The sequence below is a fragment of the Alligator mississippiensis genome, chromosome 6 (assembly GCF_030867095.1).
Source record: "Alligator mississippiensis isolate rAllMis1 chromosome 6, rAllMis1, whole genome shotgun sequence".
Classification (NCBI taxonomy): domain Eukaryota; kingdom Metazoa; phylum Chordata; order Crocodylia; family Alligatoridae; genus Alligator; species Alligator mississippiensis.
Genome location: NC_081829.1, coordinates 53448 through 330408, shown reverse-complemented (window position 1 = coordinate 330408; position 276961 = coordinate 53448). Strand labels below are relative to the sequence as shown.

General features: G+C 53.6%; 9 protein-coding genes, 3 long non-coding RNA genes and 1 other non-coding gene across 21 annotated transcripts; 11 read left to right on the top strand and 2 right to left on the bottom strand.

Annotated features, from left to right (window-relative positions):
• The first annotated feature begins 49764 nt into the window (after positions 1-49764).
• On the top strand, positions 49765-59895 carry CSF3R (colony stimulating factor 3 receptor). The gene is made up of 16 exons (XM_059729447.1): positions 49765-50091; positions 51041-51133; positions 51877-52245; positions 52748-52871; positions 53413-53594; positions 53996-54144; positions 54722-54875; positions 55010-55092; positions 55180-55393; positions 55968-56156; positions 56524-56625; positions 57011-57157; positions 57496-57636; positions 57985-58075; positions 58478-58559; positions 58942-59895. Exons 2-16 carry the CDS (start codon positions 51091-51093, stop codon positions 59422-59424), a joined length of 2553 nt encoding a protein of 850 aa, XP_059585430.1. The 5' UTR covers positions 49765-50091; positions 51041-51090; the 3' UTR covers positions 59425-59895.
• Positions 59896-59976: 81 nt separating this feature from the next.
• MRPS15 (mitochondrial ribosomal protein S15) lies at positions 59977-67906 on the top strand. Its single transcript, XM_059729450.1, has 8 exons — positions 59977-60097; positions 60321-60383; positions 60669-60744; positions 62126-62174; positions 63179-63263; positions 65333-65391; positions 66755-66946; positions 67696-67906. The coding sequence occupies exons 1-8, from the start codon at positions 59992-59994 to the stop codon at positions 67813-67815; spliced, it is 750 nt and encodes a 249-aa protein (XP_059585433.1). The 5' UTR covers positions 59977-59991; the 3' UTR covers positions 67816-67906.
• Positions 67907-73636: 5730 nt separating this feature from the next.
• On the top strand, positions 73637-88639 carry OSCP1 (organic solute carrier partner 1). Its single transcript, XM_014606527.3, has 10 exons — positions 73637-73802; positions 81182-81336; positions 81845-82012; positions 82633-82713; positions 83335-83438; positions 83841-83969; positions 84864-84933; positions 85678-85817; positions 86632-86695; positions 87408-88639. Exons 1-10 carry the CDS (start codon positions 73691-73693, stop codon positions 87522-87524), a joined length of 1140 nt encoding a protein of 379 aa, XP_014462013.3. The 5' UTR covers positions 73637-73690; the 3' UTR covers positions 87525-88639.
• On the bottom strand, positions 83149-91559 carry LOC109283701 (uncharacterized). 2 transcript variants are annotated; one of them, XR_002090972.2, is made up of 4 exons: positions 91344-91559; positions 84928-85009; positions 84364-84441; positions 83149-83401 (listed from the first exon to the last, which is right to left on the bottom strand). It is a non-coding gene; the product is annotated as an uncharacterized LOC109283701 (long non-coding RNA). The 2 variants fall into 2 exon arrangements; XR_002090974.2 differs by having other exon boundaries at positions 91412-91559.
• On the top strand, positions 88940-89722 carry LSM10 (LSM10, U7 small nuclear RNA associated). Its single transcript, XM_006264890.4, has one exon. It carries the CDS (start codon positions 89168-89170, stop codon positions 89534-89536), a length of 369 nt encoding a protein of 122 aa, XP_006264952.1. The 5' UTR covers positions 88940-89167; the 3' UTR covers positions 89537-89722.
• On the top strand, positions 90655-125606 carry STK40 (serine/threonine kinase 40). Of its 2 annotated transcripts, none has more exons than XM_014606529.3 (12): positions 90655-90779; positions 102516-102628; positions 104678-104797; positions 105809-105894; positions 106439-106582; positions 110483-110710; positions 111921-111973; positions 118906-119021; positions 121213-121357; positions 121746-121865; positions 122534-122618; positions 123501-125606. In XM_014606529.3, the coding sequence occupies exons 3-12, from the start codon at positions 104686-104688 to the stop codon at positions 123717-123719; spliced, it is 1308 nt and encodes a 435-aa protein (XP_014462015.1). In that variant the 5' UTR covers positions 90655-90779; positions 102516-102628; positions 104678-104685; the 3' UTR covers positions 123720-125606. The 2 variants fall into 2 exon arrangements, with proteins under 2 accessions (XP_014462015.1, XP_059585432.1); XM_059729449.1 differs by lacking the exon at positions 90655-90779 and adding an exon at positions 96190-96312.
• Positions 125607-126224: 618 nt separating this feature from the next.
• Positions 126225-128069, top strand: EVA1B (eva-1 homolog B). Its single transcript, XM_006264891.4, has 3 exons — positions 126225-126321; positions 127132-127227; positions 127333-128069. Exons 2-3 carry the CDS (start codon positions 127161-127163, stop codon positions 127758-127760), a joined length of 495 nt encoding a protein of 164 aa, XP_006264953.3. The 5' UTR covers positions 126225-126321; positions 127132-127160; the 3' UTR covers positions 127761-128069.
• A 1126-nt stretch (positions 128070-129195) lies between these two features.
• Positions 129196-135314, top strand: LOC102561772 (uncharacterized). The gene is made up of 15 exons (XM_059729448.1): positions 129196-129294; positions 129687-129867; positions 130115-130275; positions 130431-130590; positions 130716-130886; positions 131013-131104; positions 131237-131394; positions 131751-131854; positions 132032-132256; positions 132591-132676; positions 132863-132999; positions 133308-133397; positions 133954-134162; positions 134427-134633; positions 134954-135314. Exons 2-15 carry the CDS (start codon positions 129715-129717, stop codon positions 135239-135241), a joined length of 2241 nt encoding a protein of 746 aa, XP_059585431.1. The 5' UTR covers positions 129196-129294; positions 129687-129714; the 3' UTR covers positions 135242-135314.
• Positions 135315-136190: 876 nt separating this feature from the next.
• On the top strand, positions 136191-159593 carry MAP7D1 (MAP7 domain containing 1). 3 transcript variants are annotated; one of them, XM_059729444.1, is made up of 18 exons: positions 136191-136463; positions 146786-147262; positions 147850-147918; positions 148861-149024; positions 149420-149534; positions 151628-151738; positions 154144-154266; positions 154885-155030; positions 155460-155593; positions 155838-156073; positions 156323-156506; positions 156745-156925; positions 157404-157508; positions 157841-157894; positions 158166-158229; positions 158494-158611; positions 158721-158926; positions 159124-159593. In XM_059729444.1, the coding sequence occupies exons 1-18, from the start codon at positions 136406-136408 to the stop codon at positions 159132-159134; spliced, it is 2556 nt and encodes an 851-aa protein (XP_059585427.1). In that variant the 5' UTR covers positions 136191-136405; the 3' UTR covers positions 159135-159593. The 3 variants fall into 3 exon arrangements, with proteins under 3 accessions (XP_059585427.1, XP_059585428.1, XP_059585429.1); XM_059729446.1 differs by lacking the exon at positions 136191-136463 and adding an exon at positions 144723-145006; XM_059729445.1 differs by lacking the exon at positions 151628-151738.
• A 139-nt stretch (positions 159594-159732) lies between these two features.
• Positions 159733-222864, top strand: THRAP3 (thyroid hormone receptor associated protein 3). 4 transcript variants are annotated; one of them, XM_059729442.1, is made up of 13 exons: positions 159733-159810; positions 164068-164145; positions 183206-183294; positions 202584-202743; positions 206500-207402; positions 209169-209909; positions 212676-212848; positions 213291-213402; positions 215055-215139; positions 217236-217420; positions 219203-219392; positions 219909-220058; positions 221241-222864. In XM_059729442.1, exons 4-13 carry the CDS (start codon positions 202607-202609, stop codon positions 221460-221462), a joined length of 2898 nt encoding a protein of 965 aa, XP_059585425.1. In that variant the 5' UTR covers positions 159733-159810; positions 164068-164145; positions 183206-183294; positions 202584-202606; the 3' UTR covers positions 221463-222864. The 4 variants fall into 4 exon arrangements, with proteins under 4 accessions (XP_059585425.1, XP_059585426.1, XP_019345385.1 ...); XM_059729443.1 differs by having other exon boundaries at positions 159734-159810; positions 164065-164145; XM_019489840.2 differs by lacking the exon at positions 159733-159810 and adding an exon at positions 185683-185945 and having other exon boundaries at positions 164065-164145.
• Positions 222865-226865: 4001 nt separating this feature from the next.
• Positions 226866-234553, top strand: LOC132251105 (uncharacterized). 2 transcript variants are annotated; one of them, XR_009462895.1, is made up of 4 exons: positions 226866-231275; positions 231593-231642; positions 233043-233124; positions 233455-234553. It is a non-coding gene; the product is annotated as an uncharacterized LOC132251105 (long non-coding RNA). The 2 variants fall into 2 exon arrangements; XR_009462894.1 differs by having other exon boundaries at positions 233043-234553.
• Positions 234554-234841: 288 nt separating this feature from the next.
• On the bottom strand, positions 234842-237035 carry LOC109283693 (uncharacterized). Its single transcript, XR_002090962.2, has 2 exons — positions 236076-237035; positions 234842-235562 (listed from the first exon to the last, which is right to left on the bottom strand). It is a non-coding gene; the product is annotated as an uncharacterized LOC109283693 (long non-coding RNA).
• Positions 237036-238019: 984 nt separating this feature from the next.
• On the top strand, positions 238020-243861 carry LOC109283689 (uncharacterized). The gene is made up of 5 exons (XR_009462893.1): positions 238020-238857; positions 240729-240813; positions 241355-241457; positions 242446-242579; positions 242955-243861. It is a non-coding gene; the product is annotated as an uncharacterized LOC109283689 (transcript).
• Positions 243862-276961: the final 33100 nt, after the last annotated feature.

The window sequence follows — 276961 nt, the reverse complement described above, 5'->3', positions numbered from 1 at the left end:
GTCATTTAGGTACAGGCACGTGGGACCCCTGCAAGGTTTATTTCCTCCAAAACCATAGGTTTAATTTGATACGTTTTTATTTGTGAATAAGTCAGTCTGTGCAACATGCTGCCTTGTGCGTGCTTGCGGAAGACAGTCAGGAAGATGCAAAAAAAGCTTCCCGTGTGACAGAAAGTGGGGTGGCTCTCTAGTACGTGTCTCCGTGACAATGTTGCATGCCTCCGTTTCCCCGGCTTAACGGTACACTTGTTACCCTGGAAAAAGAAGAGGTGAACTTTGCCCTGACCTGGACCTGGAAGGAAGGGGGGCTCTGCAAGGAGGGGGTTTCGGACCCCCCGCCCTGCACCTCCCAGTACACCAGGGCCTAAGCCACACACAAAACACACCTGCACCCAGAAATCAGGCCCCAGCACGTGGAGACTCCCTGCTGCCTCTGGCACTGGGGAGGGACAGCAGACGCATGCGAGAGACAGGTTTGAAAGCCGGACTCCATGATACAGAGAGAGAAGCGGGACAGAGGCGGGTACTGGGGGTCTCTCGCTGCCAGCCAGTGGACTTTGGCCTGGGCTCCAGCACCCAGGGTTGCAGAACGGGCCCCTCCGCCCAGACCCAGTGCCGGAAGAGGGCTGCAGAGGCCACTTCTGCAACCCTGGGTGTTGGAGCCAGCTTCTGATTAAGCACCAGCCTCAGCCTCCAGCTCCACCGCACATTCATGCAGAGAGCACCGGCCACCCCACAGCTTCCCTGGCAGCCCGCGGGCCCTCGTTCACCAGATGCACACACTTGAGCAGCACCTTCCACTGGGGAGCATGTAATGACCCCTCTGCCAGGTGCCCTACCCCATCCTGCGACACCAGCCCCCCACCGTGCACTCTCCACAGAGCCTGGCAGGGTCCTGCAAGCAGGAGACCCTCAGAGCCAAGCACCACAGCCCCTGGGTCCTTTGTGGGACGTGTCTCTGCTCCACTCAGCCCAGGGCCTGGGGGCAGGCAGAGCCGCAGCCTAAGCAGCAGCAGCTGGGTCAGACCCCGCAGGGCAGGACCAGGGGATGAACCAACCGCCTGCAGCTGAGCACCCGGCGCCCTGCCCCACCCAGGCTGGGTCCTGGGCAGGCAGAGCTGATATGATAGCAGTCCTGCAGCACCCGCTCTGCTTTGGCTCAGAGACCCGGTTGTTGGAGGGGCTCGGTGGGGCTTTTGCAGGCGTGAGAGAGAGAAGAGCTCAAGCCATCATGGCAAACATTTGCTGTAGGTCAACAGAGGAGTGTAAACAGGCTGCTGCAGCGTTGGTATTGTTTCTATGTTGACACAGAGAAGGGCCGAGATACAAATCTATACAGGACACCCTTCCAGCAGGCAGAGGCTGCAGGGCCTGATCCTCTCCGCAGCGCCTGTGCAGCGCCAGCTGTTTCCCGAGCACAACGTGGAAGCTGAAACTCGGCCTCCACGCGCTCCTGCTGTGGGCTGCCCTGCTCCGGACAGGGCTGGGCCGGGTCCCAGGTGCCGCTGGAAGGGACGAGCTGGTCAGCCTGGGCAGAGCCCAGCACGGCCCGTCCTTCCTGTTCCTCAAATCTCAATTAAAGACAAAAGGGGCATTTTAAAAATATTGGGTGGGGCTTAGTTTAAAAAATGCATGTTGTAGAGACTTTGATAAGTAGTATCCAGCTCCAGTGCAAGGATTTATCCTTTCTTAAAAGTTTTTTTTTCTCCAAAAATAGATTCCACAGCTCTTTACCAACTGCCAACACATGCACCAATTATATATCCACAGTAAATGGCAATTATTTTTACCTGTGACTGAAATGCAGCCAGTTCTGGGGTGAAACAGGGCAGTGACAGTGCACGTACATACTGCATCACTGCTTACACTGTGAAAACAATGCCACTATTAAATAAATAAATGAAAAGGTTTGGGGGGCTGGGGACATTTATGTGAGCTCTGAGTTTACCTTGGAGCGGGAAGGCATCGTCTCAAGTTCTAATTTGATTTGTGTCAGGACGGGTGCAGGGTGAATTCAAGTGCAATTGCTACAGTCATTTACCAGGGACACAAGTCGAGTTACTGGTAACATTCAGCATTCATTGCTCGAGCTTGGTTTGAGTCATGCCCCCTCACAAGAGGAGACACGACCCGCATGGCTTTGGCAGCTAGCACTGGGGGATGTTGCGGTTTGCATGTGGGCTGTTTTGAACAACCAGGGGCAATGTGCTGAGGTGAGGGCCGGGAGAGGAAGGGAGATGCAGAGAACTGCACAAGTACTTGGAAGGGAACAAAGGGAATCCTACAAGGGGCTCAGAAAAGCAGAGAAAAGTCAGCAAGTCCCTTGGCTGGTCTCACCCCCTTATTTTGGCTTGATGGATTGTCTTCCCTGCGTACAGCTCCTTGCCCATGGAGTCTGTCCTAGTGATGCCCAAGGACTTCAGCAGGTGCTAATTCAGTCTTTTTTTCATGCTATGTGCAAAACACATTCTACAACTGCTCATGGGGAAAGGCCCCGAGTCCGTTAATTGAAAACTAATCAGGAGAATAGGTGTGTATGACACTGGCTTGCAGACCCAGTGTGTCGGGGCTGCATTTGGAGAGAGAGATTGCACCGGTCTCTTCTCACAGTGTTAAACAGCCGAGTTCCTAACGGGGTTGCTACCATGGCAGGACAAATACAAAGCGCAAGAAATCCTCTCCCCTCTTCTGTCAGCTGAAAGCCATTGTTGTGTCTAATCACAAAGGGAACCACAGACACCTTGTGATTTTAGCTGTGTCCAGCTAAGATTTTAACCCACTTAAGAACTGCCCGTGCACCAGCACAGGTGGGTTATTGGTTGCAAAGCAAGAGTCCTCCAACCACAGTCCGGGGGGGGGGGAGTTTTTGGTGGTCCCCTGGAAGCCAGGTACCTCCCACGTTGTTGTGTCCCGCCACAGTTGTTGGCTGGAGGAAAGAGTTAACCAGGACCACATGGGACACAGTTAAGTCCTGGTGTCTCCGGTGGGTTATCCAGACTCTGCTATCCCTGCGTGCACACACAGACCTGCTCTCTGAGGGATGGCTCAGGCAACCCAGACCCCCGGCAGGCCCAGCTGGGGAAGCCGACGTGCCACCTCTCCATCTCGCCCTAGTTGGTCAGCGAGCGGCAGTCCCCTGCGCACAGCTGGACTCCAGCAAATGCTGGAGGGTGAATCCAGGCTTAAGTGGTTTGCTGTTGCATGGAGTAAATCAAGAGCAAGCACAAGCATTTTCCTTCCCAGAAAGGTTAAAGGCCTGGGTGGCCAAGTAGACTGCAGTAGTGACAGGAGATCAGGCATATCTGTCCTTTCCCCATGTAACCCTGGGCTGTTGCAGGAGACATTTCTCCCCCACATATGCCCAAAATGTGTCTTGCCCTTCCTAGTGCCAAGCCATTTATTCGGTCCCCGCAGCTCGTTCTACTGCAGCCTCCCTGCAAAGATGTGGATCGGGGGGCCTGCTAGCTGGCATCAGCATGGCAGCTCTGTGGCCTGGATGCCTCCTAGCCCAGTGCGAACTAGCTCAGGAGGAAGGTGGTGGCTGGGCTGGGAAGGAGCTGATGTCAATCTAAGCAGCTTCATAATTAACAAGCAGAGCAAGAGAAATGATGATAATGGTCTGGAAGGCAGATGAGCTTCAGAAGTGTTGTGTGCATGTCATGATTTATTGGATGCCCTCCCTCTTTGAGGATTAATATTTATTTCTTATAAAATTTTGATTTTTAGCATCATGAAAATTTTATTTGTCATAAATTAGACATAAAAACATTTATAACTTAACCTTCAGGAAGTGAGCACCAGCAAAGCAGCATTGCAATTAGCAGACAGGTAGGTGACAAAGCTGAGCTGGGTCTGCAGACAAGGAAGTGGAAAGAGAGGACTGTTCCCTTCGGAAGATGCACTGCTGTCGCTGATGAATGAAGGTGCGGGGCCTGGTGCAGATTTAAATAAATATGTAGGATCTGCAGAGATAAAGGGAATATATGCACAGAGAGAAACGGGCTGATCAGATAATGAACTTGTTTTCAGCGATGACGAGAGTGATAGGGACTCCATTAGTGCAGTTGATAACAATAAGCGCGTAGCTCATCTTCTGCAGAAGAATAGCCATAAATCCCAGGCGTGAAAACAAATGGAAAGTAAAAAAAGAAAACTGGATAAAGGATTGATGGGGTCTTTTTAATAGTTTAATCGGTGAAGGGAAATGTTTTAAAACAAACCATTCACATTAATTGGAAATGTAAACGAAGCAGACAAGATGAAGGGCACCCACAGAAAGGTACATGAAGCCTGCCCTCCTTAGCTGAGAGCCTGGGCTCAGACAGAGCCCAGCAAGCCTTTTTCATGCACGTTCTAGGCTTAGTTCTTATCATTTCATGCATTGCAGTGATGCTTAGAGACCCCAACTGAAGCGGAGGCCCTATGTGCTGGGTGCTGTACATGTACAGAGCAAGAGACAGCCTCAATAGCGTGAGGAGCAGAGGAGGAGGGGATGACCAGCCCCTGCTCACAGATTGGTGCAAGAAATGACACTAGAGCCCAGTGCCACCGCGGTGCATGGGAGTGGCAGCCCCAAACATGCCCAAATCATGAACCGGGCCCTCCAGTCAGCGTTCATGGCTGGCTGTGCTACCGCCCACAGCTGCAGGAGCGCCGGAGCAAGGCCTTGCTTTATCTTCCTGTCGCGCGCTGAAGAAGGAGCTCAGACGCCAGGCTACGGCTGCTCTTGGGGGGTCTCCCTCTTTTGACCAGAGTTTCTCCACTGGCTCTGAAACTCCTTCCCCAATGAAAGCTTCTCCAAAAGGGATATGCTCCCATGAAAGCTGCTGATGCTTCAAGTATTTTCTAGCAACGCCCCTTTGCTGAACCGCCCCCGGCCTGCCTTAGGTGGGAGAGAGCAAGGAAATGAAAACTTTCCCAGTGTTTTGTCTGTTAGTTTGATTGGAGGGAAGAACGTGTGTATTGATTTTTAATCCTGGCAGCATTCCTTTACACACACAAATTAATAGGCTCAAAATAAATATGCTCTATCAATAAGCTGTTTGCCGTGAATGTGGCCAGCCACAGATTCATAGCTCGCAGCTGATTTATGCGAGCGAGTCACAACCGCTCCACATCCTGCATCTCGTCTGATGGAGTGTCCTCTCTCAGCTCAGAGTTCAATGTTTTCTCACCAATCACTCCTTTCCAGGGCAGGTGCAGTCAATGCAGCAGGCAGGACAGAAGGAGCCTCAGAGATGTCATGACGTTCATGCTGTGCCGGCTTCTGAGGAGGTAAATCTGCTGCATTGACCTGTTTGCATTAGCCGTGCATTTAGGAGCTGATCTCTTCCTGTCAGTGCTACTGGCTGGGGTGATGCCTGTCTGATCCCAGCTCTTTGCCTTCCTCCCCAGGGAGATCGCTTCCCATGCACGTCCCCCAGTGAGGTTTCCAGCAGGTGCGGCATGCTGGAACTGCTCTTTCAGCCCTTCCACCACGCCGCAAGAGGCCTGGGAGTAGCACCCGTGGGGGCCTGAGCAGCTGGGCGACCTCCAGGGCCTGACAGGCTGTTTCTGCTTGGAGAAGAAATGGATGCTGGGGAATGCGAAGCAGCAGCAGGGCTGGTGAAACCCATGTCCTACGGCCCCCGGGACAGATGGGTCATGGCCTGAGAGCGCAGGTTCCCCTTCTCTGCCCAGCCCGGCCAGCACCGATGCCTGGTGAGACTGGGAGCAGTGGATGCTCCAAGGGCAGAAGGTCCCCAGCCACAAAGCACTTTTTCACAAGGAGGGAATTTGTTCCCAGTACCCAGCAGAGATCATTATGCTTGGTCTCCATCCTTGGAGGTTTTTAAGACCTGGCTAGACAAAGCCTTGGCTGGGATGATGTAGTTGGGGCTGGTCCTGCTTGGAGCAGGGGTTGGATGAGATGTGACCTCCTGCGGTCCTTCCAGCCCTCGTTGTCTATAAGTCTGTGATTCTAGGTGCCCAGAAGAGCATGGGCTCACAACCTTTGAAATGTTTGGCCCGGACAGAAAGGAAGCCTTCTGCACTTCCCTCTGAAATCACACTGAGGCTGGCTTCGGTTTTTTCCTATTGCAATTCTTGCCACTCAGAGACCTTAGTAACAGGCTTTGCTTTTCTTTGCTTTTCTTTTCCCCCCGTTTGCTTATTTTGTGCCTTCAGCAGCCCCGTCGTCCTGCTCGGTTCTGCTCTTCCCCTGCAAAGCCTGGTGGCCTGGGTGCGGGTCTCCCGTAAATACAAAGGAGAGGAAAAGATCTCCAGAAGTCAGGAGGGGATATAATGGCTGGGTACAGCCCAGGGTCACTTTTACCTCCCTTTGTGAAGCTGTTCCTTTTAAATCTCAGCAGGGTTTGTGGACAATCCACGTTCTCCTGCCACCTTCTCGGGGTCCTCAAGTCAGCCCGCAGGGCAGAGCCCGGCTGTCATTTCTGGCCACGCAGAGCTGCTCTGTGCCACCGCGTTGCTCAGGGGATGGGACGTGTCTCTTCAGATATCCTGGAGGCCCCTTCCTTGCCGGCGCTCCCGATGAGCCGGGGAGGAAGCAGTGGAGCTGGTCAGCTTTTGTGCTGCCTTGAAGCAGGGACCTGTCAGGAGAAGGAAGATGCACAGGGCTGAGTTACTGCGTGCAGCCACCGCCTCTCTGGCTTCGACCCGTCGTGATGCAGGCACCTAAGGCAGATGAGCCAGATGTCCCCAGACTGACCTGGTAGCAGGGGACACAGGCTTACGCCACGCCATCAGCGTCATGTTTCTGACGGGTGTCCCAGGCCCTCCTCTTACCCTGCGGTCCCTGCAGTGCAGGAGGGAACGTGGAGAAGCTGTCACGGTCCATCTGACCTGAACACCTGGGCAGAGTTCAGCTGCCCCCCGCGTCGTGGGCACGCGCAGGGATTAACCTGCAGCTGCTCGGTAAAGCTAAAAGCACAAGATGCTGCCCCTCAACGCACCTCGCTGCTCCCAGATACAGCCATTCACCCCTGGGGAATCCAGCGCAACGCTCAGCACCCATCTGCCTGCTCGTCTGCGCGCGGCCGCACGGGGCAGCCAGCTCCAGGTCCATGCTGGAGCTCTGCCTCCCCAGTCATGCATCCAGGAGAGGACAGACGTGGCTCCAAAAGGAGGCTGGCAAACATCACCCGGCACAGACCATGTGAGACAGGGCAGTGGCCAGGCCACGAGGCAGCGTTAGTAGGTGTATGCTGTCAATCAGTTGGATGTGAAGCTGGTCTTCCCACAACGCTCCCCTCCTGCACTTGAACAGATGTTGCTGTTTTGGGTGTTGTGGCAGGTGGATTTAAGTTTGTAGTGGCAGGAATTGGACCTCGTTAGCGCTGGGGTCTGTACAAAACAGCAAGGTAACCCGCTTTGGCCAGCATCTTCATCAAGCCCAGGGTTCTGCTGACTGCTGTCTCCTTCCGCATTTGACTCCTGTCTGGACGTGTTTATGATGCAGAGCCCACATCTTTGAAAAAATTATCAAGGCTCACATTTGTGAGAGCCCAGCAGGACAAATTATGCTGAGGGGAAACCAGCACGGGTTCATAGCAGGCAGATCGTGCCCGACTAATCTGGTCTCTTTTTATGACCAGGTTACGAAATGCCTGGACACAGGAGGAGGGGTGGATGTCGTATACTTAGACTTCAGGAAGGCCTTCGATACGGTATCCCACCCCATACTGGTGAACAAGTTAAGAGGCTGTGACGTGGATGACTGCACGGTCCGGTGGGTGGCGAATTGGCTGGAGGGTCGCACCCAGAGAGTCGTGGTAGATGGGTCGGTTTCGACCTGGAAGGGTGTGGGCAGTGGGGTCCCGCAGGGCTCGGTCCTTGGACCGATACTCTTTAATGTCTTCATCAGTGACTTGGACGAGGGAGTGAAGTGTACTCTGTCCGAGTTTGCAGATGACACAAAGCTATGGGGAGAAGTGGACACGCCGGAGGGCAGGGAACAGCTGCAGGCAGACCTGGATAGGTTGGACAAGTGGGCAGAAAACAACAGGATGCAGTTCAACAAGGAGAAATGCAAAGTGCTGCACCTAGGGAGGAAAAATGTCCAGCACACCTACAGCCTAGGGAATGACCTGCTGGGTGGCACAGAGGTGGAAAGGGATCTCGGAGTCCTAGTGGACTCCAAGATGAACATGAGCCGGCAGTGTGACGAAGCCATCAAAAAAGCCAATGGCACTTTATCGTGCATCAGCAGATGCATGACGAATAGGTCCAGGGAGGTGATACTTCCCCTCTATCGGGCGCTGGTCAGACCGTAGTTGGAGTACTGCGTGCAATTCTGGGCGCCGCACTTCAAGAGGGATGCGGATAACCTGGAGAGGGTCCAGAGAAGGGCAACTCGTATGGTCAAGGGCCTGCAGACCAAGCCCTACGAGGAGAGACTAGAGAAACTGGACCTTTTCAGCCTCCGCAAGAGAAGGGTGAGAGGCGACCTTGTGGCTGCCTATAAGTTCATCACGGGGGCACAGAAGGGAATTGGTGAGGATTTATTCACCAAGGCGCCCCCGGGGGTTACAAGAAATGATGGCCACAAGCTAGCAGAGAGCAGATTTAGACTGGACATTAGGAGGAACTGCTTCACGGTTCGAGTGGCCAAGGTCTGGAACGGGCTCCCAAGGGAGGTGGTGCTCTCCCCTACCCTGGGGGTCTTCAAGAGGAGGTTAGACGAGTATCTAGCTGGGGTCATCTAGACCCAGCACTCTTTCCTGCCTATGCAGGGGGTCAGACTCGATGATCTATTGAGGTCCCTTCCGACCCTAACATCTATGAATCTATGAATCTTGATAAGATTATTGTTTCTGTGACTCAGGCTCCTGTCCTCATGTGCAGCCTGGGTCCCCAGTATTGCCAGCTCTCATGACTTTACCTCAAGTCCTGCAAGATTCACTGTTTTGTATAAAGCCTCAGGTCTGGGGTGGCTAGGATATGACTATGGGAGTGAAGGCTTCAGCTGCCCTTCTGCTGGGAAACCCGAGGTTTCCTATGTATGAGGAGAGCCGGAAACGGGCAGAGCTGGGGAGCAGGGGGACCGTGAGCAGAGGGCGAGGACTGGAAGGGCTGGCCGGCCGGCAAGGCACAAAGAGGGAATGAGGGCATAAAACCCCGGCGGTGAAAGCTCCCGTTGTCATGACAGCAGGGATTGCTCCTCCAGATCATGAGCCCGGTCCCAAAAGCCCTTCGCCCCTCCGCAGGCAGCGATCCCCGCACGCCCCGCTCTGGATTGCCTGTTAAATAAAGGGCGCGTGGCCGCGGCGGCCCCGCGCTGCTGGGCGTGTAGGAAGTCGGCACAAGTGCCTGAACCTGAGCCCGGCCATTGGAGCTGCAATGGAAAAGCCTGTCAGCCTCTCGGGGTCCTCTCACGTCCGGAGAATGGCAGCAGCGTGAATAGCCGGAGCCATTTATGGCAACGGCATTCATAAAAATCATCATCATAACAGCCTTTCAGGTAGCATCAGCTCAACATGCTCAAAGCCTCTTCTGCTAGCACTGTGCTCTGGCTTTCCTCTTTCAGCTCTCGGGGCTTCTTGCTGCCTCCACTAAATCACACAAGCGTAGCCTGGACCTAGTGTCGGCCATCACGAGCGTAGCCCTCACAATCATTTGGCCTTTTAAGTGAGAGCGCTGCTTCTGGAGACGTATTTTCCGTGAACAGGTTTTCACTTGGAAACCCAGATGTGTGCCCGGGATCTGAATATTTCTGCTCAACGCGACCCGCTAACAGGTTTACTCTCTATCAAGGGCCCATTTCAAGAGCTGCAGCGTGCTATTTTTCAAAGTAAAATGAACAGTTTCTCACCTTAGGGAGAAGGAACAAGAGTATTATTTTCTTGACTGTTGATAAAAGCAGCGATTTTCTACTATATTACATTGTGTACTTGACCTCCCACAACCTTTAATAATTTCACCTTAAAACAATCATAAAAGAACTATTTAGAGGCGGCAGTAAAGGCAGTTATATTTCAGGATTGATTTTCTGCCAGTCCGCGTGGCACGCTGTACTTTCAATAACATAAACTTCAGTGATCTTTCAATAAGGTCTGTGTTCCCGGGACTCGGGCTGCATTTCTGCCACGGTGGGCGTGACTCCGGCGCCTCTGAACTGCCCTAGCGAAAGGGCAGGCCGGGTCCAAGAGCCACGGCGCCGCACCGGTGCTTGGGCTTCACGTGGGGAGGAGCAGGGGGTGTTCTGCATCCACCCCGCATGCCCGTGGCCTCTGGGCGATGTCCACGTACGACTCTCCCTGCCCTGAGCTGCAAGGTGCAGCACCTCCAGAGCCATCTGTGATTCATTTCCTGGATGGGAAGGGCCAGGTTTGATTATTTGGGAAGCTTAAAAACCCTTCCATTGTGTAGACATGGAATGAGCTGTGCCCTGGCCCCCGGTGTCCTGCACACGCACACCACACACAGCCTTCATGCCTTGTCCTGCAAGGAGCATGAGAGAGCGACCCCATGCGCCCTTCACCCCTGGATGTGCTCGCTCACACAAACCATGATTGTCGGTCTTGTCAGAGGCCAGGACCCCAAACCCCCCTGTGCTGGTGAGGGAAGTGGCCCTGGGTTGGGAGAGTGCCACACACAGCGGTCCTGGCCCCGGTCTGAACCTACAACCACGGTGCCGCAGGGGTGCCTGTTACCGGTGCTCTGCCTGCCTGCGCGAAGCTTTTCTCCCCTACTTGCAGCCGGCTGCCAGGATATGGGGTTTCATCCATGCGAGCCACACACAGAGGCGCTGCCCGTGGGGGTGCCCCACATGAGAGTGGGTCTGTAAGAACAAGGTCTGCCCCAGCATCAGAAAGAGCACGCTTTCGTCACATCGCATCCCGGGGAGGGGACAGATCGTGGCTGCAAGACGGAGCTGACCTGGGACCTGTCTGCCCGTCTGTTCTGCCCGGTGCCGCTGTGCCGGTTTCCAGGCTGGTCCTGGGCAGCAGCATTTCTCCGAGCTCCCTCTGCAGTTGCAGGAGCCTCTGCAGGCACCTTTATCTCTTAATTCAAGAGTCTCTTTGAATCACCAGAAACCAGATCAATATGGAAGGACTGGGAGGTTTGATGCATCCCCTCACCAGACAACAAAGAGCAGCAATTCCTGCCCGTTCAACTCAATTATCCCCCAGCTCAGTCTTTGGAGTAAGAGCCACGATTGCTTTCCTGCCAGCCCTCGGCTGGTAAGTTATTAACACTGCAACCTGCCTCTGATGTGCCAGGGGAGGCTGCGACAACTCTGGGAAGGATGTTCTGGGCGGGGAGGCAGAGGAAGGCCCCGTGGCCAAGAGGTTTCAAAGCCAGTCTCAGAAAACATCTCGTCTTTCCCACCCCTGCGATCCCACTGCAGGACTGGCACGTGCCCAGTACGGGGGAGCTTGCCGGGTGAGGGCCAAGGAGCTCAGGCGGTTTCTGAGCCTGGAGATGTGCGATGGGCCATGGGGATGGGCAGGGCTAAATACAGGGGAGTGCAGGAGGCTGATGTCGTGCCCCGCGCTGCCGGGACTCATACAGCGTAACAGGGCACATCCCCGAGGGAGGGAAAGCCTCCGGAGGCCCGGTCTTGTACGCATTGCTTGCACCATTCCCTGCAGCTGCTGGGACAGACCCTGCATGGGACTGGTGGAGCACCGCTCGGGGCCAGTGTCCCCTTGGGCCGGGTCCACCAAGCCCCTGAAGAAGGAGGCAAGACAAATGGCCTCGGCACTGCCGTGTCCGGAAGACAGGCCACTGTGGGGTGCAGACCTCGCTCTCCTGTGTGACCCCGAGCCAGGGACGTCCCTTCCCCCTTGCTTCATAGTTTCATAGTAGTTAGGGGTCTGAAGGGACCTGAATAGACCATCTATTCTAACCCCCTGCCACTGGCCAGAGCACACACCGGGATCACACGATCCCAGACAGGTGTTCATCCAACCTCTTTTTGAATTTCCCAAGGTAGGAGCGAGGACCACTTCCCTAGGAAGTTGGCTCCAGATCCTAGCTACCCTGACAGTGAAATATTGCCTCCTAATCTCTAACCTGAACCTGTTCTCCAGCAGCTTCTGGCCCTTGTTCCTCGTCACCCCAGGTGATGCTGGGGGGAATAGGGCCCTTCCTATTTTCTGTTGATCTCCCCTAACGAGTTTGTAGCAGCCACCAGGTCCCCCTCAGCCTCCTCTTGCTGAGGCTGAACAGGTTCAGGTCCCTCAGTCTCTCCTCGTAGGGCCTGCCCTGCTGCCCTCTCACCGAGCGGGTGGCCTCCTCTGCACCCTCCCAAGGCAGGCCACATCCTTCTTGAAGTGCGGTGCCCACAACTGGACGCAGTACTCCAGTTGAGGCTGGACCAGTGTCACGTAGAGGGGGAGGATCACCTCTCTGGACCAGCTTGAGATGCACCTTTGGATGCACGACAAGGTGTGGCTGGCCTTGCTGGCTGCGGTCTGGCATTGGTGGCTCATGTTCATCTTGGAGTCAATAATGACTCCGAGATCCCTTTCCGCCTCTGTGCTCACAAGTGGGGAGCTCCCCAGCCTGTATGTATGCTGTGGAGTCCTTCTCCCACAGTGCAGCACCCTGCATTTGTCTACGTTGAACCCCATCCTATTCTTGTCTGCCCACTTTTGTAGTCTGTCTAAATCTAGTTGCAGCCTCTTTCTCCCTCCAAGTGTGTCCACCTTGCCCCACATCTTGGTGTCATTGGCAAACTTAGACAACGTGTTTTCCACCCCCTCGGCCAAGTCGCTGATGAAGATGTTAAACAGTGTGGGCCCGAGGACCGTGTGGCAGAAATGCCACCGTGGGTGCCCCTCTCCCGAGACCTGCCTCTGCCAGCCTGAGAGGCTGCTGTTGTTGAATCCCTCAGGGCAGGGATCTCCCTCCCTGTCTGCATGACAAAAGCCTGGGGCCTGAATGCTCTGGTCACCTGGGTGGGGGGGGAAGCCCGGCCCTGCATGCGGGCCCAGGTAGCCAGGGATGCTGGGGAGATGGGTCAGTTTGTAGCCAGTATTGGCAACTTCGATTGGACCGGGCGGCTGAGGTCAGAGAGGTTATTTAAGGGCCCGGTCCAAGAAGAAGGGCAGTCAGCCATTAGCCATGCGGTCATCCAGGTGAATCTGAACCGGGCTTTCTCCTCATCACCGCATGCTCCAAGAGTGCCCTGCCTCCAGAGGAAACTCCAACCACCTCTGGACGATGCGAGTGAGTAAGCTACTCGAGATCCGATTAGATATTTAGCTTCAGTAACTCAGATGCGTTTAAACGGCTACCTCAGCCATGCTGGTTTGCTCTATGGGATTCCTCTGATATTCCTGTAAGATTTCCATGAAACTGCTCTACCTTTTACCCTGTTTCCGCCCTACCCCCTGTAATCAATAAAGTTCTCCTTTGCAACCGGTGTGGGAGACTTATTGACGGGGGGGTCTCAATTATGCCAAGGAGGCCCCTTAGGTCTGCGGACTAAGGGAGGCTTCCCTAATCAGCCCCTGACTTGGGAAGTGCCCCAAGTGCCTGTATTGGGTCTAGCACCCATTGGACGATCAGGCCTGCGTTCTCCAAGGCGCGCAGAGCCAGAAGTGAGTCCAGAGCCGTGGATGGTGGCAGCGGGACCCCAGGCTAGCGGGTGTGCTCCAGGGAAGGGGTCGGCCGGACGTGGGGCACCCCAGGGAGGCACTCGGAGCCTGGACAGTGGTCGGGCGCGGGGAGGTGGGCGGCTCAGCGCAGGAGCACCCCCCACGGGCCCGCCACAGACCGAGCCCTGGGGGACCCCACTGCTCACATCCTGCCAGGTCAAGTCCACCGCTACTCTCTGGGTGCGCCCCATCAGCCAATTTCTGACCCATCCAACTGTGCAGGCATCAATGCCGCAGTCGCTCAATTTATTGATGAGGATGGGGTGAGAGACAGTGTCAAAGGCCTTGAAGTCCAGAAAGACTACGTCCACGGCAACACCATCATCCAGGGATTTAGCTACCTGGTCATAAAAGGCCGTCAGGTTGGTCAGGCAGGACCTGCCTTTGGTGAACCCATGCTGATTGCCCCTAGGCATGGTCTCCCCTGCCGGCCCCCACAGATGTGATCCTTGATAATTTTTTCAAGGCTTTTCCCCAAGACCAATGTGAGGCTTATGGGTCTATAGTTTCCATCCCTTGCCCTTTCTTGGTTGTGTCTGTTTGAGCAACTCGTTGCCTGCACAGGACAGCGCCCAGCTGCACCGGCTCTGCTTGGGGCTGCTGAGGGGTAAGTGGGCCGTCAGCTGGGCAGCCAGTGAAGCAGGACGTGGCTGCTGCCCACGGGCTCCGCGCCCAGGCAGTTGTCTCGTCTCGGGAGAGGGCTGGAGGGGGTGTGAGGCCAGCCCCATTGCAGTGTCCAGGGTCTCATGATGCCACCTCTCCCGGGCAGGAAACCGCTCCCTGCAGCCAGCAATCCAGCGGGAGTGACAGGTTAGAAAGGATGCTGCAACCAAGGAGAAGCCCTCCAGGCTCTAGCCCTTCTGCGCCACTCCGAGAAACAGCTTGCAGTGACGAGCAGAGGCACCATGGAGATGAGAAAGCATCTGCAGAGCCTGAGCCGCACCAGGCCCCCGGCGCCGTGTGCGCTGGGCCGGATCAGTGGAGGAAAGGGGATCTCTGACGTCCGTCACTCCGAGCCGTGGTCTCGATGCCGGGGCAGCCCAGCCGCTAGCAGAGCGAGGGGGTGTCAGGCCTGCCGGGAGCAGCAGAGAAGGAGAGCGCGTGTCCCTGCCTGGGTGCTTCCAGGGACACGTTTGCACAGCGGATGAGCTGCCTCGGCCCCCGTCGCTCCTCCGCACACTGCGGCGCCGGCTCTTTCCCTCCGGAAACAGGCAGCGCAGCTGAGGGGCTCGGAAAGGGGGCTCCATCTATGCCTTCCTCGTTGTGAACGGGGTATTGCAGGGGGAGCCCTGGCGAAGGTGGGGGCGACGGGTTCCTCGGCGCTCCTTGCCAGCCCCAGGGCAACAGCTTTTTGGCCACTTCTAGTTTTCTTCGAGTGCACAAAGAGCCTCCTCCGCTGGCTGCCGTGGGAGCAGGAGCAAGGCCGTCTGCCTCCCTGGAGCCACGCGCGCTCACCATGGTCGTGCATCTCGCACCGAGCTGAGCATGAGGGAGGGCAGGATGCCGTCGCTGCCACCTGTTTCAGTAACGGGAACCAAAGAAGGCCAGACACGTTGTCACTGCCTCTGACCATCCCACACCGGGCCCCACAACGTCCTAACAGGGCCTGGCCAGAAACACACAGGACGGGACAGGACGGGACGGGATGGGACAGAGCTGACTGGCATTTTTCAGACAAACCGTTTTCAGTGGGGAAAAACAGCCCTTTGTGTCAGCTCCATCCAGCTGCATGCGTCAGAAAGAAGATTTTAAAAAAGAAGCAGCCGCTGCCTGTGCCACTTCTGCCGCAGCTTCAGCGCCTGTTTGGGAGCTTCCCCAAACCGCATTTGAAAAAAAAGAAATCCCCAAACCTGAACCAAAGCATTTCATTTGGGCCAAACCAGGTTGTTCCTTCTACCAGAATGAACATTTTTGTCACTTGTTAGCTCCTGCAGGATTTTGTTTTCCAGTTCACGGGAAACAGCATGTTTAGAGACACGGCCCAGCACGGCCCACAGCTCAGCAGGGCAGGTGCTTTCTTGGGGAAGAAAACACTCGTGGGATTGCCCGGACTTCCAGGAACCAGCAGCACGCTCCCCATCAGCAGGCCATTCCCACCCCGGGGTGCAGACGCCTGCTTTGCTACCGGGCTGGGCCTGTTCTGCCAAGGCAAGCACAGGGTTAATGCCAAATTTCTTCTTTTCAGCACAGAAGGGTGGGATCTCCTTCCCCTCCTCCTCTTCCTTCTCTTGTCTTCTTTCCTCCTGGAAGTGTCCAAGGAGGCTGTCATGTGCGACGAGCCTGGTAATGAAGCAGTGGGAGATCGATAGAGCAGCAGCTAATGAGAATCAGCAGCTGGACTCGGCACAAGAGGGGACGCTGCACCCCGAAGGCCACCGCGCCGGGGCAGCACGGACGTGCCGCACGGGATGAAGGCTACACGATGTGCGACCCAGCCGGGGCTGTCCAGTGCTGGGCTCAAGGGACTGAGGGACCTCTCTCACCAGCACTGGGCTCAGGCCGTGCCAGGACACTTGGAGACATCCTTGCCAGGGCAAGGGCACATTCAGCCCTACGCAGAGGAGTCGCCGTGAGACCTCCTGACTCTGCCGGCCACTTCCCAGCCACCGGCATGACCCTGGGGGCAGACTAGCTGCAAGGGGCTATCCAAGGCAGGGCTGGTGTCCCCACGCAGAAGTCTGGCCCTGCCCCAGCAAGCCCCCAGCCCGCCAGTTCTGCAGAAGTGGGAGTACGCCCGCCTGGAAGTAGCACGGCTGCATCCGGGGAGTCGCCAGCTCCTGCTGGTCACTTCATGCCGGCCCCGGCTGGACTCCATTTCCCAGGAGGCTGTCCCTCAATCACGCTGGGGCCAAGCCAGACAAATCCCCTCTTCTCCCCTCCGGGCTGACGTGTGACCCGTTCCCGGTGCCGCTCGGCCCCAATCTCGCCACCTGCAGCTGCCGAGCCCCTCAGCCCCCGCACAGGGAGTGAAACCCCTTCTTCAAGACAATGAGACTGCGTGGAGGCAGCTGCACAATTACACTGAGCAGCCATGAAATTCATTGACAAACTAAATCCTGTAATCTCCGTTTAAGTACCTTTGTAATGACTGGATTAGTTAGATACTCCTCTGCTAGCCAGAGCATAATAGCTAATCCTGAGCAATCCAATAGCCGACATTAATTACGGTGACCTGTATCTCCCTTCCCACCTGGCTCCATATTGATGAACTGATGAGTCCCCGGTCTCCATCTGCTGCCTGCCGCGATGCTGGGTCAGTCCGTCCATTCTCTGTTCTGTCCACAAAGCCTGAGTGTACATTTATTAAGTGTGTTTAACTAGTTACACGTGTGCTAATCTCATCATAACCATGCTGCATTAAGCCCCATCGTTCATGATATATGGGGGCATCTGCTGCAGGCTGCTGTCTGCTTCACACGGGGGGGAGAGCAGCTTTGCAGAGCCGGTGCCCTGCGGCAGGGAGGTCGCAGCCTGAGGAGGGCGTTTGGCTGGAGGTGTCTCAGCCTGGACTTAGCAGAAACACCAGGTTAGGAGGGGGGAGAGAGACCTTGAGCAGCTCAAAACCCCGCAGCCCTGAGTGCTCGCGTGTGCTCCCCTTGGCTGGTGCAAAGCAGGCCCTGCCTGTCCTCACACGCCCCTTGTGCCTAGTGGGATGCACATCCTGCACCTGGCTGTTTTAAGCAAACTGCAGTTAGTTTGCATTGCTGTTGCCAGGGGTCGGGGCCCTGCAGTGCAAGGTGCTGGACATCGCAATGAGAACCCCTCCGGGCCCGGCTGAGCTGAATGAGCAGCTTGCCAGAAGCCGCAGGAGATGAGACAGATGGGCACAGAGGTGCTGGGCATGGGACAGGCCAGATGGCCTCCAGCGCTGCTCATGACTGCCAAGGAGCCAGACAGGTGCCAGTGCCGGACGGTGCACGGCGTGGTCAGAAGTCTCCTGCAAGGGGCTGGGGCCGCACCCTGCCCCCGTCTAGGTATGGAGACAAGGAGCCTGGGGCCTTTCACCCCCTCGCAGGGCTGAGCCCTGAACATGCCGCGCTCTGCTCCCTGCACCCTGCGTGCAGCCGCACTGGCATTTGCCCTCTGCGCTGGTGTCTCTGGCTGTAAGTCAGCGAGCACTGCCTCCATGCCTTCCCCTGTGCACTGGGCATTCGGCTCCAGTCCAGCTCCACCACCTGCAAAGCTGTGCTCCTGCCTGCCTCCAGCTGCCTCGAGGGGCTGTCGATGTCCTCATGTCCTCTGGGACCTTCCAGCGCCATCCCAGAGACCACCCTGCTATGTCTGAGCCCTGGGGTGGGACTAGCGCCCGCAGCAGAGTGCTTTCCCTACCGGCCCACATTGCTTCGCGTGTCAGCTCTAAGCTAAATGCACGCAGTCATTAATGAAATTAAGTGTCACTTAATGCTCGGAGAGCAGCCCAGATGGAAGAATCAGTACCGCAGCCTTGCGCACTGCCTGCCTCCTTGTAGGGCCAGTGTAGCTATTATTTTTAATGATGCGCAAGCTGATTTGGGGAACAAGAATCGATGGGAGGTTCAAAGCCGGTGGGAGGGGGCTTCATACGTATGTGCTGAAGGGATGAGCTGCCCAGGGCTTGGCTTTGTTTAAATGTGAGTGAGGAGCTGAGACTCCTGTCTGATGTTTCCTGGGTGTCTCTTCCTATTCTCCGGCTAACAGAAGAAATTGATTTCAGATTGCGTTTCTGTGTTGAAGCCAAGATGACAATCATATATTTCACTTGTGGACCTGAGTGCATAGCTCTATTATTCATTCTCTGACTTTACGTTATGGCAGTGCTTGTGTCAAATGTACCAATTCCAGCAGATTTAATGGAGTTGGCCTCTCCACCCCTGTCTACACAGGAGCTGATATTTTCCACATACATCAGCTGTATCTACCAGCAAAAAAAAAAAAAAAAAATCTCTTGCTCCAGTGACTCCTGTTTTAGAGCAAGTGAAGGGGACAGGAGAGTCTCCTGCTGCACCAGCTGAGTGTCCCTGCATGGTGTGATGTTGTGCCCATGTGTGTGTGCATGTAAGTGTGTAACTGTGCATGGGACCGTGCATGTGCATAGCTGCATACATGACCTGGCGGGCCTGCTTGTGTGGACGTGTCCAGCCCCAGATTGCCCAGCTGTGTCTGGGAACTGCTTGGGGGCAGCAGGGAGGGCACCCAGCCTAGGAACATGATCAGGAGAGGGCTCTCCCGAGCCGGGCCTAATACAACCCCCAAATGGCCTCTCGCGATGCCCACACGGTGCTGTGCACAGACCCTCATCCTCGTGCAGTCCTCACCAGGCGCTTGTGCTGCTGGTCACTTTGGACAGACGGCCGGGGGGAGGGAGAGGGAGGGCAGGGCAAACTTGGGCAGAGCTTCCCAGCTGCAGGGAGGCAGGCCTGGGTGGCTGCAGCTCCCCGAGGTGGTGGCGGGGCTGGATGGATGCAGAGCTCACACAGCCGCCAACCACGAGGTGCCAGTCTGCCAGGCCAAGGCTCAGCTGTGAGGTCCGGCAGGGAGGGAGGACAGCTGAGACAACGGGCCGATGCTGCCATCTGCTGAGCTGCTGGGCAAGGCCTGGCTGCTGCAACCCGCTGCTGCCCTGGCTGGGGCGGCTGTCCTACGGTGGGCTCCGATCCCAGGTTCCTGCCCTGGCAGTGGGTTTGTCTGGGCTGGGGGTTGCACAGTGGGGCCATCTGAGTGTGCAGCTCATGACCCGACAAACAGGGCACGGCGCCGGGGTGTCGCTGGGAGCTGGGCTGCACTGAGAGCTGCCCCCTTGCTCTTGCAACGCCTTGCTCCCGCAGACCCCTGGAGCGGAAGAACCCTGAGCACAGCAGAGGCACCAGCCGGTGCCACCATGGGCCCTACCACGTCCAGCCAAAAGCCTGGCCCCTGCCCCTGCCCCAGAAGGCCTGCAGGCTGCAGCCATGACCCGACACCGTGCAGAGTGCCAGCCACACGTCACAAGTGGGGACGTCACGTCAGACTCCTGAGGGCCCGGTTCTATCTGAGCAAAGCAGCCCGGCAGCGCGCACAGAAACACACTCACATGGATGTTCGCTTGCTCACTCACACACACGTGCACATGCAAGCACCCATGCACGCAACCAGCTGCTATGTGTATCCCATGAAATCCCTAACCGATAAGTTAACACCATGAGCTCCAGACTCCTTATCGACTAAATAACAGCAATCAGGGTCATTCCCTTTCTGCCTTCTGTACCTGGACTCCCTCACATCCACAGGTAAAGCAAGGACAAAGTGAGAGTTGCCAAGCATCAGCCCCGTTGGACCTTGTGCAGGATGTGGGAGCAAGCAGCACAGGGCTCAGCAGCCCACACAAGGACCGGAGCAGGGAGAGGGGGGTTCAGGTTCAAGATAGCATTGATACAGCCAGAAAACAAGCAAAGGCTTCGCCCTCATCTCCAGGGAAGACAACAGGGGTGGCCAGGGGCCACGGCGGGATGGATAATGGACATGAGGACATGGAAACGGAGCTGCCCCAACAGAAATGGAAGCAGACCCGAGGGAGCTCAGCGCTGCCATGGCAGGGTGGGAGCAGTCTCCAGCTCCAGATGCTGACGGCACTGGCCCCCTTCCTGCAGGCCTGCTAGCAAGTCCTGCTAGTAAATCTATCCGGCCAGGCGGCCGCCACAAAGCTGGAGAGCTGCAAAGGCAGCACCCAGATGAAAGAGAGGGTGCATGGTCAGGGTCATCACAGGCGCCTCAGTCTGACTCGACAGCACGCAGGGCTTTCGAACGCGCTCCGCGGGGAAGGGTAACGCTGCCGTAGACAGGAGATGGCCAGCGTGCAGCCTGACTTCATCAACGGCACATCATGCCCCAGCGACTGAATCACCTGCTTTGATAAGAAAAGCGATCTTCCAGGTGTTTCACGGTTGATCCAATCTCCACGGGCTTCAGCAAAGCAATTGATGCAGACTCGTGTGGGAAATGTCTGTGAAGCCAGGGAAGGTGGGGATTAGCTGAAGAGGAGCTGGCGAGAAGGGAGAGGAGGCAGGGCAGAAGGGGAGGTCTCCTGCGGTTCCCGAAGACAGGTTTGGCGACCGCATGGGGGCAGGATCATAGTCTGCAACCACAGCACAAGAGTAGTTGTGCCCCGATGGAAGTAGCCAGTGCCCTAAAGCTGGGGGGCAGCGCTAGCACCTGGGAGAGTCTGGCTATCAAACAAGGAAGATTGGATGGCTTTGAGCACGGGAACAACTTTTGGTCATTGCTTGAACTGCCTAGGGTGGCTTGCAATTTCTGTCTCCACATGTGGGGCAGAGAGAGGTGAGAACCAGCAAGGAGGGAAAAATGGGTTTCAGCTACAATATACACTTAGGCTGGAAACTAGAAGGTTTCTAACACTGAGAGCAGCAAGGCCCTGGAAGCGCCTCCCAGTTAGAGCAGTGGGAACAAAACCCCTCAAATACTTTGAGAATTTGATGAGTTCCTCCAAGGGCTTGTCTCACACAGCTGCCTCTGACCGCCGGGGATGGCGCTCTGACCCAGGGGTCCCTGCCAGGCCTTATCGCCGTACGTTGTATTTAGCGCCAGGCAATGTAAACTGAAGCCAAACTTGTCTGCCTCCAAATCTGTGCAACTCAGTGTGAATGGAAAGGCTTTGGACCTGGTTTTGCAACGCTGGCTTGCAGCTAATCACTGGCACAAGTGACAGGGCTCGGCAGCCACTCCATTTATTGCGCCATCAGAGAGCCTAGTCAATGGCAAGTGCCCACAGCTTCATGACAGCAGGGAAAAGCACCCGTTCTAGAGCCAGCTCTGAAAACGTGGGGCAGGCCCTGAGCTGGGCACCAGCAGCCCTGCCGTAGCCGCTGTCACTGAAGCTGCCTGAGGAAACATCCTGGAGCCCTTGCAGCCCACATGAGACATGGGAAAGGAAGACAGCTCTTGAAGAAGAAAACTTGCTTTCCCCTTTCCCCCAGCTGATGTGTGGACACCAGGTGTGAGCCCTGTGCTCGCTGACAGGATCAAGGGTGTGTATTTGTTTTGCAATGATAGCGATTGCTGCACAATGCAATCCTGTTATGCTGGGGCCAGATCTCTGCCAGCCACATTTCATTCCCCAGCAGTTAATACAGCCCCAAGCCTCTAACTGATTGCTTCATCACGGAGGTCTGGGCGACTAGCATGGGTCCATGAGCAAATGGCCCCGTCAGGGTATGAATCAGGCAGAAGCCATAACCCGTGAGCCATAGGAAAACTCAATTAATCTCCATGCAGAGGTTTCAACCCGCGCCTTGTTTTACTCGGCGATATGTCTCGCGCCAGATAATTTCTCTCTTATTACAAATGGGGTAGTAGGAAGCCAGGCTGCAACTGTTCTCTTGTGTTCGCCGGATATCGAGGCCCTTCTTTATCATGCTGTCGTGTCCTGTGTTGCATTCAGATTTTTCTCTAGGAAGTGGCAAGTATTCACCAGCTGGGAGGATCCCAAGCTGGCACAGGGCAGGGCTCTGAAGAGCAGGATTCACAATCACACCATGACTGCCAGTAGCACCAGAAATCAGACATGGGAGCCAAGTGTTCTTGCCAGATTTGGGACATAAGGGCAGGGGGGTTGGGTTTGGGGGTTTTTTGCATTTATCTTGAAACAGTCAAATCGTGTTGCTCCTTGGCACTGTGAGAACAGCCACTGCACTGTGCCCAGATGCAGGCATATCAAGCAGTCACATCTGGACCCTACTTAGGTCCTTGAGACTGGCCTGGGTGGAAGAGGCTGCATAGCAGCTAGACCCCTATGCAGAAGCTCCTTCTGAGGCCCAAGGGATGTGAAGAGTGTCAGGATTTGAGAAGTACAAACAAGAGAGATGAGTGTGAACCAAGCCCCTGGCACTGGGCAGTCCCAGATCGTGGGTACGCAGATCTGTGAGTGAAGCCTGTTCCTAATGCAGACTGCTGCTCCAGGAGCTCAGCCGGGCACAGCTCCTACCAGGGGGGTCAGTTCTCAGACACCCGGCAACATTGCTAACCCTAAGGGCAAACAGAGGTGTGAGGAGTAAACACAAGCCCGGTGTGTGCTAATGTTGGTGATGGCCACAGGCCTCAGCAGGATGTAGCCCCCTCCTGTGACCACTCCAAAGAGCAGAGCCCTGGCATCGGGGCCAGGGCGCTCTGCAGACCACTGCCTTGCCCTGCTCCGGGCCGCTGCCTCTCTGCTCCATGCAGCCGGGCACACAGGCAGGGAAGCACTTACAGTAATGAAGCATTCATTGCTGACACCTTTTAATTCCCCAAATGATTAACTTGCAGCGGATTAGAACCAGGATGGCTATTTAATTAACAGACATGTCAAGCTTGCTTATGAGTCATTAAAAAAACCCACCCCAGTGATTGACTTGTTAATATGGAGGAAATCAATTAGAGGTTGTTTTTTTTCCCTGCAGGAGTTGCCTAGCTTCATACAGAAGGGTGCAGGGAAAGGATCCCTGGCTGCAGCAGAGCCAAATTCCTTGCAAAGGACACCTGCAGCATGCCCCGGTCCTGCAGCAACCAACAGGGAACAGCCCAGTCACGCTCCCTCGTGCAGCCCTGGGCCAGGACAGTGGGGTAGAAGCAGGAGTGTGCACAGGGCTGTGAGGGGGTGCAACACCCCTCGCACACCATCACTAAGGGTTAGGAAGGCTGGGGGCTCAGGGCCTGCAGGTGAGTCAGGTCACTGCATCCAAACCACCGCTCCTTCCCCACCTGGGAAAGAGAGAGAGAGAGAGAGAAAGCGTCCTGGGTTTTATGCTGCTGCCTTGTCAGCTGAATTGCATTGAGTAACGCTGGGTCCCTGCCGGGAGCCATAGGCACTCGGTCCTCCCAGATCATAGAATCATCGAATCGTAGAAGTCGGGTCGGAAGGGACCTTGTAGATCTTCAAGTTCGACCCCCTGCCTGGGCAGGAGAGAAACTGGGCTCAAGTGACCCCAGCCAGGTAGGCATCAAGCTGCTTCTTAAAGCCCCCCAGGGCAGGAGCCAGCACCACTTCCCTTGGAAGTCGGTTCCAGATCCTAGCCGCCCTGACTGTGAAGTAGTTCCTACGGATGTCTAATCTGAACCTACTCTCCAACAACTTGTGGCCGTTATTCCTTGTTATCCCGGGGGGCGCTGGGGGAAACAAGGTCTCCCCCAAACCCTTCTGGTCCCCCCTAGTGAGTTTATAGACGGTCACCAGGTCCCCCCGCAGCCTTCTCTTGTGAAGGCTGAACAGGTTCAGGTCCCGTAGCCTCTGCTTGTAGGGTCTGCCCTGCTGTCCCCGGATCATGCAGGTGGCCCTCCTCTGGACCCTCTCCATGCTGGCCACATCCCTCTTGAAGTGGGGTGTCCAGACCTGGACACAGTACTCCAGCTGCGGCCTGACCAGTGTCACGTAGAGGGGGAGGATCACCTCCTTGGCCCTGCTTGAGATGCACCTGTGGATGCACGATAGAGTCCGGCTGGCCCTGCCAACCATGACCTCGCATTGTCGGCCCATGTTCATCTTGGAGTCAATGATGACTCCAAGATCCCTTTCTGCCTCCGTGCTCTCAAGAAGGGAGTTTCCCATCTTATAAGTGTGCTGCTGGTTACTACTGCCCAAGTGCAGCACCCTGCACTTGTCCGTATTGAAACACATCCTGTTCTTGTTAGCCCACCGCTGCAACCTATCCAGGTCTTGCTGCAGTCTCTCCCTCCCTACTAGCGTGCCCACCTCACCCCAGATTTTGGTATCACCAGCGAATTTGAACAGGTTGCTTTTCACCCCATCGTCCAAATCGCTGATAAAGAAATTGAACAGCGCGGGCCCAGATGGTATCTGCCAGAGGGCAGCAGCAGCCAGAAGCTGGAGGGCCCCGTTCATTCCCCAGGGCCCGGGGGCTAGGCTGGGCCACGCAGTCATTCCCCAGGGCCCGGGGGGCTAGGCTGGGCCATGTGGGGTCATTTCCGTTCTGGAGCTGGAGTATTGGTTCTCACACCTGAGCCACATCAAAGAGGGCAAAAAACTGGATCTGGCAGCGACAGCAGGGGGCTAATGGAAGCCTCGTTAACGATACATCCTGCAGCTTGCTGGGTTAATGATCACATTAGAGAAGCACTGTGGGTCTTAGCAGGCTGTGGAGGCCAGGCCCGAGCAGCAGCAGGTGCCTGCTTGAGGCTGGTGGAGGAGATGCAGGGGTTGCAAGGGGAGAGGTGTGACGGGGAAGGGGGAGGCTGCGAGTGCTTCAGAAGCATTGGGCTGGAGGACTGCAGGCTGCTGACTGCTCCTCCTGAAGCACACCAGTGGCACGCCCGCTGCAGTACCTGGTGGCTGGAGGAAGGCAGAAGGCGAGGCAGGTTTTCCGGAGCCCTGCCCCTGCCCCTGCCCTTCCAGCCCAGAAACCCACCTCTCTTGCAGAGCAGCGGTGGATGCATCAGAGAGGGCTGGCTGCAAGCCTGACATGGGGCAGCTTTGAGAGCAGTCCATTAATACGGGCATCTTCACCCCGCAGAGGCACGAGCAGGAGGCTGGATGTGCAGCTGTTCAACAGCGCGAGGCAATGGCTGATCCCTTCCAGCCCCGGCATCCACCCTCACACTAGGGCCGATCATCTGCAGAGCTCCTCCCTGCGGGCTGGATCCCAACAGAAGAAAGGTGCAGGGTCACGTGTTGTATTCATCGTGTACAGATCAGCCTGGAGCAGAGCGGTCTCAAGTCACGTGCACGCAGACTGAATCGCAGCCCAGGGGCCGGGAGGCCGCTCTGCACCTATGTGTGGAGGGCAAGTCCAGTGAGAGGGCAGGGGCCCGTGCCTGGTGCAGTTAACAGGGATGCAGCAGGTCTTCAAAGACAGCAAAGTCGTGCTGTGTCTGAGGGGCCAGAACAGCAGTCCAATCCCAGGGACGACAAGCACACAGAGCAGGTGCAGCCGCTTTGCCACAGCCGCACTCTGCTTTGTGGTCTGAAAACGATCAGCGGGGCGGTCCGGTGCCCACTTCAAAGCAAGGTCCAGCCTTGACTTTTGGATCATGCCTACAGACTAGACCAGACCAGGCCGGACCTAGCAGAGAAACAGTGCGGGAGGCGCTCAGGTAGCCTCGGACATCCTGTCCAAGCCATCAGGCCGTCTGTACGTGACCCGCCGGGCCGCCTGCTACCCCGCGCACCGGCAGGCTCCTTCCTGTCCGGAGACAGGGGCTCTTGAGCTCCTTTCATTCCCCAGGAGGCAGCCCACAAGGGGTTAAGTCGCTCTCTTCTGATGCATTATAAATTGCCTTCTGCAGAGCCTGACTTCGGGAACAGAAACTCTGATTGCTTAAATTGTAGATTGCCTCTTGACATTAATTACTATGTAAATCCGGCAGATTAACATTGTCAGAGGATGAGTGGCACATTGCGCTGGGAGCCAGTTGCTCAGGTGCTTCTCTATTACGCGGGTTGCCATAGTGATCGCCTCTCTTTTGAGGAAGACAGGCTGTGGGAACCAGTGCTCCCGCGCCCCGGGACCCCCCTGCAGCCCAAGACCAGCGTCCGCGCGGGCTGCAACAGGCAGCACTTCCCGGTGCAGAGGCCTGGGGCAGAGAGCAGCCCCCCACACGGCCTGGGCCTCTCCTCCCTTCACGGCCACCTACAAGCCAGGAAGCAACTCGGCATCTGCAGCTGTTACCCCACCGGTGTGCGCCGTCTGCCCCAGCAGCGCAGGGAGCTCCTGCCTGCTGCAGCACCAGCTCCCCCCGGATGTAGGGGAGTTTCCAGTAGAGCTGGGGGCTTCTTGGTAGGGCCTGGGGTCCCCTGGGTCACTGTATGGTTGGCACTCGCATGCACAGGCACCTTCCGGGGTAAAGAGGAAGGTGGGGCTGCAGGTGGGTGGCATGCAGACAGCTGTGATGAAAAGCAAGATCCGGCATCGTTTCTATCCTCTGACAGACCTTCTGCACCAAAGCCGAGGCCCATTCAGTGCATGGGGCACATGTCTCCATGTCAGTGTGTTTGTCTAGTTTTCCAGCCCAGGAAAAACATTCACAGTGATCTCAGGTCAGGAGGAAAATTGGGCACCAATCTGTCATCAAGTGCTGCTGACTGCCCGTCTGCGCCCATAAACTCCTCCGCTTCAGACTCCATTAGAGCAGAAGATGAAGTTGCTTTTTGACCGGTCTGTGGATTTAATGCTCCTTCAAGGATGTGTCTGGTCCTCTCCACCCTCGTGTTGAATGACCTTGATGGCAGAGATTACTGCCACTTCTGCAGGCTGTGCAGAGCCCTGGCTGCCTCCCTCTGCTTTGATTGCTCCCTCCTGGGCCGTCTGAGTGCATCGGTCATTGTGTCCCTGAGCTTTTGGGAGGCGATAAAGGGCTCCCGCGGCGGAGGCACTGCCACTGCCACCCTCTGAGCACAGCCCTTATCTCTGCCTCTGAAACCAACCTGTAAATATCTGTATACTCCCCACCGGAGGGGAACGACGTGTGGCCGGACTGGAGCAGTCCTGCTCACTGCCATGGGAAGAGCCATTAGCTGCAGGACTCGCCAAATGCCCTGCTCTCGCTGGCCTGAGCCGTGCCAGGCTCGGTCCTCTGCCACGTCCAGCCCCTGTGCTCAGGCACCTAAAAGAGCTTCCCCTTCCCTGCCCACACCACCCAGTGCTCCAGTGCCAGCCTGCTAACCCCAGCCCCTGCAGTCCCCTGGCAGGGAGCCTTCCCCCATGCCATCACCCTGGCCCAGGCTGTCAGGGTCCCTTGTCTTTCCCTGGAAGCCTTTGAACCAGGGCTCAGGAGCAGCCGATGCCAGGGAAAGTGCATGTAAAATCCAAATCACTCAGACCGTATAACCCAGCCTGACCTGACCTGACCTGACCTGGGACCTGCAAGGAAGGGCCAGAGGGCGGGCTCCCGGGAACGGCCATGCCACATTGCCGCGGGTGCGGGTGTCACTCCAGCAGCCCTGTCTCTTGGGAGAACATTTTCCAGTTTCCTCAGCGCAGCACGCCTGCTCGGTGCAGCATCCGGAGCAATGGCAGTGCTGTATTTCACTGTCACGTTTATCTGGGGGGGTGTCATTCAGCTGCAGCAATGCACTGCTTTTCTCTTCTCCATCCCCAGCCTAACGGCTGACACGCTTGTTACAGACACCACGAGCACCTGCTGTGGGACGATCAGCAGACCTGTTATTAGCTCCCAGGGGCTGCGATGCCACGTGGCCACATCGTGCCTGGCAGCCAGTGGTATTGGTAGCACAACAGAGCGGGCTGCTGGGGTTGGCAAGCAAGGAAGCTGAGCAGGTGGCAGGTGGGGGCTGGAGTCCGCGGTGCCTTCCCTTGACCCAGGCGCTCTGGACTCGCAGCCCCCAAGGTAGCGCCTGAAGAGCGCCGCATCCCTGGAAACCCCAGATCAGCCAACCTGGAGCAGATCGGGGCCCAGCCCCTGGCTTGGACAGTGGCAGTGCCACAGAAAGTGGCAACGAAGCTCGTACTCTGCAGTTACAGGCCAGCGTTTCTTCCTGAGCCCAGCCAGTCAGTCTGGTTCATGTCCTGAAGCATGGGGGTGCTTGTCTCTCCCGTTTATTTATCCAGCCTTGTGTTGCTCGAGAGCTGCCTGTTCATCACAAAGACCCACGTGTAAGCCGAGGCCCTCCTGGTGTCTCGTGGGGGGGAGATCCTCTGGGGCCTGGTGCATTGCCATGAATTTCAAGCCAGCAAAAAGCAGCCGCTCGCCCCTTCTCTTCCAGTTCAGGTCCCCGGCCCTGCACCCATTGTCCCACCCCCTGTGCCTCCGGTGTGAGCTTAGGGCTGACGCCAAGTCCCCCCCCCCGCCCCCCGCCCCGGGCAAACAGCGCTTGCTCCCCACAGGCTCTGACAAGCCTCCAGCCCTGCCACTCTCAGTTTGCTCACATCAGGCTGTAAAAAATGTCTTAATCTTATTAACACAAACCAATCCATTAGCTCTAATTACTGTGCTGGTTGGGGAAAGGGAATGTAATTAACTGTCCTGGTTCTCCAGGATGAACTGGAAAGGGCCCTGCATGCACCAAGGGCTGCGATGCCTCTCATCATCCATGTTTTCTTTGCTTGAGTGTTGGCAGAGCTGTGCGGTGCATTTATTACCTTCCTGACCCACTTCCCCAGCGCTCCATCCCTCGGGAGAGTGCAGCTGCCTCTGGAGCTCCCGGGCTGTTAGCACCTGCACAGAGGCCCCTGTCCTCACACGTGCCCCCCAAAACCATGGTGCAGGCTCATCAGGGACCTCACTGAGGGGTCCCAGGGCCCAGCTTCCACCCCTCCATGCACCTGCTGGGAAAGGGGGGTTCATACGGCTGCCTCCTGCCCTCAGCGCAGCACCGTGGTGCAGGGACCAGGGGAACGGGCTGTGCATGGACAGATGGGGTTGCTCAGGGAGGATGCAGAGTGCAGTGCCTTTCAGGGTCCCCCCAGGGTCCTGGACTCTGGACCCTTGCAACTCATCACAAGAGAAGCCCAGGAACCCATGCAGGAAGCATGGCACACGTCTGATGGGAACCGGCCAACAGGATCTGTGCTGCAAGGATGCTCTTTCCTTCTCCTGGGACAGTGTCAGTACATGGGGCTCTCAGACCTCCAGGGAGACCACGGATGCGCCTCCCCCACAAGCGAGGGCTTTGCCAGACAGCCGGCTCAGCTTTGAGCTCACCTCTGCACCACGGACCTGTTAATGAGCAGGTTTGTCTCTGCAGAAAATTAGACTCTTCAAACCAAATCAGCAGGTTGGGTCCCCCCTGTAATCTCTGGATTAGCCCTGCCCCTGCAAGGTTTACACAGCTCAAAGCAGCCGCTCGTCTCTGGTAATGACCCTCCTCAGCTCCAGGCTGAGGGACTCTCTCTCCTCAGCTCTCCAGGCTACAAAAACTTTGCTAAATTCAGTTCACAGCATAATGGTCTACCTTTGTGGGCATGACACCATCCGAATTGCAGGGGGCTTCGCTGGTACTCAGTGACTGAGCAGGAGGTAACGCGTGGAGCTGCAGATTGGCGAGAAGCACAGGCGATGCTTGCACTGCTGGGCATGGTTTGGGCCCATGGTACTGCTGAGCACCACAAGAGCCAAAGGCCGGTCCTTCAGCAAGGCAGAGCCGCTCTGTCTGGGCACACTCTGCCCCTCCACCCAGGGTCTCAGCACACGTGGCCCACATCGCCAGACTGCCGCTCCCCCAAGGCAGCTCAGCTTTGTCCCCTTGTTTGGGGTGGGGAGAGCAAGGCCTGGAGAAGGGATGTGACCATGGTCAGAGAGCAAGTGGGTAGCAGATAACACAAGGCCCCCGATTTAAGGTTACACGCACTGACGTCTGAGCCAAGCTGCCCTGCTTGCCCTGCCCGGCAGCCTGAGGCTTACCTGGCTCGGGAGAGCCTGCCGGGTTCATCAGCCCAGCCAAGTTGGATGCACCCCAGGTGAAGCAGGGACCCATTGCTCCAGCCTGTCTCCCCCAAGCTCATGACAGCTGACGAGCGACAGCCAGGGGATAATGGACCAGCAGCAAGCTCTTCCACAACCTGAGAAGCGCCGATGATGTTGTGGCAGAAATGCCACCATGGGTGCCCCTCTGCAGAGATCTGTCTCCACCAGCCTGGGAGGCGGGTGTTGAATCCCTCAGGGCAGGGATCTCCCACCTGGTCTGCATGACGAAAGCCTGGCGCCTGGGAGGCGATGCTCTGGTCACCTGGGCAGGGGGGAAAGACCCGGCCCTGCGCGGGCCCAGGTAGCCAGGGATGCTGGGGAGATGGGTCGGCTTGTGGCCAGTATTGGCAGCTTCGACTGGACCGGGCTGCTGAGGTCAGAGAGGTTATTTAAGGGCTCGGTCCAAGAAGAAGGGAGTCTGCCATTAGCCATGCGGTCATCCAGGTGAATCTGAGCCTGGCTCTCTCCTCATCACCGCATGCTCCAAGAGTGCCCTGCCTCCAGAGGAAACAACAACTACCTCTGGACGATGAGAGTGAGTAAGCTACTAAAGATCTGATTAGCTATTTAGCTTCAGTAACTCAGATGCGTTTAAACGGCTACCTCAGCCACGCTGGTTTGCTCTATGGATTCCTTTGATATTCCTGTAATATTTCTATGATATTGCTCTACCTTTTACCCTGTTTCCGCCCTACCCCCTGTCATCAATACAGTTCTCCTTGTGACCGGTGTGGGAGACTTATTGAGGGGTGGGTCTACATTATGCCGAGGAGGGCCCTTAGGTCTGCGGACTAAGGGAGACTTCCCTAATCAGCCCCTGACTTGGGGAAGTGCCCCAAGTGCTGTATTGGATCTAGGACCCATTGGACGATCAGGCCTGCGTTCTCCAAGGCGCGCAGAGCCAGAAGTGAGTCCAGAGCCTTGGATGGTGGCAGCGGGACCCCAGGCTAGCGGGTGTGCTCCAGGGAAGGGGTCGGCCGGACGGGAGGCACCCCAGGGAGGCACTCGGAGCCTAGACGGTGGTCGGCGCAGGGAGGTGGGCGGCTCAACGCAGGAGCACCCCCGACTGGCCCGCCACAGATGTGACCGGCGAGTTGCACTGAACGGCTGCTGCAAGATCCCCGGTAGCATCAGGGTGAGGGAAGGGTGGCAGGGAGCCCCGGCTGTCACCCCGATTGAATCATAGCATGGCTTCTCCCTGGGGCACCTGGATGTCCCATCCCCATTCATGATGGAGATGTTGCCTGTGTGTTTCATCAAGTCCCCATGGCTTTTCCAGGCAAGAGGGGAAGAGAGCAAGAAGCCAGTGCCTTTCTGGAGCAAGTGCCACGACGTCATCGCACCCCGCGGGTTGAGAGGTTCCCTTTGCATAACCCAATATCAGCAAAGCCCAGGCCTCACCCAGTGCTGGGGCTCCAGGAGCAGGGCTGTAGGAGCCCCAAACGGGGTGAGAATGGTGACAGACACCGCTCTGCTGGGACGTGGGGCTGGGGGTGCCTTCACCCATCAGCTGCCTCCTCCCAGGACATGGAGCACAGGACTCCAGGTGTCCTCAAGACACCTTCCTGGGAGGAGGGAAGGTGCAGAGCCCTTCTCGGGCATAGCACCCTGTCCTGGCCAGCGAGGAGGGCACGGAGCAGCTGCAGCTCCTGCATCCCACCTTGTTCTCCGTGGGAGCACCCAGAGAGCAGGCGCCGCGCTGCACCCCAGAGCAGGACGGGCAGGCCCAGCCCCAGGAGATGGGCAGGGAAGGTCCCTTTTTGGTAAAGCAGCTCTCCGGTTAGTGGTGCCCTCCTGGGGACTGGGAAGAGCCAAGCCATGACAGCCACAAAGAGCTGGCCCTTGCCTTGTCCTCTCTCCCCTCCTGGACTGGGGAGCCTGCCGGGATGCCTTTGGTCCCATCCCACAGCAGAGGATTGGGAGCTCTTTGGGGATGAAACCACATGGCCACGAAGGGGGCTGATAGCCGGCAGGGCTGTGACGGTAGGGCTGGGGATAGGAGAGGAGGGAAGGGAGGCCCTGGCGCTGCCTGCCTGCAAACAAGACAAAGACACCGTGCGGAGAGCGGTGCATTTCCTGGTGGATGGAGATGCCATTTCCGTGCGAGCCTCCTCTCCCCCATCCACGAGCGGCTGGGCTGCAACTGCGGCAGGGAGGGAGCAATCACCGGCACCACTGCCAAGGCGGTTACTGCCTAATTACAACAATAAAATGTCAGTCAGAGATGAAATCGCCTCAGCTCGTGGCACACAGGAGTGAATCTAAAAGCCATTACATTCATTTACAGGTGCAGGGAGACAGGCCAGTAGCAATCTCCATCTCAATCACAGCCCCGCCGCCTGCTCCCGCTTCCCGCCGCGCCCAGCATGGAGGCCGTGGTGCTGCGCCGGGGAGAGCGGGCTGGTTAGATCGCCGCAGGGACGGCTCCCGGGAGCAGTGCCAGGCCCCGGGGGCCTCAGTGGCCCTTGGCTGGAGCGAGACAAGGCAGGAACCCACCCAGCAGGTCCCGGGAAGGCAAAGGGGCTGCCCTATATGGCAGGTGGCCGTGTCCCCCAGGGCAAGTGGGGCCATGGCCCAAAAGGAGAAAGCTAGGGTCACCAACTGGACTTAGATGACAGGCTCTCGTGGGGTGCCTGGTCCCTGTCCCGGGCAGGGCTGCGTTCCACGGGGAGCAGCGTGCACACGCCCATGTGCAAGTGCTTTCCAGCACTCAGACGAGGGGCAGCACCACAGCCCCAGGCCCCGAGCTGCCCTGCCCAAGGGCACGCAGTCACCAGCCAGCCTGTGCCTGGAGCCACGTGCCAACCCATTCTCCAGGCTTCATTCTCCTCTCTGCAGACGGCTCTACAGCTTCCTGCCTTTCACTTTCCTGTCTATTGTATTTTTTAATATACTGTTAAAAAACCCACCCTGTTCCTCCCCTGCAGATGAAAGCTACAAGTCAATGCTCTCGCTTTATTTAAGAGCATAATTATACGGGCCTGATATTTGCAGAATTCAAAGCTATAAATTTCCCCCAGGGAAGTAGATACAGTAGCTCGTGGAAAATCAAATGCCAAACTGCTATGAAGGGAAGGTGGAGAAGAGGGGAATTGATCACACAAGGCAGCGCGGGTCCTGATTTCCCAAAGGTGCTGCAGTTCCCAGACCAGGCCCATGCCGTGGGACACGGGTGTGCTCACATAGCACAGACTTGCTTCAAGATGCACCAGGTCAAAAGAGTCCCTGATTTTTCCAGGTACATTGTTGACTCATTTGGGCCAGTTTTGTGCCAAGATCAGTGGCGTGTACATTGGTCCGTGTCTGGTTTAGATTGTGTTGGACCCAGGCTAATTGTTAGGTGTGTCCCTCCCCTCCGGGTGCAGGCTGCGCCTCTCCAGGGGCAATAGGGACCCACCGGGGAGCAGCACGGCTGGTTTTTCGTTCCTGCCCAGGACTCCTGGACAGCTCGCTCTCACGTGCGTCCTGCTCTGCTGCCAAGATGCTGCCCCTGGTTGGCACAGCTGAAATCTGGTCTCCTGGACAGAGGCGTGCAGAAGGCTTGGCAAGGAGCCCTCGTCACACCACTCGTTTGGAAGCAGCAGTTGCTGCATTGTTGCGGTGGGTTGTAAGTTCAGGGGGTCTCAGCCCTTCCCTCCGTGTCTATGCAGACGTGTGCAGCCCCTGGGGCCCTGCAGGGTCCCCGGCTCAGCGCTGCAATTTGTCTTCACTCCGCGGTTTTACAATGCGTAGCACAAGGCTGTAACTTCTCCGGGACGTAACAGCAGCATCTCTCCATGTGCCAGTGAAAGTCAAAGCACCGGCTAAACACCATCGTGGCTCTGCTGCAGGCGCTGCCAGCTGCGGAGAGCGTTGTTACTGCTGGGATTAGTCCATGACTGCTCCCTGCTGCAGAGGCCATTGCTGAAGCAGGTGGAAACGTGCCTAGGGTGCTGCCTCGGCAGCCCAGGCTGGCACAGCACTCTTTGGGGGCAGAGGGGCTATTCTCTGCTGCCAGGCCCCGAACGCCGTCCCGCTGGGAAGCCGTGGCTGGGAGGAGAGCTGTGCAGAAGCTTGGGAAGGAACTGCCTCCTTCCTTCCTGAGCTGCACCGTGTCCCCCTGGACCCCACTCGAAGGGCCAGAGAGATCACCGCAGCCCCAGAGAAGTGGGGGCTCCCACGTGCCGGCCCTGCTACAACTGCTGGGGGACACTGGCTGCGGAGGGCAGACCCCAGGAGACCTGGCTTCTGGCCCCTGCTCTCAAACCAGCCTACAGCCTCTCAGAGGTTGCCACGCTGCCTCATATCCCTGCCCTGCTGGAGGAGCCAAAGACGCCTTGTTAATGAACATCATTGAAGTATTATCAGGTGTTTCCTTCAATTATCATCTGTCACGTCTTTTCCTTGGAAAGGGACACTTGAAACGGGCAAAAAATACAACCACCTCCAGTGGAAAAGCCCCAGAGATCTCCTTTGCCCGCCAGCCACGGGAACCGCATGTCTGCCCCACATCTCGTTAGGCTGTACGAGCACCTCCCCAGGGGGTTTCCATATAACGGTGACAGATCATCATCGGTGGAACGACGCAGCCTTGTGGGGTTTACACGCAGGGTCCGAGGCACTTGGCTCTGACACGCTGGTGTCACCGGTGGTGCTCGCGTTTCTTTCTTAATTGCAGCTGTGTACCAACATTAGTGCTTGGCTTATCGGGTATGAAAGATGACTGTAGCAGTTCATGCCCAGGACAACCCCTAATAAACCCAGCAAAGGTCATTTCCAGAGAGAAGGAAGCGCACAGACAGAACAGCCTGCACAAGGCTGGGCAGTGGAAAAAGCCGCTCCAGCGAGTGCTGGCGCCCTTGTTTCTGGCATGGAGGCTGATGGCTAGAGAGGACTCGAAGCCAGTCCTGGTGGGTCCTGGCATGCAGACACCCCCCTCCTAGGACCATTGTTAATGGTTTCCATTCCTCAATATTTTCTGCATCGTGTTTCCCCTCTCTTGCCCCTCGGTACTTAACTGCAAAGCTAAATGCACTTAGCTCCATGGCACACGGGGGCAAGGGGTGCCTGCAGCCCTTCTTCAGCAAGAGGCCTTTATTAAACAAAACAGCCGTTGCTGGACAGACAGGCAGGCGGATTGCCACGACCCACGTTGCAGCTTGGCCTCTCTCATTTTCCAGGCCCGCTCTGTCAGAAATGCCAAGCAACACACAGACCCGGCGAGGCGCTGACTGACCCGGCCCCAGACAGCACATCCCCGTGTGGAGCGGGGCTTTTTTGCTGCTAACTAGTACACTTGTCTCTCCATCCACGTATCTGGCAGCAGATTCTGGGATCCAGAAGAGATGCAGGTCAGCTCTCCGAACGGGGGAGCAAGCTGGAAAAGTAACACTTGAGTGAGTGCCGGGTTGTTTTTCCCGTGGAGCGCTAGTTGGTAAGAGGACAAAAGAGGATGTTAATGTTTTATTGAAAGAAGGTTAGTCCCTTCCGCCTGCCCTCCAGGGTAATGTGCTGCTGTGGCAATTCACTACCGTCAGTAAAGTGCGTCAAGTGTGTTTGAGGAACACAGCGTATCGATTCCCGTGTGCAGCGTGCGGCTCCTAACACAGAGCTGTGATGTCTTCTCGCGCTACCCTGGAAGGCCCATTTACCAGCCTCCCGAAAGCAAGGGCCCTCGTTATTGATTCGTTCGGTATTTACATGCATTTCACCCTCCGGGCCTGACAAGGACGCGCGCGGCGGGATTCTCAATGCCAGCAGCACCAAGAGAGAGGCTACATGTGGGATAAACTTGCCCCATAATTACATGATTTTAACAGCTGGAGCCACAACACCTCTCCCTTTCCCCTCATCCAGGCAACCTGCATGGAGGCAGGGGAACAGCAAGCTGCTGTTTCTCTTGAATGCACACTTTTTTCTGTTTTTCTTTCCAAATGTTATTTCCTTCATTGCGTACCCTTCGTGCCCAGCTCAGTAATGGCTGGAAATGCCTTCTGAGGAGGGCCGGGCTCTGATCACGGGCAGTAATTGCCTCTGGGCTGCGAACTCTCAGGCAGCAGAGACTGATGCCACCGGAAACCTCTTCCCATTTCCCAGGCTCCAAGCCTCGGGGCCTCCCTCTTGTTATTTTAAATGAGGTTTAGTTCGATGTGGGAGTGAGACTGCTGCCCAAGTTCTGCTAGGGCTCACACCCCAGTGCCTGCAGCACAGCGACGCAGGCCTCCGCCTCTCGAGTGCCCCTCGGTTAGCCGGCAGCGCTAGCAGCCCGTACCCTCTGGGCTCGTGGAAAAGGTGAAGCCAGAATGAAACACTGAAAGCCCTGATCCCACCACAGACAGGGACAACTCAGGTCACCTCCTCTCCCTTGCAGTCACTGCAGCTGCCTGATGCTCGCGGGAACCGGAAGCACTCCTGACTCCCGAGTAACTCTGAGGGTTACTCCTGGCTGTGATGAGAACGCCCCCGCTTTACCCCTCCATGTAATCGTGTCAAGTCCCGCCATCGCAGCGTCAATGTGGTTAACAACCTGCTTAAATATTAACTCCCTACAAACAAGGTTCCAGATATTAACAGCTCATTAATATTTATGAGATAACGAATAGATGTTCTTTAATAACTCATTCTAAGTGGTGCGGTGACGGGCAGCCTGTTCTCAAGGGGTGACAGTGGCGGGATGATCCCACCTGATTAGAGCACGGTGGGGCAATTAATTATGTGCTAAGCACACACTAGACGTTGCCCTGATGTATTAAAACATGAAGGGCATTTCACTCAGGGGGAAACAAGGGCAGGTTTTCCTCTGTGGAAATGTGAGTGAGAAGCCTGGTGGCCTCTGAGGTCCGATGCAGAGAAAACACACGGTGGAGCAGCTGCCTTGCTGGGTAGAGCGAGGGCAGGCAGGTCTTGCCCTCAGTTTGCTTTATGAGCTTGGAAAGGAACATAAAGAAGAATTGGAGGCAAACAGAGGGCAAACAACTCCTCTACCTCCCTTTTATAGCTTCATTAGCAGGATTTAGATGACACTCGGCACTTCCAAGCCTCCGTTGTTAACAAGAGGTTAGTTAATAGTGACATTAGAGTCCTGCTCAGGCTATTTAGGAATGGGGATTTGCCAGGCAAAGAGCTGTCAGCCTTGTTTAAGACATAATTTAAGCCAGTCTGCGGGGGAGGTGAGCTGGGTACCAACCTGGGGGCGCTGCATTTTGGACAGGCCGTGCCAGGGTGCAGCAGGGAGCTGTTCCGGGGTGCTTGGCCAGGAGAGGTGGTGGACCGTGGCGTGATGGGCGACACATGGCCCAGGTGCCTGTGGTCATGCTAGCTTCAAGCAGACTCAAGCTGTGGTGCCTTGAGGAGACCCCTGCCTCCAGAGCCCCTCACGCCCAGGCCCTTGGAAGTTTGTCCATGGCTGGAAATCACGCACCCGCCCTGACTACCCCACCAGCTCCTCGCCTGGCTCAGCCAGTGGGTGCAATGTCTTTGCTTCTCCATCATCCACCATCGCGCTGATTGTGGGTGGCTGCAGTCAGTGCTTGGGCCTGACCCAGTGGCCATGGGCAGCAGCACAGGGGCTCCCACGGGCTTCCCTGGGCTCTGAACCTGCACCTTGTCCTGCATCCACAGAGCTGCACCAGCACAGTGCCCAGCGCATCCCCTGCCCATGCCCATGGCACCACGTCCATGTGGCAGCTCCTATGGGTGCAGCTCTTGGCCTCGGAGAAGGGTCTAGCTGCTGCTCGCGCTGCCCCAGCATGAAGGGGATGTCATGCCCGCCAGCCACGACCTCCTCCAGCTGGTACTCATTTACATCGCTGCAAAGCCAGGCCGGGCTTCCACAGGTGCCCTGCCAGGGGCAGGCTCTGCTTCCCACCGGCAGCCCCGGCAGTGCAGGGGCCTGTGCTGCGCTGTTCCCATTCATCTCCCACCCGCCCGGCTCCCTCATGGTGCTGCAGGGGCCACGACAAGCTGTGGCAGTGCCTTCATGTGCTCAGCCCCTTCCCACTGCCACGAGGCAGCTCTTCACTCCTGTAGGGAACGCACTCCCACTGCCGGACAGCGTCTCTGAGATGAAGTCTCGGCTCGGGAAGTATCCGGGACCAAATGCTCGGGGAACGAGAGATTCTTCCAGAGAGGGGGAGGCACGCGCACATACACACGCGCCTCTCTCCTCCCAGACTGTGATCCGTATTTTCAATTTTCCCAAAGATTATGTTTCCTCCGTCAGAGATGTTGTCTCCTGCTTTCTGACCTGTACAAGTGGAGAGATAATGGAATCCCGACGAACTCCGCGGGCACGCTCCCCTCGCCGCGCACACGGCAGGGGCTGCGCGGCCAGGGCCTCCGGCGGGTGATCAGAGGGCGACCTTCCTCGCCTGTAATTTCCACTCTGCTCTGAGGGGCTGAGATGCGTTTGTGTGCAGCAGCTGCCCCCTGCCCTCCCCACGCGTCCCGCACAGCGAGTGCTGGGCCACAGGCACTGGCTGCTGGGCAGGTCCCCAGGCAGCTTCAACAGCAGGGCAGTGTCTTCCCGGCACCCATGCACATGCACACGCATGCACACATGTAGTGTGTACACACGCGCACACGCCCATACCCCAAGGCCCGCAGAGACATGGTCACCTCCGACAGCTGAGCAGGGGCGAGGCACGGCGTGAGCTGGGCTCTGCTGTTTGTCACAGGAGGCAGAGCACAGAGGAAGCGAGCGGGCCCCTCGGGTCCATGGGCAGCGCGGGGCACCGGCTGCAGCCGGAGACCCCTCCAGCAGCCTGCCCCACGTGCCCGTGGCAGCAGGGACGGGTGGATTCCCACGGCAGCTGCTCCTGGGCGACAGGGCAGAGGAAGGCTGGCTCTGGCTCCTCAGGAGCTCCTGGGGTCTCCCCTCCATCAGCACAGGTGCGTACGACTGCCCCAGGCCCAGGGGCCCCTGAACTATTGCCCTCCGCTGCCCGGCTCCTCCCCAGCCGCAGGGCCCAGGCACTGACCGAGGAGGCTCCCGGGCAAGGGGCCAGGAGCCTGCTGGCTGGCCTGGCAGGAGGCACCCGGGTGGTGGGGCTAGTCCTACCCTGGGAAAGTCCTGTGGCCTGGGACTAAGGTCAGATGGGTGAACAACAGCCCCTGCAGAGGCTCCAGGAAAGCCAAGCGCTGCCCCACGCAGTGGGAAGGAGCCAGACAGGTCCGTGTCTGGCCCACCTCCTTGCCCTACCCGAACACCCGCAGCATCAGACCTCCCCCCGGCTCCCTAGCAGGGCACGTGCACAGTAGCCAGCGCTGCGGAGACTGCAGCGAGAGCACGCACAGGCAGGGACCGCTCCCGTAGCCGCGGACCGACAAGCGGCTCTTTCAAGTCCCAACCAATCTGAGTGCAAACAGCCCAGGTGTCCCCGGCTGCACGCTGGCTGCAGCCCTCCCCTTTATGTGGTGGGGAAAGAAGAAATTGGATTTGGGGGAAGTGCACACAGCTCCCTGGAGAAGAGGTACATTTTCATTATACTTAGGTGCTGAGTAATTGGTGGTAATACAAGAGATATGGGCAGTGTCATTATATTCCAGACTGCGCTGGAGATGTATTATCATCATCTGTCATTATCTGGGCTTTCTTGTGGCTGCTAAATTGTAGAACATGATTTTAATAACCCTGGCAGGCAAGAATCATTTTTCTTTTGTCACTTAACAACTCGGCCTTGCTTGCTGGTACCTTTAAATAAAACCGAGGGGGGAGAGAGGGGCGTTGGCTCCTGGGGGAGCAGACGCAGCCAGTGCTCTGCTCCCTCCCCACGTCTGCAGAGACACCCCAGATCCACGGCAGGGTGGCTAGCAGCGGGTGAACCGCAGGCGGTGCAGGGCCAGAAGCCCCCAGTGAGGATGCTGCCAGCAGGCCAGGGCGCTCTGCCAGCGCATCCCATGCACACGGGGACGCGGCCACCAGTGGGGTGGGGTCGGGGGGGAGCAGGGTAACTGTGGGGAATGTAGGGAAGAAGGGCGCTGTGGAGCCGGGTGTCTGGGCCCCACGGCCGCCTGATGGAGGAGCTCCTCCTAGCCGGCTGCAGCCCCGGTCTCCTCTGGCCGTGGTGCAGACACAAGGCTGCCCTCGCCAGCTAACTGGCTTGCAAAGCCCCTGGGCAGCAGTTCCCCGGGCTGTGGCTCGTGGGTGGCCGGTTGGTCGGGAGCACCAAGTCCGCTGTATTCTGCCACATGTCCAGAGCAACTGGGTCTCCGGTCTCCGGGGTCTCTAGTCTCCCGCCGGCCCGCAGGTGCTTTCAGCCTGGGCGCTCCCAGCCAGGCGGCCGGTTCCCTCCGGAGCCTGTGCTGCAATTCCAGGGCCACTTCTCCCAGGCCCACGGCTGTAGCATCACCCGGGAGAGCAGAGCCTGTGGCCTGTGCGCGCAGCCCGCTGGGATAAGGATGCTGACACAGAGCTCTGTGACACCGCACGGCGACGGACCTGGTGGGGACCCGCTGCCCTCCCTGCCGAATGCCCCGTCCTCAGCCCGGCGCTGCCCTGCCCTCCCCTCTGCCGCCCGGCTGTGACTGATCCCCTCCTTCCGCTGCGCGCCCGCCGCCATCGCTCATCGGAGATAGCATCACCGTGGCGGCCAGCTCAGCAGCTTGCCAGCTTTCATTACCTGGCTGCGAGCTGGGAGGAGAAATTGCTGGTGGCACTTTACTTTATCCTGATAACGGGAACACGCCACGTCTATTGTTCCCTTCCCCTCCACCTCAACAGAGCGCAGGCTTGGATTGCACTTTGTGGAGATGCACCAGCTGATTGCTGCTGATGAGACGGGCCTGCTAAGAGCCCTTCATGAACATCACCTGGTCTGCCTTCAGCGGGGCTGCGTGCGAGGGTAGCACTAGGGAGGGAGGAGAGCATGGGTCTGAACAGGACTGCACCTCAGGACCCGCTGGCCTAGGACCTCTGTGCAGGGGGCTGCATCGATTGCCCTGCGCCTTGGTACTCGGCCCAGGGAGGTGCCTGGGGCAGGGCCTGTGGGCTTGGTCCTGTCTGCTCCTGTCCCTAGCCACCTCAGGCCCTTTACAAGCTCTGTGGGCAGGGTTGCCATCCGGTTCTGGGTCCAGACGGGGCCCAGCCCGGGGCACCAGGTCCCAGATGGGGGGTCCCGGGCACCAGGCAGAACGGACCAGTAACAGCCAATATGAGCAGCGATGCAAAGCCACGGACCCTCTGGCTCTCAAGCATCCCTGCTCCGTGCTGCTCTGTCACTGCCACAGCCAGCCCAGCTGTCACCAGCTCCTGGTCATTCGCGCTGGGCGGCCAGATGTGACAGCAGCTCCCTCGTGGGCGGCTGGCTACAAACAGGCCTGTTGTGCCCATGCTGCCCAGGGGCTTGGGTGGCTTCTGACCTCCCCTACGTCAGCAACACAATTTCTTGTGAAGCTTTTGGTGCCACCTCCAAACCGTGTCCCATGCTGCTGCTTTGATTGGGAGATTTGCCATTCTCCCTGTGGTGTTTACTCTCTTAAATTGTGCAATCATCAGGGAGGAAAAAACAGAGAAACACGACTTCTGCAACGAGCCATTTCGGAGCAGGCTTTGAATTACAGACTGCCACCATCACGGCTGAGAACAAGATTCAATTATGCCCCAGAAAACAAGGGGCAACGGGTTTTAGGCAGGAGCAGGTTCTGGCTTCCTGCGCCACTAGGAACCAGCTCAGATTTTCGGACTCTCAAAATGCCAGTTAAGATGCTGCGTGACAGATGCTGCCATTTCCAAGTGGTGGCTTGAGGCCGTTCCCCACAATGCTGCAGCTCCAATGTGCAGATGAAAGTTAGTAAAACAACAAACTCGAGACTTTTTCACCAATTTTCAAGCCATGCTTAAATTCACAGCTAGGGAAAGTATGAAGTTCACAGACCGCCCCCCCTCTCCGCCGGGCTGCAGCCCTCCGGGGGACACCATGGCCTTTGCTACTGGGGCGGCCGGCAGGTGCGTCGGGGGCTGGCGGGCATCGCAGCTAATGGAGGGAGGAGGCCAAGGGGCATGACCGTGCTGGGCGACTCATCACAGTCGCTGCCAGCAAAGGGTGCCCTGCTCCCCGCGGCCCCCACGCATCTACAGCCCGGGCTCCCCAGACCTGCCCAGGCAATGCAGCTGGGCAGGGTGCTTCTCCTGACGAGCCTCGTTAGGGCTGTCCAGGCCACAGCTCCAGATGAGAGAATAGTAGAGTCCAACCCAGGCAGGGGTCACCCCCGTGAGGGATGCCCTGGGTCTCAGCAACCAGGAACACAAATGCTCTTTCCTTGCTAATTTTAGCAGCATGCCAGGGCCAGAGAAAGCCATTTGCTCTCAATTTACATATGCAGCCTTGGCAAGGCCCCAGGCAAGGGGATCCTTGCTGCAGCAGAGGTGATGAACACCTCCCTGGCAGAGGGGCGGGTATGGGTGCTGGTCCTTAGCCCGCAGAGACTCCTGCCCGCCCAGCCAGTGCCCTTGCTCCCAGCCTCCCTGCGTCCCCCGGGCGCGGCAGGCCCAGCCGGCATGACTGCGCCCCAGAGCAGACACGCCACCCTGTGCCCGGAGCACCCGCCTGGTGCCAGACAGCATCGGGCACCCTGTCGAGGCTCTGGCATGGGTGCTCCTCTCTGCCTCCATCACAGCCTTCACGTCCAGGCCCGGGCCCTGCTGCCACCTCCCCGTGGCCCGTGGGGCAAACCCAGGACACGGGGTGGGGGGAGCTGGGGGGGGGGGGGGTGGCTGGTGGCACCGGTGGAGACACAGTGCCATCTAGCGGGCAGCAGCAGCAGGAGCCGGGCAGGCCCGACCACAGGCCCTCTGCTCCCCAGCCACGGGGCCCATCCTGCCACAGGCGCCGTGTCCTAGCAGGGACGTGCGCACAGCCAGGAGGGTTCAGGCCCGCAGCCTCCCAATCAGCCCATCAGCAGGGCCCAGTGCCAGCGGTGCACACCAGTGCCCGGGACTGCCCCGTGCGGGCGAAGACCGGCTGCTCCAGCCCACGAAACAGCCCAGCCCTCAGGGTCAGGGAAGCCCTAGTCCGGCGGCCTCCTCCCTGGATCTCAAGCACGGTTCCCCCCGGGATGCTTTGCCCAGTCTGGGCTGAAGGGCCTGGGCCGTGCACCTTGGGTGTGGGTTCTCACAGAGCTATCTGCACACACATGCATGTCCACGCGTGTACGAGGAGGGGGTGCACACACGTGTAGGGCTCACACTCAAGCTATGCCTCTAAAGTCCTTCAAGACAGTATCAGCTCTCTCCTTCTGCTGTGCCTTTGCATGTGGGCTGTTCCCACTGCAGAGCCCGGGGGGGGAAGGAGTGGCTGCGCCCCGAGTCGAGGCAGCGCTTACGTTATCAAACAGCTAATGCCGGACACTGGAATTAGCAGCTGTCGGCCGCAGACAGGAGCAGATCAGCACCTCTGCTGCCAGCGCCTCCTGGCCTCGCTCTGTGATTCTCATCTCTACGGGGACTGGCTGCAATTCTAATATTTTGCAAATAACGCTGGGTGTTAAGAAACAAACCCATTTCCTGCCTCAAGAACTGCAAACAGCGCCGTGATTGGAACAGACAAAGATCTTCCCTTATGCAAGGAACACAATTATCTCCATGCAAATCAGAGGGTTTTGTTGTGCATGTATCACAACAGGAGCTGCAGTGATTGAGGCTTCAAGAAGCAACATGACAATAAAGGCTGGGCCAGTCCAAGCTTTGGCCTCAGCTTAACGTGGGCTGACGGAGGGGGTGGTTAGTTGCTGCGTTTGGACCTCTGAGTCGAGCACAGCAAGGACACAGAGTGGGAGCGGGCCCTGCCCCGCAGCACTGGCAGTGCAGACAGACAAGTCAAGCTGAGACCTGGAGAAAGGCAGCTCCACAAGCACTGTTTTTAAGTGGGGAAACCGAGGCAAAGAGAGACGGAGGTCTCCCATGCCCAGAGAGGCTGGACCCCCACTGCAGCTGGAGCCTGCGGGTGCCAAGGGCTCCCAGCCCCTCTGTAACTGTCGCTTCCCACGCGGGCCCGGGACAGCCACTCTGGCTCATCTTCCCCGGGAGCTGTCCACGCTGGGCAGGAGCTGCTGTGATCACCCCCGCTCCGGAGAGTCCCCTCCAGCAAGAGCGTCGCTGCACAGTCCCTTTCCCACCTGTCCTGCCTGCAGGCCCTTAGCTGGGCTTGCTTTATGGCCTGCACTGTCTCGCGCCGCTCGGGCGCGGGGCTGCCGGCACAGCCCTGTGCTCTGCAGCAGCAGAGCTCCCTCTCTCACACGCTGTCTTCCCCTTTTCCTGGGTGAGGGCCTGGGACCCCGTGCGGGGTGAACTGGTCATGTCAGGGGGCCATTATGCTATTCCCCAGATGCATTCAAAGGCTGCCAGAGTCAGGTGGAGACGTCCCCAAAGGCCCTGATTAGAGGGTCTGGGAATGGAAGAGGCCGGGTGGGCACCGCTGCGACTCCCGCAGCCAGCCCTAGCATGCCAGTGCAAGATCCCACCCCAGGGGCTGCCCCTCCGTCCTGCCGGCCCCTGGGAAGCACTGCAGGGCTGGCTCGGCGCTCCTAGGAGCCCTCCTTGAGCTGTGCTGGGCACTGGGGTGCTCGTGGCCCGGGAGAGCCAGGAGCTGCTTCCACCTTTCTTTCCTTTGTTAAATTGCTGGGGGACACTCGTGCCACCACAGGGCCGGAGGTGAGGGCTCAGCAGCCGACAAGCCTGGGGGAGCAGCCGGGGAAGCAGGCTCTGTAAGCAGACCTGACCGGGCTGCGTTTCTGGGAAGGGGCAAGCAGGCTTCCCCGCAACTGCAGCCACAGCCTGCTACGTGCGCCCTCCCACAGCCCCGGGCCACGCTCCCCCAGGCAGCAGGGCACAGGGCTGGCCGCCACGGGCCCGTTCCCAGCCTCGTAACTCTGGAAAAGCCCACGGGCTCCCGCACCACTTCCCCTTTCACTGTTCCCGCTCGCGCTGCGTCATGGCCTGGCGGCCAGGGCAGGGCTGGGTCAGGGTCAGGCTCGGGGTCGGGTCCTACCTGCTCTCGCTGCCCCTCTGCAGGGCTGGCAGCCCCAGGCACTGCCGGCCCCTCTCACCCCGGCCCCTGAGCACGGGGCTCAGCCCTGTCCCGGCCCCCTCCATCCCTGGAGCACTCAGTGGCTTCTCCCAGGCCCACAGTGCCTCCATCCCAGGGCCTCCCCCATGCCCTGCTTCTCCCCCTGCCCCCTTCCCCCTGCGAGCCAGGTGCCCTGCATGGGGCCAGCCTTGGTCCCAGCACGTGCCATGCCCAGCAGGCGTGCGGGGAGCCAGCGAGTGGCTCAGACGGAGCTGCAGGGAAAGCAAGATGGCAGGGATGACCAGCTGCCCCGAGCCTGGCCCGGCCAGGCCCTGCGGCAGGTCAGCAGGAGCAGAGCAGCAGCCCTGGCAAACCCCTGGGCAGCAGGGCATGTGTGACCGCGCAGCCTGGGGCGGACGCTGGCGATGACTCGCTCGTGGCATCGCTGCAGCCCCGCACAGACACGGCTGAAGGCAGCCTCTGCCCCGGAGCCCAGGGCAGAGGTCGGCTAGCCCAGGGCTGTGGACAGGCCACCGGGAGCCGGGAGAGCCCGTCTGCTGGCACCCCGCTCCTGTGCGTGGGCTGGGTGCGGGCCAGCGGGGCAGGCCTGCCTCGGCCTAGGCTGCACGGCCCAGGCTGCGGCCATGGGGGAGCTACAAGCCAGAGGGATCGGGAGGGAGAGGCAGAGAGGAGCTGCCAGGGACTTGCCGGCAGTGCCAGCTGGGACCGGGGCAGAAGCAGGGGCTGCCGGGCCAGGGCTGCGGCTCTCGCTGGGCCTGGGAGGCTGTCAGGGCAAGCCATGAGATGCTCTGCTCCCCACACCTGCAAAGCACAGGTGCTACGAGCATCTGCCCTACCCCGGCACCCCACGCCCCAATCGCCCCAGCCAGGTGGGGTCGGGCACCTCCCAGGACACGCCAGCCCCGGGGATGCAGCGATGCTCTGGGGACCGGGCAGCGAGCGTTTCCCGGGGCGCCCGGCTGCTGCCGGGTGACGGGGCAGGAGGGCAGGCAGCACCGCTTGTTTACAGCCCGGCTGTGCTTGTTCCTTGAACGTTTCCGCCAGGCAGGTTCCCACGGAGACGCACGTTACAGGAACTCCAGCTCCCTGCTGTAAACATGCTGCAAGCGGGCAGACTTCCTTGGCAACGGGCTCTGGGTTGCCACACCCGGGGGGATGTCGCCACACCCGCCCCCCCGCCCCCCTTGGCCCAGCCTCTGCGCCAGGCTGCACGTGGCAGTTGCCCCGTGCGCAGCCTGGGAGGGGGAGGGAGACGATGCCCGACGGTGCCCATGCGCTGCCAGGGCTCGCGCAGGCAGGGTCCTAGCGAGACGTGCAGCGTGCCCGCCTGCCCCGCAGAGACTGGCCGGGTGCTCCCGCCTGCATGCAAACAGCAGAGCGTGGGGCGCAACCCTGTTCTGTTTGCACAGAGCCCCATGGCCAAGGCCAGCCCCACAGCTAGGACCTCCTTGTGCCCGTGCTGCAGCACCCCCTGCCCCCAAACCACCCCCATGTGCCAGCTGCTCGCCACAGCCTCCCCCTGCAGCCCGGGGCCCTCCGACCTGGGAGCGTGCTCCAAAATAGGAGGCAGCGAGAGGCAGGCAGGAGCAGGGCTGCTGCAGTGCCCGGCAGCCCAGCCCTCCGCTGCCTGGCCAGTCTAGCACCCAGGCCGAGCGATAATGTCCTGGGAATGGATACCCCTGGGTGGGGAGCTGCTGTTACCTGCGGCCCTGCAGCACTGTGGCACCTGGAGGGAAGCAGAGCAGAGACCAGGACCGAGGTCATGGATGTGGGGCAGGGTCACTGGACTCCCTCCTTTCGAGATCAGCAGTGGAGGCTCCAGGCCCTGACCTGGCTGGCTCGGGCCCAGGGATCCTCAGGCCAGGGCAATAAGCTGTGCTCCCAGCTGGAGATGGGTGAGAAAGCAGTGTCACTTGGCTGCCACTGTCCCCAGAGCGCTGCCTTCCTCGCCCAGCGGCCGTTGTGCCTGCCTTCCTCTTGGCACGCCCTCGGCCACCCACTCATCCCTCCAGGGACTGGACCCATGGGTGCGCCAGGGACCAAAGTGGTGCCAGTTCCCTGCACCAGCCCCCTGCACAGGGCACATCCTTCTGCCCAGATCCTGCATGCCCTCAGCTGCGCGTGCCAGAGCACAGCCTGGAAGGGGCTCTCTCTACCACCCGCCCCATTCCCAGTGCCCACAGGTGATAAAGGCACAGCTACTGCACCAGCCCTGGGCTCCAGGAGTGACCTGCAACTCACTGCAGGTAGTAGCCAGGGAGACCAGGCTGCTGCCCCTGCCCTTGCCCTTGCCCCAGCCTGGGCATAACCACTGCCAGTGCTAACATTGGCCTGGGTCAGAGCAGCGTGTGGCATTGCAGCAGATGCAGTTGCACATCAGCCTGTGGCCACTGAGCTGTTCCCTCGGGCTCCTGCCCCTGCACCTCTGCTGCTCTGATGAGATGGCAGCGTGCTCCCCCAGTCACACCAGGCCCATGGGAGCTCGCCCACCGGGGCCACGGGAAGGGGGCCAGCCCTCGCCAGGGCCTGAGACTGCTGCTTCTCCTAGGGAAGAACTCGGGGCTGAGCAAGGCCAAGCTCAGCCTGCGATGGGAGAGGCGAGAGGGTGGAAGGTGCCGCATGCAGACAGCTGCCAGGGCTCATTGTGGTCACTGCCGCCAGGATGTGGGTCAGATACCATGGGCCGACTGGTAGCTACGGGCCCCATGGGGAAACCCAGTGGGATCCTTCCTGATGGCAGTGCAGCAGAGCTCCACCAGCCTTGGCCCCGGGGCTGCGCCAGAGGTTCAGATGCTTCCCAGCCAGGTCCTGCCAGGTGCCTGCGCCAGGGCTGGGACCCTGGGAGACCCCAGGGGATGTAAAGTCACTCTGTTGAATCTGCGATGGCCAGTGCATGTCTGCTTACCCTGCTCCCATTAACTATGTGCCCGCACCCCGGCTGGGCCCGTTCCCGTGCTGGGGCTGCAGGCACTGAGCTGCGCACACCGGGCAAACAGAGCGGGCTCAGCGAGGCAGGCGGCTCCACCATGAGATGAGGGCTAGGGCTTTGCAGGACATGGCATGGGGCAGCCTGCAGGCCCCGGGGCAGGGGCAGGCCTGGGGCTGTCAGCGGGCCAGAGGGTCAGCTAAACTGTGAGTCACGTGCTGTGCAGCGGAGCGAGTAAACACGCGAGTAAACATGCCGTAAACAGAAGTTTGCACAATAGATGCTGCCATTGCGCAGGCCACTGGGCTCTGGGTTGGGCAAGCTGCTGTTGACACAACGGCTCCAAGGCCCATCCTGGTGCATCCCACGACTCGGGCCTGCAGGCAGGGCGGCCGGGGGGCTGGGCGCAGAGTGGCAGGCCCAGGCAGGCCACTGACCTCCCGTCAGGCAGGGTCAGCCCAGGATCCAGAGAGCACTCCCCACCTCCCTGAACTTGCCTCCTGGCTGGAAGTCTCCCTGGGCTGCTAGGGAGCCGTGGCAGGGTGAGGGTGTCGGGGCCTGGCCCCGTGGAGACGCCTCCTGCCACATCAGGGCTGAGGCTGGAAGCTGAGGCATGCCTGGGCGGCTGCTCCAGCAACAGCAAAACAACCCAGCGCCTGCGGCAGCCACGCTCCAGCTTGGTGCCACGAGCAGCCAGTGGGAACCAGAACCACAGCCACAGCCTGCCCCGACCCGGCCAGGGACAAGCTCAGACCAGGGCCTGAGAGCAGTCTGCACGCTGGCGCTGGCATTTGCACAGCCTTATGCAAAGTGCTGAGGCTCTGGCCCAGCTCTGCTTCTGCCGGTGTCTCCGTGGCTGTAAGCGAGAGATGGGGGCAGCCCCCACGCCCTGGGATTGCAGGGAAGCAGGGCCACCACAAGCAGCAAAGCCCCAGAAACAGCTCTGAACGCGTTTGCCTTGGGGCAGCAGCAACTGCGCAGCCGCTGGTGCCTCGGTCTTGCAGCCGCACGGGACTGTGACGCTTCAGTCCTGTGGGGCTCTGAGCAGGGGGAGCAGGCACGCTCATGGGCGTGGACCTGGAGCTGACCCCTGGCAAAGCCCCAGAGCAGGTGTGGAGGGTGTCTGTCCACCCTGGTGGGGTACAGCACTGTGTGGGCCTAGAAACCAGCTGGCAATGGAGTCCACAGAGCAGCTCTGTCCTCTCCAGGCCAAAATCTTGGCAGCTGGGCACTCCAAGGCACCTTCTATTGATGGAGACCCTGCCACTGTGCCCCCTACATGTGCATGGCCTTTGGCACGGAGCAAGTGGGGTGCATGGTACTGGGGGGAGCCTGATGCCCCCACATAGGGTAGGATTGAGCTGGCAGGGCCTCCCCATTCCCATGCACCTTCCCTTGGTGCACCCCACACAAGCACCGGGCGCTGGAGCAGCAGCTTAACCAACTTCTGGTGCAGGGCTACAAGGGCCACGTCCAACTGCAGCTAACAGGCACTGAGCCTGACCGTCCTGCCTGCTCCGGCCCCTGAACACCACAAAGGTCCTCGCTGCTGCTAGTGCTTTGGCCTCGCAGCTCAGGGGAACGCACGTGGCAAAAGGCGACAGGCTCTGGGGGACTTGAGCTGCGTGGAAGAGGAAACCTCTGAGACTGCCACAGCGATGGGCTACTTGGGTGCCTTGTAGAGGGAGCAGAGCACCCAGAAAACCTCAGTGTGCTCAGCCCCTCCCAGCGGTCCCGGCCCTGCCCGGGCTCTCAGAGCATGCCCCAGCCCCTCCACCTCCTGCCAGCGCTGGATCAGCCCCACAGGCTCCAGCAAGGTCACAGCAAACAAGCTCATTATTGCTCCATCCCCACTGGGCCAAGCTGAGCTGCTTAAAAGGCGGGTGGCCAGGGAGGATGAGGAGACCGGAGCCTGCTCCCCAGGGCTGGATGTGTGGGCTGCCTTTGCGCCTTCCTTCCTGCCAGCGCGTGGGGCACACGCAGCCTTCAGGGAAGTGTTTTGCAATCACCTTTTCTTCGGAGCTTCGGAGCAATTAACGACACTGGGTTTGAGGAACTAACGGCAAAAGCAACATGCTGGAGCCTGGACGGGACACTGATCTCCCGGGGGCCCGGGCCAGTCCTGAGGGCGAGCAGCACACTAGGGGCTGCATGCACCGGGCGCTGAGATGAGGTAAGGGATGGGCCAGGGCTGCCTGGACTCTGGCTGCCCCAGAGGCTGCCCCCGCTGCTGTTGGCACCGGCCGGCCTGGCACCGAGCCCTCTGGACATGGGCAAGGTGCTTGGGTGGAGCATCGCCTCCTGCGCAGGACAGGGCTGAGATCCCAGCAGCCATCAGCAGGGGAGTCAGCGCTGGAGCCATGGGGCAGGGCAGGGCAGGGGCCACGGGAGCAGGATGGCAGGGAAACGCAGAAGAGAGTCAAAGCTGGAGATTAGCGCTGGCTGGGTACCAGCACCATGCAGGAGTGGTCCCTCTCTGGGCACCAGGGCAGCATCAGCCTGGTGTGAACAGCTGGGACCTGTGATCCCCCCAGGAACATTGCCAGCAGCTCTGGTCCTTGCTCCCCCAGCTGCAGGGGTCAGTGGCTCCCTCGGAGGAGAACTGTGCGGTGGGCGAACACATCCCCAGCACCGAGAGGACGTGGCATTCCCGTCCCTCTTTCTGTGAACAGCAGGGGGTTCATGCAATGTCCGGCATGCTGCACCTGCATGGAGCATGGGGCAGCAAGAGCTGGCGGCAGCCCCTTCCCACCCCCCCGCCCCAGCAGAGCAGAGAGGTTTCCACGGCTTTAGCCAAGTGCCCCGAGCCCACGGGGAGTCTGCAGACCAGTGCCTCCTCGTACCAGACAGAACTTCCTGCTGCCACAGAGGGTCTGATGGACCTGCAGAAGTGTGTGTGTATGTGTACGTGTGTGTGCATGCACTATAGAGAGCCACGGACAACCATGGTGGATCTGATGACTGAGGAAGCCAGTATATTTTGTCTGATACTTATTAAGCGCCCAGCGTGTATCATGTGGGACTGTATCGCAAGGGTTTATCTGCACACACAAGCTTGCACACATACATACACACACCCCAGCTCTGGCCTGCAGAGTGACACTTGCATGTGTGTGTCCCAGGTGATGCCAAAGCCCCAGACAAGATCGTGGCCGAGCGCAGCGACAGGGGAATGATGCTGCCATCCTCCCTGCTCGTCCTGCTGCTCCTGGGTGGTGAGTCTGACAGCAATGCCAGGGTCCCGGGATGGGGAATCCCCCAAGCCCTGACTTTCCCTCCCTGCACTCCCAGGCAAGAGGCCCTGATGGCAGCCCAGCCCAGCCCAGCCCGTGTGGGGCGCCTCCCACCGGAGCAGTGCGCTGTGATGTGCCCGGGCAGAAGCTGGCGGTTCCTGCATTGGGGCGGCATGTCCCAGACCTGTGGCAGACGCCCTGTCTGCACTGAACAGATGCAGCCCTGCAGGGAAGCAGAGACCACGGCATGTCCTCCCCCCATGCCCATGCAGGGCCCTAGTCTGGGCTGCAGCTATTGCAGCAACCCCTGCACTTGCACTAACAAAGACCCGGATGGCAGAGCCTCCTTTTGCCCCTTCCCCTGCAGACAGCCCCATTTGGAGCGAAGCCAGAGCCACCCTGGGCTTCTACCCTGGCTGCTCCTGGAAAGCTCAGTGGGTTTGTGGCTGATGCAGACAAAGGAGCCTTGCATCTCAGGCTGGTGGCAGTTGTGTCCCAAGTCCCAGCGAGATGCAGGACTGCAGGGGGCTTACCAGCCCAGGGCCCCTCTCTGGAGAGCAGATGGACTAGGACAGGTTGGGGGCACCGTGCGTACTGGAAAGACTGAAGCCTGGAGCCGGGTGGCTGCTTCGGGCTATGCTGGGCCCTGGCCTGCAGTGCAGAGGGCCGGCCAGGAGCTGCCCCCGAGCAGGGACCAGACTCAGAGGCTCATTCTCTCCTCGCAGGAGCACGGGGCTGTGGCGAGGTGCGGGTGGAGCCCCACACGGTGCTCCTGGGATCCCCTGTCACGGCCTCCTGCCGTGTCCAGCAGGCCCTGTGCCATGGGTGGCATGCGAGCTCCTTGGGGACAAGCACAGCCCAGACCCTTGGCGGAGGCTTGGAGGAGGGGGGCATCCGGCTGATGTGGAAGCTGGACAACAAGACCCTGCCCGGGACCCAGTACTGGAGTGCAAATGGGACAGTCGAGTCCAACCTCACCATCGCCCGCGTCAGCTGGACCAGGGCTAAGCTGCGGTGCTACTTGGCGGGGATGGGGACAGGGACGAAGACAGAGACGCCCCAGCTCATCGCCACAGCCGACATCCAAGCGGGCCGTGAGTCTACCTGTGCCTGCCATCACACTGGCCCCCAACACCCCCTGCCCTTCCCCGTCTGTGCCCCAGGGCACCTTGCACATAGGGTTTAGCAGAGCCCCCAGTGGCGGGTGAGCAGGGACTGTCAGCACCCCCCCGCGGCGGGTTTGGGCAGATGTGCTCAGGATAGGATGGTGCCCAGGGAGGCCTGTCTGCTGTGGGGCAGGACCCTGACCTCTCGCTGCCCGGGCACTGGAAAGGGGAAGCCAGACCCAGCTCCCGTCACAGCCCAGCTGAGTCACAGCGCAGGGTCCTGCGGCGCCTTGGGCCCCTGGATGGGGCAGGGTGCACTCTGCAAAGGCGGCCACTGCCCCAACCTGGAGCAAGGGCAGAGGCAGTGGGTGGCACAGCAGGCTGGAGGGGGCAGAGCCGGGATGGGCCCAGCTGCCCTAGCAGAGCGCTGGTGCCCAGACCCACAGGTGCCCACGCTGCCCACAGCGCCGTCCTCCCGCTCTTCCCGCAGACCTACCCTCGAAGCCCCACAACCTGACGTGCATGATGAACCTCCGTGAGATGTCCCTGACATGTCGCTGGGATCCCGGAGCGGAGAGCCTCCTGCCGACCGAGACCATCCTGAAGAGCCGCAAGTGAGTGACTGCGGACGTGGGCCAGGGGCACGGGTGTCCTGGCCAGGCCACTGGGCCCAGGGGCAGGGAGGCAGCAGAGCAGGCCAGGGCTGGGGCAGGGCAACAGGAAGGAAGGATTTGGGTGTTTGCTGAATTTTGGTGTCGGCCCTGCCAGCCCAGGGGTTCCCGTTAGTTGCCCAGTCCAGCCCTGGCGCCTGCAGTGCCGCAGGCAGCGTGGGAGCTCCTAGGGGACAGGCACATCCCAGAGGGGGCTGGAGCTCCCACATGCACACGAGACCTTGCCGGGTGCAGCCCCCGATGCCAGCATCTGCATGGTGCCCGTGGCCAAGCCAGCCCTGCTGGACTCCCTGCAGAGCCCCCCTTGATTGCTCTGCCAGTGTGCGCCGCTCAGAGAGTGCTGCCCCAGCCATGCCAGGCTCCTGGGTGCATGGGCGCTGGGAAAAGGGAAGCGCAGGAGCCACGTGTTGCTAGTGGGGGCACCCAGAGCATCTGAGGAGCCACGGCCTCGCTGGCATGCGCTGACCTGTCTGTTGCCCGGCAGGACCTGCAGAGTGGTCACAAAGGCCATCCAGGAGTGCCGCCCATTGCTGCCAGGGGAGAACCACTGCACCCTGCCGCACCAGCACCTGCAGCTCTACCAGGACATGGAGTTCTGGGTGTGGGTGCGCAACCCCCTGGGCACGGCCGAGTCGGAGCACCTGTGCCTCGACCCCACCGATGTGGGTGAGCACAGCGCGGGGCAGGGGACAAGGGTCAGCGCAAGCCCTTCGGAAGCCAGACCCCTAAAATCCAGCACTTGGCCCAGGACCCAGCCCCAGGCCCCTGTGCCAAGGGACCCTCTGTCCACTGGCCCACAGTGCACGCGTGCAGCCGTCTGCAGGGCAAGGTGCAGAGCAGGTATCCCTGCCCCAGCCACTGGTCCTTGGCCTTGGGCCGTGCCCATGTTCACAGAGCAGGCACTGGTCCCAACAGCCTGGCCACCAGCAGTGCTGGCACCCTGGGGCCCAGGAAGCTCCTGTGCCATGTGCGCTCACGTGGGTGGGCCCAGCCACAGTGGTGGGGGAGAGGCTGTCCTTCGGCATGAGGGACAGCAGTGGTGCCAGCTTCTGCCGTCCTGCCCTCAGCCAAGCTGGACGCCCCCACCCTGATGAGCGTGCAGCCCTTCCAGCCCAACTGCGTGGCCGTGGCCTGGGACGTGGCCCGCAGCAGCGCCTACATCGAGCAGCAGTGCGAGCTGCGCTACCGGAGGGACAAAGAGCTTGCCTGGACACTGGTGAGGGCTCCGTGCGGGCTAGCGGGGCCGGCTGTGTTGCGGGGCAGGGGGGAAGGAGGATCCACGGCCCTCCTGCCTCTGGGGGCTGGTCTCAGGGTCGAGATTCCTGCTCTGTGTCCGCTGGGGCTGTAGAGCTGCTCTCTGCACTCCAGGGTCCCCATCGAGGAAGCAGGGAGCCCACGTATGGCTCGGATGGGCTGTTAGGGCAGGGCAGGGCAGGGCAGGGCAGCGCAGGGAGACCAGGGTGTCACAGCCAGTGCCCTCACTGGGGGCCTGCCGCACTAGTCTGTGCACGGGCTCTGCAGCCCAGTGCCACCCCCAGTCACTGCATCCCAGGTCCCTTTGTGGACAGGACACTGGGGACAGCTCGCTGGCACAGGGCGAGATCTCCATGTCTGCTGGACTTCCAGGGCTTGGTCCGCTGCGTCCGTGGCCCTGACCTCCCCTCTCTCCCAAGGGTGCGAAGCCCCCCAGCACCAGAGACTGCCCAGAATAGGGCCAGGGGGGTTGGCGTGCAAGGGAAGGGCACCCGTGGCCCTGCAGGGAGGTGACAGTGCCTTGGCTGTGATGGTGCCAGGTCTCCGGCATCATCAGCTCCAACCAGAAGGTGCAGCACTGCGGCCTGCTCTTCGGGATGCCGTACCGCCTGCAGATGCGCTGCCGGCGCAGGGCGTTCCCCAGCTACTGGAGTGAGTGGAGCACGGAGCAGGGCTTCACCACCCACGAGAAAGGTGAGTGCTGCCATGGCCCTAGGTGGGCAGAGAGGCCAGGGCCAGAGCCAGGCTGAGGGTGGGAGTGAGGCAGGGGTGCTGGGGCAGGGCAGGAGACCCAAGCCAAAAGCCCCCCTCCTCTCCTCTTCCCCCAGCCCCTGCAGGGAAACTGGACGCCTGGTGGCAGGTGACACCGTCAGGCTCCCGGCAGCGAGCCAAGGTGCAGCTGCTGTGGAAGGTAAGGTCAGGGTGGCCGTGGCCATGGGGCTGTGGTCCAAGGAGCCCTCACCCCACACCTCTGAATGCAGCCCCTGTCTGCCCCCAGGCCCTGGCATGGCAGGAGGCAAACGGCAGGATCCTGGGGTACTGGGTGGCGCTGAGCCCGCAGCAGAGGGGCGGGGTGCCGACCACTGTCTGCAACACAACAGAGATGGGGTGCAACTTCTCTGTGCCGCCTGGCGTGCGCAGCGTCTACCTGGCAGCCTACAATGCCGCCGGCAAGGGGCCCCCCACCGAGGTCATCTTCCTGGAGAGGAGAGGTAGGCACCGCCACGGCCTGGCAGCTCCCGCCTGCCCACGGGGGCAGAGCCCCCCACCCCCACTGCCCAGCCCAGAAGGCCGGTGGCCCCCAGCCTGGCCAGGCAGGTCTCTGTCTTCCCGGAGGCCCCCACAGCTGGGCAGGGCCCAGGAAGCCCCCCGGGCTGTAGCGCAGCAGACTGGATCGGGGAGGAGCCCCTGCCCGCGCTTTGGCCCGGAGGTGCCTTTTCAACGATTCAGCTGCAGGGCCAGGTCCACGCTGGTGCTGATGGGAGTGGTCCGGCACAGCGACACTGGCTCGTGCCAGCCGAAGTTATGGCTGGGCACCTTCCCCTGGGCTTCAGCCAGGCCAAGGATGTCCAGCCCTGGGCACCTGGCCCAGGAACCAGAGCAATGCCCCCGCCCAGGGAGCACCTGGGCTTCCCTGTGGGGGCTCCCAGCCTGCTCCCTTTGCCTTTTCTGAGTGCAGGGCACACAGGTCCGGGCCCCTCCTCCCCCCCCCCGAGCCCTGCACCCCACACCCCAGGCTGCAGCCGTGACACCCAGCCTGACCGTGCCCCGCGGTGCCGTTGGCAGGACAGCCCCTGCGTGGGCTCTGGGCCACCCCCCGCGACCAGCACAGCCTGTGGGTGCAGTGGGAGGCGCCCGCAGCCCCCACCAACGGCTACGTGCTCGAGTGGCGCAACGTGCCCCCCGCGGAGCCCGGTGGCCGTCTCGGCTGGCAGGTGGAGCACAACCACAGTGCAACCGGGGCCCTGATCCAAGGTGAGTGGCTGGGCGGGGCTGGCCCCGTCCACGGCTCCAAGCTCCAGCTCTGGGCCTGGGCTGCTGGGGGTCCTTCTTCTGCCCTCTGTTCTCCGCTCACCTGCCCCACGGCTCCTTCCCTCGGGGCTGTGGGGGCGCATGTGCTGCAGGGCTTGCTGTGGACTCACAGGGCTCCTGCCCTGATGTCCGCCCCTCGGCGCCGCGTCAGGTCCCAGGTGCACGCTGGGAGGTGGACACATGCTGAGCCAGGCCCGAGCAACCGTGGTGCTGGGCACGCCAGCCGTCACTGCTGGGGGCGGGTGGGGAAGAGGCCTGGGTAGCAATGCCCTGCCATGCGAACAGCCCCCACTGTCCCTTTCCCTTGTAGATGGCATCGAGCCCTTCCGACGGTACAACATCACTGTGTACCCTCTGTACGTGGATGCCGTGGGGGTGCCACGACACACAGCAACCTACTCCCAGCAGAAGGGTATGTATCCTGCCAGGGTTCCCGTCCCAAATGGCCCTGCCAGCTCGGGGTTCATACCGGGCACCATGGCCTGGATGCAGCCACCTCTGGGGTGGAGCCTGCAGCCTCCCATTCAGCAGGTGGAGTTAAATCCAGCTGAACAGCAGACCCCGCAGCCCGGGGGCCTGGCCCAGTAGTAGGGCAGGTGCTGAAGAGCAAAGGCGCTGGGGCCAGCTGGAGTTAAGGGTCCCCTTGCGCACTGCGAAGGGGCCTGGGCTCCAGCACCCTTCAGGCCTTCATGCTCCTCCTCGCCCTCTGGTCAGCACTTGCCTGGCATCTACATGGGGCAGCCTGGGGGAGCCTCTGACTGCAGCTGACCTTGACTGTGCCTGTCCCCCCACTCCAGCTCCCTCGTGCACCCCAAAACTGCACCTTAGGAGCATCAGCAAGTACCAGGCTGAGCTCAGCTGGCAACCAGTGCCCACGGAGCTGCAGAACGGCTTCATCACCAATTACACCATCTTCTGGGCCAGCACCTCTTCCAACATGTCCAGTAAGTCCTGCCCGCCCCAGCCCCGGCACTGCCGGCTTCCAGCCCCCACTCTGCAGCACTGGGCCACGCACCCACCTCCCCAGTCAGCCTATGTCTTTAGCCCTAGCCATTGTCTCCTGGCCGAGGCGCAGGGCAGCATGGCGTTCAGAAACTCAAGGGCAGAGGAAGACAGCAGGGTCTCCGCTGGGCTGTGGCTGGCGCAGGGTGGGATTGGTTCCAGCCAGCGCCAGGCTGCAGAGAGCTCTGTGCCCAGGCTGTGTCGGCTGCTAGGGGCTGATGCCCAGGCCAAGGGCGGCAGCAAACGAGTGAGGGAGCTGACCCTGCCCTGGCTTCCTCAGGTGCCGTCGTGGACTCTGATGTCCAGGCCTTCACCATCAGACCCCTGAAGCCTTCCACCACATATAAAGTGCACATCATGGCTTCCACCGTGGCAGGCAGCACCAACGGCACCATCCTCATGCTCACGACCACAGCACTGGGTGAGGCTGGGGCTCTGCCTGCTTGCAGCTGGGCGTGGGTCTGGAAGGCAGGGAGGAAGGAGGGGGAGGGGGGGGGTGACCTCCACACGAGTGTGCATGCACCTGCCTACACCCATGCACACACACATACATGCTCATAAATGTGTGCAGACTCATACTCTCACTCATGCACCCGTGCATGCACACACCCATGCTAGGGATGCCCGTCTTCAGGACAGCTCGGCCATTCAAGCCCGGCTCCCAGTGGTTTCAGAGGTGCTGGGCCCACTGCAGCTGGAGCCCGAGTGGCTGGCACCGGGGGAATTTCTCCGCACTGGGCCATCACCCTCCTCCCTGCCTCTCTTGCAGACATCACTGAGATCCAGTTCCTTCTGCTGTGCCTCAGCCTCATCTTTGTCCTGCTCATTGTGTTCACCGTCTGCCTCCAAAAGAACGGGAGGTGAGTGCCTGCCAAGCCTGCCAGGCCCCGGGCAGGCGGTGCCTCGCTAGCCAGGGTTCAGAGCAGCCGCTGCCAGGGCTGGTCTCTGCCGAGACCCCAGAGGGGCTGGCTCCAACGTGCAGGGCTCCGACGCGGCCTGGGGGCTGCATGTCCCCTGCTGCGCGGCCCCGGTGCAGGCCAGGCACGTGCAGCAATGGCACGTCCTGCACCAAGCTTGGCGCTGCGGGCTCTGGCAGGGCAGCGCGTGGCTGGGAGCTGAGTAGGTCCATGGGGCACCATGCGACTCCCTGGCTGGTTTGCAGCGCCAGGGCCCGTGGCTCTGGGGCTGCAGTAGACCCAGGCCCCAGACCTCAACCCCCCAGCGCGGCCCAGCCCTCACGGACTCTCTCCTCCGCGGCACAGGATGAAGAAGCAGTTCTGGCCCAGAGTCCCTGACCCGGTCAACAGCAGCCTCGGCAAGTGGGTGCCCGCAGACCTGCAGCAGGTGAGCACAGGCCAGGCCACGGGAGCAGCTCCTGGCAGCCGTGCTGCCCGCTGCCCCGCGCCCGCGCCCAGCCCCACTCCGCGCCGCGCCGCGCCGCGCTCGGGAGGCACCGCAGGGCCGGGCAGGGCCGCAGTGCCATGGTGGGGGGCGGCAGGACGGCAGCCACCCCGCCAGGCGAGGCCCTCGCAGGACACCCCAGGGCCCAGGGGCTAGCGGGCACTCGGGATCAGGCCCAGGGTGGGGGCGGCCGCGTCCCGGGGCAGGGGACAGGAGCTGGAGCGAGGAGCAGAGCGGCCTGCCCTGCTGGGGCAGGTGGTGCGGAGGCCCCAGCGTCTGCTCCCCCTGAGCTGAGCTGAGCCGAGCCCTCGCCCCGTCTCCCCAGGAGAGCCCCGGCCTCAGGGACCTGGGCCCTGTGCCCATCTCCACCATCACGGTGCTCAAAAGGGCGGCACGGAAGCAGGAGCCGGTCTGGGGCAAGGACGAGCCCGGCCCCGCCACGGCGGACGGCGCCCCCGCCCCCGCCCCGCCGCAGCCCTACGCCCACCAGCTCGGGGCGCCGCGGCCCTACGTGAACGCGGCCGGGGCCGGGGCCGGGGCCGGGGCCGAGCCCGTGCAGTACGCCCGCGTGGTGGCGGACGGCTACCGCGGGCAGCCGCAGGCCCCGGCGCCGCTCTACCTGCGCTCCGACTCCACGCAGCCGCTGCTGGCCGACGCCTCGCCCAGCCCCAAGCCCTACGAGAACCTGTGGTTCCCCGCCGCCCCGCGCCCCGCCGGCCCCGACCACGAGCCGCTCCTCGACTTCGCCCTGCTGCGCGGACTCAAGATCGACGGCGCCGAGGCCCTGCGTGGCTTCCCCGGCCTCTAGCGCCCGCCGGGGCCGGGCTCGGGCTCGGGCTCGGACACGGACACGCACCGCGGCGCCAGGCCAGGCCAGGCCAGGCCAGGCGGAGGCTCCGCGGGGCAGCAGCACCCGAGCCCGGGGCCGGGCCAGGACGTGCCTCCCACCCCGGCCCAGTCGCTTCTTCCCCGGACGTTTGCGAGGCGGCGGGGCGGGGCGCTCGGGGGCGATTAAACGCTGCCGGTGCCGGTCGGCTGCTCGCGCTCGTGTCTGGTGCTGGTGTGTTCCGCTCGCGCCGCCGGTCCTTTGCTCTGCCCCTCCGGGCCCGGGCCTGGACCCGTCTCAGCCCCGGGGAGCCGGGCCGGGCGCGGGGCGCGGGGACACGTGCGCGGCGTCAGGGGCACGAGGACCAGAACCCGCCCCGGCCACGTATCGACCCGCTCGACGCTCGATTGAGTGGCACTGGCTCAAGATGGCGGCACCCGGGCGCGCATCGATCCGCTCGGCGCTCGATTGGGCGGTGCTAGCTCAAGATGGCGGCACCCAGGCGCGCATCGACCCGCTCGGCGCTCGATTGGGCGGTGCTAGCTCAAGATGGCGGCACCCAGGCGGGCCGCAGCCGCGATGCTGGGGGCGCTGCTGCGCGGGGCGCGGCCGGGCCCGGGGCCGGGTTGGGCCGCGGCGCTCGGCTGGGGACAGCGTGAGGCGGGGCCGGGGGCCAGGGGCCGGGACGGGGCTGAGCGGAGCTGGGAGCGGGACGGGGCCGAGCGGGCTGGGGCTGGGGCGGGGCTGGGGGGCAGGCGGCCCGCGTGGGGCAGGCCGAGGCTGCTCTGGGCCCGGGGCCGCGCGGCGCTGCCAGGCGGGGGGGCCGGCCGCCGTGCGAGGGGCGGCACTGAGGCAGCGCCGGTACTGCTCTCCCCTAGCTGGCAGCCCCCTGGTGCAGGCCGCGCGGGCGTACGCCAGGCCGGCGCGGAGAAGGAGTCAAGGTGAGCGGGCGCGGCGGGCCCTGGCGCTGGGGGCGGGGGTGGTTCTTGCCGAGCAGCCGGTAGCGCCTCGCGTGCTTGGTGGCGTGCGTGCCCTGATGTCTGCGGGCTGGGCTTGGGGCCTGACCCCGGGGCGGGAGGCAGGACCCGGTTTCCACTCCCCACAGCGGGAAGCGCAGCCCCAGTTCCCCTTTTGGCTCCGGACTCGCTTCCCTTTTCGCTGGAGCGGGATCTGCGCGGCTGCCGTGGTGCCCCCGGCACAGGTTCTTACGCGCTGTTTCTCTGCAGAGCTCCCCAGCCACTTGGATGATATTCCTCCCACCGCGCTGAGGAAAGAGTACGCCAACCTCCCCGTAATAGACAAGTACGTTGGGCGCAGCAGGGAGGGGACGCCCGATCCCCCCGCACGCGTCGAGCACTGAAGCCCTGTAGCCGCGGAAGCGGGGGCCGTTGCGCAGCTTCGCGCTTCCCGAGTGCTTCGGGGCCGTTGACTCTGCCGCCCAGCAAAGATCTGCAGAACGGTTTTGCAAGTCACGTTTGCAGAAGTGGCCACTGATAGTAGGTGCATTGGTTCTCAGTGGCTTGAGCTGAGGTGGTTTGGAGCCTGATTTTGAGATCCCACAGCTTCCACTCGTATCCAGTAAATCTCTGATTTTCTGGTGGACTCTAGGAGTTGGGCGCTGAGGTATTTCAAAGCGGGCTCCCTCGTTTCATGGTCGCTTCTGAAATCTAGGTCCAAGACTGCTGCAGTCTCAAGTCTCGTTCTCAAGGCTCAATCCCAGAGCTGCCCCGGAGCGGCCCACGCGGGGCCCCACCAACTTCAGTGGGACTCTGTGCAGATCTGAGTTAAAGGATTGAGTCCAAATGTAAATCATTTTGTCTGTGGCTGTTTGCTTGGGGCTAACCTGTAGCACTGAGCTTGCTTGTCATCTGGTTTTCAAAAGCTACAAGACAAGTGCTCCATGGTGGACGGAAACTAGGGCTGTGCGAAACGGCACCGTTCCGTTTTGCCTTGTGTTTCGACGGTTCAAGGGAATGGTGTTTCGTGTCGAATTTCATTTTGAGTCGAAACAGCTGTTCTGTTCCATTCCATCAAAACAGAAAGGCTGTTTTGACGCTGTTTCGAGTTTTGCTGGGGATGGGCAGTCAGCCCAGCTGGGATGGCTTCCCATCCCTAGCGCTACGGGGGCGGGAGGCAGCAATCTGGTGCAGGGCACTGGGAAGCAGGTCAGCTGGGCTGCCCCCCCACCGGTGTGATCTAGCATGGGGATGGGAAGGCAGCCCAGCTGGACTGAATTCCCATCCCTAGCCTATAGTCAAAACGTTTTGACTTCCTAAACATTTCGACCAGCCTCACTTTTTTTTTTTTTTTTCATGGTTATTTCGACAGCCTTTGTTTCGTTCAGATTTGGTGTTTTGACCTCGAGATTGGTCAAAACAGTGTTGGAACAAAACGGCCAGTGAAATTTCACACAGCCCTAATGGAACCCATATGTTCCCAACTTCCAGGAATGACAAACTGGTGCTGACTATATTTGTTCTCTGCTGTGCTTCCTCTTATGAATGCAAGAGAGACTTTATGGCTTGATCAACTCTTCACTGTAAATTTGTAGAGTGGCTTAGTCTTGCTGAATGATCCTTTTCAAGGAGCTCATTTGATCTAAAAATCTAAATTGGCCTTCAGTGTCAGAAGTTAAATAAATGGTCTGTTGTGCTGTATAACTGAATCTGGGATTTTTCTGCAGGGCTGATGACGTAGTGAAAAGAATACTTTCGCTGGAAATGGCTGGTCAGGTTAGTCCCTCTCCACCTTTGTGAACACCGGGAGTCTGGGTGACAATATTTATGTAGGACCTGCTTTTTGATATATGCGATGTTTGCCAAGTGACTTCTGGTCTTGTAATTAGCCACCCACTGTTGTGAAATTCACCAGCAAGACACTTTGTAAAAATAGGTCTGTGCACTGTGCGGTTTTTGTGTGTACATTTTTTGTATTGTTTAGTGCATGTGTACTGACACATCTGGTCAAAATTAAATGAAAAAAGGAGGTTTTAAACTTTTTTTTATCTTTCAAATGCCCAGAAAATATAGTTGCTCCTTCAAAAAGTCAGGTTAAGGTGAGGCCTGGCCCTAGTCACAAGAGTGCCTTCCATCTTAGTTTGAAAAGATGCCACAAGTAAAGGCCACAAACAGGTCCACAGAGCTCTGTAACAGCCTGCCACCATCTCGCACATGCCACGCTGGATGAGCTGTGAGCACTTTCCTGTGGCCATGGTCTCTCCTGTATTAGTATTTGTGTAGCACTAAGCATTGCCTCCATCCCTTGGAAGAGAAGAGAAGCTAATCCCATCTTCCCTGGATATCTGCGGACTGAGATTGCCAGAGTCTGCAGCGGGCTCATTTGGTCCTGGAATGATGTCTGTATCTGGGCCTGTCCACAATGGTTATGGAGGAGTCTAGCTGCCAGCTCAGACTCTCCTCTCCACTCTGGGATTTTTAGAAAAAGGGCATGGGCAGATTTGGGTCTTTAAAAAGGCCTTTCCGGCTTTTACTACAGATGGTGGCTTCTGTGCTCGTGTCTGCACTGCCTCTGCCTGATGGCTGCCTTTCCCAGCATTTGTGCTCCACTGTCACACTTGTGCAGTGAACAAAGCCAGTTGGCCTTTCCCTGGGTGTACTGGGAAGTAATGGCAGGGGAGGGGGGAGAGAGAGAGAGAGAGAGATGAAGAGCCTTATACCTATAATAATCCCAGGGACAGTACTGGAATGAATAAATGCCTTGCCTTCCTTCTGCCCAGAGAGAGAAGGTGAAGATCAAGATGGAGCAGTTAGCAGAGAAGGTCAGGAGGGCTCCTAATGACAATGGTTCCTACGAGGTACAAGGTAAGGCAGATGAAATCCCTAGAGGAGACTGCTCTGCTCTGCCTTTAACTGGGTGCTCATTCAGTGGAGGCTCCTGGGAGGACTAGGAGGGCAGCCCTTGGGAGAGCATAGCATGAGGGAGGCCCTGAGGGTCCCCCCCAGGGCCTTGATGGGGGGCACATAGCATAGCATGCTGCCAGGCCTGCAACTCCATTGAGCCTGCTCCAGTGGTGCCTTCTGGCAAGGAGACCCTTGGCGGCTCTGTCCAGCAGTTGCAGGGAGGGTGACTCCTCCCTGCTGTGGATGCATTCTTTCCCAGCAGTCGCTCTCTTCTGGTTTTGCTTTTGCTGTTTCATTTCTGCAACGGTGCTTTCCAAGTGCAGCAAAGTGAAGCAATCGCTGTGGAATAGGCGTGTGTGACAAGCCATGCCAAAAGACCTCTGCTGAGTTTGGAAATCAGCTTCCCCTTGCCCACATGCTAAGTGTTTCCTGAAATGCCAAAGGGCGCGCACAGGCCAGGGTTTGGCTGCTACCTGATGTTTCGGGTAATGTTACATTGAATGAACCCTTTTTATGGGGCAGAGAAAGAGATGAACCTCTTCAAACATTTGGTTCTGTGTGAAAGCTCTGCAAAATCTTCTACAAGTTCCTACCCATTTCTCCATCTTCATAGATGTTAGGGTCAGAAGGGACCTCAGGAGATCATCAAGTCCAACCCCCTGCCCTAGGCAGGAAAGAGCTCTGGGATCAGATGACCCCAGCCAGGTGCTTGTCCAGTCTCCTCTTGAAGACCCCCAGGTAGGAGAGAGCACCACCTCCCTTGGAAGCCCATTCCAGATTCTGGCAACCCTTACTGTGAAGAAGTTCTTTCTAATGTCCAACTTAAATCTGCTCTCCATCAATTTTTGGCCATTGTTCCTAGTTACTCCAGGGGGTGTCCTAGTAAATAGAGCATCTCCTATTCCATGCTGCCCTCCACTGATGAGTTTATGGGCAGCCACAAGATCATCTCCTCTCAGCCTTCTCTTACGAAGGCTGAAGAGATCTAGGTCCCTCAGTCTCTCCTCATAGGGTCTTGCCTGCAGGCCTCTGACCATACAAGTGGCCCTCCTTTCAACCCTCTCAAGATTCTCTGCATCCCTCTTGAAGTGCAGCACCCAAAACTGGACGCAGTTCAAGGGTGAGATTTGTCTTATGAGGCACGTCTGAGGGTTGGCAAAAGTGCCCTGAGAACAGCACCACGAGCTTGCTGGCCGTTTGTGTTCCAAGTGCTTCCCCGACAAATGTCCTCTATGATCCTTCCAGGTTAGGACACCTGAAGGCTTCTCATGGTGCATCCACCCTGGAAAGGCACAGAATCATAAAACAGCCAGGTCACCTCTAGTCCAGCCCCCTGCTCAAGGCAAGATTGTCCCCAGTGCAGCTGGCCCAGTCAAATGTCCTTCTAACCTGCTTCTGAAACTTCCAAAAATGGAACATCCACCAGCCTGTTCCAGCCCTGAACACCCTCTGCATGAAAAACTCTTTCCTAATCACCAACCTAAGTTTTGTAGGCCAAGGCTAAGACAATTGTGTGGGAGTGGAGTGGGAAGAAAGCCTGTATTGCCGCTGTCTGCATTGCTGCTCGCTGTGTTGCATCTGGCTGGATAGCTAAAGGCCTTCAGTCCCTAGGGCTGGCAGTCCGGCATCTTTCCCCAGTGCTGATAAGTCCTACAGAAGTAAATGTGGCCATAAATCATTACGAGCAGAGCAGGGCCCGTCCTTTCCCGGTAAAATGTAAACTGTGCAGAATGAACTTGAGACCATTGATACTTAAGTGAGGCAGGGGAAGCCTTTTAGGTGTCAGCACAAGCTCTCGGTTGTTAAAAGACATTTCAGTAGGCAGCAAGAGCATTTGCAGTAACTGTTTTTAGGTGCTATTTGGGTTTATGCTGTTTAATTTTGCAGTGTTTGGCTCCATGTAAAAATCTGTGCAGCCAGTATGCGTAGCGTGGGGCCAGGGGTTTGAAGTGACACTAGTGTCCAAACAGTGATGTTTAGTGGCAAACGGTGCATTGTGATGCTTAGGCAGTCTCATTTTACTTTTACAGTTGCACATCTGACAGCCAAGATCCGCAGTTACCAGGAGCACCTCCAGAAACACCCCAAGGTAATCTCCCATGGTGCTCTATCTACAACAGGGTTTTTCAACCTTTTTTTAACAAGTATACCCTTTCTGGTGGCAGCAGCCTGACGTACAGGGGGAGAAGGGGGGCTCGCACGTGGCCACTGCCTGCATCGCTGCTGCGCCCCACTTTCCCACGGCCGGTTGCACATGTGGTTCTGCAGGCTGCTGACGGGCCTTGTGCCCAGCCAATCTCACACCATCTTTCAGCAGCCTGCAGAGCCACCAGCTGGGCGGTGCCTGTGTGGCCCGCAGAGGGGCACTGCTGCCCTCGTCTCCCCCAGCCCTGTTCCTGTGAGGCAGCGGGGCAAGGTGGTGGATGATAGCATGGGGTGGTGGGTAGCAGCAGTGGCTGCCATGTGCGAGCCCCCCCACCCCACGTCTGTCCACAGATGAGTGCTGCTGCCCTCGCTTGCCACACCCCTCACTCCATCCCTGCCTACATGTACGTACCCCCTATTGCCTCTCCCAGTACCCCTAGGGGTACACATACCCCTAGTTGACACCCCCGGATCTACAGGGTGGAGACTGGCCTGAAGGGTTTGCACCTTTGCTCAGAATGAGAGTATTTGAACTGAGCTGAGGGATCGTGATTTAGCCTTAAATGTCTGTAGATCCTTCTCCCTTCCAAAGCAAGGAAATGAGTTTTGAGGGTGGGGATTAGTGCTATAGCTCTGAGCTTTCCTGTGCCATCTTGGGGACTCCAAGTTATGGTTCAGTTTTCAAAGACTGATATTTGTCCAGACCTATTGCTGGAGCAGGAGTAGCCAGTGACCAGAAGTTTTTGAGCAAACAGGAAAACTCAATCAGGTTCCAGGCGCAGACAGGCCTCTCCTCTGTGCTGTTTAATGTTCCAACCTCTTTTCTATTCTGACCCAGCAAATCTCCCTACAGCATATCTGAATTACACAAACTCCTATGCGAACAAACTAACCATCAGACACAGGTCACACCAATTTCCAGCTTATGCTCTGTAAAACAAACTGAAATTCTCCTCTGGGGTGTTTGGAAAGGCGCAGTTCATTAGAAGCAGAGTTTCTAGCCAAGAACCTTTCCCTGTTGTCTCTGCCGTCTGGCCATAGCAACCCTTGTTCACATAGGGGAACTTGAAAGGGAGCAGGAAATGAAAATGCACGAACCAAGGTGCAGACTGACCCCCTAGCAGGAAGCAGTGCAGAAACCAGTTTGAATGACAGGTACATTAGACTTCCTTGTGACAACCTAAGGCACCTGTAACGTGTAAAGGAAAACCGTGCCTGAACTATTGCTCCTACTCTGGGCTGCTGTGAAGTCTACCAGAGTGGGATTCTAATCTGACTGTAGCTAGCCCATGTCAAACCCTTCGCAGGACGCACGGAATCGGCGCGTGATGCTAATGGCCATAGACCAGCAGCAGAAGATGCTCAAGTACCTGCGTCACACCCGCTATGATCTCTTTGAGAACACATGCAAGCAGCTGGGCATTGAGTACACGTTCCCACAACCCTATCACAGGAAAGTGACCAGGTTGTGGCTGGTGAAGAAGGCTTTCTGTCTCAAGGTACAAAGTAGAGGTTTGAAGGCAGCCTGCCTGGGGGGTCATGTACACCTAAAGAGGGGAAGAGCTCCTGCCTGAGGGCATAGCAGTACAGATACTACATTTAGGTTTGGAGGAGAGGCCATGGCTCTATCCTGTTACAAATCTGGCAAAGTGGAACCCAGGTGCTTGGCAAGATTCAGTCCCTTGCCTGTGGCAAAGACTAGGGTTTATGAAGTATAGCTGGGTGGAGGCTCCACTGTGGAGGTTTTGCCATGGGCTTTATTTCAGAAGGCACCCCTTCTCTGATCAGCTGCACGGGAGCACTGACCTGCACCAGTAGCTCATGAGGTGGTACCCTCTGAAGTAGATGTGATCCAGGGTAAGGGAACAGTCTGAATTTATCAGTGTTATCCAGGGTTTCCTGATCTTCCCTGGGATAAGTCAAAGCAGAAAGGAAAACCAGCTTTACACAGCCATGAACTGAAAAGTAAGCACTGAATCATCAACCCAGCAGAACCAAGCTGGAAGGACAGAAGCGTGAAACTGAGTGGACACGTGGGTGCTCTGTGTATATAGGCATTAGAAGAGAGCATGTCAGGCTGTGTTGTTGTCACTGGGAGACATGGTGACCATTGTAAACCTGGACATTGGGGAAGAAGTTCTCATTCCTGTAACCTGAAAGTATGATGCTCCCAGTGGATCAGCTTTGACCAGGGATATGTAACATTGTCTCTTTCCTTCTGTCACCTGACCATGCTGCTTTTTTGCAGGTTTTTGAAGAGGTGCAGAAGCTGAAAGCATCAGAGAGACTAAAGCAGAGACAAGAGAGTCAGGAAAAAGCAAGGGCTGAAAGGGAGCAAGCGCAGCAGAGGGATGGGACCCCGGTGTAGCCAGCCGTCTGACCTGGCCTTGTGTTCTGTATGTGTGTGTGAAAAGTGACTGTTCTCTCCAAAAACAATAAAGTATTTTAAAGCCTTTAAAGTCTTAGTGTGTGCTCTGTACTATGTGTGAATGGACAGAACATTGTTCCTTAATTTCACCTACTGACTTAGCAAAACTCAAAGGATTTGACATGTGACGGGCAGAGGGGGGGGGTGACGTATTTGCTTTGTCAGCATAATCTTAGCTCTGACCCCAAATACTGTCATGTCATCAGTACTTGCAAAATATTTGTGACCCAAATTTCTTTTCCAGAAGAAATTTGTGAGGGCATTAGGTCAACAATACATGAATCGGCAATTCCAATAATCAAATGCAAAGCTACACATGTGGCTTCCATTTTAATTAATACTTTTTCTGGGAATGTAATTATTCAACATCACTTTTCAAAACCTGGTGATTCTTAGCTCTCTTCCCAAATGCTTTAATACTGATGGGCAACTAAGTCGATTGCTGATCTATCTTACAAAAGGAATATATCTGAATACTGACGTCAACAATAAATACACATTTAAAAAAAAAAATCCTGACCCAGTTCATGGGTGTGCATTGTGATGAAATATCCATTTTGGTAAAACAAACATTGGGAGTGGTGAAATGAAGTGTCCTTAATTATGAATTCCTTTCTTAGGCGCGTGGGTGTTGTAACGGATGCAATGCTTCCCATGTCACTGCTGTTACAGAACACACTTGTCCACATTGCTGGCATGTGATCTTGCAAGGCGACCACAAGTGACCATTTGGGAAGTATTTAACCTAGCTGGTAATGATGGGTCTGGGCCTAACAGTTTTTGCAGCTTAAAGCACTGATATATAGAAGCACTTTGGTGTTAAGAGCTGCTTTTTGTTTCTCTCTGCAGAATGTGTGCAAGGGCATGGTGAAACAAGGAAATTGTTGGAAACGTGTAAAAACAATGATGAAGGATGGAAGGTGCCAGCAAAATGACTGCACAGAGTGCAGGGCATCAGCCAGAAGAGAGTGAGACTAAGTTTCCAGACAGCTTGGAAAGCAGTTTCTGGCAAACCTAGAAGAATTCAGGGACAAGACTGCAGCTTGGGGTGAGACACGGGCTCACCAGGGACCAAACAGCCATGCGCATGCTAGAAGCATGTCCAGTCTCCATCTCCCACTAAATGCAAGAAGAGGGCATTGGTCAGCAAGGCCATAACTGTGCACCCCAATGTCAAGGGGGATGCTGCTGGAAAATAAGCAATTAAAAGATTTGTTTCCACTTTCTAAAAGATCTTTGAGGTTTTAGCTCCGTTGGCTTGTGACACTTCCGCAGTCCTATCATTGCTGCCTTAAAATCAAGTTCCTCTTTCTAAAACCTTAAATACGCGTACCCTCAGCTCTGTAAGAGACTGAGAACAGTGTGTTGAGGTGAGTGAATCTATTTTTTTTTTACTTCCTTACATACCTATGTTGCCCACAACATTATTCTTTTAGAAGAATAATTTTATAACAGTCCTCAGCTCAATAAATATTTTGTATATTAATTTATGGTGCACCAGCACTGTTAAAGCTGCTGCTAGAAAATCGCTTTTGATCTGCAGAAGGAAAGCTGTATCAAGGGTTAAGTGAACACTTCTCTTCTCATTATGAATAGTCTGAACAGCTTGATGATGACTGACACTAGAAAGAAGGCTGAAAATATTTTACCTTCTTGATTTAGTTTGTTAACAAAAAAAATCCCAGTTCAGTAACTGGAGAAACTGTCTAGGATTATCTCCTGTAACAGGCACTGGGATATCTCTAGAAGAGAAAAGTTTGGGTTGGTTATTTATTTGTTCGTTTGTTTTATTTATTTGTGTTTTCAAATGTTTAAATTCATTTTTAATCTGAACCACTTACATGTAACATACCATATGTGTTTAATTGGTAGGTAAGTGACAGCTGCTGTACCTAGTTGACCAATCTTGCAGGTTCACTAATCCAGACTGCACAAACTCAAAGGTCACTAACATTCTTTTCTGTGCCTTCCTCCATTTGTATACTAGAAGCTGATGTTTAAGAACAGGCTTTTAATGTGGTTTCTATTGGCAAGCATTCAAATGGTAATTATAGCATTGAGTTCAATCTTATTTTGCCTGTGTACTGTTTTGTTATTTCTGTGTGGGAAAAGAAAGGTTAACTCTCCCTGGCTGGTAACTGTTAAACTCCATATGTCTGCAACGAAAGAGAACATTTGAAACCAAATTTTGTACCTTCTGCTATATCCATTTAATTAAGCAACTATACCTTAATTTGCATTTATTCAGATTCATAATTTTCATATTCTAATACAAGTGGTGAAGCATTTCTTGACTATTTTTCATTTGATCTTTGCCTAGCTGTATTTGGATGGCAACTGGCATTCAATTAAAATGCACAATAATAATACTCAGTTTCCGTTTTCTTTATTTAAAACATTATCATAAAAATGTCTGCAAATGAAAAAAAAAGGAAATATGTGAAAACCTGTTTTGCATTTAAAATTACTATGTGAATAAAGGAAACATCTGTAATCAATGAACTGAATCAGTTACTATGCTGTGCTGAATACAAGTCAATGTTAAATATAAATTTGACCCTGCATTTTCAGCTTCAGCATTAGGATAAACTTTTCCCTGGATGTAATTCCATAACTACAGATAAAGACCTTGAACTGCTAGTGCACTTACAAAATTCTGAAGGTGAATCAACCAACCAGAGGGAAAGAACCCAGAGTTAAATACACTAAAAATGCTAAAATAAAAACTATACGAAAAAAAATTTGATTGGTATTTGTATTGCCTGCACAAAAATACTACAAGGGTCAAGATGTATAACTACACACCATGTAGTTACAGATTGACCCTGTAAGTCAAACGGAAATCTTTTGTTTGTTGGTGTGGGGAATAGTTTAGACTTGGAACAGTACTGCATTTCTTGTCACCACATGCTTCAGGATGTTATACCCAAGATCTCTGTCGCACACCTACATACCATCTAGTCAGCGATCAGAAAATGAGCTTTTTCCTTCCTCAACTCTGTCTGGTTCTCAGCTCTGAATGAGGTAGTCATTGAGCTAGCCAAGTTGAACAAACAAACACAAGTTAGGGCAGGGTAACTCCTTGGATACTAACAGAACAAACTTCTTTTTGCACCTGCAGAAGAGGCTATTTCTGTCAAAAGCTGGTTTAGTAAGTAGTCTCCTGCTGGAACAAGAGTTTATCGGTGATCTCCAGGTCAGTGGTTGGACTTCAGAACTTTGGGGCAATTGGGTACTGCTTTTCATGTTGCTGTTTTGTTTTATATTTGACTTGAATATTTTTAATAGGTATAGTAACTTTAGATCTGAATGTAGTTTACATCATTTCTAACTTTAATGTATCCTTTAAAAAATGTTTTTTATTCACCTTGGCTAGTATACCAATCTTTCATCTGAAGCAGAGAACTGAGTAGCTTGGCTCTTTTACTTGCACCTTTTGATTATTTTTTTTCTTTGTGACCTGCTGATACATCTTGGCTTTGTTTGCAGCAGTTGCACTCAGCAGCTAGAGCACTCTTCTGAACCATGTCCCAACCTGCAGTCACTCAACAGCCAGGCTCAGTCGCTTCCTCCATCATGTCCCCGACGGGCGACTGGAGCACTGGGAGATATGACTGCTGTGCAGACTGTGGCATCTGTAAGTACTGCGCTCACTACAGATGCATTTTTTTTTTCCTGAGGCAAGAGGCAGGGTCACCCATGTCAAGTCAGGGGCCACCAGCTGCTAAAGTTCCCCAACCCTCAGGTGGGACTTTACTGTGGGATACAGCAAAATGGAAAGCATCAGGATGTTCCTGAAAACTAAGGAAGCTGAACAACAGGTGAAGAGCCAGGTATACTGTGCAGAAGAGGGGATGGTGTACTCATTCTGATGACGGTTGAGTGACTACATCCTTTTGGAAGAGCACTGAGGTTCCCAAGCTATAGGTCATGGGCACTGGTGGTGGCTGGAGGGCTGGCTAGTTGCACATCCCTACCTTTTTTCTAACTGCTTGGTTACACTAGAGCTAGTTAAAAGACTCGTTTCTACAAGGGCCTGCAATGACAGCGAACAAGAGAAGAGCTAGCCTATGGGACTGCAAGTGGAAGGGGAGAGGGTATGTGGGGGATGTGAAAGACAGTCATTATGAAAGACCCTGTGGTATTGCTCCTTTTTTCCTTCTTTGTGTTGGGCTTTTGAATCCGTTTCGCATCCATGTCGAACTTCTACTTTATAAACTGGTTTGCTCCACAGCAGCAGAGCGGAGCACTGCCTCATCTGCTGCACCCTTCTGTTCACCCTCTTGTTTTGAAGGCTGTCTGGGGCTCCTCTGCCCAACACTGCTGGCATGTTACGTGTCCAAAAAATATGGAGAGAACTGCTTCCTTCCCTGCCTTTTTGGAAGCATGACAGCCCTGAGAACTCACATGCGCCTCTCTTACGGCATCCAGGTAATGCTGCAGCTGGAAAGGTGTGCTGCCTGTTAGGGAAGGGATTAACAGAGGGTTAGGGGGGAATCTGGCTCCTGGAGCAGCCAGGGTCTGCTCTGATTGTGAAATGCAGGGAAAACTCCACAAGTCTGAATGAACCGTGGATAAACTTTGCTCAGCAGAGCAGCCCTGGCTGAGAATAAGAATGAACACGTTTAGAGTGAGTCACAGCGCCAGGCCCTAGTTTTATACCCTAGTGTGAAGGGCCAAGGCCGGGCGTGCCGGAGGAAGACGACCCTGTCATGCCACTCTGGGGTTGTCCCTCTGATGATCTCGCACCCTGGTTCTTGCTTCAGCGTGATCTTTTGCCTGCTGCAACTATCACTGCTCGTAACGTAATCCAGAGCCAGGGCTGCGGGCAGGGGCGGCCGTGGCCTCCAGGCCCTGCCAGGTCGCACGTGGCCTTTGGCCACGGGCGTGAGAGCCACGTTGTAACGTCCTGGCTGCGAAACGCTCCTGGACTCAAAGCCGCGTCTGGCTCAACCTTTGCTGGCGAGTGCCGTGTTGCGCCGAGCGCCACAGCCAGGTGCTGGACGAAAGCCGGTGCGGTGCTGTGCTGTGCTGTGCTGTGCTGTGCTGTGCTGTGCTGTGCTGGGCGGGCGCCGTCGGGGTGGGCACCGGGCCATGCGCTCCCCAAGTCCCTGCTGCCGTTTGCGACACGGCCCGGTTGGCCAAGGCCGCTGCGGTGCAACCACGGAAATAACCGACTCCCGGCGCGGGCGGTGGTGGTCGCGCTGTCAACACGGCCGTTGCCCTTGCGCCAGAAACCGTTACATTACAAAACGCGGCGCGGCCGGGCACGGGGCGGGGGGCGCGCGTCAGTCCGGGCTGGCGGCCCGCCCTCCCACAGCCGTGCTCTGTCCGCAGGGCACCGTGTGCCGCGACGGCCTGGCCATGTGCTTCTGCGGCCCGTGCGAGCTGTGCCGCATGGCGCGCGAGATGGACCGCCATGGGCAGTTCTGAGGTACCACACGCCTGCGCCTGCGCAGGGGGGGGCGGAGGAGGCTCGGGGGTTCGCTGCACATGCGCAGTGCAGACGGGACACGGTCCTGCGCATGCGCGTACGCCCTCCTAAGGCCTAACTCGTGCCACGCTTCTCTTGCAGGCCCGGCCCAAGCTGCGCAGACGCTGGAGAAGAAAGGAGGAGGAGGGGGGGTGCTCACCAGAGCAGCGCATGCGCAATAAAGCTGTTGCCTTGACGACGCCCTGTGCCGCGCTGTCCTCGCGCCAGGGAGGGTGGGGGGCGGTGCCCGGACGAGGCCCGACCGGCCAACAAGCTGCCCTCTGATTGGCTCGCTGCCCCGGTATCCTGGCAACGCTCGCCGCCGGGCCGAGCGGCGCAGACATGTCGGCACGGACGCTGCCGCTGCTCTTCCTCAACCTGGGCGGAGAGATGCTGTACATCCTGGATCAGCGTCTGCGCGCCCAGAGCATCCCCGGCGAGAAGGCGCGCAAAGGTGGGAGCGGCCCCGCGGCCTGAGCCCGGAGCTGGCCGGGCACGAGTCCCGGAGCACGGGCCCGCCCGGCAGCAGCGCCCGCACCGGGCCGGGCTCCGTGCGTGGCCCCCAGTAGGACGGACGCGACCCCGGCCCAGCTCTTGTGTTCCGTTTGCCCCCAGAGGGAGCGTCGCGGGCTGGCCCCGCTCGGTGTTGCCCTGCGCCGGCCCTCGTGTCGCCCGCAGGCAGGGGGGCTGCCCTGTCTGGTCTCGTCTTCTCAGAGCCGCGAGCGCAGCGCTCGAAACAGCCCCTCGAGTAGAAAACACCCGGCTCGGGCGAGCGAGGGCCGTCGAAATCGCCAAGTCGAAGTCAAAGCGGCGCGTCAGGTCGCTGTGCCCAGACCCCGGAACGCAGGAGGCGGTGGCGCTCCAGCCGTGCCTCCAGCCTATGTTTCTTAACCGGTTGCAAAGCGAAAGCTGCGCGTCTGACTAGCGCCATCGCTAAGGGGTAAATGCAAGCACCCGGGGCGAGCGAGCAAGCCCTGGCCGGGACCTTGCGGACGAGCGCCGCGCCGCGCTGGTGTCAGGCAGTGCCGTGACGCGTGAAGTCCTGGGGGACGGGACCTGGGCCGCGCCGTGCCGTGCTGCGTGCCGTGCGGCGGCCGTGGGAGGGGCTGTAGACCCGTGCTGGGCTCTGCAAACGCCAGGGACATCTGTGCCCTCTGTCACCCTGACGGAGAGAAAAGAATTAAAAAGGAAGATGGGGAGTCCCTGCAGACCAAAAAGCAAGTGCTGTGAGACTCTCCCAGGCACCAGCTTAAACGCTCACCCCGATGCCATTTGCCAGAGTGGGGAAGTGCTCCAGCCTGACTCCTCCGTGGTAGTGTCCTGTGGTCAGTAATTGTCCTGGGATCGCATTTCAGTCGTTCTGGAGATACAAAGATACCCGTGCTTCATTAATAAAATAGTCTCATTCGGCCACTCCCGTTGATGATAGTTTGCCCTAGATTATATTTACTTAGAGGATTTATGAATGTCCTTCCTGTGCTGTATTGGCCTGATATTGCAAAGACGATCTAGTCTTGACCGTTCTAGGTGATCTGGGCATTGCGCTGTCTGTCGTCATCAAGCACACAGCAGCTCCCTGGCTGGTAATGACTGCACCGAGAGGGGCGCCTCGATTATCTCTACATTTCCAGGGAACTCATCGTTTCTTTTCTGTGCTAGAGGTTGCTACATGTACTGTGATCAAGCGCTGGTGTTGGTGAAGGTCTCTCATAGGGAGGAAGAAAAAGTGAAAACTAGGCTTGTTTTTTTTGAGGACCATAGAAACCAGAATAAACTTTAGCGTGCTTGTGTTTCAGAGTTTAGTGCCTCAGGGAGCCCTTTGTGGGACCAAATACTTCAAGATTTGGCCTTCTCAGCAATTTTGTCATCCAAGTTCTGAAACGTTACAGGGAGACTCCTTTTTTGGATATAGGGTTTCCTGAAGCTTGAAATAAACCCTGTGATGAAGTGTGTGTCAGGGTGAGGAAGGGGAAATTAAACATTTGAATTACCAATGCACAATTATTGGAACCTGTGTCCATCCTTATTAAACTTTTTGGGGGCCTTTTACTTATGGGACTAAATCATTATTACATGCACATTTTTTTTCTTCCTTTCAGTTTCTCACCTAAGGCACAAGTGGCAGCTTTAAATTAAGTCCATCAAGCAGTTCTGTCTAACTTATTAAACTAAACTTAAAAGCATCTCCTGCTTCCCGTCATGACTGTATTATGAGAGAGAAGAATCCTAAAAGTTTGCCTATCTCTGATTAGTGAGAAATCGGTGTGCTCAGTTTACATATTTTGCTTCAGCACTGGAGAAGGTCTGCAGTTATTTGCACTATCCATCAAACGTAGTGTGAACCAACAGCACGTTAAGCCCCGAGAAACCAACAGCCCCAAAAATGACCCTTATAAGCTTTGAGAAGGATGGGAGCCAGTTCGTTGTAGGCTACTAATCCCCCAGTTCTGGGCAAGTACAGAGCAGCTTTACAGTACCATCAATGCTGTGATCTTAGCAGTCCTGGAAGTGACCAGCACCCTCCTTTTCAAGGGTTTTTATAGTCACTGTTGGGGCTGCTGTCACCCTAGAAGCCTTGTAAATAAGGGGCGATCGTGCCTTGAAGGTGAGTGGCTCTTGTCATTTCAAGGCCCAACAGCCTAACAGCAGCCCGTTGACAATGTCTTCCAGAAATAGCTTGTCCATCTCTGCAGCAGGTAGTCTCTAAGGTGCCACTCTGCCCTGCCTTCTGCCTGACTTCAGACTAACACAGCTAGCTACCCCGTCCCCCCTGCCTGTCTTCACTCTTTGCACTGTTAAACTACTAACGAGTAGTTAGTTACACATTAGATAGTGGATTGAAAGATGCTAGATACTTAGTTGTTTATACAGTAACAAGTGTGCACAAATCCAGTTTGTCACAGGATAAGCCACGGGTAATAAATTGGAGCTAGCACTTATCCAAACGATGCCCTTATCCAGCATTCAGAAGAGCAGAGTACATCGTATTTACACACTTGGGAAAAGGTGTCCATAATAACTTTCTTTCTGTTTTCCATACTGTCCTTCCAAGCTGAAAAAAGTGTCAAACAGTCCAGGTGACATGTTGCCAAAAAGTAATTATTAATTGTCCATGTTATGTTTTCAAAGTAATAACCAGACACATCTTATTCGTCCACATGCTGTTTGGATGGCTGAAAATATAAACCTTAAATGTAACAGGTACAAGACACAGGTGTAAATTACTAGCCCAGTAAACCAGGTTCTGACATAACTCAGCATGCTAACAGCTTTTATCTTGTGAGAATCAGACATTTTTCTTCACTGAGCTGTGGTTACATCTGTGCTGGGTATCATTATTCTGATCTATGTCAATAATGTTCACTTGCAAGTAAGCAGTAAATAATCAGAAACCTCACCCCTTTACCTTCCCCACTGGGTGTAGAAAGTGCTGAGCAACTGTTTGGCATAAAATCCTGGCCCCACTCGAGTCAACAGGATTTTTGCCACGGACCTCAGTGGGGCTGAGATTTCACTCTTGGTTTTTCACTGCAAGCAAAAGGCATCAAATGGCCAGTTTTTTCTTGTTAAGCATTGAATGCTGACTTGAAAAACAAAGATAGTTAATAAAATATTTCCAGTTCCTTTCCAGATTTGTCTTTCAAGTATTGTTCTTTCTTCTTGAACTGCTGTTTTTATTTTATATGCTTCATGTAGATGAATGGACAGAGGTGGACAGGAAACGAGGTACTGTAACCTTTTAGTTGCATGCAGTAGATGAACGCAACCACATGCACATACATGAGGCTCGTTGCACATATGCACTCCAAACCTGGCTGCTCCAGTGCCAGGGCGATAGTGTTAGAGAGACCAACAGGATTCTTCAATCAAGATTTGTTTTTTAAAAACAGGCATTACAACTTTAGATCTAAATGAAAATGTAGGCGGGGGGGGGGGGGGCATTTGCAAATCATGTCCTTAAAACTAGTTTCTCTGAAAATTCATTTAAATCAGGAAATGAATATCAATACTTGATAACCAGAGTGACCTCCTAGCCAAATGTGAATGTTTTTAGTTAACTTTATACAAAAGCAAGCATATAACTGTGTGAGTGCTGTGAGCAGTGTTGTCATGTAAAATACAGGCAGTCATCATGTATGCTGCACAATTGTATTGCTGTAAGATTATTCCTTACTTGCTAATCCCCTGCCTATCCTGCATTTTAGTCACCACTTCCCTGGGCTCAGCACTGCTTGAGCAGCTTCCCTTTGATAATTATGATACCTGTTTTCCAGTATAAGGCCTTCAGAGTTCTCTGTACATTTATTTAAGGTGCTTATCACTGTGGTATTTAAATGCTGAATTGATACCACCGTGTATATAACCTGGAGTTTGCTACTGTTCTTTTCTGTGGCTCCATCACATTCTGTCCAGTGACATGCTCTTCCAGAATTCAAGGTGCACTAGCAGAACAAAAGGCTCTGTAGGACTTGCATTCAAAGCTGAGGTGAGAAGAATAAAGCATTCTTTTTTTTCACACACATGGTCAAAGCACAAATGAGTTTCACACTGATCAGTCAAAAAAAGCTTTAATACTTCACCTTCTGACATCAGGATTATATAGAGAAAGTACTATGTCCTTCAGTGGATGCTTCTCTTAAAGAGAATGGCCCTTTGGAGTCCCAGTTCAGAATCACAGGATCTTGTTGGTGCTAAGACAAGACCATGATAAAGGTGGGTATAACTTAAACCAACTACTCCCATAATGTCAGGAATTATTTTACACAATGGAGAGAGAAGGGACTGGCTGCAGGCAGGTGAACTGAAATGACTGGTATCTGAAACAATAATTAGTGATTTTAAGTTGGGGGATTTTGGTATGAATGTGCATGATGTTTGCATCTGGCATCAGCTGTCAGCAAGTCCACCCGACCATAGCAGGCTATTGGGCTGGCTTGATGAAGGCAGGCCACTTTGCATAGCTCACAGTGCACAAGGGAGTGAGGAAGCTGGCATCCATCTGGCCACTTTGGACTTCCTTGCCTAAATCTGCTGCTATCCAGCGACAGGTGGGCTGCCTGGGCACAGCCTTCTGCATAAGACTACAATGGGATTTGGCAGACTCCAGTCTGCCAGCACACCCAGCAGTTACTTAGTGCATCAGCATGGTGTTTTGTCTTTTAATTAAAATTCAATGCAGGTTGGATGGGTAAATTACTGTGGGCTTGGATTACTCCCTTGGCTGATTTTAATGTAAATTTGACAAGTATGAGCATTGTCCAGACATCCATTTATCAGCGTCATGTCATGCATGTTATCCATGTTGTGTTAAACTGCACTAGAAACTAAGATGTGAATCACAAATGCCGTGACACATGTATGGAGAAAACTGCTGCTGTCTTTTTCACTGTATTCTCCCCTACGTCAGCATCTCCTGTCTGCACCCAGCCCAGTCCCCTGCCCTTGTCCCACTGGCTGAGATCCTCCTGCCTACATTGCTTTTATGCTGCATTGTCTGGAGTGCTCCCATCCCTGCTCTGATGCTCCTTGTTCAAGGATTATTGTCCTGAAGTAGGCTGGCTGGCATCTTCCCCTTGGAGCCCCTCCTTCATCCACCCCTTAGGATTCCTTTGCTTGACCCAAGGTTCTTGTCCTTAGATCCTATAAAGAACTAACAAACATTTGCTACCAGCTGGGTGCCCTTAAGGTGAACTTTTCTGAAGAAGACCAAAGTTGGCTCTGCCTCTCACCTTGAATCTCTGTTTCTTTCAAAGCTCTGGTTTAGCTTTCATAGATTTCGTAGACATTAGGGCTGGAACGGACCTTGGAAGATCGAGTCCAGCCCCCTGGCCCAGGGGCAGGAAGTCAGCAGGGATCATAGGATCCCAGCAAGATAAACATTCAGATGTCTTTTGAAGGTGTTCAAAAGCCAATGAATAATTTTGATTGCATTAATTAATGTGCATAGAGTATAATTGGTGTGTGGTGAACACAAATCTTCCCATTCAGTTGTAAAATACATGGTCTTGGCTTTGACCACTGTGGCAGCTTTCAATAGGATTGGCCCACTACCTGTTTGAGTGGCAGTGGTTCATCTAAGCCAATGGTAACAGGTGTAGGAGAAGCCTTTAGAAAGTCACAACATGTGCCAACAGCTTTAAAATATTTTTGTGGGTATCACCATAAGAGCAGAAATTCTTTACTTTCTCCTACATGGCTGACTAGCTGAAAATCAAATGATGCTTATTCACATTGTGTTTGATTACTCTCCACTCCTACTGGTGTGTGGCTGTTGTAGATGGGTTCACTGCATTTCAGGGAAGTGAGGTTTTTTGGCTGGAATTAGTAACAAGTCAGTTATTTGCCGATGGTATTTTCTAAAGGTCAGAGTTGATTTGGGTTTGTTTGGGTCTCTGCTGCTCAGAAACTGGGGATGGATGGCACCTTATTAGGCAGGTCTAGATGCCCACCAGGGGATGTGCTGTTCTGCAGCGTTGTAAACTTTCCCTCCCAGCAAGCCCAGAGAGAATTGCATCAGTGATGGAAAGCAGTACAGTAACTACAGTTACCTGCCCCAGCTTCTGAGCACCCAGGAGCTGCCACCTCTGGGTATCTAACAAAGCATCTGGCAGAAAGTGAAAATAATTGTTTCAGTAACTTCCCTTTTGGACGTCTGTGCATCAGCCCACTCACCACCCTCACCATAGTCAAAGCCCATTTCTCTTCCCCCCCCGCCCTCTTTGGTAGAATTGGATAATATGTCCTACAGCTAAAGCTACCATTAAGGGGATAGCAATTCTTTCTTTATTCCTACCCCTGAGGTATGTGTAACCCTTTAGAATTAGCTCATGTTGTGACCTTTGGCAGCAGTCATCTGCTTAGAAAAAGCTTAACCCCTGTTCAGTAATCTTTGGGTTGCTGTATTAGTTTTCATTCAGCATTCCCATAGAAGGGAGTGAACATATGTGTATGATGCAGAGTTTAAGTCCAAATTAAATTAATGCCTGAAGATATAAGCAGTATGTAGAGTGTGCGATTCTTAAATTCCTTTCCATAGAGGCAATAGGGCCTAATGGCAACAGCACACTTGGTAGTCAGTCATAGGTTCTTTTCTTGGCTTTGCATCCCTGTAAGTCACCCAGCAGTCCTGTGTCTTAATTTACATGCATGTTACCCACCTTGTATAGGATTGTTGTGAGACTTTCTAACACATTTATGAGGTGCATTAGAAACCTCAGGCAAAAACCAATGCATTGCCTTCAAGGGATCCCATTGTTTTAAATGCTTTCATGATGCAACATAAGATCATCAGAAAAAGAACCTTGAATCGTGCAGTAGACCTTTGTTTAGAAGAGGAAAACGGGTGGATTGCAGCAGGTGTTGAAGGAGGCAAAAGCAGCTGGCTACAGTTTGTTTCAAGTTTATAATGCGAAAAGCTAATTGCAAACGCAGTTTCCTTCTTAAATAAAATTATAGCAATGCTGACATTGTAGGAACAAAAGATAAGTTTCTAATGTATAATAAGGAAAGTAAAAATTTTAGCTATGCCTTAAAAAAACAATGCACCAAAAAGAGCTTTGTTTCCATCAGGAAGAAAAAAAAAGGTTTGTTGCCAGTGTCTCAAATAAAGGTCTTGCACTTACTGGAATTTTCACCACTGCTGTTATTAGAGCAAAACCTGGCACGATGTATTGGAATCAGAACTGTGTTACCCCTTCATTTTTGTTCTTGTGATTATGCGTTGTTTTCATAGGTGACCTTTACAAGAATCCTCTTACAACGGTGAATGTCCATATCCTTCATGTGGAGTGAAATACAGCACATAAACTAACTAGATTTCTTTTGTCTTTACAGTTATGAATGACATCATCACAACCATGTTCAATAAAAAGTTTATGGAAGAGCTCTTTAAACCACAGGAACTCTATTCTAAGAAGGCTCTGAGAACAGTATATGACCGGCTGGCTCATGCTTCAATCATGAGGCTGAACCAGGCGAGCATGGACAAGGTAAGAGGATGTCTTCCCTGTGTTCATGATACTAAAGTTAGAAGTCATTTGTTACTTTCTTCAGTGTTACTGCTTATTGGCAATTGAGAACAGCAGAATGTGGTTTTGCCGTATGCTAATTTATCAAGCACTTGTCAGACAAATCCTTTTAGATTTGAAATACCACATTTCAAGTGTTTCCTTTCTGAGGAAGATACAGGAAAATCAGTAATAGCACCAGACATATCAAGGTAACTCAAATCCACATGCAAGTGATTATGGTTATAAGTAAGGAAATGGAAGTGAAGTGTCTTATGAGCATTTTACCATATGGATATAAGCATTAAACACTGTTTTCTTCTGTATCTATGCCCTGAGGAGTAAAAACTGTAGTTCTTATTGTATAGCTGCCGTAATGAGTTTTCCAAGTCACTTTCCAGGTTAAAATTGGTACGACAGTAAAACTGAACCAAGTGGTCTTGACTCTGGCTTTGTGATCTAACCAGAATTCACTTGCATTATTTTACAGCTGTATGATCTTATGACTATGGCTTTCAAATATCAAGTTCTGCTCTGTCCTCGCCCCAAAGACATATTACTTGTCACTTTCAATCATCTGGATGCAATCAAGGATTTTATACAGGACTCCCCTACCATTCTGAACCAAGTGGATGAAACATTTCGACAGTTGATTGATGTAAGAGCCTGATTCTTGGATGAACTGTGGAACCTGCCACTGTTAAATCTATTTTCCCATCTTTTTTTCTCCAGCTAATTTTAGGGATGTTAAATACTTAGAGTAATGTGTGGAATTTACCTTTCAGTTTTAGGGAACCACTCATTTTGCTGCTTTTCTGAAATTCACAGAAATAAATTAATTTTAATTATATAACCTGTAACTCTTGGAGCCAAGACCAGGACTATCCCAATGAAAGGAGCTTTTCACTCTAAAATATATTTATTTGCAAGGGAATTCAATAACCAATATCTTGTAACAATAAATAAAGGCCCTGGGAGGTTGTGAATATTGTCAAAATACTTTTGGACACCTAGAAGTTTAGAATTTCAGCATTCTTTTCCTGCTGACTCCTTTAAAACTATTTAGGCAAATCAAAGTTGTCATGGTCTGTCTTTCCATTGACTTCAGTTCAATTTGGATGAAGCCCTTGTCCTTTAATAGCTACCTACTAGCAATGCCTTTGTGTCCCCTGCCCCCCCCCCCCCCCCCGGCCTTTTGGCAACATTGTTTTGATATTTGTGCGCCCATATTTGACCAGGACACCTAATAACTGTAATGTTTCTTATTTTCTTTCCTAGATGTACAGTTCTCTCTCTGCTGGTGAATTTCAGCTGATCAGGCAAACTCTCCTTATTTTTTTTCAGGATATGCATATCAGGGTAAGTGTCCTGCTTGATTAGCCAATAAGAAATATGAATTTGATTTAGTGGCAGTAACGTGGTACTATCATATTCTAAAATAAGCTCGTCTTTGCTGCTTGGGCTTGGAACTTGATTTGATGACTTCAAAAGTGTCATTGCTTGAAGCTCCAGAAACCAAAAATAATGTGCAGTGCAAGTGTGTCAAACCATTCTTGCTATTTCCTAGTCACTTGAGTGATAGGGGAAGCTACTACTGCCCACTCCAAGCTACTATGTTCTGAATTTGCTTATTTATTAGTGGGGGTTTCCTAAACTCAGGGAATGCCATGCAGGTATGGATTTACTGACTGACAAACTACTTTAACCTTTTTAATTAAAAGCTTGACTGAGAAATTGAGGATTAAAGGTGAGTTTGGTATGCTCTGAATAAAGGAAAGGGTTCTATCAGTAAGCTGAGCGCAAGCAGTTTATTTCAAATCGGGGTATGATGCCAAGCAGTGTGACTGTTGTGGGCCCATCACATGCTTGTTTCACACACTGGTCTCTCTTTGATGTTGGCGGACTACAGGATTGAGCCCTGAGCAGGTGATGTGAGGAGGCATCTGACTGGTGCTCTCGTGGGTGGGGTGTTCTTTGCAGGTCTCCATCTTTCTGAAGGACAAAGTGCAAAACTCGAATGGTCGTTTTGTGCTGCCAATCTCAGGTCCTGTTCCATGGGGGACAGAAGTTCCAGGACTCATCAGGTGAACCCTAGACCACTATTAATTATGTCTGCATTGCCCTTGCATGCATGGCCAGCAAGATAGGGGGTGTCCAGCCAATGGCAAAGTGAAAGCTTGGCCACTGGGAATTGCTCTGAGACTGGTATCCATGTTGCCTAGTTAGGTGTGCATCCTTTGGATGTTAATACTTGCAGGTCATGATTTGCTATCAGTGACCTGCTAGTGAATGCCTGAGAACCTCTCTGTAATCCCCTGCTCCTTTTATTTATCTTTTTAAAATATTTAGTTTTTTTACAGTGATAGCAAGAAATTATAAAAAATATTTTTATTCCTGTTCATTCTGTGTGATGAGCACACCGAGGCAATACTGAAGGGCCCAAATAATGTCTTGGGATAATGATGACTTATTTTTGTTCTTTTAAGGATGTTTAATTGCAATGGAGATGAAGTTAAAAGAGTTGAATTCACCAGTGGTGGAAATTATGTTATTCCACAAAGAGAAGGCTCTTTTGATCTTTATGGAGACAGAGTCCTTAAACTGGGCACAAATATGTAAGTAAATGTTCCTGCATAGAAACTGGAGGTCAGCTCTGAAGAGAATGCCTTGTTTGTTCAGAAACATATGTATTCTAGCTTTTTATCCATTGCGCTTATTTTTGCCACTTCTGCTTTTCACTTGACACTTTGACTTCAGTGACCTTGTCCAGTGGAGAAAACAACACAAATAGCAGTAGCTATGAATCACAATATCTCCTTGTAGCCTGAGCTCTGCTCACTCTTAGTGGTCCATCAGGCTAGCACCATTAAGGCACACCAGTTTTTGCTGTCAATAGCATGCAAAGGAATGGTATGGCTAGCATTGCGTCTGCCTGCTTAAGTGACCAAGCACCAATTGTGGCTACTAGAAGCCTTAAGCTCAAGTCCAAAGCAAGTTTTAAATGGGTACCTCTGAATCCATAGTGAGATGCCAGAACTGCTCCGTCAATTCTCCCTTGTAAATTTGAATGGATGAGTTTCAGTAGCTCTAGAAAAAAAAACAAACAGGTTCTTTACTCATGCCTACGGCAGAGTTGAGGGTAGACAAGGTGTTGTTTAGTACTACACATTCTCTGAGTTCATATACTTGTCACTTAGATGTATTCAGAGGATATTTTTTATTTATTTTTACAGGTATTTCCTATAAGTAGTTTAGCATCAGGGAGCAAGAGTTGGGAGTGCTCTTCAGGCATTTCCACTCTTTTCTGCACTTGGGCATTTTAACAAAATCAGCATATTAAGAAACCTAGCTGGGATGGCTCAGCTTAAGTATTCAGTGTCTCCAGGAAAAAAATACACAGAAACTTTGTTTTGATCCAGCATAAATAGAGGTGTCTTTTGATCTTGGCCTATGGATAGCAACTGACTTTTTCCCCATAAACATAGTAACCCTTCTATATTTTCTACTAGGTACAGTGTGAGTCGGCCAGTGGAGACTCATATGTCTGGAGCATCCAAGAGTTTAGCATCTCACACAAAGGTAGTCTTCTTCCATCTCTTTCAGGCTTTGCTAAGTTCTTGACCTCAGTGGAAAGGAATCCCATGCTCCATGTGTTCTATTAAAAAAAAAAAAAGTTTTGATTAGTTCTGAGTTTGCTGCTGTTTAATTGTATATGGGATCTCCTTGTTCTTGTGTGAGAGATCTCTTGATCATACATTATTTTATATGCTTCTACTCTGCCCATTTGCTTGTTCCGTTTTTCAAGCAGACCATGCCAGTATTTTCATTCTCCATCACTGGGGGTTGTTCCAGGCCTCTACCTTGTCACCCTTCTCTGAACACTATCCAATTCTGCACTGTCCATATTAACAGAGAGAGGGAACAGTAGTGCGCAATACTCTAGACCAGGCCACCTCCTTGACTTCTATAATGAAAGTCTAATTTTTCTGTATTATCTGTTGTCCTGTTCCTCATGCATCCTTAAATCTTGCTTCTCTTGAGCACTTTTCAATATTTTGAGAGGTGGAGAAGTTTAGTTTTCCAAATTTAGCAGCTATTCTAACTATCCAGGAAATTACTTTGTTCTGTATCTGTAAATTCAAACATCTAATTAATGTGTATGTATGTGCTAAACATCAGGACCTACATTTATACCACAATAACAGAAATGTGTTAATTATGTCACTCCTGAAAAATGTTTTCTTAATGAAACCAGAAACAAAAATGTATGGTCAGTCTCTGGATTGATAAACAAATAACAGCTTCATTTATTGCTTTCTGCAGGAGAACGCAGCCCCTAACCCTCTTGCTAAGGAAGAACTGAACTTTTTGGCTAGATTAATGGGCGGTCTTGAGATCAAGAAACCCAGTGGCACTGAGCCAGGATTCCGATTAAACCTGTTCACCACAGATGAGGAGGAAGAGTATGCTTAATTCAGAGCTTGTTTTGTGCATGTGATTTTGGTGCTGGGTGAAGTGCTGTGTTAAGAGTCGTGGAGACAGAAGCTGTCTCTCCACAATGTAAGTACAGTACTGGCAACCCTTCTAGTGTCTCAATTCTGACTCGATTCCCCAATGGATTCCATTGGGGAATAAGGGGTGATATTCAATCTCTCTGGCACGGCCCCACCTTGGCCTCCATTTTGAGATTACTAGCAGGGGAGCCAGTTTACATTGGGAGTGTAGAGACTGCTCCTCTGGAAGAGAACTGATGATACCTCACTGCTCAGCAGCGAATGATCTCTTATCAGTAGAAACTTGGTCTTAGATTTGAACCTGTGGCCAAAAGTGAAAGAAACTGTAGCCCATTACCAATACCCCTTTGCTCCTTTCAGACATGCATATTACGGCCTTCACAATAGCTCAGCCAGTCAGGTCTCTGCTGTGATTCTTCTAGTTCCCCTTTGGTAAAGTGAACAATTTTCTGGCTTGCAGTGATCAGGGGAAGGCTATGAACCATTCCATTCCCTGATGATGGGTGCAGAACACATTTGGTACAAATTCACCTCAATCAAAGAACCATTCCCATCACTCCAGTCAGCAGAAAACACACAAACCTGCAGAGATATACAAAGATGGTTGCCTGTTCTCTTGTCCATTGTAGTCACATAAATGGGGAAAGTTGAGTCAGGCTTCCAAGTGCTAACTTATTAAGCATCTCCAGACAAATGTTTTCTTCATTCATTCATTCACTTATCATTATGGGATTGAGTAAATGTGTTTATACTTTCTATCCAGACATGCAGCATTGACCAGGCCAGAAGAACTGTCTTATAAGGTTATCAATATACAAGCAACTCAGGTACGTGCAGTGATCTTTATTATGTGATCTTTATCATCTCCTTGCTGCCAAGGGTTGACTTGTATCTTAAAGATGCATTTGATGTTTTAAAAATATTAGCATGCTTTTGCAGAACCTGGTTAAGATCCCAAATCAATTAAGGAAATTCTACAAAGATTTGGCTATTAACACATTTGCTATTAACACATTTGTTGTACAATAAACCATTCACTGGCCAAAGCCCAACTTAAAAAAAAAAATGCCAACAAAGACTAGACTGGATTGTTCTCGTGCTCCTAGCTGCAGTCCTGCAGGAGATTAAGTTTAGCAGGTGAATGTTTGTAGCATTGGTAGGTAAATGCAATCCAAGTTCCATATTATGTTTCCAATCCTGTGGCCCTTACACAGTCAGCATCCCCACGGACTTTGCCTCGTTTGGGACCACAAATTGCATCATTAGCTGTTCTAGGGAAACAACTGTCTACATTCTTTTACTGTTGTTTATTTTCAGCAGCTATTCAACTGTTGATCCATGAGGGTTTTTAATTGTGCAGTTACTGAAATCTCTCTCTGTTGAATTTACTTTTCATATACATAATATTCAAAATAGAAAGGACTTTTCTAAGGTTAATAAAATGTTAGCCTTTACACTTGAGCCCTTTACCCAGTTACTCTGACTGAAACCATTGTGAAATGAAGGAGTTACATGGCGGGGTCCTTTCCTTCTAAACAGGATCAAGAGCGGAACAAGGAGCTGGCTCAAATCATGGGGGAATTTGAGGTGACGGATCAGCCCAGACAGAGCACCAGCAAGGGAGACGATTTGCTGGCGATGATGGACGAGCTCTGATATTCCATCTCCCAAAGGCACAGGCAGGACATGGAGCTGCCTCTAGTCACGTAGTTTGACACAGCCAAACCCTGCTGCCGTTACAGATCCCATCTGTTGGTTTTGGGACTGATGTGCCTAGGCCCGCACGTGGCACCAGAAGCAGGCTCTGGGGGCTACTGACACATGTTCTGCCATAGGCACTCTGGTTTTAAATGTGGCATTTTACATATTTGCTTCCTTCATCTTCTATCATAACTCTAGGCTATCCCATGCCAGGGATGCAGCTGCCCAGTAGCTGCAACGAAAGTGCAGTGTTCGTGTTCTGCCTGTATCCTCCTCCGCTGGATGCCGGGTTCTGTCCATGTCCTTTACTGTGAGAAGTGGAAGCTGGCACAGTGTCTACCAGCCAGTGCCTGGCTCTCATAGATGGGGGAAGGAACCACTCCTCCTTCATCCAGAATCATTGTCAGATGTGTGTATCCATGTGTCCAGCATCACACACAAGACACCCGGGCAGCGCACAGATGAAGTGAGTGACACCAAGTGTTCTGCTCCGACCTGGGCTGTGTCCGTGTGGCTGCATACATGCCAGGGCTCCCCCGGGGCCACCATGCGATATGCCACTGTCTACCTTGGTCCCTGCATGAGCAGCACCTGCAGTGGGGCTCCCTGTGGCTGCTGCATGCTTCAACCCCTGGCATCTGCACCCTCTGGCTCCCAGTGCTGTGGCTGAGGGTGACACCTGCCATGGGCTCATGGGGTTGCTCCAGCTGGTGATCTTTTGCCCTGGATTACATTTGTGTAGAGGATTTATGAATGTACTTCCTGTCCTGTGTTGGCCATGTAGTGTAGACAAGGCGGTCGTGACTGTTCTAGGTGATCTGAGCATCGCGCTGTCTGTCATCAGGCACAGAACAGCTCCCTGGTTGGTACCGACTGCACCGAGTCGTGCCTCGACTTCTCTCCACGTTTCCAGGGAAATATCGCTTCTTGCCTGTACTGGAAGTTGCTGTATGTACTGTGACCAAATGCTGGTGTTGGTGGAGGTGTCCTGTAAGGAGGAAATAAAAATGAAAGCTAGGCTTGTGTTTCAGAGTACCGCAGAAACCAGAATAAACTTCAGTGTGTCTGTGCTTGCGTCTCAGAGTTGAGTGTGTCCGGGAGCGAGGTCTGGCCGTCTCAGCAGTGTTGTCATCCACGTTCTGAAATGCCGCAGGGAGGCAAACGCGTGTTTTCTGAAGCCTGAAGTCAACCCTAAGAGCCACGAGGGGGGAGAGGGGAAGGGCGGGGGTTCAGCGTTCACACGAGCCAGACCCGATTGCTGGAGCCGGGATCCCTCCTTATTAAACCGCTTGGGGCCTTCTGTTTCCGGGACCAAATAGCTATTCCACGCTCGTGACCCGCTCCGCGCGGGTCGGGTCCGCGCAGCGCCCACGTGTCCACACAGCGCGCCCGCTCCCGCCTTGGCACCGGCCGTTCAGTGCGCAGGCGCGGCGACTAGCTAATCCCCGTGAGGCTCACTCGGCTGCTCAGTGCGCAGGCGCAGCGGCAGCCAATCCCTGCGGGCCCCGGCCACTCACTGCGCAGGCGCGGCGGGCCGGCCCACGCACCCCTTGACTCCGGCGAGGAGCGGGCCTGTCCGTGTCCGTGTCTCCGTGGCCATGTGGGCGCCGGCGTCGCCGCGGGAGCGCGCCATCTCGGAGAACAGCCTGGTGCTGCTGCTGCAGGGGCTGCGCGGGCTCGAGGCCACCGTGGACCTGCGCGACGAGAGCGCGGCCACCGGGCGCGTGGCCAACGTGGACGCGTTCATGAACATCCGCCTGGCGCCCGCCGCGCTCACGGACCGGCGCGGCCGCCGCCACTGCCTGGAGCAGCTGCTGGTGGCCGGGCGCAGCGTGCGCTATGTGCACCTGCCCGACGGCCTGGACGTGCGCGCCACGCTGCAGGCCCAGCTCCGCCTGCTGCAGCGCCTGCGCCGCCCCGCGCCCGCCGCCGCCCGCCGCGAGTTCCCAACCGCCCGCCGCAAGTGAGCGCCGCCGCCGCCTCCTGCCCCTGCGGAGCCCAGCACCGCGACGCCGCCACCGCCCCCGGGCTGACGACTCTGGGCCGGCCCCTTCCGGCCGCTACCGCCGGGCACCGGAGGACGCAGCTTGGTGTCCCGTCCGCAGGCAGCGGAGACGTTTTGCAAATAAACCCCCGTGGCGGGAGCTGCTGGACCCTGTGCTGTGCTGTGCTGTGCTGTGCTCCGCTCCTAGCGGGGCCTGTCGTTGCCGCGTGACCGCGACCTTTGCTGGCCCGCGCCCGCGCTGCCGGGGCCGGGCTGTACCCCGAGGTGCTCAGGGCCGCCGCCTCTGCAGCACTCCGGCCCTCGCAGTGGGCCCTGGCGGAGGTCTGGTGCAGGAACCCGGGTGCCGTTGTGCCGGAGGCAGCCAGGGCCGTGCAGCTCCTGGCCTGCCCGGCAGGGAGGCCTAGTCTGCAGCCCGCGTTTCCCCGGCGGGTTCTGGGCCGGGCTCCCTGTGCTGCGTGTGCCCGTCACGCTGGAGGCCTGAGGTTCGGCTGGGCCGGGCCCTGCCCCCAGCAGCTGGGGGGGGGCAGCTGGGCCGCGGCTGCAGAGTGGCAGCACACGCACGGCGCCGTCCCGGTCCCCGGTTTCTGCAGGGCGAGGCCGGGCAGGAGCTCCCGGGGCCTGGGCGTAGCGGTGGGATGGGGGCTGCCCGGGAGCACGTGGGCATGCGCGCACATGCACACGTAGGCGGGGCAGCCCAGGGCTCCCTCGCAGCTTGCCCCGGATTGGGGCCCAGCCCTTTCTCCTCCAATCACGGGGAGGCCTGTCTGAACACCCCCACGTGCCTGCCAATCCCTGGCAGCCCTCCTGCTTGGCATCCAATAAACGCAGGCGGGGGCCCGCCCCCTGCTCCGCCCTCGGAATCCTCAAATCAGCACTTTCCGCCTCCTCCCCGGGAAGGGGCTAGCTCAATCCCAGCCCGAGCAGGCGCGGCAAGGGCCCCGCCCCCCAGCAAGTCACGCGGGTCCCCTGCGCCGCCATCTTTGCTGAGGGCGGGGTGCCCGGGAGTGGCATGGCGGCGGCCGGCGGGCGGGCGCTGCCGGCGGGGCGGGGGCGTGCCCTCCCGCCGGTGCGTCACTTCCGTTGTCAGGTGGCCGTGGCGGAGCGGAGTCCCGGCCGGCGGACGGGCCGAGGCGGGGCTGCCCGGAGCGGCTCCGGCCCCGGGGGCATGGGGCACGGGTGAGGCGCGCCGAGCGCCGCCGGCACCGGTGAGGAGCAAGGGCGGTCCCGGGGCTTGTCTGGGACGGGCCGGGCCCCGTCGTGCTCGCGGCCCGGTTCGCGGGCTGGCCGCGGGGCCCAGGCCGGGTGGTGTCCGGGGCGCTCCTGCTGCGTCACGACCTGGACCCCCGGCCCGCCCGCCCTGGCCCTTCCCGGGCGCTGAGTTGACGCCGCGGACGGGTCCGGCCCGGCTGAGGGCAGAGCGCCGCCCTGCGCGGGGTGCTCGGCCCGGCCCGGCCCGGCCCGGCCCGGCACAGCTGCTGCCGCGCAGACCAGGCTTGGACCCGCGCCCTCGTGTCTTTGCCTCCGGCCCCGGCTGGACCCTCGCCGCCGTTCGGGGCGCGGGCGCTGGCGCATGTCCGGGTGCCCTGGCTCCCGCGCTGCGACCCGCGGGCGGGCAGGCTGGCCGGCCGGCCGGCTGCTGTGGGCGCACAGCGCTTCCCCGCCGCGCAGGGGCACGCGGGCACCGTCTCGCCGCGGGCACCGGTGAAGTCCCGCGCGCCAGTCTGGCGTCCGAGCGGGCGGCGAGAGGGGGTTTGAAAGCAGAGCGTCACCTGGTTTCGGTCCCTGCGTCACATGGCTGGTTGCGGAGTCGGCTGCGCTCCCTTTGCTTTGCTCTTACCCTCACGCCGGCTGCTGGGCGTCACTAACAAAGTCGGATGCTTTCAGGGATTTGCAGGGGCTTAGAGAGGAGCCAGGCTGCAGTCTCCTGGGGAAGCTGGGAGAGCAGATGGACGTATGAAGCTGTCTGCTATGCAAATGCTGTGTTACGTTTCAGTAGCGACTAGTGTCGAGAGGTTGAAGTCAGCCTACGATTGTGAAACTGCTCCGTGACTAAACTCCAGTTGTTCAAGGTGTTGAACTTGTTTCTACTTTTTTGCGGCTTCTGAAAATTAGAAGCTAGTTTGTGTAAACTCTTGCGACAGGGTAGAGTCACGCTTCTGACCATTTGCATCTCGGCTCGGGTCCATGGTGGGGATAGACTCGCTGCTGGTCCAGTCCTTGGCTGTTGTCCACTGAGCAAAGGACACGGACAAATGCGTGTTGTAGCTGCTGGAAGAGGAGAGTGGGCAGCCGCTGTTAGAGTCACTGTTAGGTCTCGCGAGCCTGTAGCAGTATAAGTGAGCTCAGTCGCCCTGATGTTGATGCTGGAGGAATTGGGATTAAATGTCTTGCGGATGCTGCTGTCACAGTTCCTGCAGGTCAGACGCAGTGTTTGGCACTTCAGACAGATGATGGGTCAGCACAGGGCTGTGCTCTTTGTTCCTGGGGCATGCGCAAACCCAGGCGTTTGTGTGGAGATAGCTTTACATGCCTGCTTTACTCACCTGTGTGACGGCCTCGGAGCCTTCCTGCAGCTCTGACTCAGTGCTGTAGAAATCTGTATGACTCTTGCAGGCAAAGTAGATGGGAATTTATGATGAAGACAGTTACGGAGAATTTTGGTGACTTTTAACTGTGCGCTAAAACATAAAAGGAGTTTTGCTTTCTGACTGCTCATCAGCTTCTGAGTGAAGGTTTCCATTAAACATGGCAGTGGAGATTTAATGTCTTGACTTTTGCAATCCCCTGTTGACTTATTGGTAAGAAAACACAGTGACATGCTCCCATTCAAAAATAGCGTTGCAATGTTCTTTTCAGCTTCCTTGCTAGACCACCGACTCTCCAAGAGCTTTGCAAGACCAGAGAAGCCTGCTTTGCAGTGTGGAAGCATGTAGCCTGTAGCCTTCTTTTTTTAAGGGGCTCTTTACAAAGTAGCAGCAATTAGATATGAATGAGTCTAATCATTCTTAAACTAGAGCGGTGCAACTGCATGCTTGTTGGCTTTCAAATGTTCGCCCTATTCCCTTGACTACATTTGGTCAGAGAGGTAAGCTTCCTGGCTCTCTCTAAGCTGAACTTGCCAAGCCTGCATAACTTGCATACCTTCCACAGCTAACAGCTCTAAAATAGGCTTGTCCAGTCCAGTAACAGTCCTGCGTACTGGGAAGGTCCTTTAAAAAAGCAGCTTTTCCTGCACTTTGTAGCATCTGAACAGGAACTTAGGGAACCAAAGGCAAATTTTTGCTTCCCAGTTCTGGCAATGTACATGAAGGTACACGGAATTGGTGATGTAAGTGCACGTGTGCACACACTCATGTATATGTACGGTACCCACTGTACTTTTGGGTCCAGGTATTTGAGAGATCGTGTGTTGGCAGAGCATACGTGTAGCTTGTATAAGGTTTGCCCTGCCTAGTGCTCTGTAATTTTTGGCAGTTTATCGTTCATCCTAAACCAGGACTGCTGCTGTCATTCAAGTGGTCACTAACCATTCCTTGCCTCAGGTGCTCCTGTGTGTAACTGATGTACCGGTCTGACCAGCACTGTGGACTTGATCAATATGTGCATCACATAACTTGTCGTGCTCTTGGACATCTCCATGGGACGCGACTGACTAAAGCAGCTGAATGAAATGACCAGATTCCCTTGTTCTGGCCTTTCCTATCCTTTATGGCGGCATCAGCGCTATTTGTGTTAATAGGCACAACCTAGATGTTCGTGGGAGCATCTCAGGTTTAGCACCGTATCTTTTTTCAGGCTATATCTAGCAACTTCTTTACCATCCTGTTCTAAGCCAAGCTGTGAGCAAGAAAGTTTCAGAGCATCTGTGGGCTACTGTCCCTGATGAAAATAAACTGGACAGGAACTTTTAAAGGTGGGTATAGAAGGTATAAGAGATTAGTTTCTGTGGTATGTGTATGCTGCTGTTGGCTTTGATAAGATAGTGGAGGATGCATTTGAATTTGAATTGCCTTAGGATTGTCATTTTGCTGTGATTTTTGCCTGTGGCTGTCTACAGTGATGCTTGGGTTAAAATGATTCAGTGCTGCTGTTTATAAGAGACAAAAGTTGTTTCAAGCCTTATCTGTAGGGAGAACCCACACGTGACTGTCCTAGCATTCCTTGTTCCCCTGCCTGCAGTACTTGGTTTTGTTGTGGCTACCTGACTGCTCCTTCCCTCTGACAGCAACCCCATCCAGTGTCCTATTTGGTCAGTGGCTTCTTGTCCTAATATCAGTAACTGCTGTGGTTCCTAAATGCTGACAGTAGGCAAGAGAGTGGTATTTCCAAGTGCTGGGGTTTTGCCACTTCAAAAAAAAAAAAAAAAAAAAAACAGTGCAAAATCCTGAACTTTGGCTGTGAAAGGTCTAAAGCAAAGCAGACTTTCCATTTACTATATTAAGCACTTGTTTGGCAAAAGAAGCTAAACTTTTTCTTTTTTTAAAGCTTTTCAACCTTGTGCTAACAAAAGGGAGAGATGAGACTCATGGTACCAGCTCAGTGCATATTACTATGTCTTCTACAGTGCTTGCTTGGATGCTGCAAGCCTCACACTACAAAGAGGACCTGCCCTGGCAGTCTTATTTCAGGTGTGAGGCAATGAAGGGGGGCGGGGATCAGATGAGTGGGACGGAGGACAGATGTTTACTCAGCAAAGATGAGTGCACAGTGTGGTGAAGCCCGACCTGCTTCAGATATACTATATGCATAAGCTCAGGCTATGGACAAACATGCACTTTTTGCTGCTGTAAAAGTGGAGAGGGAGCATGAACATGCAACAGCCGTTCCACCAGAATGATTGTGTCTGTGTGACTCTGTAGGGGTACAGGTGAGCCAGAGTGCCCCAACACTGACCCTGGAAAGCTGGAACGGTTATGCTGCACCTGTATTGCCACAGAATTGTGAAGAGAGAGCAGCCTGAACAGGTATGCTGTGGTCTCAATGTTGGGGTCTCCACATCATGGTCACGCCTGTCTCTGCCCTTTGACTCTGCTGGTTGGTGTGCTGGCAGGGGGGCCCCGTGGAGCAAAGAGCACTGACCTGGTGACCAGCTCAGGATATTGTGTATGGCACAGGGAGTGTGGAAGGGGCTGCAGCTGGAGGGAGGTAACATGCTGAAGCAGTGTTGTCTAGGCCTTGTCTGTGCTCAGAAGTCAGACATGGGGACTGTGCTGGTGCAGTTGCACCCGTGCCAGCTGCAGAAGGGCACCTGCTTCCAAGCCACAGGCACTTAACTCTGTGCCTGCATCCTGTCCACTCCACGGCGCTCACCATCATTGCACAGTGGAGACAGAGGGGTCTAAGTGCCACCATTGTACATGAAGCCCTCTGTCAGCAGCCTTAGCCTGATTTGCCACATCCATTTCTGTTTGCACGTGTAGCTCCTTGGGGTGACTGCTGGCTGGAGTGGAAGCTGTAACCAGTTAGGGTTTGGTGGACTCTTTCAGGAGACCATCTGTGTTCTGCCAAGCATCTGAGGGGTCAGGTACTGCATATGCATGCAGCCTGCTTTTCAGGGTAATGTAAAAATGGGCTGGGTTACACCAAGCTACATGGTGCTTCTCTTGTGGAAACTAGTCACCTGCATCACTACAAACAAAGGTTCAAAATGCTTCAGCTCGTGTCAAGCATCATGTTGAGCCCATGTTTCTAGTGACAGTCTTTCTCCTTTTCATAGCTGGAGCATGGTAACCAACAGGTGAATCATTAGCTCTGGTTGTGCAGGGCTTGGTGGCAGCAGTACCTCTGCTCAGGACCTGTAGCACAGGACTTGCTTGCACAGAGACACTGTCCAGAAACCTGTAGTTTCTGCTGAGCAAGTCATGGAGCCTCTGTTCATGTTTGCATTAAATACATGTGTGGCTTTTTCTAGTTGGAGAGTTCATTCCTGAGAATAGCAGAGTAGTTTGTGTGCAGGGAGTGCCTCAGTAGTGGAGAATAATGGGTGATCTGTACCCAGGGAAGTAGGATGTGTCATGCACTTCTAGAAAAGTCACTCTTAGCCAAAATTAGGTATTAGAGGGCACCACCCGAATTGTGCCTTTGCTTCAGAAGGCATTTGCAGTCCTGTTGCTATTAAGAATTTCCAAAAGCTACAGGATGAGTGCACAATATGTGATCTCTGGGAAGAAGAGTCAGAGAGGCTACAGTGGCACAGGCTTGTCTTGCTTAAAGAGAACTATGGCCAGCTTTTGGCATGTTCCCCTTGAGAAGAGCCTGTATTAGTGCTGCTTTCGCTCATAGTCCCCGAGCAGTAGCAGTCAATTAGGAGGTAGGAAGTGTTTCCCTCTTGCTATAGTGTTAGCACTACATCCTTTCATTGTTTCTCCGTGGCATCCGCGCTGATGATTTGGTCACATAATCACATTGCTTAAAAGCCTCCTCATCTTCAGCTGCTTTTTATTCTCGAGATGTTATGGCATCATCTCCTTTTAAAGACCACACAAAGGGAAGCCTTGTAGGCAGTTAGCTGCTGTTTGATTAAGGACGACCCTATCAATTTCAGCTGAACTGCATTCTGGTGTTAGTCTAAATAAGGGTTGTGTTATCTGCATTTGCAGAGGAGACTTGGGGATACTCTGGATTTTCTACATACACTGCCATGTGGTGCGTTCTCTGTTGAGAAGCTGGTACTAGGATTGCCAAAGTTTCATGTCTATTGTAATTCCCTGACCAAAGTGTTTTCTTCTCCTCTGAGCTGTAAGTAGAGTTTCAAGGGGGTGTCTGTTTTGTTGGCCCAGTGTATTTTCATTAGCATTCTGAGCAGGTGGTAACCACTTAATAATGCTGTAGGTAATTTGAAATGCATATGTTAGAATGGCGCCTTTCTGCCCTGTCTGGGGTATAGCACAACTTAAATCTTCTATTGAAACCAGTGGCCACAATTCATTGTAAAGAATAAAAATGTCAGCACTCGCCTGAATCACGCGATAGCCTCTGTGCATGCAAAGGAAGCCTGCCTGCAGCTCCTTTGTGGAATTCCTTTATGGCACCTGCAGTCACTGAAGCCATAAAGGGAAAATAAAATCCTGGGTAATAAACATGCTACCTGATCGTTGAACTGATACCTGCCTGGCTCAGTGCGAGCTGCATGTGACGTGGAGCTTTTCTGATGATGCACAGAGCTGGTTCAGGATGTGCCGAGCAGTGGCCGTCTTTCCCCAGTGCCTCCACAAAACACTATGGTGTTGTTTCTAGGGTCTTCCTGTGCATTGCTCTGTGGCCTTCTTGGGGTCTGCACTATGCTGCTTGGCTGTGCCTATGAATATAGATTTTTTTTTTTTTTTTTTTTTTTTTTCAAGGTTTGGGGAGCAGAGCCCGGATGTCTTCCAATGTCTGTCTGCAGTGCTAAAAGTTCAGCCTGTGAGTGAGAGAGGAATTGTGGGAAGACAGCTTTTGCTCTAAGTTTTTCTATCCAGCACAAAAGTGACACTCCTGCTGACCATCCCAGCCCTCTTCCCCTGCCACTAATCAAAGAAGTACTGTTTGGCTGTCACTCAGAAGCAGAATTTCTCTTTAAATGATTTAGTTTGGGGAGGAGCTGGAATGTGTCTTTGCAGATTTCCAGGAGTGTTAACCAAAGCTTCCTGAGTGGAGACTCCCCCAACCCCGTGCTTCTAAAGAAGGCTTTGTTCCTCCCAACAGGCTGGTAAATCAATACACCGGTTCTTTGTGCATGTCTGAAGCTTTTAAACGGCTGCACTCAGTCTTGCTTCATGGGCTCTTTGAACTGTGTGGATGGTCTTTCATTTCATGTCACTTGCTTTTCCTTTATAAAATTGTTACGTTTCCAAAGGTTCGTTAATGTTTCAGAGGGCAAAAAGTGAAGAGTGCTTCTCAAAATCATTCGTTAGCCACATTGCTGCTGCTGCCTCCTAAGGCAGCAGTACTAATGTGATGTATACGTCCTTAAAAAAAAAAATACACATGAACAAAAAAACCCCTTTAATTCACTGGCTGCTCCCTGCACCTCTCCTCCTCATAGCTAAGGGAATTCTCTCCCCAGCAGATATTTGCTTTGCACCCAAAGGCTAGCAGAGCTGACTTTTTCCTTTGCTCTTGGGAGGCAGGGTGGCTGAGGGGCAAGGGGGAGAGGGTGCCTTGTGAAGTAGGATGCTGTACCAGCCCTTGGCCCTGCCCTCACAGATTCACAGTCTTTTACCTTTGTCGTGCTTTGTTTGCCTACATTTTGAATCTGTCCCTTTAACCCCAAATCGAAGGTCTGTTGCTCATCTGGGGCCTGCTCATCTTTACACAACCAGGTTTCAAGGGAGGCTTCCTAATGGGCATCTGGGTCTGGTATTAGGGCAGGCTGGAGAGCTTTGTCTCAGTGCCACACTTCTCCTCATGGGAGGGGCTTCTGAGGACATAGGACACTGTTTTGTGGGACTGCTGGTTTTTTTTCAGTGATTTTAACTGGCCATTGTACATTCCCCAGCTGACAAGTTGAGTCATCGTTGTGGTTTTTCTGTGTTAAACTTGAATAATACCAGTTTAAGCTGTTTGTTTGGATCAGGGTAGTGTCCAGTGCAGTTTCTCATCTATTGGAATGTGCCCTGAACCCTCTGATGCAACCTGAGTAGCAGTTACATGGGGATGAATTTTAGTTGATCCTTTTAGAGGCTGTCAGGTCTGTTCTGTTCTAATTTATTTGAATGCAGCATTGTCTTCTGCAGCTGAGACACCAGTGGACACTAAAAATGGGGCAGTCTCGCACAGTAATGTGCTTGATAGAGACTGAAGGAAACGAGCTTAATAGACATCTTGGGAGTGATGCCCCTGCCCTGCCTATTAGAAATACCCAGCATTGTGATCCATTGCAAGTGAAAGTGCCGTCCAGCATGGCAGCTGGTGCTGGGGAGCGAAGCCCCTGGTGCATTGTGACTGCCGGGGGCTCCTACGGTTCAGCTCTAGAGCTGCCGAGTTCTGCAAGAGGATTCCCATCTGGCTTCCTTTCCTGCAGATCTACAGGTCTGAGAGGCCTCTGGCCTCTGCCTCCCTCTGCAAGTGCGTAACACCATTCCTGTTTTTATCTTCCGAGTCCAGCATGCGCTGAAATGCCAGTTATGAGAACCTAACCAGCTCTCCTGGAAACCAGAGCTAGAGTCCCCCTTCCCTCCCAGCCACTCATGCAGGGAGAGTCTTGCTTTCCAGCAGTATTTTGCTGCCAGCAGCAACTGGCTTGTGCAGGAGAATCTGTTCAGCCTTCTGTACCGGGGCAGTGGGTCCTTTGCTAGAGATCAGTAGGCCAAACATCCATGCAGAGAAAATCAAAACCTCCCCTGGCAGCCTGGCAGCCACTGATTCTGAGAGGTCTTGTTGGCTGTTTCCACTGCCGTGTCTCTTCCTTTCTCTTTCTTTTGCTGACGTTTCAAAAGTTTGATGACAAATTGTAGCCGCCAGGAGTCTCCAGGGAAAAGTGATTCATTTGTCTTGCGCACATGTTTCACTCGGAAGCATGGGAACTGCACTTGTAACTCACTCTTGCTTCCCTTGTTTTGCCTGCAGTGTTTGCAGATGGGAAATGCTGTAAAAGTTTCAGGAACTTTGCTGATCACATCAGTGATGCAAAACATCTGAGCATGAATATTCCCTGGTTCAGCTTCTCATTGTTTGCTTGAGTTGTCTTGGTTTCTGGAGGCTGCTGCTTGGAGATTTAAAATGTGAACATGAGCTTTTCTTCCAGCTCCCAGGCAGTGTTATGTAGCGTACACCAGCTTTGTTCTTAGGATGCAATCTGCAAGGCAGATGGAGCCATTTCATGTGCAGTCCTCTGTCCTACACCCAGCTGCAGCTGCTGCAGTGAGAGAAGCAGCTGTGGTGCCTGTATTTGTGGAGTGGTGGCCAGTGCATCTGAATTCTAGGTTCAAAGCAATAAGACTTGCCACTTTTACTGTCTGCTGTGTACTCCCTGAATTCTAGCAAAAACAGGTGGTTTTGCCTCCAGGATAGAGACAAAAGGCAGTCAGTCTTCTCTGCCTTTGTCAGCCAACCTCAGGAACTGTTTCCAGGATGCAGAGGTTCCTAAAAAGGGGTTTTGCTTGCTTTCCTTTCTTTCTGAAGACAAAAGCCTGTTGCTGGGCCCTTGCCATGCCCTCCTAGACAGTCCTGTCCCCAGAAGGTCATTCTTCCTCAGGGTGTGCTCTTGTTGTAAACAGCTTCTAGACTGCTGGGGTGTTGGTTTCTATGGTTTACTAAACTGGAGACTGGTGCTAGAATATTCATGCAGGCCTTGTGAACAGGCCAGGGGGTCAGAGCAAGCCCTGGCTGTAGTGCTCTTTCAGGTTGTCGACAGACTTAGCTGTCGCTTCCCCAGTTCAGTTTTGTTTTATTCTTCAGTCTCATAAGGGCTGCAGCCTGAAATTTAAACTCACTTTAAGAAAAAGTTCTTGGAAGATTTCTATGTGCACAGTAGTTTGCTTGGCAGCACAGTCACTTTGTAGGTGGGGCTCTGCATCCTGTACAACGCTGACAGCCTGGCCCCTGTGTCTCTAAGGAATGCAGTGCAGTTATTCTCCAACTTATTTTTTTCCCATGAGCAAGCAGGATGTGAAGAGGCTCCAGTTGGCCTGGCCAGCTATGTGGGAATGTGACGTCCTCACAAAGGGAAACTGGAGTCTGAGACTTGCACTTGGTGTTTGGAGGAGCTGAAAAGCTTCCTGTTCCTCTCCGGCACTCCCCAGCTGACGTAGGGCTAATGTCCGGTGTGGCCCACTGGTGTTGCAGCCAGCTGGAAGGAAGCTCTGCTTGTTGGCAGGGAAGCTGGAGATCCCATGAGGCTTTTGGGGAGGGGTGGAGCTGCAGGCTATCTTTCTGTAGGGCTTGCAGAACCGGATTGTCATCTCTGGCTTCTGTCGCTGCTCTCAAAAACCGAGCTGACAAGGCAGCTGCCCTTCAGGTGCAGACACAGCTGCTGATCTTGGGTTAGGCCTGCCAGTTCTGATGGCTTCCCCTTAAATATGACTTAGGCTTTGGTCCTTATTCAAAACCTAATTAAAGTGATTGGCTTCTCAGCAGGCAGCTGGCGAGCCAGCTATCAGTGTGATGTAGTTGCCTCCAATGGCAAGACCACTCAAAATGGGAGCCTCATCGCAGCAGCGCCCAGACCTGGAGGGACCAAACCAAGTGTCGTTCAGTCTTCTGGTACCTGTAGGAAAAGGGAGTCCTGCCAGTGGCTGTGTTTTGGGACTCGGAAGGTGATGCAACCTTTAAAGAAACCTTTGGGGAAAGGCAGCGAGTGCATTTGTGCTCCTGCTCGCTGTCATTCATCTCTACAATGATGCATGGTTGTGGCTGAAGCAAAATCTTTCTTCGGAGGTTCCCAGGCTCTGGAGAAGGAAACTGCCGCAGCAAAGCTATTGGCCTTTGGACCACTTTCCTGCCTTTTGTCAGGGTTGTGCAATGTCAGTAGATGCAAAAAAGGGAAGATTCTTCCTGGCGTTCTGGGACAGCCGCCCTTGCCTTTCTTCCCTTTGCTGCTGGGACTTTCCTGGGTTTGGCATTTGCTGTTTGTTCTTGAAGGAGCCAGCTTGAAATGCACTTGATTCCCAAACACTTCAGGTCCTCCCCGGCGCCAGAGCCTGCCTGTTTGCTTTGGGGGTGGTTGTGTGTTTCCTGTTTCTAAACTTTCTGCGCTGCTGCTGTAGGAGATGTCAGGGTCCAACAGGGAAAAACTGCTCGAAGAGAAAACAGTGAAGCTGACTGGACAGAAAGTGCACCAACAGATGCACAAATTCAAGAGTAGGTTTTCCTCTAGTGGCTTGGCCTAAGCTATTTTAGGAGTTTGCAACAATGGTGTTTTTTAAGCTTGCGTCCTCTTAGCAGGGGAGGAGGCAAGCTCCTCCCACTGCTTGTACTGAAACAGCTCATTGTGAAAGTGCTGACTAGACCCTTTCTGTGGGTTTGCGCAGCCCATCTGGCCCAAGTGTGGGAACTTAACCTGATGCTGCGTGTGGTCTTTGCCCCAAGAGCGAGGGCCTGAAGTACTGAGTAAATGAGAAATGACATTCTCACAATACAGTACCCAGTCGTGTTTAGAAATGTCCCTGCTCCAGACTATAACACTGCAATGTATGTTGTCTCATTACGAAAGTCTGACTTTTTGCCACATCTGCATTATACTTGGGTTCAGTTGCAGTGTAAGTAAGTGCCAGTGGAGTAAAACTGAAGCTGGGGTAAGCAAAGCTGCAAGAAATAGTGTGCAAGTGTTAAGCCACGTATTTGTGATGATTAGCCATTGGGCATTTAACATGCAGTAACTGCCTGACTCAAGGCCCAATGAACCTTGTACTTAAAGTCTTACTTGGAGATGTGACCTAATGCAATGAATTTTAATGGGCTTTTTTGTTTTTTTGAGAGCCACTTATTAGCTTGATCTGAAAAGAGAAGTTATTTTGCAAGAACTTGGCAGCAAGCTCTGTTTGTCTTGCTCTCTGAAATGTAAGCTCTGTACCTGTTAACACTTTACTGCAAATGGAAATTAAATGTTCAGTTCTGGAGAGTCAGTTTTCTTCCCTGCTTCCATGGAAGCGTGGTGATGGCACTGTTCACTTTCATATAGATAAAATAGTCCATGATCAGTCCCCCTTTAAACCTCTAGCAAAGGCATTTTCTATCCTAATGTTTGACTGAATTATTCTCAGCTCTAAATGATCCAGCTTATGCCACAGAATGTCAGTGTGAAGGTTCCTTTAGGCAAGTACTCGTTCATCTGTGCAGCACTGTGCACCCCTGTGACTGCAGTCCCAGCTTCCCAATCCCTTTGTGCTCTCTCGGGTGAGAACAGGGGCTTAGAGATCATCATAACACAAGATAAATGCACAGGCTGCAGATTGCCAGAGTGTTATTGTATCCCAAAATAATCCTGAACTGTAGCATCAAGCCTGTCTCATTTCACATTACAGAGTCTCCGACCTTCTGACCAGCCAGCTTTCTCTGGGGTGATGCATCCTGTCTCCTGAAACATTGGAAAACCTAGTTTGGAAGAAGAGTAAAGATACAGTTGATGCTGAACAACGTGAGTCCTCAGATAGTTCTGTTTATGATAATGCCACGTGTGCCAAAGGGTCCTGCAGGCGCTGGTCACAGGTTTCTGCAGAGGCAGTTGGCTCCTGCATCTTCTCAGCTGTGATGATGGAGCTGTTGGGAATGGAGGGGTCTTAGGCAAGGTCAAGACGGTTTGTGGTGCATCCTGAATGGAGGTGGGGTTTCTGTGCTACATAAAACAGGACACTGCTCTAAGCACTGAACTTCATGAAACTTCATTTAGACTTGCCTTCAAAGACCTGGATTGATCAGGATCAGTAACAGAGCATCCTGGCTGCCTCACCTCCACTTCTGCCCATCATTGCTATCGCTGCCAGGCAGCAAGATGCTGCTGTATAAACCCATGCACTGCTGTCAGTGCCCGTCGGTAGGGAAAAGGCAGGGTAAGTTTGTCACCAGTGAGGCTCCTGGAGGAGTGAGCTCCCCACTCCCCTGTTGGCAGGGTGGGGGCTGATCAGTCTGATGCATCCTGTGGAAAAGCAGCCTCCCCCTCTGCCTTGGGGATTATACCTGGCTTGGTTTAGACCTGTCTGGGGTCAGGAATATGGGGAAGTGTGGGCAGTTTGGAGAGGGCTTGTTATTGTTCCTTGTCAAGTGCTTCCCAAGTGGTCAGTGCAGCTAGCCGATGAGGCAGTCTTCTTACAACTGCTCCTTCAGCGAGAGCTTTACAGTGGTGCCTGCCTCCATTGCCGCTGCAGACATGGGATCCCTCCTCACAGCATGCACTCTCTGCCTGGAGGAGAGCAAATGCAGTGCTGTTCCACTGACTGGGAAAAAGGTTCTCTTCCTGCTGAGCTGAGGCCAGATATTCCCCTGGAAGGAAAGATGGGTGTGACCAGTCGGAGGTTTGGGTTGATGTGGACCTTTAGGGTATTGTATCTGCAGTGCTTCCTCGCTCTGCAGAGATGAGCAACCGGAGGCATCTACCTCTTAGGGGAGCCTGAGTAGAAACTAAGCACCTGTTGAAGCCTTGGCCAGGGAAGCTCAGGGACTCGCTAGTTCTGTCTGGCTGTACTACGACTCCTAAAAGTGAGAGACCTCCTGTAATGGACGTGCATGTTCACGTGGGTGGTGCTGCTGGGGCGCTCAGGTCCAGGTTCCCCAGAGTTTTGTTTCATGAAACATTTCTCTACTACAGCACCTCTGCTCAGAGCTATTAAGTGTCCCAGTTCCTTTAGATAGTAGCAAACCAGCACTTCCTGCACAGGGAAGTGCAAAAGAGGCCATGATTATTATTATTTTTTCTTTTTTAAGATATAGGGCTGAAATTTCCTGTGTTTCGGCTCAGTCCAGCTGCATAGACGCAAGAAGGGAATAAAGGAGTTTGTCATAAAATGAACAGATTATAGAGGGGTAGGGGGATGGCTCATTTTTGGTAAATTTTAAAGAAACGTTTACAGTTTACAAATGAGATGAACTAACTGATACTCCTCAGGTAATTCCTGTGCCCTCCCTCTGCCTCTCTCCATTTTTAGGAAGGCTTGGAAGGTACCAGTTTTGTGGTTGTGATCAATTAAAGGCATTAGTCCTTAGACTGCTGTCTTTGTCTTCCTGACGAGTTGGCTTTGGTAGTTAAAACTTAAATCCTTTACTGTGAACAGACCTCCAGGGCCCCATGGCCTGAGCTCACAGACTTATGGGTAATGAAGGAGTAGAGGCCCATTCTTCTGAGGCATTTTTAGAGTGTGTCCATTCATAGGCTTATTTGGTTGTAAAACAAACCTTCATTATTTTGATTCTTCCCCACTACATCTGTTAGAAACTAATTTTCTAGGAACACTGCTCTATGTGTAACAAGGCTGACTTGTACCTTCTAGAAATGCACAAAGCCTATAGCCCTCAATTAATCCAGGAGTAAATGAGCCATAGCTTTTTGTCAGTAGGAACTGCCTTCCACTACGTGAGTAGGTGGAGGCACAAATGCATCATCAAGTAAAAGGCTTCCAGCACAAGATAGAGGGTTAGCACAAGGAAACCAGCCTGGTTACTCATCGACGTGTGATCTTCTCTTTCTTTCAAGAGCTGAGGATGAAGCGGCGAGCATCAGACAGAGGAGCTGGGGAAACATCTGCTAAGGCAAAAGCTCTTTGTGCTGGGATTTCTGGAAATAATGCCAAGAGAGCAGGCCCTTTCATCCTAGGTAAGCACAGGGGTTTTTGTCATCATATGCACTAGTTTTGGGGGATGTTAACAGTGGCAAAGTTTCTGGAAAACAGAGCCCAGAAAAGGGACAAGACAGAATCTTATTAAATCTTCAAACATATTGATCCAAAAGAGCAATCCTTAGAGCTGCTGTCTTGAGGAGATCCCAGGGTATTTGTAATGCAGGTTTAGCAAAGTTGGCATAGCTATTATGGGGACAGCCACAAACCTCTGATTTTTTTTTTTTTTTTTTCTTCCCCTTACCCCTTGAATATCTGACTTGTGCTTTATAGCAGATCCTTGGAGGTAGGTGTGGTATGGTCCTCTAGAAATCCTTGGGCTGTGTTCAAGACTCCTTTACACTGAACATGCCTTAAATCAGCATGCACACATTTTATTAAGACGGTGGCGGTTCTGTCCTGGGCACAGAACCTGCAGACTTTGTCTAAGCGCTTGGACACTGCTTGATTCCTAGAGCACTGCATTACTCTGGTCACTACCTCCAAGTTACCCTTATGAAAATGGAGATGGTTGGATACTAGAAATGGACTGATGTAGCTGGAGGAACAAAATGGGTGGCTGCTTCGGTGCATTGAATAGATTTATGGAGCCATGCCTGCAGCACTGGCGGTTTGAGGTCGGAGTCCAGCCATGGCTATTCCTTACTGTGGCAGATGCTAACAGATGTAAGCGCTGTATGGTTCAGGCATGCAGAAAGACATTTTTAAAAGAAACGGCTGTACAACGTGCAGTGTTTTGCCAAAGGTCGTTCCTGTGAACAAATGAGCCATTGTCCAAAGTGGCTCCAAAATTCAGGGTCCTTTGTTTTCTTAAGATCAATGCAATTTCTGGGGGGAAAGCACTGCACAGTGTGGACATTCATACCCTGCTGAAAAAAGGAACTTGATTTAGACTAATGTAAACTGCATGACAGCTGAATATTGACATAACACTGCATTAGTCATCACTTTTTAAAGGCAAACAAGTCTGTTCTGCTTTGTGCTGTCAGGTCCTCGTTTAGGTAACTCCCCAGTGCCAAGTATTGTTCAGTGTTTGGCAAGAAAAGATGGGACAGATGACTTCTATCAACTGAAGGTAAGGGAAATGCATAAGGGGAAGATCTGGGGAAGCATTTTAACCCCCTGCTCCTTGAAATGAGCTGCCAACATATGGGGATGTTTCTGTAGTCAGAAGCTGTGCATGCTCGGGAAAAGCCTGCTATAATTTCCCACCAGCAGTTCATCTCTACCAGCTGCTGCACTGGTGTAGCTCTGAGATGACTCTACCTCCGCTGCTGCTCCCACATAATTAGATGATACTGTATTTAAACCACCAGTTGCTTCTTGGAGACCTATCTTCACAGTTGCCATTGGAACTGAAATGGTGGTGGCAGGAAGGGATAACAGCTGGGGTTACTTTGCAAATAGTAACCCAAGTGTTTCCTGTAAGCTAATTGTATACGTGCCACATCACTCTGCACAGATGTCAGCTCAGGTTTGTGGCAAGTACGTAAACATTAGAGGAAACGCATTCCACTGTTAAACACACATGTAAACACTTACACAGTGCAGTAGTGGCTCAGGATTTGGGGTCACTCTGGTTTTCTTGAGAGGAACATGGATTTTTTCCTTTCTTGTAGATCCTCACGTTGGAGGAGAGGGGTGACAAAGGAATTGAAACCCAGGAGGAACGACAGGGCAAGATGCTGCTGCACACAGAGTACTCTCTCCTTTCCCTTCTCCACAATCAAGAAGGAGTGGTTCATCACCACGGGCTCTTTCAGGTACAGTAATCCATCTTGCAGGTTCTCTGAGAATATAAGCAGCTGCTGCTGCCCCGAGTTGCTCTGCTGTGCAGTGCTGACCTCATTCTCATGCATAAGGAATTACTGGTATGGAAGCCATGATTAATCAGTCCTGCTGAAAGCAAACAAGACTTGCAGAGGCTATTGCATGTTAACCATGATGAAATGCATCTTGTCACTTGTGAAATGTGAAAAGACTGGCAGGATGTGGGCCTAGGTAACAAGCATTTGTTATTTCATAAATTTCATAGACGTTAGGGCTGGAAGGGACCTCGGAAGATCATCGAGTCCAGCCCCCTGCTTGAAGGTCAGGAAGTCAGCTGGGGTCATAGGATCCCAGCAAGATAAGCATCCAGTTGTTTCTCGAAGGTGTTCAATGTAGGTGCTTGAACCACCTCCGATGGCAGGGTATTCCAGACCTTGGGGGCTCAGACAGTAAAGAATTTCTTCCTTATGTCCAGCCTGAAATGGTCTCTCAGTAGTTTATAACCATTCGACCTTGTCATCCCTTGGGGCGCTCTGGTGAACAAACGTTCCCCCAGATACTCGTGGTCACCCTGATAAACTTATAGGTGGCCACCAGATCACCCCTGAGCCTGCGCTTTTCCAGGCTGAAGAGCCCCATAGCTCTCAGCCTGTTGTCGTAAGCTCTGTTTTCCTGACCTCTGATCATGCACGTGGCTCTTCTCTGGACTCTCTCAAGCTCCTCCACATCCTTTTTGAATTGTGGAGCCCAAAACTGGATGCAGTACTCCAGCTGCAGCCTCACCAAGGCCGAGTATAAGAGGAGAATGACGTCCCAGGATTTGCTTGAGAAGCATCTAGGGATGCAAGCCAGCATTTTGGTCACTTTACTAGCCGCAGCATCGCAGTGCAGGCTCCTGTTCATCTTGTGGTCAATGATGACCCCCAAGTCTCTTCCTTCTGTAGTGCTAGCCAGCGTAGCACTGCCGAGCCTATAAGCATGCTGCGGGTTTTTCCTCCTAAGGTGGAGAACCTTGCATTTTTCAGTATTGAACACCATCAGGTTCTCGTCCACCCATTTGCTGAGCCTGTCCAGGTCAGCCTGGATCGCCCTTCTGTCTTCAGGTGTGGATGCTTTGCCCCAATGTTTGGTGTCATTGGTGAACTTGGCCAGTCCGCTTCTGACTCCAATGTCCACATCATTAATGAAGATGTTGAACAATACAGGTCCAAGGACACAGCCTTGAGGGACCCCACTGGTCACAGGGCACCATGACGATTGACTTCCGTCAGTCACCACCCTCTGGGTCCGACCAAAGAGCCAATTTCCCGGCCAGCGAATCGTGGTGGACCCAAGGCCACAATTGGCCAGTTTTGCCAAGAGGTGATCATGGAATACCAGATCAAAGGCTTTTTTGAAGTCAAGATATATGACATCAATCTCTTCTCCCTTGTCCAGGTGATAGGTCACCTGATCGTAAAAGGAAATGAGATTGGTCAAGCAAGACCTGCCCGCAACAGACCCGTGCTGGCTATCCCTCAGGATGTTGGTGTCGGCCAGTCCATTAAGGATGGCCTCTTTAATAAACTTTTCTAAGATCTTCACCGGGATAGAAGTCAGGCTGATGGGCCTATAATTTGCTGGATCCACTTTCCTCCCTTTCTTTGAAGATGGTCACCACATTGGCCTTCTTCCAGTCTTCGGGCACCACACCAGAGCGCCAGGAATTCTCAAAGATAGCCCAGCCTCTGGTACGGATGATGCTCACCAGCTCCTTGAGTACTCTGGGGTGTTATCCTCAAGCTGCTTAGCATTAGGTAGCTTCAAGTACAAGAGCAGGAGCATGGGTCTGAAGAGACCCTCCTACATGTGTTGGGTAGTAGAAGTAACCTGAGCGTGTCCTGAATCTGGCAGGGGACGGGGGAACTGCCCCCTGCCGGGTGCTGCTTCCACAGAGCAGTTTCTGCCAATTGTCAGAAGGCCCTTCTGGAGCTGAACCTCTGCTTTCCCGTTTCTGTAATTGGTCTGGCATGGAGTTGGGAGATGCAAGACAGCTTACCAGCTGCTTTTCTAGCATGTTAAAATGAATTTGTGAATGTGCTATTTAGCAATTAAATACCCTGAAGTTGAATCAGTTTCAAGGCTGTTAACACTTTGAAATCGATAAGTCACTTACTGAATCTGTGACAAGCTAATAGGAGTTGTAAGCTGTGATGCAGGTAATTGTTCACTTGCTGAGTGTTTTGTGTTTGTCAACAGCTTCTTTCAGTGAGGTCCTTTCTGTTATATCTAAAATAAACTTGTAAGAGGCCTGGGAAACATGGTTTGTGAGGAAAGGCTGTAAGAACTGGGATTATTTAGCCTGGAGAAGAGGAGACTGAGGGGGGAATTTGAAGACTTATCTAGAAGATGAAGACAGTCTGTTCTTTGTGGCTGCAGGGGACAGGATGAGGAGCAGTGGTCTTAAATGGCAGCAAGGGAAATTTGCACTGCATGTTATGTAAGAACATAAAAAGTGCAACACTGGGTCAGACCAGTGGTCCATCTCGCCCAGCATCTCATCTCCAAGAACAACAGGAGTGGGTATTTGACGCATTGAACCAGATGGATGTAGAGGGATCCTCTCCCCTATTCATTACCCTGCTTGGCATCTGTCATTATTGGGGTAGAGATGGTAAAGAGACATCTCCAACTGTTCTGTTCAAAAGCCTTTAGTATATTTATCAGCCATGAATTAGCTTACTTCCTTTTTGAACCTGGCTCTGTTATCTGCTTCTGCAGCTTCCTGTGGCAATGAATTCTACGTGTTAACTACATTTTGCATAAAAAGTGCTTTCTCTTGTTAGTTTAAAACCTGTCAGCTACTAATTTCAGCAGATGCTCTTTAGTTCTAGTGTTCGGGGACTTGATGAACAATGGTTCCCTGTTCGCTTTGTCCGTGTCCTTCATGACTTTTTTTATTGACCTTTGTCATATCCCCCCCACTCTCCTCCAGCCTTCTCCTTTCCAAACTGAAAAGTTCTAGTTGCTTTAGTCTCTTCTAGTATGACGACTTCTCCACGCCTGTGATCATTTTGGTTGACCTTCTGTTTCCTTCTCTAGTGCTACTCCATCCTTTGCAGAATTCAGAACCACATGCAGTATTCAAAACTAGATGCGATTTCCTGAGGGCCCTTCCAGCCTGACTATTCTGTGATTCTAGAAGCCTTGCCTTCACTGATGCTTTTTCTTGTTTTCCTACCATGACTGGTACTGTTGCTAGCAGATCTGCCCCACTGTATTTGTATTATCCAGTTCACATTGATTTAAAGACATAAGAAACTAATAAACACTTGTGCATCTAACCTCTTTCCTTGCCTTCTGTCAGTAAAGATGACATCTGGTTTCTGAATGCATGCCAGTATTTTATTTAGGTTTTGGAAACCTGGACTAGCCAAGTTCATTCTTGGCCCATCCAGTTTGCTACACTCAAGGCAGAAAAACTGAAGGTATAGATGGACATATCTTTTAACCACTTTAAAATCTGCCCCTGGTTACAATTAGCTGTTATGGCCTAACTGAAGTCTGCAGAATCCTGTAGCAAGGAAAGTTAGCTAAATCACTAACTATAAAATAGAATGGAAGTTAAAGTTGCAATACTTTATCTACATTTGTATGGCTACAGAATCATGCAGATAAAAGTTGCACTGTAATGGCTTAAATTGCTATCATTGGATCTGTCTATACCCTAGTCCTGTAGTAGCTAATCTTAAACCAGATGGGTGTGTCCCTTGTGTGACTCTTATCAGTACTTTGTTGTTCTCAGAACAGCTGTCTAAATGGCCACTGCATCATCTGATGTTCTGTAGTCAGTAATACAGCTCTCCAGGTGACTTCCCTGACTTCTGTCCTTTTGCCTCCCTCTTCCACGGCAGGACCGAGCGTGCGAAATCATAGAAGACCTGGAAGCCAACAGGATGGTTCGGAAAATGAAGAAGCGGATTTGTCTTGTTTTAGACTGTCTCTGTGCTCACGATTTCAGTGACAAAACCGCAGATCTGATCAACCTGCAGCATTACGTCATTAAAGAGAAGAGGCTGAGCGAGCGGGAGACAGTGGTGATATTCTATGATGTGGTACGCGTGGTGGAAGCATTACACAAGGTAAGGGCTTTGTGCATCCCTGAGTGTGCTAGAAGAGAGAGCTGTCCTCCTAACTAACATCTTGGGCTTCATAAACACTTCATCCTATACAATCAAAAAGAGGGTGATGACTGTGGAATGTCTAAACTGTCTTCCAGTGACATTGCTTTGCACACATTGAGCTCTGGGTAAGTCCATGTGCTGCAAACTGTAGCAGAGCATCTGTGTTCTCCCCTGTGACTTATGGAGGAGAGTGTGCTAGTTGTTTGGGCAGAAGGCAGCTGAATTAAGTGCAGATCAGGTGAAGAGCAATACTGTTAACCTCAGAAAACCTTTCTGGGCTTGCAGCTTGTCAAATCCAGGAAATGCTCCAAAGTGTTTCCTGTGGAACAGTACAGATCATAAAGAACAGGAACATTGATTGCAAGATGAAAAACCCTGTGCTTGCAACAAGTTTGAGACCAAGTGAACTGAAAATTACTGTTCTAAAAACAGATTCTGCTGTTTTCTGAATTGTACCCTATAAAAAGGGACAACCAGCTTCTCATACCAGAGCCTTGTCCATGAGCTAATAAGCTCATGTGTAAAGACGTTTCTCAGCTGAGAGGCCTTAGTGAGGCTGGAAAGCCTGAAGCTCAAACTTACCAGCTTCCTTCAACACATGGGAATAAGGAATGTTTATAGACCATGTGGCTTTTAACCTGCACATGAGAATAGAATAATTGGAGTGGAGAAAGTTTACTACTAATAGTGTGTGCCATGCTCTATCCATTTGGAGGTTCTGGGGTGTCCCACAGCTCATTAGATACAGGACCCTACACTCCAAATTCTTAGGATTCCTGGTATGGTTCTGACAAGCCTTTGTTCTTTGCTGTGGATCCCAAAAGTGACTGAAAAACTTCAGGTGGCCTCACCAGTATTTGCTGAAACTAGCATAACTGTTTGAATCTAAATCCATCTCCATGTGCAGATACTGCTGCCATCTGTGGGTTTTTTGTGTGGTCATATTGCTCTCCTGGCTTCACTTGGAACACGCATCAAATTAACAGACCTTGCAGGGAAAGCCTGGGGGGAGGCAGGGTGGTTGCTAATGTTTTTCTAGTTTCTGTCCTCATCAGTGTACTCTTAATATTTACTTAATGCTTATGTCTTCTGAGTACTGAGCAATCCTGAGCTCATCAAACATGTTTGTGTTCATATTTACTGATCTAAAATGGAATATATTTTGCAGAAAAATATTGTGCACAGAGACTTGAAACTAGGGAACATGGTGCTAAACAAAAGGTAAGTGTCTTTCTTGAGCTTGTATTTAGGGTCCTTGTGTAAAGATTCAATCAAATTTCCTTTCCCTCAGACAGACGCTTTTGGTATCACAGAAGTGACAATCACTAAATTCACCCAGGAGTAGCTGTTCCCAGGAGGGAGTGGCAAATACAGTAAAGCATGGTCCCTTGTCAAAATCCTGTTCTTATGGGTGTCCAGAAATAAACTAAACCCGGGTGATCCAGTGTGCCCAGGTACTTCTGCTGCCCACACACAGCTGTTGGAGTGCATTCTTGCAGCCAGACTCCTGGGCTATGTGCAACGCTGCTAAAGCACAGCTAATGGCAAACAGCAGTGCCAGCTTGCTGTTTGTCACAAGCTGAGATCTGAGAGCAAGAGAACCCCATGGAAGTGTTTGTCCCACACCCAACTTGTGCATTCCTGCAGGTACCTGCATAGCTGCTGTGCCTTGGGACTCGCTAGTCACCATTACAAAGCCAACTGCAGGGCACTGAGTAAACCCTCCCATTGCCCCCCCTCCTCCTACAAGGTCCTGGGGTGGAATTACCTGATTCTTGCTCTCTGGACCTGGACTCTGGCTGCAGCCCTCTAACATGATTTGCTTCGGCAGATCTGAGCCCCTCCAGTGCCTGCTGCTTTGTTTCTGTAGGGGCAGTGGCTCAGGTGTTCAGCCTCCTTGGAGGGAAGTAGAAGAGATGTGTTGAAGAGAAAACAATATTAAAACAACACACCACTCTGTGCACATGCCTGTCTCCTAAGATGTACAGTTCCCTGGGGTGCAGGGAAGACCCTGGTGCTTTCACACTTCTGCCACTCTCCCGGGACCTGTTTGTTCTCACTACAAACAGCTCTCCCCCACCCCACCCAAAGAAAGGCTTTTAAACTGGTTTGTGTCCTTTGATCTTCTAGCTACCAGCACTGGCAGACCCCTGGTCTGGGAATATGTCCTTGCCCTGTAATGCTCCCCCACCCCATGTTTACTAGGAAGTTCTTTATCTGCAGTTATCATGGTGTTTCCTTGCCTTTTCCCACAGCCTTTATTAAGCTAGAACTATCATTTGATCATACAGGATATCTTGTAACCCAGCACACACCAATTTCACCCACTGACCAGGTCATATGCAGCGTCAATAGTATTGCACCTTGCTTATACAGCTGCTGATCCATCACAGTCATGCACCATGGCAGTGCTTCAGAGCAGAGTTTATACAGGGGAAGCAATGGCATTTGAAACCAAGTGATGACCAAATTTCATTTCCTAATTCTAGATGGAGTTGAGCCAGAAACTTCTTACTGTCCATTACCTTGGCCAGGGGTGTTACCAGTGGCACAGTTACTGTAGATGACCTTTCTGTTTCTGGTGTTAATGCCTCACATTCACTTACCTTGAGCATACTGCCACTCAGGCTAAGGGATCAGATTCTGCTGAATTTCCTGGGGAAGCTTCAGAAGTCTCATCCTCTGTGCTAGGTGAGGAAGGATTATTTTCTTACTTTCTCAAATGCAGGATAGCTCTTGTGGATGGCCTGTCACTGTGCTGTAGAGGAGATCAGAGTAGATTATCATAATGGTTCTTGCTGGCCTCAGAGTTACAAATCTGTAAAAGTTGTCTAGCAAAGGCAGCATAGCAAACAACTTCACTTTTGCTGGTTGGCGAGTGGCAGGAGAGTATACTGGAGAATGGTTCTTCTTAGTAGGACCTTGGGGAGAATGGAATAGAAGTGAGCTCTAGTTGTATGCAAGTGGCATTGTCTTTGGGGTTTTCTGATTTTCGCTTTTTTTACTAAAACAAAATAAGCGAGCATAAGAGCTGGGACACGCTCAGAGCACCTTTGTGTTTGCAAGGGCTCGGATATCTGGATGCTAAACTGCAACACTCATGGAAGAATCCCTGTTCTGTGATTCAGACCAGCATAACTGTAAGCTCTGCTCATCCTCACAGGTGAATACAGATTTCCTTTACAGTAGGGCATAAGAAGCTCGGCGCTGCTTTAACACAAGATCCACCTGCAGCACAGAGTACCTCCGAACCTGGCTTTTAGTTTTCATAAACACCCAGCTTCATTAACAAAGCATGCTCTGTTTAACAGTTGGGCAGGTTTTTGGTAGTTACTGACCCCAAGCTCAAACTGAGACCTGAAAACTCACCTCTGCCTCTTGCTGCACCTGAGGACTATTTTATCATTTGAATGTATAAGGCAGACTTGTGCTCTTTAACGAGCAGTTCTAGGAATGATATGCACTGCACCTGCATGCTTCAGCTGTTGTGCACTCTTGGCGTTTAGGTCAGTGTGGATATCATAATGACTGTCCTTGCCTGGATGTGATTCACAATCAAAATGTGGTCAGTACAGTGATGTCTCTATGTGTAGGGAGCAAGATCCACTAAATAACCTGTAGACTGATCCTGTCCTTATTGCAGTCATGCTTCTTGCCATTGTCACTCTGGTCAGCCAGACTGAGGTCCTTCCAAGTGATCCTTCCAGAAACCATCGTTCAGGTACTTCAAGAACCCACCTCCAGATAGCTGGCTTCAAGATCCCCTCCCTGTGACCTAGACATCAGGTGTTGTTCCCCATTTTATCTTGCTGCACAGAGGCAAGGCCTATTTTTGTTCTATTCTTTCTCTGAAGCCATCAACTTCAGGCTGCTGCTTCTTGCCTGATATTGTGGAGTTGCTTAAACTCCTGGGACCTGACCCTGTACTTGGCCCCATCTAGGCTGCCAGTCAGGGGTTGGAAGGTAGAAAAGACCTTGCAGTTAACAGTTCTGATAACCAGCTGCAACCAGGCTTCCACTTTCTCTTCTATGAACAGAAGAGCGGGATCCCCTCTTGCGGTGTGCATTGGACACAGGGCAGACTCTGGTCCTCCTATTGTTAGCGAAATGACAATGGAGAACCACCTTCCCAGAAACATCAGGGCACACAGCCCCACCATCCCCAGGAGTAAGTTCCTAGAAAAGGAAAAAACGCATGGCATCAGCCAAAAGGTCATAGCTGAACCGTGACTCATACAAAGCAAACGGTGCTGACGCAAATCTCAGTTTACCACCCCCCCACCCCCATTCCTTTTGGATGGGAATGATTTCCTTGATGGGATGCAGCCGTCATTTCTCTGCAGTCAGACTGGAGAAGCTGGTCACTAGTGATACAGCAGTGGAGAGAAAATGAAAAAATGTTCTGCGGGAAATGGAGGGTCTCCGATTTATCCTGGAGGACATCAGACCTGCTGCCTGCCCTCAGCCTATTTGTTGTCTGAAGCAGAGTAAACTTAGCTGGTTAGCTGGAGCGTTTAAACTGAGTGGGTCTAACAGGAGCTGTATACCTGAGCATGTGTCCAGTGAGCTTCTGCTTGTGCTCACATACACTTTACAAAGACTGTGTAAGACTTGCAGTGAGTGAACCTTTGGGTGCCTTGCTGTGTTCCTCTCACATGGCCTTCCAGCTGTAGGTGTCAGATGATTCCCTTCCTTTCCTTAGGGCTTCCTGCATGTTTGGCCATCCAGGCCTTCTCCTCCACCTCTTGAAATACAATGGTAGCAACTTTATCCAGCGTTAGACTCCCAATTGCTCTTAAGTTTTGGTTTGGAAATAACAGCAGTTGCATCTCAGCCTGTACACAATCTAACCTCACATCCTGGAGGTTTTCATGTGCCAGTACTGCAGAACACTTGGTATCTTGGGGCCTGTGCAGTCAACATAGGACACTGTCCTGTGGATTATCAGATTAAAGTGCTTTAACAAGTCGTTCCAGGAATGACATGTACTGCACCTGCACACTTTGGCTGTTTTGCACTCTTGGCCTTTCGGTCAGCCTGGGTTTCATAATAACTGTCCTTACCTGGAGGTGACTTGCTCTATGATGATTTGGAGCTGCCTGTTTTTTTTGCATTGTAATAATGTCTAATGCCCTTTTATTTTCAAGATGCCCAATGAGATTTTCCAAGCATTTTTAGTTTTTAGTTTCCTGTTTGTACGGCTGGTTTCATTGATATGAAACACTGACTTAACAGCTCCATAAACTCGCTTTGTAATGAACTTCCAAACCAGAGGAGAATATTGTTGAATATGGACAAGTTTGGACTCTTGCTTCCATCCAAAAATAAGTCGTCATGGTTATTTTTTAGTGTGCTATTAACGTGCATCTTTAGTGATTGCTAGGGATGGTGCATTGCCACCTTAACATAGAGCGGGACACTTTACTATGAAAATGGCAGAGAAGCCTGAAAGATAGTCTCTTGTCTCAGAGGCTGTGGCTTTAGAATGAAAGCATCAACATTCCTTTGAGATGGGTAGTTGGACCCATTTTGTGTATACAGTGGGATGTGGACAGGAACCATGCAAGTCCATGGCTTTCCCAAAGCTGTCTGTGGAACCTAGAAGAGCAAAATCCAGTGTTTTACAACTGAGCTGTGTCGAGCACCACTGCTCATATACTTAAATTCCCTTCATGCTAAATGAACTCCCGGTGCTGCAATCTGTACTGTAATTACTAGGAAAATCAAATCACTGACAGTCAATACTGTGTAACAGCTTGTAGTAAAATATTTACTAATCTAAATATAGCCTTTCTATCTGGTTCTCTTCATCAGTGCTGAAAATATTTTCCTTGTTCCCATTAGTTGAATTGATACAAGTTCTAACTTATTGACTTATAATGAACTAACTTCCAGCATAAATAAGTCACTTTACAGACAAGCTGGAAAGCACAGTTCCTTCCCTGAATAATTAACTAGTTACAAGGCATGGGGAAAGGTTACAACCTAACAGCACGTGGTAGCAGTGGGATGTGCATGTGTTTTGTCATCACTTGGGACCTCACTGGCTTGGGCAGGTCTTTCCTGTATGGTCAGACTGCCAAGTTGGTTGCTCAGCTCCATCTCAGGAAGGCAGTCTGTTGTATCCGCTGGAATCGGCTTATAGGAGAGTTCAGAGACTTTTCAGAGCGGCCTTGGCAAGCCAGTGACATTGGTTGACACGTTATCCTGCTTGCTCCTCTGTGGCATAAATGTCCTTTCAAAGGCTGTGGATATGCTGGTCTCAAATGCAGTTCCTCGTTTGTGCTGAAGCTGCAGCAGTGTTTACCCGCAGCATCCTGGATTGTTGTTGGTGTCCTAGAGGAATTTCTCTTGTTTGCTTAGGTTTTTGCCAGTCTGTTAAGGGGCTGAAGGGTGTGAGAGATGGAGAGAAGCTGTGGGAATGTAAAGTCTTAACTTGGCTCCAGCAATCCTATAACGCTGGCTCCCAGGAGAAGGCATCTGCTTGGGAGTACCTGCCCACAGTGACCCCAGTGCCTCCTGGAATGCAAAAAGAGGCTTTTGCTCCCAAGAGTGGGTTGTCTGTTTCTGCTGCAACCGTTGATGGCTTTCAGAGATTCCTATGTTGGCTTGCAGTGTTTAATGCTCACCCCTGGCAGAGGAGAAACCTTTGACCTCCGGCTTAGGATCAGGGTCCTGCCTAGTGGGAAGAGAAGCGGACAGAAGGAGTTGCAGTGTTTGCCTCCTGCTCCAGGCAAAAGATGGAGTGGAGCATCAGACTGTTAGTCATGGCTGTGCAAGGGCCCCTCAGTAGCCTGCAGGGAAAGGCATTTGGCTGCACACCAGCCTTCAGATGCACAAAACTGCTTGGGCCAACACATGGCTAGTTTGTGCTCTGCTAAAACAGTGAGTTTTAAAAGCAACAAAACAGTCAGCTGTGGCGAGAGAGAAGTTTGCTGTATCCTCTAAAGCCACGAATCATTGGAAAGGATGGGAGGTATTTCTGAATAGACTCACAGGGCAGGACCAGTGGCTTGGGGCTGATCAGATGTGCTCTTCCTGTGCCTGACATGCTGGTGCAAAAACTCTGTTCCTCTGCTGACTGGAGGAGTGCGATGGGCTGCCTGCTTCTCTCCCCTGCCCCCGGCATTTAAACTGCACGTGTCACGTTCCTGGCAGAATGAAACCGGGGAAGGTACCACCCCCCGGAACACGTGCACGCTCTAAAACCATGTCTAGCTCAGTCCTCCTCAAGAGCAAGTGCAGCAGCTGGGTTCTGTGATTACAGATTAGATCATTTTTAAGTGACTAAAAACGAGGCAACCCTGAGCACTTCTGCATGGGTCTGAACACTGCATTGCTTAGATGTTTCTCTTCTTTCCCAGCATGTCTCTTGATGCTCTGCTTTTCACATCCCTTAACAGCAGAGGCTTGTGGGAGCTCCTCAAATACATCTTACTTTCTTTAAAAATCATCATAGCTTTTCCAACCAACACTTGGTTTTGTTTGACTCGTCTCAGTTTAAAAACACTTTCCAAGGCAGAAGATGATATAATCTTCCTGGCAGTGGCTCTGGGCTCTGTCCTCCCAGTTGTATGTTAAGATTTTATATTCAGTTGATTATTGCAAGCTTAACATAGAGGTGATTAATTTCCCTTTGTGAAAGCAGTTAGAGCAGGCAGTCCTGTAGGAAGTAGCGGTATTTTCATGTGAAAAAAGCACATATCCACAGTTCCCAATTCCCTTTACCACGAAATACATAAATGCAGGGCTTCTTTCTGGGTAATTGATTCAACTTTGTCCGTACCTCGCATATCCACAGAGTCTGGCAGCAAGTCTCTGCCATGAAAGAGTGTTGCAGCAGAGTGCTGGTAAACAGCAAGGACTGGGGAGTGGGGGGGCATATTGAGAGAAACAGAGAGAATTACTTCTCAAACAGGAGTACTGCAACTTCCTCAGGGTCTTAAAGCTTTGGAGACTTTAAATGCCAGCACAGGGTCCCCCTACCTTGTAAACTATGAACCGCAAGTCACGTTAGCACTTTGGGATTTCACCTCCCCTGGCAGGCAGGGTTACAGCTGCTGCTGCTCAGCAGCACAGTGTTCCTGGAGAGCAGCACAAAGCTGGCTCCAGGCCTGCCTCCCTGCTCACTAATACATCGTAATCCTCCACAGGACTCACCGGATAACCATAACTAACTTCTGTCTTGGAAAGCACCTCGTGAGTGAAGACGACCTGCTGAAAGATCAGCGAGGGAGCCCAGCCTACATCAGCCCAGACGTGCTCAGTGGTAGGCAGCCCCTTCCCTCCTGGTGGGAGCTCATAGCCCCTGTCCCATCACTAGTGTTCTGTAATATTTGTACATGTTCTCACTACTAAGCAGCACTTCCTTCTGGTAAGAGGCCTTTGAAGTCCCCTTGCGTCCTGATGTATGATTGAGTCTGTTTTTCCAGCAGGGAGGGAGTTGGGCAAGGAGAGATCATTTTTAGGGTTTGTCTCCAGTCAAAAGCTAATTTGGACTAAGGCAGGGGAATAAAGCAGCATTTGGGTCTGTTCTTCAATAACTCCCTTGGGGACCATCTCCTGTGCTCTCCCTCTCTCAGTTCTTTTCCACTGGAGGTCTCTGTGGCTTCACAGGCTACATACCTACCCCGGGGCCAAAGCAGCCACAGGCTCCGGACCCTGCCCCAGATTCAGGACTGGAGTCTGGACAGCCCTTGCCCCATGCGGACTCGCAGACTTGATCACAAGCAAGATGTTCATTGAGTTTCTGGGAGACTGATCCTAGTACAGAGAAGCCGCCCTCTGTCTGCCTTGCTAATGTGCCTGTGTGAGGGGGAGCTAAAAAAGGAAGCCACAATGAATCAGTGTTGTAGGTCTCACTGGAAGGAGCTATCTTCTAGATGGCATGAATCTTGGGCTCACAGAACATGACTTCTAGAGGAGTAGGGGGGAGGAAGTGGTGGAGGTGCTACGCTGAGCTGTGTGTGGCAGAGCACAAGTGCAAATGTAGCAAGGACTCCCGTGAGTCACAGGAGTCCTTCTCTTCATCCCAGGTTGTGGTGCAGTGAAAGGTGTAAAGCGCCAGTCCCATGGTGGGTCCTGTAGTGGGCCAGTGCTGCAGCGTGAGGCTTCCCAGCATGCCTGGGCACAGGGGAGGGGTCCCTGAGCGCTGGGCCATGCTTGTCACATCAGACTCCAGCAGTCGTGTGTTTCTGATCGCATCTGAAGGCTGAGTCACAGCATCTTGACAGGGTTGTATCGGAGCCAGATGCAGGAAGCCTGGAGCTTGCCTTCTCATGTGGAGGCTATGGGGAGGAGGGGGTGTGAGCTGACTTCCTGCAGATTGCTGCTCAAGTGGTGGAATTTTTTTGTCAGGGTTTCCTCCCCTGTTCCCCATGCTTCTCACTTCAAATCCTAACAGAGCCAGGATGGCAGGACCCTCAGGAGGTCACATCTAGCCTGGCCCCCTGCTCAAGGCAGGATCCTTGCTGCCCAAACCATGCCAGTCTGAGGCTCATGCTCCTCAGTCTGATTCATGATTACAAGCTACCATGTTCCTCCCTGCTTTGGCCTTGTGTAGCAGGAAGCCTTTTCAGTCTCTGACATCCACAAGTGCTTTGCCTTATGCTCATATAAGCACCACTGAAATGCAACTGTTTCAGGGGGCAGACACTAACCAGTGAGCACTTAGGGACAGTGGGGAAACCTCTCGGGCATCTGCAGCATTAGATTTAAAGGAGACGGGACCGGAGAGAGAAACCACCGGGCTCAGTCTTGCCAGGCCCTAAATCATTGGTTCCCAAATTGGGGGGGGGGTCCTCAGTAGGGTCACGAAGGGTTCTCACACATTCACATTCATGTGCATGGCCCAGGGTCGGGGCTGCTGTGCACAAAGGGGGCAATGGCGGCTCCCCCGTCCCCAGGCCACTGCTGCACTCTGCTCCCCGCAGCCCCTGCAGTGCTGGGTTGGGAGGTCCTATCAGTGGCCAATTTAGGATTGCAGCAAAAAAAGGTTGGGAACCAGTGCACTACATACCTGTGTCCAGAAGAATGAGGGCTGAGGGAGCGCCCCCAGGATGGGAAGCTGCAGGGCTGGGGCACAGACACAGGCCAGGCTCCGAGCTCCATGGAAGGCACCTAGTGTCTGGTCACAGGAGCCTGCACATCACTCGTCTCAAGGCCCTGTTGTAAATAGTTCTTTCCACCACAGGAAAGCAGGCTGACTTCCTGAACCCCCAGCCCCAAACTGCACTTCCACACAGAGTATGCCCCTTTGTCAAGGACCTTTTTGAAGGCAGGCCTCTGATGCAGGATGTGGGGTGTTACCCATGCTGCTTTAATGCCTGACTGGCTCTAATGCTAGATTCTAATGCTCATGCTTGCTGTTGGAGGCTGGTCTACATGCGATGCTGTGTTCCTTCTCTTGAGTGCTGCCAAGGGCGAAGGCCCCATGTGATGTCTGTCCCCTTCCTCTGCAGGTCGGCCGTACCGCGGGAAACCCAGTGACATGTGGGCCCTGGGCGTGGTGCTGTTCACCATGCTGTACGGCCAGTTCCCCTTCTATGACAGCATACCTCAAGAGCTCTTCCGCAAGATCAAGGCTGCCGAGTACACCATCCCTGAGTGAGTCCCGCACCCCTGCCCTTGGTTCCAGCTCCTCAATGTCAGGTGGGTGGGAGGGCAGGCCTCAGCCCAGTGCAGAGCCAGAGCCCAGCAGGCACTGCTCTCCTAGGCACGGGAGTGGAGCTGAGGTGCCTCATCCAGCATGAGCACGGCCCTGACCCGTCTGCCTCCATTCCCCTGCCACAGCACAGGAATAGGGAATGCGTTGGTGGCTGGAGCAATGCCTGCTGCTCAGCTCTGACCAGTCAGAGCAGTCGCATGCCCCCAGCGTCCCACCCATCCCTGTCCCTGCTTGGCCCCGCAGCACCCTTGCTATACATCCACGTGTGCCTTGGCTGCGTACCCCTGGTGCCCTTCCTCTCAGCCTCATGGTGGTGTCTCTTGACAGAGATGGACGGGTTTCTGAAAACACGGTGTGCTTGATCCGGAAGCTGCTGGTCCTGGACCCGCAGCAGCGCCTGACTGCCTCCGAGGTGCTGGAATCGCTCAGCTCCATCATTGCGTCCTGGTAAGTGCTCCTAGGTCACCAGAGGGAGTCTGCATCCTTGTGTGGTCAGGGACATCTCCCACATGAAACAGGAACACGTTGCCACAGAAACGGCAGCTCCCCAGGTCCGGCTCAGCAAAACCAGGCATGAGACCTGGAGGGGGAGAGCTTGGATCTAGAGCAGACTGGGAAGGGTGGTAGGAGTGAGATTGAAGGTGCCTCTCCAGGGATTGCAGAGCCAGTCAAAATGGGCTCACCCCTTACCCATCCCAATGTGGCTGCCTGTTCCAGCAGATGTTTGTGCCAAGTAGGCACTGACTGTCCAGCGCTGTGACCCCAGCATCTGAGGCCAAGGGCTCCCAAGCTGGATGCAGTCATGCCCTGCCTGAGTCAGCCGTCAGGCTTGGTGACTTCTGGAGCGGTGGCTATTTTCACTTGTACCTAGGCCAGACTACGAATCCCACATCCTGTGTAGAGCTCTGGGCGCTGGTAACACAACTTCCTTCAAGTCAGAACAACAGTTAGCTGTGGGTTTGAAGCAGCCCATTGGAGGCACAGACAAGGCTGCACCTATGCGCTGCAGTGCCCCGGATGCACCTGGCAAGCTAATTCTGCAGTCCCTGCACGGCAGCTGGGCCAAGCCCTGCACAAGTTCTGTCCTGCATTGTTCATGCTCTCTCTCCCCACAGGCAGTCCATGTCCTCACTCAGTGGCCCTCTGCAAGTGGTGCCTGACATTGATGACCAGGTGGCCAACCCAGAGAACCCCCAGGAGGTGAGGATGCCACGGCAGGGGGAGGAAGGGAGTGGGATTGGTGTTGGGAGTGGCAAGTGATGGATCAGCACAAGTGAGTGGGGAGCTGTTGAGAGCAGGCTGATGCCCAGCAGCTCTTCCAAAGGCCCACACAAATCTGTCCCAGGGCTAACGCCTTCCTCTTGTACTGCTGCTGCTCCACTGCAGCTCCTGCCTTCTCCTGTCCCTCTGCTGAGCCCACAGCATCTGTGCTAACAAGGGCTGTGGGAGGCATGAGCTGGGCAGCTGCTGAGAACCACACTTGCAGGTGCAACAGCAGCGCTGTGTGCAGCCCCGTCCAGGGAGCAGCCAGCTTGGGGGCACATTCAGGTGGCCTTGTGGCTTTCCTGCTTCTGCAGTTGAGCTTGTTTCCTGGAGGGAGCGGGAGCATGGGGCGGGGGGGGGCAGCAGGGCAGCAGTATCTCGAGGATCACCTGCCAAGTGCATAAACATCCTGTTTGCTGTGAGCAGGGAACCTACGTGCCTGCCAGCCCCTGGCCTGCTGCGCACGCTAGCCAGGCCTCTTCCCAACATGTGGGAAGCGGCACTGACCACTTACTCAAGCTTCTCGCTGGGCTTGGAAAAAGCATCAGTCAGCCTGAAGCCACCAAAGAGCCATCTTGCAGATAACCAGCTGCAAGTGTCACTGGCTTCTTTGATACAGATGGCCCTCATCTACCAGCTGCAAGTCTGGGGCTGTCTGCAGCAGTGGTGAGTGCCCAAGGAGGGGTGAGTGCCTCCCCTTGTGGTCACCCTGGAGCAAGTCCTGTAGCAGGCCAAGGCCAGCGAGGGTGTTAAGGGGTCAGGCTGCAAGCATGCGTGACCAGTGCCAACTGGCTCTGACTGGGTCTGTCCTGGCTGCAGGTGAAGGTGACAGAGGAGTGCTCACAGTACGAGTTTGAGAACTACATGAGGCAGCAGCTGCTCCTGGCAGAGGAGAAGAACACACTGCATGAGGGCAAGAGCTTCTTGCAGAAGCGACAGTTTGGGAACATCCCGCCCGTGCGGCGCCTGGGGCACGACGCCCAGCCCATGAACCCTCTGGACGCAGCCATCCTGGCCCAGAGATACTTGCGGAAGTAGCGGCCCTGTGCCCACAGCACAACGCACCATCCTGCAGTCTGCCTCTCGCCTCACCTGCCACAGCTCGACAGCAATACCCGTGTCCCCTGGGAGAGAGCAATGTAGCAGTTCCTCCAAGCTCTACGAAGGGACACACACTCGCTCTGTCAGAGGGAGAAGACTGAACAAGCTGGTTTTGGAAGCAGCAGACTCTGTGTCTTCTGGAACCCTTGTTTTTAAATCCAAGCCTCGATGACTAATTGCTTTTGATCATGACTTTTTAATCTACCTCTCTTGTCTTTGTAACCACGCTGTCCTCCGGATCGAGCAGCAGCTCTGGGGAAAGGAGATGATGATCGAGGGTGAAGGCGGCTTGCTGGCGCACGCGCTGTGGTGGGCTGCGTAGCGTAACATGGAGAGTGGCTGATTGCATTTGCTCCATATGGTTTGAATAAGCTTAATTTTTATCTGGGTTTCATGGAAGTAGTAACTTCTTGAAGCCTCCCACTCCCCCCCCACCTCTGCATCCAACCTTTGTTCTGTTTTTAACATCCCACTGGTTTGAACACTCTTGTCTAACCCTCCTTGGTCTGCGGGGTCCTGGTCACAGTGCCACAGGGTCTGAAACAAGCTACATGCAAATATTTAACAGCCATGTTCCCTTGGTCAGCTAAGGATGAAGCTTGTTTTCTTGTCAGAGGAACCAAGTGAGACAAGAACAGCCCGTTGCAGCCATGGCCCAAGCTCTCATCCGCAGTGCGTGGAGGTCTGGCAGAGCTCCTTTAGGCCCTCTCTGGCTGCTTCCCCTGTGCATACTTTCACCCATTTTTTTTTTTTTTTTTTGGTTTTTTCCCCTCCTCTTTTAGCTTCAGAATATATGATTTAATCTATTTTTTCAGTAGCTTATCTGAGGTGCAGTCGATTTTTGCATTAATTCTGAGTTAGTTTTCACACTTCATTTGTGGTACAGATCTAATATATGAGTTACAATGTGAACAAGTTCCCCAGAATACTCTGTTTCGACCCAGCACAAGAGGCCTCCTTATCAGCCAGTGCATCCTGCCCTCTGGGCCTAGCAGGAAAACTTGGCAGTGTGCGTGCACCTGGGCCCCTGGAGCCAGGGTGGAGGGGTGTCCCCAGTGCCACATCTGGCCCCTGGACCATGGTGAGAACAGGGTACACTGTTTCTGAGCCTCGTTTTGTGAACTGGATGCCTGTCTTGCCAGATAAACTGTTCTCACCACAGGGCCAGGGCCGAGGCCCTGGCCTATCCCAGAAGCATGTTCCTTCCCGCAGGTGGCACCCCAGACCCCGACTGCGCTGTGTTACCCACTGGCATGTTGCCCTCCCCAGTAATAGTGTGATCAGCTTGAAGGCAGTGCTCTGACAGCCAGGTTCCCTGGTGTTGGGAGTGGGGCCAGGCCACACTGGAGCAATGACATGGGCAGAGGCTGGCGAGCTCTGCACTGGGGTGCAGTGGCTGGGCTGCCTACAGGAAAGGCTTCTTGCGAGCCCTGGGGCTGGGGCTGTTTCTCCAGTCCCTGCCTCAGGGCCCTGGCACCTACTGCCTCTGTAGGGCCCTGGCCTCTGCTTTCCTGGGGCTCAGCAGCCCGTGTCCTTGCAGTCAGTGGCCTCTTGTGCCTGGCCACGTGCCTGGCCACTGGCCTGGGTCCTGCTGCCTTAGAGCTGCCAGGGTAGGGGCCTGTGAACACTAAGGGGGGGTCAGGCAGATAGGATGAGAAGTCCTGTTTGCCTTATTTATTGTTGTGGGGAGGGTGGGGGCGTGGAGCTGGGGCTGCCCCCCCACTTGAAGCAATACCGCTGCGCTCGGGCTGGGGCCGGGAGGGCCCCTTTGTGTAAAGACCTATTTTTGTATGGGCGAGCGCAATAAACACTTCCCTCCCTGCAGTGCCTGTCTCTCTGTCGGGGTCCGGTGGGACTGGGCATTACCCTGGGGCCTTGGGGTGGCAGTGTGGGGGGAGTGGGAGATGGGGGGCTACCAGCCTGGGGAGCAGGGTTGGGCAGGGGGAGGCTGCAGGGTGTGGGGGCAGCCTGGCCCACGGGAGGGGGAGAGGGAGGGTGTAGCGGTGGGATCATGGCAGCGACCCGGGGGCTTCAGCCTGGCCGGGGGGCAGTGGGACTCCTCGTCCCCTGGGTTTCCTGCTGTGGCTGGGCTGCTGGGGCTCCGACTCTTGTCTTGGGGCCCAGCCCGGCCGCAAGTCCAGGCGCTGATCCGGGCCCGGAGCTGTTCCGCGTGCCTGCCCCGCACAGATCCGCCCCCGGGGCAGCGCTGTCCCGCCCGGCCCGAGGAGACGTGGCCCCCGGTGCCCGGCCCGGCCCGGGCCTCGTGGCGGCCGGTCCCGGTCCCGACGGGGTGGGGAGGGGAGGGGAGGGGAGCGGAGCGGAGCGGAGGGGAGGGAAGAAAAGCACAGGTCCGGCCCCTGGTGCAACCCCGGCCCTGCCCCGCCCGGGGCCGACCCCCTCCCCGCCCCGCCGGGGCTCCCCGGGCGGCTCCTCCTTCACGCGGCGCTCCCCCGCCCCCGCCCCGATCTGGTGCGGCCGGAGCAGCGAGTGGCTCCTTCCCCGCGCCCGTCCGGCCCCGGCCCCGGCCCCGCCGCGGCAGGTAGGCTGGTGCGCGCCCTCTGCCCCGGGCCGCCACCTCGGGCGCAGCCCCCGCGCCGGGGCCGGGGCCGGGGCCGGGGCCGGACGGGCCGCCCGAGGGACGCCGGCTGGCCGATGGGCGCGAGTCGTGCCCGGGTCGCCTCGAAGGGGCGCGGGGCGGCGGGGGCTGCAGCAGAAGGGGCCGTGGCCCCGGTTCGTGCGGGCTGCGGGGCCTGGGCCGGGGCTGCAGGGGGCAGCCCGCGCTCCCCGCACTGCCGCTGGGCTCCGCGTCCCGCGCACCACACCGAGCGGCCGCGGGCGGGCGCCACGTCCCGGGCTGGGCTCCGCCGGGGCAGTGCTCCCAGCCCGGAGCCCGCAGGGGAGCGGGGCTGAGCCACGTCCCGGGCCCGCTGGCGTCGCCCCCGCCCGAGCGGGTCCGGACCGTCCCGGCCGAGGACGGGGACGGGGCGGCGGGGGGCGCGGGGAGACGCCCCGTCCGAGCCCGGCTCCGCGCCCCTCGGGCAGGGCCGGCAGCCGCGAGCCCTGTGCCCGGTGCAGGCCCAGCTGAGCGGGCTCCGCCGCTGCCCCAGGCCCGACCGCGGCCGCCCTGTCCGAGCCCCGCGCCCGGAGCAGCCCCGGCTCCGTGTGAGCAGCCCCGTGGGCGCCGGGCTCGTCCCGCCGCGCGGGCTGCGCCCCCGTCCCGCGCCGCAGCGAGTGCCCGGCACAGCCCCGTGTCCCGGGCCGGACGGGGCAGTCGCAGGGCAGCGCAGCGGGTCCCGGCAGCCCCCGCCCCGCCCCGCCCCGCCCCTCTCACCGCCGCCCCTTTCCCCAGGGGCGGCGCCGGCGCCGGCGGGAGCCGCGATGGAGACGTACAAGCGGGATGTGGAGCTGCTCAGCAGCAGCATCGCGGCCTACGCGCACGTCCGAGGTGGGTGCGGGGCCGGCGCCGGGGTGCGGGGCCGGGCATTCCTCCCCCCCGTCCCGTCCCGTCCCACCCTGGCGGGCCTGACCCCCCTGTCCCGCGGTCCCGCAGCGCACCCGGAGAGCTTCGGGCTGTACTTCGTGCTGGGCGTCTGCTTCGGGCTCGTGCTGACGCTTTGCCTGCTCCTGATCCGCATCTCGTGCCAGCCCCGCACCCGCCCCGGCCCGCGCCCCCGCCCCGCGCCCCGAGCCCGCGGCTCCGAGCAGGACGACGACGACGACGAGGACGAGGACGACGAGGGCGCGGCGGAGCGCGGGGAGTCGCCGCTGCCGCTGACCGAGCTGCCGCCCGACAGCCCCGGAGCCCCCGACGGCTCCGCCAGCGTCTTCGCCTCGGCGGAGGAGCTGGAGCGGGCGCAGCGCCTGGAGGAGCGGGAGCGCATCCTGCGCGAGATCTGGCGCAACGGGCAGCCCGACCTGCTGGGCCCCGGCACCGGCACCGGCACCGGCACCGGCCCACGCCGCGCCCGGTACTACTGACCCGGCCTGCCCCGGCTCCCGGGGACCCCGACGCCGCTGAGGCCGGGGCCGGGGCCGCTTGTGGGCGCCTGGTGCGGCCGCCCCCTCCCGCAGCCGGACTGGACTGGACGGACCGCCCCGCCGGGACCCCGGGCTGAGGCTGGGGCGGCGGCCGGGAGCGGGAGCTGGGCCCGGTCACAGTGCAACCGGAACCGCCGGTACGAGCTTCCCGGCCCGGGAGCTGGCCCCGCTTCTCCCCGGAGCTGCCGGGCCGAGACTTGCCGCGGGGCGCCCGGGCTGTCGGTGTTTGCATAAAGCAACGGACTTCGCCGCGGCCGCCTGTTCTCTCCCCGCCTCTGGGGATGGGATGGGACGGGATGGATGGGATTGCGGGAGAGGAGGCACATCCGGGCTGGGGAAGTGTCCTCCCCCCCTGGGGCCGGGGCCGGGCCCCTGGCCCTGGCCGGGCTGCGCTGGGCTGGCCTCGTCCGGCCACGTCGCTGCCCCCTCCCCGGCTGCGTTCCCAGGCTCCTTCCTGTCCCGGCCGCGGCCCCCGCGTTGCTGCCAAGATGAGCCGCGGGGCCTCTCCAACAGCGTCGGCCCGGCTCGACCCGGCCCATCCACCCGCCGCTGCCCTGACCGGGGGGGCTGCCCTCGAGCTCCAGGCGGCCGTCAGCACGGTCTCCTGGGGCAGGGCCAGCGGCAGGGACCCCGCCCGTGGCTGGGAGCAGCAGGCTTCGGCCCCCGGCCCCACTCCGAGCAGGGGATAAAAATAGCCGCCCGCCCCGCCCCCAGCTGCGGCCGCGCCAGATGTTTTCCAGATGTGCGGCCCGGCCCCGCGCCAGCGCCAGGAATGCGCGGCCTGGGGCGGGGAAGGGGCCGCTGCCGGGGGGCGCAGGCGGATGCGGGTCCTGGGCGGGAGCTGAGCGCGCTTCCTGGCGGCTGCCCCGGTGCCCCGGCCGGACGTCCCGCACTGCCCCCGCCGCGGGAGCTGTGGGGAGCGGGCCGGGCTCGGCGCTGTCCGCGGCCGTTATGGAAAGGCCCGGCCCCGGCCCCGGCCCCGGCCCCGACCCCGACCCCGACCTCCCTGCCGTGGCCTGGGCTGGGCGCTGCGCGGTGCCCGCGGGTCAGGGCGCCTGGGCCCCGCAGAGGGTCGACACGGGACAGGCCCGCGCTGCCCCCACCACTGCAGCGGGCCGGGCCTCACTCCGGAGCGACTCCGCATGGCCCCGGGGAGAGGCGGGGGCGACCCCTGTCCCCCGGAGCTGTGCAGCCCGCAGCGGTCCCGCCTCGCGGCGGCTCCTGCTCCTACCGAGCCGGGCCGGGGACAGAGCCGCGCCCCCACCGCCCCCGGCCGGGGCAGAGCCCCAACCCAGCGAGCTCCGCCCGGGCGCGGGGCGGGACAGGGCCCAGGGGCCCCTTGTCGCCTCCGCATCGCGTGACTCGCGCGGGGCTCCGCTGAGCCGCCGTGCGGGACGGGCCTGGGCCCCGCGTGCTCGGCCGCCGACCGCGGCTGCGGGGGCTCCCACCCTCGGCGCGCAGCGGCAGGGAGCGGGTGAGCGGGGCCGGGGCCGGGGCCGGGGCCGCTCCAGCCCGCAGCTCATGGCCTCCCGGGCCGGGCCGCGCTGGGCGGGGGAGCGGGGCAGGCCCGTGGCGGCGGGGGCGGGGGCAGCGCTGGCGCCCTGCGGGAGCTCCGCGGCCCAGGCCACGCGTGGAGGGGGCGGGGGTCGGCTCCCGCGGCCCCCCCGCGCGGCTGGCCCGCAGACCGTGGGAACCGGCGCTCCGCGCTGCTTGGTGCGGGGGCTGTGCCGCCCACGCCCTGCCCCGCCCCGCCCCGCCCTGCCCTGCCCAGCCCAGCCCAGCCCAGAGCTAGCTGCGGCCCAGCCTGGGCAGGGGCGGCCCCGCTCGGCGCCACCCGACAGGGCCCGTTTCTCTCCCTCTGTCCAGCCCGTGATCTGCCCGGGGTCCCGTGAGCATGGCCCAGCCCTGCGCCGCGGCCCTGCTGCTCTGGGCGGGCCTGGGCCTGGGCCTGGGGCAGCAGTTCCCCTTCCAGGACCCTTCCCTGCCTTGGGACCAGCGGCTGGACGACCTCGTGGGCCGGCTGAGCCTGGAGGAGATGGTGCTGCAGGTGGGGTGGGGGGCTCGCGGGCAGGGGGTCCCGAGAGGCCCCTGGCCCTTCAGCAGACTGGGGCATCCCGCGGAGGGGGCTGGGCAGGAGTTGGGCCATGGTAGCTTGTGGACCCTGGTGGGATGCACAGCCAGGGTCTGGAAGGAGCTGGCTGCCCCTGCTGGCTCTGCCCCGTCTCTCGTGTGGGGCAGGGCACAGGGTGCCCACAGCCCGTGCTGCCCCATGCCCACCCACATCCGCCCCACAGATGGCAAGAGGTGGTGCTAGGGGCAACGGGCCAGCACCGGGCATCGAGCGGCTGGGCATCCAGCCCTACAACTGGAACACGGAGTGCCTGCGGGGCGATGGGGAGGCCCCGGGCTGGGCCACTGCCTTCCCCCAGGCCCTGGGGCTGGCTGCCTCCTTCAGGTAGGGCTGGGCAGGCAGTACCTTGCCTGGAGGCTGGCTCTGCCCCTGCCCTTCTCCAGGGCAGCTGCTGTGGTTTTGCGGGGTGGGGAGAGGCTAGCTCTGGGTTGCGCCCTGCCTGCCCCCTCGGCACCTCAGCTGTGCCCCTTGCCCCACAGCCCGGAGCTGATCTACCGCGTGGCCAATGCCACAGCCACCGAGGTGAGAGCCAAGCACACCCATTTCATGGCCATGGGCAAATACAGTGACCACACAGGCCTCAGCTGCTTCAGCCCTGTGCTCAACATCATGCGCCACCCACTCTGGGGCCGCAACCAGGTGAGGGCCATATAGCCCGGGGTCCCAGCTGCAGCAGCAGCAAGGAGTGGGGTGCGGGGGCAGGAGCCCCAGTGAAGGTCCTGGCCACACGGCCACAACAGGGACGTGTCCTGTCTATCCCGCAGGAGACATACGGGGAGGACCCATTCCTGAGTGCAGAGTTGGGGGCAAGTTTTGTGCAGGGGCTGCAGGGCCCCCACCCACGGTACGTCAAGGCAAGCGCAGGCTGCAAGCACTTCAGCGTTCATGGGGGGCCTGAGAACTTGCCTGTGTCCCGCTACAGCTTCGACGCCAAGGTGAGGGGGGGTCCAGACAGGCAAGGCCAGGCTGGGGAGGGGTGGCACTAGGGAGCTGCTGGGCCAGGGCCGGGGGCCAGCAGGGCTGACCACATTGACCAGGCTGCTCCTCCTGGCATCCTGCAGGTGGGGGAGCTGGACTGGAGAACAACCTTTCTGCCCCAGTTCGAGGCCTGTGTCCGTGCCGGCTCCTACAGCTTCATGTGCAGCTACAACAGGTGCCAGCGGGGCTTGGCTGGGGAGGAGGGAAGCTTGGCAGATTCTGGGATGGGGCCATGGCCCGGCAGACGCTGTCCTGTGCTGGGACAGAGCTGCCCCCAGTGGCTCAGCACTGACCCACCCGCCCCCAGGATCAACGGGGTACCGGCCTGTGCCCATGAGCAGCTGCTGATGGGGATCCTGCGTGAGGAGTGGGGCTTCCAGGGCTATGTGGTGAGCGACGAGGGTGCCGTGGAGCTGATCCTGCTGGGCCACCACTACACACACAGCTTCTTGGAGACGGCTGTCGGTGAGCTGGGGTCGGGGGCTGTCTCAGGGTCCCTGCTGCTCCAGCTCCTGCTGCTGCCTGTTCCCAGGGAGAGCAGGTCGGCATGAAGTGGCTCACAGGGCAGCAGAGGCCAGGTACTGGGCTGTGGCCTGGGTTGTTGCCTGGGCCCCATTCCCAGCTATCACCACCTTGCACGAATGTCGCCCCGCTCAGTGCCCCAGTTTCCCCAGGGGCAGGGATCCACCTCTCCTCCCCCATAAGCCTCCAAGGGCTCAGGAGCCCTGGGAAGGGCTTTGAACCTCCAGACGAGCTGCACAGGTGCCTGAGCTCACAGGGGCCCTAGGTGACTGATGTGTTGCTTTCCTCCTACTGTGCAGCCGCAGTGAATGCTGGCCTCAACCTGGAGCTGTCCTACGGCTTGCGGAAGAACATCTTCACCCTCATACCAGAGGCCGTGGCCCAGGGCAACATCACCATGGAGGTGGGAGCCATGGGGCAGAGGCAGTGCCAGCAGAAGGCATGGCACCAAGGATGTGCCAGGTGCTGGCTGACCTGGGGGCAGGGGACTCAGGCTGCTCCAGGCACCAAGCTGGGGCCAGGGGGCCCTGGGTGAGGAGGAGCTGTGGTTGCCCCTAGCTGAGCCCCTGGGTTCTTGCAGACAGTGAAGGCGCGAGTGCGGCCACTCTTCTACACGCGTCTGCGGCTGGGGGAGTTTGACCCACCTGAGATGAACCCATACCGTGCACTGGGCATGGACACTGTGCAGAGCCCAGCCCACCAGGCCCTGGCACTGGAGGCTGCCATCAAGACCCTGGTGCTGCTGAAGAATGCGGAAGACACGCTGCCCCTGCGGGCCCAGGACCTGGCAGGCGGGCGCATTGCTGTGAGTACCCCCCACACAGACACACATGGGAGACCCAGGAGCCAGGGGACCAGGGGCTGCCTGATCCCTGGGCACCCTCAGTCCCTCCCACAGGGCATGCACTGCTCCCTGTGGCCATGGGCAGACACCACAAGGGCAGAGTAGAGAGAGTGGTGCCCTGAACCCCATTCAGATTGCCGGACAGTGCCGCCTGTCCCCTATGATCCCCATCCTGGCCCCTCTGCAGCCAGCACATCCTGTGGCCAGTGCCTGGTGCTCCCCAGTCTTCACTCCCCTGTGTGGGGGCCCCATGGCAAAGCAGGCAGCCTCCCTGCCACCCTCCTTCTCTCCACAGGTGGTCGGCCCCTTCGCTGACAGCCCCCATGTCCTGTTTGGGGACTATGCGCCCGTCCCAGACCCCCGGTACATCGTCACTCCCAGGTAGGGCATAGGCTGCCCCCTGCTTTGCAACTACCCCCAGGGCAGGTCTGGCTAGAGCAGGGGTCATGCAGGGTGGACACCATGGTTTGAAATACTGCCTGGCTCCTGCTCCTGGCCATGCCCCTTCCCTCCACCGCCAGGGCCAGGGCCAGGCAACGCAGTACGTGTCCTTCCCATGCCACGCAGGAGGGGCCTGGAGGCACTGCCAGCCAATGTCAGCTTTGCGGCTGGCTGTCGTGAACCACGGTGCCTACACTACGTGCCCGCTGAGGTGAAGGCAGCCGTGCGGGGGGCCAACGTTGTCATTGTGTGCCTGGGCACAGGTACTGGAGGTGCAATAGATGGGACGCCTGTCCCTAGAGGTGGGCATGGGGTGGGGGTGCAGCTTACAGGCAGCTCCTCTGTGGCTTGCGGCTCTCAGCCCCAGGAACCTTTGGCCAGGATGAGGTCCACAGGTTGCCAGACTTGGAGCCTCTGCTAAGAGGCCAGGCCCCTCATACCTTCACAGGAGGGGCCTGTGGTAGGGGCTGGAGCCAGGGCTATCCTGCTGTTTCCAGAGGCTCTGCCCAGCCTGGTCTCAGGGCGCCTGGGGCAGCAGGGGACAGCTGACAGCCTCAGCTATTTCTGCCAGGGATTGACGTGGAGTCGGAGACGAAAGACCGGAGGGACCTGGCTCTGCCTGGGCACCAGCTGCAGCTGCTGCAGGACGCAGTGGCCGAGGGTGAGGCAGCACAGGGAAAGGAGCAGGGAGAATGCTGAAGCTCCTAGGGCAGGGGTGGGCGAAATGCGGCCCGGGGGCCGGATGCAGCCCACCAGGCCATTCTATCTGGCCCGCTGGGCCCCTAAAATTTTAGAAAATTAATATTAATCTGCCCTGGGCTTTCTGTTACTTCAGCCCTCGATGGCTTGCCAAAACTTAGTAAGTGGCCCTCTGCCCAAAATAATTGCCTGCCCCTGTCCTAGGGGCACTCCCAGCCTCCAGGGGGGCAGGCCAGTGGGGAAGGGCCTCTGCTTTGTCCACCAGGGGCTTCCCAGGAACCACATGGCTCCCCAGGACCCTGGAGGGGCAGGGAGGGTCACCTGCAGGGACTGAGGCCTTGGTGATGTGCAATTCACCCAGAGCCTGGAGGGGACTGCGCTTGGGGTGCTGCCTAGTGCTGCCCTGCTCTACCCAGCCCATGCAGGGACAGGGGTCTGTGCTGAGCCCAGAGTCCCTGGGCCCTGTTGCAGGGAGCGTCCAGATCGTGTGACACCCCTCTTTCCCGTCATCCCTGCAGCTGCCGGACGCCCCGTCATCCTGCTGCTCTTCAACGCCGGGCCCTTGGATGTGAGCTGGGCCCAGACCCACCCCAGTGTGCACGCCATCCTCGCCTGCTTCTTTCCAGCACAGGCAGCTGGCACTGCTGTCACCAAGGTGCTGCTGGGCCAGGACGGGGCCAACCCGGCAGGGCGGCTCCCAGCCACGTGGCCAGCTGGCATGCACCAGGTGAGGCCGATGGGCCTGGCCCTGCTGCTAGGCTCGACATCGCTCAGGATCTCCCCAGGGCACTCACCCCCTGGGCCATGGCTGCCTCACACTGTAGCAGGGGGGTGTTGCCCATGGCCAGCACAGCCTAGTGCAGACCCTGCCAGGGACCAGCCCCATGCCCCCCACATGCCTGCAGCCAGTGGGCCCCTGGGTGGGCCACCTTGGCCTGGCCTAGCATGTTGCCAGGGGTTGTGGCTGACCTCACCTGCCTCATGGCTGCAGGTGCCAGCGATGGAGAACTACACCATGGTGGGGCGGACGTACCGGTACTACGGGCCAGAGCCCCCGCTCTACCCCTTTGGCTATGGCTTGTCCTACACTTCCTTCCACTACCGGGACCTGGTCCTGGATCCCCCCACCCTACCTGTCTGTGCCAACCTTAGCATCTCCGTGGTGCTGGAGAACAGGGGGCCACGGGATGGCGAGGAGGTGAGCGCCACTGGGCATTCATGGCACAATGTGGGGAAAGGGCCACACTGCTGCAAGGTTGGTGGGGGTGGGGTGGTGCCTGGGCTCCCTGTCACTGGGTGGGGTCCCCCCACGTTGCCTCCTGGGCTCTGGGGCACATGGCCAGAGGGGTGGTGGTGCCAGGTGGTGCCCAGAGTGGGAGATGGGCTCTGGGTGCTGGGTGAGAGCAGGTGGTGGGGCATGGTGCTGGCCTGGCTGCCCTGGGGCTGTGACACTGCCCTTGCAAGGGCTGAGCAGGGTGGCTTCCTGCTGCCCCCAGCTCCTGCCTCCTCCCCCCGCAGGTAGTGCAGCTGTACCTGCGCTGGGGCCGCCCGTCGGTGCCGGCACCGCGCTGGCAGCTGGTGGGCTTCCGCCGGGTGCCCCTGGGTGCGGGCCAGGCGGACAAGCTGCTCTTCGAGGTGCCCCGAGCCCGGCGCGCTGTCTGGGCAGGCCAGTGGCTGCTGGAGCCGGGACCCTTCACCCTCTTCGTGGGCGGGCAGCAGCCGCAGCAGGCCCGGCGCGCCAGCTCTGCCGTCCTGCGGGGAGACTTCACCGTGGCCGGGGCGGCCCGGGCCCTGGCGCAGTGCTAGGGCGGCGGGGCGAGCCGGGCCGGGGCACAATAAAAGCGGCGGCCGGGCCCTCTGTGTGGCTGCCTGGAGCCCGGGACGGCTTCGCGCCTCCGAGACAAGCGGGTGGGGGCTGCACCGGGACGGCGCGGCGCGGCGCGGCGGGGCGGCCAGGGGGCCGGGCCGGGCCGGGCCGGGCCGGGGCGCGGGCTCCGGCCGGGGGGGGCCCGCGGGCGGCGCGGCAGCCCCGGCCCGGCCCAGCGGCCACGGGCTCCCCGGGCTGGAAGCGGCTTCCCGACCCCGACCCTAGCCCCGGGCCCGGGGGAAGCAGGGGCGGAGGCGGGCAGGGCCCCGGGACGCGCAGCTCCAGCGCCCACCTCCGCCTGTCTCCGCTCCGGGCCGGGCCGGGCCGGGCCGGGCCGGACCGCGATGCCGTCGGAGCCGCCCCCTCCGCTGGGCCAGGGCTGTTGGGCGGCGGGTCGCGGCGGGGCCGCCGCTGGGCGGGAGAGGAGGAAGGACCCGGGGGCGGGAGTGTCCTGCCCCCGCCAGGGCTGCCGGGGCCGGGCTCCAGCCGCCCGCGCCGGTGCTGCCTCCCCGCGGCGGCCCAGAGCCCGGCCGGCGGCGGCTGTAGGGCCTCGGGTTGTTGGGATCGGGGCCGGTCCGGTCCGGTCCGTGCGGGCTCTGTCCCGCGCCGTCCCCGCACTCGGCACGGAGCAGACCCCGGGCTGCATGAACGCCCCGGCCCCGGGCACCACTGGAGCCGCGCTGCGGGCGAGCGGGCGGGACCGAGCGCCGGGGGCGGGTCGCGGGTCCCTCGCGAGCTCCCACCCCGCCCCGGGGCCGGCCCGGCCGCGCTGGCGCCGCCCTCGCTCCATCCCTCCATCCACCATCCATCAGCTGCTGCTGGCCCGGCGCAGCCGCGCTCCTCCGCGCCGCTCCCCTCCCCTCCCCGCCCCGCGCCGCGCCGCGCCGCAGCCGCCGCCCCCGGGACCCCCGCCGCCGCCCCGTCCCTCCCTCCATCCTCCGCCGCCGCCGCCGCCGGGCGGGCCCCAGGCGTCCGAGCCCGGCCCCGAGGGACCCTGCGGCGCGGGACGGCGATGAGCCGGCGACAGCGGGGCTGAGGCGGCTCCGGCCGCCGGACGCGACCGCAGAGGCCCGACCCGACCCGACCCGACCCGGCCGGCCGGCATGGAGCAGCGACGCGCGGCCCCGGAGCCGGTCGGGATGCGGCCGCCGCCGGGGCAAGGTAACCGCCGCGGGGCCGGCCCGGGCCGGAGGCGCAGCGGGGTCAGCCCCGCCCGGCCATTGTGCGGCCAAGAGCGCGGCGCGGCCGGGCCGGGGCGGAGCTCCTGTGCGGGGGGCCCTGCCCGGGCACGGTGGGGTTAAAAATACCGCCCGGGGTCGGCCCCCGCCCGGCCCGCTGCGAGCTGCTGGCCCCGGGAGGGGCAGCCGGCCCCCCCCCGCACCCGCAGACGGAGCCGCTGCGTGGCCGGGCCCCGGGCAGCCCCATCCCGAGCCGCGGGGGCTGGCGGCAGGGACCCACGGGCGCCGCTGGCCCAGAGCCGCCCTCAGCGGTCCGGTCCAGCCCGCCCGAGCCCGGGCCTGCCGGGAGGATGCTTCTGCCGGCAGGGCCCAAAATGCCGGGCTGGGCCCTGCTGCCTGGCTGGGAGGAGCTGCGGCCTAGAGGGGCTCTGGCAGCCCTGGCGCCTGGGTTGGCGGACGTGGCTGGCAGGCCCAGCGCCCATCTGGGGATGGTCAGGGCGAGGGAGCAGCTGTGCCCTGGCACCTCCTGCTCAGCTGCTCACCGCAGCCCTGACAGGCTGGGACGCCCCTACCCAGAGCTGGGGGTCGAGCAGAGGCAGGGGCTGACTTGGCCTCTGAGCCCCAGAGCGGAAATCGGGGTCCGGAGGGAGCCAGTCATCAAGAGCCTGTGAGTGGGTGCTGCCCTTGGCCAGGCTTCCCAGGCACTCTCCAGGCCCTGAGCCTGGCCCCAGCCTGCAGCCCTGCGGCACCCTCCCAAGCACCTGCCTGCTCTGGGCCCGGCTGGAGTCTCCCCAGGATCCCTGCTGTGGCCCGGCCTCTGTTCTGGGGTGTCACCCTCTGGGAGAGGCAGCCCCCAGCCTGGGCAGTGCTGCAATACTCCCCACCTGGTCAGGCCCCGGCCTGCCTGAGAGCACAGCCTGGGGGCCGGAGGGGTGTGAACCCCATCCTCCCACCCTCCGCATCTGCCCCCTCCCCTTTGCCAGGGGCTGCAGCCCGTCCGTGCAGGGGGGCTCTGGGCCCACACCGCCTCTGCCATGCTCAGGCCTTTGCTGTCGTGCTTCCCTAGGCCACAGCGAGTCCCACCAGCACTTGAGCTGGGCTGGGCTGGTGCTGAGCAGGCACCAGCACCTCCTCAGCATGTTGGAGGGCTGCTGCTGCCCTCGGGGTGGGGGGCAGGGCTGGGCAGCCATGACTGGTGTGGGGTCAGGTCAGGAGGTGAAGGGAGCAATGTGTGCTCAGGACTGCTGGGCTGCCTTGCAGGTGGGGCTGTGTTGGGCATCAGGGTGAGGCCACACTCGGGCCAAATGTTGCAGGTTGGCCTGTACTGAGTTCTGCCCCTGTCTCCGCAGCTCACCGGGGGCTGGGCTGTGGCCAGCAAGCGTGGACCCTGCTGACCCAAGGGTTTGTTTTGGCTCCCAGCTCCTGAGTGGCCCCAGCCAAGTGCTCTTTGGCCCTGGGTCTGCTGGTGTCCCAGGAAGGCTAGGCCCCACTGCTGTGACTAAGCATTGTGGTGGCAGGGCGTCTGTGCCTGCAGATGGACTGTGAGGAGGAAGGCAGGCAGCCTCCTCCCCCTCTGCCCCGTGCCTGTGCTGGGAGCGGGAGGGACAGCTGCTGTGATTCATCCGGCCCAGTCTGTGCCCGCTGTGGCAGTGTTTGAGGCGGGGTGGAAGGAGTCCTTATGGAGCCTGCTGAGCCCTGGGCCTGTTCCCCGTCCCCAGGCTGATGCTGAGCCCCTTGCTCTGCAAACAGCTGTGGTGTTTTCAGCCCAGCCAGCTCCTTCGTGACTCCAGCGTCCCTTGTTTACAGCACACTCAACAGAACGTGTGTTCCCCCTCTGAAGTGACTGTGCTGTGCCACACATGCTGCTTTGCTGTGTGGGTTGGGCCATGCCACGCCACACCAGGCCAGGTAGAGTGGGTTGGTGCTCTGGGGGCTTGCTGCTGCCTGTGCCACAGTGCTGAGTGCTTGTCCCTGGGTGGGATCCAGTTGCTTCCACTCCTCTCCTGGGATTTTTGGTGTCCCATGAAAGTATCAGAGGCTGTTTTGCTTCCAGGTGGAGCGAGAGCAGTGGGAAGTAGCAGCACTCACCCCCCTGGAGCCATGGTAACATGCCTCTGGAGAGAGAGGAACCATGGGCAGGGGTGCCCTTGGCTCCTGGGCAACGGGGCCTCCCTGGCATTGTCCTGCAGCAAGCAGGGCCTCACTTCCGGCTGGGGTCAGCACTGGAGCCCTCTGCCATGTAGGGCTTTGCTCTGTGCTGTTGCAGCCTGGCTTGCCTGTGCTGCTTGGACCTGACCCCTCCAGGTGGCAGCCTGTGCGTCTGGCTGGGCTGGTGCATGAGCAAGAGGGTGTGTGCCGCTGGCACGCCTGTTGGGAGCTGCGCCGATAACGTCACCCAGGTGTGAAGGATACAGTAGCTATTAGCTCAGCCTAATCCCCGGGATGTCACGTGTGGGCGTGTGTGTGTGTGTGTGCACGTGTACATGGAAGCAGTCAGGCATGCCTGGGACATGGCCCAGATGCTCATCACACAGAGCCAGGGAGCTGCAGGGTGGCTGGCAGGGGTGTAGGGTCTGATGCCAGGGGCTGTGTGGTTCAGGGGAGGGGGCTGTGCCCCTGGAAGCAGTCCTGATTTGCCAGGCCCCAGGCAGGCAGGCACAGCAAGGAGGGGAGACAGCCTGTGCCGTGGGGGTTGGCTGCCCCCTCCCCGCCCCTAGCACACTCAGGGTGAGGGGATGAGGGTGCTCGTGCCTCGAGGCCCTGGCATGATGGGGTGGGGGTGGGGCAGAGAGGCAGCTTGGCACTGGATCCCTGCCTTGTGCTGGGGAGTCTTGGTCTTTGGGGTCATCCAGCTGGTTCCCTTCCCTCTGGAGCCTTCCCGGCCCCCAGCCGCATCCCAGACAGCCAAGCTGTGGCCAGGCAGGGCTGCGCTGTGCTCTGGTGTGCAGGGGCTCCACAGGGGACTGGAGCAGGGGAGCCAGAGCAGCTGGGTGGTCCCAGGAGGGAGCTGTGTGCTGCTGGCCCCAGCACTGCCCCTGGGGCTGGTCCCTGCCCAGCACCACCACCCTCTGCACTGGCAGCCCCTCCTTGCCAGCCGAGCAACGTGTCTCCAACATCCAGCTCAAGCAGCAGTAACTAGCTGCCCACAACAAGCCGGCCTGGCCAGGAGCTGCAGCTGCATAGGAAAGCCTCTGCCCCACTATTCCTGGCCTGGACCATGGACTTGAGGGCTTCTGGCAGTCTACCCTCCTGTGGGATCCCATATGGGCTCCAGGGCAGGTCCCAGTCTGGCCCCACCCCCCTGCTCCCATTTCCTGCCACCGCCCGCCCATGGGTGCAGATTGCTGGGAGCAGTTTGAGTGCCTTCCATCTGTCTGAGTCAGTCTGTTGGGCACAGCCTCATAGGGTGGCTGCACGTCCCATGGGGATGGGGCTACATGCAGGAGGGGCTTCTCCAGGCATCCCTGGGAGCAGCCCAGCCCAAATTTGCTCTCCATGGCAGCATGTCCGTCCCTGCCTGGACACTGGTTGTGCTTGGGGCAGAGGGGCCCTGGGGTTTGGGTTTCCACAGTGCCCCCTGCCCACTTGCTGCATTACCCCAGCATGCAGAACCCACTGGTGCAGGCCCCAGAAGAGCAGGGGGGGCCAGGCCCATGAGCACTCAGGGAGGGGGCTGGCAGCACGTGTGTGTATGTGTGTGCCTGAGTGCAAGCCACACCCCCCTGGAGTCCCCCACCCGCAGCCTGGGTGCATTGTGGCATTGGGTTTCAGGGCAGCTGCTGGGATGAGGTGGTGACAGGGACAGATGGGAGTGGGGCCGCGCCAGATCGGCCGCGTGGCCCTGGCAGCCCTGTCCAGTGGCCCCAGCTCTGCTGCACTGTTCTGGCGAAGTTGCAATGCTCCTGTGTGTCTGGTCAGCTGTGTGGCCAGCTAGCAGTGCCTGACTCCAGCCTGGCTCTCCGCTGCCCTCCAGCACTCCTGGCAGCCCATGCCCATGGCACTGCTGGGGCTTTGCATCGGCCTCCCTGAGTTTGGCTGGAAGCAGGCATCCCCTGTCCCTGCTGTGGCAGGAGGGATGTGGATGCCCAGAGGCCCCTTGCACTGCTGCCACCCTGTGTGCCTGCCCAGACAGCCTGCCATGCAGCTCCAGAGCATGATTCAGGACCCATTTCTGCCTCCACCCAGCCACCCACCTGCCTATCCCTGACCATGCCCAGGCATGGGCTTCTGCTGGGAGGTGTCCTCCTGCCCTTGAAGCCTTGGCTTAGCTGGCAGCCACTGGCCCTGTCCCCAGGCTGAGCGGAATAAGGCTGTGTCTCTGGAGGTATTTGTCTGGCACCAGGGGCGGTCGCTCTGAGCCAGGTGGCTGAGCCTCTGGTGCCCAGGCAGCTGCTTGCACTGGGCTGGGGGTACCTGCACCCTAGGAGTGAGGGGACAAGCTGCAGAGGCCAGGCAGAGGGTGTGGGGGGAGGTGGGGCACATGGCTCTGGCTGCAGTGGGTTGCTGCCCCATGCAGCAGCCATGCCCCGTGGTGCCCTTCTGCAGCCCGTGGGCCTGGATTGTTTCATAGTTGGTCCGGTCAGAAGGGACCTGAGCAGATCATCACGTCCGACCCCATGCCATGGCAGGAAAGAGTACTGGGGTCAAACGACCCCGGCGAGGTGTTCACCCAGCCTCCTCTTAAAGACCCCCAGGGTAGGAGCCGGCACCACTTCTCTTGGAAGTTGGTTCCAGATCCTAGCTGCCCTGACAGTGAAGCAGTGCCTTCTGATATCTGGCCTAAATCTACCCTCTGCCAGCTTGTGACCGGTATTTCTTGTCAGTCCTGGTAGTGCTCAGAGGAACAGGGACTCCCACAATGCCTGCTGGTCCCCCCTGACCAGTTTGTAAATGGCCACTCGATCCCCCTCAGCCTTCTCTTGTGGAGGCTGAACAGGTTCAGGTCCCTTAGCCTCTCCTCGTAGGGCCTGCCCTGCTGCCCCCTGACCATGCGGGTGGCCCTCCTCTGGACCCTGTCAATGCTGTCCACATCCTTCCTGAAGTGGGGCACCCAGAACTGGATGCAGTACTCCAACTGCGGCCTGACCAGTGCCGCGTAGAGGGGGAGGACCGTCTCCTTGGACCTGCTTGAGATGCATCTGTGGATTCATAACACGGTGCGGTTGGCCTTCCTGACCGCATCCCCACACTGTTGGCCCATGTTCATTTTGGTATCAATAATGACTCCAACATCCTTTTCTGCCTCTGTCCTGATGAGAAAGGAGTTCCCCAGCCTGTAGGTCTGCTGCTGGTTCTTCCTCCCCAGGTGCAGCACCTTGCACTTGTTGGTGTTGAAACCCATCCTGTTCTCATCCACCCACCCCTGTAACCTGTCTAGGTTTGATTGCAGTCTATTCCTCCCTTCTAGCGTGCCCACGTCTTAGTGTCGTCTGCAAATTTGAACAGGGTGCTTTTTACACCCTCGTCCAAGTCGCTGATGAAGATGTCAAACAGCGCGGGCCCGAGGACCAAGCCCTGGGGGACCCCACTGCCCACATCCCGCCAGGTCGAAAATGACCCCTCCACCACCACTCTGGGTGCGGCCCTCCAGCCAATGAGTGACCCATTTGACCGTGTAGGTGTTGACGCCACAGTCCCTAGTTTTTTAATGAGAATGGGGTGAGAGACAGTGTTGAAGGCCTTCCTAAAGTCCAGAAAGACTACGTCCACTACTACCCCTGCGTCTAACAATTTTGTGACCTGGTCGTAGAAGGTACTAGGTTGGTCTGACAGGACCTGCCTCGAATGAACCTGTGTTGGTTGCCCCTAAGCATGACCTGCTCTGCCGGCCCCTCATGGACATGTGCCAGGATAACTCTCTCAAAAAGCTTACCCAGGACTGAGGTAAGACTGATGGGCCTATAGTTTCCTGGGTCCTCCTTCCTCCCTTTTTTGAAAATGGGAACCACATTGGCCCTTTTCCAGTCCTCCGGCACCTCACCAGAGCACCATGAATACTTGTAAAGCCATGCCAGAGGTCCCGCAATAACCTCGGCTAGTTCCCTCAGCACCCTGGGGTGGAGATCGTCAGAACCAGCTGATTTAAATACGTCCAGTCCCTCCAGAAGTTCCCTGACTAGGTCCTCACTGACCCTAGGTCTGGGTGCGCCTCCCCTGGGACCTACGGGGGTCCCAGTGGGAGGGGTGACCCGGTCCCTGATCAGAAAAATGGAGGCAAAGAAATTGTTAAATAGGTTAGCTTTGCTGTCTGGTGTGACGACCAGATTTCCTAGTGTGTCCTGCAGAGGCCCCACATTACCCAGTACCTTCTTTTTACCCCCTATGTATTTAAAAGACTTCTTGTTGTCCTTGATCTGGGTAGCTAGTCCCAGTTCCATCTCTGCCTTGGCCTTCCTGACTGCCCCCCAGCAGCCCCGAGCAACAGAGGTGTAGTCCTCCCTGGTGATGCAGCCCTCTCCAGCGGCAGCAGGGCCTGTTCTCTGGGGGCAGGGGCAGGGGCAGGGGCAGGGCATCTCAGCAGCTGCTGTCCAGCTCTTGGGAGCAGTGGGCTCACAGCTGCCTCCTGGGGTGGGCGGATGCTGAGCTGTGCTGGGGCTCGGATGGGGGATGTTGCTTCCTGCTGCTGAGAATACCAGGAAACCGGGGCTGCCTTTGTTCACCCCACCGCAGCAGCCTTGGCATGGCCTGAAGACTCCCTCTGGGGGCCGCTTCCCAGCCTCTGTCCTGGCTCGGTGGGTGCTGGAGTGGCTGTGTGGCCATCCCTGCCCAGGGCTGGTGCTGCCACTGGGACTCATGGGCTCCGCTGGTGGCATCAGCATCTCCGGGGATCAGAGCCCTCAGGGCACTCCCACCAACACAGCTCCCGTTTCCAGGCGGATGCTGGGTTTGGGACCAGGCCTCGAGCATCTGCCTTTGTGGCCCTGGCCTCTATATCTGAGGGAGACCCTCTGTCCTGGGCACTGGCGGGCACTCAGCTTGGCCCTGCTTTGTGCTGCACACACAACCCAGCTCCCCCGTGTGGGTGCTGCTGCAGTCCTGTCTCCAAACGGGCCCAGTGCCTCCAGGCCTAGGCTCAGCAAGCTCCTTCTTGGCCCCATGCTGCCCTGTGCCCCCTGGACCTGAAAGCACTTTGCAAATGGGATTTCGCCCTCTGGCCATGGTGCTGGCTACCTCAGCAGGTGTAGGCCCCTGCCAGAGACTCCCAGTGCCCTCTCCCTGCCCGGGTGACAGCTCCCACCACGGTGACTACCAATGACACTGGCTTCAGGGTCTGAGTGCAGCCTGCCCTGCCTTGGTGTGTGGGCATGGAGGTGGGGCTAGAGCCACATGGAGCCGGGCAAAGAACCCAGGTATCCTGTCAGTGCTGCCAGTCCCACAGCAGTTCCCGAAGTCTGGGCTTGATGGCAGGAGAGCCTGGCCCCCCCACAGGACACTGCCCTGCAGAGGTCCCGGGATGCTGCCTTCCCTTGCTGTGTGCACAGCAGCAGCAGAGTCACCACACGTTGGCTCCCTGGCATCACTGGCCCCTTCCCAGGATGGGGACCTGGTTTCCTGGCTGTGCACAGCTGCTCCCTGCTCTAGCCCTTTGGTGCCTGGCTCCTCTTGGACTGGTGGCATTGCCCGTCCTGCTTGCTGGGGCCGGCAGGTTCCTAGGCCAGGCCTGCCAGGAGCACGGCACCGTGGCTGTGTGGGGACCCATGTGAGAAAGTCAAGGGGGAAATTCCCATGGATGGGAGCCCTTCCAGCTAGAGGGCTTGCAGCAGGGTCTGATGGGGTTGTGATCTTGGCCACACTCCCAGCGTGTTTCTAAAGGGGTTACAGAAGCTGATCAGCCCTGCTCTGAGGGTCCTGGGTCTGGCTTTTGTGACTTCAGAGTCTGTAACCAACCAGCTCCCCCTCGCCTGGGTTTGTTCTGGCTCCAGCTCGAGCCCTGGGAGGAGACTTCGGGGCTTCCCTGGCTGCTCCCTGCTTGTTTTCGTCAGGGTGATGGTTGGGGGTGGGTGGGCCACTTCCTAGACAGGCCACCCCACCCCACCCCAGGATCTGCTGCTGCCTCCGCATGCATCCACGGGCTGGCTTGGGCCTGTGCTGCAGCTGGGCTGGGGAAAGCCGGTGCCATCATGCGTGCACATGTGTGTTGAGGGTGCACACATGTGCGTGTGTGCACCCCCTCCAACTTGGCTAGGCCAGCACTTGATTCAGGGTTGCTTTTCATTAGCTCCCAAGGATAGAGGAAGGACAGACACGCACATGCACACGCCCACACGCAGACCATTTCTGGCTCTTGTTGCTGGTCACGCAAACTCCCCAGGGTGGGGAGTGGGTGGAGGGGAGTTTCCTGGCAGGGGGAGCATGTTGCTGGGTGCACAGGTGTTCTGCAGGGAGTGTGCTCCAGGCCGGCGAGTGCAGGAAGGCTGACGGCCCCTCCAGGTGGGGGTGCCAGAGCAACCTCAGGAACAGGGAATGCACCGCGCTGCCTGCCTGGGTTTGGCGCTGTGCAGGCTGAGCCCCGGCAGCTGGCTGGAGGTAGGCGCCTAATGCAGGAGCACTGGTAGCTATGGGGGCAGGCTCCCAGGCCCAGGCTGCAAACCAGGCATGCTGTGCTCACTCGCTGCCTGCAGCCCTCCAGCACAGGGCTGCCCCAGGCGCAAGCGTGTCCCTGGCCCTGACGTAGGTGCTGGAGAAGCCTGGGCCTCCGTCTCCGTCTGCTCCCGCCCAGTCCCGCCCGGGTGTCTCATTTCCTGGGGAGAGGCGTAGCTGTGTGGGGGGAGGGCTGGGCAGGCTGCAGCTCGCTGCCTCGTCGCAGGCCCAGGCGCATTCTTGCGGCATTAGTTAATTGCTGTGCAGGCTCCATGGGCTGCTGGGGAGGGAGGAGCTGGGCTGGGTGATGTCAGGGAGCCTGCAGAGCCTGCTCCCCCCGCGGGGTGGGGGGGTCAGCTGGCAGGTTCCAGGAGGCAGTTGCATGCCCTGTTGTGACAGGTGCTGAGGGGGTGCCTGCCCCTGCCACTGTGGCTTGCCCTGCCCCTTGCCACCCGGGAGCTCCATCCTGGGCCCAGTGCTTTTTGGGGGCAGCTTTATCTGAGGCGCATCTCCCTGCACCTGGAAGTAAAGGCTGCAGCTGGCTGCTGCAGGAAGAAGGGCGGCTTTGTGCCCTGCTGCCCAGTCCCTGGTGCCTGGTGGTGCTGGTTGGCCAGGCGGGTGCTCTGTGCATTGTGTGGGGTGTGTGCTGTGCCTGGCTCCTGGGCCTGGAGGAGACCACAGGGGCATGGGCTGCCATTTGACCGCACTGTGGGGCTCTGCCATTGTGCTGCAGGGAAGGGGCTGGGGACAAGGTGGGACATGGGCTCAGTGGTGCCTGTACCTGGCCAGTCACTCTGGGCCCCCCTGCAACCTGATCTGAAGCCCCCAGCACTTTGGCTGTGGATCATGTACTGTGCTTTCCACCCCAGCCCCACTGAGGGCTGGGCCCACTGTAGCCAGCGGGCACTCACTCCTGTACCCAGCAGCTGCTCCTGCCCTTGCCCTGTCACCAGAGGGCAGGGCTGGAAGGGTCTTGAGAGATCACTGTGTCTGCCCCAGCCCCACTGTCTCCCTCTAAACCATCTCTGACCATCACTTTCTGAACTGCACGTGCAGGCTCCCCAGGGCAGAGACTCCAGGGCTTAGCCCCCCATGCTGGGGCTCTCTCCCATGGTGGCCACCCCTGCCCAGGCTATGTGGGGGTGGGGACCATCTGGCAGCCCCATCAGGGGCCAGGATCCTGGAGCCTCTTGCCCTACCAACTCCTCCCTGGACCTGCTGCCCCTGAGGTTGCTGCTGCCTGAGCCAGAGGCCTCTTTCTCTGCTGCGGGCACTCCTGCTCTGGGCACACTCTGCCAGGAGTGGGGCTGTCCTGTTCTCACAGATTCGCTGTCCCCTCTTGCCCCTGCTAAGCAGCCTCTTTGCTCTGAACAAGGCCCCCCCCCCCCGCGTGCAGGCCCTAGGGGTAACCATCAGCTTTCAGCCACCATGGCCTGCGGCCCAGGCCTGGGAGTGCAGGATGGGGGCTGAGCGTGGGTGGCTCAGCTATCCTTCTCCCCCCAGGAGTTTGGAGTTGAGCACTTTCAGTATCGGTTCCTGTTTCAGGGCTCAGGCAATCTCTGGCTGCAGCCTGGTACGTGCAGCCCCCCGTGGCCCGGGTGCCCCTGCCCTGCCCCTGCCATCGAGCAGTCCTGAGTGCTGGGATGGGGGGACTGGTGCCTGGTGCCCTGTGGTTGCCCAGGGCTCTCCAGCCATGTGTGACCTTCTCTTCTGCTTGTTTTGCAGCTGAAGCCAGGACCCCAGCTAGAGACGTCGTGTGCCCCGAGAGCAACCAGCCCTGCGCCCCTGCCAGTCCCCACCCGGCACAGAGCGACCAGACCTGTGCTGCTGTCACACCCCTGGGCACCGGGAGCCTTTCTCCTCGCAGTAGCCAGCACCCCCCTGCCACCGGGACCCCACCAGGAGAAATGCTGTCTGCCACAACCGACCAGCCTGCTCCTGCCCTCACAGCTGCTCCAGCACCTGGCCCAGGGCAGACGTGCTCCCCCGGCAGCGAGCAGCCTGCCCCTGCCAGTGCCCCCCTGGTTGCAGAGGGGGCTCCTCCTCAAGCCGAGAGCCCTCCTGGAGGCACCACACACTCCCCGGCCGTGGCAGCCCCCATGGGAGATCCTGTGCCTCCAAAAAGTGATCAGCCTCCTCCTGCTGTGGCTGCTGCTTCTCCGCCTCCGGCCACAGTGGTTGCCAGCCCCCGGCCCAGGCAAGGTGCGTGCACATCCCACAGTGGGACTGGTCTGGGCCTGGGGCGGTACTCCTCTGCCCCCATTGCACTGTTTGTTTGGCCAGCCTCCAGCTAGTGCCAGGCCAGGCCTGGTTGACCAGGCTGGGTTGGCCCATGCTAGGTGTGAGATCCCCTGGGGTACACCAAGGCCTGCAGTGGCTGGCTGGGTTCTGCCTGGCCAGGGCATCAACCCTGCAGTTCTAGGTGCTGGCCCCTGCTTTCCAGGGGGACCTGGGGTGGGAGCATGTGCATGCCCCAGGGAGCCCTGGACCTCCCTGTGTCTGTGTCCTGGGCTCTGCAAAGCCACTCAGCCTGGGAGCTGAGGCTGCCTGGACAGGGCCTGGCCCTGCTGGGTGCCTTGGAGCTTGCCCCAGGTGCGTGGACTCACCTGCCCAATGGGCAGCAGAGCAGATCCAGAGCACCATGCTGGGCGGGGCGGGGCGGGGCAGGAGCATGGGGCTGGAGCTGCACACGGAGCAGGGCCATGGCGCAGGGGCAGGGCCAGCGCCAGGGTTGGCAGAGCCGTCCGGAGCATAGCCTTGAGCTGGTTTCCACTCTTTCCCCTACCCAGATGTACAGAAAGCCCAGGCGCGGCACCGGCAGGCAAAGGAGCGTCGCGAGGAGCGAGCCAAGTACCTGGGTGAGGAGTGGGTCAGGCTGGTAGGGCCACTGGGTCCTGGTAGTCTTGGGGAGCTCGGGCTGGGCCCTGCGAGAGGAAGCTGTGAGGGGCACTTATCACTTCCTGGCAGGTTGCCCGGAGTCCCACTGGGAGGCTCTGGGGGCAGTAGCCCCAGGGGGATGGGGCCAAATTACAGTCCATTTGCCAGTGGCCTGCTGGGCTCCTGCCCTGCCCGGGGACCCTGGGGCCGTGCAGGCTGACGGGCCTGGAGGAGCAGGCAAGAGGCCCTGCTGCAGCCCTGGCCCCCTCCCTGCACAGCGGCCTCCTTGTCCTGCTCTTTCCACCCTCGTTCCTCCATTGTTTCCCTGAATGCCCTTTCCAGGCCGGCTCCCAGGCTCCCTTTTGTCCTGGCCCCAAACTCCTCCCCTGGCTTCAGAGCCGTTGCTGTGGGTGCCTCTGCCCCCCGCCCCCCTTACGGAGCTGGGGGCTGGTGCTGGTTGGGCTTAGGATGACCCAGCCCCTCCATCCGCTGCCCCCCCAGGCAGTCCTGCCCCGGCCAGGCCCGGCTCATCCTGGCCTTCCCAAGCCGTGCACCCTGCTTGGTTCGGCCTGGCCCGGCTTCCCCAGGCCTTGCTCCCTGGGTGGCTCTGTGAGCAGGGTGCTGCCAGGAGCATGGGCTCCCACCCTGCCTCACCAGCCCGTGCCACTGGCCCCCACAGACAGGGCTCCGTCCCCCTCCTGGGAGCAGGCACCGAGGAGGGAGCAGGCTGGGGGTTGGAGATGTGCCCTGCTGCAGGCAGAGCAGCACCTACCCAGTGGTGCTGAGTCTGCAGCTTGGGAGTGTGGGGGGCACTGGGGCGGGCAGTGGCTGGTGTCAGTGAAGTAGAGGGGGCAGCTGGAGCCACTGGCCAGTGCTCCTGGGGAGCAAGATGGCCCATTCCCTGATGGTCCCGCTCTCCCCAGCTGCCAAGCGGGTCCTGTGGCTGGAGAAGGAGGAGAAAGCCAAGGTGCTGCGGGAGAAGCAGCTGGAGGACCGGCGGAAGCGGCTAGAGGAGCAGCGACTGAAGGCGGAGCAGCGCCGTGCGGTGCTGGAGGAGCGCCAGCGCCAGAAGCTGGAGAAGAACAAGGTGGGCAAGAGGGGTGGGGACAGGCAGGTGGGCAGACAGACAGGCTGTGTGGGCAGATCCTCCTGCTGGCAGGTGTGTTGGGCATGTCCCCAGTGGCATGACCCCCCATCCTCCCCCGGCACCAGTCTCAGCCCCACCGCCCTGCTGGGCTCCTGCACACGCCTATCAGCCCCCACATCATGCTCATGTCCCCAGCCATGCTGGGGGCAGTGGTCCCTGTCCTGCTTTAGGCAGAGCTGTCCCAGGCCAAAGCACCAGGCTCAATGCCGAGGCCCTTGGGCTGATCTTGTCAGGCTGGTCCCTGACCCCTAGGTGCAGGTGGGGCTGTGGGCTGCAGGCAGTTCCCCCAGGCCCATACCCAGGCCTCATGCCTGGCCCCTCTCCCCCTCCGGCAGGAGCGCTATGAAGCCGCCATCCAGCGCTCAGCCAAGAAGACCTGGGCTGAAATCCGGCAGCAGCGGTGGTCATGGGCCGGCGCGCTGCACCACGGCTCCCCTGCACACAAGGATGGTGAGTGGGGATTGCACTGGCAGGAGTGGCCATCCTGGCCCTGCTGCATGAGAACACAGAGGAGCAAGGGGCCTGGGGTCTTCGGAAGCCAGGGCAGGGCACTGGCTGCTGGGTTCACCTACCCAGCCCAGCTCAGACCTGAGTGCGCTTGTGTTTTGCCTTCCTGCCAGTGAGGCTCGTGCAGGGCTGGGCAGGAGTGAGGCTTAGGGTCAGGCTCCTGACACAGGTGTTGTTGTCTGGTTTTGTCCTCCTGGCAGTGGGCTCTGAGCGTGGGAACCTGGTTGCTTTCTACTGGGGCACCATGGGGACATCCCTGCGGGGCTGATACAAGCCGTCCTTCAGCCCCTCCCTTGGGCACCCGTGACCAGCAGAGCTGGAGCATGCCCTTGCTTCAGTGGCTGTCTCGGTACCAGTGTTTAGCATGAGCTGGTAGCATGCAGCTTTCTGGACCGGGCCAGCATGCCCAGGTCCCTCAGGCCGAGCAGCCACAGCTGTGTTGCCCTGGTCATGAGGGTAGCTGCACGTGCACAGGCGTGTTGCGGGGTTTAGGGTATGCGGCCAGCACCTGGGGCCCTGGGAACTTGCTGCAGAGGTGCTGATGTCTGGGACCAAGGGAAACAGGTGCCTGCTAGGAAGATGCTGTGGGAAGGACCCTGTGGGCTCCGGGCCTGTGGGCAGGAGCACTGGAGAGGCTCCTGCTTCTGCCCCCTTTGTTGCAGCTGGGCTGGCACTGCCCAAGCTAGTAGCACCTCCCTCAGCCCCAGGCTCCGTTGCAGGGGTTGGCTCTTGGAGGCCCTGACCCAGGGGATGGAGGGGCTCAGCACATGCTGGGTGCAGGGAGAGAATGGGGGTTCCTAGGTGCAGCTTACCCTCCGCAGACTCCCACATGCCCCCAGTGTCTCTGAACAGCACTGGCTGCAGCGGCCTGCCTAGGCCTCAAGCAAGCCAGGCAGTTTGTGGCTCTAGGCATGGGTGCTGCGCAGGTGCCGCCGAGCTCCTCTGTGTTGGCTGTGCTGAGGATGCACTGCAGCTGGAAGGGCTGTGTGTGTGGGCCGCTGCAGCCCAGGGCCAGCCACGTGTGGTGCTGTGCATGTGACCAAGGGATCTTACTGTGGCAGGGCAGGAACAGGCAAACCATGGGCTGCAGAGACATGGGCAGCTTCCTGCTGGGAGCCATCGGTGATGCGCAGGTGCCGGGCTCCACACTGATCTGCCCTGCCCATTCCCTGGGTTCTGGCAGCTGCCCTGCCCTGCCTGGCTTGCGATGAGCTGGCTGGGGTGCTGTCATGGTCTTGTCGTCATCTGGTGTGAGGGAGCCCCTGGTCCTGCTCTGCAAGGGGTCTTGCGGGTGTCCCAGATCAGCAGCTGCTGCCAGTCATGGCTATAGCTAGCCTGGGAGAAAAGTCCCTTTGCTGTCTGATTGAGAGACCGTTTCCCAGCTGTGAGCTGCCTGGGAGCCCCAGCTGCTCCTCCTAACTGGTCTGCAGCCAGGGACCTGCAGGGTCCCATGGGGACCCTGGCCTTACAGCGGGATCATATCCTCAGCTCCCAGGCACCTGTGCAGAAATGGGTGCAGGTGGCCCCAGCAGAGATGCCCCCTTGCTGTACCATGCGGGGCATGGTGGCCTTACAGGCTGCAGTGCTACTGGGCAGAGGTGGGGCCCTGGCAGGAGAAATCCCTCAGCCACCCTGGGCAGTCATTTGTGGGGCCCAGGTGCTGAGCTGAGGGGCCCTCTTGGTGCCAAGCAGCAGCAATGGCAGGACCAGGCCTCACCTTGCCTCCCGAGGTAGGGAGTAGAATGCCAGCGCCGGTGCTGTGTAGAGCTGCTTTCCTTCTGCAGGTACCTCCTGTCCGGTCCGCGTCGCCAAGGGATGCCCCCACGGCCATCCCTGTGTGGGTTGCCCCCGTCGGGGCCCAGCACTCTGTCCTCTCTACCAACCCTGCTGCTGGTGTGCAGCAGGCCTTGCCCTTAGCCCCGTGGCAGCTGCATGCTGCCCCAGGCCCAACGGGAGCCCGATGCTGCATGCTGCATGCCAGGGGCCCAGCGCCTGCCACCGTCACCTTAACCCCATGTGTCTTTTCCCTCCCTCAGGTGCGAGCCGGTGCTCAGTGTCAGCCGTAAACCTCCCCAAACATGTGGACTCTATAATCAACAAGCGGCTGTCCAAGTCCTCTGCCACCCTCTGGAACTCTCCCAGTAGAAGTAAGACGCTGTCACCTCCCGGCAGTGCACGGGGCCCGTGGCACAGGCCACTGTGGGGAGGGGCAACCCCAGCACCAGGCGGTGCCCCAGGAGTGCCAGGGAATGCCTGAACACCCCCCCCCCCGGTCTTGCTGTGCCACCCCTACAACGAAGAGCGGCCAGGGCTGTTCTCTTGCAGGGGGAGCTGGGAGCCATGGGCACTCCTGACTTGCTGGGCACTGGCCCTGGCCCCCCACCTGCCTGATTTATGTTGGTTCTGGCAGGGCCTTGAAGCCCCAGTGGTTGCTGTAGTCTGGGGAATGAGGAGAACCTCAGCCGGGCACAGGACATGGGGGTGGTGTAGGCAAGTGCTGTGACACATGACCTATACCTGGCACAGTGCAGATGGCCTCAGGGCTTGTCTGGGCCTATGGGCGCAGAGGCTTAGGTACCAGCTCCCTCAGACAGATGCAGACCTGGCCAGAGCCCCCTGCTGTGGTGGGAGCACTGGCCAGGGCTGTGCACTGGTTGCTGGGACACAAGGGAGCTGGAATGGGTGGGGGATGCGTCATGAGCCCACCTGGGTCTGGGTGTTGAGGGCTCCTCAGTTCTGCCTGGCACCCCTTGGAGCCGGGAGCAGTGTGGGGCTCACAATGCCTCCATTGGCAGAGGGGGCACCAGGTGCCCCTCCAGGCACTCGGGGGTGTAGGGTGGGACATGGGACAGCTGGCTCAGCACCGTCCCCTGCAGCCGCAGTGGTGCCTGCGGGACAGGATGGGACACCCGGCGCTCCAGCTCCCCACAGCAGCGCCAACCCTGGACCCGTCTGAGCAGAACACACCCACTACCCGCTCCTTGCAGTGCCCAGGGGCCACCGACTCCTGCCAGCCCTGCCAGGTGTCTTGGTGTTGGGGCCATGTGTGGAGCCCCTGGCTGGCGCCCCCCAGCCTCACACTGCAGTCACTGAGCCAGAGGCTATTTATAAGCGCCGGAGCCGCTGTTGTGTTTCTTGGTTGCCTGGTGATGGGTGCCGGCCGCCTGCATATCCTTCCAGGGTATAAATAAAGTGAGCAGCTGATGAAGCAGGGGTGACCGGGCAGGGGGCCGGCCCCTGTGGGATGTGGCTCGGCCTTGACAGGGCAGAGCGAGCTGAGCTCCTGGAGGCCGGGACATCCAGGCTCGATCCAGGGTGGGGGGCAGTGCAGGGAGGAGAGGTGGGCCTCTCGGTTCTTGCTACCTGGCCTCCAGCAGGGCCCTTCCCCTCCCTGTGCCATGGGGGTCACCATGGCACCCCCTGCCCTGGGAGCTGGGCGTTGCGCATGCCAGGCATGGGGCTCTGCCCTGTCCTGGGTTCCCTTGGGGGCTCCGTCCTGTGTCTTGTGCCCACTCTGCTTGTCCTACTCTCACCACATTGCCAAGACTAGCCAGGGAGACAGCCTCCTGGGAACCTCTGGCTGAGACCGAGCCTGGCAAGAGGCAGGGCCCTGGTAGGGGAGACCATCTGGAACCACATCTGCCACTGTGCTGCCCTGCCAGCCCACACAGCTGGGTCACCACCAGTGTTTACCCTAGGGGCTAGGAGTGCAACCTGAGGCCCCCTGCCTACTCCCCAGCCAGGGCTCAACTGGGCCTTTCAGGACACTGGAAGCCACTGTCCCCCCAGGCAGCCAGGGCACTGTGAGCCGTGGGGCTGGGGCAAGTCCTTCCTTGCCAAGGGGACAAGCCCCTTGCCTGGTGCAGCAGGTGCTGGCTCGAGCGTCGACAGGGACCCCAGGGAGCCAACTCTTCTGTAGCAGCTTTCAGGGCTCTGAAACCATCTGCATCCTTTATTGGCAAGGGCTGTGGCTCACAGGCATGCATGGGTCAGAGCAATGCATGCATCTACATGTGTGGGCACCTGTGTGGGCCTGGGCATGCTTATGTGGGCATGTGTGTCCTCACGTGCGTACATGTATGTGCCTGCCTCGGGGGGGGGGAGGTTGTGTGTTCACATGTGTTCATATGTGCGTGTGCCTGCCCACATGGGTGTGTGCTGCGTCACCCAGGGTGCAGGGTGCTGGCTGGGCAGCCCCGAGCTCCGACTGCAGTCACTGTTGTGTGCAAGCTCTGGAGTGGAGACCTCTGCTCCAGAGGAGGCAGGGTAGGGATGCCGTCTTCTGCAGCACTACACCTGGCCCTTGCCTGTGTGGCTGGACCTGACCTGCCCATACGAAGCCTCCTGTCACTGCCTGCTCTGGAAGGGCTTTCGCGGAGCCTGCTCCAGTCCCTGTCCCAGGCCTGTTGGACCCTTGGGTGTGGGGGGAGCTGGGGTGGAGGCAAGAGGGCCCTGGGACGATGGGCCAGGCCAGTGCCAGCATGGATGTGGGGATGAGGGAGGGTGCTTGGGTGCAGAGACAGACTAAAGACTGTGTTGTCTCCCCTTCCAGACCGAAGCTTGCAGCTGAGTCCCTGGGAGAGCAGCATTGTGGACCGGCTCATGACGCCCACACTTTCCTTTCTGGCCCGCAGCCGCAGCGCCGTGACACTGGCTGGGAATGGCAAGGAACAGGGTAAGCTGGGCCACAGAGACTGTGGCTGAGGTTGGGGCAGGACCGGAGCTGTCAGGGCCTGAGCCAAGGTTTGGGGAGTGGCCTGTAGCTCCCAAGCCTCAGGGGTTGAGGGTGACCACTGTGGGCAGGAGCAGGGGTGGGCACTGGGCAGGAGCAGGGGTGGGCACTGGGCAGAGCCCCCTTACTCCCAGGACTGATCCAAGAGCAGGGCTGCGGGTGCCTGGTGGGAGGCATGGGCAGTGGTGCTGGGTTTCCTGCCATCTCTGGAGGGCATTGGGTCTCTTGCTGTCCATGTCAGTGGGGATGGGCACTGGGGCAGTTGCATGCAGCCAGAAAGGCCTTGCATCAAACTGCCCCATCTCTCTGCAGCCTGTCCCCCACGGTCTTGAGACCCTCCCTCCCCGTCCCTGTCCCCCTCCCACTCATTCCTGTGGCTCAGGCAGGATCAGGTTGGCTGCCTTGGGGCTGGGGCTGGGGCTGGCCTTGCTCACCTGGGGCAGTGCCCCCTGGCTCTGCAGGGCTGCTCATTCACAGCCAGGGCCCTGCTGCCAGTGGTCCAAGCCCTACCAGGCCCCAATCTCCTTCACAGGGACCCTGACCACTTCTCTCTGCCCACAGGAGTGCCCGTGTGCCCCCGCTCCACCTCTGCCAGCCCCCTCAGCCCCTGCAACAACCACCGCGTGCAGCACCGGTGCTGGGAGCGCCGGAAGGGGACAGCCGGCAGCCCTGATGTAACGCCGCGCCGGAGAGCTGAGCCCTTGCCAGTGAGTGCTCCCTGCCCTGCCCCAGCTCTGCACAGCAATGTGGCAGGAAAACAGCTGACAGCTGGCTCCTCCAGGGCCCCAGCCCTCTGCTGGTCCCTGGGGAGCCTCCTCTGCCTGGCACTGGCCAGAACACGTGCCCAGTGGGAGTCGATCACAGCACTGACCCCAGCTGCTGACAGGGCACCTGTGAGTGAAAGGCACTGGCCACCTGTTCTCCAGTCAGCATCCACCTGCTCTTCCTGCCACCTCCCCAGTCCAACGCGAGAGCCAGAGGTGCTGGAGCCCATCCCAGCTCCAGGCAGGGCTCCATGCCTTGGTTTCCCCACCCTGCTGGGTCATGCGCCCCCTGTGCTGGCATCAGCACTGCTGCAACATGGTTTGCCCATCCCCGGGGCTCTGACCCAGATTCTTCCTCCCTCCCGCATGCAGAAGAGGAAGGAGAAGAAAGACAAGGAGCGGGAAAATGCCAAGGAGCGCAGCGCCCTGTCCCGTGAGCGTGGCCTCAAGAAGCGCCAGTCCCTGCCCGGAGGCCAGCCCAAGCTCCTGCCCACAGCTGAGAGCAGGTCAGAGTCTGGGCCACAAGCCTCTCTGCACCGGGGAGCTGTGAGCCCTAGGGTGGGGCGTGCCAGGCCTCTCAGGACTGTGACCTGGGGGCGTGGGGGGCTCTGTAGGCTGGGTCTGGCTTGGGCTGTGGCTTCCCAGGCCAGGGGGTGAGGCCACCCAATGTCCAGGCTGCAGCATGGGGGCAGGTCCCTTGGGGGCCTCCCATGGTTTCCCCATCACATCCTTGCTTTGCTCCCTTCACAGTCCAAAGAACCGGCCCTCGTCACCCGCCACCCCCAAGGCCCGGCCGGCGTCCCCCAGCCCTGCGCTCGGCTCACCCCACAGGCCCCCGCTGCCCCGCAGCACCCACGCCTCTCCCAAGGTGCGGGCTAGGATCAAGGAGGAGCGGAAGGAGCGAGGGAGGAAGGAGGAGGAGGACACTGCTTCCCCAGCCCCGACTGATGCCCCCAAGACTCCCAGGGCCACAGAGGAGCCCCCAGGTCTGAGAGCATACACCTACCCCAGGGGCCTCATCCGGTTGCGCACACCATGTGCCCCACGCAGGGTCTGGTCTGGGGTGGGGGTAGGGATGGGGTCACAGGGTCAGAAGGAGCAAAGGCTCCTGGGTTCCCTCTGCAGCCTGGGAGGGTGTAGGAATGGGAGAGGAGGGCCCAGGAGGAGCTCGGTCCTCTCTCTGGAGGGGTGAGGGCACCCTGAACTCGCTCTGTGAGGCTTTATGCATTGTGCAGGTGCCGCAGCCCCCTCGGGTGCCCCCAGCCCGCCACCTGCCCCTGCTACACCGTCAGGCCGGCCCACAGCGGGCACCACAGACCGTGAAGAAGCTGCCCGCCTGCTGTCGGAGAAACGTCGGCAAGCCCGTGAGCAGCGGGAACGCGAGGAGCAGGAGCGTCGGGAGCAGGAGGAGCGGGAGCGGTGAGTCCTGGTGGGAGTGGGGAGGCAGTGTTCATCTGGTCAGTAGGTGCCCCCAGCACACCCGGCCCCCCACACAGCTGGCTAGGAACATGCTTGGCCTTGCAGCCCCAGGGCCAGCGAGGTTGGCGCAGCTGTGGAATCAGACCCAGGACCCCGCCCTGGGCTAGGGGTGCAGCAGGCGGGCAGGGCAGACTGGACTCCCTGCCCATGCCGAATGCTGAGGGCCCTTGTAACACAGGCGTGAAGCAGAGGAGCAGGCACGCCGGGCGGCTGAAGAGCGGGCACGGCGGGCAGCAGAGGCACATCGGCAGGATGAGGAGCGCCGGCGGCAGGATGAGGAGCGACAGCAGCAGGAGGAGCGCGAGGCACAGGAGAGGGCACAAGCCGAGCAGGAGGAGATGCAGCGGCTCCAGAAGCAGGTGGGCCCAGGCACAGCCGGGGGCCATTCAGGAGGGGACAAAGTGCAGTCAGATGCTGTGGAGAGGGAGCTGGGCCAGATCTGTCCCTGCCATTGTGCCGAGGAGCCATATTGACTCTGCTTCAGCCCTGGGGCCCTGCCAGCTGTCTGCCTGGGGCAGGGAGCACAAGCAGGGCTGCGCCCTAGGGCCCTTTGGGACGAGAGGGCTGCCCCAGCAGGGCTTTGCTGTATGCAGCCTGGGACCCAGCTGTACCTACCCACACTACAGGGGCCTCCCTGGTCCCTGTTGTCCCCACCTGCTGGTGTGGTGCTGTGTGCTGTCCCCCCTCCAGGGCTGGGTCGAGTCCCCCACCCTGCCACGTGGTACCCGCAACCCATAGTGCTCGCCTGTGAAGCTGCCCTCCCCAGCCCACAGGGCATGGTTCTGCCTGGCTTGGCCCCACCATGGCAGGGGCTGCATTAATCCCTAACCCCTGCAGAGGGAAGAAGCCGAGGCACGGGCCCGGGAGGAGGCCGAGAGACAGCGGCTGGAGCGGGAGAAGCACTTCCAGAGGGAGGAGCAGGAGCGGCTGGAGAGGAAGAAGGTGGGAAATGAAGCCGGCTGCGTGTGTTGTAGGGAGCACATGCAGGTCCTGAGACCTCAGGCCCGGGGTGGGGAACAGGTACAGAGCCCTGGGAGACCAATGTGGTGTGGTGCACAGCAGTGAGGCAGAGGAAGGGCAGGGGGCATGTGTCCAGAAGGGCGGGGGCAGCCTGGGCTGCGGCACAGGGGTCTCTGGCTGGGGGCCAAGGGGACATCCTGGAGATGCAGTGCAGGGAAGTCCTCGGCCCCCCAGGCAGACCCAAGCTGGGTCGACTGCACCTCTGGCACTGCCCAGGGTCCCAGCTTGAGTGACTCAGCCTCTCCCTCCCACAGCGGCTGGAAGAGATCATGAAGAGGACGCGCAAGTCTGATACGGCTGACACCAAGGTGGGTCTCACCGGGCAACAGTGGGGCGGCTCCAGGGGAGGTGGGACACCCCTGCCCTGTGCTGTGGGTATGAGCAGGGGCGTCCCCAGCAGGGTCTGTGCCTGGGGCAATGGTGGTCCCAGTCTGCACCCGTCTGTAAGGGATATGGGCACCAGTCGTGCCTGCTCCCTACTCAGAGCTGGGCCCAAGCTGCTGCTGTGACAGTCTGCAGGAGCAGGGCTCACCCTGGCCTGCGAGGCAGGCAGCCCATCACTCTCCATCCTTTTTACAGAAGACAGAAGACAAGAAAATGGTGAATGGGAAAGAAGCCAGGCAGGAGGGTGACACCGGCTCAGGTGAGCTCGTGGCTTTCCCTGCCTCCCAGCCTGCCAGGACCATGGAATAGATGCGGGGGCCTGGCAGGACCCCAGCCTCACCACTGCACCCTCACCCCTGTGGTCTGTCTGGGCACCCACCCCTACTCTGTCAGTGCATGCGGTGGGGAGGGGGCGGGGGTGGTACAAAGTGCTGGGCTTGATCACTCCTAGTCTGGGCCTGCCCCACTCTGCCCTGCCCTGGCCCTGGCCCTGGGGCTGACACCCCTGTACCCTGTTCTCCAGGCTGTGAGAAGCGGCTAGGGCTGCTGGCTAAGGAGGAAGAGCTGCCTGAGAAGGAGATGCCAAGTACTGAGAGCCCAGATGTGCGGCAGGGGACTGCCCCCGAGGGACTGCCGCCCAGGTATGTGCTGGGTTGCAGGGCATGGGGGGAGGTTGTGGTAGCTGTGCTTCACCACGCATGGAGCATGGCCGCGCTAAGGTGTTTCACAGCCCTCCTGTGTCTCCCACAGTCCTCTCGCAAAGACCACAGCTGCCCCCGTAGCCCTGGTGAACGGCGTGCAGCCCAGCAAGCATGAGAACGGGATCCACGCCAAGGCGGCAGGGCCGGGTGTGGTGGAGCTGGCACACCACGGCAGCACTGGGGACCCCCTCATCCCCTTCGGGGACACTGAGCCCTTCCTCAAGAAGGCCGTCGTCTCACCCCCCCAGGTCACAGGTGAGGGGCTGGCCTGCTCCTCCTTTGGGCAGGCTGGGGTCAGCTCAGGGTGGAGGGAGGTCCCAGGGAAAGCCCTGGCGGCCCTCCTGTGCCTCCAGCAGCTGGGGCAGGGGCATCTTCTCAGCCAGGCCCCGGCCGGGGCGGGTGGGAAATGCCGCGCGTGCCCCCTCCTAACGCGCCCTCTCTCCTGCCCGCAGAAGTGCTGTGAGGGGCCGTGCCCTGCAGAGCGCCCGTGCCCGCGGCGCCCAAGTGCCAACACGCGGCCGCGGCAGAGCTGTAGCTGTTACCGGACGACGACCCGCGACGGCCCCTCGCGCCCGGGCAGCGGCAGGGTGCAGCCCCCTTCCCCGGGGCTGGGGCCTGCTCTCGTTCTTGGTTTTTGTTATTTTAACGTGCACCTTATCGGACTGCCCTTCCCCACGCGCCCTCCCCGCGGTCTCCTGTAGCTATTGAGCGGGCCGGGCCCAGGCCGTGAACACTGCGTGCCGCGCGGGCGGGGCCGGGGCCGCGCCCGTGTCCCGGGCCCGGGGCCGCGAGGCTCGGAGCGACGGGCTGGGCCTGCTGCGCCGCGCTCGGGCGGGAGCTGCGCGTGTCTTTCCCAGCGGTGCGCGCCGGGGCCAGCATTGCGCATCCGGGCCGCCTTCGCGCACAATAAAAGGAAACAACGCCCGCGTGTCCGTGTCTCTGCTGTGGGCGGCGGGGAGGGGGCACTGGCGGAAGCCGCGGGCGCGGGGGCTGCTGGGAGCCGTAGTGCTGCGCGGCGGCGGCGGCCCACGGGCGGGGCCGGCGCCTCCCGGCAGCCCGCGCGGGGAGGGGAGGGGAGGGGGCGGGACTACGCTTGCGCAGAGGTGCCGCGCTGCAGGCCGCTGCGCGAGCGGGAGGCGGTGAGTGCGGCTGGGCCGGGCTAGGCCCCGATCCCTTTCCTCGCCGCCGGGTCGGGCCCCCCCGCCCCCGGGCCCTGCGGGGGGTGGCCCCAGACCCCCGATCCCCTCCAAGCGGGCGAGGGCGGGGGCTGCGCAGCGCCGGGCTGGGCGGGTGGTAGCGGCCGCTCCCTGGGCCGGGGCGGGCTCGGTTGGAGGCCTCTGGTTCGCCGCGCCGCGATGGGGGGGAGGCCGGGCCGAGGCGGCCACGTGCCGCCCCTGTTCTCGCCCTGCCCCGGCGCTGGCGGGCCTCGCGGCGGTGCCCCGTGCGGCCGGGCCGGGCCGGCGGGCGGGGGGGCGGCCTTCGCAGCAGGCCGCTGCCGGGCCCAGCACGTCCTGCCCCCCCCCCCTCCGCGCGGCTCTTCAGCAGCTGAAGGACGAAGGCGGCTCAGCAGCGGCGGTCGCAGCCCCCGTGGCTGAAGGTGGGGACGCAGCTCCCGCGGGCCCAAACCCGCCTCACCCGCCCGCCTGCCCGCGCCAGAGGGAGTCCAGCGCTTATTTCTCGGCTCCTGGTGCGCGGCCGCCCAGAGCGTCTCTCAGAGCCTGGGCCTGCACACGCCGTTACCTCGCTGGAGAATAGTGGGAGTTTGTCAGAAGCTGGATTTTCAGCTCGCCTGGCTTTGGCCTCCTCGAGCGACTGTTAGCTTGTCTGAACTTGCTACTTGTACAAGCAGCCGTGTAGCCTGCAGTTCCAGGGCATGGGGATCGCTGGCTTGCGCCGTGTTTAGTACCGGGGATGTTGGCACGGTACACGCAGGGCCCTGTGAACACGTGGCATCATCTGAGTTACTATAGTGGGCAGCAGAGTTCTGGGCACCTGTGAATTTTTGCATCAGGTCTATTTATGCGGTATTCACTTATTGGCTTTGAGAGAAACTAAGAGAATTAGCATTCAAAAGCTACCATGGCTTCCCAGAAAGTCTTTGGGAAGGAGACTGTTTATACAGTGTCTTGGGAGTTAATAGTAGGCATTAGACTCATGCTGGCACTTCAGCCGCTCGGCAGGTCTCTGCTTTCCCTTATGCAGATGCTTCAAAACAGACATATGGGAATGTACTGCTAGGTCCTTTTCTTTCAGCAAAGACAGACTGACCTGCTTCCCCACTCAGTAGCGTATGGGAAGGGTTTAGAACAGGGGCTGGCAATCATTTTGGGCAGAGGGCCGCTTACTGTGTTTTGGCAAGCCATCGAGGGCCGCATGACGGGCAGCCCAGGGCAGATAAATATTAACTTTCTAAATTTTTTAAGGGCCTGATAGAATGGCCTGGCGGGCCTCATCTCTCTCCCAAGCCGCATTTTGCCCACCCCAGTTTAGAAGCTGTCTTGTACACTGTGATGGCAGACCCCTGACAGGATGGAAGCTCTCATAAGTGGCTAGAGGAGCTTGTTTTGGTGGCTGACAACAAGTAACCGTCATGTTGAATGTCTTCTGGTTGACAGGCCAAGTGTATAACTCCTTGCATCACTTATACCTTGTTTCTCAGCACCCTTGATTCCTTTCCCTTCGATAGGGGGAAGCTTTATTACTTCTTCAAGAGGTGGGGCAGGGTAGTGAAGGTGACTGCTACTGGTAAATCTGTGGACATCTTGCTTGGTTTCCCTAGATGATGGTGGAGCTTTGAACAGTGACGACATGGGATTACTTCTTAGCTGGCAGGAGATGCATGTTTGCGTTGTTTCATAGCATAGTAACCGGAAACTGCTGTTTTCATAGAAGACAATGGCAACTGGAAGCAATAGCCAGTGTTACTGAGAGAGCCCTGAAGTGGTGGGTCCTCATGAGCAGACTACATTAATAATCTGAGTGAGACAGCACTTGTTGGGGCTTTCTGTTGCTGTTTTTAGTAGCCTCTTGCTGACCTTTCCTTTAGAGATGAATAGGTTCAGAAAAACTCCTCTGTCCTCAACTGTGAGTGCAGGGTTGCACAGTGAATGCTTTACTGTACACAGGCCATTTTGGTGGAGCATTGAGATGCGCTGCCCAACTGTTGCTGGGCTTCCTCCTGCCTTCTAGAGAAGGAAGTTCTGTTCTGGCTCATGTGGAATGAGGGAAGTGTATTTTTTCTCTGATGGTCCCAATTGATAGCAGGTGCTTTGATCCTAGATGTGTAACTTATTGCAAGTTTGTTAGAACATTGTTTTCTATTATACTTTCCTGCTGCCTTAAATGCTGAATCATTATATTATTTACATTTTATTTATAGTCTCATGTCAGGATAAAATTATTCTAGCTTCTGTCTGGTCTATGGGGAATTTTTTTAACCTCTCCTTCTGTATTACAGAGTTCACTCTGCAGTCTTCACTGTCAGAGCCCTAGCATATTAAATGTTATTTCACTAGCAGCCCCTTCTTGAAGAACAGGATTGATTTGGTAAGGGCCAAACTAAAAAGAAACCAGTAAGTAGTGAACCTAGTCCCTAATTCAGTGCCCACTTACCTTCTGTCATGCTTTAAAGTGGCTCTTCAAAATCCGTCCCGTAGTGCCCATTTCTTATTTGTTTCGTTTCCTTTCATTGCTTTTCTCTTTCCACTCAAGACCTATTTTACAAGCTGCTTTTCATCTTCACACCTGCAGGATCACGGTATTTGTCTTGGACGTAGCATAACTACAGTTGATGTGTGTCAGTTTTGCCTAGCTTATTGGAAACATGCCTTATCACAGCTCCCAGTAAGCTGTACTCTTTGGCTTTGCTGCCTCAGAGCACTTTACGCAGATGAATTACATGGAGTTATTGTTCTGTCAGGGATTCTTCCAGGTCTGTTGTTTGTTTTATCATAAAGACCAGCTGCTTCTTGTAAATGTTCATCCAGACTGATGTTTAATCTAGTTCTTAACTAACTTGCTGTGGCACAGAAAGGGATAATGTCCTAGTGTTATGAAGAACTGTGAAACCCCTGTGTTCTCCCACAACTGTAGAAAAAGGAAAGACTTCTTTTTTTATTTGCTCTAACAGGCAATGCCGTGTTGCTGTGGGAGGTAAAGAGCAATAATTTGTATTCTGATAGTACTTGCTGGCCCTAGCTAGGTAGGCCTGGGGCCCTTTGCACAGGGCTGTGCATGTGGTAGAGATGATCCTGATAAGCTAACAGCCGAAAAGATAAGAAAGCAAACAGAGACCATTTGTCAAAGTTACCCTGCAGTTTATTGCTACTTTTCGTTTACCCAATGCTTTGTCACCTACCCTCCAGTCCAGCCATCTCCTGATCTCCCTCTCCACCCCTATTTAGGCCAGGTGCCATCCTTTCTTGCCCACCCCACAGAAGAAAACATTTTAGTCTTCCTGCAGTTGTAGAGGTTAACATAAAATCTGACCAGTTGCTGGACCACTTGCTACTAAAGCGAGGAGGTTGGGGGGTAGAGCGGCAGAGCAGGCTGCATTTAGGTCTGGGACACAAGTTTCTTAAACCAGTTTGACCTAAGTCAGTTAAGTCTGATACTACATTCATCCTGGTTTGTGTGCACTGGACTTCTATTCTGTTACAGGTTTAAACCAGTTTCTGATCACTTAAACTGATTTATGTGTAACTTCTGTCCCTAGCCTTAGAGTCTCTTTTTCTCTCTCAAGTGTCTCTGCTGGTAGTCTGCATATCCAGACATTTTTTTCTTTCTGTTGAATTATATAGAAGGATGTGACTTTAAAAAAAATGTTGCTGCATATAAAGTGAGAGCAGTTATAGTTTTCAGAGTCTGCTGGTGTGTGTGTGTGTGATTTTAATTTTTTTGAGAAGTGCAAGAAAGTAAGGCTTAGTGAATAGGCTTCTGGATTCCCTGTAACCAATGTAGAACAAAAAGTAAATAAAGAAATAAATAAAAAAGAATGTTTCCTTGTACCTCACATCTAAAATCTGTCCATAAGATTTAAATCTGGCTTAAGTGGGCCAGGTTCCAATATGTTGTGGACAAGAAATGTAGAATGCAGCTGGCCTCTGTGTCAGTGCAGGGATTTGAGCCTATAATCCCGTTTGGTCTTACAGTTTTGCAGCTCTTATTAGGAGTTGTATAGTGTGAAAGATGTGCACACTTCACTGACTTTCAATTCAATATCTGAACTGGTGTACTAATCAAACTAAATGCTTGAAATCTGACATGTTTTGATATTTGGGGAAGAATGAAGGGAGGTATGTGGGGACACGTGGGATGACTCTTACTCCAGTAAATAGGTGGATGCTCACTGATGTTCTGATTTGGTCCCAATGTTATTTCTTTTCTTTAAAAAGCAGAGCGAGTTCAACTGTTTGAAGAGGCAGAGCCAGCATTCAGAAGCTGACAACCACAATTAAGGGGAGGCTGCAAGAAAGGTACCTAAATAAATCCATGTATGTTCAGTTTTCACAGGTGTAACTTATTTGCATAGAACATGTTTCTGAAAAGTGAGTGAGCGACTTAGAGAACCACAGGGTACAAATCCAAGAGAAAGATTTAGGTAAATGATGCATCTTTCTGCCAAAGACAAAAGTCTGGAGAATCTTCTTTGCATAAGCTCCATAAGGTGCTGAGTTCCCTCTGGCCATTATAATCTTTGGATCATAGGAAAGTAGGGCTGGATGGGACTTCACAGGTTTAGCTAGTCCATACCCCTGCTTAAGGCATGATTCTCCCCAACTAAGCCATCCCAGCCAACTGTCCGTCTAACTTGCTCTTAAAAGCTTCAAAGGTTGAAGATTTTACAATTTCTCTTGCTGCCTGTTCCAATGCTTGACTCTCCCTCGTAGAGAGATTTCTCCTAATCTCCAACCTAAATTCCCTGTGCTGCACTTAGAGGCCATTGCTCCTAGTACTGTCTCTTACAGCCACAGAGAAAAGTCCATTTCCATCCTTTCTGTTATTGCCCTTCGGGTATTGGAAGACAGTTATCAAATCCCCCCTCAGTCTTCCCTTTTCCAGACAAAATAACCCCTACCTCTTTCAGCCTTTCCTCAAAAGTTTTGCCTCCCAGGCCTCTAATCATTTTTGTTTTGTGCTGGACTCTTTCCGAGTTGTCCACATCCTTCTTGAAGTGTGGGGCCCAAGACTGGATGCTGCTCCAAGTGAGGCCTCACCAGTGCTGAATATAGTGGGAGAATCACTTCCTTTGATTTGCAAGTGACACTTCTGTTAATATAACCCAATCTGATGTTGGCTTTTTTTTTTTGCTATTGTCCAAGTTCATTGTCAAACGCTGGCTTGGGAGTAGATGTCTGAATGGTTTTGTTTTCTGCGTCATACATAGTTTCATGGTTTCTAGGGTCAGAAGGGACCTGAACAGATCATCAAGTCTGACCCCCTGCCCTGGGCAGGAATGAGTGCTGGGATCATAATACCTCAGCCAGATATCTATCTAAACTCCTCTTGAAGACCCCCAACGTAGGGGAGAGCACCACCTTCCTTGGGAGTCCATTCCAGAGCCTGGCAGCCCTAACCATAAAGTAATGCCTCCTGATATCAAGCCTGAACCTGCTGTCAATCAATTTCTGGCTGTTGTTCCTTGTTATCCCAGGTGGTGCCTGGGGGAACAGAGCCTCACCTATTTTCTGCTGGTCCCCCCCTGTTGAGTTTATAGATGGCCACCAGATCCCCTCTGTCTTCTCTTGTGGAGGCTGAATAGATTCAGGCCCTTTAGTTTATCTTCGTAGGGCCTGGCCTGCTGCCGCCTGACCATGTGAGTGGCCCTCCTCTGGACCCTTTCAAGGCTAGCCACATCCCTCTTGAAGCGTGGCACCCAGAACTCGACACAGTACTCCAACTGTGGCCTGACCTGCGCTGCATAGAGGGGAAGGATCACCTCTCTGGACCTGCTTGTGATGCATCTGTAGATGCATGACAAGGTGCAGTTAGCCTTACTGACTGCTCCTTCACATTGGCAGCTCATGTCCGTCCTGGAGTCAACAATGAGTCCAAGATCCCTTTCAGCCACTGTGTTGATGAGAAGGGTGTTCCCCAACCTATAGGTGTGTTGCTGGTTCCTTCTCCCTAGATGCAGCACCTCACACTTGTCTGCTTTGAATTCCATCCTATTTTCATCTGCCCACCTCTGTAATTTGTTGAGATCTAGCTGGATTCTGTCCCTCCCCTCCAGTGTGCGCACCTCGCCCCACATCTTGGTATCATCAGCGAATTTGGACAGCATGCTTTCCACGCCCACCTCCAAGTCGCTGATAAAGATATTGAATAGCACAGGCCTGAGGACCGAGTCCTGGGGAACTCCACTGCCCACATCCCTCCAGGCCGAAAACAGCCCGTCCACCAGCACTTTCACTCGTCTTATAAATAAAATGTCATAATCCAGATTTTTGTAGGCTAAATGCCTAAAGGCCTTAAGTCTTCATCATAGATGGAATTCTGGTGGTAACTGTATATTATATGTCATGTAGGGCCCCTGCAGGATATGCTAGGAAATCTGGTGGTCACACCAGATGACAAAACTAACCTCTTTAACAATTCCTTTGTCTCCATCTTTTTGAGCAGGGGCCGGGGCATCCTCCACGCTGGGATCCCCGATGGACCCAGGGGAGGCGCTGTCAGGCCCAAAGTCAGTGAGGACCTAGTCAGGGAACTTCTGGTGGGCCGAGACATGTTCATATCAGTAGGTCCAGACGATCTCCACCCCAGAGTGCTGAGGGAATTAGTAGAGGTCATTGCAGGACCCCTGGCACAGCTTTACAAGTATTCATGGTGCTCTGGTGAGGTGCCGGAGGACTGGAAAAGGGCCAATTGTGGTCCCCATTTTCTAAAAAGGGAGGAAGGAGGACCCAGGAAACTACAGGGACATTAGTCTTACCTCAGTTCTGGGGAAGCTTTTTGACGAAATTATCCAGGAACACATCTGCGAGGGACCAGCAGGGGAGATCATGCTTAGAGGCAACCAACATGGGTTCATTCGAGGCAGGACCTGTCAGACCAACCTGGTGGCCTTCTGTGACCAGGTCACAAAATCCTTGGATGCAGGTGTCATGGTGGACGTAGTCTTTCTGGACTTTAGGAACGCCTTCAACGTTGTGTCTCACCCCATTCTCATTAAAAAAATCAGGCGACTGCGGTGTCAATGCCTACGCAGTCAGATGGGTTGCAAATTGGCTGGAGGGCCGCACACAGAGAGTGGTGATGGATGGGTCTTTTTCGACCTGGAGGAATGTGGGCAGTGGGGTCCCCCAGGGCTCGGTCCTCGGACCCACGCTGTTTGACATCTTCATCAGCGGCTTGAATGATGGGGTGAAAAGCACCTTGTTCAAATTTGTGGATGACACTAAGATGTGGGGGGAAGTGGGCATGCTAGAAGGGAGGAATAGGCTGCAATCAAACCTAGACAGGTTACAGGGGTGGGTGGATGAGAACAGGATGGGTTTCAACACTGACAAGTGCAAGGTGCTGCACCTGGGGAGGAAGAACCAGCAGCAGACCTACAGGCTGGGGAACTCCCCTCTAATCAGCACAGAGGCAGAAAAGGATGTTGGAGTCATTATTGATTCCAAAATGAACACGGGCTGCCAATGTGGGGATGCGGTCAGGAAGGCCAAACTGCACCTTGTCACAAGCAGATCCAAGGAGGTGATCCTCCCCCCTCTATGCGACAGTGTCAGGCCGCAGCTGGAGTACTGCGTCCAGTTCTGGGCGCTGCACTTCAGGAGGGACGTGGACAGCATCGAGGTGGTCCAAAGGAGGGCCACTCGCATGATCAGGGGCAGCAGGGAAGGCCCTACGAGGAAAGGCTATGGGACCTGAACCTGTTCAGCCTCCACAAGAGAAGGCTGAGAGGGGGTCTGGTGGCCGTCTACAAACTAGCCAAGGGGGACCAGCCAGGCTATGGGAGAGTCCCTGTTCCCCCGAGCACTACCAGGAGTAACGAGGAATAACGGCCACAAGTTGACCGAGAGTAGATTCAGGCTAGATATCAGGAGGCACTACTTCACAGTCAGTGCGGCTAGGATATGGAACCAACTTCCAAGGGAAGTGGTGCTTGCTCCTACCTGGGGGTCTTCAAAAGGAGGGTAGATAATCACCTAGCCGGGGTTGTTTGACCCCAGCATTCTTTCCTGCCTATGGCAGGGGGTCGGACTTGATGATCTGCTCAGGTCCCTTCTGACCCTACGTACTGTGAAAGACCCAAGTGGGCCCAGAGTTTTGTTGTTCTAAACATTGCTCAGCATTACTCACTATTTCTTTGGAAACATAACTTCCTAAGTGTTTACAAGTGCAGCAGTGGTGGTTTTAATGATATAGGGACTCAGCTTGTTTCCAAGCTGTGGCTGGTATCAGTGGTGACGGTAGGACTTAGAAACTTCACTGGAGGTCCTGCAGCTTGTGGCTGTGTACTGTGTGCAGCTTGTGGCTTGTGTACTGCAGCTTGTGGCTGTGTGGGGAGTACACAGTAATTGAGATTATATGTATGAGTCAGAGTTTACCTTGGTGCGTTATTTTGTCATGTAAAATAGAAAGTTGTTTTGGAGCATTTTCTGCTTTTCTTGGAGGAGGGCATGGAAATCAGGATAGAAGGATTCACGGACCCCCGACTGTTTCCCTAAGGGCACAGTTCGCTCAAGCAGTTGCTCAGCAGGACAGTGTGTGGAAACTATTGGTAGTTTTGGACTGCTGGTAGGTTTTGGCTGCTTATTTACTACATTGTTCCCTGTTAGCATTTTTTTTTAAAGTACCATCTACCAAATTACTCATCTTTCTATTGAATTGGAAGCTTTTTGTTTTGCTAATCCAAAGATGTTTTGCTAATCCAAAGAGAGCAGAAAATCCAGGCTGCTGGTTATGTTTGAGGTGCAGTTTATGTTACTGAAGGTACCAGCCTTCTTACTTTGCATGAATTATAAATTAGTATTAGTAGGAAAGTAACTCATATCAGATTTAAATGCAGTGCTTGATTTACAGCTGGTGGAATCATTTAGAAGGCCGATATTCCTGATTTGACATAGTTTGACCTGGAGCCATAATGTCATGCTGTGGAGCCTATTTCTGTCACTGGCTCTTGGCCTGTGGATGGCTTGATTGATATGTGCAGTGTAGAAGAATTTTGCTGAGTTCATAATACAATAAATTATATCTGGGGATACATAGAAATATGCATATCAGGAAAGCAAATACTGTCAACAGGCAGCTAACCCGCTCTCATTTTTTCTTTCCGTAATTATGCAAACAGCAAAATGTCCTGCGTATTTTCACTTTATTTTGGAGTGGTCATTGCTCTTCTAAGATTGTACAGGTGACCCTCCATGCAGTAGGACAAAAAGATGAGAAACGATGGCCATTGCATCCAAGTGATGTAATACTTTAGAGGGCAAAATGACATTGCTAAACTGGAATTTACTCAGGACTTAGGAAGGTTCTTACTGTTGAGGAAAAATGTCAGTGGATCTTCATCAGTTGTGAGTGGTTAGAACATCCTACTAACTCATCCACAGTTGGACCACTAAAAATATAATGTTTCTAAATGCCACTTTGTAGAAAGAAGTCTTTGGATAAACAGGGTTGCAGTCCATAGTGATTTTTTGCTGCTACAAATTCTGACCTGAAAAATATGAAATGCATCATATCCCTGTGGCAACAAAATAGAGGCCCCTAATATTTCTTAGTATAAAAATGCATGGTGCTTGAAAACCGTGTTGTGCTGTGTCATTGATTCAGGGTATAACTGTCAGTGTGAGACTGCAAATGCTTCATCTTAGAAGCCGGTTCAATTTCAGAATGCTTAGCAACATATAGTACACCAACTAACCTTGCAGCAGCAAGTTGTCATACTATAAATTATGTGATTTTTACAGCTGCACAGCAGGCTGTTTCTAGAGGCTGTGTATTCTGCATTTCGTGTAAGGTTGCAAACGTTTTTTTGCTGTGTCTGAAGTATAACATGATATAATATTATAACTGTTAAAGATTGCTACTGCTTTCTGGGACAGCTTTTTCCTTATCAGTACTTTCCATTTGTAATACATAATGCCTTTGCTCAGCAGTCTCACATCTATTGTATTAAAACCAAAAAAAAAAACCAGTTGATGTCCTTCAATAAGAAATTACACGGGGGGGGGGGCGGGCATGTACTCCTTAGGAGGCTTCTGCAAATCTGATAGTTCAGGAGTCACCAATGTTTTTCGTCCGAGCGCCAAAAAACCCCACAGCCTGGACTTCAAAGATGTTGGTATGCCATGGGTGAGCAGTGAGGGAGCTGCAAGGGGCCTGAACCTTGTTGTAGCAGTTCAGCCCCAGCCCCTTTCCCACCGTGCCTTCTGAGGCATGTGTGTGTAGCTGTTGCCACTGGTACAGCCGCTTGCAGCCTCACGACTGCTTGCTGCAAGCAGCCTGGTCTCTGGGCAGACCCCTGCAGCCTGCCATGGAGCTTGGGCTGCTCACGGCAGGTGGCAGGCAGGCTGCAAACAGCTGCCTCAGGGTCTGGAGCCCCACCCCAGCTCTGTGTCCCCTTCCCCACCATGCACCCCAAGACGTGCAGCTGCTGCTGTGATGAAACCAGGCCAGGGACTCTGGACCCCAGTGCACCAGTTGCAGCTTTCTGGCTGCCTGCCACATCCAGACTGGGCTTTGGGCAGCTGCTGCCTGCCACAGAGCCCAGACTGCACGCAACAGGATTTGCAGTCCCTCTGCTGCCTGCTGCAAATACTCCGTGGCCGACAGCAGCTTCCCAGAGCCCAGGCTGGCTATGGTGTGCCAAGCAAAATGGCCTTGCATTCCATGCGCTGGCACATGTGTTGGGGGTTGCTAGCCCCTTTGACAGTTTGATATTTCACATGCATTTTAAGTAACTGCTTGGAAAATCAGTAATACTTGGCGTTCAGAAAGCTTCTTATCAGCAAGTGTGATAGGACTAGGTGAATTTTCAATAGAATATGAGAAATTGCTCTAGAAAGGGTACAGACATTTCAGTGTAGGTTTTGCTCGCAGGTTCATTATCCTGCATCAAACAGTTATTATACTCATTGTGTAATATGAATTAAAATATTTAACCATGTGCAGCTAATCCAACATACTGAGTTGGTTAAATGTTTTGATTCTGGTAATTTGCATTAATGAGAGATGCATCAGTTTGCTGAACAAATGTACAGCTAGTGATGCTCAACCCTTCTGCCCCATGGGCCAGATAAGTGATACAGGGGCAACCCACAGGCCAGATAGGGGCCTGGCAACCCCCACTCCTGCCCCTGCATGCTGGGTTTGGCCCCTGGGCCCTGCTGGCCTTGCATGCTGGAATCTGGCAGCTCTTCTCCCTGCCTGATCTGCTGCTCGGCTTTTTTCCCCGATCTGCCACTGTGTTTCCTTCTCCCTCCCTTACGTGCCATGCACAGAGGCAGCCCATGTCACTTGTAGCATATGTGCTGTAGGCTGGCCACTCCTGTATTGGATGATATCCCTCTAGTAATCCAGAGGAAAAATGCATTTTTGCTATAGTTGAATCCTTACCATTGTGTATAAAATACTCTCTTTGTAGTGCCAAATAACAGCCTTGCAGAAATGTATTTGTCCTTTGTCTGAAATAGGCAAATCACTTTTGGATGTGCAAGTGCTGTATCGATATATATTTAGTAGTCTTGCCTCAGTGAGGATAGGCGAGTTTATGATCATTTCCCTCTTTGGGGTTTGATCCTCTGAACACTGACTACTTCCATGGGGAAATACTGACCATTTTGATTCCGGTCGATTGCCAAAGAAGGTGAATGTTTGACATCTCGTGGGCGGCATTGAGCATTTTACCTGATAAGTCCTTGGAGGACAGATTGCAAGTTTGCAGAACTATCTTACAAGCTTCTGTAACTAACTTTTCTAACCTACTGCCCACTAACATTTTGACTACCTAATGCCATGTTGAAACTCAGCATTACAACTGTCTCAAAAGTTAGTTTGCTTATAATATGTTTGGCGTTTTGTGTAAGAATGCACAAACATACGTGTTTGAAATCATAGGAATCGAACTAAATGGATCTCAGAGACATAAATCTAGTGCCTCGCTACTATGGCCGGATAACTGGCATTTTATCCCCCACTTCCCTTACCCTAGAGCATATTGTGGCATTAGGTGAAGAAGGATACTGTGGCCTGGTAGTGTTTTCTATGAAGGTTCCCTTTCAAGGGGGTAGGACAGGTGCAGTTATTTTAAACCACTGTTTTATAGACTTTACTATGATTTCTGTCATTAACCTCATCAATATCCAGCATTCCGTTTTGTATCTAATTTGTAAACAGGAATTTCAGTGTTCTGCCTCTTGGACTCTTAATATAAAAGTTCGAACTGGATGACTGGTGAGCTGTTTAGGATGCATCGCCACCTGTGGTGGTGTCCATGCGAGTGATCCTTCCTGTCATGCAGAATCTGCTGATCTCAAGGGGATTCTGCCTCGATGTTTTCCCATGTAAGATCAGACTAATAGGGAAAGTAAAACATAGCAAGTGAAGTAAAATCATACTAGAGGTATTGTTCTTTTACAGTGACAAAACTGCCAGGTGCTTTCAGGGATCTCAAAGGATTGTAGTTTTTAGTATGCTTCACTGAGAATTTATATCAATATATGGTTTGCTGTAACTTAATGATCACTTCTTGTGGCACTCTGTATAGGTTGGACTGTCACCGTATCAAAGTTGTGGAGTGACTCTTGCTGGTAAATAGCTTTTACACAGCTGTTACCAACACCAGATCTAAATTCTTTTGTAAGGAGGCTGCACTGTTTGTCTAGCTCGGCAGCTTTAATTGGCTTCATGTCAAGTTCCCTGACAACTGTCTAAAATACTGAACTAAGACATTATCATTTCCACGCTTTCATTTGATATGATGTAGGTATCTGCGTTTGTCGAAAACTGCTCCAGTAAATTCTTTGAGTCAGTCAGTCATTCTTTCATCTCACTGACAGATATTGCTCCTTGCACTGCACTGAGATGGAGGCAGTAATTTTAGTTCAGCTTTCATCTGTGACCACCAACACAAATATAGTTTTGATTCAGTAATAAAACAAAATAGCATGGCAGTGTCAGGTACTGCCATAATTTCCATCATGGAGGAGGCATTTTTTGGAAGACTAAATGATTGCTCTTTGCTGATGTGCTTATAGTCTGTAGGAATGGGCCAAGAGAGAAAATGTGGTTTGAATTCAGATGCTGTCTTTGGAATGCTGTCCTCAAGAATGTATTCACTTTTCCTGTCCTGTGTAGTGGGAAGGGGAGAGCAGGCATCGTATTTCTTAGCAGGAGTTACATTTGAGGTTTGGGCGAAGGGGGATTGGTTCAGATTTAGGCTTGTTCTCCAGACATAAGGTTGTCACTGTGAGTTTATAGCTCACAACTGGTCATGCTGCAGGCTTGACAGGTGCAAGTAGCAAATGAGCCTTAAACTAAAGCTCTTTTTATTTGGGGAGTTAATGCAATGTGTGGAAATATTTCGCTTGGACTCTCCATCTAGGAAGGGAAGGAGCACCCTTTTGATTCCTTTTAGCAACAGACAGTGAAGTTCAGCATGTTACAGTGTCATATTGGAGCCATTTTCAGTAAGTGTATAATATTTGGGTGCAAGAGAATATATGAAGGACTGCACATATTTTGGTTGTGTGTACACATGTTAGATTATCCAGTAGCTCGTGTCTGGCAGCAATATGTCTGGCTTGCGCTTTCCAGTATTGTTTTGTTTGCCATGTCAAGTGGACTGCTGTCACAGTATTGTCCATAATCCACAGATGGATGGCTAACTTGGAAACAGCTGTGCTGTAAAACATACTTAAGGTCTTTTCTGTTTTATACTGGTTTGGTTCTTGTTGGCAGACCAGCTCTGTGGCACCTGCGCTAATACTGTGCACTCCTCCACAGCTTGCTTTTTTGAACCTCACAGCCTTGTACAAGATGCTAAGCAAGCCTGCCACCTAGGAGGCAGGGGGAGTTGCTCTTTTAGTATAGGTGCCCAACCAGAGTAAATTGCTTGTCCCAGATAAGAGGCAGGGATGAAGCGCCAGGAGTCTCTGATCACTTGGTTGCACTTCCTGTCAGCAACCTGCTGAATACAAGTTGGCAATCCGTCCTTACGTTTAAGTTACCAAATAGGCAAACTTAAATGCACACACCTTTTCAAATTACTTTGTTTCCAGCCCTCAAAAGGGTAGAGCCTTGACTCCTTTTCTGTTTGGAAGTTGAACTTCAGCTGCTAGTGTTTGTTTTCAAATTGCAAGGCAGGTCGTGTAGTTCCTCTGAGCCTTTGCAAAGCTTGCTTTGTTCATCGAAAACAGTTGTAAACAGTTTTCCTTTCTTCTGAAATAGTTTTTCTTTAATTCTTTGTCTAGGCAAAATTCTCTAACGATGGCTGTTGCTTAATTATTCAAAGTACATTTTGTGCTTAGAAACCAGTTATTTCTGTGGCTTTTCTGTACGGTGTATCATTGCTTATAAAACTGAAGTTTGTAGCAAACAGATTTGTTAAAGAATAGTGCATTTTTATTTTCACTGAAAATGATGGCAGCTTAACACAGCCTGCGCCTCATGGGCCAAATATGTCCTGCAGAGCCTTCTGATCCAACCCATGGACATGGATGGGGCTTTGGCAGCAGACACTTTCCTTGTGCCAGCAAGTGGAAAAGCAATGGTGGCAAGCGTGAGGGAAAAGTGCCTGCTGCTGCTGCTTTTCCCTGAACTTGCTTGGAGAAAGTGCCTGCCCAGTGGGCACAGGGAAAAGCGGTGGCAGCAGACACTTTCCCCATACCAATGGCAGAAAAGCAGCAGCAGTAGCTGATCCTAGCATCCATCTGTCCACCCGCCAGCCTGCCTCTGATCATCACTGAGTCAGTCTGGCCTGCAGCCTTTATAGGTTGCCAACCTCTGGCTTAATAGTCTCTGCCAGAATAAAGCACAGACTTTGGCTAGCAAAGATACTAAGGTAATGGAGCTGTGATCTTTGTTTCTGTAGCATCTGGTTTGTGTGGGTACTACAGCCATATTGGTAATCTACAAGTATTCCATTATTTACACACTTGATGATAAAACAGAACTATCCAGAGGGGAGGAAGCAAGCATTAAACTTTCTTCTCCCTACCTAAAAACACCTTTCTATAGAAGCTTTGAAAATCATTCTCTGGCCCCATGGGCCCGGTCATTCTATAATTGTTTGAACAATTTTCAGGTGTACCTGTAAATAGTCATTTTGTTCCATTCATTCTTGACTGTTATGCTTGGTGCATTACAGCCAGGTAGGGAAATGAATGAAGCATTTCTTTTGGTAGAGGCAAATCTGCTGTGGTCTTGCTTGCCAAGTTGGCAGAATGCAGTGATCTGTGGTGTGCCAGTTGCTGAGTTTGGCATCAAGCAGATTGAGAGTTTTCAGCTCTAACAATGTGTGCAGAGTTTGCCTGAATATATACCAAGGTAGAGATTCTATTTTGCCCTAACAACTCTAAAAGGATTCAGGTAGTAATTGAATATTATTATGAAAAAGTACAAGGTCCCACGGAGGGCTTATTTTCTATAAAGCATTTTAAGCTAAGATACAGGCCAGCAGTGTGTGAAAATGAAGGTCTAAGCATACATACTGCTGAGTATATATGAACTCTGAAGGTCAGGCAGAAGACGAAGGAAGAGTGGAAAGAGAATTACCAAGAGAGAGGCCGTCTTCCATAATGCTTGTAGCCCATGCATTCTGGGGACTCCTTGTGTCTACTTCAGAGACCCGTATAGAAGGCTGTAGGAAAGAATCGGGACAACTAATGCTATCTAGAAACTACAAAATGTGTACAGGCAGCCCTCAGACTTGCAGCACAATTGGTTCCTGAAAACCATGTCTTAAGGTGAAACGTTGTAGCTCGGAACTGGTTTTTCCCATAGGAAACAATGTTATAAATGTGGCGTTTGTTCTTTTACCAAGGCCCGATACCTTATTTTCACCAAAAATGACCCAGAATTTTGTACTCAGCCAATTATAGATGAGTAATATAGCTACATTAATGTATTTATATTGTGAATAGCAATCGTATTGATTTGGAAGGACTTTTGAGGAGACTTTGCTGGACATTTTAAAGGACTCTTGGTTGGATTTTTTTTGAAGGGTTCTTGGCTGGAGTCTTCTCAGGAGTTCTGGCTGCAGGTTTTTCTGGAGTCTTGTAAACTGACTTCAGAAAGTTGAAACAGGGTGTCAGTTTAGAAACGTTGTAACTTGAAACGTTGTAAGTTGAAACTGTACACTGAACACTGTACACTGAAAAATGTTTTTTGCAGAATGGAGGTAGAGGAGGCCAGAAGTGACAGAGGTGAGATGGAGAAGGACCTTTGGTGACAGTACATGTTTGTGTAATTGCTCCTGTCAAGTAGTTTGGAGCCCAAAATGTGCTAGAAATTTTACACATACAGAAGAAGATGCGATCCCTCTGCATAAAATCCTGGATGTTTAGAAATGACTCCCACCGATCTGTCTTTCAATAATAAAACATACCAAGAGAACCAGCTTAGGCTAACAGTAAGATGTGCTTTGAACAGCTGTGTACTGTGGAATAGACTCCTGGGGAAAATAGTGGTTTTATGTCAGGAGAGTTAATTTGTCAGTCTGTCGTCATGGAAGTGTAGATGTGTGATACAGCTACAAATGCCTATGGCAACAAGTGTCAGGGTTTCTTTGGTGATGACGCTGGTTTTAAAACATAACAGTAATAATAAAGGGAGCAAAATGTGGAATAGCTAACTGCCAGCTGTGTGAACAGACCTAGGTAGCAAGTATAACTCAGGATCAAACGAAGTTACTCCAGACAGCCTAAGAAGTCAGGAAGGCTTTGGAAAATTAAACCACTTGTGTCACTCCCCAGCTCTAGAATGGTGATAAAGCTCTGCTCATCCTCAGTTATACACTGTTTGCACTCGTTTGGAGTTGCTTCTCACAAGTTGAGAAGTACTAACCTAAATATAGAACCTGTCTTGTTTTGGAAGACACATCCTTTATCCTACCATAGGCATTTCTGCTCTGCGCAATACTGCAGTAGCTGAGTAGTAGCATTTCAATAAATAGGTCAGTTTTAAGTTTTGGTAGTGGTGTTTGGTTGAGTTTCCCCTTGTTAGGTCAAGCTCTTTCAGCAAACTTAGCCTGCACAAAAACTGAATATAAAGATGAGCGTTGTGTGCAAATTCAGTTATCTCCAGCACCTGTGTGCTGCAGCCAAGAACAGAACTGCAGGATGAATAAGGGAAGAAATCAGAACACAGGAACAAACTTTCAGTAACATTAGGAGTCATAACTTCTTTTGATCACAGGCTGAGCTGCTTGTCCTGCTGATTGCATAACCGTAAAGTTCATCACCATTTTATGCCCAAATAACAGAAGTGATGCTAAGTCTGGTACCACTGGTCATTTGAGAGCCGGCGTAAGCATAGTTGCTGCGCTGTGTTATTTTTACCTTTTAGTTCAAGTAGCGGTCTCATGGCATCTAGTGGGTTTGAACAGCTGGCAAAATGATATTGAGTCGTTGTCTGTCAGCGTGCCAGAAACTTGGTAGTGTTTTCAGGTTGCAGGTTTTTGTGGGAGGGGGTTTTGTGGGTTTTGGCTTTTTTTTTTTTTCTCCGCCCCCCCCCCCCCCCCCGCGCGATGCTCCTCTAATCTGCTTAAACTTAAAGAAATAAGCAAAACATGGGCACAGCAATTAGTTAATAGCTGAATTGTTTGTTTTTTTATGTATAGGTGTTGGCAACAAATGAATAGTTCAGATCTACATATCTTCTAGTATTTCTAAGTTAGTTATGGCAGACCCAACTCCAATATGCAGAGAAAAACATAGACTGGAAAAGTGAGACACCCATTTTTTTGGTGATTTAAAGCTCAAGACTGGGCATTTGGTAATTGAGTTTTGATTTGCTCTCCTTTACTGACTTCAGGAAAACAACTTCTTTCACTTCTGCCTCACTTTCCCCGTAGGCAAAAATGGCATAAGTTCCTAAGCTACAACTGAAGCTTAAGTTATTGCTGTTTGTAAAGCATTTGGAATGTTGATGTGCTATAAATACAGTATTAATTATTTCCTAGATATAGAACTATTTTGCTTAAGTTTATTGCTACTATTAGCTTTTAAGCTGCCCTATTTACTTGACTACCAGGCAAGGTTTTTTCCTCTAGCAGGCACAGGGGCAAAAACCCCCTCATACAAGGAAATTTCACTAAATATGTCATCTATCATTAAACTGCTGTCAAAAGCAGCAATGGAAATCAACTTTGAAGTTGATCAAGTACAGCCAACACTGAGCATGACTATAAAACACATGGCCCCCAATATGCAAACATGCTGATGGGAACCTATCGCAAGAATAGGTTAGTGCGACCCATCTGAATAAGAGTTGGGGTAGCGCTCATTAAGCACAGTCCCCCCCCTCACTGCTGACTCTTGAGTCATGGTGAGCCACAGCACTGCATACAGTTCACCCAGAATTCTTCTGGTACTGCATCTCTCAGCTTGGTGCATATGATTAGCGTGGCCATGCCTTCTATGGGGTGAAGTCAGGCTTGGTTGCCCTGCATCTCATTTGCATATAGATTTTTGGAGCATCCCAGGATTGTCACAAGAATACCTAATTCCTGTTATGAATGTGGGCTAATTAGCACATGGATTCTTGGGGGGGGGGGGGTGGCATTTGGAATACACATGCGTATTGAGCAGTGCTGAGCTGTGGAGTCACCGTGGCTTGAAATGCTGCTGACTGTAAAGGGGCCCAGCCCCATGAACTACATGGTGACTCATGAGATTTTGGCTTTGGTCTAATTTCATGCATAGTTTGCACTACATATAAGTAGGTGCCAAAGTGCTGTTCAGAGGTGTGTTAATGGAGTACCTGTGCTAAAACATACGGCATTTTCAAAACAAGGTAACATGCATCAATTCCGGAATAAACTAAGTGTGTGGGCAGTGTACATAAGTTGCTGCAGCCATGTTTAATTTCAAGGTTATCGTTTTCAAATTTGCTCTTCACTTCCATGTTCTCAAGGAGAACAGGGTCTGGCAGTAAGGACAGGGGGGAAGGGGATGCCAGGGGAAAACTTGAGAGGAAGCAGAGAGCAAAGGGCTATCTGACCCCCCCCCCCCCCCCGGATTTATTTTCCCTGCTGCAGTAGTAGGAAGGGGACAAACTCAGGGCAGACCTCCAGTGATTTGATTCTATACTGGGAATATTATAACAAATGTATAAATTTACCTCATAATCAGGGTCATCTTCTGTTTGAGTAAATATAGTATTTAACCTATATCTATCTATATTGTTATATCTATATATCAATATAAATAGATATGGGTTAGATGTTGCTGAAAAAAAACCAAGGTTGATTAGCTTTGTTTGTGGACCTGGTCTGTGTAAACAAACAAACAACAAAAACAACAATAAATGCAAACAAACAAAAAATCATCAAAATTTAATATAGGTATTTTAATAAATGTATAAATATATACATGTGTGTATGTGAGTGTGTGTATGTATATCAGTAGATAAATAACAGACACACAGACACTCATTCAGTTTTGATGAGATTTTTTTTTACAGACCATGTCCCCAGGCAAAGCTAAATCTACCTTGTTGAGTTACTTTTTCAAAGATGCTAGCAAAAGCCTTGAATAAAGACAGTTTCTAGGGCTCAGTTCTGCCTCAACATACTGGCACCTATTCATCTGGATGTGGATGACTACACAGTCCGGTGGGTGGCGAATTGGCTAGAGGGCCGCACCCAGAGAGTCGTGGTGGATGGGTCGGTCTCGACCTGGAAGGGTGTGGGCAGTGGGGTCCCGCAGGGCTCGGTCCTTGGACCGATACTCTTTAATGTCTTCATCAGTGACTTGGACGAGGGAGTGAAATGTACTCTGTCCAAGTTTGCAGATGACACAAAGCTCTATGGGGAGATGTGGACACACCAGAGGGCAGGGAACAGCTGCAGGCAGACCTGGATAGGTTGGGGAAGTGGGCAGAAAACAAGGAGAAATGCAGAGTGCTGCACCTAGGGAGGAAAAATGTCCAGCACACCTACAGCCTAGGGAATGACCTGCTGGGTGGCACAGAGGTGGAAAGGGATCTTGGAGTCCTAGTGGACTCCAAGATGAACATGAGCCGGCAGCGTGACGAAGCCATCAGAAAAGCCAATGGCACTTTATCGTGCATCAGCAGATGCATGACGAATAGGTCCAAGGAGGTGGTACTTCCCCTCTATCGGGCGCTGGTCAGACCGCAGTTGGAGTACTGCGTGCAATTCTGGGCGCCGCACTTCAAGAGGGATGCGGATAACCTGGAGAGGGTCCAGAGAAGGACAGCTCGTATGGTCAAGGGCCTGCAGACCAAGCCCTACGAGGAGAGACTAGAGAAACTGGACCTTTTCAGCCTCCGCAAGAGAAGGTTGAGAGGCGACCTGCCGGCCCTGCCAATCTTCACCCCAGGGTACTCAAGGAGCTGGCGAGCATCATAGCCCAGCCTCTAGCGCGGATCTTTGAAAACTCTTGGCGCTCTGGTGTAGTGCCCGAAGACTGGAAGAAGGCCAATGTGGTGCCTATCTTCAAGAAAGGGAGGAAAGTGGATCCGGCTAACTATAGGCCCATCAGCCTGACTTCTATCCCGGGGAAGATCTTAGAAAAGTTTATTAAAGTGGCCATCCTTAATGGACTGGCCGACGCCAACATCTTAAGGGATAGCCAGCACGGGTTTGATGCGGGTAGGTCTTGCTTGACCAATCTCATTTCCTTCTACGACCAGGTGACCTATCACCTGGACCAGGGAGATGAGATTGATGTCATATATCTTGACTTCAAAAAAGCCTTCGATCTGGTGTCCCATGATCGTCTCTTGGCGAAACTGGCCAATTGTCACCTTGGGTCCTCCACGATCCACTGGCTGGAAAATTGGCTCCGGGGTCGGACCCAGAGGGTAGTAATTGATGGAAGTCACTCATCGTGGTGTCCTGTGACCAGTGGGGTCCCCCAGGGCTCTGTCCTTGGACCCATACTGTTCAACATCTTCATTAATGATGTGGACACTGGAGTCAGAAGCGGACTGGCCAAGTTCGCAGATGACACCAAACTTTGGGGCAAAGCATCCACACCAGAAGGCAGGTGGATGATCCAGGCTGACCTGGACAGGCTCAGCAAGTGGGCGGACGAGAATCTGATGGTGTTCAACGCCGATAAATGCAAGGTTCTCCACCTTGGGGGGGGGGAAAAAAACCTGCAGCATCCTTATAGGCTCGGCAGTGCTTTGTCGGCTAGCGCTATGGAAGAAAGAGACTTGGGGTTCATCATTGACCACAAGATGAACATGAGCCTGCAATGTGATGCTGCGGCTAGTAAAGCGACCAAAACGCTGGCTTGCATCCATAGATGCTTCTCAAGCAAATCCCGGGACATCATTCTCCCCCTGTACTCGGCCTTAGTGAGGCCGCAGCTGGAGTACTGCGTCCAGTTTTGGGCTCCACAATTCAAAAAGGATGTGGAGAAGCTTGAGAGAGTCCAGAGAAGAGCCATGCGCATGATCAGAGGTCAGGGAAGCAGACCCTACGATGACAGGCTGAGAGCCCTGGGGCTCTTTAGCCTGGAAAAGCGCAGGCTCAGGGGTGATCTGATGGCCACCTACAAGTTTATCAGGGGGGACCACCAGTATCTGGGGGAACGTTTGTTCACCAGAGTGCCCCAAGGGATGACGAGGTCGAATGGTCACAAACTACTACAAGATCGTTTCAGGCTGGACATAAGGAAGAATTTCTTTACTGTCTGAACCCCCAAGGTCTGGAAAACAGCCTGCCACCGGAGGTCGTTCAAGTGCCTTCACTGAACACCTTCAAGATGAAACTGGATGCTTATCTTGCTGGGATCCTATGACCCCAGCTGACTTCCTGCCCTTTGGGCGGGGGGCTGGACTCGATGATCTTCCGAGGTCCCTTCCAGCCCTAACGTCTATGAAATCTATGACCTTGTGGCTGCCTATAAGTTCATCACGGGGGCACAGAAGGGAATTGGTGAGTTTTTATTCACCAAGGCTCCCCCGGGGGTTACAAGAAACAATGGCCACAAGCTAGCAGAGAGCAGATTTAGACTGGACATTAGGAAGAACTTCTTCACAGTTCGAGTGGCCACGGTCTGGAACGGGCTCCCAAGGGAGGTGGTGCTCTCCCCTCCCCTGGGGGTCTTCAAGAGGAGGTTAGATGAGCATCTAGCTGGGGTCATCTAGACCCAGCACTCTTTCCTGCTTATGCAGGGGGTCGGACTCGATGATCTATTGAGGTCCCTTCCGACCCTAACATCTATGAATCTGAAGGCAAACTCCTGTCTTAATTGGATGGACGTATTAGGATGGGTGATTAGGGTGGATGATTAGGGATATCTATGCACAAAGATCTGTTCTTCTAGGCAGCTTCTATAGTCTTTTGAGATTTTGGTGCCTAATCTAAAATTCAATCCCCAAAGGAATTCTTGTACCTCTGAATGTTTGTCTCTGGTGTAGCTTTAATGTCTCACGTCTGTCTCTTCTAATCTCTCTGTATTTTGAGACATAAACGAGAGCTGCTATAGGAGTTTGGACCACTCTATGGATAGAATAGTGTGGCTATAGAACTGATGAGGTGGCAGTATAGCTGGCATCCTGTTCATTGGTTTTTTGGGTTTTTTTAAAATCTTTCCAAACCACTTAGACAAGTTTGAGATGGGTAAATCAAGCACCTCTATCCCTTGTGAATTAATACTTTGTGCATAAAGCATTTTTTATTTTTATGGCACCTCATGCACACGTTTATGGTCTCCATTAAATTCTTCTATAATACTCTTTTCTACCTGCTCTGGTTTAACCCAAATGCTAGGTTTGTCTTGCAGTGAAAATAGTAGGTCTCTGAAAAGCGGCAACAGGAAAACTACTACCATTGTTTTATATGCATAAAACAGTGACTTTCTCATAGTGATATTGAATCTGCTGTTGTTTAGGCTATAGGGCAGCAGACAGCAGTGCCCTAAGGATGATTCTTTGTGTAGGGCCTCAAACTGTATTAAGTACAAGCATTTTTACAGCTACTTAAGTTGTTTGGTACTCTGGTGTGAATAGTCCAAAAAGCCACTAGCTTCCACTGTCAATTACTATGTAGTTGATTTTTTTTCTCAGCTTGTATGGCTTCTGGGCATCATCCTAAGACAAACAGCTTTACAGTGTTGTTTAAAAATGAAATAGGAATCTTGATCGGGAAAGAAGAATGTTTTCTATTCTTGCTTGCCATTTCTTTTGGGGCAGTGTGCTAGAAGGGGCACCTGGCTTCTAGGAATAAAAGGAGGGAAAACATGATTTGGGTTGAAGGTAAATTAACTCACCACCCAAAATAGGCTTAAACCTAGAAAGTGCTTATAGTAACAATGCCTGTGCTTTCTTGTATAAAGTGTTTGGAAAATATAAATGTAGATGCTTCACCATGGTTTCTTTTTGCAGAGTTGTTTCTTGACTTTGGAATCGAAGAAGCTACGAAGGTGACAGGCTACTGTGGAAGGACACAAGGTATAAGTCAGTTTTCCAACAAGGTAGGTTAACAACGAAAGCAAGACCTCACATCTCTAAGGTTGATGTAAGCATTTCTTTTGGGAGTTGATCCAGTATGATGGTGCTAGCACAGACTCTGTCAATTGTATTCAGTTTTTTGGTTGCTGCTGGGCAAACAAAGCAACGTTTAATGCTCTGGAGCACGTTTGTCTTAAAATCGTGTCAAAGGGAAATTCTGCCACTTGCCTAGTTTATTGTCTTGGCAGTGTCCTAGACTGAGTCTGTACTTTCTGTTCTTTGTTAGTGCTTTAGAAAGTGTACACCACATTTCTGAAATATCCCAGAAAGAACAGATACCTAGTCCTTCTCCCTGCTCCGTGTCGTCCCGTCGTCTCCTCCCCCCCCCCCCCCCCCCAACATTTGTTATGCTGTTTGAGTACTCCGTTCATTTATGGCCCTGATATTTTCTGGGTCAGAGGGAGCATTTCTCCTTCCTTGGGCCTTTTTTGGCTTTAGTTTCAACAACTTGGATCAGTGTAAAGTCTAACACATTTTTCCCATTTTGAACATGGTTGTTATCATGTTTAATTCTTAATTTCTTCAAACTAAATTGAAGTGGTCACTGTTTGAGAAGCGTAATAAAAATCCCCCAGATTAAATGAATAACATATCCCAAATAATTAAATTCTTAAGCGTTGGCAGCTATTGGGAATGTAAAACAGTGGTAAACTATTGACAGTGGAAAACTTACTGGGTTACTGGAAACTGTTTAAAAATGAGGTCAGACTTGACCACATGGGAAATAAAGCTAAAGAACGTCTTCTGTTAATACCAAACGTATTTAATTAAAACTTACGAAACCACAGAAAGGCTTGATTAGCTTTGAAGTGTCTTTACTCCTACCAAAACAAAAACAAAGCTTTTCTTTTAGATTGGGAGTTGCACAAAAATTACTTGCTATTTGATGTGTAATTATATCAGCCTGCTCTACCATGAACAGTGGACTTTGTGCAAAAAAGACAGCATGCGTATGCCATTAAATAAATTATACTACTTCACAGGAAATGGAAACTAGACATTTTTGCCATGTCCTCAAAAACTGAGGAGAGAGCATGGTTGGGAAGAGTGGTGTCCAAACTTCCTGGGGTTTTAAGCAAGAGACAAAGATTAGTTTTGGGTGATATCTTTTATTAGACCCGCTGTACAGCTGAGATAAAGTTAGACCAGCTTTTGAATGTAGAGCATTCTTCCTCAGGTTTTAAAGGTTTCTGTAACAAGGAATTTTCCTTTATCACTGTGGAAAAGAATCTTAAGCTCCTTGTGAGTTCTGTTGCGAGGTTCAACACTTGTAAAATATTACCCCTACCCCCGCCCTCCTTATGGAGCATTCATACCGCAACAAAAATGTTCTGCTTACTCTGCCAAGTAAGGCTCAGTAGCTCAACTGAAGCTCTAGCTGCCATTTTTTTTTATTTGAATTCTATGGTGAATTATAAATGGAAGCCCTTTGAGCTGAGAAATAAAATTCTCTCGTTAATTTGTGAGGTGTGAAACAGCCTCCTGTGCTGAAGAAAACATTTCCAATTAATAGGAAATTAGAATTTCAGATGCACAAGTTATTGTTCACCACTCAAACAAGATTTTGCAGCATGTCCAGTTTGACTTGGTATGACTGTGTCAGTAATTGGTCAGTAAACCTTTCTGGTAACTGAACATGCAAAAAAACCCGCAAACAAATGGTTTTGCAGCCTAAAACAACTTGCAAATTGAAGAATAATTTAACCAGTTGTCGTGAAACTTTGATATGGGAGGTAAAGTAAATCTCCATGATTTTTTGCATATATAGAGAACTTGAGACAGAAACGAAGCTGCTTGTTCTAATACACACTGAGAGGTAGGGCTCTGAGTTCTGCTTTGGGATCTGCCTTTTACTTTCTGTACTGCTACAGGGAAATTGCATGCCTTTTTTTCTGCCTCTTTTTTTTTTAATTAACATCCAGCTGTTGTTAAGGGGTTTTGAAATCTGTAGATGTGGTTAGTATTATGCTTTGCATTCCTGAATTAACTTTATTTTTAAGGAGGCAGCTACCTTAATTTGTTTTCAGTTTCTGATAAAGTGCAGAAATGGCAACCTGCAGGAAATTGTCCATAGCTGTTATTGGAGTAACCTTTAGGTAAAATACTTAACTTCTGGAAATCATGTGGCCAAATCCCATCAGAGCTGACTTGTTTTTTTCCTTTTGTGGTAGATTTAACTACATGCAACTCAGTTAACTGCTTGGACAAGACCCTTAGAAACTAGGACCTGCTGGACATTAAAGATCTCAGGGCATTTACTTAAGAACAAAGCTTTGTCTCTTAGCTCTTGGCCAGAATTCATTCTTGTTGCCACTTACCTGGCTGTGTTATGTTTGTCTGCTTGGCTCTAGTGCCTTCCACCTCTGAGGGAGCAGCATTGTGATTGTGTGGTAACCAATATATATTGTCTTGGAAAGACTTCAAGAGCCTTTGAGATGAAGAGGAGCTGTGTAAATAATATTACAGCTCTACACAGTTTCATGACCGGCTCATATTTGCCTGCTCTCTAAGCATGTTTCTTGTGGAGATGAATCCTTGGTGTGTGCTTTTGGTAAACATATGAAGTGAAGTTGAGCTTGATGTGTGGACCTTTGCTGCCAGGATGGAGACAAAAGTAAGTTTTATGCTTTACTGCTTATTTGAGAAGCCAAACTCTGAGAATTAATGACACTCCCTGAGCACTGAAGTGAAATTTCCACAGCTCTGGAAAACCTTATTTTCTGTATAAACTATTAGCAAGACGGAAGCAAAAGATGGTTTGTTCCATCAGGAGAACTTGCCAACTGAATCTACAGAAAGTTTCTGGATACAACTCGCTATTTTCCAAAAAGATACTGCCTTTAGTATTATTCAGGGCACTTGGGATAAAGCAGGCGTTAGCTGACTTTTAGGCATCTCCTACAGTGACAGGAACCTCAGAAAATAAAAAAGTAAAATAACCTTATGTAAACATGATTTAATTTAAATGCATCTTCTCAGTACACACACAAATGGTTCAGTATTGTGGCTGCGCACACTTCTATTTGTATTATTACATGCAGAAGCGTCGTCATAATATGGAAATTGATTAATCAGATACAGTAATTGAACTCAATATTTAAAGGTCATCTCAGTCCCTGGAAAGCCAGTCACTTTTGTATGGTTGTGTTGACTGTTCTGAGCTGAGTGATACAAAGATAGATTTGAAGAATTTGTACAAGTGCTGCTACTTGAAATCGCTGCTTCTTGAATCGCCCACAAGAGCGATTATACAAATGATGGAACTCCATTTTCCCTTGGTCTTTGGGTAAGTGCATATAAAAAGCTTTCTTATTTTCTTCATTTTTGCAGGAAGTATTTAGCCCAGGTTGCTTTGCTAGACAAGGACAGAACAAGAAATTATTTTGAACAAATCGAGCAAATAAATATTGTGACCAGACCCAGCAAACTTCTGTTGTTTATGCTCTAGAAAAAGACAGAGTGCTATTACTATTCAAAATAGCTTCAACTAATGTGACTTGTTTCCAGTATTTTTCTTTATTTATAAATGGTGATCATTTACAGGGGTGTACCTTTCTTGTGACACATCGTTTGAAACCAAGAAAATCACAGCCTCTTTGTTAATTTATCAGTGGTGAAAGGTTTGTATAGCTTTCATTGAAGAGACCTTTCCTGTTCATTTTTTCACAAGACTACTTGGCTTTAAATTGTGCTTCTCATTTCAGGAGGTTCTCACTTTCCCCATGCCACAAGCTGAAAGAGCGCACCTTTCATCAGAATTTTTGAGGGCATCAAGGCAGTGCCACAACTTGACTGTGCTGCATTCATTCATTTGAGCCCTGCTTTTACTAGAGTATATTTCTTTGACGTTTTGACAACTTTTTTTTTAATGTAATGAAGAGAAACGCCATTACGTCTTTATAAGACCATGGTCAAATTCCTCTTGTGGTAGGTTCTGAATTCATTCTGTAGTGAGGTGGCAGAGCAACTAAAAGCTTGTTAGCAGGTGGGAATTGCTCCCTTCCTGCAAAGGAAGCAAAGACATGACGAGGAGATTAGATTATATGGCATTCTAGATAAAAGAACTCTTGGTTTCAGATGTTTAGAACCCTTAACCGTGACACGGGATGTGTGGCCAAGATGCAAGCATTTCACTCTTCAGAATGTAGTTAACTTACATTGTATTGTACATATTTTACTGAGTTCTAATAACTTACAGATGCACAGAAATAGATGGACTGCCAGATTTGAATGTTTAATTTGTCAGCAAACACAGGATGGTTCACCCTTTCAGTAACGAGGTGCCAGAGGCTGTAAGCTGCCTCAGTGAGCAGGATAGCGGCTCTCTGTGGAGGGGCATGCAATTCTGATTCCATACTCCATCTTACTCCAGGGTAGCCTCAGCCAAATGCTTGTTGTTTAGCTGCTGATCTTCTTTGTGAACTGGCAGTTCAAACAGACTCTGTTTAAATCTGGAGTTCTGTGGCATCAATTTATGGAGTTAATTTGAGCAGGTCTGCTACTCTAAGTTGGGCGGCAGCATACCATGATCATTGGACAAAAAACATCACCTACTATAACAGCATGCTGTTGTACTGCTGCTTGATACTTTGTCTTCCCAAAATATCTTCCAAATTTACCAGACCACTGCTCTGGCTAGATTCTTTTTGATAATTAATCAAAATTATAGCTTTGTTTAGCATCAGCACATGTGACTGTGGAAGCAACAGTTATGTTTAAACCTTTGCAACATGAGTGAATTTAGCCAGCTAATTTGTAAAAGACAAAGTGGTTTGTATTATAAATAGCAGGTGGTGGGTGCTTTTCATGCAGCACTATAGTGTTACAGGCCTCTAAATCTATCACCTTATGTCAATAATCAGCAATAGTTTAATGGTTTTATAGACGTTAGGATCAGAAGGGACCTATTAGATCATCGAGTCCGACCCCTTGCCCTGGGCAGGAATGAGTGCTGGGGTCAGATGACCCCAGCCCAGTGTCTATCCAGTCTTTTAAATACCTCCAAGGAAGGGGACAGCACCACCTCCCTGGGAAGCATATTCCATATTTTGGCAACCCTCACTGTAAAAAATTTTTTTTGTGATGTCCAGTCTGAATTTGCTCTCTTTCAGTTTGTGGCCATTGTTTCTAGTTACCCCAACGGGCACCCTGGTAAATATTGTATCCCCTATTTCTTGCTGGGCCCCTGTGATGAGTTTGTAAGCAGCCATGAGATCACCTCTCAACCTCTTCCTGTGGAGGCTGAAGGGGTTCAAGTTTCCCAATCAGTCCACATAGGGTTTTTTCTGTAGGCCTTTAACCAGACAAGTGATTAAAAATCATGATTTAATCAGGTATAAGGTAGCTAAAGTTCATGATGCATGATCAGATGTTAAAGGAAGATTTTAAAGATGTGTAGGATGTTTAAGTATTATTTTAAAACATGAATACCAAGATGTGCTTATTACTGAGACTCAAACATTTCAGCACAAGGCCTCTGCTCCTTTTGCTCCCTTGTGCTTACTAGCCATCATTGGAATGGTGTTAGTTTGCATACTCTTATTTGTAGACATTAGACTAAATCATGATTTGGGAAGCTTAATTCAAGAGCTAAGAAATGTGATAACATGGCAGTGGCCTGGCTTCCAGAAAAAATTAGCAGGTCTCATTGAAAAGAGCAGTTCTGAAAATATCAGCTTCAAAAATCTGCTCCCTCCACGTGGCAGTTGTTCCAAGTACACATGCAAGTCACGGAATGTGGCCTAACTGTCTGTAGCAGATCATGTAGGATTGTCAAAGCCTTTTCTGTTGCCAAATAAGACCTGAGTTGGAACTGGGGGCATTGTAGCTCCCTGCTGTACTCATGGTGCTTCACATGAGTTAGAATGAGCCCCCAGCCAACACATTTTTGCTGTTTGGAGAGGGGGGTGGGATCAAGTTCCCACTTTGGAGCCTGCAGCCTCTCTCCCCTACCCCTCCTCTCCCCACTGTCCTCCCCTCAGCTCTGGGGGAGAAGGGAGGGGAGGAAGCTCTGGGCCTGGGGTTTGTCCAGCCTAAGCTGGAGGAGTGGCCTGGGCAGGGGCCACAAGGCAGGTGGGGCTGCAATTCACTTGCCCCTCCTCCAGCCCAGGCTGGATATGAACCCAGCCCTGATCGCACGCAGGGACTGACAGAAGTTAACGAAGGCACTCTACATTTTTTTTTTTTTTTTTTTAGTGACACTTGGTGCACCTTCATCTGAACTGTCATTAGATAAGGGTTAATTTGTTGTGCGATCCGGCACTTTTAAAGCACTGCAGCTGTGCACTTGTCAGGGCACGGCTGTAAAATGTGGTCAGGGGGCTGATCACAGGACAAATGTCACTTCTGTCTGTGCCCACGGAAACAGTCCTGTTCTTTTAAAGGTGGAGGGGGTGGGGTTTGAAGTATCCAGAGAAGGCTTAGCTGAAAGCAGGAAGGAAATGTGATCTTTGTTGTAAGCTGAGTCCCAGAGGAGCCTCCATAGCTCTCAGTGCAACACACTTGTATTGCAGTCCCTCTCCCGAACCCACGGTTTCAGTTTATGCCCCGTCCCAGAACTGCTGAACTCAGCTGTGGCATGCAGGCCCTGGGGGCTATGTATGCGTTTCCTTCTGGTGGACTGCACCATACCCAATAAAGAAGTCCAAACAGTAAGGTAAGTGAGCAGCCAGGGCTGCTTTTCCTGGCTAGTGCCTCACTTCCATTTACAGGTGGCTCTTTCATTTAGAGTAAGAATAATCTTAATGGAATCTCATGCTTCAGTAATAGACTCCTTCAAAACACTTCCTGAGAATTTCTTCCAGGCTTTGATAAGAAGTAGAGAGAGGGAACTCTTGATACTAAGGTAGTTGTACTATAACATTCAGAGGCAGTTTTGGTAAATGAGTCACTAACTCTTTTAGTTTATAGAACTGTCCGTTGAGCTGTGCAAAGCTTGCAAGTGCGGTGTTAGCAAGAGGAGGTGGAAAGAATCTGTTTATTTTAACTTTGACTGAAAATAGGGGTGTGATTTAAAATTAAAAAATGTAGGAGGGTTTAGTTCACTTGCAGGAGCGAATTCTATTTATATTCCTTGCCTGTTTGGTGAAGGTTAAAGCAGCAAATGGATGATCTCCGTTGCTCTTGCAGCCAAGCTGGGTCCAAACATAGTGGCACCTGCCCTTCCTTCGGATTAAACCAGCAAGGCCGAGAGGAGGATATTGGTGTGTAGGCAGCTCAGTGTCTCTGTATACATTGCCCAGGCTCTTGTGCCCTGAAGAGGTCATTCCAGCTTCACTTTATTTTTAAGTGAGGTTTACATACAGCAAGCTGTCTTGCTGGACGTAAATTCTTTTGTCTCGCGAGACAAGCAGATGCCGCCGCTGCCGCCTCTTCCTCCTCCTACTACTACTACTACTACTGCTACTAAAGCAGCAAACTACAGAGTTTGTGAGAGGAAATTGCTTCTGGCAAGTAACCATTTTATTTTATGTGGTTTAAATACTAAATGATGCAGACACAAATAAACTGCTGGTGATAGTAAATATTTTGGGGAGGGAGCGGGGGTGGGTGGGTTGGTTGGTTGGTTGTTTTTAATGTGATTAAATAGTGTTGTAATTTTAAGAGTTTCTTTTTGTAATCTGAGGGCACTCTCTGATCCTGTCCTTGGAAAAGAATACACTTAGCATTGCTCAACAGTTCAACATTTAACAGCTTCCTGTTCTTAGACTGGTCATGTCCCTTGCGCTAATCCAGGGCCATGAGGTATAGTAGTCTACTTTAAGTCTGTCCTTAACTGAGTGTGGGAAGATCTCTGTTTTATTGATTACTCCACTGTTTTCAGGTTCTTTTAAAATATAGCTCTGTGGGGGTGAAATTTAACCCCACACCCAGTGCGTGAGCCAAGCAAGCTGTTGTAAGTGTCATAGTGTTGTGGCAGTGAGCGTCTAGGGAATATGAGAAAAGCAAAGTTTTTTGGGTAACGTATTGGGTCAGATGTATAGTTGGTTCAGTATAAGACTTAAATCCTTGTTAATGTGAAGAGCTTTGACAATGAAAAGTGCAGAACATTAGCTTTCATTGGCGGGTCTTAAGGAAGGATGGCAGTGATTTTTGTTCTGAAGTTTACTTATCTAAGCTTTGAAATAGGTTTGAAAATTAAAATGAAACTTAACTCTATGGGAAATAACCTGCGTGTGTCCAAGCTTCTGGGGACATTTCAGCCTGGACTTTGAAGTAAACCTTGAATGCTATGGCAGCTAAAATCCAGAAGAAAAGCTATCAATAATATTACGCTTCCTCCATCTGATTCCAGCATCAAAACCCTGCTTTTCACATGTAGAAGAAATATCAGCCCTTCCACTTTTCCACGGGGTCATAGGTCCAATTGGAATGAGTAACTTCCTGGTTTAACTTTCATGCAGGCAGTTGAATGTCTATGGAGTGGTTTTGTTTGTAGTGTTCGGGCTCACAGGATCGTTGCTCCGGTATATCCTGGGCCAACCTTTTTGGCAGGTGCACCGCAAAATAAGCCTTGTGCCCTCCCTGAGTGTCACTATGATCCTCTTCCCCTTCCTGGTTCACTTCTCTGCTTTCTGCATCCCACCCAATCTGCTGCTCTGGTCTCCTATATTCATAGATTGCAAGGGGCTGGAAGGGACTGCACAAGATCATCGGATCCAGCCTCTTGCACTAGGCAGGAAAGACCACTGGGGTCAGGTGACCCCAGCAAGGGGACTGTCCAGTCTCCTCTTGAAGATTTCCAGGGTAGGTGACTGCGTCTCTGCTGTATACTCCCTGCCTGATCCACTTGTCTGCTTTCTTCTCCTTGCCCTATCTACCATTGTATTCCTTGCCCCCCTCCTGGATCTTCCATGTGCTACACACAGGCTGCCCATGCCACTTGTGTATGGTATATCATACAGCAGGGATATATCTGGAGCTGGGTGTGGGACTTCAGATGTCCCAGGTTTATCCACCAGATTGAAATAATGATTGTTGCATACATTCTCCTCGTGCTTTTATAGAGCATGAAAATCATTTATGTAGTAGTTTTAAGAAAGTAGAATAGCAGAAATGTATTTTATTCTTATGGATTTTAATGGTAGGTACAGACTTTTTCCCCTTTCTCTCTTCATTTGTAGATTTTATTTGTGGGCTTACAGTAATGAAATGCCAGTGTTGCCAGGCTAATGTGATATCTAAAATGCAGAAATTAGACATATCAATTGTTGGTTCTCAGGAACAATAGAATAAATTTCTAACAGAGTGTTTGTTCTGTAAGGGGGGGGGGTGTGAAGGAATATAGCTCTTTAAAGCAGATGGGCTTTTTTGGATGGTACCCTGTTCCTTTCGTGTGTAAAGTGGTGTGCTGGTACTTTTGATAGTGGGAGCATGCCTATTTTCCCTTCTGTTTGCTCAGCTCTTTTTCATAGATGTTAGGGTCGGAAGGGACCTCAGTAGATCATCGAGTCCAACCCCCTGCATAGGCAGGAAAGAGTGCTGGGTCTAGATGACCCCAGCTAGATGCATATCCAACCTCCTCTTGAAGACCCCCAGGGTAGGGGAGAGCACCACCTCCCTTGGGAGCCCGTTCCAGACCTTGGCCACTTGAACTGTGAAGAAGTTCTTCCTAATGTCCAATCTAAATCTGCTCTCTGCTAGCTTGTGGCCACTGTTTCTTGTAACCCCCGGGGGCGCCTTGGTGAATAAAACCTCACCAATTCCCTTCTGTGCCCCTGTGATGAACTTATAGGCAGCCACAAGGTCGCCTCTCAGCCTTCTCTTGCGGAGGCTGAAAAGGTCCAGGTTCTCTAGTCTCTCCTCGTAGGGCTTGGCCTGCAAGCCCTTAACCATACGAGTGGCCCTTCTCTGGACCCTCTCCAGGTTATCCGCATCCCTCTTGAAGTGCGGCGCCCAGAATTGCACGCAGTACTCCAACCGCGGTCTGACCAGCGCCCGATAGAGGGGAAGTATCACCTCCCTGGACCTATTCGTCATGCATCTGCTGATGCACGATAAAGTGCCATTAGCTTTTCTGATGGCTTCGTCACACTGCCGACCCATGTTCATCTTGGAGTCCACTAGGACTCCAAGTTCCCTTTCCACTTCTGTGCCACCCAGCTGGTCATTCCCTAGGCTGTAGGTGTGCTGGACATTCTTCCTCCGTAGGTGCAGCACTTTGCATTTCTCCTTGTTGAACTGCATCCTGTTGTTTTCTGCCCACTTGTCCAACCTATCCAGGTCTGCTTGCAGCTGTTCCCTGCCCTCCGGCATGTCCACTTCTCCCCACAGCTTTGTCATCCGCCAACTTGGACAGAGTACGCTTCACTCCCTTGTCCAAGTCGCTGATGAAGACATTGAAGAGTATCGGTCCAAGGACCAAGCCCTGCGGGACCCCACTGCCCACACCCTTCCAGGTCGAGACTGACCCATCCACCACGACTCTTTGGGTGCGACCCTCTAGCCAATTCGCCACCTGCCGGACTGTGTAGTCATCCACGTCACAGCCTCTTAACTTGTTCACCAGTATGGTGTGGGATACCGTATCGAAGGCCTTCCTGAAGTCTAAGTATACGACATCCACCCCTCCTCCTGTGTCCAGGCATTTCGTAACCTGGTCATAAAAAGAGACCAGATTAGTTGGGCAGGATCTGCCTGCTACGAACCCGTGCTGGTTTCCCCTCAGCATAATTTGCCCTGCCGGGCTCTCGCAAATGTGAGCCTTGATAATTTTTTCAAAGACTTTGCCAAGGATGGAGGTGAGACTGACTGGCCTATAGTTGCCCGGGTCCTCCTTCCTCCCCTTCTTGAAAATGGGGACCACATTGGCCCTTTTCCAGTCCTCCGGGACTTGGCCCGTGCGCCACAAGCGTTCAAATATTCCCGCCAGTGGCTCTGCAGTGATGTCGGCCCGTGCCTTCAGCGCCCTCGGATGGAGCTTATCCGAGCCTGCCGACTTAAAGGCATCCAGTTCTTCCAAGTGCCTCTGCACCATCTCAGGGTCTACGTATGGCAGTCTGGCGCCTTGCTGCTGCCTCTCTACAACCCCGGTGAGAGCCTTGCCTTGCCCCTCGCTTAGGAACACTGAGGCAAAGAACTCGTTGAGGAGTTCAGCCTTGTCCCCCCTATCTGTCACCAATTGTTTCTGCCCATTTATCAGGGGTCCTATTCCTCCCTGGGCCTTCCTTTTACTCCCTATATATCTAAAGAACATTTTCTTGTTGTCCTTTACTTGGGATGCCATCCTCAGCTCCATGGTAGCTTTGGCCCGTCTAACTGCCTCCCTACAAGCGCGAGCAGAGGAGGTATATTCGTCTTTGGTGATCTCTCCCTGTTTCCACTTTTTATGTGCTCCCCTTTTGGCCCTTAGGCTGCCCCGGATTTCTGTGGTCAGCCAAGGAAGCCTCCTGGCCCCTTTCCCTCTTTTTCCTCGCATCGGGATCGTCTCCCTTTGTGCCTGAAGGATCATTTCCTTAAGGCACAGCCACCCTTCTTGGGCTCCCATCACTTCAAAACTCCTACTCTGCAGTGCGTCCTTGAGTAATCGCCTGAGTTCATTGAAATCAGTTTTCCTAAAGTCTAGCACTTTCACCCTACTAGTTACCTTACCCACTCGACGTCTTATGAAGAATTCTATTATTAGGTGATCACTGTCCCCCAGATGGCTACCGATCTGTAGGTCCCCTACCACGTCATCCCCCGTTGCCAATACCAGATCCAGTAAGGATCATTTATTCATATATTGTATTCTTTATTGAGTAAATCTTGCTGTACTTCATTATAGTCAAGTTTCTTGGAATTTTTTTTTTTGGCTAATGCAAAATAGTCCCTAAATCCATTGCGGTGGTCCCATAAATTGTGTAATTTTTTGAGGCATATAGCTTCTTAGTGGCTACTGACATTATCAAAGCAACAACTATTTAGCTGAAAAAATGTTTACAGGTTCTTCAGGGTGCCACTTGGATCACGTCATGTTTGCCATTTGATATCTTTGTGAACTGTCTGACTGCTTAATTCCTCTCACTGCTGCCTCTCATTTGTCCTTCAGTTCCACTGCACGTTGGCTGGTTGTGCTAACCTCCAGTCTGCTGTTGGTTAGTGGACATTGGTAAAGCTGGTAACGTTGCGACAGATATATTTGTAACTATTTTTCTTTTAATTTTTAACTTAAATGTTCTGTCACAAGAGTTCATTTCCCTGAAAGGGAGGCATCAGTTAGTGCTTTTCTGCTGTGCCAATAAGTGGTTGTGACCTCTGATCCCTCACTGCTATGTGAGTATCGCACAGTGACACATGTACTTTGGATGCCGAGAGACCAACTGGAAATGAAAGCACTGCTAGTCAGTCCATTGGAATTTGCTTAAAATGGAGGCGTGCAACAGAGAGACTAATTTATTCTCTGCTAATTAAAAATAGAAGCATTTAGTTGTTTAAACAACCATCTAGTGAACAAAGAATAGGCTCTTAAGTGTTCCTGTTTCTTTTTTACTTCCTTATTTATTTATTTTGCCTTGCTTTCTTGGTCTTTGGAAATAAAGCTGATTTCAGTTCTTTAACCATATCCAATCAAAGGATACAGAAGCTAGGTAGAATCCGCCTAACTTCTCCACTGTATCCTGTTAATGTTAATCTTAATTTGAAAATACCTGTATTATTCAACGCTTGCGCTTCAGATGTGTCGATGAGCCCAGTTTTAAAATAATTTACTGAGCAATAAAGTTCTAAATACTGTTTTGTCCCAAACGTAACACCTTTTTCAGTTTTAAGGATCTGTTCTTTAGGATCATTCCAATTTCAGATTGCAAGATCAGTAATTTTCACATTGGATGCTATAAAACATTGTCCTTTTTCCAAACATTTTACTTGCTTCAAAAATCTTAATTTCATTTTGTATTTTTTTTCATCCCCATCCTACAGTAAAAAATAACTAAGATTGGGGAAATATTTTGTTAACCAGTTTTTTGTCTTTCCCAAATAGTTTTTAATAAACAGGTTAGGGAAAAGCATAGTTTTATAGGCATCTCTATGCTTGTTGCTTTTCTGATTTGCGAAATTTCTAAGCTATTGAACTGTAACAACTTATTATCTGCTTGGTATTTCTGTGGCACAGTTCTTTCACTGTAATTGAATTTACCTCATACTGTACTGGGGGGGGAGGACTGGGAGGCATTTTCTCAATCCTGGCAGAATATTCTTTAGTTTAGTTTAGCTCATTTTATAGAGATCTGACATTAGCAGTAAAAAAAAAAGGTAGTAATAATCTGTTTTTATACAGCCAGGAGACGCATTAATAGAATGTATTATGAGACAACCCGAAAGTTCCACTTTCAGAATTTTAGTTTCAGGTTTAGGATTTTATTCAGATTTTTCTCCTTCTCTACCCCCAATGTCTGACTGCACTGCTCCTGGGGTGGGGAGACATTTTACTTATTTTAGGTATTCATCATTTTCTGAATTAATAACATGTTTCAGGAGCCTTTGTTTTGTACATCAGTCTTGTTCTGTTGTATTTTTTTTTAGTTAAAACCGAGTACTGTTTAGTAACTACTTTGGTATTAACAGTTCTATTTAAATCTCCTGTGGTAATAGTCTCCTTTAAATGTTGACTTGTCCTATTCTGAGGTTGTGTTGGTAAATTGATTGTACTAGGGTGCACTGGACAGACAGTGTCAGCTGTTTTTCAGCCAGATGGAGAAAGTCTGAAAATAAATGTGTATGAGCAACTCACTGTTTTTTAAGAGGAAGGAAGTTTGTTTTAACACCCATTAAGGAACATGGATTTGTAAGACTTTCAGGGGGATTTCAGCAGTGAGAAGTTGTCATGGGTGTCATGAGAGTTGGCAGTCTGTCATAGTAGGCAGCGTAGCTTTTATATTTTAAGGCAAAATATAGTTAAGTCCGTCAGTAATGCGGATGAGCAACAACAGTGTAATAGAGGGTGGTTCCTTGTACATTTGTGGTATACTTCCAGTACTTATGAGTTTGGTAACTTGAGAGTCAGGTATGTATAACATCTTTCAGGAAGCGTTACAGATGGCAGCTCTAATCTTACTGACGCAACATTACCTTGCAGTATAATTTCTACTAATTTCCACCCAAAGCATACATTTTCATGTCTCTGGCTCTTGGGGACTTAATGTTTGGCGTTATAAAGGACTGACTTGTTAGAGTGCTGAGTAGTTGAAAACTGACGAGTCTGTAAAATGTGCCCACTTTGCAAGTGTCATTTACATGTCTATACGTATTTATATTGTAATAGTCTGAAATATTTTACTTGTGCCCTTAAGAGGCAAACAGTCCTTCACTATTTTAAGTGTACATACACAATGAATACTGGCATTTGAGGAAATACTATTTATGCAAAGTACATGATATTTTCTACCAGTGTAAATAATACAATTATCCTTTGTTCTAATCTTAAAAAAATGTCATGTTGTGTTATCATATTTTGTGGCTGAAGCAATTAGTGGAGTGCAGTAGGAAATGTTCCCTCTGATGAGATCAGGTTACGCAACCATTATTTCCATGCATTTGTATCATAAATGAAATAGGTTGATGGTGCCAGCTTGTCATGATACGTTTCTTGGGCATTAAGAGGCCAGTGTGGATTCTAGTGAGAGGGTCCATCTTAAAATATGACTGGTAGCAATTCAGTAAATGTTTTAGAGCCAAATTTATTGGGATAGTAGCTTATATCCTTATATGTGGCTTTGCTTAGGATTTGGAGCCTGTAATCTCTCTTGTGTTAGGGGTATTTTGCTTTGCCAAGTCTTTCCAGCTCCAAATACTGAGAAACTTTGCCTCAGATGCTTGTTCTGGTATGTGTGTGTCTCGAAGTGTGCCAGATGAGGAATCTGGTTCCAGGCCTGCATGTGTGCATTTCCAACGTGGAAGGGAGACTTCAGTTGCTTGAAGCTAACCTCTGTTTCAGGCGCACAAGTTAGACAAAACCACGTACTCTTTGTAATTACAACTGTAGTGTTTTGTTTCCATTGTTAATATTAGTGTAGACGAAGAAGGTTCTGTGAGAGGAATTTTTGAGTTGGCATTTATCAGTTAGGAAGCATTTTATAAACTGAGTCAGTATCTGTCCTGGAAAACATGTAGGTAACTCACTTGGAGTCAGTGGGCCTGATCTGCAGATACTGGAAGATAAAACTTGGCATTTATCTATTAAAATTCCAAAAGTATAGCGAATTATATATGGCTTCTCCTATGCAGAAGAAGTATCGGATGTAGAGAAAATGAGGCGAACAGATTGCAGCTGGTTACAGTTCCAACTTTAGAACAATTTATGACTTCATTTAGCCCCACTGCCTCTAGTTGAGAGTATTTATTAACTTTTGTGGTTTTTCATTGTACCATTAATCTCTCATTCAAAACTACAGAGGGTGCCCACTAACTGCGTGTGTGTGTGTGTGTGTGTGTGTGTGTTGGTGGGGGGAGGGAGGAGACTGTCTAGTTTCTGTCTTGTTTATGCATTCACCATCTGTCCCCAAAAGAGTGGGTCTTTTGGTCCTTGTGAACAGAACTGAAATGCAAACATTTTTGTTTACTATTCCTAGTTAGAACTGCAGGTGTTTGGCTCCATGATTTATCTGTTAAGTTGGATGTTTTTATCCTAAAAATAATAAGATTGAGCAAAACCTCTTCCATTATTGTAACAAACAGTACTGAGAAATGGCCCATGCCTCAATCCTTAGCATAGATGCTAGGTTGAAATCCTTATTCAGCTTCAGAGAACATCTGTTATATAAGGGAGAGAACAACGTTGCAGCTTGTTCAGGAGGAGAGTTAAGCAGTGCTTCTGGTGAAATGCACCATCCTGCACATAGCCACTGATTGTGCTCTAGGGTTTTTCCGGTTCTTATTACAAACAGTATTTATCTTGTTGACTTATACCCTTTCTTTTGATAAATAAGCTGTTTCTAAACTGTTTGTCAGTTAATTCAGTCAATATATTTTGAAAAAAATGGCAGGGAGGAGTGTGTGCGCACACTCATGCAAACTCTTTCCCTCATTAAATAAAGGTAAGGAATCTTGGTACTCTTCATTCCAATTAAGAATTGTATCAGCTCTAAAGGCATGTATCCAAAGGTTATTAGGTCAGGGAACCTAGTCTTGGAAAGTGATGATTCTTAAATGTTTATTTTGGTTCTTAAATCTGCAGATAGCCTTTCTCAAGTGTTCCTTAAACACTAGAAAAGTAAATGGGTACCAACAAAAGCATCTTTCCCTTTTCATCTATTTAGCTTCTCCTTTGATGTCATAATTTCACTGATACCATAGTTGCCAAAGTATCAGAATTTGTAATTTTTTTTTAAAAGTATATTCTAAGTAGCCTTTAAATGCTATATCCCGAAGACACCTGTTTGTTTCTAGGCTAGTTGCTTTTAACTGAATCTGTGCAAGCTGAAGGTCAGGGAGTTTAGGGTAGATTGGGAAGAGCATTTATGCTGGCAGCAAAAGCTGGCAGTTCACACTGTGGTGTAAAAAAAAAAAAAAAAAAAAAATGAGTGCAGTCAAAGCCAAATTAAGGTGAAAGTCGAGCAGAATGGCAAATCATTTTCCTGACATGCTGATTTAAGTGAAGGTTGGGTTTCTTTAAAACCTCATTAGCAGCTTCAGGAGCAGTCTTTGTTCTGCTACTGAAGCTTCCCAAAAGGCTTAGGTGATATGGAGTCCCTCCCTCCTGCCTTGTCTCAAATCACAAAGGGGGGGGGGGGGAGGGGTGTCCGTGTCCGATTGTCTTGAATGATGCAAAATATGGGATTATAAAAATCTGAATTTTCTTTGTCTTGATTTCCTCCTCAGTAAATTTGGGGCTTTGTTTTGCCTACCGTGCCTGTGGGAAACACGTATGTAAAACACTCTGAGCTCTTAATTTGGAAGATGTATAAAAAGTGTGCCGTGGTATGCATAGATTACTTCAATTCTTAACACGCCAGTTCTCTGTAAGACTGCACAAACATCCATTCCAACTGATGAATGGGCAATAGCATGATGAATTTACAGCTAGCTTGTGCTTTTTGCCCTTGCACTCCCCATGTTGCAGGCAGGGCCCATTTCACATTTGTGGTGACATGGCTATCAATCAGCATGTACTTTTTCTTTGGCACCTTTGGTGTCTGCCATGTATCTTCACAATATTTTAGTTGGTGTTGGGGGGGGGGGGGGAGGGGGATGACATGATTCCCAATCTAAGGAGTTTCCTGGTAAAGAATGAGCTAATAGTGAACCAGAGTTTGTGAAGAGAATGTCACAGGCCCTTTGTTATAAATGTAGGCATTCCTTAGTGCTCCTGGGAAAGTTAAACTATTCTTTTTCTTTCCAGCTGGTTTTCTGTCACCCTGCTGTAAGCATAGTGCCTTCTCCACCCCATCCCCAAACTAATATCTTTTAGTGAGTCAGATTTCTGAATGAGATGGTGGGAACAGGTAAGAGAGAAGAGTTGAGGGGAAGCTGAGCATAGCTGTGTAGAGGCCGGGGTTTGCTGAAACCTCTCCAGAGTCACTGTGCACTTTTGATACGAAAGTTGTTATGTTCCTGGTTTTTGGTAACTTTTTCCAATTTAATTCCTATAAAACAACTATTTAAAGTGGATCTTTGTCCATCCCTGCTGAAAATCTCTGCCATGGGATGTGCTATGTATTTTGGGTTTAATCCTGTTGCAACTGAAATTTAGGGCTTGTTCAGTTGCAAACAACCCAGCACTCTAAAACTGGGAACACTGGACCCTCCTCAGTCCCACCCAATTGGTAGGGGAAGTAAACTTAACTTTTTGATGTCAAGTGCTAATGCAGTATGTTTAGCAATCTAAACACAAACAGTGTTTAACTCTTGCTTCATTCCTGGAGTTCTAGGAATGGAGGAAACCAAAGGAAGACTGGAAGAGTTTGTTCTGCAAGTCGGAGGGACAGTTCTTTTTTCTTTCCTCCAGTTAGAGCCCAGAGCATTTTCAGACTGAATGGAAAAGTTTTGTTGAAGCCAGTGAGGAATTGAAAGGTGGAGCATTATCCTGCAGCACTATAAAAGTTTGATTTGGAAGGGATTTGCTGCTTAGCCGAACTAAATGATGTCGGGCCAACTCTTACTGTGTCTAGTTTAACTCTCAGACAAACGATGGAACTGTTGTGACCTGTTACAGTATGGAAGGCTGGGTTTGCTTCTAGCCCCGCACCCTCCATGAGTGCCACTTTCCCTGCCTGCTCTGCTACTCTGCCCTGTGCTCCCTGCCTGCTCTGCCATTGTGCTTCCTGTCCCCCCGGTCCTGCCACATGTCACACGCACAAAGACGGCCTATACCCTTTGTGGCACATATGTCGTTGGTTGCCATCCCTGTGGTTTGTTTTGGTCAGTAGATGTGATGGGAACAATTTTAGGGCGGTGGACTGTAGGAATTAAGGTCTCTTTAAAAAATAAGTTAGTCTAACTTTTTGTGGGTCTGGTGCAAATAGCACAGGGATTTTTTTGTGCAAATAGCACAGGCAAATTCATCTTTTAAAAAAAAAATATTTGTATACTATAATGGTACTTGGGTCAGATAATGTTATGGGATGCTCTCCTCTGTCGTCGGTGTTTGAATCACTGGAAGGACTTATGAATTATTTTGGCTGCCACAAGACTCTTCAGTGAGTGATATACTCTTTCAGCTGATTATAGCAATTGTATAAACTATACTATAAAAGCAGTGTGATGTTCAAGATATTGTGTGGAGTTTCATAGTATGATGGATCTTTGGCTGAGGGCTGAGATTTGTGTATCTGGGAAGGCTATTTTATTAATATCATCTTTTGTCTTTTATTTTGAAAATTGAAAGTAAAGCAAGTTTTAAGTTAATTCTTGTTAAAGTCTCTTACCCTTGTTTTGAAGTGGCGGTAAGTGGTTCTTTGGTAATGGTGTGGAAAAAAATGAAATGGCTTGTTTTTCAGGAGGAAAAGATATTTACATGGCAGAGGGGCTTCCTTCTACCTGTTTTTTCCTAACTTGGAGAGCAACATTTTAAAAAGCAATGCTTGTTCCAAAGAGTAGCTTACCAACTCTGCATGCTTCTTCACAGGAACATAGGATTGGAAGAGCGTGTTTGGTGTCCGAGAGTCTAGTTGCCTGCTGTCACAGGCAACTGCTCAGATGTCCTGTTCATAATTTTGTCAAGCTCCATTATAATAACATATGTGGTTGTCCAGACAGTCAGGGAGAGAGCTTGAAAAAGCTGGCAGGATCCTCTCACTTACTTGTTGGGGTTTTTTTTTTTCCATCCCCATTTCTTCAGGTGTGATTGGAGGAGCTTCAAAGATGTCCAAAACTAACAAATCGAAATCTGGATCCCGCTCCTCCCGATCAAGATCTGGATCAAGATCACGTTCCCGTTCCTTTTCCAAGTCCCGCTCCCGCTCCCGTTCTGTCTCACGATCAAGAAAACGTAGGCTCAGGTAATGTATACGGCTCATTGTGCCCTTCAGAGGGCTCTTCTGTCTGCTTAGATGGTGACGCCGGGCCTCCCAGGAAAACCTTTGTATTAGGCTCTGAAGTCGATTAAGCCTCGGCATGTCTCTCTCAGATTCTTGCTTTAGTTTGCAGCCAACCTCCACTATTTCTGTAAGTGCTTCATGAAATGAATTAAAACAGAAAAGCCCCATGTCTATTATCCAGCAATGTCAGATGGTACCTTTTGTTTGCTGGCTATATATCTCTGTTCAACCTCTCCAGGTTTTGTTTGGAGACTTGAAGTGGTTACTGAAGAGATGTTTGCCAGGTATTCTTGAGCCAGGATAATCAGAGAAGAAAGGTTAAATGTTTTTGTTATGACCTGGAAAATATCAGATTTGGCTTTAAACCTCTTGGCAGACCAAAGTTACTTTTGATCACTTTTTTCACTTTTTTTCCACTCTGACATTTAGATGCCTATCTTGCTGGGATCTTTTGACCCTAGCTGACTTTCTGCCCCTTGGGCAGGGGGCTGCACCTGAAGATCTTACAAGGTCCCTTCCCACCCTAATGTCTATGAAATCTATAGTTTAAGGTGCCAATAGCACAGAGAAAGTCTTGTCTTCTTAAGATTGTTCCCTGCCAGAACAAACACATGGGTGCATAGCTTGGAGATTCTGTAGCAGAATGCCTTGTCTGTTAACTTCTCTGTTCTTTCTGTTCTTTTAGCTTAATTGCTAAGAGGTTTAAAAAAGGCCTTTTGGAAAAGTCATGCATTTCTTAGAGCTGTGAATGAAGCTGGGTCTTTACAGAGTGGCAGTCCAAACTATTTCTGGGAAAGGTAGATATGAAGTCCTCTTCCCCCACCTGCTCCCACCTGCAGGACAGTGGGAGTTGGTAAGGGAACTGTCAACAGTAAAATAGGAAGGAAATGTGATTCAGAGTTAATTTCACTGCTAAGAGATACGTTGATAAAATCCTCTGAGTGCTTGATAGCTGTTGCCTGTGGATTATTCAGAATTGGATCACTTTAAGCCTAAACTGTTTCTTAAAAGAACAAAACTATGGATTTCTGTTATCCAAGCAACGAAGTTACTAGCGGAGGATTTTGTATCTTGCAAAACCACCATTTGGCATTTGCTCTGCTTTTAAAAAAAAAACCAAAAAAACCACCCCTCCCCCTCCAGTTGGACAGGGTATAATGCTATTCAGCTGTTTTTCACTAGTCTAAAATGCCTGACAAGTATTCTGAAAATTCTGCAACTGTTGAATTATTAAAAGGATTTTTAAGATGCAGAAAAGCAACTGAGAGAGAGGGAGACTGGACAAAACCAGATGGGGTGGAGCTTCAAGTGGAACAGAGCTGTTTATAGAGAAGCTGGAGCTTTAGGAAAGATGCATTGTACTCGGGAACATCTGACCAGCTACAAGGCAGCTATGATGAATGGAAACTCAGGCTCCTTGATCCAAATAAGACAAATCTCCCCTAACCTTGTGTTGCTGCTGGGACAACTTTAGCGCTGTAAATAACTTGGTAAAAGAGAATTGAGATGGAAGGGGTTATTGTAGACAAGTCATCTTGTAAGACTTTAGTGTATTCACCGAGGTAGGTCTAATGCAGAATCATAGCACAGAACAAAAAATGACGCTATTGTATCAATAAATTGAAGACATTATTTTGTTTCAGTCTGTTTTAGTGGCTCAACTCAGATTGTAGGTTGTGTTGCCGTGCTTGATTCTGGTCAGCCTTGTCTGTGTAGTTTTTATTTGCAGGAGAGAGTATCTTCCTCTGTTTCTTTCTCTTTTTGCCCACTATTATAGGAGTGGAATCTCCAGAATTCAACAATGATCTTTGCTAACTTAATGGGCTGGCTTTGGAGTCTGTCAGACTTGAAAGATAATTATCATTTCTAGCATATTTCTTTTGCATTTCACATTGCATCTTAAAATGATTTCTTGTAAATAGTCTCTGCAGCTCTGAGTGTGAAAGGTTCATGTTCCGTGCCTCTCTAAAATGACAGTGGATGCTGGAAGCAGCATTTAGCAGGTTCCTTACTAGTAATTGGTAACAAATAAATTAGTCACTTGGGGACAGGAGCCGTATGTATTCTGCTTAGTGCTTCTGGATCGCCTCTCTAAATTGGTTTGTTTTCACTGCCTGCATCTGCATGTGTCTTTCCATCTTTCTTATCTTGTCGATACCACTTTCAAATGAAAAACTGTTTCAGGTAAGTTGTACTGTTTTCTTGTTTTGAGCAGAGCATAAATGCTTTCAGGAAACCATTAATTAGTTTACATTAAACTAAATGCATATTGGGTGTAGCTAATGCTGTAATATAAGCTCTTGCCTGTTAAACACTAATGTATTTGATAATTTGGCAAAAGAAAACTGCACTTAAAATTCATGTTTTAGCTGGGCTAGACCTTTAACATTTTAGGAGTAGTAGTAAAGTGTGGTGTTTTATTGTACTTTTTTAAAAGTATTTTGAGGAGAGAAAAGTAGTAGGGAATGTCTACTAGGATAAGTGATTCAAACATTGCTGCTAAAAGCGTTGCTTTTTCAGTGACAATTTAATCTTTATTAATAAAGAATCCTAAAATATTTGCAGTAAATAGGTATCACTTGAGTAAAGCGTGTAGAAATTGCCTTTGTGTGCGTTTGTTTTTAGCGGGAACATTGTCTGCACTTTTTAAATAAGTGCAAAGTTACTAAAACACCTCCCTGTAAACATAGCTCTCTGACTTCCCCGTATTCAATAAAATGTATTAACCTGAGCTGTCCTCAGCTATCTTGCTGCCTTTATAGTTCTGCAACAATTGCAGTTTTCAAATATTTGATAAAACTAAGGGAAAACAGTTGTACTTGGGAGAAAAAAACTTTATATTGTCTGCCCCAAGAAACACTGCTCAAATCTATAACCTCACGTGTTTAACTTCCATGTTGTCTGCCTTCCTACCTGAAAGCTCTGTTTTCCCCTTAAAAGAGATTTGCAGTATTAAACAGTGCCATCTCCTGGCATCAGGCTGCAGGCACAATACGTGCATTTTGCACGCTGTTCCTGAAGCTCTATAGCTTATTTCACTTGACTGAGCTCAAGGTTTTGAATCTCAGCGATTCATATACATTTTGAGATTAGAAATAGAAAACACCCTGTCCTTGATCTTACTCTTCAGTGCTGTCGTTTTCATTTTGAAGCATTGGCATTCATTTAATGTCTCTAGCAGGGAAAGTCATTTAGGATTCCCCTGCCAAACCCTCCATTGAAGCCCTTCCTTTGTGCTGCAGGGACTTAAATCTGTTATAGGAGGAGCTGCCCTTTGAGGCTGAAATGCATCCCTGGCTTATTGTTAGGAGAGCTGGGGTTAGGTGTAACCTTGAGTTACGAAGGCTGGGTGTTTGAAAGAGAAACCACTTAGTCTCGTGAAGGCAGGTATCGGGCAACATTAGCCCTAGACCATTTGGAACTGAGCTGTTCTTGTCCTGATCTCAGCAGTGACCTAAGGCTGTGGGTCTCCTCTTCAACTGTAGTACAGATACTGGGTACTGTTACTGGTGGTGTGGGGGAAGGACTTTCACTAAAACAGACAGTGTCATGTTTAGAATAATGAGACGGGGTTATGAGGCAAGCAAAAAAGATCATTTTAGACCTTTTTAAAGGAGATTCCAATATGGGTTGTTTAATTCTGTACAGTTTTCAATAAACAAGTTTAATTGAGGGGAAAGTTTCCAAATAATTGTATTTTTTTTTTTCTCTTTCCAGTTCTAGGTCTCGTTCAAGATCATATTCTCCATCTCATAATAGAGAAAGGAACCACCCAAGAGTCTATCAGAACCGAGATTTCAGAGGTCATAACAGAGGGTACAGGAGACCGTATTATTTCCGTGGGCGGAACAGAGGATTTTATCCGTGGGGCCAGTATAACCGAGGAGGCTATGGAAATTACAGGTCCAATTGGCAAAATTATCGCCAGGCCTACAGCCCTCGCAGGGGACGGTCGCGTTCTCGGTCCCCGAAGCGGAGGTCCCCATCACCGAGGTCTAGGAGCCATTCTAGAAACTCCGATAAGTCATCTTCTGATAGATCTAGGAGGTCTTCATCTTCTCGGTCTTCCTCAAACCACAGTCGTGTAGAGTCTTCCAAGAGAAAGTCTGTAAAGGAGAAAAAGTCCTCATCCAAGGACACACGGGCATCACAGGCTACAGGAGATAATCAAGGCGAAGATTCGAAGGAGCAGTCCTTTTCTGGAGCAGGTAGTCAAGATGTCAAGGCATCTGAGGGGTCAAAACCATGGCAGGATATGACCAGCTATGGTTCAGGTTCAGTTTCAAGAGCTTCTGTGCCAGAGCTTAGCCCAAGAGAGCGCAGTCCTGCCCTAAAAAGCCCCCTCCAGTCTGTTGTGGTGAGGCGCCGTTCACCTCGGCCGAGCCCATTGCAGAAGTCCAGCCCTCCACTCTCCAATGCTTCGCAGATGAGTTCTGTTCTACAAAGTGGCGCCTCGTTTCAGGCAGGGTCACATCAGGGCCCGTTTGAGCACAGTTCAGCAGGTTTGAGCCCAACAAGGAAGAGCCCTGTCTGTAAAAGTCCAACAGCAATCAGTTCAATTTATGGTACCTCCCAGAAGGAGGAAGCAGCAGCTCCAGGTGGGGCGGCCTTCTCAAAAAGGCAAGTTGTGTGTTTTCCCATTCTTTGTTTTGGGTGGGGGGATGAGGGTGCACATACAAACGTGTTCTTATTGGCATGAAGTCTCTATATATCACTGTAGTTATGATGGGATCTTTGGATTCCTACAGAAATCAGGGACCAATTATGGTATGTTTTGAACAAGCCCTATGTATGAGTGAGTACCTGCCCAAAAAAGGTTGCAGTCTAAATTTGTTTTGCAGAATCTAGCTGGGATCTGTTAGAGGAATTTTTGTTTCCTTAACGCTTCGATAACATTGTGAAGATGATGCAGATTACCTAGAAGTTCATTTTTATAACATGACCCCAGTTTTTTTTTTATAAAAAATTAATGTAAAGTTATGTCTGAATTCTCACTGCAGTTAAAACGGTCTGATTTCTAAGTAATTATGTAGTTAACAAACTGTAATGGTTAACCATGTCTTTTGGGGGCATTTCCCAAGTTTAAAGGGACATTGGAGATATTAAGACATTGATGCTGGCTTGCTTAACCTGGGGGCAGGAGTGCTCAGGTAGCCAAACCTTAGCTTGTGAAAGTTTGGTTGCTGTTGGGCACTGTCAAGTTTAACTGACAAAATACTGATCACTTTGAAAATCTCTCTTGTATTGGTAGGCTGTGGCTCTTGAATTCCAGCAGCTGTTCTTGTATGTTGGCACTGGCACACATTGTTTAAAAGAAAATCTAACCATGCAACTTCCTAATAGAAACAAGCAAGGGCTAATAGAACCGTGGTGTTCAAGCATGTGTTTGTCTAAATTGGGATGTCTAGGAAAACAGTGCTTGCTGTTTGGGGTTAATCTTGTGCATCATTGGGGACGAGGAAGAAATGACTTTCAATACAGGGATATCTTTCTTATCTGGTTTGAATTGCAGTCCAGAACCCTGATAAATGTGCCACTCATTGATTTTTAATTCCAATAGAGCACCTCACTTAAGGGGCAGTAATCATTTTGATTCTTAGTTTTTAGTTTGGGGGCAAATACTGTATCAGAGGGACCTGAAATTAAGAGAGAATCTCCAAGTCCAGTCTAGGCTCTTAAAGTGGTAAAATTAAGTCTTAGAGAAATCCCTCTGCAGCTCTATTGAAATGAGGGCTGATCACTCTTAACCAGCATAGTTGGGGCACTTGAAATTGTTTTGGGAGGTGTTATCATTCTCAATGCCAGAATAAAGAGTTTTGTCTGTTCTCCCAAGACACGTGATTCTTCCCTCTCCCCCCCACCCCCATTAACTTTTTTTCTTTGCTTTTATTTGTGTTTACAGTATATGTTGAAATATGTAGCTTTCCTAGGAAACTTGCATCCAAAGTTTGAAGTAGATTTTGAGACTTTTCTATCCAGTGTGTATTGTTTAAAAAGGTCAAGTTGAGCATTCTGATGTGTTAATTCTCCCGAGCCAGGTTTGTAAGTGACTAAACAGACTGGGTAAGACCTTATGAATTTTCTTAAAATAAATCTGGGTAAGTTGGTTCTTTTATTATTTACTCTTGAGTCTCACCTCATTGGTTCATGTCACATTCATCTTCCAGCCTTTTTGGTGACTATATTCAAAACTCAAGCCGTCTAATATAGAACAATGATTATCTGTTTTGCATATTACCTTATTTATTATTTATTTAGCCTTTGGTGTCTTTACAGGTCTGACAGTTTCTGTGTTTTTATTTGATACTTTGAAGTTTTAAAAATAAAAAGGCTCATGTCTATAGTTTAATAAGAGAATTGTTTTAATATGTATGTTTTATAAATAGGTATTTGGAAGAGCAGAAGACTGAGAATGGGAAAGACAAGGAACAGAAACTAACGAATGTTGAAAAGGAAAAAATGAAAGAAAAAGGAAGCTTCTCGGAGTTGGGGTTAGCCGATAGTAAAACAAAACCTGATCCCTACTCCTCCAAAACTGATCCGGAAAAGTCTTATCGTGGCAGCCAGTCACCTAAACGTTATAAGGTTCGGGATGATTTTGAGAAGGTGAAGATGGCAGAATTCCACAAGGAAGGTCATTATGGCAAAGAGGAGATGGATGAGCAGGAGAAAAAAGATAAGGCTAAGGGCCGAAAGGATTCAGAATTTGATGATGAGCCTAAATTCATGTCTAAAGTGGTGGCCACCACTAGCAAAAACCAGGATGAGGATAGGCCAGGAAAATGGGAAGGTGTAGTGTTCTTGCCATCGGCAAAAGAGAAGCAAAGGAAAACTGAGGAAGTGGAGGAGGAAACCTATTCTGAAAGGTCTAAGAAAGAAGAGAAAGTAGCATCCAAAAGAGCCGAAATAGGTCACAGAGGGTTTGTTCCTGAAAAGAATTTTAGAGTAACCACTTACAAAGCAAACCAGGAGAAAAGTACTTCCCCTCCACCAAGAAAGGCCTCTGAGACCAAGGACAAACCTGGCAGCAAAGGAGATGGGCTAGCAGCGGGCAAATCTTCCTTCTCCATTACCCGAGAGGCCCAAGTCAATATCCGAATGGATTCTTTTGATGAGGATCTTGCACGGTAAGGGTTTGTCTTTGTTCAGTTCCATGTAGTCGCTTTAGTAGACCGCTTTACCTCTCGTGGATCCTCAACCTGACAAAATACCGAGAAAGTTAATTACAGGATATTGCATGACCGGATGTTAACATTACACTTCTCATCTCTAAGTGTTAACACATCCACATATGGATCCCCCCAGGTGGAAGGCCAGTGATTATGTTCCCCGTTTTGCAGAAAATGAAGCATACGGTGTAAGCGAACTTTTCATAATCTGCATAGGGAAGCTGTGTAGGAGACTAGATTAGCACTCGGGAGTTGGTGGCTCGCAGCCTGTACTCCGACCATGTCATGCTCTATTCAGAGGTAATAAAAGCGCTGCTGTCGAGCTGTTTGGAGGTCTTTGTCAGCATGGCAGCTCAGTTATGCACATTTGGAGGAGAATTTGCTGCTTTTCTTCTAAAGGTAGAGTAACTGCCAAAACTGCTTGGGAGCTCTGACAGCCATTTACCATTTCTGAAAGGCTGACAGTGTGGAAGACCACTAGAGGGTGCTCACTGCTCAGGCATGATCTCTCAGCAGTAGTCAGAAAATGTCAGTGTTCCCGTGGGACACCAGAGGAAGCTCTAGAACTCAGGAGTGAAGAGAAGGAGCAGAGAGGACGGTGGATGGCAAGCAAGTGCTGGCACTTCACAGGGTGAGGTGGGCTAATGTTCGTGCAGCACTGACCATGGAAAAAACAGTAAATGATCAGGATGACCACTGCAGCCTTCTAGCACAGCTGGGATCTGCTTTAAAAACAGCCTAGGCTGAGCCACACAATTTGCTTTCACTCCTGAGCGCAGCTCTGCACTTACCAGCTTTGCTGTGGGAGTGGCTGGATGATGCTCTGCTGCAGCCAGGTGAATAAACATCAGATTGGATTTTTTTATTGTAAACACATTTTTCCTTTTTCAAAAATAAGCCTGTCTTAAAACTAAATTTGAAATGGATTACCTGTGTTAAGGCCCGCCGTTACTACTAGCTGTTCAAATTGCTTAAATAAAAAAATGCGATGTAACAACGAGAACTCGGATTTTAATGTTTTAGAATGCTGCTTTTTAAGTGTGTACAAAATCACAGGGAGTTTTTCCATAATCTCAGAATAATAGTATGTGCAATAGTACAAACCTGTCTGCAGTTTTCTGAATGTCATTGCTCCAAGTTCCATTTGTGTCAAAGCTGCTTCTTTAATTACTTCTTGTTGCAGGTCAGTTATAGTAGGTGCAAAGAATATTCTCTTTACTTGGTTTAGTTCATTTGAAGTTGAGAAATGAATTGAAAGGAGGAAAGACAGAAAAGCTTGATTTCCTCTTCCCATCCACGAATTGAAACCAGTTCTGAAATCTCCACGAGCACAGGGCTGTCTTTTCAGAGGTACCTGAATTGGCAATATGGGTCTGGGCCGGACTCGCGTAAGTGCTTTTGCAAAACGTACAAGGTGCCCACGTGTACCCTTTGGAATGTAAGAGTACCTCTGTCTCTGGTCACACAGGCCAAGTAGTGAGGTCAGACTAACTGCAGCCTATGCTCCTTATGTTCCCAAATCAGTCTAATTTTTAAATGCAAAACATATTTTGATAAGAACAATTTTAAAATGCTGGTTTTTGTGTATTGTATTGAATGCTAGTTTTCACCTAAATTCAGGTTGATGTGAATCACAATTAAAAAGTTACCTAAACCAGCCACCTCCAGCTTCTATATATTAAAAGTGTCTGAAAAAAGGATTAAAGGTGTTAATATGATAGCTTAAATAGATGCACACAAATATAATGCCCTGCTGGCTCGCAAAAAGTACCAAAGTTAGTCTGAAGGCTATGTTGAGTTACAAATCGGCATGCCTTAATGGTAGCATAGTACCAGGCAATGAGAATTTCCTACAGACAGAGAGTCAGTAACAAAAACAGCAAGTGGGAAAAACAACACTGGTTATTTAAGTTGAGGTTTCCCTGTTTGCTCACTTAAACCATGATTAAAATCAGTGACTGAAATGTCTCTGATTTAAATGAGTCTGCCGTTTCTTGCAGCAAGATAGTGACTGCTGTGGAGATGCAGTGGGAAGGCAAGGAGTTTGTGCCATTTTCCAGGAGGCGGTGGTGAAAGGGTTGTCTTCAGTGCAAGACCTGGGATGCATGTTAAGTAGTCTCGGCTTGTTTCTGGGCAACCCCTTAGCGATTGCTCTCCAGGCCTTATTGATGCTTGTACTGAAACCAGGCAGTTTTATTGCCGATAGTTCCAGCTTTCTTTGGATTTGTTTTAGGAAAAATGTTACGGTCTTACCCAATCTGTTCATAGCTTTAAGGAACCTTGTTCTACCTTCTGTGCCTGCCACTCTTAGCCGAGAAATGTTTGCTGCTGTGAGTTCCTGAGCCAGGTTCGTGCGTCTCTGACTTCTGAAATTGAATCTGGTCCTGGGTGTCTGGAGTGCAGGGAAATAAGATACTTCTTAGTGCTAAACTCCTGGGATCTGATATATTATAGGAAGACATTAGTAAAAGTAGGGAACATTATTAGTAATTTTGGCAGAGAAGAAAGGGCCAGAGTTCCAGGAGCCATGTAAGTGGAAACAAAGCCATTGGTGTTTTGGGGGAGGGAGGGGGTTGTTTTTTAGATGACTTATAGCAGGATATGAAATGCAGTGCTTGAGTTTATTTTACTTTTGAGTGTTGTCTCTTTACAGCGCGAAAGCTACTTCGATCCAGCTTGCCCTTCTGGTGGTTATATTTATAACATCTGTGTGTTCTCTCTTAGTCCGAGTGGTATATTGGCACAGGAACGCAAACTCTGTCGCGACCTTGTACACAGCAACAAAAAGGAGCAGGAGTTTCGCTCCATTTTCCACCATATTCAGTCAGCTCAATCTCAACGAAGTCCTTCTGAATTGTTTGCTCAGCACATAGTGACTATAGTCCATCATGTAAGAGGTGAGCCAAATGTCCTGTTATCTTTGGTTAAAAGTTTATACTTCCCTCCAGCCTACTGGGTCTGCCCCCTGCCTGCCTACACTTAAAACAGCAAAAAGCAATACTCTAGCATAAGTTTGGTCCCAGAGACTAGTGCAAAATCTGCATATATGTTGCATATTCTGATGTCTTGCATAACTTTAGTTTACCACGTTATATTTGTTGTTAAGCAGATTGAATTCACCACCGGTGCAAGCAGGCCCTGTTTCACTGATTTTTGAGGGAGTGGTTTTGTTAACAGTATTATTGACTACTTGAATCTTGCCCACTTGCCCCTCTGTCTTCACACTTGTGTGTTCTGGAGCCATTGCAGACCCTTGCAGAACTGGCATGTTTTCCTAAAATCCAAATGATAGTAATTCCATGGTAGTTTTTCACTGAACGCTCCCCTCCCCTCTCGCAGAGCATCACTTTGGGTCTTCAGGAATGACACTGAATGAGCGTTTTACTAAATACCTAAAGAAAGGAATGGAACAAGATGCAGCTAAAAACAAGAAGAGCCCTGAAATCCATAGGTAAGGAGCACTTCATTTTTTTTTGGAAAATTTTAGGGATATTTTTAATATTTTCTTTAAACTATGTGGCATAACTCAAAAATGAAACTCACCAAAACATCATCTAGCTGGGAAAATAGTAATTGCCATATTGGATATGTCACTGATCTGTCTTGCTGCGTCTGCAGTCTGCCTTGATGGTACTAAATGTGGAGGGATGTGGAGAAGCTTGAGAGAGTCCAAAGGAGAGCCACATGCATGATTAGAGGACAAGAGAGCAGGCCTTATGAGGAGAATCTGAGGGGCATGGGACTCTTCAGCCTGGAGAAATGAAGGCTCAGGGAGGAACTTGATAGCAGCCTATAAGTATAGAAGGGGGTATGCATCAGGAACTGGGAAAACGTCTCTTCACCGGGGCACCCCAAGGGAAAACAAGGTCTAGTGGTCACAAACTGCTGGAAGACCGTTTTAAGCTGGACATAAGGAAAAGCTTCTTTGCTGTCTGTGTCCCCAGAGCCTGGAATAAACTCCCCCCAGAAGTGGTGCAAGCACCTTCTCTGGACACTTTTTTAAGAAACACTTGGATGCCTATCTTGCTGGGATCATTTGACCCCAGCTGACTTCCTGCCCCTTGGGCAGGAGGCTGGACCCGATGGACTTGTGAGGTCCCTTCCAGCCCTAATGTCTATCTATGAAATATTGCGTAGGAAGCTGTGAGAAACATTGTAGAAAATGGCTGTGGGATATATATCAGGGCAGTCCTTGGAAAATGCCAGCTTTTGGTTATCGCTTGTTTGACTACAGCAAAATACCTAATACAGGCAGTCCTCGCACTTACGGCAGGTTACGTTCCTGGAAAAGGCGCTATCAGTCAAAACGATGCAAGTCGAATCTGATTTTTCCCATAGAAACAATGTTATAATAGGGGTTATGTTCCTGACCAAGGGCCTGATGCCCAACTTTTTATAGAAATGACCATAAAGACCATATTTAAATCAACTATAAATGATGTATGCTGTACAGTACAAAGCTTTCTAAAGTGTACTGTATATAAATCGACTAAAGAGGGCAATACAGTAACTAATCACATACATTTTTATTTAATCAGAAGGTGAAGGAACATCTTCATCAGGGTCATGGAATTCAGAAGGGCTTCTTTGGGGAGATTTCTGGGAAGACTTAAGGCCACTTGATGGCTTTTTGAGAAACTGATCCAGGGATGTTTGTTTTGCTGCCCTCTTTCTCATTGTAAATTTTCCTGTAGCGCTGTAAGTGCGAGGATCCGGAGCCGTAAGTAACAACATGGGTGTAAATGGCAGAGCGCTGCAAGTGCAAATCGCTGTAAGTTGAGGACTGCCTGTAGTTCAGTTGTGCTATGGTGAAGGACTCAAAGACCACAACAGGTCAGAATGGTTTAGACGCTATGGATTCCTTTGTGAACCATGCTTGCACATCTTACGGTGCTACCGTTGTGTGGCATCCTGTGGCACCTTTGAAAGGATTTCAAAGAACCCCAGGATGCCATGGCAACCTGCTGGTAAATCACTGGAGCATGGACTGGTTTTTTATTTATTTATTTATTTATTTATTTTATATAATGTCATTGGGACTAGGAAAACTTGACATTCTATTTATGGTAAGGCAATGGCTTCATGCTTTGCTTTTCTTTTCAGGCGGATAGATATTTCTCCCAGTACTTTTAGAAAACATGGATTCTCTCAAGAGGAAACGAAAAGCTCCAGAGAACCTGGCTACAAGGTGAACTGTTACTGTGATCAGTTATTCAACAAAATGAGTGCATTGGGCATGAACTTAACAGTGATGTTTTGTTTAAATTACTCTCTACTTAAGTTTGTGTTTTTCTTTTAAGGATGGGCATAATTCTAAAAATGAACTACAAAGGGTTAATTTTTAATAAAAAATGTATCAACAACCTTTGTGAAGTGGTTAGAATATGGTAAATGATCCCAAAGTCAATTGAGGTGAGCTTGAGAAAAAAAGAGAGGATTTTTGGAACAAGTGCCCATGATGAGAGAAGAGACTTTTTGTGATATTTTTCTGCTTGTAAGTATTATTAAATCAATTGTATACACGCGATATTTCCAACCATATTTTCGAAAAAGACATGCATGTCAAAGAGAGGAAAGTAAAACTAAATAGTTGAACCAAATACCCTATTACTAAGCAGATGATAAATTTTGTTCTAACACCTTGCCGTATCATTTCTGTTTATTACCGTTACTTTAACATTCAGCACCTGTTTTTAATAAAAACAGACGGTTTAAAATCAAATAATAGTTTTTATGAGTAGAACAGTGTTGAACCATAATACACTCTGTAAGCCATCCTAAAAGATTTAGAACCTACGATGTTAGATTCCGGGTTTTTAACCTTTGTTTGTTCACCTTCATACGTATTTACATTGAACGTTGAAGAAATTTTAAACAGTCCTACTGAAACCTTACTTGTTTCATATTTGTTTTCAATTTTTTTCCAAACACATTTGTGGCTTGACATGGACGATGGTGAGATGGATTTGATGGGCCTGATCTGAGCGCCAGCTTGGCAGCGTGTATATAAAAAAAACCAAAACAAAAAATCAAACAAACAAACAAACAAACAAAAAAACCTTGTGGTTTCCAAACAGCCCGCCAACCCTCCGTGAAACAGCTGTGTCCTCACAAGTACAAAATAGGTGTTTGCTGCACCACACAAGGGAGCTGCTGCTGAATGTGTCACTTACCTGTCCTTCATCGCGTTGGGAGCAATTTTGTTCTCAGAGTAGGAATTAAAGCTCTTTGCCTGGGGAAAGCAGAAGAGCAAAAAATACAAAACAAAACGCCAACTCCCACCTCTGCTGTTAATTGAAATGTTTAATTAAACAAATTGTGTTTAAAAACTCATGTAAGTAAAACTTTAAAGTTAGAGAATTACTAATCCTTTTTGTTTAATTCAAGAGAAATCTTGATGTATGTTGCTTTTCAAGCTTTGCAGTTCCCAAGCATAGAACTGTGTCAGTAATCTAGAACTTTTAAATCTACTATTTAAATAATAATTGGGTATTAAAACTAAGGCACTCATTACCCAGTTTCCTCTTACTGACTGGATTTAAAATATTGTACTTGGTGTTTGTTCATACAATTTTATGTTTCTGGTTACTGGATATTTTCATCTCATGATGCTTCATGTAACTTGCATTAGTAGATCATTTAGATGGCCACAGGGAGGGAAATTTATACCCTTTTGTGCACCATTTCCTCACCTAGTGTAGAATGTCTCCTGTTTCCATGGAATAAGGTGCAATTGGACTGTCTGGGAGAGGGCAGAGCAATGCTTACTGTTGGGAATGTTTGGTTCTGATTTGTAAGTTAAAAGAGATTTCTGCAAACAAATCAACATCTGCATTTGTGTGGCCTCTATACAATTCCTCTAGCTTCATGTAGTAATCATGTCAAATCTCCAGAGGAGTTCAGTTGTTCAATAACAATCCTATGTGGGAGATGAGAAATTTAAAGTGCTAGGACTGTGTGTGCCAAGTTCTGACGCACGATCTTTTGGATGGGACTTTAAATGAGAGGGCTATTCAGTCTCGGCCTTCTCTGGCTGCAGCGTAAGTTAAGTCAGTCTTTGGTCCCCTTGTGTTGGGGGGAAAATTGGTGAATAAGTATCATGTAGGAAAACTCTGAAGCCTTTGAATGAAGATGCTAGGTTCTCATAGCAAATTGCTCTGTATTGTAAAATGATGCCCACTCTCCAGAACTCTTACAGTCAGTAGCAAAGTAATGGTTCTGAAGTTGCTGATTTAAACGGAAACCTTGCTGTGTTCAATTCTCATCTGCTTCGTGTCTTTTCAGGCTGAAGGGAAATACAAAGATGACCCAGTTGACCTGCGCCTTGATATTGAACGTCGTAAAAAACATAAGGAAAGGGATCTTAAACGAGATAAATCAAGGGAATCCGTGGACTCGAGAGATTCTAGTCACTCAAGAGAGAGATCAACGGAGAAAACTGAGAGGACTCACAAAGGGTCAAAGAAAAAGTATGTAGGAAACTAAATCTTCATTTCCTTATTTTACGATGTATGCTGCTTCTGTTGCGATTGCAGATGAAACCTTACACAGTGAATAGATGTTTTGGGCTTTGCTGTCACTGATGAAGCTGTGCTGTGCTTGCCTTCTGAGATTTGATCCAGGAGGCTTATTTCCGTTGTGCTACTGAAGTGCTGGTCAGCATAAGTTTGGTGGGTGCTCACGGCAGGGTGAGGGGAATGTTTTTTTTTACAGATCATATGCTGTTTCATCTGTCAAGTGAAGTGTTGGTAGGGTTACCATGCTACCTCTTCTTGGTTAACTTTTACTTCTTTCCTGTGAGTTCAGTTTTTTACTTAAGATAAAACACTGAGGTTATTTTCTTATTGTGATTTGTTTGTAATCTGGGAAAGACCGTGCAACTTTTTTTTTAATGTTTACTGGTGCAATAGTTGGCTTTAAAGAAAAGGTGTTCTGTAGGCTGCTGGCTTTTGAATTCTACTCTATCTCAAAAGTGGAGTACAAAAAGCAGCACTTTTCATAGTATGCCATTTTAGTTTTGGACAGAACCAGTAAGCTAGGTTCCAATCCAGCAAAGTGTGTGCTCACAGTGAGTCGTGTTTTTCCATTCACAGAATCATAGAAAAGTAGGGCTGGAAGGGACCTTCACAGTCCCTTCTCTTCTAGTTCAGCCTCCTGCCTGAGACGGGATCAACCCTATCCAGAGCATCCTGTACAAATCCATTGTCTAACCAGTTAGTAAAACTACATCGTCAGTCCTGATACAACCACAAGACATAACATCCTAATCTGCCATAGGTCAAGCAGGGGGACTGCAGTGGCCAGTGTCCTGCTGCTGGGAAGGCTGGTAAAATATGCTCAAGAGATCCAAGGAAGAGGGACTGTTCTGGATTTAAAATTGAATGTGTGCACAAGTGTTGACCTGGATCAGGGCCTGGGAGCCTCAGGTCGCCTTGGTGCAGTGTCTAAGCACAACTCTGGTTGCTGACCATCTTATTTCACCATGTAACAGTGCAGTTTGCCTGTTGGACTGCATTTGTTGCATGGCAGCGCCTTAAACACAGCAGATGCAGTTGACTGCTTCTTGAACAGACCAGAAGCTTTTCACACCCCTCCTTGGGCAGGTAGATAGAGCTTTTGGGAAAAGGAGGTTGGTAGGAGGAGTGAATTAGTGCTGGCTGCATGCTCTGGTGGCAGTGGGACAGTATGTTGCTGGAACACCTTTGTGTCAAAAAAAGGGATGTGGCCAAGCAGAGAGACCACAGGCTGAGTGTTGGGGGACCTTAACCAAAATCACTCCCTGTTCTCTACTCTGTCTGGTTTCTGAATCCAAGCTCCTGGAGGAAGGCATTGTCTTCCTTGCAGGTTTCTGCAGTGTCCAGGACAGTGGGTGGTGGTGCATGGCAGGGCATCTCTATGCTACCTTAATACAGATGAAGGAAGCATTCTGTCAGCTGCCTCTACTGTTTGAAAATGAGCCTGTCCAGGGACCTTGGCCAGTTGTCACCACGGCGGTGCATAGGCATCATAGGGGAGGAGATCGTTTTTCTGGTGGAGGCATGCGGGAAAGTGATTTGACAGCAGAGAACATAAGAACTGGGTCAGACCATACTTCCATCTTACTCAGTGTCCTGTGTCACAGTGGCAGAGAATGACCTGGGCATGACCAGGGTTTTTTCCACTGGTCCTTTCTGACTTGGAGCCTCAAGCATTTGTCTTAGGAAGTTCTGATTAAGAAACTTTTTTTCCCCCTCTCCCCATTCCTGGTACAGAAAGCACAGGAGAGTGCGTGAACGGTCCAGGTCTAGTTCTTCATCTTCACAGTCCTCTCGCTCCTACAAAGGGGAGGATTACCCAGAGGAGAGTGAGGAGCGGGAGGAGAGCACCACCGGCTTCGACAAGTCCCGGCTGGGCACTAAGGATTTTGCTGGACCTGAGAGGGGAAGAGCTAGAGGGACCTTTGTAAGTCATGTCCTATCCCCTTGCCCCCTGCAGAGAACCCTGAGAACTGCTGCTCTTCCCAGTTTGGGTGTTGAGCACAAAACTGGTTCTCTAAATTCAGGGGCCTAGTTATGATCCAGGGTGACACGCTAAAGCACGGTAGTTCCTAGCTGCCAGCCTGGCTTAGGATGTGGAAAGCCCCTTGGAGGTGTTGAAACCTTAGAGCTGGCAGTCTGGTTAGGATCCTGAAGGCCATATGGAAACTGGAAGGCTTTTGCAATGTACTGGCATCTGCTCATCTGCACTGGCTGGGGAGGGACCACTGTTTTATGTCAGTAAACTTGGGGAGGAGCCGTTTTCAGTAACTCTTCCCATCTCACCTGCACAGGTGTTTGAAAGCTCTTGTCTTAATGGCGCAGCCCTCCCACTTGCATTTGTTACATGCCTTCTCTAGTGCTTCATGAAAGAGACCCAAGGACACTTCTCTAAGCCCTGTTTTCTCCCCCAACCCCGTTTGTCTCTTGTTTGCCACCACAGTTCAGAGCGAGGGGGCGAGGATGGGGCAGAGGAACCTTTTCAGGCAACAACAACAACAACAACAGCGGTGGCAATACTGATTTCCAGAAGCGGAACAGGGAGGAGGAGTGGGACCCAGAGTACACACCCAAAAGCAAGAAGTATTACCTGGTATGTCTCAGGAGAACCCATCCACGTGGGAATGTGCCCTGCCAGCTGCTGGACCTTTCCCGCGGCTGATGTGGTTTGCGTGGGAAGGAAACTGGGTGCGATTGTCACTGGCTACTAGTGCTAGTATCCTGGAGGCACTGCTCCTCCTGAGCGGATGCAGTCAGTCCAGAAGCTTTTTAAGGAAGGAGCAGTTCCAGCAGGCCCTGCACAGCCATTTGCTATTAAATAGAATCCTGAACACCGGTGAAAGTGCCTGCCTGCTATTTTGTGTTGCCTAACACTGTTCACCCTTAGCACAGGCTGGACTGGTCTCCCACCCTCTAGCAGCCATTTGGTTAGGCCAGTCCTGCCCAGATTCCTTCCTTCCTTCCTTCCTTCCTTCCTTCCTTCTGAATCAGCTTTAAACAGATTTGCACCAACGTGCTTGTATTTCTCCCCCTGTTCTTGGATTTTAAAGATCCTGCTAATCTCTCCACAGCACTATTAGAAAGCGTTAAGTATGGCTTGACTTTTTAATAACTCACCTTAAAGTCCTGAATCAGTAAAGCGGTTTCTTCTGCTCTCTGCTTTGATTTTTATAGAAACTGCAAATCTCTAAGCTCTGCTTCTTTGTCATTAGATACAGAAATCTGGACCACTTTCCAGTCTATGGCCTAAAAAATAATAATAATAATAATAATAAATAGCTGGGCCAGTATCGTTTCCATGAGGTGGCAGGGTGTTGGTGGGGGGGAATTGCTCTGCCCAGAAGCCCTGCATAAAGAGCAGCTAAAGGTTAGACGGGGCATGGTGTAAAACCTTCCCCAGAATAACTTCCTAGTTGGACAAGTGCAGAGTCAGCTGCAGGTCCGTTGTCTATGGAGGGCTTTGACCCCTGGGCACCTCTTGGTGCTTGCTGCTGCAAAGAGCTCTGTGCAGAAGAGTGGAAATGTATGCAAAAGCAGAGGGGGAAACTTGCTTGAGGAATGCTCCCAAATGCATGCTTGCACCCTTTCATGTGTTGAAAGTCACCAAGATATCTGACTTTGGTGTAGATGGCATAAATGCAGAAGGAGGTTGAATCATGTGGGAGCACTGCCTAGTTGAAACGCCATAGGGGGGCAATGTATTAATTGTCTTTCCCTGGCTGATGGGCATGGCTTGCTGATGTCTGCCAACTCTGTTGTTTTCTCTCCTCTACAGCATGATGACCGAGAAGGTGAAGGTAGCGAGAAATGGGTGAACCGGGGCCGTGGCCGAGGTGCTTTCCCCCGGGGAAGAGGCCGCTTCATGTTCCGGAAATCGAGTACAAGTCCCAAATGGGCCCATGACAAGTTCAGTGGAGAAGAGGGAGAGATCGAGGACGATGAAAGTGGGGCAGAGAACCGGGAGGAGAAGGACAACCTGCAGTCCGCAGCTGAGTAGCCCCCGTGCCTGCATGTCCCCAGAGAGCCCTGGCATGGGGAGTGGTGGGGGCTGGGGGCAAGATCCAGCTGATAGTGTTGGAGATGGCCAGGGGACACTGACATGCTGACCATAGCCAGAGGCAAGCTTAGAAATTGTCCCAGGTTAACTGTGGCTTCCAAGTTCTGCTTCTGAGAATGTGGGCTAAAACCAATCAAATCATTTGCATTCAGATCCACTCTTGGAGTCTGTCTTTCCCAAAGACTTTACCTGCTGGACTGAGTAAGGTCAGATGTCGGATAGAAGCCTGCTCGCTCACTCTCCTCTCTCTCTCTCTCTTTCTCTCTCTCTCTCTCTCAGCTCTGTGACCTTGTTGGATGGCTGGTTATGGGGTGTTTTTTGGGGGTTTTTTGGCAGCAGGCTTTGAAGACTGTGTGGATATTTCAGTTTGTGTCTGTCTTACCCAGTTGTATTGACATTTTTTCATGTTTCTCTTCTATGATTTGAGATGATACAGGTGGGGAATTAATTCACCAGTTCAAATGTTCTCCCTCTGGTGTATTCAATTTTTTAATCTCATACTCTACTTGTTTTAGGCCTTTGCTTATGTAGTAACACCAATTAAGAACAATAATTTTTGGAAACTATTTTTGGTTCTTATAAATAAGATAACAGTGCAGCATGTGAATAAACATCTACAAGTTATCTTCAAGTTGGGACCAAACGGCTATGATTTATCTTTTAAAAACTTTTTTTTCCTATGTACCAGTTGAGTTTAGGGTCTGTTTTAAATCACCCCTTTTTTTTCTTTTATGTTGACAGTTAAAGTTAGCATGGTAAAAATGCACCCACTCTTTCCACCAGTGTTAGTGTGTATGCTGCTAGACCTGGTGCGTGCGTGTGCTGGAATCCCAAACTGCTTGTAGACAATGTGTGTATCCTCTTTGCAGCTGGTTGTGAACTTGAGCACTCTTTCCAAGGTAATATAGTTTTCTAAACCTTAAGAATTCTACTAGGTTAAAAAAAGTATATAAAAGGAGATGGAATTTTTTCAATATTTTTTATTAATCTTTTTATAAAAGCAGCAAAGCCGCTCCCTCCTGGGCCGGCCAAGGCAGGAGGTTCCAGTTTGTTTCTTCAACTTTAGAATGTTTCTGGAAAGGTTTTGCAAACAGTTCTTTGCTAGCTGAGTTGGAACCTGTTGGGGGAGAGGCATGTTCATCATGCACAGGTGCCGAGTGTACACGTGTTGTAAAGACAACCAACTTCCCTGCCCCAACCCTGTCTGCCTTCCCTTCCCTAGGATTGCTGTGCTTCCCTCTCCCCCCCATAGTTCAGTTTGTTTGGATTTGAACAGTTCCTGTTTAGCAACCCCTCAAGTTTGTTTCAGCTCCTCATGCAAATAAAAGTACAATGAACTAAGCAGGAGGTTGTAGCTCTGCTTTCTTTCTCGTGCTGGATACAAAGCTTTGTGTCCAACACTGGCCAACAGCAGCCTCAAGCTGTGGAACCAGAGCTGCTGCTGCTGTTGTACTGTACTGGAAATAAGAGCCCTAAGAAAATTGCCTGTGGCCCTGCCATGCCACAGTGGGGTCCTGAGTGACACCTTCAGTGTCCCTAGTGTCCGGTGGTTTGCAGCTGCCTGTCGGCTTCACTCTTATTTCCAGGTTTAATGACACTAAAAAGGAGGGTGTTGCTGCCCAGTTGCATGAGGTGCAGGGCTTTACGCTTACAGGCACGTGAGAACTTGCTGCTCTTGGGTTCACGATCAACAGTGGGAACAAGATGAAGCCCTGTGGAATGTGCTCCACCAGGCGGTGCATTGACTGCTGCTCTAGTAAGGAAGACCAGGACAGCGCATGGTCATTGGAGCACTGAGCTTGACCAGATCACAGAAGCACTTTGGATTTGCCCCGGCAGCTGTTCCCTGTGTGGCTGGGGCCAGGAGGCAGCTGACTCTCAGACAAAGCATTTCCCCTTGCCAGTACGTGGTCACCGTCCTCTTGGGGGTCTGCCATCCCACTGGGGCCCACAGGCTGGGGGAAGTAGGTCCACTGTGGCACCTTTATGGGAGGAAGACTGGTGCTAGAGTCTGACCTAACTAACCCTGTCCCTTCTCCCTGCAGAGGTATCTCCACCCCACTTCCTGTGGAGTGATGTCCCTGTCCCTCTCAGGTCTCCCCCCCAGCCCTGCAAAGGGCAGCTGAGGAACCGCCCACCATCTCCCGGGCAGGGGCCCAGCCCCGCTCCGGCGCCGGCTCCTTCCCCGGGCCTCGCGGACCCGGCCTCGGGCACCACCGGCCCGTGCGGGCGGGGCCGGATCCAGGACTCGCCTTCCCATTGGCCGCTTCCAGGAGCGCACCGATTCGCTGGAGTGGTGTGGGCGGTGACAAGCTGCCTGGCCATTCCTCTTTGTGATTGACCGCCGCCAGAATCAAGCTCACCCCACGCGATTGGTGGCGGCTTTCCCTGCTCTGCACGCGGATTGGTCCGGCTGCGCACAGGCGCCTGAGGGGTCTGCGCCGATTCCCCGCTGCCCTCCGCGCGCCACGCAGGGCACCGCAGCCGGGAGACAACAACGCGGCTCGGCGCCGCCGGGCGAGAAAAGGCCTCGCTCGCTCGGGGCGTCACCGGAGCAGTGCCTGCGGCCGGGGCCAGGCGGGCTCGCGCTGCTCGGGGCGGACACGATCCGCGGGACAGGGATCCCGGCCCGGGGCAGCTCGGGCACTGCCTAAGGCGATTGGGTGGAGCGGCCGGGTGGGCGGGGTCAGGCCCGCAACGCCCTTCTTCACTCTGATTGGCCTTTGCAGCAGGGGCGGAAGTACGCCCTCCCTGTCCGCGCGCCGTCGGCCCGCTGCTGCCCCGCGCACGCGGCCGGTCCCGGGGCGCTGCTCCGGCGACCTCGGCGGGTCGTGCTGGAGACTCCGTTCCCCACCTGCGGGGCCGGTCAGCATGTCTTTCGCGGCGGGTGTTGAAGCTCGAAGCTGTTCGTCTGTCCCAGGGCCCCTTTTCTCTCCTTTCGGCCACCCTGCCTCCTCGACTTGGGCCCCAGGAAGCACCGTTTCCTTGCGGGCTCACGCGGAAACCTCTCTAGAGCATCTTGCAGAGCACCACGTTTCCCTTTGTTAAAGAAGCAGCAATGAAAACCTGTTGTTGTTCAGGAAGCACCGCAGGACATCAGTTCAATTCTAGATGAGAGCCTGGGATCTTTGGTGTCAGATTGAGAGCAGGGGGTTATTCATTCCGTCCTCACTCTGAAAAACTTTAAAATTGTACAGAGATGTATCCACTAAGGATGTGTGTGTGTGTGTGTAATACGCACCCTAACTAACACAGTGATCCTGCTACTACCTCTCGCTCTGTCTACGTGGCGACAGTGATGTAGGTGTTCCTCTGTCATCCTTGCCTGTAAGCGCGCACCGGTGTCTGCAGTTCGCACGTCCGTAACAGGCGTCATGTGCGTCCACACTTGGTATGAAGACAACCCCGGCTCAGTGCTGCCCTCGCGTGGGTCGGCCCCAGCACCGCAGCCACGAGGAGCGGTGCCGGGGCGGGGAGGCGAACCCGCTGCTCGGTGCTGCCCCGCTGCGGTCCCGTCGGGGTATTGACGCAGCGGGTGAAGGCGGAGACAAAGCCCTGTGCCTGCTCAGAGCCGCCCTCCTGTGGCCGCGCCGGGCATTGCGGCGGGGAGACCCGGGCCGGCACCTAAGCCAGCTCCCCGCTGCCCGCCTGGGGCTGGAGCGGGGCTTGGAGCCCGGAGATGGGGGCCCGGAACAAAGCCGGCTCCGTGCCGCCCTCCCTGCGCGGAGCAGCCGGGTTTTAAAGCCAGAGAAAAGAAAATCCTGCCCTGTGCTACTCCCTAGGGTTCAAACCGGGCTTTGCAGCCGAGAGATGAGGGCAGAGCGAGGAAGAAAAGCGGATCCGGACCGCGCACCTGTAGCTCAGGCAGCCGGGAGATAAGGGCAGAGACAGAAGAAGGGCCTCTCTCGGGCCGCCGCTGGAGCAGTGCCTGCTGCCGGGGCCGGGGCAGGCGGGGTGGCGCTGCTCGGGGCGGACACGCGATCCGCGGACGTTGACTCAGGCCGCGGAGCGCAGCGCGGCCGGGATCGGGGACTCGTGTTCCTATTGGCCACCATGAGGCTTGAGGCGATTGGGTGCAGTGGCTGCTTGGCGGGGGTCACGGCCACTCCGCCCTTCTTCGCTCTGATTGGCCTCTGCCGATGGAGGCGGGACCAGGAGCGCGGCCTCCTTATTCACATTCTGATTGGCTGCCAGGAATGGTGAGTGTGTGGAGGCTTCTGTGTGCCCATTGGTCCGAATCCGATCCTCAGCAGCCCCGGTCAGCTGGTTGTCCGGAGCCGAAGTCCCGCTGCTGCCCCACACGCGGGCGGTCCCGGAGCGCTGCGGCAGGCTGCTCTGACGACCACGGCGGGTCGTGCGGGAGACTGCATTCCCACGGTGCGGGGCCGGTCAGGATCTCTTCTGCGGTGGCCGTTGAAGCTTGAAGTTGTTTTTCTGTCCCAGGGCCCCTTTCTGTCCTCCTCCCGCCTGGGGAGCCACCTTGTCTCCTCGATGTGATGGGAGGTGCACGTGGGCCCGAAGAAGGACCGTTTGCTTCCGGGCTGACGCTGAAATCTCTCTAGCGAGCATCTTGCAAAGCATCAAATTTTCCTTTTTTAACGAGGAAAAAAAATGAAAACTCGTTGTTGCTCAGGAAGCACCGTTGGACGTCAGTTCAATTGTAGGGTAGAGTTTGGGATCCTTGGTGTAAAACAGTAACATTGAGAACGGGGTTGAAGTGACGGTGTTATTCATTGCGTCACTTACTTTGAAAAACTTAAATTGTAGAGAGATGTATCGAATAAGGATGTGTGTATATACCGACCTGGAGATCCTATTACTACTTTTCTCTGTGTCTCTATACGTAGCGATAGTGATGTAGGTGTTCCTCTATCATCCTTGCATATCGCCACATGCTAGTGTTCATAGTTGGTACGCATATAATAGGTGTCATGTGCAGCCACACCTGGGATGAAGACAATCCCGGCTCAGTGCTGCCCTCCTGTGGTTTGCTCAAGCACTGCAGCCACGAGGAGCGGTGTCGAGGAGGGGAGACGAACCCGCTGCTCGGTGCTGCCCTCCGGTGGTCCCGTCGGGGCCTTGGCCAAGCGGGTGAAGGCTGGGATAGGAGCCTCATGTTCCCGTTCCCATATTTGAATATATTCAAATGTTTTTTTGAACCCACCCCCGCCACCAAGAAAACGTCTCGGTGTTGCCCTTCTGTCCTTCCAGCAGGGCATAGCAGCGCAGAGATAAAGGCAGAGAAGTCGGCCGGGGGGGGGGGGGGGGAACAAGTGCAATCCTTCTCTGCTTCAGCCCCGACATTTTTCAGCGGTAACCTTCACTCCCATCCCGCAGCCCCCCCCCCCCCCGTACCCAGTGAGTACCCAGTACTCTTGAGCCACAGCCACCCCCTTCCCCCCCCATTTCTCACTGGTGTCCCTCACTCCCAACCTACAGGCTCCCTTGTTCCCTGCGGTGCCCCTCGCGTCTGACCTGCACCCCAGTGGTGCTCCTCACTTCCAACCCTCAAGACCCCATTTTTCAGTGGTGCCCCTCACTCCTGTTAAAGAGTACCAGCCCAAATACTGAGCCCTGCGGGACTCCACTGGTCACCCTGCGCCACGTTGATTTGCTCCCATCAACTAGTACTCTTTGGGTCTGACCCTGTAGCCAGTTACCTAGCCATCAGACCATAAGGCTGCAGTTGGGCACCCTCCCCAGGTGGTGGGACAAAAGCTAAGGGCTGGCAGGGACACACAGCTCTGGAGGTGAGGGACAGACCAGCTCCCTGCTGCTCACTGACTTCAGGAGGCCATGGGGCAGGGAGCAGCAGGAATGGCCAGGAGGGTGCCTGCTTGTGAAACAGGCCCCTGCCTCTGGCTCCAGGAGGGCAGGCTGGGGTGGGCCTGCTGTGGGCACAGGCATGCAAGTGACAGGCAGCCTTCAGCACTTGGATTCATTGCACCTGCGGCCTGTCCCTGCGCAAGGGGCCCATGCAGCTCTGGGATGGGCATGCCCCTCTCAGGAATGTCCTCGCATGAGTCTCAGGGACCGCAGCTCGTCAAAGACCCCTGGCTGGAGACTGGAGAAGATGTTCCCTGACACATTGCTGGACGAGAGGAGATAAAAGCCTGGTGAGTGGTGAATTGCCTGATGCTCTCGGGTCTGATGCACAAATGCCCGGGTGAGCCTTGCTCACTGGAGGGGCAGCCTGTGTAACAGGGGCCCTGAGTGAGCACCCCCTGGCTCAGAAGCAGCAGGTCCGAACCCACTTGAAAACCAGGTCCCTCCCACGCTACCTAATGTGGGTCCCCTAGAGCGGTGGGAAAGGACTTGTGGCCCACGGCAGCCAGCGCCACTATCCAGCCCTGCACACAGCAGGCACAAGTCCAGGGACCCTACTCTATGCTGGCAGCACAGGAAGGCAGAAGGGCCCTGGGCACTGCTGAGCCTGGGGCAGACATCCTGACAGGCTGCAGTGCCCCTGGCAGCTCCTTGCCAAGGGTCCTGCCTGCAGGTGGGAGCCTCCCTGCTCCTTACAGTCCCCGAGAGTGATGAGTGCAGGCAGATGCCAGTGTTGAGGCAGCCAGTGTGGTGCTTATTGGAGAGGTCTTTGGGAATGAGTGGGGCCAGTGGGAAGGTCTGCATGAGCGCTGAGACTGCAGCGCCTGGCACCACCCTGGGCACAGGCCTGCACACGCCTGGGGGACCAGGGAGGGAGCAGCAGGGAGGACACGGGGAGACTTCTGTGCTGGAGTGGAGAGTGCTTGAAGAATGCGAACACAAATGCTTCAATAAACGCGATTTCTAACCTTAAAAAAAAATCTTTTCTCAGTTGGAAAATAGTGTGATGCTTTGGTAACAGTGTGGGACTGTGGTGAGTGTTTTGTGAGGACAATTGTGGTGATTTGTTTGTGGTGATTTGGGATCTTTTGGGGGGAAATTTGATATTTCTGTGGGAAACTTGATTATTGCTTTTCCCCCCCCAACTTCTTGTGCCAGGTGTCTGTGGCAATATGGTGATACTTGTGTGGAAAATGGTGTGGTGAGACATGAAGTGTGTGGTGAGATGACGACTTCTTTTCACATGCAAGATTGTGTGCTGATTCGGGACTGTTTTAAGAGTCATGTGTGGAATGTGGGGATTCAGTAATGTTGAGTGGAACTATAGGGATGTTTTTCTGTGAAAAGTGGTGATTTTGTGCTCTCCTGTGTGTGGACTTGGTGTGGAAATGTGTGTGGGGATATGGTGCTCGTTGTGCGAAGTGGTGTGCTGATTTGGGAACTGTGCGTGGAACAGAGTAGGTGAATGTGCAGCGATGCAGGAACTTTTTGTGAAAGAAGCATGGAAATACGGTGAGAGCTGTGTGGAAAACCGGTCAGATGTTAACTTGGTAAATCTGGGGACAGGACGGTGGCTTTCTTGTGCGGCAAACGGGTGATCTTGCGGCGGGGCAGGGAAGCGCAGGGCAAAGGAGAAGGACGAGCTGCCTGGCTGGACTCGTGGCCTCCGGCGCCGGGCAGACGGTGCTGCACCCCGGGGCGCAGCGGGACGGGCTCAGGCTTCTGCATCTCCCGCCCGAGCTGCGGCAGGTGACACCCGGCGCTCCGGCCTGGGCACGGAGAAGGGGCGGGGCCTGGGCACGAACCAGCTGAGGAGGGGGCGGGGCCTGGCGGCGCGGCTGGCACGGAGAGGACGGGGCCAAGTCGCGCGGGAGGCGTGGAAGTGCAGCCCCGTGCATTCAAAACTGCTGCGGTGCCTCAACCAGGCTTTCCCCTACATGGTGACGGGGAAAGGATGGGAGACTGAAGGGACCCGGTTTCCCAAAGGCAGGTAGAGCCAGGACTAGAATCCAGCTGCCCTAACCCCGCTCCCGTTCCCCTCCGTGTAAATCCCGGAGTCGGCTGAAGGGAAAGGGGTCTTGCTCGGAGTCATCCAGTCCAACCCCGGCTCTCTCCACACAAACCATCCCGCACGAGCGCTCGTCTCACCTGTTCCTCCGGCTCCGCGACAAGCCCTGCCCTGCCCTGCCACCACGCTGTAAGGCACGTGGCTCGAGGGCACCACCACCCTGCTGCAGGGAAAGCAGGGGACAAGTACATGGCCAAGGTGTTATCCTGTCCACACGCTCTAGGGTCCCGGGAAGAGGAGCGTCCGCCCCGCGGAAAGGCGCACCTAGCGGGCCGGCCGGGGCTCGCCGGCAGCCGGTTGGATAGCTTGAGCTGAATGGCGCAGGCCGATTGGCAGGGGCCTTTCCCCCCCCCCCCAATCAGGAGACGGCAGGAGGAAGGCTTGCCCGCCCTGACCTAGGGGCGAGGGGACGTCACCCCTCGGACTTTCCTATTGGTCCACTGTCCATCGGGGGCGGAGCCTCCAGAAGGGACAAGAGGCCGCGTTTCGAGCAAAAAGGCGGGTTCGGCGACGGACGGCGGAGAGGAGCTGGTGGAGCTGGCCGGTGGGGAGGCGCGGTAACCCCGGAAGTGCCCTGAAGAGGCCGCACCCGGACGAGGTGAGGCGGAGCTCCTTGCACCCTCTGTGCCGGAGCGTGGCGGGGGCTGCACTTGGGCTGCAGTTGGGGACCTACGGCCCCTCTACAGGCCCGGGGGCATGTCAGGCTGTGGGGAGTGACGTCCCGAGCCACGTGGGTGCTGCGTGGCTCGTAGTCCCTGTCAAGCACCGGTGCCCGGGGGGGTGGGCAGCAGTCGGGCTTGCAAGTTTCCGTTCCTTCCCTTAAGGCGCCATTCGGGGGCGGCGGGCAAGGTCCCGGGGCTTTGGCCGCAGCCTTCCCTTAAGGCGTCATGGGTCGGAGGGGGGAACGGAGGCTCAGGTCCGTAGCCATTTCCGGTGCCCCCTTAAGGTGTCATTTGTGGGGGCAGCGGGCAGGATCGGTTTGTCTCTGCCTGCAGTCCTCCCTTAAGGTGTCATTCAGGTGGGCAGCAGCAAAATCCATAGGCCCCCGCTGTCCTCCCTTAAGGTGCCATTTGGGTCAGCAGTGGGTACGATCCGAGCCTCTGTAGTTCTCCCTTAAGGCGCCTTTCAAAGGTGGGGCAGCGGGCAAGGTCCGTAGAGATTGGCCCACAGCCCCTCCTTAAGGCGTCATTTGGGGCTGCAGCAGGCAAGGGCTGGGAGGTCTCCGCTGTCTGCTCTCGGGGTCATCTTGCCGAGCTGCCGTGTGGTGCTGCCCTGCTCGCAAAAGGGTCAAGCACTGACAGTCTTTCACACCCCCAAGCCTGAGCTACGGTGTGGTGCTGCCTAGCTCTATGGGCGGTCAAACCCTGATGGTCACTTGAGGGGCCTTGTGCCTTCTCAAGGCCATCAGGAAGCACAAGACTAATGGAATTGATGGGGCCGACACTACCTTGGTGCCTGGCATCTTTCACCTCCAAGTTCATCCTTCCCTGCTGTGCTGTTTCTCCTTTCCTTTCCTGTCATTTCACCTCCAAGTTCCCCTGCCTGCTGCCCTCTTTCATTTCTGCAGTGGTTCTCTTGTGACCACTGTGTGCTGAGTGCCTAGGAGCTGGTCACCCAGGATGCTGAATCCCTTGCTGAAAGGGAGTAGTGGCAGACGTCGCTTGAATTGGCTCTCTGGGAGTCAAGTGTTGGAGATTGGACTGGCCACCCAAGGCTGCAGCCCCTAATCCTGCAAAGCAGGTCCCCTTTGGGGGTCTATGCACATCATTCGCAGAAGGACAAGCAGACAAGACAGCAGGCGAGTAGGAGTGAGCTGACCAGGAGGGAAGAACACCAGGCCAGCCTAACAGGAGGCAAAGGTAAGACAATTTCGACACGGGAAGTGTCCGTTCCTCGGGTTCCACTGCTAAATCATATGCCCAGGATTCGTGAGCCTCAGGAGGTTTGGGATGGTGGGATTTCCTGTGTCCCTGGTCTGGGAAAAATGTCCAGGTTTCCTGCCTTCATTACTACTTACCTAAGGCTACTTTGTGAGGTTGGTCACAGGTATTGCCCATGGGTAACGGGGGAAAGTTGGAGGTTTCCAGAGGATGGTAAGTGTAGCAGAAGTTCAAGCTGCTAGATGCATACTCTGGCTCTGTTCACTTACAGCCGGTCTCGATCTCTGTTCTTGCAGGCCTCGGAAGAACTGGAAGGACAAGCAGATGGGGAAGTAGCTGGGAAGAGGTGAGGTAGGAGAAAAGCCAATCGGAGAAATGGGGTGAGAAGGAAAGGGACTCTGGACAGAGTGACCTCCCTGCCTTTAGGTCTCGATCATGTCTAAGCCAAATTTTGGCTGCATGAGCCTTTGGGCGAGCTCCCTGTAACTCAGAAATGGGTCTCTGCCCTTGAAGCTGTTGCACTTCTGCAGCAGTCAGGTGGCAGGTGGACAACCCTGTAAGCAAGGCATGTGTCACTGCTACCTTGTTTGTAAAAGGCCGTGGATCTGGTTGGTGGTCTTGAGCAGCCCAGCTGCCCTGTAATCAGGGTCCAGGCCAGCTGCTAAACATGACTGCCAATGGCACAGCCTCCTATAAGTGGGGTGTGTGCTGCCTCCTAACACATGAGGACAGGTGATATGAATGTGTGTAGTGCTGGACATCCCATAATTGGCCCACCCTCCCAAATACCCTTTGGCATGTGACCTCCCTGTATTTCAGGGTGCAGGTCTTGGGCCCCTTCTCTTTGGGTTCTTTCGGCCATTGGTACCTCGCACGCAGAGTTACTGCCTTCCTTCCTGTGGGCAGGCTATGTATTCCCTCCCCAAGTCCCTGGAGACGAGTGCCCTGGCACTTGGCCAGCCGTTCTTCTGCGCCCCCGCCCCCGCCATGCAGCGTGTAAGCAGGGTCCAGGTCCCCTTGATTCTCCAGGTTGGGTCTCGTTCCACTTGGTGAGGTTGGCCAGAGACGATACCCACAGATTACAGGGAAGGTTGCAGGCTTGTGGAGGATACTGAGTGGTTTGGGACCCTGAGGCTTAGTGACCTTCCTGTAACTGAGGTCCAGGTCTCTGCTCCTCTGTTCTGCTGCTTCTGGCACTGTTGAGATGGCTTCACCCTGCACCCTGTAAACAGGGCTGCGCCCACCCACCCAGTCTGGCCTATGGGGAGGAGGCCTCGTTTAGTCCTTTTGGGCTGTGTGCCTTCTGTGGCGGGAGGCTGAAGTCATGGCCCTTCTGTCCTGTCTGGCCCTTCTGTCCACGGGGTAGCTTTGACCTCTGATCAAGACTGCCTGAGGGACCTGTCAGCTGGCACTCAAGACTTTGCAGGTTTTGTCCTGGCTTCATGCCCCAACCGCCAGCTGTGTGCAGGGAGCACCACCCTGTAAGCAGGGTTTTTGGTGTTTGTGGTCACTGTTCATGGTGCCATCCTAGCAGTTCTGTCCAGAGTCCTGGCCCATCACTCTGTGCTTCTGGCTGGCCCGGATGTCAGCAGCCAAGCCCGCAGACGTCTGCCCTCCCCACTTCCCATGGATAGAGGACAGAGTGACCGTGGGTCCTGGTAAAAGTAAAAGAGGGAGAGAAATTGAGCCCTGTAGTCTTGTCCCCTGGTGCGATGATTTAAATCCAGTGTCTGTCTGCTTTTTTAGCCCCAAGAAAGAAAAGCAGACAAGACGGCAGACGAGCAAGTGAGGAAGAAAGAAACCCCAGGCCGCCCAGAGGGATGGAAGGGTAAGGGAGTTTGGACACAATGTCTGTCCCCTCTGCAAGTTGCATCCCCAAATTTTCGACCTTGTGATTAGCGACTTGTGGAACGTTGGAGCACTGGGACCTCCTCATACGCAGGATTCGTGTCTTAGGTCCTGCTGTTGTCATACACGGGTAACTGCTAGGGCAGTACTCATCCTCTTGTAGTAAACCGGAGGTATGTCACAACCCCCTTGTTTTTAAAGGACCCCAAGCTCGAGAGTACAATGGGCACTGGGAGCTACATTCTCTATTTTTAGGGGGTGTGGGATTCATGGCCAGTCAACTCCACTTCTGTTTTGTGTACTCTTACAGGTCCCTGAAGGGCTGATGGAGAAGAAGGAATGGGAGCAGCAAAAGAAAGCTCGGGAACAGTGTAGGTTGGAGTGAGGAGGAGGAAGGGGAATGTTTAATGTCTGCTTAGATAAGTACAGATGGAGACTGTTGAGTTCATCTCTACACTTTCAAACACCCTCTAGGAGCAAGCAGCCACACGCTTCAAGTTGCACCACGAATTCAGTCTTGGGTTGGCCCCGATTGTGTGGAAGGAGGTTGAGGCATTGTGCTAGTCGTGCATATTGATATGCAGCAGTCAAGGGTTTTGCAGGTTGTGTGCAACGCAGTTGAGGCATTGTGCTAGTTGTGCGTACTGATAGGAAGCGGGTAACGGTTTTGCAGGTTGTCTGGCTTTGCTAGTTAAGCAGTGGATCAGAATAGATGCAGCTGAAGGCCATGTGTAGGTTTTCCTTGGTTGAGTTGTCACACGGTTCTTGGTGTTAGCGTAGAAATGCAGGTTTGTGCTCGGTTCTGTTTGTGTCTTGCCTGTAGCTTGCTTAGGCTGTAGCTTGCAGGGCCAATTTGAGGCTGTGTCATGTACTTTGTTTGCGTATGTAAGTTAAGGCTCCGTGGGTGTTTGAAAGTGTTTAATCTCCAGCTCCATGGCCCATGATGACGAAGGACTCATCCTGTGTCCAAATGATCCTAAAGGTAGTTGGTGTGGTCAACATCAAATCGGTAGGAGCAAGCGGGCCTAAGATATGCGCAGTCAAACAATAAATGGTCTAAGAAACTTTGCTTCATGGCTGGTTCTTTTCTATGCTGAGATTTGGGCATGGGTCTTTCCTGTGGCGAGCTGGCTAAAGGATGAACTTTTTCAGTCAGTCTGGCGATCACATCTGTGTTCTTACTTGTGGAATGGAAATATTTCCCCTTCTGATGGACCAGTGGTGAAAGAATGTGTAACACATGGTTGCTAGTCTTCAGTTTACAATTGTTAATGCACTTTTTCTTTTTGAAGAAATAAAATATTACGTCCAGTGAAGATGTGATGCTTTGTATAATTTGGTGAAGTTCAGCTGTTCCCTGTCTAAGAAGCAAAAATGGTCCCAATAAAAATAAAATGCTTGTTTTGAGACCTTCTTCTCTGAATGGCTTTAGTACAATGGCAGGGTGGGTGCTTTTTCTCTAAGGGCTGGGGCCTGGCAGTGGCAAGCTGCATTGTCACGGGTGCAAGAAGAATGACTGTGTGGATCCCCAGCTACCTCTAGGTTTTCATGAGTCCCTTAAGCCCAGCTGTGGTCCTTCCCCCCTTGCCTGTTTAATGTAATGTCCACAGGCTTTTAGCCAGCTCTGTCTGTGTCATCCCTGAGGGGCTGCTCAGTTCGGGGGGAGCCAAACTTATTTTCTCAGAGTCATTATATAATTGGTTTTAATATGTTTTTATTTCTAAAAAGAAATTATATTTTCAAACATATTACTTAGTTTAAATATTGGGGAAAACACGTAATGCATTTCCAGGGCATTTGGCTGGAAGGAAGGAAGGAATATTTATTAACCTTTGAAGCAAGAATGCATTTGACTAAGTTGAGGCTTCTGATTAAGGTAGCATATAAGATATACATGTACTCTTGCTTTCAGCTAGTTCACACCAAGTTAGCTGTTGAGCCATCTTGAGCCCAAGCCCAGTCACACATGCCTCTCCTCCTCGTGCCCACAAATGCAGCTCCGAGTGGCACGGCCCCAGTGCCAGCTGCTGCCCCGGCGGCGACCGGTGCTTTTGCTGTGTCCCCGTTCATTGCAGCTCTGAGGAGCCGTGGTTCACATCCCCCTCTGCTCCCTGCGCTAGCCTGGCTGTCGCTTGTGCTCTCATAGTGAAGTTCACGTCTTCATCTTTGCACGGGAGGCAGGGGCAGAGCTTTCCCCACCGGCCACTGGTTTTGAGTGCCTGCCACAAAGCACCTTGAAGAGCTGTGACAGTCGTCTCACAGGTGAAGGGGTTTCCACATTTTCTGAAAATCGGGGCTCTTCCAAAGCCCGTGCTTAGACACCCAACATCACTAGTCAACTCTTATTGTTGGGGCCAGAGCCTAGGGCAGGGTCATAGCACAGTGTCACCTTGTTGAGATGCTACGATAAGCCGCTGTCTGCCAAAAGGAGGCCCGAGCTGTTGGTAGCCCCAAGACTGGGCCCACCGCACTTTCCCACCCGCCGGCCCCTCGGGAGCAGCGCTCCGCAGCCAGGACCTTGCAGCGCTGGCTCCGGACGTAGGCAGACCAATCAGAGCAGAGAGCGCACGCGGCGGCCAATCACCGCGCAGAACACTCAGCTCCCGCCCTCGGAGGAGTCGCCGCGGGAGCCCGGCCCCGAGCCCAGCCCGGCCCGCCGCCGCCGCCGCCCCCGCACCCAGCCCGGCTGCGCCGGGAGCCGCCGCCCGAGCCCGCCCCAACCGCACCGCAAGCCCCACCCACACCCGGCCGCCGCCGCCTCGGGCCAAGGGCTCGCCTGTGTGGCGGGCCAGGGCCGCTGCCCGGGCCGGGGTTGCTTCTTCCGCGCGGCACGTCCCAGGGCGGCTCCGCGTACGCACGAAGCGGCCCCAGGCAGCAGCGCGTCTTGTCCGCGGAGGCCCGAGGCGGCCCCGCCCGCCCCGCGTTGCTCACACTGCGCACGGGGAAGAGCGGGGGCGCTCCGGCGCCCTGGTCCCGCCGCGATACTGTCTGGCAGCACGGAGCCCAGTCTCGCCTCCAGGGCTTGCAGGCTTCCGTGCAGCGTTTCTGAACAACAGCGGGTTACTGTTCTCCTCTCTACAAGAGAAAACCGGGACTGACTGTGGCTGCTGCCAACCGCAGCAGAGAACCCCGCAGGCCCCGCGCCCTGGGCAGCGCAGTCTCCCGCACGCCCCGCCCTGGTCGCCACAACAGCTGCCGCCCCGCTCCAGGTCCGCCCGCCCGCCCGCCGGTCCGCGCCAGCAATGCGCCGTGGGCTCCGCCAACAGACAGACAGCTGACGTCATGGGCAGCCAGACGGAGTATGAAGAAAATCCGGCTCAGTGCTGCCCTCCCGTGGTGCGCTCCGAGCACTGCAGCAACGAGGAGCGGCGCCGCGGAGGGGAAACCAACTTGCTGCTCGGTGCTGCCCTCCTGTGGTCCCGTCTATTAAAGGAATGCCCTCAGTGCTGCCCTCCTGTGGCTCGCGCTCCGCCTTGCAGGCAGGAGAGAAGAGCGGAGAAGAAGGGAAAGGGGCGGGGCCGCTGGCGAGTTCCGATCGGGGCTTCGCGGCCCGAGGATTCCGGCACGTCACAAAACGGGCCCAGTGCCGCGGTCCCGAGCTTCGTGCTGGGCGCGGCAGCCAGGAAATTCAGCCGGCGAAAGAAAGCCAGGCCCGGTGCTGCCGTGCCGTGCTGCACAGCGGGCATTGCAGCCGGGCGACAAGGGCCGAGAGAGAGCAAGCAGATCGGTGCCGGCGGGCTGTGGATCTTGCAGCATACTGCAGCCGGGCGAGAAAGGCGGAGAGAGAGGAGGAAAAAAAGGCCTCGCTCGCTCGCTCGGGGCGTGACCTGAGCAGTGACCGCGGCCGGGGCGCGCACACAATTCAGAAACATTCATTCCGGACCGGGATCGGAGGCCTGCGTTTTTATTGGCCACCCTGAGACAGGAGGCGATTGGGTGGAGTGGCGGCATGGGCGGGGTCAGGGTCGCTCCGCCCTTCTTCACTTTGATTGGCTTTAGCAGGAGGAGGCGGGCCAAAAGAACGCCCACCTCCGCTCGCATTCTGATTGGCTTCAGGGAATGGTAGGCGCTGTGCACGCTTCTGTGTTCCGATTGGTCCGACTCCGATCCTCAGCCGCCGCGCTCAGCTGGTTGTCTGCCCGCTGCCGGGGCCGCTGTGCCCGGAGCCCACGTCCCGCTGCAGCCCCGCACACCCGGGCGGTACCGGAGAGCTGCGGCGGGATGTTCTGGCGACCTCAGCCGGTCGTGCGGGTCACTGCGTTCCCAGGACGGGGCGCCTGTCGGGCTCGCCTCTGAGGTGGGTGTTGAAGCGTGAAGCTGTCTCTCTGTCCCGGTGCCCCTTCTCTTTCCGCCACCCGCCTGGGGAGCCTCCCTGTCTCCTTGAGGGGCGGCTCAGCTGAGGCAAGACGAACCCACTGCTCGGTGTGAAATAGTATAAAACTGAGAACACGGAGCTGAAGTGACCGTGGCATTCATTTCGTACTTACTTTGCAAAACGTACATTGTGCAGAGATGTATCCAGTACGACTGTGTGTGTGTATACCGATATGCAGATAGTGTGTGTGTGTGTGTGTGTGTGTGTGTGTGTGTGTGTGTGTGTGTGTGTGCGCGCGCGCGCGCGCGCTACACACCCTCGTTGCTATAGTTATCTCTCTGTCTCTACCCGTGGCGACAGTGATGTAGCTGTTCAGCTATCATCTTTGCATATAACTGCATACGAATGTGTATAGTTAGAACATACGTAGTAATAAGTGTCATATGCATCGGGCACCCACACGTAGTGAGACAAACCATGCTCAGTGCTGCTCTCCTGTGGTTCGCTCCGAGCACTGTAGCCACGAGGAGCCGTGCCGCGGAGGGGAGACGAAACGGGTGCTCGGTGCTGCCCTCACTTCTGTGGTCCCGTCGGGGCATTGCCTCAACCCATGTAGGCGGAGACAAAGCCCTGCTCAGCGCCGCCCTCCTGTGCGCTCCTGGGGCTGGAGCGAGGCTTGGAGCCCGGAGAGAAAGACCCGGAACGAGGCCGGCTCCGTCCCGCCCTGCCTGCGCGTCACCCTGCGCGGAGCAGCCGGTTTTTCAAGGCAGAGAAAAGAAAACCCTGCCCTGTGCTACTGCCCTACGATTCAAGCCGGGCTTTCCAGCCGAGAGACGAGGGCAGAGCGAGGACAGCGGCTCCGGGCCCCGCGCCTGCAGCTCAGGCAGGCGGGAGATCAAGGCAGAGAGAGAAGGACCAAGGCCTCGGTCGCTCGCTCGGGGGTAACTCGGGCAGTGCCCGCGACTGGGGCAGGCGGGTTCGCGCTGCTCGGGGCGGACACAAGATGCTTAGGCATTGATTCAGGGCTGGGGAGAGCGGCACGGCCCGGATCGGAGGCTCGTGTTCCCATTGGGCCCTATGAGGGGTGAGGCGATTGGGTGGAATGGCCGGTTCCCCCCCGCTCCCCGCCCTTGTTCGCTCTGATTGGCTTGTGCCAGGGGAGGCGAGACCAGGAGGCCAGCCTCTTGGTTCACATTCTGATTGGCTGCCGGGAATTGTGGGTGTGTGCAGTCTTCTGTGCACCCATTGGTCCGGGCCCGATCCGCACCGGTCGCCCTTAGCTGGTTGTCCGCCCGCTCAGCGCGTTGCCGTTGTCCCGCTGCTGGCTGGAGGAGCGGGCGGTTCTGGAGAGCTGTGGCAGCTGCTGTGGTGACCACGGCGGGTCGTGCGGGAGACTGGGTAGGTACCCCCGTGCGCGGGGCCTGTCGGGCTGTCTTCTGCGCTGGGTGTTAAAGCGCGAAAATGTTTGTCTGTCCCGGTGCCCTTTCCTCTCCCCCTGCCGTCTGGGGAGCTTCCCTGTCTCCGCCATGTAATGGGCGGTTGTCTACGGGGGCACAAGAAGGCAGGACCGTTAGCTTCTCTGCTGACTCGGAAATCTCTTTAGAGCGCACCAGATTTCCCTTTTTTAACGAGAAAAAAATGAAAACGTGTTGTTGTGCAGGAAGCACCGCAGAACATCACTTCACTTGTAGGGGAGAGTTTGGGACCCTTGGCATAAAACAGTATAATAGTGAGAACAGGGAGCTGAAGTGACGGCGTTATTCATTGCGTACTTATTCTGGAAAACTTGCATTGCACAGAGATGTATCCAGTAAGGCTGCATGTGTGTACCGGCATGCAGATAGTGTGTGGGTGTGTCTACCCCATTCATTGCTATGGGGACTCCCAGACACCAGGTTGTTGTCCCCAAAGGACAGTGAGTTCGTGCCCGGTGAGCTTGTGCCAATAAACACACAGGGGTAAAGGATCCAACTTAATCTTTATTTCTGCGCAGAAAGTGGTGCTTGGCAATTGTTCGCAAAGCAAGCACCCACACCCCAGTGGGCGTCTGCCTTATATAGCTACATAACAGGTTAAACTTGCTGATGTGATGAAATGTGTAGCAAGCCCAGCAAATAACCCCCCTTTTCCAACTCCACCCCCAAGTAACCCCCCTTCCAACCTTCCCTGGGACTTTGTTGATACAGCTTTTCCTTCTAGGGAGGCCAGCAATTAGCAACTAAGCAACAAGCGATCTCCCCCAGCCTAAACAACCTACTCTATGCCCTTGGTTAGATAAAATACTTTTTCAAAACATACACAGCTGTTCCTAGGAAAAACTAGTGAAAAGTTCAGAGGTACTCATCAAATCCCCCCTTCGAGGCTATGACCCTAGGAAATAGGATCATAGTCCTCGACCATCTTTCTCATCTCCAGAAATCTCTTTGCTCCCTCCTGATTGTTTTGGATCGGGTTTGTAACTGATGATTTTACAAACATCACGCGGTGAACGGGGGAAGAAACTGATTTCTTGAGTACCTCACAACACAGTGGCACACACTGTACCCCACAACAGATCATCAAGAAAATACACATACTTGCCACAATTAATAGGAAAATTTGCTTAAGCCATGAAAAATTAGGAAGCCAAGAAGTAAGCCATGAGAAGTCAAACCCTTCCCCTTGCTTAATGTGGGACAGAACCTTTTTTAACTTCTGCACTTTTGACTCTATCAACTCGGAGTTATCTGTCAAATTAAAACAACACATTCCCTCAAACTCTTCACATCCGTGGTTATGCCTCAGCAACAGGTAATCTATGGCTGCTCTATTTTGCGGAGTAGCTCCTCTTAGTTCTTTCATTTCAATATTGAGGGCAGCTAGGGCCTGTGAAGTTGTATTTAGGCCCTTTGCCAGGGCACAGGCCACCTTACCAAGCTGCCTCTCAGTGTCCACTACTAGGCCTGGCACCCCTACTATGGAAACTGCTAAGGACACTACCTCAGCCTTACTCAGGAGGTTTATGTCACTATCACAGGATTCATCTAGCACCTTCAAACCTCTCCGGTGACACTTACTAGAGGTTTTAGGCATACCTGGTAGCCAGACAGTCAACCGGCCCAGAGCACAAGGGCCTCCTGTGGCATTGGCTGGGATATATGAATTGGCAGTCTTCCCACAAAGGAGGAACCACCCCCAGGGTAATATAACATGACTGTAGTTGCAAGATACATTAGTCACGTCTGAGCAATTGAAAATTTTCTGGTTTTTTTTTTTTTTTTTTTTTTTAGGCTTTTGCAAGCTTGGGTACAGTTCACAAAATTGGCACAGCTGGTGTTACCAGGGGAGGTGACTGTCAACAAATCTATTTCAAAGGTACTAGCGTTTCTTTCTGTGGTAATGGTTCCCTACATGGAGTTGTTAGTATAATTGATTGGACCTCCTATTCCCCCAGATGCAAACCAAGTCTGATTCCGGAGTGCTTCCACTGGAGTGGGCACCCCTATAAGGCATGACGTGAAAATATCATCAACCGATGTTCCACCTGCCAAACAAAAATGAGTGACATTTAATACGTCCTTTGCCAAATGAACCCACACATTTTGACTCTTATCGAACCTTTTATGCACCAACCCCTTAGACTCTAGAAACATTACGCCGATGCAAAGAACTACTGTCCACATGGTTGGAACCGACTTCCAAGAGAAGTGGTGCTGGCTCCTACCCTGGGGGTCTTTAAGAGGAGACTAGATAAACACCTTGCTGGGGTCGTTTGACCCCAGTGCTCTTTCCTGCCATGGCAGGGGGTCGGACTTGATGATCTGTCAAGGTCCCTTCCGACCCTACAAATTGTGAAACCTTAGGCAGGTCCTGTTCCTCCTATTGCTGACTTTGTGCCTTCCTTTCTTGCATCTAGATTCACCTTCAAAGACCTGTGTCCAAAGTAGAGGTGACGGGGAAGAACACAACGGTGCTTTCAGAGAGCAGCTGTCCCAGCAACACCTCACCCAGCAGCATGCGTATGTCCTTTGATACCCGAGACCTTCCTTAGTAGCAAGAAGCTCCATCTCCGGTGGCAAAATATAACTCATTCTCTTGGCTGTGTTGTGTTGGAGCCGCTCACTTGATTAACATGGTCCTTTCTAGAAGGCAGGGTAGTTTTGCACCTTACAGATAAACCAAAGTGTGTGCATGTGTGTAAATGCACGCACACAGAGCACAAGGCTTTAATGGGCTGAAGCTCACTTTATCTAATTCTGTGTGTACACATGCATGTGTGTATGTGCACTTATATGTTGTCTCTGTGGTTAATCTATAGGGTGCTTATCTACTCGGCCAGTTACTTGACTTGATGCTAATGTGGCTAAGCGTGTCTCTGCTTACCATCCTTTGCTTCAAACAATACTTAAAAATACTGGCGGGGAGGGGGGAGGTACGGGGGGTGGGGGGGAGGAAGATGGTGAGGACGGAGTAGTTAACTTTGTTGTCAACTCTAAGTTCCTTGTTGCCGATCTGGCATATCCATAAGGTATCTCATCCTGGAGGGCTTTACAAATTCTGTATTTGTGAGTTGCTTCTCCGCCCCTGGTTAGAACATATTCTGTTAACCAGGGCATGACGGAAATTAGTTGGGAGTTCAGGACGAGAATTGAAACTGAATTCCATATGCACCTGAAGCTGCCTGAAAGGAGATAGTGTCCAGATAAAGTGATCAGAATTGGAATGTTGCCAGGAAGTTAGCATTATATATCCCTAATTTATAAATGTTGGAAAACGTATTAATGCTTGTAAGTGGCTTGAGACTGTGGCTTTAAATCTCCATTCTGTTCTTGACTTCTGCAAGACATTCTGCTTTTGGGTCAGCAGAGTCTTTTTAGCAAAGAACTATTTTTTTCCCCCTATATACCACCCCCCCACCAACCCACCCACCCTTGTTTGGCTCCATGTTAAAAGGAGTTGTGGTCTGCAAGTGACTTGTCTGCTCAGGGGTGCCTTTTTTGTGAATAGGGGAGAGTCATATGTGCAATGACTTGGATCCTGTGGCAGAGACAGCGATGAGGCAGTTGACGGAAATAAACAACACATCTGTCAAGAAAAGCCCGACTAAACGCGGCACATTGATTATATCAGGAGTTTCCAAGGTAACTAGTAGTTTGGGAGCTCTGCTGAAAAACTGCCTGATGACTGTGTATAATGGCATGTGCCGTCCTGCAGAGACCCTTAGGTCTAGGACACATGTAAAGGAATCTCCTTAAGAGTGTGAAGATTCACCCCCAAAGCATTCCAAGCCTCATGAGTTGCATTTGATTTTTGTTCTCAAGGGGCAGTTTAACCATTTCAGGTGGAACTTTAAATCCTGTCCAAAAACAGACTTCTTGTCCTCCAGCTCAGAGACTCAGCAAGAAAAATCTTTGTTGTCTAAAAATAGGATGGGGAAGAGGTAACCTCATGAGAGGGAAGTTGTAAATGTGACTTCAACTGATGGCTTCCTTGTTTGACCTCTAAATCCCCTTCAGGTACCAATTGCTCAGGATGAAATGGCACTTTCTCTTGGCTATGCTGCATCTATGGAGGCAACAGTGCATGGGGACTCTGTGGTGTCCGGCACTGACGAGCAGATGCAGAACTCAGCTGAGGCATCCCAGTTGCTGGAAGCATCCTTCTCAGGACAGAGGTCCAATCAGGAGCTGGATGAAACAACACAATCGGACATCTCTGGAAGATGTTGACTCTGAAACTAGCTCTACTGGAGCCCTTGAGACCAGGAGCTTAAAGGACCACAAAGGTGAGGACCAGTGTTGCTTGGAACATGAGCCAGTCAGCCTTACAGACCTGAGGATAGTGTGATGGTCACGTCTTGTGGCTGAGTAAGTGTCCGCTTGTGCAGTGGGCGATGGTAACTTCATTCCTTATCTGTTTTGCTAATCTACAAGGTGATGTGCTTTAGGCAAGATGGTTGTGATTATTTCTGGAAGATATGTCAAAGCAGTCACTTTTTAGCGCACAAATTACAGGAATGGGACTTGGACTGGCATGTTCTCCAAGTAGGTGCGCAAATAAAAGGAGCAAGCAAGGTGCAATGTCAAATACAAGGCAAATATGAAGTCAGTTTTAAGACTTACTTTACCAAGTGTCCAGTATCATAACTGCTAAAAGCAATGGGTCAGTTGGGGGAGACCTTGCTACAGAGCTTTTGGGAACTGGTGAAACTACTAATTGTGTGATGCAAGATAGTAATGTAGTTTGCCTAATGAAACAAAACATGTCTGTGTAGGTGAAATACTTACTGATGGAGAGAGGCAATAGTCTATAAATGGCATGTTGGGTTTTTTTGTTTTTGAGCTCTAGAGTCACAATGAAGTCAGCCTCGTGCTGCCTGGAAATGCAAGTGCAGATTTTTAAAAAAATATATATTTATTGATTTTTTTTTTTTTGTAATTTTTTTTGTCCCCCAGGCCAAATCAGTTCCAAATCCGTGAGTCATTCAAAAACCATATGTGACCCTAGTACCAGCAAACATCCTCCACCCCCACCTGGGGTTTCAGATGTTTTCAAATCATTTGGCAGGCATCCTACATGCAGCACCAAGCTCAGAGGCTTGGGGTTCAGATGCCTCCAAGTTTCGCTTGCCCTCTGCCGTATAGCCACAGGAGCAAGGTAGAGAGGAGTCTCCCATCTTGATAAAGTGGGTATAAAGCCAAGATGTTCCCAGGGGAAATGAACATAGGAGGTTAATTACATGTTACCTCCGTGGGTACTACCCCGTGCCAGAAAAGCAGTTATCCAGAGCAACTAGGAAAACTGTGCTGGTTTCAAAACTGTAAGTGGTAGTGCTTCCAGTTCCAGAGCTAGTTGGGATTGGGGTATTTATAGAGCAGTGTATTTAGGGTGGCCATTGGTCCTGTTTTATACTGGACTACCCTGTTTTAAACCCTTTGTCTCTTCCTGGCTTCTGAATGAGGAATGGATGGCAAAAGTCCTGTTTTTCAGTTAGCTGGTGGCAATTTTACATGTTAATGATTTGCCCTCACAATTCTGTGGGCTGTGCCCAGGGGTTAGGGCAGTGCACAGCCAGTAGGAGCAGGGTCCTAGCCCCTAGCCAGCCATGGTGACTCCACCCCTAGCTGCTGGTTGGCTAAGGGTGGCACTCCTCATTGCTGATTGGCAGTGGGGGCTGCCTGTTGGCACAGGGATGTCCTGTGTTCTGGGGTTGCTAAGTATTGAGCAATAGACCCTAAGGCAGGGGCTTTCAACCTTTTTTGGTTGGGGTACCCCCAGAGGCCAGCCCAGAAGCAGTGAGTCCCCCCCCAGCTGCTGGACAAGTGTGAGTGTGTGTGGGGGAAATTAGGGGTTCCTCAGTGGCAGATGGAAGAGGAATGGGGGTCCATCACAGCAAAACAAGATGCTGCGGTGGCAAAATCAGAAGTGTTGCTGGCGAACCTGGAAGCTCGCCCAGCTTCTCCATTGCACTGCCACGTGCCTCCTGGGGGCTTCCTAAGTACCGGTTGACAACCCCTGCCCTGAGTCGTCCTGAGGTCATAACTTGCTCGGGAGTATCATGACAGGCAGAAGAGCAATGGGATGAAACTGAAAAAGAGAACTTCAGCTGAGCGATTGGAAAAGGATTTTTTGTAACAGAAAGGAAGGAGTCTTGTCCATTCCCAGTGGGTTTAGATTTATGGTGCAGCATGACATTGTGGTCCGTACGTTGACCAAGGAAGCAGAGACAGTGTGATAAGCTAGGAAGAAAATAGGATATTGAATGATTGACCTCAACCCCAACACCCCTGCATCTTGTGCCATTGCTTGACCACCTCCATTGCAGGACATTTCACTGTCACAACTTGTCCCCTTTGTCCTCCAAGTTGTAAGGGCGTGTCTGTACCCCTGGCACCTCACATTTCACTTTTAACTCTCCCTCCTTCCACCCTTCTCCCCCCCCAACCCGTCCCCAAAGCGAGACCTTCACAGGTAGTTTTGGATCAAACATCTGTCACGGTCTGCGCACCGATTCCAACAGAGGTTTGATAACATGAGACGTGTGAAGCCTTCCAGTGGCCACTGAGGACAATTTCCCTTGATGGATATGAAGTCTGAGAATCGGTTGGACACACGCGTCTGACGCGCGAGGGGCTCAGAGAAGTGGAATCGAGCAACTGTCCAACCTGCAACCAAAGTTTTCCACGACGGAGACCCGCAGGCGGACGAAGGGGCAGCTCCGGAAACGCCAGTGCCCCCGCGCGCCGCGAGAGCCCCGCCCCGGGCTGGACTTCCGCCCGCCACCCCGCCAAACCGTGAGTGGGGGGGCGGCAGCAGCAGTCGAGCACGGGGCTGGGAACGGCCGGAGCGGGACACCCGGGAGCCTGCCACGGCCAACGTCTCCTGTTCAAGGCGCTTTTCCAGCCGCGGAGCCGCGACGTCCGTCCCCGCGCGCGGAGCTCAGGCGGGAGCGGTTCGCCTGCTCCGCAAGGCGCTGGGTCCAGGCCACAGGGCCGCGGACTGACGAGGGGCCACTGCGGGCGCTGCGCAAGCGCGCTAACCTACTATCGATAAATTCGGCCTTCAGCTGATCTGCCTGTCAAGGATGCGGATGCGAACTTGCCTTGCCAATTGATGGGCAAATGCGGTGCCCACACGTAACCAAGTGCGCATGCGGGGAAATGGTAGCTCATCCACGTTTTCCTCACCCGACACCTCTACTCCGCATGCGCAGTGGTTTAATGCCCCCCCCCCCCCCCGCCTTCCTTGAGCGACCCAGCCACTTTCCTGGACACCGGCTCCGCGCAGCGAGTGTTGCGCGCCGGGAGTGTTAAGGAAGGGAGTGTCCTTATCTCCTCCCTCGATTAATGGCCGGACGGGGCGAACCTATTGCGTTTGCTCCCAGTACGCATGCGCGTTGGGACTCGGACCTCGATAATGTCGGAGGCCGTCCCTAGATGGCTCAGTAGCCGTGGACACCGGTCAATGAGGTCAGCAGTAGTCAGAGCCCCTCCGGTTTCCAGTACGCATGCGTCAATCCACAACACCGGTAATCGATGTGTTTGGCCTCCAAGCGACACGCATGCGCACTTCTTGTTCAGCTTCTAGCAGCTAAGCACATGCGCACTTGCTTTGCCCGTTGATTGGCAAGGATGAGCCGCCTATTCCCAAGTGCGCCTGCGTGCGCATGGGCAGGCCGGACCGGGAGGCAGCTGCGCGCATCGGATGCACACTAGGTCTCCCTAGTGACGGTTTAACGGCGCGGCCGTTTGACCGCACAGCGCGTTCCGGTTCCTGCGGGTGCGAGCCCGGAGTGAGAGGGCGGTCTCCCTACGCACGCATGCATGCTGGGTCTTCTATGTTTTCGCCCTACGATTGCGAACAACCTTTGGAGTGGCGTTTGCGCTGGGGCTCCCGGAAAAATGGCTTCAACACACCGGTCGAATTCCTGCACATAGACTTTGCGATCAGTGTGGCTGCGACTCCGGGCCCAATTGACAGAGAGGGGTGAGGGGGCACATTTCTGCCCCTTCCTCTTTCTGCAAGTATTGGATGCCATCGATCAGTCTTACTGCGCATGCACAGCGGGATTGGCACCTTGATCGTTTCGGTTCTTGTCATGTCATTACCGCTGTAACCATGGAAACCCATCAATTACTCCCTTTCTGGGCACCGCCCTTTGATTCCAAAGACACATGTGCGATCGACAATACCGGTGATCGAGGTGCTTTCACTGCCACCACCGCGCGTGCGTATTAACCGGCATTATCGATAAATTCGGTTTTCAGCTGATCAGCCTGTCAGGCCGGGACGTGCCGAATTCTTTTGCCAATAGATGGGACACCTTGGTGGTCACCCGAACACAAGTGCGCATGCGTGCTTTTGGCTGCTTTTGGTCTTCGGACTGGGCGGTAGTGTTCTGCTCGGCTTGGGCACTGCGTCTCCCCAGAGTTTAACAACGTGCCTCCGGGTGCGTGCCCGGAGGGACAGGGGAGGGGACGTCCCTGCTTCTTTATCCGTGTATTGGCACTTGCTAGCAGCCCTTGATTCCCAGAACGGATGGGCGTACGGCTTCCCCAATCTATATAATAAGGGGTCGATGCATTTACTGGAAGTACAGCGCGTGATCACTTAAGCGGTATAATGGATGAATTAGGTACCTAACTGGAGGAGGGAGCTGACCCGACCTAGCGCATGCGTGCTTCCATTGCCCGTTGAAGGGCAAATACTGTGCACCGCCTCTTCCCAAGTGCGCATGCGTAGCAATGGGTACGCCTTGAGGAGGACAGTATTTCTATTGGGCGCCAATCCTTTACTGCGGGTGTGCAATGGTTGTCCCCCAGCGCTGGGTTAAAGCCACATGTTTTCGCACTCGGCAGCTTCGCGCCTCGGGCTGGCTGAGGTTGCGGAACCGGAGTACCGGGGGAACGCCGTGCCCCTTCCCCGAAGTATTGCTTCCCACCCATTCCGGATTGTGGCCCTTATTCACACTACACATGAGCAGCTATGCCCCCAATCTACAAGATCAGCGTTTGATGTATTTTGTCTGTGGCCAGCGTGCAGGCGCGATTCACCCCAGTTTCATTAAATTCCGTTTAGCCGCTTAAGACCGCGCGCATGCGTATTTGCTTTGCCCATTCAAGGTCAAACGCACTGCACCGCATCTTTTCAAATAGGCATCCGCTTTCGTGACCGCTCGGCAGATCGTGGCCTGAGTGGGAGTGTGCTTTGTACAGTGCGTGCGCACTGCGTCTCAACAAGCGCTAGTTTAATGCCGTGGCCGCTTTCCCAGGTACCGCCGCTGCGACCACGGTAGCTGCAGCGCCGGGCCCGGAATAAGATGGGAGGGAGTGCCCCTGTCCTTTTCTACGAGTATGTCCCCCGAACAGAGCTGTAGGGCTCATTCCCAGCCCGCATGCACGTTGAGATTGGCGCCTTGAGAGTTTCGGCGCTCGTCATGCCGGCACTCCCTCTGTAGCCATGGGAACGCGTGCGTGACTCCTGCTTTGATACCGTCTCCTGAGTGTCACGACGCATGTGCCAATCTAGGATATCGGCGATCGACATCATCTTCCTTGCGCCCAGGCCGCATGCGCTACTTGCAGTACCATCGATTAATTAGAAGTTCAGCGGATTCAGGTGTTAGTTCATCCGCATGCGTAGTTGCCTTCCCCCGCGAAGCGCAAACCCTATGCACCAGGTCTTCCAGAGTGCGCATGCGTATTCCTGGCCGCTCATCGATGTTTTCGTCGCACGACTGGGAGCCTGGCTGGTGAAGTGCACTGCGTTATCTCTAGCTGTTCTTATCGTCAGGGCCGCTTTCCCCAACACTGGCTTCACGGCCTGCGTGGCTGTGGTTCCCAGCTGGGAGAGACGCAGGGTGGGGTACCCCGCCAGGAGTATTTATCATAGTAGGAATTGTCGGGCTCATTTGCAGGCCGCACGCATACTTAGACGTGGGGCCCTGACGGTTTCGGCATTACTCACGCCATCACTGTCCCTGTAACTATGGGAACGCGTGCATAACTCCTGGTCTGGCACAGCCTACTGAGCGTTAGGACGCAAGCCCCAATTCGGAACATCGGCCATCCATACCTCTCGCCTGCTCCCATTGAGCATGCGCCAGTTTCAGTGACATCGATAAACTCGGTATTCAGCTGATCACAGCCGGGCGCATGCGTACTTGTTTTGCCCGTTTACGGGAAACGCCAAGGCCCAGCTTTTCCCAAGTCCGCATGCGTATATATGGCTGGTCATCGATTCTCTCGTCGCGCGACTGAGAGCTCGCCCCGTGCTGCGCATGCGCGCTGGGCTAGTTCAATGATTCCTTAACGCCACTACTGGTGAAGTGTACAGTGGCACTACATCCCGGGTTGATGAGCTGCGGTCCCGGAGTGAGAGGGGAGGGGGTGTCCCTGCCCCTCACTTCCTCTGTGTATTGGCTGAGCTAGGAGGAGCGCCGGGAACTGTAGTGCTCATTTGTAGCGAGCCTCAATTAGTTTTGGCGATCGTCCTGTTGTCAGTACCCGTGTAACCATGGAAACCGATTAGTAATTTCGGTGAGAGGGAACGGTCCCTCATTGCCAGAACGCATGTGCAATGGGTTTCAAGACTTTTTTTTTTTTATTAAGAAAATATAAAATATTTCTTTCTCTCTCCACACCGCCTCCTTTTGTCAACATCTCACAATAAACAATATCATACATGAATCAATAATGCATGACACAATCTTGGGAACTTCCCGTCTTCTTTCTCCATCACAATTTCTTCAAAATTGGAGCACCAGATCCTCCTTATACATAATCATCAATTCAATCCATGACAATACATTTTGCTCTTTCCTCATACAGGTTCTTGGGACACTTTCAACATTTATAATATATCCTCATATTTTACACCATCTTTCCCTGTGGTCTCGTATTTTCCTTCTTTTTATTTGCCTTTAACACATTTTCCACACCTCTTTATTAATAGCATACACAATTCACTTGTTTCAGTATTACTGTTTTCCCCACTTTTCGTTTTCACCTTTCCCTTTCCCTGATTCCTGATGCTTTTTCTTTCCCTCCTCTCTCTCCCTTCTTTTCTTTCCCTACCCTTTCCCTATCCCGGCCGGCTGGAATAATTCCTGCCACCAAACGCCTTGCCATGCCCTACTCCCTTCGCCCTTTTCTCCCTTTCCCTTTATGTAGTAATGGGTTACAAGACTCCTACAAGCGCATGCGTACTTGCGTTGCCCAATGATAGGCAGGCGTGATGCACCACATCCTGAACTGGGCATGCGTGGCCATGACGTCTCCGTGCTACGCATGCGCACTGGCTCTCCCCCAGCAATGCTTGAACCGCGAGCACGTATCCCCGCAGAGCTGCGACGCGCTAACAGGGAAGGGGCATCCCCGCCGTCCTCCCAGCTACTGCCCTGCCCCCCTGGCGGGGTTGTACCCTGTCCCGGATGCGGCCAGTGACTGCGCGAGCAGGCCCGGGCTGTGCGTGGTGCAGCAATCTTGGCGGGTCGTGCAGGGAGCTTGGACCCTTTCCGGGCAGTGCGGGGTGGGAAAGGTCAGGAGACCGTGGTGGTGCTGGGGGAGTGCGGTGGGGCCTGGGGACGTGTTTCTGCTAATGTGTGGGCATGTGACTTTTTTGGGGGCAGAAAACTGGTAATTGTATGTGGTGCCTTGTTTTTTGGAAATATGGTGGTTTTGTATGGAAAAATTGGTGATTTGGGCTGCGGAAATGTGGGTGGACATATTGTCACTACGTGTGTAGAAAATTGTGTGGTAATTTTCGAGTCGTTTGGGAACTTTTTTGTGGGACTGTGTTGTGGGACCTGTGGAAACTGTGTGACAATTGGGTAACTGAATGAAAATATGGCTTTGTTATGTTATGGAAATGGTGTGGGGATTTGGAAACCTTTTTTAAGGGCATGTGGTGGTCTGTGTGTGGAAAACTGGCCATTTTGTGTGGTGATTTGAGAATGCTTAATGGAAATGTGCTGGGTCGGTCCACGGGGTTGTCTTATCCACTACGATGTGGTTAGCGTGAAACTGTCTAACGTGAGTCTGCCCTTTATCGCAGGCTCCTCCTCGTGCACCCGTCCTTGGAACCGGCGTGTCGGCAAGGAGCCACAGGGTGACAGAAGCGGGATTTGGAGCAGAAGCACCCCCAGGAGCTGTCGTGTTTGTTAGGGTCATTCCGGGCACTCAGGCGGGTGTGCAGGGCCTGCAGCGGTCCCTTGGAAACGGGTAAGGCACCACAAGCGACAGGTACGCTCAGCGGACAGAACGCACAAGCGGTTGCCTAGGCTTCTGCCTGGACACACATCGTTCCCATGCCCTGCTCCAACCGTAATGCCTGCAGTGACTGCAGCTCTTTCCTGTAACTCAGGGGTAGGCTGCGCTGCCCCGCTGTGTGCCCCGAGGTACACGCGTAGTTGCCACCAGGATGGAGCTGATGCCAAAGCTTTGGAGCCTGGCGCAACTGTTTACAGCCTGCCTGCTGCTTGCTGCAGCTGCCCAAAGCCTGGGCTGGCTTCAAACAGCTGCGCTGAGCTCCGGAGCCCAGTCACCAGCTCTGTGCTGGGAGCAGGGGAGAGACCAGGGTTGTGCTGCCTCAGGCTTCTCCCCCGCTGCCCGCTCTGATGCACGGGTGAAAGCGCCGGTATAGCGCTCATGCCTGGGCTCTGGAGCCCGGCACAGCTGTTTGGAGCCTTTTGGCCGCAGCCAGCCCTGGCTCTGGGTAACTGCTGCCAGCCACAGAGCCCGGACTGCTCCCAGCGGGCAATTGGGACGCTGCAAGCCCTGCTGGGAGTAGCCGAGGCTCCAGCAGCCACCCAGAGCCCGGGCTGGCCATGGCGTGCCGAGCAAAATGGCCTCGCGTGCCATGCTGAGCACACGGGCTGGGGGTTTCCACTCTAACTGCTCGTAGCACCCTGCAAAAGCAATTACCTGCCCCTTGGCTCGCTGGATCCTGAGGGCCCAGACCCCACAGACTTTGTATTCTCTTTTCCTGCGTGCGGGTGAGGTGTGGAGCTCTTTGATCTTTGCAAGCTTCAGGCCTTGTTAGCCACCCACCCTTATGTGCTCAACAACCAGCCCCTGTGACTGTCCTACCTGACAGCCTCTGTTAGCCTCTCCTAGTTTCATCCTTCCTCTCAAGGCTTCCCATGAAATTCCTTGTCACGTTCCAGTCTGCAGCAGGGCTGCACCACTGTTTCCCAGCTTCTTTTTGAGAGCTGTAGGGAAGCTGGGGAAGAATGCTTCCTTGACCCCCTGCTCTTTGCTTCTGTCAGCTTTAAGCTATTTATCTGTTTCAGTTCCCCTTTTCCCTTCTCTGCTGCCTGTGCTGCCATTGTCTCCTGTCTGTGCTGGGCTTTGGTTTAACCCAGGGGTGGACAGGTATTTGGGCCTGTGGGCCACATAAGCAGTTCTGGGGAGCTGCAGCGGGCTGGTCAGCACCCCCACACTCTGAATAGTTAGAAGTCCGTCCCTCTATTTCCTCTCCCTGCCACTGCCAATACTCCACATTCCCAGCCCGGAACCTGGCTAGCCCCATGGCCACTCCAGACTCACCCTGGCCAGGGTGGACCAGCCCGAACCTGTGTGCACACCCCTGACCACAGCCCTCCTTGCACCTGTTTCAAACCACCTGCCCATGCTGAGGAGTGGTAGCAGCAGGACAGAAGCTGCTGCTCCAGTGTGGGAGAAACGTGGCCACTGCTCACCCTGGCCAAGCCCTTTTTGCTGCAGCTGCCTGGAGTCCCCACCTGGGTTGACCTGCAGCACCTCACTGCTGCCTCTGGGCTGCCCAGCAGGGCGGCTGTGGCAGTGCAGGGAACCACAGGGCAGTCTGGGTGTGGGGTTTGAGCAGCTGCAGCAAGAAGGTCCTGGGGGCTGAGAAGTTTGTGGGGCCACTGTTCCCTTGTGCTGAGCCGCAGCTTCTGCTTTGCCATCGCCGCTAGTGCTGCTGCTCACCGTGGGCGGACAAGTCTGAAGCAGTACGTGCTGTTTCTGGCTTGTCCGTGGATGGTCCTGTTCACTGAGCCCAGAGTACGAGTAGGTTAGATGTGCTTGGAGCTGTGTCGGAGCTAGAGAGGCAGTTCAGCAGCACCCCTGCTGTGCGGCCACGGGGTGGCGGGATGCACCACGGCCTGGATGCCGTCTGGGTCAGGTAGGGCCGAGGGGCCCGCCGCAGGCCAGACCGAGTCCCTTCATGAGCCAGATCTGGCCTCCGAGCTGTATTTTGCCTATGTCTGGTATAATGGGATGCATGTGTTACACCCACAATGTCTCTGGAGAAGTACAAGAGAAACAAAGCAAGTACCTCCATAAAATGTACACCAGATTATTGGGACATTACTAATCAGCCACTTTTGCCAAGAGCAGCTACTTACAGCAGAGAATCCACAGATGTACTCAGAACTGGGGCGGCCAGGTGCCAGGGCCTCTCGCAATACATCCTTCAGGTTTGAGGCCAGTTCCACAATCCCACATCTTTGCCTTTTTGTGGGGGTTTTATAAAGTTCAGGTTGAAATTCTGTATTCCAGCCCATTTCTCTGAGGTAGGGATCTCTTGGCCCTTTGAGTAGAGAGCAGGGAAACTGAGTCGTGGCCTGGGACCATTGTTCTTTCCTGAAGTTGCCTCCTGAGCAGTGGGTGTCATTATTGGACTATACATCCTTACTCCCTTGAAACTTTTCTGCCAAGCTCCTCTTGGTGTTTTTAGACTGAGCTGCTTCTGGGATCAGAGTATCTGGAGGGAGGAGCAATGTTGTGGAATGTAGCATAGCAAAAAAGAGGTCCTTGCCATGGGCTGCGACAGACCCTTGGCACTTTAGCAGTCATAGAACATGGTTCTGCATTGAGGGGCCTTGTTTGACACCGAAGGTTGGATAATCATTCAAGATAATAATTCCCAGATATTGCTTCTGAGAGTATGAATGGGGGAGGAATGTATTCATTTTTTCTGCTTTTAGCTATTAGCAGTATGTTTTTAACTGAGGATGTCCTTAGCTGATCTGAGCATATCCAGTGCCACATTTGTGCACATTGCTGCTGGGCACTGGCATCACTTGGAGTTGAGAAGATAACCCTCCTTTATACAGTTGTGATGGGACTCCTTAAATAGAGGGGTTTTTAATCATTGAGGCACGTAAGAAAGAACCTGGTAATGTTCAGTCTTTTGAGAGACCAGACTATGGCCCCTTTATGGTCGGGACAGTTTTGCAAGCTTAGAGCCTGAATTCTTGGAAAGTAGCAATTATTTTACTTATTACTGGGGTTCCTGCTTTTCTCTTTTAAAAAAAATTGTCAATTCTCTGATTAAAACCCTCCAAATTATAACCTGCCTTTTCCTGTTACTACAATTAAACGTTTGCTTGTGCCCCTCATTCCCCTCCACCCCCATGCTTGCCAGCCCTGCTGGTGCCCTTAGTCCTGCCAGCCGTGCCAGAGGGAGGCCCCAGCTGCCAGGCCTATGCCTCTTGCCCCTGGGAGGAGGCTGTGGCTGCTGCAGTGGAGCAGAGCATGGAGCCTGGTTCCCACCTGCTCTCTGTCTGCTGTGGGACTGGGCAGGGGGTGAGGCCAGCTCCCCGCTCCTGTGTGCACTCCTGGGGTGCAGAGGGGACTCCTGCCCATTAGATCTGTGCTCAGGGTGGGCGTGTGCTCCCGCCCTGGTATCCTCCCCCCCGGGGCCTCTGCAGCCTCGTGGGTGCAACCTGGCATGGCAGGGAACAGCAGAGCCACACAGGGAAGCTGCTTGCCACTATGACCTCCGCCCTGCTCTGGCAACATGTCCAGTGCATGCGTGGGGGTAGCGGTGCAGGGTTGCGCTCCTCACTGGTGCCACTCCTGCCCCACAGACAGGTTTGGGGGCATGGGTCCCCACTGCCCTCCAGGAATGTGTGCAGCCGTGGGGAGCCAGCCGGCCCCACCCATCCTTCCTGCTCCCCACCAGGGCCTTGCAGCCACAGACTGCAGCCCCTGGTCCCATGCACCGCCAAGCTGGGCAGCAGCCCAGCCCTGCCCAACTCCCTCCCTCCTGATGGGGGCCTCACTTCCCCCCCCAGCTCCCCACCACCTACCTGCAGGAGCGGCAGCAGCAGCCAGGGGCAATCGTGGACCCCTTTTTGCAGGGGATGCACCGCCACACTCGGGGGATGTACGAGCACCTGTAAGGTGCCTGTAAGGGGACAAAACAGATGAACAGACAAACAAAGAAAAGGGTGGCCATAGTCGGTGAACAGCATGGCGGCGAGTTAGCCAGTTGTGATGAGCTATGATGAGCGACCAGGTTTGATCGCCTTCTAGGAGCACAGAGTAGGAGCCAGGATACTGCTCGGGTTCGCAGATGACTTCCCTGTGCACTCGCGGATGTGGTTGACGATGGTGTGGTGTCTAGGGGTGAGCTTCGGCTTTCATGGTTGGGGCTTTTGAAGCGCTAGTTCATAGATGCCCCCTTCAAGTAGTTGTTTGTTGGGGCAGGCTGCGGTGTTATCCGGAGTGCGCTGTTAGGCGTGGGTGCCTCCGGGGCCCGGACCGGTTGGCAGGATCGGCCGAGATTGGTAGCCTAGTATATGTGCCAGTTGTCGTTGTCCCGCATCTCCTAGGACGTGTAGCCGTTGTTTGGTAAGCGTGAAGTGGTTTAGGAGGAACCCAAACATGGCTCTTTCCTCTGGTGTCCTCTGGGGTGGCAGTCTTGATTCCTTTCGTAAGTTGAATTGGGAATGTCTTGGCCCTCGGTATTCGACTGGATATGCAGTAAGATAGCTTGGGGCGACGGCTGAGTTTGCGGTTGCTGACTTTATAAGGGCTTACAGTCGTGGAAGTTGACTTAAAAGATTTTCTGCTGGCTGAGTAACGAGCAGGTTGAGGAGAAGGCGAAGGTTGATGGTATCCTCTTCTCCATAAATCTCCATGTGTGCTTTGATGACATTAAGGGTGGTGGTGGTGGTTGCACCCTCTGGGTTGGTTATTTGCTTGGTTATTGTTATAGGATGAGCGGCAGCTGTAGTTGTTACTGTGTCTGGTGGGAGGATCGGATTCTCGCTCGTTGCCCCCTCCCTGTGGTACGGAGGTGGGGCCGTTGGGAGCGACGTCATCTCATGGGGCGGGCTTGCTGGGTGGAGTCCCACCTGTTCTTCTGTGGCTCCGCCCTTCTTTTTCAGGTCCTCGGCAGCTCATATTTTTCTCGGTGCCATTTTCTGGTGGCAGCGGAGGGTTTTGGCACGCTGCCATCTCTGCAGCAGCTTTGCTGACTGTAGCTAACTGGGTTTTTAAGTTTGCATTTTCACGCAGTAGGAGTGACACTACGTTAATCATCTTTCTTTTGTCCCACTCGGAGCTTGCCCACTCCTTTCCGACTCCCTCCTCTCCTCTCAGCGAGAAGTAGCCGCTGACGCACCCTGTCTCCGCTCCGCTCGCTTGGTGATAAGCGATGTGGGCCCATAATTCATCCGCGTTATCTACGCGGCGCCCCCCCCCACTACACCAGGGGCAGTTCTTAATTAATTCCACATTCATCACATTTCCCCTTGATCCTGTTCGTGATGCCATGTCGGGACCCAGGGCAGCCGGCCAGCAGCTCTCCCTGACTCCCACCCGGGCAGATAAGGGTCCGGGGCCTTAGAAGGCCGTCAGGCGGGTACTTGTGACGCGTGGAGTGGAATTAATTAGGCAGACGCTTAATCGGTTGCAAAGCAAGATTGTTTACTCACGTCAAGGTGGTGTAAGACGGAGGTCAGAGATACTTAGTTAGTGCTTAGAGATCGTCGTTCAGTCGTTCTGCAGATATATATATACGGGCCGGTGGTCGGTTTATCGGGCATGCGGGGCAAGAGTACGCTAGGGAGGTCGCGGCAGGAAGACGCTGACAACTGATCAAATTGTCAGATTTACTCCAAGGTGTGGGCAGAGTTGTCTTCGACTTTGCGAAAAATGTAAGCGGGTTTTGTTTGTATGATAGCCAATTGTTTTTCGCCACGTCATAAATCTAATTAGAATCCCCAATTATCTAGCGGTCTTTGCTAGGGTGTTATCTCACAGGGTTACTCCCTGTTTTTTCTGACCAGTTATAATGATTTATGTACAGCACAGAAGGCTAAGTTCTATTTCATGTTAGTGTCGCAGTTATAAATTTCTTTTTGACACGCGCAGCAAAAAAAAAAAAGCGGTTACTATCATTATTGTTAACCCTTAGTTAACCTAGTGCAGAAAAAAACTGTTTTGAATGGTTTTACTTGTTTGTGACATGGGCACTACTTAATTTGGTTGTGACAGTCTGCAGTAAATTGGCTGCTGGGGAATCTTGAGAGGGGTCAGCACTCTTCCGTGTGCCGATTGGTCCGACTCCGATCCACAGCGGCACCGGTCAGCTGTTTGTCTACCCACTGCCCAGTGCGCGGAGCCCACGTCCTGCTGCGGGCCCGGACACGCGGGCGGGCCCGGAGCGCTGCGGCAGCTGTTCTGGCAACCACGGCGGGTCGTGCGGGAGACTCCGTTCCCCACGGCACGGGGCCTGTCAGGCTCTCCTGAGCTTGGCGTTAGCAACACAAGCAATATTGGATTTCCCTTTGTAGAGATGAAAAAAGGAAAACCCGCGGTTGTTCACTAAACACTGCCAGGAAACCCTGAAATCCTAGAGGTGACACTGAGCCTCTTGCTGTAAAATAGTATCGTGGTGTCAGCAGGGGGCTGGTGTGACCTGCTGTTCGCTCTGCCAGAAGCCGCCTGATGCCGCCTATCGGGCTCTGATCTGAGGTGTGTCGCTGTCACGGTTTGCACGGAAATTCCGTTTTTGAAAGGTAAAAAGACATTTTGAAAACCCCTATTGTAAGAAATCTATTGAAGTGGAGAGTTGGAGATCCTTGCTGTCAAATAAGTACCATGTTGGGAACAAGGGTTTCAACCATCGGTATTATTCGTTGACTACTGACTTGTAACTACAGCAATGTATGTAACAGAGGTGTGTGCGTATGTGTATACAGTGCGTGTGCGCGCGTGCGCAGAATACATGCCGTAATGAACATAGTAATCCTATTACTGTTTCATTGTGGGGGTGTCTATCTAAAAGGGAAATAGAGGTATGAACATATTATGTTTGTATATAACTACATATTCATGTGTGTAATTCAAACATATACCGTAGGTATGGTGTGCACCCCTGTAGAGTATTAGGAAAAAATAAAACGCTCTTGTCGGTGCCGCCGTCCTGCGCTTCCCCCGGCGCCGCAGCCAGGGCTTGAAGGCGGAGAGGAGGAGAGCGCGCTCGGTGCTGGCGGCTCCTGAGGCCGGCTCAGTGCTGCTCTCCTGTGGGCACGGCGGGCACTGCAGACAGGGGCATGACGGAGGAGGCTGCACGTGTCCTCCTGTCCCTGCAGCCGGGACACAACGGCGGGGAGCGGGGAACCGCTCAGTGCTGCTGCGGGGCTCCCGCCGGCACGGGGCCGTCCCCGAGGGGCCCGGGGCGAAGCAGGCCGAGGCGTCGGGCGTGGCCCTCGTGGCTGCCCGGCCGGCTCTTGCCCTGCGGAGGCAGCAGCGCTGTGGGAGGTGTTGTGTGCGATGCCGCCGCTCGGCCTCTCCCTCCGCCGCTCGTCCCGCGCCTGCGCCGTGTCGCCGCTCCCGCCCCCACCCCGGCCCGGCCCGGCCCCGGGTCACGGCGGGGGTGCCGCATCCGGGGTGACGGGGGCGTCGTCTGCACCGGAGCGATGCGGGACCGGTGAGCGGGGCGGGGCGGCACGTGGGTGGGTTCGCGGCGGTTGTGGTGGGAAAACCCGACATTATGTGTGGGGATTTGGAGGCGTTTGTATTGAAACGTTTGGGCAAATCTGGGGACAGGGGGAGACCTCTGCGGGGATTTGGGAACTTTTTTGTGGAAATGTGTGGAATTATGTGTTATTTTGTCCGTTTGCTCATTTGAAAACGGGTCATTCTGTGTGGTGATAAAGGACTTATTTGGAAAACATGGTGACCTTGTGTGGAAAACTGGTGATTTGGTTACGGTTTGTGGAACTGTGTGTGGAAATATGCTAATTTTGTGTGTGGAAAATGGTGTGGTAATTTTAGCGTGAAATGGGAGCTTTTTTATGTGACGTGTGTGTTGTGCAACCTGTGGAAAATTGTGTGGTGATGGGGTAAATAAATGTCAGGAAATATGGTTATTGTGTGTGAGGTGAATGGTGTGGGGATTTGGAAACCTGTTTTGAGGGCACATGATGGTTTTTGCATAGAAAACGGGTATTTTGTGTGGTGACTGGAGACCTCTCCGTGGGGACGCGCTGGGCCGGCCCGTACGGGTCATCTCGTCCACGGCTCTGCGGTCGACGGTGCGCGCGATTTCGCTCGCGTGGAAGTGTCTAACGCGGGTCTGCCGCTCTCGCAGGCGCCTCCTCGTGCCCCGTCCTGGAGCCGGCAGTGACAGGAGCAGGACTTGGAAACATCCAACGCTCCATGGGTGAAGGTGAGTACCTTTACTGGTCCCAGTTACCCAGCTCTACTGGCACCAGTTATCCCCCCTTAACGCGTCCCAGTTACCCAGCTATGCTGTTCCCAGTTACCCCCTACTTTATTTGTCCAAATACATAGCCATACTGGCCCTAGTTACCCCCCCCCACTTCACTGGTCCCAATTACTTAGCTATACTGGTCCCAGTTATCCCCACCTTTACTCGTCCCAGATACTGTGCTAAACTGGTCCCAGTTATTCCCGTTTACTGGTCCCAGTTACTCTCACCTTTACTGCTCCCACTTACCCCACCCCCTCTGGTGGTCCCACTTACTCAGCTATACTCGTGTTTCTGCCTTTGACACGCTCAGCAGGCAGAACATACCAGCGGTTGCCTAGGCTTCTGCCTGGATGCACATTATCCACGTGTTCTGCTCCTACGGTAACACCTCCATTGACTGCCATTGTTGCCTCTAACTGCTGCATTACTCTCCATAAGTACTGACCTGCCCCTTGGCTCGCAGGATCCTGGGCGCCAGACTCCACAGATGGAGACGACCCGAGCAGGGTGGGGCCCCAGAGGAAATCAGCCTGTGCAGGGCCATGCCCCGAGATGCAAGGAAGCTAGCAGCAGATTTGGCGGCAGGAGGGAGTGGTGAGTGGCTGGACACAAAATTTGGTGGTGGGGTGGGTGTGGTGCTTAGTGGCTGGATGTGAAGCCAGCGGCAGTGACACTCCACTCCACTCCACTCCACTCCACTCCACTCCACTCCACTCCACAGAAATAATGCTGCAACCTCACCCAATTACTTAGCTATACTGGTCCCAGCTACCCCCACCTTTAGTGATCCCAATTACCCAGCTCTACTGGTCCCAGTTATCCCCCCTTAACTTGTCCCAATTACCCAGCTCTACTGGTCCCAGTTACACCCCCACTTCACTGGTCCCAATTACCCAGCTATGCTCGTCCCAGTTACCCGCAATTTTACTCATCCCAGTTACACTACTAGACTGGTCCCAGTTATCTCCACCTTTACTGGTCCCGTTTACACCCCCATTACTAGTCCCAGTTACTCAGCTATACTGGTTCAAATTCTCCCCGCTTTACTGGTCCTAGTTACCCAGCTATACTGTCCCCAGTTACCCCCACCCTATACTGGCTAAAACTTCTTTATAGCTTTTCCTATTTCCCTGAGAGATATTTCTCGTGCTTAAGTCAGCTGGGAGCTGTGAAACCAAGTCCTGAGACTGGTGAGCACACAGGTGTCATCTTACCATCATCAGTGTTGGGGTTCACGCTGTGAATATTTTATCTTGCGTGACACTGTCTGATGTGGGCCTCCAAGGCTTGTCCTTGTGCACCTGTCCTTGGAACCAGCTTATCGTCGAGGAGGTGCAACGTGACAATCGGCACCTAAAGTCAGGGGGTAGAAGGGCCTTTGACACCTTTCACGTCTGCAACCAGGTCTCTGTGCGGACTGTTCAGAAATGGGCATTTGGGGCCTGCATCAGTCTCTTGGAAACAGCTGATCCAGCCCTTGCAGCAGGTAAGTGCACGTTTCTGCCTTGACACACCTGGGGAACACAACGCTCCGGCAGTTGCCTTGGCTTCTGACTGGATGTACATCATTCACTTGGGCAGGTCCATAGGTACCGCCTCCAGTAGCTATGGCTCTCACCTCTAAGCTACTGGGAGCGTCTTCCAAAAGCCACGGCGTGCCCCTGGGCTAGGCCTATACCAGCGGGCCCGACACAGACTTGCTGTTGTACCTCTCTGTGCATTAGAAACGGGGGCACAGACTGTGAGGTGCAGCATCTCATTGAAAAGAACCCACATTTTTCTCCAGGTAAATATACACTGGAAGCTTTATTAACATGTTGCAGGGGTGGGTAGGGCTGTATCATTTAGGATAAGCTTGAAGCAAAAACCAAGACAGTGTTAGTGGAAGGAGTTGAAAGCCATGCACAGGCTGTAAAACAGGAGCTCCAGGCGCGGGACAGGCTGCCGACCTGTGCACACAGGCCAGCTCCAGAGCACCAAGACTGTGAGAAGAAAAGCGGGCCCCTTGCAGCGGCAGCAGGAGTCGTCAGAGGGGTCCGGGCGATGGGCTGAACCATGATACTCGGGGCTCCAGCATTGCCCGAGTAGAAATGCTGCTACCGTGGCCTAGCAGGTGGTTTGCCACAATGCAACACAACTAGCAGTGGGGGGCGAGGGCCCAGGCCTGGACCTGCCTCTCCCCATTGCTGCTGCAGCACAAGCAATGGCCCACACAAGACCTTATCCGGGAGGCGGGATCTGTCGGGATCTCCTCGGCCCCGCGAGGCTGCCAGGTTCTAGGCATGAAAGGAAAAACGGGCTTCCTCTTGGCCTAGGGTCTGGAGTCCCGCGGGCGTGAGTTCCGCCTCCCGGTGAAGAGCTGTGAAGGGAACACACTTGGACCGGGCTGCGGGGGGGGGCGGGGCGTGAGGGGCCGCCCCTGGGCTGGGTTGGGGCCACGAGACGAGGGTGGAACACGCGGGGGCGGGGCGCGGGTTAGGGGCCAACCGGAAGTACACGGCCTGGGCGCTGCCAAGGATCCCCCGGACGCATCCGGTCAGCTCGGATTGGTGCGCCGGGGTGGGAGCAGAAAGTAGAGCAGCAGGTGCACGGGGGGGAAATGGAAAACAGATCGTTGCGCGAGGCAGGATGCGGAGAGCAGCCTGGCAGATGATGCGGCACAAGGGATCGTGGCGGCTTTCCAGGAGCACGGACTACAATATGCCGGGAGGGAGGAGGAAATCTGCGCCGTGTGCGGGTGCAGGAAACCTGTGCTTGTGCGGAGCGACCCTGTGCTGCTGTGCGCAGAAGCAGGTACAGTAACAGCTGATCAGCTTGACAAGGCCCGCGCACGCGTACTTGCTTTGCCCACTGCTGGGGCACCACCTCTTCCCCAGTGCGCATGCGTGTTCTTGGCCGTTCATACATGGTTTCATGGCGCAAGTGGGAGCCTGCACTATATGGCGCCTGCACGCTGGGTCTCCCTCCCTGGTTTTACGCTGCAACCGCTCTCCCGCACAGCAGGGCCGAGCCGTGACTTGCTGTGGCTGGGTGCTGGCAGAGAGCGGGGGAGCGTCTATCCTTGCCCCCTCCCCCAGGGTTGGACGCAGGGTGCCCGCTAGTGCTAACTCCCAATGCGCACGTGTACTTTAGGTTTTCGTCGTGTCGTCCCTGTCGCCGTAACCATGGCCACTTATCGATCATCGCCGCTCTGGCAGCGTCCACTAATTCGCAGGAAGCATGCGCCAATCGATTATATCGGTGTTCGACGCAATTAGTATGACCAATGCGCACGCGCACTGAGATGCCATCGATTGACTCGGCGATCAGCTGATCAGGCTCAGAGGCAAACGCGTACATCCACTGCCCTTTGATGGGCAAACCCTGTGCAACACCTTCCTAAGTACACATGCATCTTCGTAGTCTCGCTTGAACTTTTGTCACGTGACCGGGATCAGCATCTCATGGTCCGAAGCATGCGTACTTGCGGATTTGGAAAACCATGTGGCGACTGTTCCCAAATGTGCAAGTGTAGTCAGGGCTTTTCATCGATGTGTTCGTCATGCGACTGGGAGCCTGCCTTGCATACCAGACGCGTACTGAGCCTCCCCCAGCCCTTTTTTTAACGCCGCGGCACCTGTGGCTGCGCCTGTAGGCTTGGAGAGACGTGGCTGCGGGGGTGGGCAATCATCTCTACCCCGAGTATTGGACCCTGGAGGGAACGGTCGTGTTCATTCTTAATGCGCATGCGTATTGACACGTGCCCTCATAGTTTCAGCGGTTGACATGTCGTCACTTCCTCTGTAACCGTGGAAACTGAACCATGACTCCTGGTAGCGGCCGCTGATGCTTACGATACATGCGCCAATCCTGAACATCGGTATTGGATGTTTTTTGACTGCGTTCTCTGCGCACGCACAAGTTCCTCTATAGATAAATTCGGTATTCGGGTCATCAGCCCACTTACTGCCCGGCGTATGCCTATTTGCTTTGCTGATTGAAAGGAAATGCGATGGCCCGCCTCTTGCCAAGTGCGCATGCGTGTCCATGGCAGATTATCGATATTTTCGTCGCGCAACTGGGAGGCTCAGCTGCACCGCGCATGCGCACTAGGTCTTCGCCTGTGCTTGCTTTACGTTGCAGGCGCTTTTGTGCACAGGGCGGTCCTGCCCCCTGTGACTGCTGTCTTCAGTGCATGTGTAACCAGGGAAAGCATCAATTATTTCGACAGGAGGAAACGGTCTCTTCTTAGGACACCTACGCATCCGGCGTCAAGAGTTCTCCGGGCGCATGCATACTGTCATTGCCCATTGAGCAAGCGTCATGAGTGCTTTTGGCCGCCCTGTAGTGCGCATGCGAACTGAGTCTCCTCCGTACGCCCCGGGATGGCTGCGGCCGCGGCCCGATAGCGACGAGACGGAGACATCCCTGCCTCTCCCCCGAATACTGCTGCGGCCTGAGTGGAGCGGAGAGTGTGGAGCCCAGCTTCCCCTCTCTCATGGGTTGCACAGCTGGATTGGTCCCTGTGGGAGGTGGGGGTGCTGAATGGGGGTTGCCTGCTGTGGGCTTGGGCACCCTGCCCTCCTGTCCCAGTGGGTAGGACCCATCACGGCAGGGCAGAGCAAAGCTTGTTGCCACTGTTGCGAACCCTCCTCCACCGTGGTGAGGCACCCCATGCCTGCTCACCAGGACTAAGGACCGCAACTCCACGCTGCCACCCTTGCTGGCTGGTGGGCAGGGGGCTCCTTGCAAAACTGCGGTGCAGGGCTCGCAGCAATGCCAATGATGCTCCCCACCCTGGACTGCCCTGCCATGCTGGGTGTGCCCTGTTGGGCCAGAGAGGGCCCAAGGAGAAGCCAGCAGTCTGGGAAGATACAGCATGCTGTGGGCAGCTTGCCACCACCCTATGTGCAAATCTGAAGGGCATGTGCCCCCATTTCTCCCTGGTAGTGTGTGCAGTGGCGAGGAGTCAGGCCCCCGCCCACTCCCACTCCCCTCTTGCTCCCTTCCTTTATTTGCTGGCCAAGTTAGTTGTCATATCTGCAAAGGTTCATGCTGCGTTCAGTGAGAAGAAGGCTTTGAGCTTTCTGCTTAGCAGCACTTCTGCAGCTTAGTCTAGGTGCCTTGAAAATGGCCGAGGCTGGGAGCAGGATCCTGTTACTGTCATCCGTGTTGTGGTTAACAGTGTGAGCGTTTTACATCGTGTGAGTGTCTGATGTGGATCCGCCCTTTCTCACAGGCTAGTCCTTGTGCAACTGTCCTTGGCACCAGGTTACTGGTGAAGAGGTTCAGTGTGACAATGGGCTCCAAAATGCCTGGGGTAGAAGGGCCCCCGACAGTTGACACGTCTGCAAAGGGTCCCTGTGCAGGCTGTAGAGAGACAGGGTTATGGGGCCTGCGCTAATCTCTTGAAAAGATCCGAGCCAACCCTGGCAGCAAGTGAATGCATGTTCCTGCCTTGGACACCCTCATGGAACACAACGTGCCACTAGTTGCCTTGGTTTCTCACTGGATGCACGTTGTTTGCTTGCACATGTCCAAAGGTACCACCTGCAGTGACTGCAGCTCTGGCCTCTGAACTACTAGGGCACCTTGCAAAAGCAATGGCCTGCCCCTGGGCTAGGCTGATATTAGTGGCCCAGACCCAGAGCCTTCCTGTTGTTTCCTGCTGTGCCTGGATTAGGTGTTGAGCACTTGGACCTCTTCCAGCATCAGCACGTATTAGCCTCTCATTCTCCTGTGGCCAGCACCAGAGGGCATATGACCATACTGTCTCTGTCAGCCTCTGTCTCAGCCTTCCAATGATGGCTCCCATGAAAACCCTTGTCCCATCACAATGTGCAGTGGGGCTGCAACAGTATTTCCTAGCTGCAACTGGAGAATTGTGAGGTGGGTGGGAAAGAGCCTCCCTTGCCTCCACGCTCCTTCATTTTTTCAGCTTGGAGCTGCTTGTCTGTCCCAGTGCTCCTTTTCTGTTCTCCTCTGTATATGCTGCCCCTGCGTAGCCCTCCTGTCTCCTGTGAATGCTGGGAGGTGGTGTATGAGGGTGTACATAGGCCTTCAGTCAGAACTATTTACTTACGGAGTTAAGCTGAAACCCCTCTACAGAGCATCATGCGAAGTGCCTACACATCTGCAGCAGTGGAAGGCGAATGGGGTAAGGGTTAGAGGTGAGGGGATGGCTCTGTGTTGCCCTCTCTGAGATCCCAGGGAAACACTTTGTTACGGGCGGTCGAGTGGGTCACAGTACAACCATTCTTCCATGCCTGAGCTTTAGCCCATGAGGTTTGGGTGCAGGTTTCCCCCTGGGTGACATGACACTGCCTGTACAGGCGCAGTCACCTGAGCACAGAGCCAGGGGGAACTGTATGGTATGGTTGGGTTTGAATGCAAAGGAGCAGGGACCAGGATGCACTGGTCCGAGTTGGGTTACAAACCAGTGAGGGGTTTCATACATGTCTGGGGCAGGGCACTGGGGGTCCCTGTGCTTCTGGCTTGTGGGGGAGGAGCCTGGTGCTGGGGGTGCCCCTTGCTGCTGCCCCCGCAGCCCATGCTAGTGAGATGCTTTAACGCCCTTGACTCCCAGCTCTTCGTCTCCGCTTGTCTTATGATGCCGTCACCGCTGACCCGCAGCCCCCGCTCCCCGTTCTTGTCCCCACGGAAAAGGTCGGTCCCGCGTGCGGCTCCCGGCAGCGATCACCACAGGAGCCGGGGCTGGGGGCGCGTCCTGAAGCGCGCGGCAGAGCCGGCATCAGAGGCGCGTGTTCCCGTTGGCCGCCTTGAGGCGAGCCGCGATTGGGTGGAAGAGCTGTATGGGCGGGGTCTCGGAGACTCCGCCCTTCCTCGCTTTGATTGGCCTCTGCCGGTGGAGGCGGGTCCAGGAGGAAGTCTCGTTCTCCGCAGTCTGATTGGCTGTCGGGTTTGGTAGGAGGAGTAGGCCCAACTGCGTGCTGATTGGTCCGACTCTGATCTTCAGCGGCTCGGTTTGCGCTGGCGGGGCGCGGCGTGGGTTGTGCGGGGTCGGGGGTCCTTGTTTTAACATAAGTACCATGTTGAGCCCGGTGCGGGGGAGCGAAGAATTGCCCGTATTATTCGTATTCTACGTCCTTGTCATGACAGAAATGCGTGGAGGTGGGATGCGTGTGCAGATGTGTATACAGTGCGTGTGCTGCGTGTAGAATAGATGCGGGAGCCCCGCGGCAGCACTGAGCGGTTCCTCCCTCCCCGCCGTTGTGTCCCGGCTCCGCGCCCGGCTGCAGGGACAGGAGGACACGTAGAGCCTCTTTCGTCCCTGTCCTTGTCCGCTGGCTGTAATGCCCGGCGTGACCACAGGAGAGCAGCACTGAGCCATCCTCAGGAGTCGTCCGTGCCCCCCTCCCACTCTCCCCCCCCCCCCCGCTGCACGGCGCGGCGTGAGCCGCCGGGGGCAGCACGGAGCGCGCTCTCCTTCGAACCGTGGTGCGGCGCCGGGGGACCTTGGTTTTGTCACCCACGTGGGAGCGGGGCACGTGCGGGGTGCGCGGTGCCGCAGCCCGGGAGCTTCAGAGCTGGTGCTGGCGGGACGCTGCCCCGCGCCGCCTGCCTCTGGCCCCGCTGCTCGTCGCCGCTGTCCTGGGGCGCCCGGCCCGGCGTCGTTCCGCAGCGGCGGGGGCAGGACCCGGGGGTGTCTGTGGGGGCTGTGTCCTGTGTGGAAACGTGAGTTGGGAACCTTTTTCTGGCAGTGCGGTGATTTTGTGGGTGGGAAGTTGGTCATTTAGTGTGGTGTTTTGGGGCGTTTCTGTGGAAATGTTTGGGGAAATCTGGGGATTTGGGACCTTTTTTCTGGATGTATGTGGAAATGTTTTTTGCTGTGGGAAACTGGGAATTGTGTGTGATGATAGCTCCTTTCCCTGAAAACACAGTGGCTCTGTATTTAAAACTGGTTACTCTAGGAGTAGTTTGTAGAAATGTGTTTAGAGATATGGTGTGGTAATTTTAGGGTGAGTTGGGAGGGTTTTTAGGGGACTGATTTGTTGTGGGATGTGTGGAAAATTGCGTGGCAATTGGGCAAGCGTATGGAAATACGGTCAGGTTGTGTCAGGGAAATTTTCTGGGGATTTGGAAACCCTTTTTGTAGGAATGTGTATAGATAAGTGATGATATTTGTGTAGTGATTTGGGTACCCTTAATGGAAATGTGCTGGGTCGGCCCATGGCGGTCGTCTTATCCACTGCGGTGCGGTTAACAGCGTGTGCGTTTTCACTCGTGTGAAACGGTCTAACGTGGGTGTGCCCTTTCTCTGAGGCTCTCCTCATGCACCTGTCCTTGGCACCAGCATATCAGTGGTGAGCTGCAGTGTGACAGAAGTGTTACTTGGAGCAGAAGGGCCCCCAGGAGCTGTCGTGTCTGCAAGGGTCATTCTGGGTACTGAGACGGGTGTGGCGGTCCCTTGGAAATAGCCAAAGCACCACAGGTGAGTACGTGTTCCTGCTTCGACACGCCAAGCGGACAGAATGCACCAGCAGTTGCCTGGGCTTCTGCCTGGAGGCACGTCATTCACGTGCCCTGCTCCAACGGGAACACCTCCACTGACTGCAGCTCTTGCCTCCAACTGCTGGTAGCACCCTCAAAAAGCTATGGCTTGCCCGTTGACTTGCAGAATACTGGGGGCCCAGACCCCACAGGCTTTGTATTCTCTCTCCCTGTGCCTGGGGGAGGTGTTGAGCCCTTTGATCTCTGCAGTCTTCAGCACTTGTTAGCCACTCCTCCTTATGTGTGCAACACCCAGCCCCTGTGACCTTGTCCTACCTGACAGCCACTGTCAGCCTCTCCTAGTCTCATCCTTCCTTGGAAAGCTTCCCATGAAATCCCGTCTTCTGTCCCAGCGTGCAGCAGGCCTGCACCAATGTTTTCCGGCTTGCTTTAGAGAGTTGTAGGGTGGGGGTGGTGCTTCCTTGACCCCTGCTGTTTGCTTCTGTCAGCTTTAAGATGTTTATGTCTTTCAATTTTCCTTTTCTCCCCTCCTCTGTGCTGCCTGTGTCTTGCGCATATGGAGGACGTTGGTGTAAGGCAGGGGCCGGCAGCTCTTTGGGCCTGTGGGCCACAGAGGCGGTACTGGGGAGGTGACGCGGGCCGGTCAGCGGTGCCGATCCTGAATAGCCCAGATCCCGTGTGCCCTACGGCTCCTCCCTGTACTGCCAACAGTGCCCAGCCTAAGCCCCGACCCCCAGCTCACCCTGCACCTTCTCTGGACTCCCTGGACAAAGTTGACCAGATGGAACCTGTGTGCATAACCCTGGCCCGCTGTGCCCCTGCTCCAGACAACCCGTGCACACTGAGCAGCAGCAGTAGCTGTTGCTTGACATGGCGTAAACATGACTCCTCCTCGTCACGGTGGCCAATCCCTTCTTCCTGCAGCTGTGCAGAGTCTACATGTGGGCTGCCCTGGGGCTTGTCTCCACTGCCATCGCTGCTGCTTCCGGGCCATGCAGCAGGGCCATGGTGGCTGTGCAAAGGAACCATAGGGCAGTCCAGCCTCAGGCTCGTAGTGGTTGCAGCCAGAAGAGCCTGGTAGCTGTGAAGGGTGTGGGGCCACTTGTCCCTTGTGCCGAGCATGATCTTCTGTTCGCCTCCAGCAGCTATGGCCGCTGCTCAGCGTGGGTGGGCATGTGTAGAGGAGGCGCAGTGCAGTTTGGGTTTTGGGCTGTGTGCACGGGTTCTGGCTGGGCTGGTGCTCGTCCACTCTGCCGGGCCTAGTCCTGAGCGGGCACTGGCTGGATGGAGTTGGAGCTGTGCGTCTGGGTCCTTGCCAGTAGCTTGGGTTTGGGGTAGTGGCGGGAGAAACTAGAAGCAGCTGTCTTTTCCTGTACAGCCTGGAAGGGCAGTCCAGGCGCACCCCGCTGCATGCCCGGAGGCAGTGGGATGCACTACAGGCTAGACAGTGATTGGGCAAGACAGGATTGATGTACCTGCCAAGGGGCAGACTGAGTCTCTCCATGGGCCACATCTGCCCGTTCTACTCATGGTGTTTCATATGGAACAGGTTTTAGGAGCAGAGTATCTGGAAGGAGGACTACTGTTGAAAAACTGTCTCCCTGCAGCTGTCTCCCCACATGGATTTGTGGTGCTGAGCAGCCGTAATACGCTGGTGCCCTGCCCATGGCATGTTCCCTCCCTCCCAAGCTACACCCCCCTCAAGGCCAGTGCCCCTCGCTCCCCTTTTCTATGCTGATGCTGAAACCTGTCTAGAGAGCAGCTTACAAAGCACCAAATTTTCATTTTTTAAGCAGAAAAAGAAATGAAAAAACCTGTTGTTGTTCAGGAAGCACCGCAGGACATCAATTCAACTTCAGGGGAGTTTGAGATGTTTGGAATACAGATTCTCACCTGTGCAGGAGGGAGGAGGAGGCTAACAACAGGTTGCCTCCACTTTGCAAAGGTCTTTTAAAGCTTTCCTCTGTTCACATCTAATGTTTACGTGTGGTTTTTGCTTTGTTTTTTAAATGGATATTCCAATACGTGTCAAGCAGATTGGTGTCACTGGAAGTTTGGGAATGGGAGCGAATCCGTTTTCCTGTGGACTTGGGAGATGCCAATGAGCTGGGGCCTGTGTCCCTGGAAAAAATACAACTCTGGAAGGGAAGAGCACTGCTCATGTCTTTCCCTGCCCACCTGGGAATGCTCCTTGCCCTGTTTTGTTTCTTTTACTCTGCTGTCTAGACCTATTTTAATTTACAAAGGTTCACAAAACCAAAAATCAGTTGGTGTTTTAAGCTGCTTTTTCCCACCTTTTCAGGAAGTAGTTACTCATCTTTGGTCTCGCCTGGTATTGAAGGCTGGAGAAACAGATTCTTATTGTACTTTCTCAGGCCATTGCTTGTGATGTAAATGCAGGCTTATTACTTGTTAACTGTTTCAAACAGCATGTTCATCTAACACAGGAGGTATATGGTCCTACTAGGGACCTCTTACTGGACTCGGTGCTGGGTACAGGGGATGATCTGGTAGGGAATCGACTGACACAAGGTAACCTAGGGGACAGTGACCATCCATTGATTGGATTCACTATCTGGCACAGGGTGGGAAAGATAACCAGTAGGGTAGGAGTGCTAGACTTCAGTGTGGTCAGGAGATTAGTTAGTGAGGTGCTGAAGGACAAGAGCACTGGTGAGATGGGAGTCCAGGAAGGGCAGTTGTTCCTAAAGGGAGCAATCCTACAGGTGTAGAAGAAAATGATCCCGTTGCACAGGAGAGGGGAAAAAGGGGCCAAGAAACCCTCTTGGCTGAACAGCAAAATGCAGGAAAACCTAGGGGCAAAAAAGAGGCATATAGATAGTGGAAGCATGTGAGATCTATCAAGGTGGAGTATACCTACTTGGCCCGCATTTGCAGGAAGGCAGTTAGAAAGGGAGAAGCAGAAATGGAACTTGGGCTGGCAACAAAAATTAAAAACAACTAAAAAGTCTTTCTTTAGGTGTATAAGGAGTAAAAAGAAGGTGCCATGGTAGCATAGGAACCCTACAGGACAAACTAGGGCAAATAGTGATAGGTGGGGTGGGCGGGGCAAGGCTGAGCTCTTCAGTGAGTTTTTTGCTTCTGTATTCCTGAACATCGATCAGGACAGATCTCCCAGTTGGATGCTAGACAGGCATAAACGGGACACCAGCCCACCAAGTGTTTGTGCCAACTTGGTGAAGAGGCACTTGGAAAGACTGGATGTGTTTAAGTCAGCAGACCCACGTGATCTTCATCCAAGGGTGCTGAAGGATTTGGCATTATTATAGGAGAGCCCCGGCACAGCTGTTTGAGCACTCGTGGCACTCGGGTCAGGTCCCAGAGGGCTGGAAAAGGGCCAATGCGGTCCCTATCTTTAAGAAGGGAAAGGAGGATCCGGGTAACTAGACACCAGTTAGTCTCACTTCTATTCTGAGGAAAACCTTGGAAAACATTAAGGATCACATTTGTGGGAGTCCTGGAAGGTGGGGGGATGCTGAAGGGCAGTGAGCACATATTCATAACAGGTAGATCCTGCCTGACTAACCTTGTTTCTTTTTTATGACCAGCTCACAAAATGCTTAGACACAGGAATTGAGGTAGATGTCATCTACTTGCATTTTAAGAAGGCCTTCAATACGGTATCTCATTCTAATGTCATTAATAAACTGAGCCGCTGTCACATAGATGATTACACGATAAGGTGGGTGGCAAAATGGCTCAGTGTCATACCCAGAGAATGGCGGTGGATGGGTTGGTATCAACCTGGAAAGATGTGGGCAGTGGAGTCTGACAAGGCTCGGTCCTTGGACCTGTGCTGTTTAATGTCTTCATCAGTCACTTGGATGAGGGCGTGGAAAGCACTCTGTCCAAATATGCAGATGATACCAAATTTATGGGTAACGTTAACATGCTAAAGCAGAGGCCCTCCAACTGTGGTGTCTGGACCAGCACTGGTCCACAAGCTCCATGTAGGTGGTCCTCAGAAAGGTTGCAGAACAATTGAGAATCTCTGCATTTGGCCCCGCAGTTTATTAATTTTTTTTCTGGTGACGGAGATTAAACGGTCCGCTGAGACCCTCGGCAATTTTCAAGCGGTCCACGCAAAACAAAGTTTGAGAGCCAGTGCACTAGAGGGTTGGGACCAAATCTGTGGGGACCTGGACAGGTTGGAAAATGGGCAGACCAGAATAGGATGCAGTTGAACAAAGACAAGTGCAAAGTGCTGCACCTAGGGAGAAGGAATCACCGGCACGCTTACAGGCTGCGGGAGGGCTTTCTCAGCATCAGAGCAGCGGAAAGGGATCTCGGAGCCAGCATCGACACCGAGATGAGCGTGAGTTGTCAACGTGACAAAGCGATTGGTAAAGCTAACCGCACTTTATCATGTGTTCGCAGGTGCAGGACAAACAGGTCTAGGGAGGTGATGCTTACCCTCTATGCGACATTGGTCAAGCTGCAGTCGGAGTACTCTGCCCGGTTTTGGATGCCACACTTCAAGAGGGATGCGGACAACCTTGTGAGGGTTCAGAGGAGGGCAAAAGTATATCTATTATAGAAAATAACATGCAGTATATTTAGTTACATCAATTGCCACACTGCTAGCTAAAGATAAACCTATGATATACCATATAGGGATCATTTATGTATGGTCCGTTAGCTCCTTTTAGGCCTTGTGCTTTGTTTAATTGTGTTCGATGGTTTCCTTTACTTGCTGCCCAAGTTAGTTGTCACAACTGCAAAGGTTCACGCTGCGGTTACTCAGAACAAAGCCTTGGCCCTCGTGCTTAACAGCATAAGCGCGGCTCAGCCTAGGCACCTTGAAAATGGCCGAGGCTGGCATCAGGGTCATCTTATCGCTATCTGTGCTGGGGTTAACAGAGTGAGCATTTTACCTTGCGTGAAAGTGTCTGATGTGTGTCTGCCCTTTCTCACAGGCTAGTCCTTGCGCTCCTGTCCTTGGAACCAGCTTATCGGTGAGGAGGCGCAGCGTGACATTCGACACCAAAAGGCCTGGAGTAGAAGGGCCCCCAACATCTGTCGCATCTGCAAAGGGTCCCTGCGTGAGCTACTGAGAAACGAGCATTTGGGGCCCGCGCCGGTCTCTCGGAAACATCCGAGCCAGCCCTGGCAGCAGGTGCCTGTGCGTTCCTGCCTCGGACACGGTCAGGGAACGCAACGCGCCAGCAGTTGCCTCGGCTTCTGACCGCACGCACGTCGTTCGCTCGCAAGCATCCAAAGCTAGCACCTCCAGCGGCTGCAGCTGTTGCTTCCCAACTACTAGGAGAGCCTTGCAAAAGCAATGGCCTGCCCCTGGGCCAGGCTGATACCAGTGGCTCAGACCCAGAGACTTGCTGTTGTACCTCCCGGTGTCTGGATTAGGTATCGAGCACTTGGAACTCTGGCAGCTTCAGCACATACTAACCTCTCGTCCTCCTGTGGCCAACACCACAGAGCCCGTGACCCTAATGTTTCTGTCAGCCTCTGTCTCACCCTTCCCCTGAAGGCCTCCCATGAAATCCCTTGTCCCATCCCAGTCTGCAGGTTGGCTCCACCGGTATTTCCCAGCTGCACGTGGAGAGTTGCAAGGGAGGTGGGGAAGAGAGTTTTATGCCTCCGTACTCTTTACTTGTTTCAGCCTGAAGCTGTTTGTTTGTCTCAGGGCCTTTTTTTCCCCTCTCTCCTCCTCTGTCTGTGCTTCTGCTGCGTAGCCACACTGCCTCCTGTGTACGTGGGAAGGTGATGTAAGGGGGTGCACAGTTGCCCTTAAGAAGGAGCAGTTTTTCTATGGAGTTAAGCTGAAACTGCTGTACAGAGCGCATCTTGCAAAGTGCCTCCAGGTCTGCAGCGGTAGAAGGTGTATGGGGTAAGGCACAGAGGTGAGGGAATTGCACTGTGTTGCCCTCTGTGAGCTTCCTGGGAAACACTTGGGGCGGGGTGCACTTCATGTAGGTGGCAGGGCAGTGCAACCATTTTTCTTCCATGCCCATGGGGTGTGGGTGCAGGTTTCCCCCTGGGTGACATAACAATGCCTGTGCAGGCCCAGTCACCTGAGCATAGAGCCGGGGGGGACTTTATGGTATTGTTGGGTTTGAACTACAAAGGAGCAGGGACCAGGATGCACGGGTGCCAGAGATGTGTTCCAGACCAGGTGAGGGGTGCATGCAGGTCCGTGGCAGCGTCCTAGGGCAGGGCAGGGCACTGGGGGGTCCCTGTGCTTCTGGCTAGTGCGGGAGGAGCCTGGTGCTGGGGGTGCTCTGTGCTGCTGCTCACCAGCCCATGCTTGTGGGATGCTTTGGTGCCCCTGACTCCCAGCCCGCAGCCTCTGCTTGTCTTCTGTTGCCCTCACTCCTGACCCGCAGCCTTGTCCCCACGGAAAAGATCAGTCCCAAATGCAACTCAGGTGGGTGAACAGGTGATCCAGGGCTGGGTTTGGTGGGGGAGCGGGGGCAACACGTCCCCTAAGTGCACGGTGGCATGCGGTTGTGTCCCTCACTGGTGCTGTGTGGGCTGGGGATGTGGTCCCACTGTTCCCGAAAGCAACGGGTTGCACCCGCTGGGCTGCAGAGGCCCCGGGGCGAGGGCAGTAGGGAGGGAGCCCGAGTCTACAGTGTGCAACCTGCCCCTGCCCTGCACGCAGGATTGTGGGCACGGGTTCCTGCTGCTTCTCGGGAATGTGCACAGCTGTGGGGTGTCTCGGACAGGCAGAGCCGACTCGAGGTGATCTAATAATTACTCGTTCGTTGGGCGGGCTGGTGAATAGAGAGGCCGACAAAGCTTAATGGTTGTAAAACTTTACTTACGCCGCTTGTGGTTGCGACGAAAACGGTCCGGTCGTCTGAACAACTATGTTAGTTGTTCCAGCTGATAAGGCTCAGGCTAGCTCATCCGTCCACAAATCAAGCCGGCGGGGAAAGGGTACGTCTGGGATTGCGCTCGGCGACGGGGAGAAGAATCGATAGGTGATCGGTCTATCGATCAGCTCAGCTGCAAGTCAGATCTCTTTTAGAAGCACTCTGCAGCGTGCTCAAAGTTCTCCGACTTGGGCGGAAGTCGCACGAAATTTTAAACGGCTAGCAAGCCAATTGCTAGCCGCCACGCAGGAATAATTTAGAACTGGCCAATAGCGGGAGACAAATTTGCATTCGAATGGCGGGAACTCTCTTGCACTGGGGTTTCTCTGCTGCAACAGAAAACCTTTACTGTGCAAGAGGCTCTCATGTAGCGGGAAAATTCCATCGTGCGGAGGCACCAAAATCACTGGGTTGTGACACGGGGAACCCCCCCACCCAGCCTGAGCCCGCAGCAGGCAGGCAGTGGGTGGGGGGAGCTGGGCTTTGGTCTGCTGCAGCAGCCGCTGTCTCCTGCCGGGCAGGGCACCATGGACACGGGTCCCTGGCCCCATAGTGCTGGCAGCTGAGGGCCCCCTCTGGTAGAGCGGGGGGGGGGGAGGAGTTGAGGGGCCTTTCATTTTAATCAGGCATTTTGGTGTTTTTATTTGAGAATTAGCGGGGTTATTTATCAGAGATTTTGCTTTTTTTTTTTTTTTTTTTTTTAATCTGGGAAAAGCAGGATGCCTCGTCATTAGAGCAGCACATGGGAGCCAGGGCCTGCAGCGTTATCAGGCGTGGGGTGGACACGCGGTTCCCGGTGTCAGTCAGAGCCCGGTGGGTGGCGGGCACGCTCCGCAGCAGCACCCGGGCTCCGGCGCTGCCGTGCGCTCTGGACACGAGGGGCAGCTCTGAGCCGGCACGTGTGGGGCCGTCTGCAAGGCTGGCTCGGGGCAGAGCAGACCGGGGTGCTGTGCGCGGCCCTCGGGGCTGTCAGGCAGCCGCTTGCCCAGCGGAGGCATCAGCGCTGCAGGCGGGATCCCCCATGGCCACGTGCGGGGCACGGGGGGGCGGGCGGGTGTTCTGTGCGCGGTGCCGCAGCTCGGCCCCTTCCTCCTCGAGCTGGAGCTGGCGGGACGCTGCTCCGCCCCGCCCCGCTTGGCCCTGGGCGCGCTGCTCGCCCCGCGCCCCCCGCACGGGGTCGGAGCCGCCGCTCTCCTGGGGCGCCTGGTGCGGCCTCGTTGCGCGGCGGGGCAGCGCGGTGCGGGCGGGCAGGCCCCGGCGCCGGACGGACCCGGGGGAGGGGGTGGAAATGTGCCTGTGAGCAGGGGCGTGGAGCTGTGTGAGCACCGGGGGGTTTTCATGTTGCCTGTTTTGTGTGGGGGGCTTGGGAGACATTTTTTGTGGCAGTGTGATGATCTTTTTGGTCGGAAGTTGGTCCTTTAGTGTGGCGATTTGCAGGTGTTTTGTGGAAATGTGTGAAATATGGTGGTATCGGGAGAATTGTGTGAGGAGCTGGGACCTTCATTTTGAAATTGTGGAAATGTGATTGGGGGGAATTTGGTCATGGTGTGTGGTGATATAGTGCCTTGTTTGGAAATACTGCTATTTTGTGTGGAAACGTCATGGTTTGGGAACCTTGTGGAAATGTGTGTGGAAATCTGTTGATTTTGTGTGGAAGTGGTGTGGTAATTTTAGGGTGATTTGGGAACTGTTTGTGCGACTGGTGTGTCGTGGGACCTGTGGACAATTGTATGGGGATTGGTTCACTGTATGGAAATACGGCTGTGTTGTGTGAGGGGAAATGGTCTGGGGATTTGGAAACCCTTTTTGCGGGCTCGTGTGTGGGCTTGTGGTGGTTTGCGTGTGGAAAACCAGACATCCTTTGTGGTGAGTTGGAGGCGTTTTTGTGGCAATGTTTGGAGATGTTCTGTGATGTTGGGAGAAGTCTGTGGGGATTTGGGACGTTTATTGGGGGAGTGTGTGGAAGTGTTAAAATGTTGTGAGAAACTGGTGATGGGTGTGTGGTACTAAAGGACGTTGTTTCTTGGAAAATGTGATTTTTGTGTGGAAAACTAGTGATTTAGGAACTCTGTGGAGATGTCTGTGGAAATGTGGTGATTATGCCAGTGAGAAGTGGTGTGGTAGTTTTAGGGTAATTTGGGAACTGTTTGTGCAACTGATGTTCGTGGGAGCTGTGGAAATGTGCGTGCATGGGAATATGGTTGTGTTGTGTGGGGGAAACGGTGTGGGGATTTGGAAACCTT

Bases quoted from the DNA above. Each gene is read 5' to 3' on its own strand.
- OSCP1 (XM_014606527.3), top strand. From the start codon at position 73,691: ATGTCGGCACGGACGCTGCCGCTGCTCTTCCTCAACCTGGGCGGAGAG. The intron at 84,934-85,677 runs GTAGTCTTCTTC...TGCTTTCTGCAG, and splicing joins GTTTAGCATCTCACACAAAG to GAGAACGCAGCCCCTAACCC. The intron at 86,696-87,407 runs GTACGTGCAGTG...CCTTCTAAACAG, and splicing joins TCAATATACAAGCAACTCAG to GATCAAGAGCGGAACAAGGA.
- THRAP3 (XM_059729442.1), top strand. From the start codon at position 202,607: ATGTCCAAAACTAACAAATCGAAATCTGGATCCCGCTCCTCCCGATCA. The intron at 202,744-206,499 runs GTAATGTATACG...TTCTCTTTCCAG, and splicing joins TCAAGAAAACGTAGGCTCAG to TTCTAGGTCTCGTTCAAGAT. The intron at 215,140-217,235 runs GTGAACTGTTAC...GTGTCTTTTCAG, and splicing joins CCAGAGAACCTGGCTACAAG to GCTGAAGGGAAATACAAAGA.
- STK40 (XM_014606529.3), top strand. From the start codon at position 104,686: ATGAAGCGGCGAGCATCAGACAGAGGAGCTGGGGAAACATCTGCTAAG. The intron at 119,022-121,212 runs GTAGGCAGCCCC...CTTCCTCTGCAG, and splicing joins CAGCCCAGACGTGCTCAGTG to GTCGGCCGTACCGCGGGAAA. The intron at 121,866-122,533 runs GTAAGTGCTCCT...CTCTCCCCACAG, and splicing joins AGCTCCATCATTGCGTCCTG to GCAGTCCATGTCCTCACTCA.
- MAP7D1 (XM_059729444.1), top strand. From the start codon at position 136,406: ATGGAGCAGCGACGCGCGGCCCCGGAGCCGGTCGGGATGCGGCCGCCG. The intron at 156,926-157,403 runs GTGGGCCCAGGC...TAACCCCTGCAG, and splicing joins TGCAGCGGCTCCAGAAGCAG to AGGGAAGAAGCCGAGGCACG. The intron at 158,612-158,720 runs GTATGTGCTGGG...TGTCTCCCACAG, and splicing joins CCCGAGGGACTGCCGCCCAG to TCCTCTCGCAAAGACCACAG.
- LOC102561772 (XM_059729448.1), top strand. From the start codon at position 129,715: ATGGCCCAGCCCTGCGCCGCGGCCCTGCTGCTCTGGGCGGGCCTGGGC. The intron at 129,868-130,114 runs GTGGGGTGGGGG...TCCGCCCCACAG, and splicing joins TGGAGGAGATGGTGCTGCAG to ATGGCAAGAGGTGGTGCTAG. The intron at 133,000-133,307 runs GTACTGGAGGTG...TATTTCTGCCAG, and splicing joins CATTGTGTGCCTGGGCACAG to GGATTGACGTGGAGTCGGAG.
- LSM10 (XM_006264890.4), top strand. From the start codon at position 89,168: ATGTGGGCGCCGGCGTCGCCGCGGGAGCGCGCCATCTCGGAGAACAGC.
- MRPS15 (XM_059729450.1), top strand. From the start codon at position 59,992: ATGGCGGCACCCAGGCGGGCCGCAGCCGCGATGCTGGGGGCGCTGCTG. The intron at 63,264-65,332 runs GTAAGGCAGATG...TTACTTTTACAG, and splicing joins TGGTTCCTACGAGGTACAAG to TTGCACATCTGACAGCCAAG. The intron at 66,947-67,695 runs GTACAAAGTAGA...GCTTTTTTGCAG, and splicing joins AGAAGGCTTTCTGTCTCAAG to GTTTTTGAAGAGGTGCAGAA.
- EVA1B (XM_006264891.4), top strand. From the start codon at position 127,161: ATGGAGACGTACAAGCGGGATGTGGAGCTGCTCAGCAGCAGCATCGCG. The intron at 127,228-127,332 runs GTGGGTGCGGGG...GCGGTCCCGCAG, and splicing joins GGCCTACGCGCACGTCCGAG to CGCACCCGGAGAGCTTCGGG.
- CSF3R (XM_059729447.1), top strand. From the start codon at position 51,091: ATGATGCTGCCATCCTCCCTGCTCGTCCTGCTGCTCCTGGGTG. The intron at 54,145-54,721 runs GTGAGGGCTCCG...TGATGGTGCCAG, and splicing joins AAGAGCTTGCCTGGACACTG to GTCTCCGGCATCATCAGCTC. The intron at 58,076-58,477 runs GTGAGTGCCTGC...TCCGCGGCACAG, and splicing joins TGCCTCCAAAAGAACGGGAG to GATGAAGAAGCAGTTCTGGC.